The sequence below is a fragment of the Pristiophorus japonicus genome, chromosome 15 (assembly GCF_044704955.1).
Source record: "Pristiophorus japonicus isolate sPriJap1 chromosome 15, sPriJap1.hap1, whole genome shotgun sequence".
NCBI classification, from domain to species: Eukaryota; Metazoa; Chordata; class Chondrichthyes; family Pristiophoridae; genus Pristiophorus; species Pristiophorus japonicus.
This window is the reverse complement of record NC_091991.1, coordinates 128872752-129154849: the sequence shown is the minus strand read 5'-3', so window position 1 is coordinate 129154849 and position 282098 is coordinate 128872752. Positions and strand designations below refer to the sequence as shown.

The window sequence follows — 282098 nt, the reverse complement described above, 5'->3', positions numbered from 1 at the left end:
TTAAGGCTGAGATTGATAGATTTTTGGGGTCTCGGGGAATCGAGAGATATGGAGATCGGACGGGAAAGTGGAGTTGGAAGCTCATCTCGGTCAAATACGACAGCAAGGTTGTGAACAGTCAGTGTAGGGGTCAAGAGAGGAGCTGGTGAGATAGAGCTGGGTGTTGTCAGCGTACACATGGAACCGAACATGTTTTCGGATGATGCATCATGTAGATGAGAAATAGGAGGGTGCCAAGGATCGATCCTTGGGGGAACTCCAGAGGTAATGGAGTGGGAAGAGAAGCCATTGCAGGTGAGTCTCTTGCTATGACTGGAGAGATGACAATGGAACCAGGTGAGTGCAGTCCCACCAGCTGGACAACGGAGAAGATTGGTTTAGTCGACTGTGTCAAAGGCTGCAGTAGGGTCAAGAAGGACAAGGAGGGATGGATTATCATGGTCACAGTTACATAGAATGTGATTTGTGACTTTGAGAGCCATTTTGGTACTATGGCAGCGGTGGAAACCTGATTGGAGTGATTCAAAGATGGAGTATCAAACCAAATATACCTGTATTTGTTAAAGAATGCAGAATCTTCCAGCATGCATAAGTTTAATTTTCTAAATGCAACTTTAAATATATTCCTCAAGCTGTAACAGGATCACCGAGTTACATGAAAACAAGCTGGAAAATGAATCATAAAGTTTTATTTCAGATGAAGTTTCATATTGAAACTATTATCAAATGCTTAATATTTACTTCAGAGAGCAAGCATAGCTCAGATAAAGATACCATCTGTGTTTATACCGACAACATCCAACCAGCGATTAAATTAAGAAGTCTTTTTGAATAATGAGTAAAAGTTTCACATCAAACCTAGTATAAACTGTTTTTCTTGTCAGACAGTGAGAGAAACAAAAGCAAATGATTGCCATATTGGTTATTTTATTTACACTAGGAATTTAAAAACTTACATTGGTTGCAAAAGGATTTAATTATGTAATTGTCCTAGCTCTACCCACTTTAGAAACAAATATTGTTTATGAAAAATGTAATTATGGAGTTTGCTAGCTATATGCAAAGTGCACTGCCACCCAACTGCACAATTTCTAAAGAGCAAAAAGCCAACCGCTAAAAAAGTTAAATATGTATTTCCATTTTTTGTGTACTATGCCATTAACTATTTTTTTATTGAATTGTAAGTTGGGTTTCATGGCTTTCTGTTTCTAACACTACTGCTATTTGTGTCGGATTGTTATGCAACATATGTTTATTGAACAAAACTAACCATGTCATGCTGCTCCAGAGATAGAATATGGCTGCAGTGCAGAAGGAAGACAATCCAAAAAAAATTCTGTCTTTAGGGAGGCCCCATAAAAACTTCTTTCTAAGTTTTTCACTGCAATTGTCCATTCCTTCACTTTTCCATTATAGATCAACCACGTCTTGTCACACTTCCTGTGTTATACATCAGCCTTAAACCTTGCATGCAATTTATTTGCAACTGATTGGTTTAAATTTTATGGCCTAGAAATTGCATCATGCTGCGCCCATTTTTCATGCGTTGCATGGATACCTAAGGCCTCTAAATGGCGGGCAGGAAGCATGCACGCACTTTTGGCCGGAACTGCGCCGCCCAACAATTGGGTCAGGACAAACGAGGCATCCTTTACCCACACCTGATATGCAAATAAAGGCCGAATGCCTGTTTGAGGTCCCCGCTCCAACACTGGCTTGCCCTGAGGCAACCGGCACATTTGTGGACTGCAATCAAGGAAATCGGCCCCAAGGATTGGCTGAAAAGAAAGAAACATAGAAACATAGGAGTCAAGTTTCGGGCCGCGCTGGAAAAGCGCGTCAAAAACTTACGGAGGAATTCTCTGCCTTCCAGCAGGTTCCTCAGAGCTCGGCGCGCAGAGATCAGCGGTGGGGCGGAGCCACAGCGTCGCGCCGATTTTGAAAGTGCAGGGGTGCGGTGCTAACTCTGATCCGAGGATGTCATGCCGGCAGCCCTGCGCGTGCGCATTGGAGCGCGCGCACATGCGTAGTAGATTACAAACATTGTCACTTGGCCATTTTTAAAGGAACTTGAAGAAAAGTGCTGCCTCTTTGGCTGCCATTGTGCCACTGATGCCGCCCCTGTCTCCTGCATGAAAAGCCTGCCTGAAGCACCGCAGCTCGAAGGCTGCTTGCTGCCGTTGTTGGGCTGCCGTCGGTGGACTGACGCCGACCCTGTCTCCTGCATGAAAGGCCTGAAGCTCCGCAGCTCGAAGGCTGCTGCTGCTTCACACAGGTAGGAATATTCAATATTTTTTTTTGCTTTATTTATAATTTTTTTATTCAGGATGGCTCTTTATTTGTATAAGTGAAACTGTTGAATGCTTTTAAAATTTAATTACTTCCCTTCTCCCCCGCCCTCCCCCCACCCCCCGTTCCCTACGCCTGATTTGTAACCTACACCTGATTTCTAAAGTGTAGGCAAGGTTCTTTTGAGCGTACAAAAATCTACACTTACTCCATTCTAAGTTAGGTTGGAGTAAGTTTTTACTGCCTAAACTTGCAAAACAGGCATAAGTGGCCGGACACACCCCCTTTTGAAAAAAAAATCTGTTCAAAAATGAAACTGTTCTAACTGACTAGAACTGGAGCAAACTAAATGAGGAGAATTGCAATTTCTAAAATAATCCATTCTAAACTAGTTGCTCCTGGGCAGGACCGGAACCAATGTCCTAGGGGGAGTGTTTGCTAGTGCTGTTGGGGAGGAGTTAAACTAATATTGCAGGGGGATGGGAACCTATGCAGGGAGACAGAGGGAAGTAGAATGGGGCAGAAGCAAAAGATAGAAAGAAGAAAAGTAAAAGTGGAAGGCAGAGAAAGCTAAGGCAAAACACAAAAAGAGCCACATTACACCAAAATTCTAAAGGGGCAAAGTGTGTTAGAAAGACAAGCCTGAAGGCTCTGTGCCTCAATACGAGGAGTATTCAGAATAAGGTGGACGAATTAACTGCGCGGATAACAGTTAACGGGTATGATGTAATTGGCATCACGTTAGACATGACTCCAGGGTAACCAAGGCTGGAAACTCAACATCCAGTGGTATTCAACATTTAGGAAGGATAGACAGAAAGGAAAAGGAGGCGGGGTGGCATTGCTGGTTAAAGAGGAAATTAATGCAATTGTAAGAAAGGACATTAGCTTGGATGATGTGGAATCGGTATGGGTGGAGCTACGGAATACCAAGGGGCAGAATACGCTAGTGGCAGTTGTGTACAGACCACCAAACAGTAGTAGTAAGGTTAGGAACAGCATCAAACAAGAAATTAGGGATGCATGCAATAAAGGTACAGTAGTCATCATGGGTGACTTTAATCTACATATTGATTGGGCTAACCAAACTGGTAGCAATGCGGTGGAGGAGGATTTCCTGCAGTGTTTTAGGGATGGTTTTCTAGACCAATATGTCGAGGAACCAACTAGGAAGCTGGCCATCCTAGACTGGGTATTGTGTAATGAGAAAGGACTAATTAGCAATCTTATTATGCGAAGCCCCTTGGGGAAGAGTGACCATAACATGGTAGAATTCCTTATTAAGATGGAGAGTGACAAAGTTAATTCAGAAACTAGGGTCCTGAACTTAAGGAAAGGTAACTTTGATGTTTTGAGGCGTAAATTGGCTAGAATAGACTGGCGAATGGTACTTAAAGGGTTGACGGTGGATAGGCAATGACAAGCATTTAAAGATCACATGGATGAACTTCAACAATTGTACATCCCTGTCTGGAGTAACAATAAAATGGGGATGATGGCTCAACTGTGGCTAACAAGGGAAATTAAGGATAGTGTTAAATCCAAGGAAGAAGCATATAAATTGGCCAAAAAAAGCAACAAACCTGAGGATTGGGAGAAATTTAGAATTCAGCAGAGGAGGACAAAGGGTTTAATTAAGAGGGGGAAAATAGTGTACGAGAAGAAGCTTGCAGGAAACATAAAAACTGACTGCAAAAGCTTCTATAGATATGTGAAGAGAAAAAGATTAGTGTAGACAAACGTAAGTCCTTTGCAGTCGGATTCAGGTGAATTTATAATAGGGAACAAAGAAATGGCAGACCAATTGAACAAATACTTTGGTTCTGTCTTCACGAAGGAAGACACAAATAACCTTCCGGAAGTACTAGGGGACCGAGGGTCTAGTGAGAAAGAGGAACTGAAGGATATCCTTATTAGGCGGGAAATTGTGTTCGGAAAATTGATGGGATTGAAGGCCGATAAATCCCCGGGGCCTGATAGTCTGCATGCCAGAGTACTTAAGGAAGTGGCCCTAGAAATAGTGGATACATTGGTGATCATTTTCCAGCAGTCTATCGACTCTGGATTAGTTCCTATGGACTGGAAGGTAGTTAATGTAACACCACTTTTTAAAAAGGGAGGGAGCGAGAAAGCGGATTAGCCTGACATCAGTAGTGGGGAAAATGTTGGAATCAATTATTAAGGATGAAATAGCAGCGCATTTGGAAAGCAGTGACAGGATCGGTCCAAGCCAGCATGGATTTATGAAAGGGAAATCATGCTTGACAAATCTTCTGGAATTTTTTGAGGATGTGACTAGTAGAGTGGACAAGGGAGAACCAGTGGATGTGGTGTATTTGGACTTTAAAAAGGCTTTTGACAAGGTCCCACACAAGAGATTGGTGTGCAAAATCAAAGCACATGGTATTGGGGGTAATATACTGACATGGATAGAGAACTGGTTGGCAGACAGGAAGCAGAGAGTCGGGATAAATGGGTCCTTTTCAGAATGGCAGGCAGTGACTAGTGGAGTGCCACAGGGCTCAGTGCTGGGACCCCAGTTCTTTATATCAATGATTTGGATGAAGGAATTGTGTGTAATATCTCCAAGTTTGCAGATGACACTAAATTGGGTGGCGGTGTGAGCTGTGAGGAGGATGCTAAGAGGCTGCAGGGTGACTTGGACAGGTTAGGAGAGTGGGCAAATGCATGGCAGATGCAGTATAATGTGGATAAATGTGAGGTTATCCACTTTGGGGGCAAAAACTCGAGGACAGAATATTATCTGAATGGCAACAGATTAGGAAAAGGGGAGGTGCAACGAGACCTGGGTGTCATGGTTCAGCAGTCTTTGAAAGTTGGCATACAGGTACAGCAGGCGGTGAAGAAGACAAATGGTATGTTGGCCTTCATAGCTAGGAGATTTGACTATAAGAGCAGGGAGGTCTTACTGCAGTTGTACAGGGCCTTGGTGAGGCCTCACCTGGAATATTGTGTTCAGTTTTGGTCTCCTAATCTGAGGAAGGACGTTCTTGCTATTGAGGGAGTGCAGCGAAGGTTTACCAGACTGATTCCTGGGATGGCAGGACTGACATATGAGGAGAGACTGGATCAACTGGGCCTTTATACATTGGAGTTTAGAAGGATGAGAGGGAATCTCATAGAAACATTTAAGATTCTGACGGGACGGGACAGGTTAGATGCGGGTAGAATGTTCCCGATGTTGGGGAAGTCCAGAACCAGGGGACACAGTCTTAAAATAAGGGGTAGGCCATTTAGGGCTGAGATGAGGAGAAACTTTTTCACTCAGAGAGTTGTTAACCTGTGGAATTCCCTGCCGCAGAGAGTTGTTGATGCCAGTTCATTGGTTATATTCAAAGGGGAGTTAGATATGGCCCTTACGGCTAAGGGGATCAAGGGGTATGGAGAGAAAGCAGGAAAGGGGTACTGAGGGAAAGGCCATGACCTTATTGAATGGTGGTGCAGGCTCGAAGGGCTGAATGGCCTACTCGTGCACCTATTTTCTATGTTTCTATGCTCCAAAAAAATAGGAGCAACTCAGGCCGAAACTTGACCCCATAGAAATTAGGTACAGGAGCAGGCCATTCGGCCCTTCGAGCCTGCACCACCATTCAATAAGATACTAGCTGATCATTCAACCTCAGTACCCCTTTCCTGCTTTCTCTCCATACCCCTTGATCCCTTTGCCGTAAGGGCGATATCTAACTCCCTTTTGAATATATCTAACGAACTGGCCTCAACAACTTTCTGCGGTAGAGAATTCCACAGGTTAACCACTCTCTGAGTGAAGAAGTTTCTCCTCATCTCGGTCCTAAATGGCCTACCCCTTATCCTTAGACTGTGACCCCTGGTTCTGGAACTTCCCAGCAACGGGAACATTCTTCCTGCCTCTAACCTGTCCAATCCTGTCAGAATTTTATATGTTTCTATGAGATCCCCTCTCATTCTTCTAAACTCCAGTGAATACAGGCCCAGTCGATCCAGTCTCTCCTTATATGTCAGTCCTGCCACCCCGGGAATTAGTCTGGTGAACCTTCGCTGCACTCCCTCAATAGCAAGAATGTCCTTCCTCAGATTAGGGGACCAAAACTGAACACAATATTCCAGGTGTGGCCTCACCAAAGCCCTGTACAACTGCAGTAAGATCTCCCTGCTCCTATACTCAAACCCCCTCGCTATGAAGGCCAACATGCCATTTGCCTTCTTCACCGCCTGCTGTACCTGCATGTCAAACTTTAATGACTGATGTACCATGACACCCAGGTCTTGTTGCACCTCCCCTTTTGCTAATCTGTCACCATTCAGATAATATTCTGTCTTCCTGTTTTTGCCACCAAAGTGAATAACCTCACATTTATCCACATTATACTGCATCTGACATGCATTTGCCCACTCACCTAACCTGTCCAAGTCACCCTGCAGTCTCTTAGCATCCTCCTCACAGCTCACACCACCACCCAGCTTAGTGTCATCTGCAAACTTGGAGATATTACATTCAATTCCTTCATCTAAATCATTGATGTATATTGTAAATAGCTGGCTCCCAGCACTGAACCCTGTGGCACCCCACTGGTCACTGCCTGCCATTCTGAAAAAGACCCGTCTATTCTGACACTCTGCTTCCTGTCTGCCAACCAGTTCTCTATCCACGTCAATACATTACCCCCAATACCATGTGCTTTAATTTTGCACACTAATCTCTTGTGTCGGACCTTGTCAAAAACCTTTTGAAAGTCCAAATACGCCACAACCACTGGTTCTCCCTTGTCCACTCTACTAGTTACATCCTCACAAAATTCTCGAAGATTTGTCAAGCATGATTTCCCTTTCATAAATCCATGCTGACTTGGACCAATCCTGTCACTGCTTTCCAAATTTCATCTTTAATAATTGATTCCAACATTTTCCCCACTACTGATGTCAGGCTAATTCCCTGTTTTCTCTCTCCCTGCTTTTATAAAAAGTGGTGTTATATTAGCTACCCTCCAGTCCATAGGAACTGATCCAGAGTCAATAGAATGTTGGAAAATGATCACCAATACATTTGGTGATTTATCGCCTTCAATCCCATCAATTTCCCTAACACAATTTCCTGACTAATAAGGATTTCCTTCAGTTCCTCCTTTTCGCTACACCCTCGAACCCATAGTATTTCCGGAAGGTTATTTGTGTCTTCCTTAGTGAAGACAGATTCGAAGTATTTGTTCAAATTGGTCTGCCATTTCTTTGTTCCCCATTATAAATTCACCTGATTCTGTCTGCAAAGGACCTACGTTGGTCTTCACTAATCTTTTTCTCTTTACATATCTATAGAACCTTTTGCAGTCAGTTTTTATGTTTCCTGCAAGTTTCCTCTCATACTTTATTTTCCCCCTCCTAATTAGACCCTTTGTCCTCCTCTGCTGAATTCTAAATTTCACCCAATCCTCAGGTTTGCTGCTTTTTCTCGGCATTTATATGCCTCTTCCTTGGATTTAATTTCCCTTGTTAGTCACGGTTGAGCTACCTTCCCTTTTTTATTTTTACTCCAGACAGGGATGTACAATTGTTGAAGTTCATCCATGTAATCTTTCAATGTCTGCCATTGCCTATCTACTGTCTACCCTTTAAGTATCATTTGTCAGTCTATCCTAGCCAATTAACGTCTCATACCATCGAAGTTACCTTTCCTTAAGTTCAGGACCCTAGTCTCAGGATTAACAATGTCACTCTCCATCTTAATAAAGAATTCTACCATATTAAAGAAGGTAAGTAACTTGCCAGAATGTGGAAACAGGAGGAGCAGGAGTGCTCCTCCCGATCCCACATTAAAGGACCCTCCCGATTGTCGCCTTTCCAGTCCGCCCAGACTGTGATCCCCTGAGATACCCAATCTCCTGACCCCGAGCCTCGATCTCCCTCCCCTTTCCACACACCCAACCTTCTTCTGAGATCCCCAATCTCCCTTCGCCCTCCAGGCTCAAGATCCCCGAACTCCCTCAAAAACCACCTTGCCACCTCCCCCCCCCACCCTCCTGAAGCTCAAGATCTCCTGATCTCCCTCCCTCCCCAGGCCCGAGACCCCTGATCTCCCGGCCATGAGCCCCGATCTCCCTCGCAAATCTGCACCTGACCAAGGTGTACAGCTGAAGCATATCTTCCTCCCTTTTGCATTACAGCCCCCTTGAGATAAAGGCCAATGCTCCACTAGCCTTAATTAATTTTTGTACTTGCCTGCTAGATTTAGTGATTTGTATACATGGACATCCAGATCTCTCTGCTCCTTCCACAGTTCCTAGTTTTTCACCATTGAGAAATTTTTTGATTTGCCTTTCTTGGAGCCAAAGTGGATGACCTCAAACTTTTCCACATTGGGCAAATATGTCGCAAATATAGTTCAATCACTTAATCTGTCTATTTCCTTTTGAAACTTCCTGCTCACATTTGCACAACTTGCTGTGGCTCCAAACTAGTGTCATCTGCAAACTTGAATTTACAACTCTACTTTTGAAGTGGGAATTAAAGAGTTAAACACATTTTAGATTATGAAGGCAAAAACACAATTTGCTGATGTGGCGAAATTGGCAGGTGCAACTGTAGGATAATATTGCAATTCTTGTTATTCAGAGCTAATGTCATAGGCCTACAAAGTGGCTTCCTGTTGTTATTCAGAACTAAGAAATAGATTCCTGTGGTTATTCAGGACTAAGAAATAGATTCCTGTTATTGGCAGGAGGCAGGATACAGGATACATATGTTCATACCCAAGGAGGATGTGAAACAATTAGTAAAGTTAAAAGTGAAGAATCTGTAACAAAGCGAAAAAAATTGTCACGCGGTAGAAAGACTGACCAATGATAATGTAAATGATGACTTTGCAAGAATTCTGTATGAAAGAAGCAGCTCTTGAAGTATTAGACAAGAATGGTTGGGAAGGTATCCACTTAAGGAACTGGTGTAGACCGTGTCTCCCTTGATCAAGCAATTAAACAATTCTTTTCTCCACAACAGGCCTGTGTTGAGTGTCTTTGTCATACTCCACATCAAATGGCGTAGTCGGCAGGATGCACCGGACGAAAGACAGATGGACGTTTGCAGACCATCACGAGTGAGTATATATTTTAAATACCACTCATAAATCCGATGTAATCTGCCGCGAAACGTGTCAGTCGCCTGGGGTGTCCAAACTTGTGAGAAAGGTCTGTAGTGGTGTAAAAGACTTGAGGGTAGTTAAGAGGTCACAATAGTAATTATCAAAGTAGGATCGGCTTCGTAGGTTTGTAATTGCAGACCCTAGGTTCGAGGAAACCAGGTTAAAGGGGTCAATGAACCGATAGAGGGATAGATGTACCAAACATAGATGGCGTGCAAAGATATGCTAGATTAGGTGCTGGAAGGTTCGCTGAGTAGATATTTTGCTGAAGACCATAAAAAATTGATATTTACTATGTTAAGTGATGGATGGGATCCCAAAGAAAACCCCGCAAAACAAAAATTATGGTGGGAGAAAGACAAATAAACAGACGGCCAAAACAGGTTTGATGGTGGTCAGTCAATGTTTGCAATATAAGGCAATGGCCAGGTCTCAATTAGAGGAATTGTGCAAATTAAGAGTAGGAGATAGAGTGGGTAGATCTAAGAAGAATGTAACACTGACACAGAAGCTGCAGCTTTTGTGCCGAGGAAGAGAAAGATAAGCTTTGTTGAATGAAAGTGGTTGCGTGGAAGTCTTCTTGACTGTAGAATATTTGGGGTGGGAGTTAATGAATTTTTCATTTGTCTGAAAGCTGGTCTTTTAAAAGAGAAATGGTGTATCTGTATGCTTGTTTAACTCCATCCACCTTTTTCAGGCAGAGAGCTGAAAGTTTTTAACCTTTGTAGTGTTGTCCTAGATGTGGGAAGTTTAAGAAAATGTGAAGAAGTTGAATTGTGTACCTAGAATTGAATGACACTTTAAGTTAGAAACACAGATGTGGATTTATTTTGATAAGTTACGGAGCTAGGAAATGCACAAAGGATGGGTTGTTTAACAAAAGATAACATTTAATTAAAAATGTGTGGCTCATTTTAAATCAATTAGAATCGTAAACAAACTGTAGTCTTTTCAATTTGGTTATTGCAGGCCGAGACGCCCAATTACTTATGTAAAAAAACCCACATAATTATTCATTACATTGGATTGCAAGATAATATATTTAGTCTATGAGCGAGATAAAGAAAGGAGAAGGGAAGAGTATAATGTCCTTTTAAAAAAAGCCTGCCTGGGTTTCTTGAGGCTACAGGCTGGGGAAGCTCCGCCCTCGTTTCCTTTGTGTAGGATCTTATTTTAAATGACGTGAAAGCTTCTAGTTTAGTAAAAGAGATTTAAATAAAAAGATTTGCAGTACAGTATTTGAATTGGGATTTTGAGATATTCTTCTTGATAAACATTTTGGTTGTATTGGAAAATCTTGGGTTTGGAAACTTTGTAAAAGAAATAATACTAAACAGTTTAGAAAAATTAAAAGTTTGGAAACAATCTAAAAATACCATTTTCTCTGATAAGAGACAGAAATGCAAGGGGACAGAATGAAACCCATAGCTTACTATTCAACCCAACAATTACCAGTAGCCACGGGCTTGTCCAGATGTGTGGCTGCACTAGACTGCACCACATGGGCAGTCAAGTTGAATACTGGAAAGCTCCGGGCCGTCTCCAATGTCTGCCGAGCAAAGTAGGAAGCCGTTTTATTGCCCCACGATGAATCAGTAAAGATAGTCAGAGACATCGGGGAAAACCCGGCAGAAGGAATCCTCACTAGCGGGGAGCCCCATGAGTGTAACGCATTAGAATGGGAAGATTCCTCAGGGAATATAAGTGAGGTAGCTCTTGAAAACCCAGACCTCACATTGTATGTGGACGGATCCCGACGGTACGTCGACGGCCACCCACGTACGGGATGGGCGGTATTAAACCAGCATCTTGAGGTAGTGATGCAGGGAGCACTGGACGGAGGCCTTTCGGCACAAGTAGCAGAATTAACCACACTGACGGAAGCCTTATTACTGGCAGAGGGAAAGACAATGAATGTATATACAGATAGCAGGTATGCCTTTGGGGTAGTACATGATTACATGGTAGCATGAGGAAGGAGAGGGTTTGTTACCTCTGGCAGCGAGGCCATCAAACACGATGAATGTATAAAATTACTATTAGAAGCAGCCAGCAAACCAGCTAAAGCAGCAGTGATAAAGGTAAAGGCCCATCAATGAGTAGTGGACGAAACACAGCATGGAAATGAGGCTGCGGACAATGCCACCCGAGAAGCGGTCACATCCGCAGACATAAAGATAGAGTCAGTCTGTATCATTACCACAGAGGAGGACATAAACATCGTTAAACTGCACGCAGATACGAACGAGGAAGATAGAGCAGAATGGAAGAGAAAGAGAGGATCACCTGGTATTGACTCCATGTGGAGAAAGGACGGAAAGGTGTTGGCCCCTTCCTGCATTCGTCAAATGATCATGAAGCTACACCAAGGCATTAACCATGCCAGGTGTAACGCCATGATATCCAATATCTCACGGGGTTGGTGGTGGCTGGGAATTGGGCGCGATGTTGCTAAACATTGTCAGCACTGTGTTACGTGCACCCAACATAATCCGGAAAAAGTGATAAAAATAAGGGTGGCGCACCAACCCCGCCCATGGGGACCATGGGAAAACATACAGATTGATTTTACTGGGCCCCAAATAAACTCCAGGGGAAGGAAGTACTGCTTGGTGATTATTGACCAGTTTACAAGATGGGTGGAAGTATTCGCCAACCGCAGTTGCATCGCAACCATGGTAGCCCGTATATTAGTGGAAGAGGTCATTCCTAGATAGGGGATTCCCATTCAGATAGATTCGGACCAAGGGACTCATTTCACAGGAAAGGTAATGAAGGAAACTTGTAAAATACTGAATATTAAGCAGAAATTCCACGTCCCCTACCAACCCCAGAGTTCGGGAATGGTAGAAAGAATGAATAGAACCCTCAAAGACTCCCTAAGTAAAGCAATCCAGGGAACCGGACAGGCATGGCCGGAACTCCTGCCCACCATTTTGATGAGACTGCGTGCTACACCGAACTGCACAACAGGACTCGCCCCTTACAAACTAATGACTGGACAAGCAATGAAACTCCCTGAGGGAATAGTTACAGGAGGAGTAGAGTTAGGACCTTTATGTGATAGAATTAGGAAGTATGTGATGGAACTGAGTAGGCAGTTGAAAGGTATGTGACAGGAAGTGTGGGATAAGCAGGAAGAGGAAGACGAGGATAAAGGAACAAAACCTCCGGTGGTAGTACCTGAGGTGGGGACAAGGGTAATGGTTAGAGGGTTACCAGAAAAACCTGGATTTGCCCCTCGATGGAGCAGACCCTATGAGGTACTGATTAGCAGAGACACGTGTGCATGCATAAATATGAAAAGTGGGGGCAGGTGGAAACACTGGTCTCAACTGAAAGAATATAAGGGACCTGACCAATGACTGACCCCAAATTTGTACTAATATACCTCTCTGAATGGTATGCAGGGGCATACGACAGTTGGGTAAATGGATTAATAGGACCAGTGGGAGGGATGTGTATCATATTTGTAATGTTAAGCATAGTTGTTGTGATAATCTGGCTGTGGGAGAGGACCCATGAGAAGAATAGGAATGGCCAAGTGGAGATCGTAAGGCTCTGACCCCAGTATGGACTGTCCAGATTGTGTTCCCCCAAACAGGTGACTCGAAAGGATGCAGTAATTGGCCTTGTTGGGCCTGCTGGGACTGGCCAGAGGAACAGAATACACGGTGACGCTGTCCAACAGATATGATAGCGAGAGTATTATCCCCGAGGATGAAAAGGGGATCACACACTACTTCAGGAACCAGAAGAAACAATGTTGGGAGTATCACCCTAATTCTCACCCCATCTATAATGGATCAGAGGGTGAGGATGGCGACCAATGCATTAGTCCACCAGCCCCAGAGTGCTGGAAGGTAGGGTGTGATCCAGGACATAAGTTGCTAGATTATCCCTGGATAACCAAGACCGAAAGTGGGGAAGGACAGACCACCTATAAAGACCTCGCATGCCTGAATAATAGGGCCATAGCAGATCGGGCAGCGCTTGAATGTTGGAGCTCAGAAATAAACCCTCCACCCACGCCAGAAACCCCGCATCCCCCACCACCAGATTGTCCACAAACAGAGGAAGGGGCAAGTGGAGGGCTGGTGGTAAAGAAGACAAAGGAAAAGATACACTTTGGAATACGCCAGAAGATAATCATGATATTTCTAAATCTAACCGATCTAACGATCCCCAGTTTCTGCAGGTCAAAAACAATAAGCATGGATAAAAATCTGACACTGCGGGCCTTAGACGGACCCGAGTCCAAGACCCTGAGGTTTATCACATTAAAAGGGAAGGTTAGACGAAAAAGGGAGATATTAGAAATGATGGGCGGGGATATGCAGCGGGCATAGCCACGGTAAATGCTATAGATCTTCAGATGGCAGAAAGAGCAGGTTGACACACTTACCCAAACCCTAAGAGGGTTGCTGAAAAGGGGAAATGATAATGAGAAAATGCAGGTCCAATTGGGAGATGGGCCAAACGAGAATTGTTACAAGTGGCCCACACACTAAGGGGTCATGCCAAGACGATAAGGTGCCACACAAAAGGTTACTGCAGAAGATAGAGGTATGCGGAGTCAGAGGAAATGTATTAGCATGGATAGAGAATTGGCTGGCGAACAGAAAGCAGAGAGTCGGGATAAATGGGTCCTTTTCGGGTTGGAAATCGGTGGTTAGTGGTGTGCCACAGGGATCGGTGCTGGGACCACAACTGTTTACAATATACATAGATGACCTGGAAGAGGGGACAGAGTGTAATGTAACAAAATTTGCAGATGACACAAAGATTAGTGGGAAAACGGGTTGTGTAGAGGACACAGAGAGGCTGCAAAGAGATTTAGATAGGTTAAGCGAATGGGCTAAGGTTTGGCAGATGGAATACAAAGTCAGAAAGTGTGAGGTCATCCAGCTTGGGAAAAAAAACAGTAAAAAGGAATATTATTTGAATGGGGAAAAATTACAACATGCTGAGGTGCAGAGGGACCTGGGGGTCCTTGTGCATGAAACTCTTTTTGGAGTTTACCTGTAAAACAAAAACATTAATCGGTGCCACCCGCCCTGGATGACACACCAAACATTTACAAGGCCCTCTTTTTTTTTTTCCTTTTTTTGGGTTTTTTTTTGGGCACTAAAATCAAATTTTCCTTTTTCCAGTGCCCCCTATAAAAGGGGAGGGGTCCTTGTGCATGAATCCCAAAAAGTTAGTTTGCAGTTACAGCAGGTAATCAGGAAGGCGAATGGAATGTTGGCCTTCATTGCGAGAGGGATGGAGTACAAAAGCAGGGAGGTCCTTCTGCAACTGTATAGGGTATTGGTGAGGCCGCACCTGGAGTACTGCGTGCAGTTTTGGTCACTTTACTTAAGGAAGGATATACTGGCTTTGGAGGGGGTACAGAGACGATTCACTAGGCTGATTCCGGAGATGAGGGGGTTACCTTATGATGATAGATTGAGTAGACTGGGTCTTTACTCGTTGGAGTTCAGAAGGATGAGGGGTGATCGTATAGAAACATTTAAAATCATGAAAGGGATAGACAAGATAGAGGCAGAGCAGTTGTTTCCACTGGTTGGGGAGACTAGCACTAGGGGGCACAGCCTCAAAATACGGGGGAGCCAATTTAAAACCGAGTTGAAAAGGAATTTCTTCTCTCAGAGGGTTGTGAATCTATGGAATTCTCTGCCCAAGGAAGCAGTTGAGGCTAGCTCATTGAATGTATTCAAATCACAGATAGATAGATTTTTAACCAATAAGGGAATTAAGGGTTACGGGGAGAGGGCGGGTAAGTGGAGCTGAGTCCACAGCCAGATCAGCCATGATCTTATTGAATGGCGGAGCAGGCTCGAGGGGCTAGATGGCCTACTCCTGTTCCTAATTCTTATGTTCTTATGTAAGACAATTAACTTAATAAACGCAAACAAAAAGTACAATAGCGAAAGCGGACGAAACGCTATGGTATGCACCGGGTATGGAGCATGGATGATAAGTACAGTAGAACATAACTTAGAACAGCTACAAAATGGGGAGGTCCCAAATTGGATAACCAATGATGTATTCAGGGAATGGACTTTGAGAAAAAGGGAAATAGACGCCTCTGAAATCAGGCGAAACAGCCATGCATGGGTTCCTAAAACTAAATGTGTAACTGGTCATCAGAATATAATTGGATTTGTACTGTCAATACCACAATATGATGTGACCAAGGGAAACCTCCTGTATAAAGTTGATAATATAGGAGAAATAAGAAACCAAACACTGGTCAGATACCACAAACTGCACCAATACGTTATTAAGAAGGGAGATGATACCAAGGGTGTATGCATTAAAGATTGTTATAAGAATAACCAGGTTGTTTTGTGCCGAGAACATCCCAAATTTGATCAAGATGACTGTGGATACAGCCGCACAGAAGGATGGATCCTGAGCATAACCCCGCTGATGCTGGATTTTGAGACAACCGCAGCACCACGAAGTAATGGGCAATGGTATGTCAGCACCACAGCCACGAACATGACTGTGCGAAGAGTAACACACATTGCCCCATCACTACCACTGACTTTTGCTTTACGACCAGAGAAGAGGTTAATATTCAGGGACATATATACACAAAATTAAAAGAAGAAACTATCAGTGGAATGGTGGTAGACACAATAAAGGCGGGGTACGAGGGCTTCAAAGAGCCTCAAGGAAAACTATTCCCAAACTAAGTGAGGAACAGACAGCGTTGGAGAAGAGTGTCCATGAGCAGTGACAAAAATACATCATCCTGATGAAAGAGATTGTTGAGCTGCAAAAAGACACAAAGAAAGTGCTGGCCAATCAACCCTGGTATACACGACTATGGGATTTTGGACTTAATGTTCATGTACACCCTTGGATAAGAATTATGTCACATGTATTAGTGATAGTGAAGATGTTGGTTATACTTATGTTTCTATGTTACTGTTTGAATGGTGCTTTCGATGTAGGAGGAGAAGGATGAAAGCGCTGGTAAAAGCTGCTCAGAAATATGAAACTAAGCCTTTGCTGAAAGTAAGTAACAGGGGAGATGAACCAAACCAACACGAATACCTGATATGAGTCGCGAGTGTTCCAATCCTATCACCTGATCAACGAAATTGGGGCGAGAGACTCACGAGTCTAGTAAGGTAAAAGAACTGGTCATGGTGGGTTAATAGAATAACCATGTGACCAAAGTGGGGATTGAAGCAAGAATTAAAGAGTTAAACACGTTTTAGATTAGGAAGGCAAAAACACAATTTGCTGTGGCGAAATTGGCAGGTGCAACTGTAGGACAATGATGCAATTCCTGTTATTCAGAGCTAATGTCGTAGGCCTATAAAGTGGCTTCCTGTTGTTATTCAGAACTAAGAAATAGATTCCTGTTATTGGCAGGAGGCAGGATACAGGTTACATATGTTCATACCCAAGGAGGATGTGAAACAATTAGCAAAGTTAAAATTGAAGAATTTGTAACAATCTGACAAAAATTGTCACGCGGTAGAAAGACTGACCAATGATAATGTAAATGATGACTTTGCAAAGAATTCTGTATAAACGAAGCAGCTCCTGAAGTATTAGACGAGAATGGTTGGGAAGGTATCCAGTTAAGGAACTGGTGTAGACCGTGTCTCCCTTGATCAAGCAATTAAACAATTCTTTTCTCCACAACAGGCCTGTGTTGAGTGTCTTTGTCATACTCCACATCAACTTCTTCATCCAAGTCATTGCTTTATGTGGTGAATAGCTCCGGCCCTAGTGCAGAAGCTTAGGAACACTTGCCACATCCCGCCAATCAGAGTACATTCCTTTTATCCCTACTCTTTGTCACCTACCTCCCAACCAATCTCAAATGCATGTAACAAGTTTGATTCCAATTTCATTTTTGCTAATAATCAAATGCCTTCTGGAAGACCATATAGATATTGGCCCAGAAATCCCGGCCTCCCCGGGTCTGTACGGAGTGTGTATGGACCCGGGAAGGCATCGCAAAAGCCGGTTTTCAATGCACAATGCGCATGCGCTGAAAACCGGCTTTTCCGATCGGTCAAGCTGGACTGATCCTCCGCATCTCCACAGCCAGGACATTCGCATGGGCAAGATTGCGGTATTTACCCATCTCTTGCCCAGCAGATGTCCTGCAAACTCTTGCACCTGATAAAAGCAGGCGCATAGCCTACTTTTACAGGTGTAAGAGTTTTAAAACATACAAAAACATAACAAAATAAAATTTAACAAACACATTATATTGTTTAAAAACCCTGCCCACTACGGTTAGTTTATTTAAACCATAATTTTTAAAACTTTTTTAAAAATTGGATAAATATTTATTTTTTTATAAGACATTAATAACTTTAATTTAAATTAATCTTAAATATGTAGTGTATATTTCTATTTTCTATTAGAGTTTTGGGGGCTGTTTTTCAATCATAATAATGGGAATTCCTACTTACAGAGTTCCCATTATTATGAATGATAAAATACTGTACCTTGATTAGCTGCCAGGAGACATGTGACTCCAGCTTACGGACGTCCTGCCGTGCACGCGCTGCAATGTGCAGGGAGTGAAGGCCTCAGGACTGGGATCTCGAGTGTGAAGCAGGTGCAAAATTCACAAGAAACCCCTCCAGTGTTTGGGTTCATTCAAAAGGAAATTCAATTTGGGACTATCTACCGAAAAGTTTGGAACTCTAAAGTGCTTATGAAAGAAACTACGAACCTTAATAGAATTTTGGATTTTAAAAGACAAACTCAAGGCTGTGGGCGGACCCAAGGAACTAGCAGGAGACAGTCTAATTAAGTGAAGCTACCTGGGTATGAGGACTAAGTTAACCTGTCTGGAAGAATGAGTATTCGGAAATCCTTCCCCCCCACAAGAGACATTAACATCACAAAATCACCCAGAGGTAGCTACCCATCAACATGGGTCTGGACAACCATTTCAGCATATACGTCACAAAGAGGCCCAATCCAACCTGTATGCGAAAGACTAAGCACAAAAGGACATTGCAATTACCAAACTAATACTTCCATCAGGAAACAGTTTTCAAACATCAACTCACCCAAAACATATCAACTTTTAACGAGCCCACCAAAATATTACAAAGAAGAACCAAGTCCGCCAAAATTAGACAAAGGATTTTGAACAGATTTGGCGCCAAGATTAGAACATTGAAATCGTATAACTGGCCCCTGTTTCAACAGAGGGTATGCCATACTACACCAGATTGCTAGGTAGCTACAAGGCTGCTACCACCTCAGATGACACTTTGACTGACAGACTAGTACCACACTACGCTGTGTCATCAAGACAAGGAGAGAAACCAACGCGACAGTTGTAAACTAACTCCTCCAGCCTTGAAGTCCTGAAGTCCTGAAGGAAGGAAGAACATCGCCATCGTGGCAGCAACCGACCACAGTCACCGTGGTATCAACGGAAAAACAACCGCGATCTACCGTTAACTGTCAAAAGGATTGGTAAGCATAGTCCCTGCATGCCCTGGAGTCCAACCTAGCTCGAATTAGGTACTGGGAAATGGGAGGTATAATTTTACTGTAACCCCCTTTGAATGTGTAGTGTATGGTTCTTTATCAGAGTGATTTTAAGTTTGATCTTGTACCTTTCCTTGTACTGTCCTTTATTAGAGTGATTGTAAGTTTGGCCTTGTATTTTCTTACTAGAGTTATAAGCTTGTATCACCTTGACTGTAATAAAAACAAAGTTCTTTTGCATCAAACCAGTGTCCTTTGCACTTTTGTCACACCCCCCAAATAAATCCAGAGTATAGAACCCAAGGGAGTGGGAGCGATTCGAACCGCTCAAGTTGGTCAGAAGGGAACCTGACCCCCTCATAGAGACCACCCCCTTACAAGTGGGCGCAGCAGGAACAGATAAGTGCGCATCTTTTTTCCCTTTTTCAGTCGTTTGCCCGTGGGAAGACCTCGACCGAGATTTCTTGGCCATTAAAATAACATTTTTTAAAAACCCATTTTATTGTTTAAAAACCCTCCCCACTATGGTAAGTTTATTTTAAACCATAATTTTAAAAACTTTTTTAAAAATCAGAAAAATATATATTTTTTATAAGACATAAATAACTTTAATTTAAATTAATGGTAAATATGCGGTGTATTTTTTATTTTTGTTTGGGGGGTTTTCTCAATCATAATAATGGGAGTTCCCATTATTATGAATGAGAAAATACTGTACTTGGATTGGCTGCCCGGAGCCATGTGACTGCAGCTCCAGCTCTACGGACGTCCCGATGTGCACGCGCTCCAACACGCAATGAGTGAAGGCCTCAGGACCAGAATCTCTCGTGGGCGCAGCAGGTTCAGGTAAGTGCGCATCTTTTTTCCCTATTTCAGTTGATCGCCCTCGGAAAGCAGCTGACCGGGATTTCTCGGCCATTATCCAGTGGCCCCTTATCCACCATGTTAGTGATCTGCTCCTCACAAAATTCAACTACATTAATCAAAATGATCTACCATCAGAAATCTCTCTGATCACTCATACTTGTTCAAGTGTTCAGTCTCTTTGTTCCTGATGCCAGATTCCAGGAACTTCCCCATAATTAATAATAGACAGACAGGTCTGTAGTTACTTGGTTTCTCTCTTAGTCTGTTCTTAAATAATGGAATTGCATTTGCAATTTTCCAATCCAAAGGCACAATTTCTGAATCAAGAGTGTTTTGGAAAATCATGATTAACGTCTCTGCAATTTTCTTAGCTATTTCTTTCAATACCCTGGGATGGAAGCCATAATGTCCTGGGTATTTGTCTATCTTTAGTCCTGTTATTTTCTCCAATACAGGTTGAGCGTCCGAAATCCAGAAACCTCGGGACCGAGGCCGTTCCGGATTCCAGATATTTCCGGATTTTGGAACATCTTTGCCTGGGCCGAGGTAGGTGGAGTCAGGCAGCCAAGGTAAAGGGGCGAGATTGGCCCGCCGAGGTAAGGGGCTGGGGGGGGGTCGGGTTGGGACGAAGTCGGGCTGCGCAAAGTTGGGCGGATGAAATCGCGGCGAAGTCAGGGCGGGTGAAGTCAGGCTGGAGGTCGGGCCGCCGAGGGCCGGAGCGAGGTCGGGCCGGGGCGAGGTCGGGCTACCGAGGCGGGGGGGGGGGGAAAGTCCGGATTTCGGAACATTTTCCAGTTTCCGGACGATCCCGCCACGGATCAGCCCGATGTCTGGATTCTGGAACCTTCCGAATTTTAGAGCTCCGGATTTCGGACACTCAACCTGTACCAATTTTTTAAAATTATAATCAAACCAATTAGTTTCTCTTTTTGACTTATTTCTTCTGCCGTAGTATTTCATCATCTTTCTCTACTGTGAAATACAAGTACAAAATACTCATTTTAATAAGTCTGACATTTCCATATTGCACACTGCGATATGTGTGCGCACTAGGTCCGTACAACAGAGCAGGCCTCCAGTTGTCCTGGTTAACCCTTGCCACTGGATAAAGGCCTAGCTCTGTCAAGCCCATGTGATGACTGGTGTGCAACGGTCACCACATGTTAAAAAAATCCACGCACAGGCATCTTCCACCCCCTCAATTGGGGTTCAGGATTGGAACATCGGGTCCTTCATTGAAACATCTATGAACTCATGTGGAAGCAAGTCATCCTCATTCGATGATGGTGATGATGATGATGATTATTGATTACAATATTAACCTGCATCTGTCTTTAATGGGCCCCCTTGCCACTCTCTCTTAATATAGTTATAAAAACATATACTGTTCGCTTTGATATCCCTTGCAGGTTGCTTTTTTATCATATTCTCTTTTTGCACCTCTATTTCTTTGCATCCTATTGTTGCTTTTTATAGCTCTCCAAGTCCGGTATATTTTGACGTTTCCTTGCATTTGTATAAGTGCAACCTATTGCCTCATTTGTTGATCATGGAGCTTTTTCATGCAGAATTTGGACCAGTAGCGCTATTTTTTTAAGTGTTATAAGTGCCCTTAGAGGTTCAAAATGGCATCCGCGGCATGCGCGCACATTTGTGGGGTGAATTGCAGCAGATGACATATTGGTGATGCCGTTATTGCGTGTGCAGTGAACGTCTGCCAGCAGACAAATTATGACGTCGATTAACATATATCAACAGCTTCAATGCTGATGATTCGAGCACAACCCACGCATGCGTGCGCAGCATGATTGCAATGAAAGCCATGCTGCCACAGAAAATGTGATAGAGCAAACCATTGGCATGCTGAAACAATATTTCCGCTGCTTGGACTGCTCTGGAGGAACCCTGCAGTATTTGACAGAGTGGGTGTCAAGATTCATGGTGGTCTGCCTCAAGCTGCACAACCTCGCCATCATGAGGGCACAACCCTTGCCATCAGTTATACAGTGAGCAGCTGAGAAAGAGCAATCTAGACAGGCTTTTCTGCATGGGCTGTCCATGAAGAACTCATCCAAGTGAGATACCGGTAACCACAACCCCAATTCTCCATTCACCAATAGCCTTCACCAACCTTGCCTTTCCTCTGTCATTTATAAACCAAATTTATAAATTAAATCATGCCATATTGCAATCAAACATCAACTAATCACCCTTGTACATTCTCTTAGTGCCTGTCTTCCGTGTGCCTTTGCCTGTCCTAGTGCTCCTATGCAGCAGCTGCAGCATGGCTGGTGGAAGGCGACTGAATTTTAGTGGAGGAAACTGCAGATGGCCTTGGAGGATGACCTCAAGCAACTCTGGGCCTAGAAGGTCCGGCTGAGCTCTGCACCAGCTCAGCATGAACATCAGCAGTCTGGGTTGGCTGATTGACGGGCTAGGGCACTGGAGGAGTGACAGTGCTGGGAGGATGAATGCTGTCATCCTGAGCGAGGACAACTGGTTCATGCTCCATGGAACCACTGCCACTTGCCCAGGGTCGTGCCTCAGCAATCCAAGTAATCTGTTGCAGGACAAATTGCTGGACTGCTGTGACACCCTGCAGTCCCCTTTGAGCATTGGAATCGAAAGCCATGACAACATTCTGAGCTTCCACTGCAGCACTCGGATATTCGGTGGCTGCTGCTTCTACTACAATGAAAGCAGAGGCATCGGCCATCCGACGCTGCATAATGGTTGGGTCTATGTGTGCTAATGGAGTTTGCCACCACTTCCATGCTGGAAAGTATGGGCACCAAGCTCTGTGCAAAGCCCTATGCCAAGTTAGTGCTGGACTGCACTATGCTCCTTGACATTCCACGCAGGCTTCCTGGCAGGCTTCCAAATGCACTAAGCATTTCATTGTGCATACCTATATTCTTCTGTAACCTGCCCCATCGTTGTTGTTCATTACCCGCGGTGATAACGACTACAGCGGTACAGGTGTTGCTGCAGGGGCCTCCCGCTGTGCCTGGGGAGTCTGGGCAGCTGGAAAATATAATTGAGGTTATTGGGTGACATGAGAATGTTTGCGCTGCGCTGGCATATGTACAAGGAGCAACACTACTGCAATTTAGAACTGAGATGAGGAGGAACTTCTTCTCTCAGAGAGTCATAAATCTGTGGAATTCTCTGCCCCATTGAGCTGTGGAGGCTGAGTCATTGAATATATTTAAGGTAGCGATAGACAGATTTTTGAATGATAACGGAGTGAAGGGTTATGGGGAGCGGGCAGGGAAGTGGAGCTGAACCCAAGATCGAATTAGCAATCATCTTTTTAAATGGCAGAGTAGGCTCGAGGGGCCAAATGATCTTCTCCTGCTCCTACTTTTTATGTTCTTATAAATGTGAACGAGAGACGTTACATATGGTTAACATGAGAGTACAGAAGAGTACAGAAACTGCATGCATAACATTACATCATTCATATATTATAATCAAATGCCATTAAATTACCAATACTTTACACATTACTCATGTGGCACAACAACAGGATCTGCACCACCACGGGCGGCAGAACGATTATAGGTGCCCACTAATGCTGCGGCACATTTCTCCAGATCGGTGAGAGGGTGCAACTCAGCAGGCTCTCCTCCGGTCCGCCTCTGCTCTGCATGATTCTTGGATATCTTCCTCTGCAAACATGACAAGAGCATGGCATAAGCTAATTGATTAGGTACTATTATGGAAACACAACAGATATTGTAATCCACAATTAGTCACTTCACATGCTATTCATTGTTAATGTTATATGCTAATACGGTTTGTATCCACAATGAATGCATGGTTATAACATCTATGTTCAGAGAAAATATTTAATAAGATCATGTTTATGAACTAATGCTTGACACCATACACCTCGCGTACAATCTCCAGGAAAGGCCCCATCCATGGGCCGTGCCGTTCGACGCCTGAGGGGAGGTAGGCAGTTTATTTGAATCGATGGAGGTTCCCCGGGAGGGGGAATCAGGACCGCTGGTGAGCTCGGCAATGACAGGACTGTAATGGGAGGGAGCACCGTGTCCATGGGCTGTGCTCGGAGACCTCTGTGTGGCCGCAGCTAGTGTCCCAGAGCAGACAGTGAGTCAGGGTAGCTCTTCTCCCCCCCACCCCCCCCATTCTCCCACCCCCCCCCCCAAATCTAGGCTGGGTCACTGTGTGAGTGACAGCAGCCGGAGAGACTCACACAGTCTGAGTAAAGGTGACCGGACCCCTCAGTGCTCAGTTGTGCCCCATCTACCAAAAAGGAGATGATGTCCAAGTTAAAGACAGCACACAAGAATTCTCCTAAACTAAAGTGGTAAAAATGCCGAATGTTTGCGGTCTGTCTGTTTCCAGTCATTCCTTTGGCCACAATTTTCAATCAAAGCCTTTAAATAATAATAATTAATACTCTTGATTAAATGTAAAATTAAACTTAAAGGGCGCAGGTTCCGACCCCAGTCGCAATCTTATCAGGGAAGCTACCCAAGATTACCTAGCTTAATGACAATCTGGCAGATTTACATTCTAATTAATGAGTCAGTGCATCATTACAATTTAAAATGTAATAATTAAATACTCGTGCCTATGCAATGAGACTGTTCCACCGCTTGCGGCACTGGTCTGCCTCATGCCTATCGTGGGCCACTGATGAGACCAGGGCGGTGATATCGCCCCATATTTTTTGATATATGCGGGGTGGGGGGGGGGGGTGGAGATTTCCCATCCCCACCCCAGGTTAATTGACCCCACCGATTTTCGATTTCATTAACCAGGGCCTCATTGGCCTCATCAAAAAAGGTTTTTGCCCTCCTTCTCCCTGAAAGCTCCTGCTGCATACTATCATTGCTAGATTCTTGGTTGGACATTTTTCACCTTCCTTCTCTCTCTCTCTCCCTCTCTTTCAGTCTTTTGACCACTGACCTCCCGACTCGCGGAAAATTATTTGCTGATAAACAAACGTGCATGCGCAGAATGGCTATTGCTATGGACGCCAACCTTGCATGACTGAATACATCGCTAAGGCCCATTTCACATCGCCAAGGCTATCGCTCAAATGAAAAAAGCAAAACTGCCGTTTTTTAAAATGGCTGATATTCCAGCGATCCTGAAAAATAAAAAAAGTATTAAGGCCGGAAATATCGCCCATTTTTGGGCGATAGTGATCATAGTGGAAAGTCTAGCTCTTAGTCATCAAACCTCAGCCCTTGCATCCTCAGTTTGTACTGCTACCCCCTCGTTCCACCTTACTCATCACATCCAATACTCCATCTACTTGCATGTCAAACATGTCCTTAAGAATCCTAACTACCTGGATTAGATCCCCTCTAAAGGGGATAACTTTAACCTAACTCACTGGGTGGGAAATCCATGGGATTGGTGGAACGCCAGCTTTAAACCTTGCCCAATATTCTTCATTGGCATCGATGAAGAGTAAAATCAGGCGGGGTGTAAAACCAGCATTGCACCCGATCTCATCAGTTTCCCAATGTGCAGGTAAGGTTAAAATCCCTGCCTTTGGCTCTGTAGTGAGTACAAGCCTAAGGCATCAGGTGAAATTCTCTAAGACCTTGTGCTCCTAACACGGTCCTTCAGGTGGCTTCTCAGAAAATCATAAGTACACGCTGTGATTTTTCATCCATTGATATCTTCATAGCTCAGTGTTCCCAAGAAGGGGGTCATTTTGTTGCCCTTCTCTGCACTTTTTCCAGAGGTGGGGTACAAAACTGGATGCAGTACTCCAAATAAATACTCTTATGTAAGCCCATTATTGTGGTTCCAGCCTTATAATGAATCGTCTGAGCATCTTGTTTGCTTTGGTCCTACCTAAGCTTGAACTCCCCCTGAGTCATCTTTAACTGACACTCAATCTATGTTCTTATTTTGTGTATCTATGTACATAACTGCACACTTATCTACAATTAAGGGCATTTACCCCGACCAGAGTCCATTGTTAGATCTTGGCTATACACGTTCAGTGCAGCAGAAAGTAAAGATGCAGGTTTTAGTTTGTAATAGACAGAGCCTGCTTGTGGAATCTGTTGTCCAGCTCTTTAAATGAGAAAAAAGATGTTGGGAAAAAGCCTGAATTATAACAGTTTAGTTTTTGAAAGCGTGCTTTTAAGTCCACACTATTAATTGCCATAATAATAAATCTTAGACCATCCTAAAACTGCAAGAAATAAAGATGGATTGAACTTTTCTCCCTACTATGTGACTTTGAAAAGAAAGGCAATAAAAATAAATGCGGAACAACATACTGAAAAATTTCAAGTGGAGGAAAGAAAAAAGATGAAAAAGAAGAACTTATGAAGAGGTAAGTGGTCTATCAGAGACATTTATTTCGAGGAATAGTTATTGGTGCATATTTCAAATACACACACACCTCTGTATTCTTTCCATGTCCTTTCTCCTGCAGTAATGCAAGTAGTTATTGGAATTCTGATTTCATTTACAAATCTGCATAATTGTTTCTCATCTCATTGGGCTACCACTACCCTTAAACAGTGCACAGCATTGGACACCAAGGTGGTTGGCACTTCATAAGCTGTTCTGAATGAACTTAAAACTGATGACTTCCGAAAGAAAATATAATTTTTAAAAAACAGGCAATTCTGGATAATGCTGAGAATACAGAGAAATTGTAGTGTGAGCTTCTCCAACAATGGCTTCTCTTCCCACTCTGCACTGTTAAACTGCAGTCCCACAGGATCAATCCTTAGCCCCACATGCTCATCTACTTGTTGCCTCTTAGCAATATCATCCAAAGACATGAGGTCAGCTTCCACATGCTTGCTGATGACTCCCAGAACAACCCGAGCTCTGTGTTGTCAGACTGTGTATCCAATATCCAGTCTTGGGTGAGATGTACTTGTTTGCAGTTAAAGATTGGAAAGCCAGATGCTACGATCTTCGGCCCTTGCCACAATTTCTGTACCTTCCATCACCAATCCCCATCCCCCTCCCAAGCCACTCTTTCAGGTAGAATCAGACCTATTGCAAACTCTGTGTCCTATATGACCCTGAGCAGAGCTTCCAACCTCATATCCCCTCTCACAAATACCACCTACTTCCACCTCTGTAGCACTGTCTGGCACTTTGCTGCCTTAGACTTTCTACTGCTGAAATCCTCTTTCATGACTTTACCACCTCCAGACTTGACTAATATAATACATCCCTGCCTGATCTCCCATCCTCCATGCTTCATAAACTTCAGCTAATCCAAAACTCTGAACTCATCCTGCATTGTCCCTCTCACCCATCACCTTTGTCCTTGATGATCTACATTGGCTCTCCGATCCACAAAGCCTCCCATTTAAAATTCTCATCCTTTTGTTTAAATCTCTTCAGGGTCTTATCCCTCCTTACCTCTGCAACCTCCTCCAGCCCTACAAGCCTTCCCCACAGAATTGTCTGTTCCTCAGACTCTAACCCTTGTGTATTCCTCCAACTTTCACCCCACCATTGGTGACTGTGCCTTCAGCTGTCTAGGTCCCATGCACTGAAATTTGTTCCCTAAACTCTGCCTCTCCATGTCCTTCTCCTGCTTAAGACTCACCTCTTTGATCAAGCTTTTGGATAGGTTTTGTAATATCTCCAACTTTGGAGCTGAATTCATTTTAGACTGGTTATGCCTCTGTGTAGCCCCTTGGGATATTTTTTCTACCTTAAAGCATTCTATAAATGCAAAGCTAGGGAAGAGATAGCAGAGGTCTTATTATACATTTAATAATTCGTTAAAAAAGGTGTAGTGCCAGAGGACTGGTGGATATCTAATGTAATACCTATATTTAAGAAGGGGGATAGAACATGTCCAGGGAATTATAGACCAGTCAGTTTAACATCAGTGGTAAGGAAAATAATGGAATCCCTACTAAAGGAGAAAATTGCAGAACATCTAGAAACCAAAAAAATAATAACAAATAGCTTAGATTTCAAAAGGGAAAGTCTTCCTTGACCAACCTCATAGAATTTTTTGAAGAGGTGACAGAGAGAGTAGACAATGTTAATGCAGTAGATGTAATTTATCTTGATTTTCAAAAGGCCTTCGATAAGGTACCCCATAATAGACTGATGAACAAGGTAAGAGAATGCGGCATCATGGGACTAGTAGCAGAATGGATAGCTAGCTGGCTTCAAGACAGAAAGAAGAGAGTAGGGGTTAAAGGTAGCTATTCACAATGGCAGAAAGTGGTGTTCCACAAGGATCAGTGCTGGGACCACTGTTGTTCACAATTTATATTAACGATTTAGACTTTGGAATCAAAAACACAATTTCTAAATTTGCAGATGACACCAAATTGGGGGCGATAGGCAATACTGAGGAGGACTGCAACAAATTACAGGAGGACATTAATAAACTTGCAGAATAGGCATATGATTGGCAAATGATGTTCAACACAGATAAATGTGAGGTATTACGTTTTGGGAGGAAGAATAGGGAGCTTACTTATTACTTGGAGGGTGAGAGTATAGGTGGGGTAGGGATTTCGGAGTACAAATGCACAAAAAGCTAAAAGCTGCGATACAGGTTAGCAAGGCCATAAAAAAAGCAAAGAAGCACTCGGGTTTATTTCTAGAGGTCTAGAATTAAAAAGTAGGGAAGTTATGCTAAACCTGTATCGAACCTTGGTTAGACCACACTTAGAGTACTGCGTACTGTTGTAAACGGCTGTCTTGTTCTTTTTCGCTTTGTTGCTTTTAACGTCGAATTACCCGCACACACTCAGTTGTAGTAAAGGCAGGATCAGGTCTTTTATTTAAACATTCAAACAAACCAAGTATGAAAGTTACTGAGAACACTTCACAAAGACAGCTTGCTTCGATTTCCGTGGCTGCTTGAGACACACATCTTTTTTTAAATTTCAAAATATACTTTATTCATATAAAAATTTGCACAATACATTCGAAAACAGTTCAGTACATTTGGATGCGGTCAGCAATTCCATACATTACATTTGGATGCTGACCACAGTTCCGTTCAATACATTTCTTTACTTTACATTTCAAGGTATGATTCATACAATCCAGGATACATTGTGGTACGTTCATCAAGTTACATTACATGTGTCACCATACGGTACACAGTGAGGGTCGAGTTACATTTCTTTCCAACATGCATTACGCAACAGAACTTGCATTATACATGGCACTACATAGGTGTTTGCAGATCATGGTGCTCTATGTATACAAAAGGTTTACCATTGCAGCCCGAGGGGAGTTTTGTACTGATTCCATCCCCTGGGTTTACCGTGGCGGAAGGGCTTTAAACTGTGGCTCTTCCCCACCGTGCCTTTGCGGCGGCTGCACCAATTTTTAGTGCGTCCCTCAGCACGTCCTGGATCTTGGATTGCGCCAGTCTGCAACACGCAGACGTGGACATCTCCTTGCTCTGGAAGACCAGCAAGTTTCGGCAAGACCAAAGTGCGTCTTTCACCGAGTTGATGGCCCTCCAGCAGCAGGTGATGTCAGTCTCGGTGTGTGTCCCTGGGAACAGCCCGTAGAACACAGAGTCCTGTGTTACGGAGCTGCTCGGGATGAACCTCGGCAGCAACCACTGCATCTCTTTCCAGATCTGCCTTGCAAATGCGCAATCCTGAAGGAGATGGGTGACAGTCTCGTCTGCCCTGCAGCCGACTCGGGGGCACCGTGCCGTGCTGCTGAGACGCCGGCTGTGCATGAACGCTCTGACAGGTAGGGCCCTCCTCACCGCCAACCAAGCTATGTCTTGGTGCTTGTGTGAAAGCTCTGGCGATGAGACGTTCTGCCAAACGAGTTTGACAGTCTGCTCAGGGAATCACCCGACAGGGTCCACCCTCTCCTGTCGTAGGGCGTCCAGGACCTTACCCGTTTGACCACTGTTTTATGACTTTGTGGTCAAACGGGTTTTTTGTGAAAAACTTTTCCACGAAGGACAGGTGGACAGGCATTGTCCAACTGGTGGAGGCGTTTTGCGGCAGCGTGGCCAGGCCCATCCTTCGCAACACCGGGGACAGGTAGAACCTCAGCACGTAGTGACACTTGGTGTTTGCGTACCGAGGGTCTGCGCACAGCTTGATGCAGCCGCACACAAATGTGGCCATCAGGATGAGGGCCACGTTCGGAACATCCTTTCCTCCACTGTCCAGAGATTTGTACATTGTGTCTCTGCGGACACGGTCCATTTTGGACCTCCAGACAAAGTGGAAGACGGCCCGGGTGACTGCCGCGGCACAAGAGTGAGAGATGGGCCAGACCTGTGCCACGTGCAGCAACCCCGAGAGCACCTCACTCCTGATGACCAGGTTATTTCCTGCCATGGAGAGGAAGCGCAGCTTCCACCATCCCAGTCTTTGGCGATACGCTCTTCACACATCTTCCGAATGTCCAGTGTCTCTACAGTTCATAAGAGCCTGTGTGACAAAAGCCAGTTTCATCTTTTATATCTAAAAAGCCTTTGAACTCTTATTCTTTGCATTTAGCCAATGATGACTAACTGTTTTCTGAATCGTTTAACATACAGACTATTATTCCCACCATAACAAGGTACTCAAATACTTAACATTGCTTGTTTGACCTACAGATGTCATTAAATAGAAACAAAGGTACAATCAAATACTTAACATACAGAATTATTTCCTCGCATAGTAACAAAGTTACACTCAAATAATTAACATACAGACATCATCAAATCGTTTAGTCATGAATTTCCATTATTCTTAACTTCGTTTAGTTCCACAGTACTCAAATATTTAACATCCAGACAATGACCAGTTACTCATTTCAATGGCTGGAAGGCACCACATTGTCTAGCAGTCTCTTTTCGATCCAAACTTCCAATATTCTTGTTTTTTAATCCAAACTTCAGACCGCGTGCTGAAGCAAAGAGCTCAGAAATGCGGGACTATGCTCCCACGCGTACAGTTCTATTGCCATATTATAAAAAGGATATAGAGGCACTGGAGAGAGGGTGCAGAGAAGATTTACAAGAATGATATCAGAAGTGTGAGGGTATACATATCAGGAAAAGATAAACAGGCTGGGTTTCTTTTCTCTTGAAAAAAAAAAGGCTGAGGGATGACCTAATAGTAGTCTTTAAAATTTATGAAAGGTTTTGATAGAGTGGATACAGAGAGAATGTTTCCACTTGTGGGGAAGAGCACAACTAGAGACCATCAATATGATAGTCACCAAGAAATCCAATAGGCAATTCAGAAGAAACCTCTTTACCCAAAGTGTGGTGAGAATGTGGAACTCGCTACCACAAGGAGTGACTGAAACAAATAGTATAAATGCATCTAAGGGGAGGCTAGACAAGCATATGAGGGAGAAGGGAATAGAGGGTTATTTTAACATCAGAATTAGGAGTAGGCCGTTTGGCCCCTTGAGCCTGCTCTGCCATTTCAGTAAGATCATGGCTGATCTTTTACCTCAACTCCACTTTTCTACTCTATCCCCATATCCCTTGATTCCCTTAATATCCAAAAATCTATCAATCTCTGTGTTGAATGTACTCAAAGACTGAGCCTCCACAGCCCTCTGGGGTACAGAATTCCAAAGATTCATCACCCTCTGAGTGAAGAAGTATCTCCTCATCTGAGTCCTAAATGGCCGACCCATTATTCTGAGACTGTGAACCCTGGTTCTGGACTCCCCAACCAGAGGAAACATCCTCCCTGCATCTACCATGTCAAACCCTGTAATCATTTGATATGGTTCAATGAGATCACCTCTCATTCTTCTAAATTCAAGAATATTGGCCTAGTCTGCTCAATCATTCCTCATAGGACAATTCCCCCTTCCCAGAATCAGTCTGCTGATCCTTTGTTGCACTCCCTCTATGGCAAGTATATCCTTCCTTAGGTATGGAGACCAAAACTGTACACAATACTCCAGGTATGGTCTCACTAGGGCCCTATATAATTGCAGTAAGACGTCTTTACACTTATACTCAAATCCTCTTGTCATAAAGGCCAACATATCACTTGCTTTCTTAATTATTTGCTATACCTGCAAGTTAACTTTCAGTGATTCGTGTACAAGGACACCCATGTCCCTTTGAACACAAACATTTATCTCACCATTTAAAAAATACTCTGCTTTTCTATTTTTCCTACCAAAGTGGATAACTTCACATTTCTCCACGTTATATTCCATGTGTCATGTTCTTGCCCACTCACTTAGCCTATCTAACATAAGAACATAAGAAATAGGAACAGGAGTAGGCCATACGGCCCCTCGAGCCTGCTCCACAATTCAATAAGATCATGGCTGATCTGATCATGGACTCAGCTCCACTTCCCCGCCTGCTCACCATCACCCTTTATCCTCATCGTTTTAGAAACTGTCAATTTCTGTCTTAAATTTATTTAATGTCCCAGCTTCCACAGCTCTCCGAGGCAGCGAATTCCACAGATTTACAACCCTCTGAGAGAAGAAATTTCTCCTCATCTCTATTTTAAATGGGCGGCCCCTTATTCTAAGATCATGCCCTCTAGTTCTAGTCTCCCCCATCAGTGGAAACATCCTCTCTGCTTCCACCTTGTCAAGCCCCCTCATAATCTTATACGTTTCAATAAGATCACCTCTCATTCTTCTGAATTCTAATGAGTAGAGGTCCAACCTACGCAACCTTTCCTCATAAGTCAACCCCCTCATCTCTGGAATCAATCTTGTGAACCTTCTCTGAACTGCCTCCAAAGCAAGTATATCCTTTCGTAAATATGAAAACCAAATCTGCACACAATATTCCAGGTGTGGTCTCACCAATACCCTGTACAGCTGTAACAAGACTTCCCTGCTTTTATACTCCATCCCCTTTGCAATAAAGGCCAAGATTCCTTTGGCCTTCCTGATCACTTGCTGTACCTGCATACTATCCTTTTGCGACACTTTGCAATCTTTCTCCATTTAAATAATAACCTGCTCTTTGATTTTTTTTCTGCCAAAGTGCATGATCTCACACTTTCCAACATTGTACTCCATCTGCCAAATTTTTGCCCACTCACTTAGCCTGTCTATGTCCTTCTGCAGATTTTTTGTGTCCTCCTCATACATTGCTTTTCCTCCCATCTTTGTATCATCAGCAAACTTGGCTATGTTACACTCAGTCCCTTCTTCCAAGTCGTTAATATAGATTGTAAATAGTTGGGGCCCCAGCACTGATCCCTGCGGTATCCCACAAGTTGTTGGTTGCCAACCAGAGAATTAACCATTTATCCCGACTCTGTTTTCTATTAGTTAGCCAATCCTCTATCCATGCTAATATATTACCCCCAACCCCATGAACTTTTATCTTGTGCAGTAACCTTTTATGTGGCACCTTCTCTTGTTAGCTACGGTTGGACCACTTTTCCTGTGGAGCTTTTGTGCCTTAAAGGAATGTATGTTTGTTGTAAATTATGTACTAATTCTTTAAATGCTAGGCATTGCTTGTCTACCATCATACCTTTTAATGTAGTTTCCCAATCTACCGTAGCCAACTCACCCTTCATACCCACGTAGTTTGTTTTATTTAGATTTAAGACCCTAGTTTCATATTTAACTAAATCACTTTCAAACTCAATATAAAATTCTATCATATTATGGTCACTCTTCCCTCAAGGCCCCTTTACTACAACAGTTATTAATTACCCCTTTCTCATTACACACTAGATCTAAAATAGCCTGTTCTCTTGTTGGTTCCCCAACATACTGATCTAGAAAACCATCTTGTATACCTTCCATGAATTCGTCCTCCACACTATTACTGCAAATTTGGTTTGCCCAGTCTATATGTAGATTAAAGTCCCCCATGATTACTGTATTACTCGTTATATGCACCTCTAATGTCCTGATTTATATTGTACTCTGCATTATCGCGGATATATTTAGATGAGGAAACACTGGAGGAGGCTCGAGTGGAGCATAAACGCTGGCATGGACTGGTTGGGCCGAATGGCCTGTTTCTGTGTAGTTTATCCAATGTAATTGTATGTTAATGTAGTTAACTCCGTTTTTCCAGCTCAATCTACACAGCCTCTGTTAACATTACGGTAAAGAAATGTGACAGGTGTAGGGGGCTGGGCCATGAGTTCCGGGAGGAGGAGAATTGAATTACTAACAGTTCAGTTGCTTCCAAAGTGGCAACACCCCCGCATTAAAACGGCACCGGGATTCGGAGGATCGATCATAACCGGCAGTTTTTACCCCGAGAATGGAGATTTACCGATAAGGTAAGATTGCGCTTTATTTCTCTCTCTTTCACGGTGCCTGGTAGATAGTTAAGTCCAGTAGGTTGGTGAATAACAGGTACGCCGGGTTTGTGGACTGTGCAACGGAATCTTCCTGCGCTTCATTTATTTGTCAGGAGTGCACTCTTACAGTTGTTAGTCGTCTGATAATTATTCCTATTGACATTTTGGTCTTTAATATTTAGATCTAAAAGCAATTGTTGTCAGTTTGTGGTAAGAAATTAACCAAGATTTTCCTGAGCCTTGGTTCCTGTGCGGACTTTTGATCAGTGTGTGTACACAGCGAGAGTCTGAAATGTTGGGATTCAGAATCCGGCAGGATTAGGGGCTGACTTTGGAAATGTACCTTTTGAAGGGAGCGTGACTTTCTAATATTCATCTGAAGAATCATTAGAGATTTTCACACTAAAAGTTGACAATAATGATATGACTTCGTTATTTTAAATATTGAAACTATTCCAAAGCTTGCAACAAGCCGAGTGTTTACAAGGCACTGACGAAGTAAACACGGAAAAAAATGTTGAACCTGTTTTTAGTGGTAGTCTACAGATTTTCTTCCTTTAAAAAAAAAGCTGTGAGACATTTTTTTTTAATCACAGAAATTACAATAACAATGTATTTATATCGAGCCTTTAACGTCAAAGGCACTTCAGAGGAGTGTTTAAAAATAACATTTGACACTGAGCCACATAAGGAGATATTAGGGCAGATGACCAAAAGCTTGGTCAGAGGTAGGTTTTAAGCAACATCTTAAAGGAAGAGGTTTAGTAAGGGAATTCCAGAGCTCAAGGCCTTGGCAGCTGAAGACATGGCCTCTAATGCTGGAGCGATTAAAATCAGGGATGCTCAAGAAGCCGGAATGAGGAGTGCAGATATCTGGGGGGCGGGTCTTGTGGGGCTGGAGGAGATTACAGAGATAGGGAGTGACGAGGCCATTGAGGGATTTGAAAACAGGGATGAATATTTTAAAATCGAGGCGTTGCTAAACTGGGAGCCAATGTAGGTCAGTGAGCATAGGGATGATGGGTGAATGGGACTTGGTGTGGGTTAGGACACGGGCAGCAGAGTTTTGGATGACCTCAAGTTTACGAGGGTAGAACGAGGAAGGCCAGCCAGGAGTATGTTGGAATAGTCAAGACTAGCGGTAACAAACGCAGTGATAATGTTTTCAGCTGGGCGATGTTTTCAGTTGGGCGATGTTATGGAGGTGGAAATAAGCGGTCTTAGTTATGGCGGGGATATGTGGTTGGGAGCTCATTTCAGTGTCTAATATGACACTAAGGTTGTGAAAAATGTGATTCAGCCTCAGACAGTTGTTGGGGGGAGGGATGAAGTCAGTGGCTAGGGAACGGCATTTGTAACAGTCCACCCAATATTTAGTTATTACAGCAGAGAAGCAGACCATTTTTCCCATCATGCTTATACTAGCTCATCAGTTGGCAATACCTACTGTGTAGCTCCCTATTTTCTGCCTTATATATTCTATTTGAAATACTTATTCAATTTTCTTTTAAATAAGGTTATAGCACTTATCTCCATAGCCAATTTTGGTAAAGTATTCCATGTTCCAATAATCTTGCATGAAAAAATAGCTTTAATTTCCCCCGTTTGCCTAATCATTAATCTTAAGTCTGTCTCCTCTTGTTACAGATTCACCAATAAAAATAATCTTTCACTGTTTACTCTCTCCATAATTTTGAAAACCTTTTTTAGATTGCTTCTTGTGTCCTCAGTTTCAATGAAAAAAACTCTTTTTCAGTCTTTCTCAAACTATAACCTCTCATTTCTGATATAATTCTGGTGAATGCTAACTGCTATTTCAATGGTTCTAATATCTTCCCTATGATATGCTAAACAGAAAAGCATGCAGCACTCTAACTATGGCCTAACCATCTCTCGGACAAACTTAACATCACTCACTTGCTTTTGGGCTTAATGTCCCCAAGTATAAAACAAATAATCTACTTTCTCTTTCTATCTGCTTTCCCACCTTTAATTATCGGTGTATGTGCACTCTTTTTGAAAATTAAAGCCAATAATATAGAGTTTTAATGAATTTCTAATCCTGGGCATTGCACTGATGATGTTGCTGCTATTTTTAATCTTTGATTCATTTGGCATTTTCTAATTTGTTGATTGTTATTAATATATGCCCTTCTAAGAATATTTTGCAAAACTAATTCCAAATGTTACAGAACATATTATGGAATTACAGCAAAGTGAAATGGCCACTTTTTGTTATAAATTAGAGTAAAGTTGTAGATAGAGACAACAACAACTTGCATTTATGCTTTTACCATGTTAAAACTTCCCAAGGTGCTTCACAGCAGCGTTATCATCCAAAACTTTGACACTGAGCCACATAAGGAGATATTAGGTCTAGTGACCAAAAACTTGGTCAAAGAGCTTGGTTTTAAAGAGCGTCTTAAAGGAGGAGAGAGCTAGAGAGGCGGAGATGTTTAAGGAGAGAATTTCAAAGCGTGAGGCCTAGGCAGCTGAAGGCACACAGCCACCAATGGTGGAGCAATGAAAATTGGAGATGCGCAAGAGGCCAGAATTGGAGGAGTGCAGAGATCTTGGAGGGTTGTAGGACTGGAGGAGGTTACAGAGATAGGGAGGGGGTGAGGCCATTGAGGGACTTGAAAACCAGGATGAGAATTTTAAAATTGAGGCTTTGCTGGTCCAGGAGCCAATGTAGGTCAGTGAGCACAGGGGTGATGGGTGAATGGGGCTTGGTGCGAGTTAGGACACAGGCAGCAGAGTTTTGGATGAGCTCAAGTTTATGCAGGGTGGAAGATGGGAGGCTAGCCAGAAGTGCATTGGAATAGTCAAAGGCATGGATTAGTGTTTCAGCAGCAGATGAGCTGAGGCATAGGCGGAGACAGGCGTTATTACTGAGGTGGAAGTAGGCAATCTTGGAGATCGCGGAGATATGGTCGGAACCCCTTCTCCAGGTCAAATACGACACCTAGGTTGCGAACAGTCTGGTTCAGCCTCAGACAGTTCCCAGGTAGAGGGATGGAATTGGTAGAGTTGGGTATTGTCAGCATGCATCCGGAACCTGACATTTTCAGATGATGGCACCGAGGGGCAGCATGTAGATGAGAAATAGGAGGGGGCCAAGGATAAATCCTTGGGGTACACCAGAGGGAAGAGAAGCCATTGTAGGCGATTCTCTGACTATGACTGGATCGATACGAATAGAACCAGACGAGGGCAGTTCCACCCAACTTGACGACAGAGGAGAGGCATTGGAGGAGGATGGTGCATTAAAGGTTGCAGACAGGTTGACAAAGATGAGGAGGGATAGTTCACCACAGTCACAGTCACATAGGATGTAATTTGTGACTTTGTTAAGGGTTGTTTCAGTACTGACTTGGACGGATTCAAACAAGGAGTTGTGGGAAAGATAGGCATAGATTTGGGAGGCGACAGCATGTTCAAGGTCTTTGAAGAGGAAAGGGAGGTTGGAGATGGGTCGGTAATTTACAAGGATGCAGGGGTCAAGGGTGGGTTTATTTGAGGAGTGGGGTGATGACAGCAAATTTGAAGGGGAGGGGGACAGAACCTGAGGGGAGGGAATCGTTAACAGTATCAGCTAACATGGGAGCCAGGAAGGGAAATTGGGTGGTCAGCAGTTTGGTGGGAATAGAGTCGTGGGAGCAGGAGGTGGGTCTCATGGAGAAGGTGAGCTTGGAGAGGGCATGAGGGGAGATAGGAGAAAAACTAGAAAAAGATGTAAGTTCCGTGCTAGGGCGGGGAAAGGTTGTGCTAGGGAAAGAGCTGGAAGGGGCAGAGGCAGCTGAGCAGATGGTTTCAATCTTAGTGACAAAGAAGTCCATGAGCTCCTCGCACTTGTTGTTGGAGGTGAAGGAGGTAGGGAAGAGGACAGTTTCTAGTGGAGAAGAGCAGCGGGTTTATCTTTGTGTCCATGATGATCCTGGAATATTGAGCAGTTTTGGCAGAGGAGAGCAAGACCTTGATAGTTATCTGGTGCACAACTGCCGATGAATGGCTAAACCAGAATTGTTCAAGTCTGTGTCCTTTGGACTTAAGGGAGGTGAGGGCCGTACCCAGGGGAGCGACCAGGGTGAGAGTGAGTAATGGTTTTAATGAGGCAAGGGCATCAAAGGTAGAGATGAGGGTGTGGTCGAGCAGATCGATAGCTGCATAAATGTCGTGGTGAATGGAGGGCCAAAGGCTAAACAGTTGGAAATTTGAAAGTGCCGTTGCAAGTGATTTTGGGGGAGTTTTTTTTCCAGGGGTGGATACAGAAGGAAATAAGGTTGAGAGGGGGGAGGTGGATGTGGGTGGAGAACGATACAAGGAAGCAATCTGAAATGGCCTTATCTGTGATTGACACGATAGGTTTAGAAATCAGCTGTGACATTATTCATGGTAATTCACTGTTCTACAATGACAGAATTGTTATACTATGCAATGTGTAATTTATTATATCGTCAATGTCCTACGGTGTTAGTCATGGAGGGAATAAAGTGTGTCTCACTTCTTTGCATGTCTCTCCCATTCTTTCCTGCTGTGTAATTGTTTGAAATTTGCCATGTGTGTTTTTCTGTTTGTCTTCCAGTGTTTTACTTGTTCACTCTCCTTTCCCTCTCTCCCACTTTATCTCCTTCTTGCTCTTTTCTCTCTCTGTTTTATGCTTTTGCTCTAATTCTTTCACCCTTTCGCTCTCTCTTTATTTAAGTTTCTCTTTCCCTCATTCTCCATATTCTTCTGCATGTCTCCCAATCTCTATATGGCTCTCGCACATGTTTCAGTGTGCTGAATTAATATTGCAGTTATCTCCGAAAGGAAACTGTCTTCAGCAATGCCTCAATATTAAAATTCTCATCCTTGTTTTGAAATCCATCCATAGCCTTGCCCTCCCTATATCTGTAATCGTTTCCAGCTTTACAAACCTCCAAGATATCTGTGGTCCTCCAATTCTGGTCTCTTACGCATCCCCGATTTTAATCGCTCCACCATTGGCAGTCGTGCTTTCAGCTGCTTCAGCCCTAAGCTCTAGAATTCCCTCCCTAAAACATCTCTACCTCTCTACTTGTCTTTCTCCTTTAAGACACTCCTTAAAACCTACCTCTTTGACCAAGCTTTTGGTCATCTGCCCTAATTTCTCCTTATGTAGCTTGGTGTCAAATTTTGTTTGATAACGCCCATGTGAAGCACGTTAAAGGCGCTATATAAATGCAAGTTGTTGTCTACTTCAAGTGGGGTCAGGTTAGTTGGATGAACACCAGCTCACCTGATTATCCCTATTTTTGTGTTGGTGATAGAAGCAGGGGGGATAAAATCAACTACATATTGTTCTTAACACCTTCACAGTCTGTTCTCTTTTTAAGAAATTAGACTTTGCTTCCATCAGACATGACTGGAATCTTGTTCTCTGTATTGAAGGACATCGGAATATGGAACTAGAAAAAAAGTATTTCATCAAAGTGCAAAACTAGCTAACAGCTGCCACTGAATAATATTTTTTTGGCTTGTCCATGTAGCCATTAGTTCTTCATTAAACTCTGATCTTTTGAAATGTTTGCTCTGGTGCTATTGCTTCTTGGTATTCCTTGTTGGGGGGGGGTCGGGATAAGTCGGGAGCGGGGCAGGAGAGATCAAGGGAGGAGGGGACATCATGGAAGGGGCAGAGAGATCGGAGGAGGAGGGGAGAAGATCTCTGGGGGGCCCATGAAGGACGGGTGTGGGGTGGGGTGCGGGGGGAGTTGATGCCAGAGGAGATCGCAGACCGTAGAAAACATTGGGAGGGCATTGCATTGTGGGGGCAGGTGTCTGATCGCTGGGGAGGTTAACGGGTTTGCTCAAGGGAGCAAACAGAAAGCACCCCTGGTCCTCCTGGCCCATAAGCAATGCTGGAAAAGTATTTGCCTCTTCCATGTAGCAGTACTCCCCTCCCTTTAGCTGCCAGGCTTCTCGAGGCCTGGGAAACCAGGCTCGCCAGTGTTATTACTAGAACAGAGAAATAAATCTGAGACATGCAGCCTCATTAAAATAGCAACCTGCCTCTGGGAGCAGGTTGGTCGCCCACCTTCCCGTCCCACCTCCATTAAAACCAGAAGTGGGCAGGTTTGAGGCTGGTTGGGTTCGGATTTGAGATTGTTTACATTTTTACTTACCACCCACCCCAAACCCACTCATTTTTTGAGGTTAAAATTCCCCTCCGTTTCGGTCAATGACCTTTCATCGGAACTCATTCTATTATCTCTGTAACCTTCTTTAGCACTGCTACCTGATGCACCTCCCACCCACCCCTCCCCCCACTCCCATCCCCGCCGCACCCATCAACTTTCCCTTCCTCTGTTTCTGACCTCTTGAGTATCACCTTCTTACTTCACCCTCCATTGGTAGCCTCACATTCTGGAGTTCCCTCCCCAAAGTCCTATACCTCCTTTCAAGACCTCGCTGAAAATTCATTTCTTTGACCAAGCTTTTAGTCACTGCTCATAAAATTGCCTCCTTTGGCTTGCCATCCATTTTTGGTCTTACACCTTTGTGAAGCACCTTTGTATATTGTTTTACATTAAAGGCACCATATAACTGTAAAATGAACAGAACATTATTTACATCGATGAGACACTCAGTTGATTTGAAACAATACACCTAACCCTTTCACAGATACCTGAAACCCACTGTTGACCTGAAACAAAATAAAAACTAACAGTACATAATTAAAAAGAAATTGACAACAATTCCAGATTCTCAATTGATTGGCGATGACATATTGACAAAGTAGCATAGTGTTCACAAATGCACAACACAGGACTTGATATTTGTATGTAGTACTTTATCCAGTTCACAATAAAGGTAGCTAAAGCGAAAATTGGAAACACAGTTGGTCAATCAGCATCAATGGAGAGTACTGACGGTCAATGCTTTAGGTACTACCTGTCATCAGAACTGAATAATAAGAGACGGTCAAACTTAATGGCCCGGAATTTGCGGTCAATGGTGAAGCAAAGGCTTTCACCACTGGCCCCGAAGTAAGCTTCGCACAAAGATCTCGCAAACACTTTGTTGAGAAGTTCAGGTTTTCCGACGCGTAATTAAAATCAAAGAAGTTTGGGGGGGATCCCCTAGTGTGAGCTGCTGTCAAATCAACAAGCTGTCTAATGCAGAATTCTCACACAGCGAACAAGGAAGTGAGTAAGCTCTTAAAAGTCTAACTTTAAAAAAATATTAGCGATTGGGGCTCTCACATGGGGAAAAGACAAACCTGAAATAAAGACGAACAAACTTTAAAATATATATATTTTTCTTTAAGTTTCTTCATTTTAATTTATATTAAAATGGATAAATTATACACGGCACAAAATTAAAACTAATTTTTCAGGGCCATAATCTTTGTTTAGCAGTTAATACGCTGTTAAAACCCCGATTACAACTAATCCAAAAGGATCTACCTTTTAATGGGGATTTAACAGCAGTATTACTGTGGACCAGCCTTCGTCAGTTTCCCTGATTTGCGAGATTGCACTGATTGCCGGCTCTGTGGGAGCGACACAGCATAAGTCAGTGTCAGAGCAGTGATTGACAGCCCACAACTTAAGAATTTCCTTGCGCCAAATCCCAAAGTTGCAGTCAGTTTCAACGGCGGAATGACGGCGAACGTTTCAAGTTCGCCGTCACCCAGACTACAAATTCCGGGCCATAAATCGAGCTAGAAAAGGGGTAGGGTGGGCAATATATGGTAAAATCGCAAACCAATAAATATAAAGATATTGTATCCGTGGAATCCTCTCAATCAAGCAATAGAAAACTGCATTAAAGAAATAAAAATAAAAAGCGAAGTGTGTGTGAATAGCTAAAGGAATGAGAGGCCTAAGGAAAGTATATGATAATGAGATGAAAACCTGGGCTCAGGTTTGAAATTAAAACAGGTTTGAAACTGAAATCGAAGATGTTGATGAAGTACAGCTGGCCCACCATCTCCCAACAGAGAAAGGCAGCTAACTTGCTTTTGTATTGAGAGAAAATGGTCACCTGTTTAATCCATCTTTGGGCAAAATACTGATGGTGTCTTTTTTATATATTTAAAATAAAATTGCATAAATGGCATAATTTGTGACATCTCTCCTTTGGTATCTCCTATCTATCTCGCATACAAGTCCGAGGGAATCTGGCCCGGCCCTAATGCCTCCTTATGAAGTCTGTGTTGTACACTATTGCCTTGTGTAATTGATATTTCCAAACATTTATCACTGTTTGAATAAGAACATAAGAAATCGGAGCAGGAGTAGGCCATTTGGCCCCTTGAGCCTGCTCGGCCATTCAATAAGATCATGGCTGATCTGATCTTGGCCTCAACTACACTTCCCTGCCCGCTCCCCATAACCCTTGACTCCCTTATCATTCAAAAATCTGTCTACCTCCACCTTAAATATATTCAATGACCCAGCCTCCACAGCTCTCTGGGGAAGAGAATTCCAAAGATTCACAACCCTCTGAGAGAAGAAATTCCTCCTCATTCCCATTTTAATGGGTGAACACTTATTCTGAAATTATTCCCCCATGAGGGGAAACGTCCTCTCTGCACCTACACTGTCAAGTCCCTTCAGAATCTTATATGTTTCAATAAGATCCCCTCTCATTCTTTTAAACTCCAATGAGTATAGGCCCAACCTGCTCAACCTTTCTTCATAAGACAACTCCTCCAAACATGTCACTTAACGAAAGATAAAATGTTATCCCAATCTGATTTTTATGTATATTTCCTAGTGAACCTTCTCTGAACTGCCTCCTATGCAAGTATATCCCTCCTTAAATAAGGAGACCAAAACTGTACACAGTACTCCAGGTGTGGTCTTACTAATGCCCTGTACAGTTGTAGCAGGACCTCCCTACTTTTATACTCCATCCCCCTTGCAATAAAGGCCAACATTCCATTTGCATTCCTGATTACTTGCAGTACCTGCATGCTAACCTTTTATGTTTCATGTACAAGGACCCCTAGATCACGCTGTACCTCAGCATTTTGTAATCTCTCCCCATTTATGATAATTTGCTTTTAATTAATTTAAATAATAATCCCCTACCCCATACCTGTCTTCTTTCCAGAATTTGAAGCTTACCTTCTCTAAATTGTCCTTCTAGCTCATCTGCTTTACACTAGTTGCTATTTTCTTTTTTCTTTCAAATGCAAGCATATCTATTTTGTGGCGGGATGAACACAACCGAACACACTACTCTAGTGCCTAGATTTTCGGATCACTGTTGACGCTTGACAAGGTGGATGCAGAGAGGATGTTTCCACTGATAGGGGAGACTAGAACTGGGGGCACAATAGAATAAGGGGCCGCCCATTTAAAACTGAGATGAGGAGGAATTTCTTCTCTCAGAGGGTTGTAAATCTGTGGAATTCACTGCATCAGAGAGCTGTGGAAGCTGGGTCATTGAATAAATTTAAGACAGAGATAGACAGTTTCTTAACCGATAAGGGAATAAGGGGTTATGGGGAGCGGGCAGGGAAGTGGACCTGAGTCCATGATCGGATCAGCCATGATCGTATTAAGTGGCGGAGCAGGCTCGAGGGGCCCTATGGCCTACTCCTGCTCCTATTTCTTAAGTTCTTATAATGCATTTAAAATAAATGCCAATGCTGTATTTAGTGTAACACTGCTTGGGCAATCTAGGCTTAAGTATGGTCTGTCAATGAAAATCATTAGCATAACTTCTGTGGACTTGTATTGGAATATTCTGACTCCAATTACTTCACATTATCTGGATATTGAAATAAAAGTGGCCTGCCTACTATTATTCCTAGATCCATTTCAGAGTCATGAAAATATGTTTGGCAAACTTATTTGTGTTTGTTGGTAGAGAGCCGCCTGGAGAGGCATGTGTCATTTTTGTTACAATGACAACACATGCAATGTTCGCTTTAAGCTGCGTAGCTGCGCAACACTCCAGAGATCCCACGCAGCCGGCTTTTGAATGGCCTACACAGCCCCTTAAAGTGGCCGCATTGCACCAAAATAAGTTAGAGGGAACATTGAATCTCATGGAAGTGATATAGGCCCCAAGTTTCGGCCCGCGCCGAAAACGGCGCACCTCCGAGCTGGACGCCTGTTCTTTGCGCCTAAAAGTGCGCTAGAAAAAAACGTCGATATTCTCCGGCTCCTCGGAGCTCGATCTCAGCTTGGCGCGGCGCGCTCTTCACAGCGGGGTGGAGCCAAACACTCGCGCCGATTCTGTAAGTAGTGTGGGGCGGGTCCAATTTAAATGAGCCAACGTGGTGCCGGCAACCCTGCGCGTGCGCGTTGGAGCGTGCGCGCACGCGCAGTGTCAAACAAACATTGGCATTCGGCCATTTTTAAAAGGACTCGGCTGCCGTCGAGCCACTGACGCCGCCCCTTAAGTGTGGCCGAATGGTCTCAACCCCCTTGAAAAGCTGCGTGCGTCTGGTGTTGATCCTTCGGCTGCGGGCCAGCCACTGACACCGCTCCTATCCCATGGCCGAATGGCCTCAACCCCCTTGAGAAACTGCGTGCGTCTGGTGTTGATCCTTCGGCTGCCGGCCAGCCACTGACACCGCTCCTATCCCATGGCCGAATGGCCTCAACCCCCTTGAAAAGCTGCGTGCGTCCGGTGTTGATCCTTCGGCTGCCGGCCAGCCACTGACACCGCTCCTATCCCATGTCCGAATGGTCTCAACCCCCTTGAAAAGCTGCGTGCGTCCGGTGTTGATCCTTCGGCTGCGGGCCAGCCACTGACACCGCTCCTATCCCATGGCCGAATGGCCTCAACCCCCTTGAGAAACTGCGTGCGTCTGGTGTTGATCCTTCGGCTGCCGGCCAGCCACTGACACTGCTCCTATCCCATGGCCGAATGGCCTCAACCCCCTTGAAAAGCTGCGTGCGTCCGGTGTTGATCCTTCGGCTGCCGGCCAGCCACTGACACCGCTCCTATCCCATGTCCGAATGGTCTCAACCCCCTTGAAAAGCTGCGTGCGTCCGGTGTTGATCCTTCGGCTGCTGGCCAGCCACTGACGCCGCTCCTATCCCATGGCCGAATGGTCTCAACCCCCTTGGAAAGCTGCGTGCATCTGGTGTTGATCCTTCGGCTGCCGGCCAGCCACTGACAGAATGAAGGCCTGCCTGCAGCACAGCAGCTCAGCTCGAAGGCTGCTTACTGCCGCTGTTGGGGCTGCCGTCGAGACACTGACGCCACACCCCTGCCTGTCTCCAACATGAAAGGCCTGCCTGAAGCACAGCAGCTCGAAGGCTGCTGCTGTTTCACACAGGTAGGAACATGGTTTATTTAATCTTTTCTTTGCTTATAAATTTTTATTCAGGTTGGATTTATTTGTATAATATTTGTATAAGTATAACTAAGGATTGATTGTAGAATTTAATGACTTCCCTTCCCCCCTCCCCCCCCACCTCGTTCCCTACGCCTAATTTGTAACCTACGCCTGATTTTCTAAAGTGTAGACAAGGTTTTATCGAGCGTACAAAAATCTTCACTTACTCCATTCTAAGTTAGTTTGGAGTAAGTTTTCACTGCTGAAACTTTGAAAACAGGCGTAAGTGGCCGGACACGCCCCCTTTTGAAAAAAATTTTTTGTTCCAAAGTGAAACTGTTCTAACTGACTAGAACTGGAGCAAACTAAATGCCGAGAATTTGAATTTCTAAGATACTCCGTTCTACACCAGTTGCTCCAAAAAATTGGGAGCAACTGAGGCCGAAACTTGGGCCCACTATGTTGCATTTTAATACAATTTAGTAGATCTCATTGTATGTCTGAATGAAGAGAGATTTGTCGTACACTTTTCATGCTGAGTTCTTGCCTGGAATGGTTAGTTGCACCATTCCAGAGATATTAGTTAAGTCAAGGCATTATATTCATAGTGGCATTTATTCAACTGTAATATGATAGCAAGAGTCACTTGTATCCAAGGACTTCTTTGACCTGTAGAAAAGATATGGAACCATGTTAATTTGCTTTAATGTGATTACCTGGAGTGCAACCTTAGTACGTTCCAGCTAAAGACAAACAAAGCTTCAGAAATTCAATACCATTTAGCTTTTGTGTACATGTAAGATGAACAATGTTTGAATATATTTATTTAATGCAAGTTTTTTCAATAGTTTTGTAAGTATGTACAAATAAATATAAAAACATTATTGAGAACCTGGTTGATTTCCTGTAGCACTAAGTAAGTATAGGACCTGGATCGTGGTTCTGTTGCTTAATGCAATCTTGCAGCAGCCTAAATGTGAAAGCAGTCTTTCCATTGTTGTTGTGTAGCAAATTGACTGAAACATTATATCACATGGCATGAGGTAAAAATATTGCACCTTGACTGTACGAGTGGAATTTTTACCCTTTCTTGGTATGTATTGGTCTTGTATTGTACTAAATATTTATTTGATTATCTCCCACTGTTTTTCTGTAGGTTTACCGGTTAACAACTCAGGCCAATCTAACATGGTCAGCTTGCGTCTCATTCCTTCGAACTCAACTGTACTTAAGTTTGAAAGATTGGTTTGTGTGCGATCTTTCTCCTTCTCAAACTTAATGTAAAACTCTGCCATGTCATGGTTACTGTTGGCAAGATTCTCCATTACTGTCAGATTATTAATTAATTCTGGCACGTTACTCATCTAGTAGGCCTGTTCCCTTGTCGGTTCTGAAATATATTGTTTCAGAAAACAGTCCTGATGCACTCCAGCAGTTCATTGCCTTTACGACTTGAGCTGTTTTGCTTCACCTTGTATATTAAAATCTCCCATTATAACGGCTTTATCTTTACTACATGATGCTCTGATCACAGTATTGCAGCACTGCTGTCTAGGGGGTCTGTAGATAACTCTAACCTTGCATCTTGAGTTTTGTTTCTTAATTCTACCCAGTGTTTTCACTGCCTGATTAACCTTACTGGTGATTTTTCTTTCACCTGCTGTAACATTGTCCTTTAGCATTATTGCTACTCCTCCTTTGCCTATTTCCCTGCCCTTAATGCCACTCCTGCATCGTACTCATCCTGCTCCTACCCACATCCGATTGCTGATGGACCACAATGAAGCCTCGCTCTCTTGTGCTACCAATGGATTCTGGCTGGTGTGTATTGTAGGCAGGAATTCTCATGAGAACTGAAGTTCCCACCTACAGTGTACAGCCACTGTCATTAGTAACAGGAGTGGCGTCGAGGAGAAGGGTCAAGGCTTCTTCGGTAGCGCCTCCCAAACCCATGACCTCTGCCACCTAGAAGGACAAGGGCAGCAGGCGCATGGGAGCACCACCACTTGCAAGTTCCTCTCCAAGTCACACACCATCCTGACTTGGAAGTAAATCACCATTCCTGCATCGTCGCTGGGTCACACTCCTGGAACTCCCTCCCTAACAGCACTATGGGAGTACCTTCACCACACGGACTGTAGCGGTTCAAAAAGGTGGCTCACCAGCATTTTCTCAAGGACAATTAGGGATAGGCAATAAATGCTGGCCTTGCCAGTGACGCCCACATTCCATGAATGAATAAAATAAAAAGTCGAGGATGATGGATGGCAATGAGGGAGAGAAAAAGGGGTAAGGCATGGCCAATGAAAAGAACAATGGTTGGTAATGAAAGGCAGAGGGGGGTTTGGAAATGGCTAGTAATGAAAGGGGGAATGGATGGTAAGGGAGAGGGGAAGGCAAGAGGCAATGGATGACAAGGGAGGAAATGAGTAGCAAAGAAGTGAGGAGGGGAAAGGAAGGAGCAATGAAGGGGTGGCAGAGAAGGAGCTGAAAGGATGGCAATGTAGGGAAGATGAAAGGGAGTAATAGAGGGAAGGGTACAAAATCAGAATGTTGCTTTTGGGTGAGGGAGGAAAGTGAATGCCAACATTAATTTTGGGGGAAAGAGTGGAAAGAATGTTACATGTACGGGGTGGGGAGGGGGGGGAACAAGTGCCAGCTTAAACTGAGTGGGTTTCAGGGGGAAAAGGGCACCAATTTGAATTGGGGAAGGGGGGGAGAGATAAGTGCCAGCTTGAATAGAGGATGGGGGCGGGGGCGGGGGATGCCAGTTTGAAATGGGAGGGATGATAGATAACCACCAACTTGAACTAGAGGGAGTGAAGTGTGCCATGTTGAATTGAGAGGGAAGAAGAAATAGTGCCAGTATAAACTAGGAGGATTGGAGGAGGAGAAATGCCTATGTGAAAGGATAATGGGCATGGTTTACTTAACAATAGTGATTTGTGATGAGCTGTTTTATTGTTAATTAAACATTTACATTAATCAGGATATTTTCTTCCATGGACCTTTCCCACGTCCTACAGATGTTTTTGTCCTGGTGCGGCTCAGCAAATGCAACATATTTAATGAATGCGTAGACTGTAATAATTGGATTCCCATCCAGGTTAGGATGATAGGTGGGAATAGTTATGAAAAATTCAGTTCAACAGAATTTTTAACCATCTATAAAAATCGATCAGGGAGAGACTTCTATTTGTGCGTATTTCTAATGAATGAAACTGCAGGCTGAGCCACGCACAACATTTATTTAACAATTCGTCTATCTCCCATGGCAGTGCAGTAATGAGATTAAACAGGATTGGAAGATAGAAGGAATAATTGGACCACAGTAGGGAGGGAGGAGCAGATAGATAGGAGGGGGGACATGGCAAGAGGAGATGGGGAGTGAGGAAAATATAATGGAAAGGGGAATGTGGAATGAAGCAGCAAGGAGGAGGTGTTAGAAAGCATAATGGGAGTTTGGCAAGGCCCTCAAGTTTTATCTTCAAGACAACAGGCCAAATACCATCAGTGGTGAAGGTGTGCAGACCCTCAAATCCGGGAGGGGGACCCCAAACGGTCTCCAGTGTGGCATGCCGCAATTGCTGTCAGGGAACCGGAGGCCAGTTGGCCTGACATCAGTTGTTGGGGAAAATGCTGAAATCTATTATTAAGGAAGTGGTAACAGGGCACTTAGAAAATCATAATATGATTAGGCAGTCAGCATGGTTTTATGAAAGGGAAATCGTGTTTAACAAAGTTTTTTGAGGATGTAACTAGCAGGGTAGATAAAGGGGAACCGGTGGATGTAGTATATTTGGATTTCCAAAAGGCATTCGATTAGGTGCCACATAAAAATTTGCTATGAAAGATAAGGACTTATGAGATATTGGATAGTATGTTAGCATATGCAGAGGGTTGGTTAACAGACAGAAAACAGAGTAGGGATAAACGGGTCATTTTCTGGTTGGCAGGCTGTAACTAGTGGGGTGCCATAAGGATCAGTGCTTGGGCCTCAGCTATTTATAATCGATATTAATGACTTGGATGAAGGGACCAAGTGCAATGTATCCAAGTTTTCTGACGGTACAAAGCTATGTGGGAAAGTAAGTTCTGAGGAGGACATAAAGAGCCTGCATGGGGATATAGACAGGTTAGGTGAGTGGACAATAAAGTGATAGATGAAGTATAATGTGGGGAAATGTGAGGTTATTCACTTTGATAGGAAGAATAGAAAAATAGATTTTTTTTTGAAATGGAGAGAAACTATTAAATGTTGGTGTTCAGAGAGATTAAGCTGTCCTCATACAGGAAACAGAAAGTTAGCGTGCAAGTATAGCAAGCAATTCGGATGGCATGCTCGCCTTTATTGCAAGGGGATTGGAGTATAAAAGTAAGGAAGTCCTACTACAATTGTACAGGGCTTCGGTGAGAACACACCTGGAGTACTGTGCACAGTTTTGGTCTTATCTGAAAAAGACCTTGGAGGAGGTGCAACAAAAGTTCACTGGATTGATCCTTGGGATGAGAGGATTGTCCTACGAGGAGACATTGTTAGATTGACCCTATACTCTCGTGTTTAGAAGAAATTGGATCTCATTGGAACATGTAAGATTCTGAATGGGAATGACAGGGTAGATGCTGAGAGGTTGTTTCCCATAGCTGGAGAGTTTAGAACTAGAAAGCATATTTTCAGGACTGAGATGAGAAGGAATTTCTTCACTCAGAGGGTTGTGAATCTTTGGAATTCTTGTGCCCCCACAGGGCTGTGGATGCTGAATCGTTGCGTATATTTAAGGCTGAGAGAGATAGATTTTTGGACTCTAGGGGAATCAAGGAATATGGGGATCGGGCGGTAAGTGTCGATTGGGGGTCGAAGATCAGCCATAAACTTATTGAATGATGGAGTAGACTCGAGGGGCCATATAGCCTATGTCTGCTCCCAGTTCTTATGTTAATGTCCAGTGCTGCATTTGATAATCTGTCCACCCTCTCCCTCGGTTCCTGAGCCATCCTGCAACATGCCGCTGTGTGCCAGCCAGAGCACTCCACATCTTCAGTAGAAGTGGGTGCAAGGAGCCCACATATACTGCTCCACAAGAATTGTGTCTAATCAGCAGCTGAGTGCTAAACTTGCAGCCTTCTGGTTAGTGCCTGCAGGCACGTTCAAATCATGGTAATCATCAGTGAGCCCAAATATTGCATGCTAAATCTGGACTTTCAAAAAGGCATTTCTTATTGTCACAGCACATTTTCGCGGCAGTTTTCACCCTTTGGCCAAAATAGCTCCCATTGTATTGAGGTGGTTGGGGGGTGGTAGGGGGGCGGGGGAAGTTGAGCAGGCTAGAATTGTTCTCAGTGAGGAGGGTATCAGGGTCTCAAATCCTGTCACCTGGCTGGGAGTGCAGGCAGAGTAGTTCAAGTGCTCTCGGCAGGAGAATGAGTGAGGGCTTCAATTGCATAGGTAAAAATATTTATTAAAAATGCTGAGTGAATCACAATATTCTGTCTAAAAATAGTGAAAATTATTATGTCATTTAAAAAGTGTTAGGGGCTGAAATTGCCGTCGACCCCAAACGAGGTGCACATTTCGCAATAAATGATTATTCTCCGCCCCATGAATAGTAGGAAATTGGCCTCTTCAAAACATTTTTTTATTTGTCTGGGTGGTGTTTAGGGCGGTTAAGGGGCGGAAGTAGGTCGTGAATGGGGCAGGGGGCGGGCGGTGCCATCAGCGATGCACTGAGCAATTCAGCATGATGCTGATGATGTCAGCGCGACACGTAGCAACGTTTAATGGGAGGGCCGCTGCTAGCTCTGCAGCCATTTTAGTGGCGCCCACTGGGCCATTAGGGAGGGTTCATATCCACCTCTAAGAGACGGTAATGAGGCAGTGAGGCCTTTCCAACTGGGGGCATGAGGATGGACCGACCCATCAGAATTGCCCCCGGGTCAGGAGCGGCGGAAACTGGTTTCCGCCCCGTTGTGTTCCCGCCCCATCGGGCACGCGCTGACCTCTTACCGCCCAGTGGCGAGCCTTTTCCACCACACGAGGGAAATTGCCCCACCGGAGTGGCCGCAGGTCAGTGCCCTCGGCAGCTTTTCCCAGCGGAAAGCTGCCAGTGGCTGGGTGGCGCGTCCATCCTTAAAGGGGAAGGCGCTCCACCGCGGCCGCCATTTTATTTTAATTGTCGGCCGACTCTGGTGGCCCGATAATGACGGCCACGGGTTCTACTTGACCACCAGCAGGCAGCCTGGCACCCCCTCTTGGGGCCAGAACCCTCCCTAATGGCCCAGTGGGCGCCACTAAAATGGCTGCAGAGCTAGCAGCGGCCCTCCCATTAAACGTTGCTACGTGTCGCGCTGACATCATCAGCATCATGCTGAATTGCTCAGTGCATCGCTGATGGCACCGCCCGCCCCCTGCCCCATTCACGACCTACTTCCGCCCCTTAGCCGCCCTAAACACCACCCAGACAAATAAAAAACATTTTGAAGAGGCCAATTTCCTACTATTTATTCATGGGGCAGAGAATAATCATTTATTGTGAAATGTGCACCTCGTTTGGGGTGCACGGCAATTTCAGCCCCTAACACTTTTTAAATGGGTTCTCCGATTGACATAATAATTTTCACTATTTTTAGACAGAATATTGTGATTCACTCAGCATTTTTTATAAATATTTTTACCTATGTAAATTAATAGTTGGGGTAATTTGCAGAGATAATCCTCTGATCAAACACCCGAGCACATATTAGTATCACTCTTGGCTGTTTTATTTTCTCATCTCCCCTTCCCTCCTCTTCTGAAGGTACTGGCTGCATTGTCTGTTATGGGTTCCTTGAGACATGGTCATTACTCTTGTTAAACTTTGACTGTGAGTGTTAGCAGGCTATTTGACCCTGGGGAAGGGAATACCCAATCCTATCCTCACAGGATGTTGTACGATGCACACTTCCAACATCGATCACTGAGTATCAGTCAAGAGCAATAATCATAGCCTACATGTCTGCTCCTTCAGCTAACAGCACTGAGGTCAATTGTAGTACCAAAACCACTAGAGTGGCTAAGATCAGGTAACTCAGCAACAAACTAGTGATTGAATTTGAGACTTTTCCAGTCTGTATGGCTCAGATACTCACTGTACAAATGGCTCAGATACTCACTGTACAAACTTAAGTCATCAAAGAAGCCCTATACCTTCATGTTTTAAGGTGTTTACTGTGGCAGCACAGTGTTTAAGTAGTGAGTTATTAAATATTAACTTACAATTTTAAATGATTAATTGAATGAAACCTGTACATTTCCACGAGCTCCTTAGCTTGACATCACAATGCAGCATCTAAAATAAACACTCCTTAATAATTTACGTTTAGTGTCAATATATATTGTGTGTCTTCATGAAGGGGGAAAAATAAAATGCTGAGCCTGAGGTTTAGACTGATATTTTTAATTGTTGCTGAAATATTTTGATTCAGTAAATTGAAGGATAATTTTTTTGAATGTACTGTATGGGTAGCTTACCAATGGATTCCACCATTTGAGTGGTGAAATGCAGGTTCAATCCTATGCTCCGCGGAGCTCCTGCTGTTGAGAGGCACAGAACAGAGCCTTGAGAGCCTGCCACCCTCCTGCCTCCTTGGCCATTAGAGCAAGAAAATTAAAAGGGTTGTTTTTTTTTTTAAAAAGGCATTGTGTATAAAACATATTTTAATTACTTGCCACAAGTAATGATTGAAACATAGAGCATTTGTTATAAATTGCAGAACACATCTATGCAACCTTATTACAAGATCATTATCAATCTTCTTCAAGCGTTACAGATAAACTAAGATGCTCATGATTGAGGAACTTGGCAAAGATCATCAGTGCCTGGTGTAATTTGAGCGGCTTGTTGCTAAGCAATTAGTGAGCTGTCAAGACAGACTGGACTGAAGATAGGAATACTGGTCTAACCTTTTCAAAAGGTATTTTTGATGGCAAAGAATCTGAATAGGTTCTTTAAGTATCAGACTGATTCCCGGGATGGCGGGACTGACATATCAAGAAAGACTGGATCAACTGGGCTTGTATTCACTGGAGTTCAGAAGAATGAGAGGGGATCTCATAGAAACGTTTAAAATTCTGACCGGTTTAGACAGGTTAGATGGAGGAAGAATGTTCCCAATGTTGGGGAAGTCCAGAATCAGGGGTCACAGTCTAAGGATAAGGGGTAAGCCATTTAGGACCGAGATGAGGAGAAACTTCTTCACCCAGAGAGTGGTGAACCTGTGGAATTCTCTACCACAGAAAGTTGTTGAGGCCAATTCACTAAATATATTCAAAAAGGAGTTAGATGTAGTCCTTACTACTCGGGGGATCAAGGGGTATGGCGAGAAAGCAGGAATGGGGTACTGAAGTTGCATGTTCAGCCATGAACTCATTGAATGGCGCTGCAGGCTCGAAGGGCCAAATAGCCTACTCCTGCACCTATTTTCTATGTTTCTATGTTTCTAAAGAAGGGTGTTCAGCATAACCACAGACAATATTGTATGAATATACCATTTGTGATATCGCTTTACAATATTTAAATAGTTGTTGAAAGCTTGAGATAATACTTAATGGTAAGATATTAATGAATCCAGAAACTGTAGATATACTTGCAAAGTGTACAGTTCAATACAGTCTTCTGGTTTGTAATATATTTATATATATATATATATATATATAGTTCCACCCCGTGGACTATTGTGCGAATGCAGCCATTGCTGTTTACAACAATACACCTGACAGGTTCCTGAAGTTATCAGCCATCTTAAAGCCTGTGTGTTTGTGAGGTTGTACGGAATATATCACATTCGTGATGAAGGATAGGATTTCTGGATAACTTAACTGCAATTTTTGTTGGTGGACGATTCAGCCAACCGACAGAGAGACTTTGGAGAGCTTCTTTGTTTTGCTTAACAGCTAAAAATCCAAGATAAATTACAAGCACACTTGGCTGACCTACCAGAGTCCAGATGGCCGCACCTATGGGAATAATAGGGCGCTTGGGTGAGTTTCAATGTCACCGTGAAACTTTCGGAGCATATTTGGAGTGGCTAGAAATGTTTGTCACCGCGAATAGCATCATCGAAGTCCCTGATGATGAAAACCGTGACCGGGTGGTGTTGGAAAGAAAATGGGCAATTTCCTGACTGAAGCAGGCCCCGAGGTATATGAAACCCTGAAAAATTTGCTTGTGCCTGTCAAGCCAAAGGACACATCACTTAAGCAGATTCTAAGCACTATGGTCCTGAGCCCCTGGAAATTGCTGAAAGTTATCGTTTCGGAATACGAGATCAGTTAACCGACGAAAGTATCAGTGAGTACATTTTAGCATTAAAAAAGCTATCTATTCACTGTCATTTCGGAAACTTTCAGGACCGAGCATTGCGTGACCGCCTTGTTTGTGGGATGGAAAATGTTGACAACTCCTAACTTGACTTTTGATTTCGTTTGTCAGACAGCTATATCAATGGATATGGCCAACCAATATTCCCAAGAAGTTCGTACCATTTTGAGTCATCAGACAACCGAGGTGAATCGCCTGCAGGTTAAAAGTAAAAGGCAGTTGGGCCCCAAGGTCTCAACAACTGGCAATGGTAACAGAGCATTGAAGTCATGTTATTGGTGCCTAGGGCAACACATTGTTCAAAGTTGGCTATATGTGAAGGCAGAGTGTTTCTTCTGCATGAAAACTGGGCATCTTGCGAAGGCATGCCGACTGAAGAGTAAACCAATTTTCAAGGCTATAAGGAGAAACCCCCAGAGACTACATAGCATGGAAGGATAGCAACAGGATGAAGCGATACAAATCATCAGGAGCAGGAGAGTATCTAACAGTGATTTGAAAAGTATCATTATCCAAGTAGATGTTGCAGGAACCAAAAGACCCATGGAAATCGACACTGGTGCATCCATGAGCATAGTACCGGTATCGCAATATCTCGACAAATTGCGTGATTTCCCATTGGAGAAATGCAAGATAGAGCTGCGAGGCTGCTCAGGAGAGAACATTCCTGTGGTAGGTCTTATCACCGTACCGGTGAAATTCAAGGATCAATTTCAGAACTTGCCTCTCTAGGAAGAAATTGGTTGGGATCACTGAAGCTGGATTGGAGTGAGATTTTCCGTGTTGAAACGAGATTTGTATTGAAGGATGATGTCATCAAGAAGTATCCAAAGGTGTTCTACGAAACAGGCAGTGCTATCCAAGGCTTCAAGATGAGTGTCAGGGTACAGAAGGAAGCTAGACCAGTTTACTGCAAGCCACGTCCCGTAACAAATGCACTCAAGGAGAAAGTTGAACAAGAACTCGAAAGACAAGAGACTGAGAACATTATCTCCAAGATAGATCTATGTAATTGGGCTACATCCATTGTTGTTGTACCTAAGTCCGATGGTAAGTGTTGCGTATGCAATAACTCAATAGGCTTAGTACCGTGAACTCAATCAGGTGCGACCTGACTCCACTTTATTAGATCTCAAAGTGAGGATTAAACATGGAGGCTTTCTTTATAAACAAGGGCTGCACGTGTGTGTCTGTGGCCCAATGACCTCTGATGATCGTTCCCCCTGGTGGCAAGTAAACCCAGGCATACAGACATTACATCATTCCCCTCCAAGATCTTGGTATCAGTCCTATTTACAAATTGGGATGGTCCGGGGCTTTCCGCTCCCTAATTAATCGTCTCAGTTCAATTCCAGATCTGGGTGAGCTCTCCGTCATTCATGACTTGAGACTGCGTAGCCGATCTAATGGGAGTGGCAGTGTCCATGTCGGGGATTGAAGGTCCAGATTCATTGACAACAGCAGGGTCTTCTGATGGCTGAATATGAATCGGTTGGTCATTGATGGTGTCTTCTTCAAGCTGTTCTGGTTCGTCTGTGTGCGCAATTTCGTCTGATCAATGTGCCTCCTGCATGTTTGCCCATGCTTGAGCCTGACAATAAGCACCCTGTTACCCTCCTTGGCCGTAACAATGCTAGTGACCCATTTGGGGCCTTGACCATAATTTAGCACATACACAGGATCATTAATAGAGATGTCGCGTGACACAGCAGTGCGATCATGATACCACTGCTGATGACGTCTGTTTTCGACGTGATCGTTAAGATCAAGGTGGACAAGCGAGAGCGTAATCTTGTGACGTCACTTCATCAACAGTTCAGCAGGGGGGACCCCGGTAAGCATGTGGGGTCTCGTCCTGTAACTAAGCAGTATGCGTGACAAGCGAGTCTGCAAAGAACCATGAGTTACGCGTTTCAGGCTCTGCTTGATGGTTTGGACGGCCCGCTCCGCTTGACCATTGGACGTGGGTTTGAATGGTACTGACCTTACGTGCTTGATACCATTGAGTCTCATAAACTCGTGAAACTCCAAACTCGTGAAGCACGATCCGTTGTCACTCACAACGATGTCGGGCAGACCATGAGTGGCAAACATGGCATGAAGACTCTCAATGGTGGCTGTGGATGTGCTGGATGAAATGATTACACATTCTATCCATTTGGAATACGCATCCACCATCACCAAAAACATTTTGCCCAGGAAAAGACCCTATAGTCGATGTGGATCCTCAACCATGGTTTGGATGGCCACAACCACCACCTTAGCGGAGATTTCACTGGTGTAATGCACACATGACTCCAAATCGGAGTTAATGCCAGACTACCAAACATGAGACCTGGCAATGGCCTTCATCATCACAATACCGGGATGGGTACTGTGTAAATCTCATACAAATCTCTCCCTGCCTTTCTTGGGCATAACAACATGATTACCCCACAGCAAACAATCAGATTGAATGGATAGTTCATCTTTGTGACAGTTGTAAGGTTTGGTCTCATCACACACTTCCATGGGAATGGCTGACCAATCACCATTAAGGACACAATGTTTTACAACTGATAAGATCAGATCCTGGCTGGTCCAGGTCCTAACTTGTTGAGCAGTGACAGGTGACACTTCACTCTCAAAGGCATCCATGACCAACAGTAGATCTGCGGGCTGTGACGTTTCCACCTCCGGCGTGGGCAATGGTAAACGGCTCAATGCATTGGCATAATTCTTGGTGCCAGGTTTATGGCGAATGACATAATCATAGGCAGATAATGTTAGTGCCCACCTCTGGATGCGGGACAACGTGTTGGTATTGATACCTCTATGCTCTGAAAACAAAGATATGAGCGGCTTGTGATCGGTTTCAAATGGCTTGAAACGAAACCCAAACAGATACTGGTGCATCTTTTTAACCCCATATACGCAGGCTAAAGCTTCTTTCTTTACCATGCCGTCGGCTCTTTCCGCTTTGGACATGCATCTCGACGCGTACGCAACGGGTTGTAATTTGCCCGACTCATTGGATTGTTGGAGCACGCAGCCAACCCCATGTGATGAAGCATCACAGGCCAATACTAAACGCTTGCATGGGTCATAATGTACCAGCAACTTGTTGGAACAAAGCAGATTTCTAGCCTTCTCGAAGACCCTGTCTTGAGATACACCCCAAACCCAGTTGTCGCCTTTTCTGAGCAGCATGTGCAGTGGCTGTAATAATGTGCTCAATTTAGGTAAGAAATTACCGAAGTAGTTGAGAAGACCAAGGAACGAACGCAGCTCCATCGCATTCTGGGGTCTGGGTGCATTTTTGATGGCCTATATATTTGAATCCGTAGGCCTGATGCCATCTGCAGCAATCTTCCTTCCCAGGAATTCGACTTCCAGTGCCATAAAGGCGCACTTTGAACGTTTCAGCCTGAGCCCCACAATATCCAGACGACGTAGAACCTCTTCCAGGTTGTGCAGTTGTTCAGCAGTGTCACGACCTGTGACCAGAATGTCGCCTTGGAACACCACAGTTCTAGGGACGGACTTCAGTGAACTCTCCATGTTTCTCTGAAATATGGCTGCAGCCGAGCGAATTCCGAAAGGACACCTGTTGTAAATGAACAGCCCTTTATACGTATTGATGTACGCAAGTTTCTTTGACGATTTGACAAGCTCCTGTGTCATATAGGCTGATGTCAGATCTAATTTGGTGAACAACTTTCCTCCGGCTAGCATTGCAAACAGGTCATCAGCCTTTGGCAACGGGTACTGATCCTGTTTTGAAACTCGGTTGATCGTAACCTTGTAGTCTCCACAAATCCTGACAATGCCATCACTCTTCAGCACAGGAACAATGGGACTAGCCCATTCGTTAAATTCAACTGGTGAAATGACCCCTTCACGTTGGAGTCTGTCCAATTCGAACTACTCCCTCATCATGTACAGGACCGCCCGAGCTTTGTGATGGATGGGTCTTGCATCCGAGTCCAGGTGGATCTGCACCTTGGCTCTCGTGAAGTTGCCGATGCCCGGTTCAAACAGCGAGGGAAATTTGCTCAGCACTTGATCACACAAAGCATCATCCATCAATGACAAAGCTTTAATATCTTTCCAGTTCCACTTTATTTTTGTGAGCCAACTCCTGTCAAACAGCGTTGGACCATTCTGGAACGATCCACAGCGATAGATCATGAACCGCCCCATCGTACGACACCTTGACTGCTGCACTGCCAATCACTGGTATGAGCTCTTTGGTGTAGGTACGCAATTTTGCATTTACTGGATTCAGCTTGGGTTTCACGGCCTTGGTTGCCCACAGCTTTTCGAAAGTCCTCTGGCTCTTAATTGACTGACTCGCACCCGTGTCTTAATTCCATAGATACCAGCACGCCGTTCAATTTTACTTCAATCATTATCGGTTGGCTCTTTATCAGGAACAAATGTACGCTATACACTTCCTCCTCGGGTATCCCGGGTTGCATTGCCGGATCTGCTCCAGATCAGTCATCATCACCCACGTGGTGTGTCACAGCACACTTGCTGAGCTGCGGACGCATCCGCTGAAGGTGCCCCATTTTTGCACAGCCTCTACAAATATACTGCCTGAAACGGCACTGATGAGGCCGATGATTGCCCCCACAACACCAACAGGGTGAAATTGGATTTGTGTCCAATGGCAGACGTCGAGCAGCTACAGGTTTCGCAAACACAGTCGGGTAGGCCCTGCCAGGTGCAGCTCTGCCAACCGACGACACAATCTGGTGCACAGTACTTGCCATGGAGTTCCGACTCTGCGAGGATATCTGCTTGTACTATCGACCGTGGTCAGGCAAGCCTGGGCGATCGTGATAGCCCTGCTCAGATGCAGCATCTCCATAGCCAGCAGCTTCTGCAGGATCACCTCGTGGTTTATGCCTATTACAAAGATGTCGCACAGCATATCTTCTAATACGGTTCCAAACTCACACGACCCAGCGAGACGTCTCAGGTCAGCAACACATTCTGCCACGTCCTGGACCTCAGAACGAACATGCTTGTAAAAGCGCTATCTCGAGATAATGATGCCTTCTTTAGGTTTGAGATGGTCACGAATCAGAGCACACAATTCCTCATAGGTCTTTTCCATTGGACGTGCAGGTGAGAGTAGATTCTTTGAGGCCATAGATTTTTGGACCACAACCCGTGAGGAAAACCGCCTGCACCTAACTGCGTCAGCGTCCTCATCCATCTTGTTGGCCACAAAGTACTGGTCGAAGCAATCTGTAAAATCTTCCCAGTCTTCTCCATCCACGAATCGCTCCAGGATTCCAACGGTGCTCTTTTTCTTTGTGTGCGTGAAAGTTCATATTGTGCCTTGTCGCCAAATGTTGCGTATGCAATAACTCAATAGGCTTACTACCGTGAGCTCAATCAGGTGCGACCTGACTACTTTATTAGTTCTCAAAGTGAGGATTAAACATGGAGGCTTTCTTTATATACAAGGGCTGCACATGTGTGTCTGTGGCCCAATGACCTCCGACGGTCACGCCCCCTGGTGGCAGGTAAACCCAGGCATACATACATTACAATAAGGTTGTGTGGTGATTATAAAGTAGCCGTAAACCAGGTTGTAGAGGGTAATATTCCGAGTACATTGACAAATGTAGAAGATTTGTTCACAACGCTGACAGCCTAGAATGAGTAAGTGCGACATCATGTTTGGAAGGTTCTGTTCAAGAGCGAAGGTATCCTCTTCGAAACAGAAAACAAGTGGTTAAGCTTGATTTGTAAATATGGTAAAATAAGTCCATATCCTTTGTTCTTTATAACCCTGCAAGTTATGTATGATGATTATTATAATTACTTCTTCATTGAGGAGGGAGAAGTGTAATATATATATATAGCTCCACCCAGTGGACTACTGTGGTAATGCTGTTTACAACAATAAAGAGGGAACAGGTCACCTGACAGGTTCCTGACATTATCAGCCATCTTAAAGTCTGTGTGTTTGTGAGGTCGTACAGAAGATATCACACGGTTAAATATTGATTGATTTTGCCATAATACATCAAATTTGTGCTTCAGTGTGATAGTGAATGCTTGATTGTGGTAATTATTCAGAAAATGCGTTTTGGAGATGGAACTTGATCAAGGTGATATATTTAAATGCCTTCTTGGATCACACACTCGTACTACACACCACATTATGGGCTCAATTTTCCCCAGTATTTGCTCCGTTTTTTTTTGGAGTAGGCTGCTTTTTCTGGCCTAACTTAAAAATCCCCAGTTTCCCCAATCAATTTGCACTAGCGTAACTGACTTAGTTACATTTTTTTTAGGTGAGTTTTTTTTCCTCAAAAGTATTACCAGTCACCTGCGCCAGTTCTGGCCATTTAGGCAACTTTGGCCAGCTAATAGTTATCGCATTTCTATTAGGCCAGCGCATGTGGCCACTCGAGAAAACCCTTGCGGAGAGTTAAAGAAATCGGCGCAGGTAGGTACATCAGAGGCCATTCGGCCTGGGATAGGGGCGGGAAGCGGAGAGGACCTGGACCTGAACCAACCAAGCCTCAGCAATGTTCAATAAATCAATGCGGTGTGCATTTGCAAACAAAAACTACTGACGAGACATTGAAAAATAAAATCTATTCAATAGAAACACCACTTCTCAGAGGGAACAGACTTGTAAAACCATCCTTCACACAATTAAAATAATCAAGAAATGATCATTACCACAATTCTATAAGAAATAAAAAACTGAAGTCGTACCTTCAGCATCAAACTCCAATTCACCTTTCTGTACTCAGCCCGGGAAGGCAGCAGGCAGGTGCGGGAGGCCACTCAGTCTGGGCTAGGGGCGGGAAAACGTACCGGGAGGCCACTCAGTCTGGGCTAGGGGCGGAAAAACGAACCGGGAGGCCACTCGGCCTGGGCTAGGAGCGGGAAAACGCACCGGGAGGCCACTCGGCCTGGGCTAGGGGCGGGAAAACGCACCGGGAGGCCACTCGGCCTGGGCTATGGCGGGAAAACGCACCGGGAGGCCCCTCGCCCTGGGCTAGGAGCGGGAAAACGCACCGGGAGGCCACTCGGCCTGGGCTAGGGGCGGGAGAATGCACCGGGAGGCCTCTCGGCCTGGGCTAGGGGCGGGAGAATGCACCGGGAGGCCCCTCGCCCTGGGCTAGGGGCGGGAGAATGCACCGGGAGGCCTCTCGGCCTGGGCTAGGGGCGGGAGAATGCACCGGGAGGCCTCTCGGCCTGGGCTAGGGGCGGGAGAACGCACCGGGAGGCCACTCGGCCTGGGCTAGGGGCGGGAGAACGCACTGGGAGGCCACTCGGCCTGGGCTAGGGGCGGGAGAACGCACTGGGAGGCCACTCGGCCTGGGCTAGGGGCGGGAGAACGCACAGGGAGGCCACTCGGCCTGGGCTAGGGGCAGGAAAATGCACCGGGAGGCCACTCGGCCTGGGCTAGGGGCGGGAAAATGCACCGGGAGGCCACTCGGCCTGGGCTAGGGGCGGGTGGGAGCGAACTGGCCGGCATCGGGGCCACAGAGCGGCGGCAAGTCAACGTAGAGGCTGTGGGGGGGCCGGGAGGAGCATACAGACCCTCCAAAAACCCGGTAAACAATAGCACGCCATACAGCCCCTTTACCAATAAGCATGTTCACAATATTGTGTATGTCCTAATGTAATTAATCTCTTGTTAAGGAATATGAAAGAGGTAGTGTGAGTGGCTTCAACAAAGAGGCCATTTTCAACGCAGTCCCTCAACTATTCCCTCAGTCGTGGTATTTTGAACAAACAGCCTTCAGTCTCTTAACAATATGGTGATTGCAGCGTTTCGCTGTACTGATGGCATCACTGTTGCAGCGCAGTTTGTGGGCTGGGAGCTTGACACTGTAGTGAACACACCGCTCTGTCAGGTTCGCCACTTCAGAAGCAGTTTGAACACAGCCTTTCACTCAAGGGTTGTGCTGAACTGCCACCGTGCATGCGCAGACGTCCCGACACATTTTTCCAGTGCAGACCGCAGGCTCCACCCCCTGAGGCGACTGGATACACTGCACGGGTCCAGAGTAGAGGTCAAACATCGGTGAAAGTCCGAAGATTTTTTTCTAGAGCATCGACTGGCCTAATGAAGCGCCGCAACTCGGGCAAGTGCGCTAAAAAACAGGCTCAGGGAAAATTGAGCCCTATATCTTGTAGCTTACTCTCAGTTGAAAATAAAAGGTGAAACGTGTGAAGTCAGCATTGAACACTGCAGCACCAGTAATGTTTTGGCACTCCTTTTATTTGAGTTGCAGTGTATTACTGCTTTAATGTGATTTGCTGTATGCAAGATCATTTATGAATGTTCAACGGTGGTAACAAAAACTAGAGCAACTGCTAGGCTTTTATCAGACTGACTGTACTGGGAAGTCAGCAGGAAGGAGAACTATGGACGAATGAGCTTCATCCTGTGAAGTCCTTGCATCAAAGTCTAGACTAAAGCAGTTAAAGAGGTACAAATAACACGAAGGAATAACCAGAATAGCATAAACAAACTTATAGGAAACATTGAAATAAAAATAAAAGTAAGGAAAAAGACAGTGCGAGGTCATGTGGGATGAAGACAGAATATTAGAAAAATGGATTTGATTGGTTACGAGTGGAATTAAGAATAGTTTGCTCAGGAATGTTCATAAAGAATGGGTCAATGAAGCACGACTTGTAAGAATGAACGAGGTTGAAGAGTGTTGCAGACCTTTAAGTTATCGTCGTTTCACAACAGTCTTGATTACAGAAAACATAATTAACATTTCCAATGTAGGAGGAGGGTGCATCCCGGTTAAGGGATGAAATTGTGGTTGGCATTGATGTGGTTATTGAAAACTCATGTGCTTGAATATTCATAAGGCAATAGAACTAGATGAAATACTTTTGATTGTTGTTAAAGAAATCAGGGTAAGCATAAGGTATACTTTTGCACATATTTTTCCCATCTCTTTGGGCTCAGGACTGGTGGCTGGAAAATAGATAGCATATTTCAGTTTCAAACGAAGAACAAAAGCAAAACCATAAAAATTATAGACCTAGAAATTTGATCAAAATGTACGCATGTCACATGGATGCCTAAGGTTCCAATATGGCGGGTGGCGTGCACATTCTCATTCTGCTGCTCCCTAGGCGTCCAAGGCATGTGCCAAAGTATTGAGAAAACATTATAATATTTAAATAAGGCTTGTTGTAGGACACTTTGCTGAAATTGGTCTGCCCCAGCATCTGTCTCACCAAGTAATAAATTCGCTCAGCAAATCATGGTGCTATCAGGCAGCCTGCACACAGGTTAGTTGCTGGTTTGTTCTTTAGGCTGCTGGTAACCTTCTGGGTGTCTTTTTGCCTATTTTCTGCCTTCTAGAACTGAATTTTAACTTCGGCGACCACGTTTTTACTGGATTGCTGTTGCCTGTCTTTTACAATTTTATTGCAGTCATGGGTGGTCTGGTAGGTCAGCCTTTGGGGCTGGAGGAGGAGATAGAGCGAAGAAGAAGACAGAAAAGAGCAGGAGCAGCTGGAAAAAAGAGGGATGAGGAGGGCACTGCACAAGAGATCAAGAGCCTACGACTCACTAAGGAGGCTGTCACTGAGTTATGTCATCTGCTGCAGCCATGGCATGGACAGCATTACGGTGACTGTCAAGGTCACCATGGCCGTTAACTTTTATGTCATGGGCTAGTTCCAGGCTGCAGCAGGTGAAATCAGTGATCTCTCCCAGTTTGCTGAGCACAGCTGTATTGGAGGCCACCGAAGATTTCTGCACCAGGAGGAAGACCTATATCATCTAAATGGGCCGAGCGAAGGAGGACGAGAAAGAGCACTAGGCTTTGCTTGCATTGCAAGTTTCCCCGGGATCCAAAGTGCCATAGACTGCACCCATATTGTCTTGCGTGCTCCCCATCACCATCCTGGTATCTTTATGAATAGAAAGGGATCCCACTCCTTCAATGACAGGCAGCGCATCATGCAGCTCTGTGCCTGGTTTCCTGGCAGCAGTCATGATTCATTCATCCTGCACCAGTCCTCTGTGCCGCATTTATTCCAACCAGGCCGTCCGGTCGCCGGCTACTGGGCAACAAATGCTATCCTCTTCAAACATGGCTCCTGAGTCTTGTCAGGAAACTGGATGCAGTCACAGAACTATGAGAGCTATGCTGTACCAGAAACATCATATAACAGATGGTCGGCATGCTCAAGCAATGCTTCCGCTGCCTGAACCGTTCAGGAGGAGCTTTGCAGTACAACTCTAACAGATTTATGGGCATGTGCTGCATAACTTTGTGATAATGATGGACCAGTCCTTATCACACACTTGGGAAGTAAGGGGGGAGCAGGAGGAAGAGCATGAGCAGCATTGACCACTCGTGCCCCTAGCTGCTAAAGCTCTTGTAGGGCAGCTTATCTAAGAGCGCTTCACATGAAGCATCCCTCTCATCCCTATGAGATCAACAGCCACGCAATCTATATCACGACTGTCTTTACGTCTTTACTACCACCATCCAATTGACTTCCTTCAGTCCAGCCTTCTGGGTTTTGGATCACTTCACTACAAATATTAACACCAACACCAAATCCTGAAAAAAAATCCAACAATTCAGTTTCATCTGTGTATAATATTAACAGCAATAATTAAGAATCACCCTTGTGAAACTTTGACTTTTTTTGTGATCATTTCTCAATCCTAATGCTCTCAAAGTGTAGCCCCAGTAGCTACAGCTGGAGAGGTGGAAGGCTGCTGAGATTCCATTGTGGACAGTTCACATGGCCATAGTGGGTGACCTTGAGCAGTTCTGGGCCCTGAGGGCAAGACCACAGACTGCAGCATTTCTGTGTGGGCCGGATCAGTCTGGCCCAGCTGACTGCGTGGCACCAACAAGGGCACTGGTGGAGTGGGTTGCCGGGGAAGCAGGCATAGTGTCAGCCTAAGAGAGGGCAGCAGGTGCCTCTCCCATGGAGCCAAGGCCGCTCTCCTGGGAGTGCACCTCAGCACTCCTCCAGCTCTGCACATTAACAGAGTGCAGGAGTGATGTGACACACTGGAAATCCCTATCAACGCTACCACCCCCTCTCCCCTACCCTCTGAGCCAGGATGGTAGTCAGTGTTATCCGCCATGGAAGCTGTCAGCAAAAGCTCCATCATGGTGAGCCTGACTGTTGTGTTCATGGAGCTGACAACTTGTTCCGTGTTGGACAGAATGGTCTCCATGAACTGTGCAAAGCCCCGACAGGTTGGAGCTGGACTTCTCCATCCTCAGCCATTGTGCGCAAGCTCGCTGGCAGGCTGCCCACTGCAGCTCACATTTCCTGGTGTATGCCTCATCAGCTGCCTTCAGTAGTTTAGGCTCTAGAAATCTGCATCTGAGTCCTCTGCAGCAGAACCAGTATGTGATCTTGCCCTCTGGCGAGTTAGTACCTGTGGCGTCTTATCCCCTCCCCCCCCCCCCTCCCGCATAAGCACCACATAACTGTCTCTCCTCTAACCTAGCATTTAAAATACACATTGTGCCAGTTTCTGAACCGGTACCTGCAAGGATCAAATCGATTGACACTGCATGAACTCATTGAATGGCGGTGCAGGCTTGAAGGGCAGAATGGCCTACTCCTGCACCTATTTTCTATGTTTCTATGTTTCTATCTTAACAAAATGTTGATACCCCTGTGGTGTCACATGAAATTGCTGGCCTCCTCTTCCTGAAGTGGTACAGGGGTGTTAAAATTTCCAACATCTTTTAACGTGAAGGGAGAGCAGAGAGAGATGTGGCTGGTAAAAGCAGATGCAGTTTCTCATGCAAAACATGGCCTGGCGGATCTCAAACTGAGCATTGGTGATCAGGTTGTTGATGAGTAAGTTGCACTATTAATGACTCCTTCCATCACTTTTTGATGATTGGGAGTCGGCTGATAGGGTGGTAACTGACCAGGTTGGATTTGTCCTTTTTGTTGGAAAAATATTTTAGCCTAATAAAAGGAACTAATTCAAGGGCATAGCAATCAATATATCTAAGCCAATATGGATTTGTGAAAGGCTAGAACAGCAAATTTCAAGCAGATTCTTTGAAAATGTAACAAAGATGATGGATGATGATAATGCCATTGATTCTACATGTGAAATTAAGGATAAGGTTCTCCATAAGAAAATGTAGCCTTAAATGATAACCTCCACTCTCAAAACCCGTGCAATGTTAGGTTTTTGAGACATTGAGTTTGACTGCTGTATATTAGAAAGTGCCAGTCGTGCTGGGAATACGGCTCTCCTGCTGTGGATTGGCACCGTATCACAAGTACCAAAAAAAAACTTGTAAATCTGCTTGGAGACATCAACCCCTCCACAAGTGGGGTTGAAAACATTCTTTATCCTAATACACCTCTGTTGTCATCTCAATATCCCAAATTATAGAGGAGGGGGCTATTAGTGCAGAGAAACTTTAAAGGGAATTGGAAAGAAGAGTGACATCAATTTAGTTAGAAAAATATTGGCACAAGCAGGTACTCTAACTATTAGAGCATTGTTTCAATGGTCATCATAGTTTGTTGGCTTCTGTACCAAGTCAAACATCCACTACAAACAATTTCCTTGTTCGACACAAGCAGATGTAAGGCCTCTCTGAAGAATGATGCTTATATGTGTTGTGTATATAATGTGTATATTACAGTTACTAGCCAATGTTTGGGCTGGGTTTGTTTGGAATAATATTTTAAATAAATAGCCATTCAAGAACCAACAAATGGAATCTGTGGTGTATTGAATGTGACTAGAATTTAATAGCTTGAAAAGGTTTGTGAAATAAAAACATTGAAGAAGGAGAAAAGGCAACAGAAAGCAAATTTAAAAGTGTAATGATACCAATGAACAAGATGAAAGTAGGTAACAAAGAAACCAGAGGGTCAAAAGTGAAAATGTACATATGAAGAAATGACAGAGGTACTATAGGAAGCAAATGTGAGAACAGGAAATTATAAGAATACTAAAAAAACAAAGCGGTGCTGATATACCACCAGGATTCGTATGATGTGAAAAGAAAAATATTAGAGAATCTGGGCAGGGTAATGGGACTAAGTGGATAGCTGTTTGAGAGTGAGCAGAGTCAGCCCAATGGCATCCTGCTGTACTGTAAAATTCGATGATTAAGAACATACGAATATAAGAAATAGGAACAAGAGTAGGCCATTTAGCCCCTCGAGCCTGCTCCGCCATTCAATAAGATCATGGCTGATCTGATCATGGACTCAGCTCCACTTCCCCGCCCATTACCCATAACTCTTGACACCCTTATTGTTCAAAAATCTGTCTATTTCCACCCCTTAAATACATTCAATGACCCAGCCTCCACAGCTCTTTGGGGCAGAGAATTCCAAAGATTCACGACCCTCTGAGAGAAGAAATTACTCCTCATTTGCGTTTTAAATGGGCAACCCCTTATTTTGAAACTATGTTCTCACAAGGGGAAACATCCTCTCTGCATCTACTCTGCCAAGCCCTCAGAATCTTATACATTTCAATAAGCTCATTCTTCTAAACTCCAATGAGTATCGGCCCAATCTGCTCAACCTTTCTTCATATGACAACCCCTTCATCTCAGGAATCAACCTCGTGAACCTTCTCTGAACTGCCTCCGATGCAAGTATATCCCTCCTTAAATAAGGAGACCAAAACTGTACACAGTATTCCAAGCCCTGTACATTTGTAGCAGGACTTCCCTACTTTTATACTCTATCCCCCTTGCAAGAAAGGCCAACATTCCACTTGCCTTCCTAATTACTTGCTGTACCTCTATGCTAACTTTTTGTGTTTCATGTACAAGGACCCCCAGATCCCCCTCTACCGCAGTATTTTGTAATCTCTGCCCATTTAAATAATTTTTCTTTTTTATTTTTCCTACCAAAGTGAATAACCTCACATTTTCCCACATTATACTCCATCTGCCAAATTTTTCTACACTCACTTAGCCTATCTATATCGCTTTGCAGATTATGTGCGTCCTCCTCACAACTTGCTTTCCCACATATCTTTGTATCATCAGAATTTTGGTGACATTACACTCAGTCCGTTCATCCAAGTCATTAATATATATTGTAAATAGTTGAGGCCCCAGCACTGACCCCTGTGGCATCCCACTAGTTACAGTTTGCCAATCTGAAAATGACCCATTTATCCTGACTCTCTATTTTCTGTAAGTTAGTCAATCCTCTATCCACACTAATATATTACCCCCAACCCTGTGAGCTCTTATCTTGTGCAATAACCTTTTGTGTGGCACCTTATCGAATGTTATCTGGAAATCCAAATACATAACATCGATTGGTTCCCCTTTATCCACTCTGCTCGTTACATCCTCAAAGAACTCCAGCAAATTTGTCAAACATGATTTCCCTTTCTTAAAACATGCTGACTCTGCTTGACTGCATTATGATTTTCTAAATGTCTGCTTACTACTTCCTTAATGATGGACTCCAGCATTTTCCCAATGACGGATGTTAGGCTAACTGGTCTATAGGTTCCTGCTTTCTGTTTCCCTCTTTTCTTAAATGGGGGTGTTACATTTGTGGTTTTCCAGTCTGCTGGGACTTCTCCAGAATTCAGGGAACTTTGGTAGATTACAACCAATGCATCCACTATCTCTGAAGCCACTTCTTTTAAGACCCAAGGATGCAAACCATCAGATCAGGTCCACCTTTAGTCCCATTAGTTTGCCTAGTACTTTATCTCTAGTGATAGTGATTGTTTTAATTGTTCCCCCCCCCCCCCATAGCCCCTTGATTATCAATTATTGGGATACTTTTAGTGTTTGTTCAAAGTTTCCTCCATTTCCCTGTTCCCCGTTATTAATTCCCCAGCCTCATCCTCTGAGGGACCAATGTTTACTTCAGCTACCCTCTTCCTTTTTTATGTATCTGTAGAAGCTCTTACTGTTTGTTTTTATATTTCTTGCTAGTTTACTCTCATAAGCAATCTTCTGTCTTTATCATTTTTTTTAGTCGTTCTTTGCTGGTTTCTAAAAATGTCCTAATCCTCTGGCCTTCCACTATTCTTTGCAACATTGTATGTCTTTGTTTTCAATTTGATACCAACCTTTACTTCCTTAGATAGTTCACAGATGGTTCATCCTTCTCATAGAGTCTTTCTTTCTCAATGGAATATATCTTTCCTGAGAGTTATGAAATATCTCCTTCAATGTTTGCCACTGCTTATCTACAGTCTTACCCTTTAATCTATTTTCCCAGTCCACTTTAACCAACTCTGCCTTCATACCTTTGTAATTGCCTTTATTTAAGTTCAGGACACTAGTTTGAGACCTAGCTTTCTCACCCTCAAACTCAATTTGAAATTCTACCATGCTATGATCACTCTTCCCAAGAGGATTGTTCACTATGAGATCATTCATTAATCCAGACTCGTTACACATAACCAGATCTAAAATAGTCTGCTTCCTGGTTGGTTCAACAATGTATTGTTCCAAGAAACCATCCCAAATACACTCTATGAACTCTTCCTCAAGGCTACCTTTGCCAATTTGATTTGTCCAATCAATGTGAAGATTAAAATCGCCCATGATTATTGCCGTACCTTTCTTACAAGCCTCCATTATTTCTTGATTTATACTCTGTCCTACAGTGTGGCTACTGTTTGGGGGCCTGTAGACCACTCCAGCAGTGACTTCTTATGTCTCATCTCCATCCAAACTGATTCTACATCTTGATCTTCTGACCAATATCACCTCTCACTACTGCACTGATCTCATCCTTTATTAACAGAGCTACTCCAACTCCTTCTCCTTCTCCTTTCTGCCTATCCTTCCAAAATGACACATATCCCTGAATATTCAGTTCCCAGCCTTGGTCACCTTGCAACCACGTCTCTGTAATGGCTATCACTGGTTGACCTCATTGGTTAGCAACGGAGAGATGTTGTAATCCGGGGAGAGCGGGGCCAAGAGAGCAATACAGGCCGGGGAGAGCGCGGCTGAGCCAGTAATACAGGCCGGGGAGAGCGGGGCCTAGAGAGCAATACAGGCCAGGGAGAGCGGGACTGACCCAGTAATACAGACCAGGGAGAGCAGGGCTGACCCAGTAATACAGGCCGGGGAGAGCGGGACTGACCCAGTAATACAAGCCAGGGAGAGTGGGACTGACCCAGTAATACAGGCTGGGGAGAGCAGGGCTGACCCAGTAATACAGGCCGGGGAGAGCGCGGCTGAGCCAGGACTACAGGCCGGGGAGAGTGGGGCCGAGAGAGCAATACAGGCCGGGGAGAGCGGGGCCTAGAGAGCAATACAGGCCAGGGAGAGCGGGACTGACCCAGTAATGCAGGCCGGGGAGAGCAGGACTGATCCAGTAATACAGGTCGGGGAGAGCAGGGCTGACCCATTAATACAGGCCGGGGAGAGCGGGGCTGAGCCAGGACTACAGGCTGGGGAGAGCGGGGCCGAGAGAGCAATACAGGCCGGGGAGGGCGGGACTGACCCAGTAATACAGGCCGGGGAGAGCAGGGCTGAGCCAGGACTACAGGCCAGGGAGAGCGGGGCCGAGAGAGCAATACAGGCCGGGGAGAGCAGGGCTGACCCAGTAATACAGGTTAGGGAGAGTGCGGCTGAGCCAGTAATACAGGCCGGGGAGAGCAGGACTGATCCAGTAATACAGGCTGGGGAGAGCGGGGCTGAGCCAGGACTACAGGCTGGGGAGAGCGGGGCCGAGAGAGCAATACAGGCCGGGGAGAGCAGGGCTGACCCATTAATACAGGTCGGGGAGAGCAGGGCTGACCCATTAATACAGGCGGGGAGAGCGGGGCTGAGCCAGGACTACAGGCTGGGGAGAGCGGGTCCGAGAGAGCAATACAGGCCGGGGAGAGCGGGGCTGATCCAGTAATACAGGCCGGGGAGAGCGGGGCTGACCCAGTAATACAGACCAGTCTGAGTATAGGTAAGACGGGATGAACGAATGAGGTCAACCAGGAATCACTGGGGGGGCGGGGATTTATCCCCGTTACCAATAGCAACGGGAGCCGGGCTCTAAGATGCTGCAAACACCACACCACAACAGGAAATGTTTTCCTTTCATGAGGACTGTTACTTTGACGCCAGCCTTCCTTACCTGTTGCCTGATGGACCGGGAGACCTACAGCACTGTTGGAGGGCAGGATATGTGCCCAAACCACTGCTTCCTGTGGCAAGTGAGTCACGCGCTGGAGCAGGAGAGCAACAGCAGTGAAGAGGGACGTCACCAAGATCCAGGTCGGTGATTGAAGAGTGGGCAGGCACAGCAGGAGCAGTGAGGTTGGGGTGAAGGAGCGGTGAGAAATTGCAGAGCGATGTGACCGGGGCCCAGGAGCAGCATGGGCCAGCCCACAATGCGATATGTGTGCGCACTAGGACCGTGCAGCAGAGCTGATCTCCAGTTGTCTTGGTTAATCCTTGCCACTGGACCAAGGCCGAGCTCTGTCAATCCCGTGTGGTGGCTGGTGTGCAACGGCCACCACACGTTAATAAAATCCACGCACAGGCATTTTCCACCCTTCAAGATTTAGTTCGGGACCTGGAATTTTAGGTCCTTCATTGAAACACCTGTGAACTTTTTGACATGGAAGCAAGTCATCCTCGATTCGAGGGACTGCGTATGATGATGATGATGAATGGCTATCAGATCATACCCATTTATTTCTATTTGTGCCGTCAACTCATCTATTTTGTTACGAATGCTGCGTGCATTCAGATATAGAGCTTTTAATTTTGTCTCTTCACCATTTTTCCTTACTCTGATCCCTCTTTCTGATGCACTCTTATGTGTCCATGCTCTGTCCCTTCCTGTCACACTCTGGTTATCATTACCCCTATCGCTACCCTCCACTTTTGTCTTCTCCTTTCTCTTTTTAAATTTCCGCTCACCGGATCCCTCCATCCCACTATTTAGTTTAAATCCCTATCTACAGCCCTAGTTATTTGATTCGCCAGGACACTGGCCCCAGCCTGGTTCAAATGAAGTCCGTCCCGACAGAACAGCTCCCTCTTATCCCAGTACTGGCGCCAGTGCCCAATGAATTGAAACCTATTTCTCCCACACCAATCTTTGAGCCACGTGGTCATCCCTCTGATCTTATTTACCCTATTCAAATTTGCTCGTGGCTCAGGTAGTAATCCAGAGATTATTACCTTTGTGGTTCTGCTTTTTAATTTAGCCCCTAGCTGCTCATAATCCCTCAGCAGAACCTCTTTCTTTGTCCTATCTATGTCATTGGTACCTACGTGGACCACGGCAACTGGATCTTCCCCCTCCTACTCCAAGTTCCTCTCCAGCCCAGAGGAGATGTCCTTAACCCTGGCACATGGCAGGCAACACAGCCTTTGGGCCTCACGCTCTCAGCTGCAGAGAACAGTATCTATCCCCCTAACTATACTGTCCCCTACCACGACTACATTTCTTTTTACTCCCCCAACTTGAATGGCCCCCTGTACCATGGTGCTGTCGTCCACACAGGCACTAAGAACCTCGTATCTGGTGGACAATTACAAGGGCTGAGGCTCCTCCATTATTATCTCCTGGGTCCCCATACCTGCCTCACTCGTAGTCACACCCTCCTGTCCCTGATCACGAACTAAATTTGAATTATTTAACTTAAGGGGTGTGACTCTCTGCTGGAACACAGCATCCTGGTAACTCTCCCCCTCCCTGTGTTGCAGTGTTTGAAGCAGTATTCTATGGATCCACAACTACTGAACTAAAAGCATCAAGCGTATTTCCATCAATGGGTCCTCTTCCCACCCCTGCAGTGTCATCTCTAGCCTCCAACTGATCTATCATTGGCCCACTCCTCTTCCTCATCCACATGCGGATGACACCATTTGCAGGTACAAGGTCAGCTTCCATATGTATTCTGATGACACCCAGCTCTAGCACTCTATCATTTCTCTCAACACTTTACCAGCTCCATGCTGGCACTTCACATTGCCTGTCTTATATTAAATCATTAAGTTACAACTTCCTCAAACTGACCTCAGGGAAGACCAAAATCAATGTTTATGATCACCAACATAAACTCCATTCCATTACCACTCACTCCATTCCCCTCCATGGGCACGCGCTACAGCTGAACCAGACTTTACAAAAACATGCGGAAGAGATTCATGTGGTTTGTGCCACACATTAGCACCACAGGATGACACTAAAATGGCATTGAGAGCTTTAACACCACCTGATGCCGGTTCCAGCGCCGCACGCCATATCTGTGTTGCCGGTAGTTCTGCCACTGAACGCGATCGCCGGGGACCTCGCCATCTCAGAGATAGTGACGTCAGTGTGTGTGCAACCCTCACTTGATGCCCGATCTTCCAACTTCGTTACAGCCAATGAACTTACCAGCTGGAGAAAAAAACAACAGCTTCAGGTGACATTCAGCAGCAGGAAGCTAGCTTCAGCGACGCTATTTAAAGGGATCATCACCAATCACTCTGACCTGGCAAGCTTTTGAAGTTTGACTAGCTATGCGCTACTTCCTGCTACTGGAAATGTTTTCTTTATTCATTTCAAGGTCCTTTGGTATCAGCAAGTGTTGTGGCAAGTATAAAACTTGCCTAAAGTATAAAACTAAAATTATTTCTGAAAAGCTTCAACCTACAACACTTCGTAAAAATCGTGGGGGCTGTACTGGCAGTGGACCTCGCCCTCCAGGATCTACAATGGAGAGCGCGGAGGCAGCGAGACAATTGGCCTTCTTGACGGGCTGTCCATGACCGGCTTATCAGATTCCGATTCACGTGAATGAAACCCCAGATGCCCATAGCTCACCACATCCCCACCATACAATCTCTGTCTCGCGCCATATCACGGCGCCTCCTGGACGCAAAGGTGAAATGAGAGAGACCACAAAATATTCCAAACACCATTAATAAATTTACCTATAAACATGTCACAAATATCACATGAATTCGAATAACTAATGACCCTTATGCCTGTCATAGTTGAATAGCTGTCTTTGTGTGCAAGGTGTGAGATGTGGGTGTGAGTGTTGCTGGGTAGAGATTGTTGGTGGGGCTGTGGTGCATTGAGCAATGTGTGAAGCTTATGGTACCGATGGTGGTATGTAGCATTTGTTGACGCCTTCATTCACCCTGACCACCTATGTGAGCTCGTTAAACTTCTTCCTGCACAGTGTGTGGGTGCTGGGGACCACAGTGCTGCCTGTGGCATGGTGTGCCAACTCCCTCAACATAGTGCAGCAGACTTGTGGCGAGGGCCTCCTGCCAGTTGATGGGTACAGGACCGCCCGCCTTCTCTCCATTGCTAAATCCAATGCCTCCAAAGCTTCATCTAAAATACTTCCAGGCTCTCTCCCTGGGGCGGCGATCTGCCATCAGGATTTGTACATAAGTGCTCCTTCTCCTTGTCCTCCTTCTTATGGTTGTTGAGGCAGCTGCACAACTAACAATGCTAAGAATGAGGTGTTGCAGCATCAATGAACATCCCCTTTTAAGTAGTGAAAAAAAGCCCATGGCAATCATTACTTATGTGTAGACTGTCCCCAATATTGGTCCAGCTTTGGATTTTAATGAGTGAGGACGAATTTTGCGTGCAGCCTCGATGATTTTCAACTGGTGCTACTTACCCATTTTTAGTGTAAACACTGCCCATTTCTTGGCTAGAACAAATTTCTAGCCCTGTCCTATTTGACCTCGATCTGAGTTTCAAATCACACATCCTATTTATTATTGAGTCTGCCTATAACTAACTGCAAAACAATACCTACCTCCGCCCCTACCACAACTGCTTTGTAGCTGAAATCTTTATCCATGCCTTTGTTAACCTCTGGACTCAATTACTGTAATGTTCTCCTTGCTGAATGGAGAGTGGAGGGGGCAAGAGGAGGGGTGGAGAGGAGGGGAAGGAAGAGGGGATGAGAAATGGTCGAGGGGAATTTCCCCCCGTGCAATGGAAATAGAGATCAAATTGTTTCGTACCTTGGCGGTGGGGATCACATTGGGATTGGAATGCTTGGTATTACACGCATTTTATGGAGCAAAGTTCAAAGTACAATTCAAATATTATTTTACAATTGCTCCTGTCAGCCTTATGATTTAATTGCTCTTGTAGAAATGGAAGATTATGAAGACATTGATGCTTAAGAGCTAACCATGGAGCAGCTCATTTTTTTTAAAGTAAATTGTGCATCACTGATTACAATTGACAAGTTGGTATAAACATGCAAGATCATATCTGCAATTTTGTGTAACCCTTCCTTGATTTAAATTTAAATGTGTCCTAATTGTTTGTCTGCATAGTAAGAACCATTGTACGTCGAAATAATTCATTGTCAGGGTGGCGGGGGGATGGGGGAAGGTCATTTTAATCTGACCTGCCTGGCAGGAAACTGACTGGTTCAGATCAACAACAACAATATTGCACCTTTAACATTGTAAAACATCCCAAGGCACTTCACAGGAGCGTTATTAAACAAAATATAACACCAAGCCACATAAAGAAAGAAAAACTTGCATTTATATAGCGCCTTTCATGACCACCAGACGTCCAAAAGCATTTTACAGCCAATGATGTACTTTTGAGGTGTAGGCAATGTTGTAGGAAACGCGGCAGCCAATTTGCGCACAGCAAGTTTCAACAAACAGCAATATGATAATGACATAGTACATGCCAACAATGAAACATTATTGTTTATGCATGAAGGGCTGCAGCCTACTTCAACATCTTAAGATTGTTTCTAAACACAATTTTCTACCGAGTCCACTGCTCCCAGCTCAAACATTAAAGGATCGAGATTGCCCTTTTTTTTTTAAAGAGCTATCACCTCGACATTACCCTAATTTATTTTTGGAGTGGTGGACGCTCCAGCCCCGTCGACCCCTTACTGACCGGCGGCTACCCACATTCCACCCCGCCTGAGAAATTGCTCCACGAGAGCGGATTGGCCGCTGCTCGGTGCCCCTGACAGCTTTCCCCTGCGGGAAGCTGCCTGTGGCTGGGCAGCGCGTCCACCCTTAAAGGGGAGGGCGCACTGCCGTGACCACCATTTTATTTTAATTGTTGACCAACTCCGAGGTCGGCCCAATAATGGTGGCCACGAGTTCGGCCGGGCCGGCAACCTGGCACCCCCTCTTGGGTGCCAGTCCGCTGGCCAGGTCGAAACCCTCCCTGGTGGCCCAGTGGGTGCCACTAACGTGGCTGCAGAGTTCACAGCAGGGGAGGGACGTTGCTATGCATCAGCACGACACTGATGACACCGACCGACGTCTGTCCCGCTCCATGCCGAATTCCGCCCCGAACACCGGCCAGAAGAGAAAAAATTTCAAGAGCTGAAATTCACTCTTCTCTCTGCCCCAGGTATTGGGGTGGAGAAAAATCTTCAAGCTCGGTGAATGCGCCTGCTTTCAGTCAGAGGGTAATTTCGGCCCCTAATTGGCTATATATTAATGGCTTGGATCCTTGTAGCATTCCTCAGTGATCTACTTTTAGATTCCTTTCATCGTAAATAAATATTATATATCTTCATCATCATAGGCAGTCCCTCAGAATCGAGGAGAACTTGCTTCCACTCCCAAAGTGAGTTCTTTGATGGCTGAACAGTCCGATACGAGAGCCACAGACCCTGTTACAGGTGGGACAGACATTCGTCGGGGGAAGGGGCCGGTGGGGCTGGTTTGCTGCGCGCTCCTTCCGCTGCCTGGTCTCTTCATGCTCTTTGCGTTGAGATTCGAAGAGCTCAACGCCCTCCCGGATGGACTTTCTCCACCTCGGGCAGTCTGCGGCCAGGGTCTCCCAGGTGTCAGTGGTGATGTCATACTTTACCAGGGAGGCTTTGAGGGTGTCCTTATAACGTTTCCGCTGTCCTCCTTTGGCTCGTTTACCATGAAGGAGCTCCGCATAAAGCATTTGCTTAGGGAGTCTCGTATCTGGCATGTGCACGGTGTGGTCTGCCCAGTCAAGCTGATCGAGTGTGGTCAGTGCTTCAATACTGGGGATGTTAGCCTGGTCGAGGACACTGATGTTACATAAGCCTTATAAAAAGGGACTTTTTTGACCCCCTTGTGGTAAACATTGGGCTTGGCTGTGGCCAAATAGCCTGCGAGTACTTGTTTCTGAAGGCTCACACTTTAATATTGACCGTTTGGATGAGGTACCAGATGATGCCCGATGCTCATAGATTGATAGCACAGCTAGTAAAAAAAAAAAATCAATATTTGTATACGAGTGCTTTTGTGGAATGATTGAAGCACTGTAATATGTAAAATGGTTCAGTGTTCGGCCTCCTTCCTCCATATTGTGAAGTGGATGATGAAAGGGAACAAATGCTGCATGTTCATTGTGACTAAAATATTTGGCCAGTTCAAATTGCATTGTGGTTCTTGATGTAACTTAAGAAAACTCTCAAAACTCTTTTATATTTTAAGAGAGATAAAATCTCCCGAGTACCACAGCGATTATGAGAAAATTGTGCATTCGTATTCTAGCTAACAAATCTGTGGTTATATTTGTAAGATATGGAAGTGATTTGCTGGTGATGGAATTTACATGCATTTCATGCAAATGATAAACTGTACATATGAAAGCAGAAAACCTGAGCTAAATTCAATTCAAAGGGCAGCAGGATCCTTAGTTTGCTTGTACTTCTCTTAATGTTTCTTGCATGGCTGCTCAGGTCATACATCACTGTGCACAGTGAATCGAATTAAATTGTTTCATACTCTGCCAAGTTTCATGATCGGTGCCAGAAATTTATGCTGACATTCTGATTAAAAGTCAGCTGACTAGAATCATTAGCCTTGAGTAATTCTGTTTTAGTTTCTTGGAGGAAACAAATTAAATCATGAAATCATAAGGGGCGATTTAAATCCTGAATGCTGACCACTTGGCAGAAACCGAGCAGGCAGACCATTAAAATTGCCCGTGGTACTCGCCCACTGATGTCTCGCATCGAATCCGCTGGTGCCGATTTTAACCTGCACTTCTGAGCAGACAAGAGGACACCCATGGAACAGTGTGGAGTTCTTCCTTCAAAGGCCGATCAGGCTCTGATGCCGTCACCGGGGATCAGCAGCTATTTTAACTGTGGGCCTGAACGGGGAAGCAAGCAATTGTGGCTGTCCCTCCAGGTCTAGCTGGGAGAGGAGTCGGGGCCCTAAAAAAGCAAGTCTTTTACTTTTTTTTTTGTTTCTTGTGGTGCAAGGAAGAGCAGGGGTGTTCTTCCAGGTCCCACAAGGAAGGTTTAGGCCTCAGGCCCCGGGCTCCCGCAACCCCCCCACCCACTTCTCCCCTCATTCAACGCACTTTAGTGTCTGTCGCCCAGGGGCAGCCTTCTACTGCTCAACATTGAGATCCTGTTCACTGCCCAGCTGCCCCTTCCTGCCGGTTTTGGGTGGGAAACGGTCTGTGAGCATGATGCTGACATCACCTGGGTCTCACGCTGCCATGCTTTGTTGCCACCTGCCTTGGTCGCTGAACAGCCCATTTAAAACTGTAACTATAGAACTTCACAGCACAAAGGAGGCCATTAACAATGGTGCCCGTGCCAACTGTCTGCACGAGTTGACTACTTAGTCCCCTTTCCCTGTCCTTTCCCCATACCCTTTCAAATTGTTATTATTTTCCCTTTTAAAAGTTTCTTAAGGATTCTCTTACCTCCCCCTTTTCTTTCTTCAGTGTTGATCTTAATTTCTTTTAATAGGTATTTTCCATTTATGTCCCTTCCACTCCTGAAGGCAGTGATCATTTTTGAGATTATGGTTAATGACTCTCCCGTCTGTGGAAATAATTTTAAAAACTTGCATCTTCTTCTGGCCTCGACTCATCCCTGCGTAGGCCTTTGGTTAAAATAGCAGTCGTGCCCGATGAGCCTGACCTGTATATTTAAAGAAGGATCTCACTTACTCAGAAGAGCAGGTTAAAATCAGAGGCTGAACGCCAACTCTCTGACACCTCCTCCTACCTCCCCCTGGACCATGACCCCACCACTGACTATCAAGCCACCATTTCCTAGACTATCACTGACCTCATCTCCTCTGGCGATCTTCCCTCCAACCTGAGTCCCCCAACCCCGCACAGCCCGCTTCTACCTCCTTCCCAAGATCCACAAACAGGACTGCCCCAGTAGACTCACCATTTCAGCATGTTCTTACCCCACAGAACTGATTTCTTCCTATCTCAGCTCTATTTTCTTTGTCCAGTCTCTTCCCACCTACATCCGCGACTCTTCCGACATCCTCTGCCATTTTAACAGTTTCCAGTTTTCTGGCGCGAACCGTCTCCTTTTCACCTTTTTGCATGTTCGGCCATGAACTCATTGAATGACGGTGCAGGCTCGAAGGGCCGAATGGCCTACTCCTGCACCTATTTTCTATGTATCTATGCATCTATGTACCATGGTCGTCCAATCCCTCGACACCTCCATTCCCCACCAGGGTGGCCTGAGGGCACTTAGCTTCTTCCTTGAATAGAGGCCCAACCTGTTCCCATCCACCACCACTCTCCTCCGCCTGGCTGAACTTGTTCTCACATTGAACAACTTCTCCAAATAAAAAAGGTTGCTATGGGAACCTGTATGGGTCATAGCTATATCTGCCTTTTCATGGGTTACGTAGAACATTTTGTTCCAGTCCTACTCTGGTCCCTTTCCTCACCTCTTTTTCTGGTACATTGATGACTGTATCGGTGCCATTTCCTGCTCTTGCCCCAAACTAGAAAATTTGATCAACATTGCTTCCAATTTCCACCCTCAGCTCCTCTGTCTCCATTTCTGGGGATAAGCCATTGATCAATATCCACTATAAGCCCATTGACTCCCATAGGTACCTTGAATGCTCTTCCTGTAAGGGCTCTATTCCATTCTCCCAGTTTCTCCATCTCCGTCGCATCTGTTCTGATGATGCCACCTTCCATATCAGTGCTTCCGATATGTCTTTTATCTCAACCAAGGATTTGCCTCCACCGTGGTTGACATGGCCCTTGACTGTGTCCGCCCCATTTCCCACACTTCTGATCTCATCCCTTTCTTTCCCTCCCAGAACCACGATGGGGTTCCCCTTGTCCTCACCCGCCAGTCCACCAGCCTCCCATTCAATGGATCATCCTCTGCCACCTCCAATGTGATGCCACAACCAAACAATCTTCCCCTTCCCTCACAATTCAGCATTTTGAAGGGACCGTTCCCTCTGCGACACCCTGATCCACTCTTCAATCTCCCCCAACACCCACTTATCTTCCCACATCACCTTTCCGTGCAAGCACAGGAGATACATCACGTGCCTTTTTAGCTCCTCCCTTCCACGGCTCCAAACATTCCTTCCAGGGGAAACCAATGTATTCGCTGCTCACGATGCGCTCTCTACACTGGGGAGACCAAATGCAGATTTGATGATTGCCTTGTGGAACACCTCCATTCAGTCCACAAGCGTGACGCCGAGCTTCTAGTTGCTTGTCATTTTAATTCTCTACTCCATTCCCACTCTGACCTTTCTGCCCTCTGCCTCCTACACTGTTCCAATGAAGTTCAACGGAAGCTCGAGGAACAGCACCTCATCTTTCGATGGGGCACTTTACAGCCTTTCGGCATTGAGTTCAACAATTTCAGATCATAGCCACTACGCCCATTTTTTCGGACAGCAGTTGTTGGTAATGATTCTGCTATTGCCATTTACACCTCTTCTGGACCTATCTTTTTGTTTCTTTACTTGTCCCATTACCATTTCCCTTTGTCTTGCTCACTCATCCCTTTTGTCATTTAATCTCTCCTGTCATCTACCCTATCACAGACCTTCCCTTTTGTTCTTTCCTCCCCTCTCCCCTTTCCCTGCCTCTGTACTCATTTAAAATCTGTTACATCTCTAACTTTTTCCAGTTCTAATAAAAGGCCATTGACCTGGAACGTTAACTTTGTGACTCTCTCCACAGATCATGCCTGACCTGCTGAGTATTTCCAGCATTTTCTGTGTTTATTTCAGATTTCCAGCATCTGTAGTATTTTGCTTTTGTAATAGGTTAAAATTGGAATCTGGGGAGTGGTGGGCGAGTCCCAGAGGCAATTCTAACTACCTTCCCACCTGGTTTAGGCCAAGCAGGTAGGGTTAAAATCCCCCATGGTAGCTCTATATTCCTGGCGAGTTGCCTCGCCAACGGAAGTGCAGAGGAGTGGAATTTCTGGCTGCTCGTCTGTCACAGCGTTGACCCAGCCCCAGATCCTGAGGTCATTGACATCAATGTAGCAAGGACCTGCGCCTTTTCCCATGCTCCTTGGGTATGAATTCCTGCAGGGTGTCTGGAATTTCAGAGCAGCAACTTGCAGCTCCAAGGAAGGGGGTCGTGGTCATTCTAGTCGAAACAACTGAAGGGGATCATCATCATCATCATAGGCAGACCCTCAAAATCAAGGAAGATTTGCTTCCACTCTAAAAGTGAGTTGACTGTACAGTCCAATACGGGAATTACAATCTCTCACAGGTGGGACAAACAGTCGTTGAAGGAAAGGGTGGGTGGGGAGTCTGGTTTGCCGCACGCTCATTCCGCTGTCTGCGCTTGGTTTTTGCATGCTCTCGGTGACGAGACTCGAGGTGCTCAGCGTCCTCCTGGATGCTCTTCCTCCACTTAGGGCAGTCTTGGGCCAAGGATTCCTAGTTGCCAGTGGGGATGTTGCACTTTATCAAGGAGGCTTTGAGGGTGTCCTTGAAATGTTTCCTCTGCCCACCTGGGGCTCGCTTGAGGTGTAGGAGTTCAGAGTAGAGCACTTGCTTTAGGAGTCTCGTGTCGGGCATGCGGACGATGTGGCCTGCCCAACGGAGCTGGTCAAGTGTGGTGAGTGCTTCGATGCCAGGGATGTTGGCCTGATCGAGAACACAGACATTGGTGCGGCTATCCTCCCAGTGGATTTGCAGGATCTTGCAGAGGCAGCACCGGTGGTATTTCTCCAGCACTTTGAGGTGTCTACTGTATATGTTCCATGTCTCTGAGCCATATAGGAGGGCAGGTCTCACTATTACCCTGTAGACCATAAGCTTGGTGCCAGATTTGAGGTCCTGGTTTTCAAACACTCTCTTCTTCAGGCGACCGAAGGCTGCACTGTCACACTGGAGGCAGAGTTGGACCTTGTCGTCTATGTCTACCCTTGCTGATAGTAGGCTTCCAAGGTATGGAAAATGGTCCACGTTCTCCAAGGCCATGCCGTGGATTTTGATGACTGGGGGGCAGTGCTGTGTTGTGGTGTCAGGTTGGTGGAGGATCTTTGTCTTACGGATGTTTAGTGTAAGGCCCGTGCTTTCGTACACCTCGGTGAAGATGTTGACGATGGCTTGGAGTTCAGCCTCTGAATGTGCGCAGACGCAAGCGTCGTCCGTGTACTGAAGGGGATAGTGTTCTTTTAAAGACAATAAGAACATAAGAAATAGGAGCAGGAGTACGCCATAAGGCCCCTCGAGCCTGCTCCACCATTCCATAAGATCATGGCTGATCTGATCATGGACTCAGCTCCACTTCTCCTTATTCCCTTATCGTTTAAGAAACTGTCTATTTCTGTCTTAAATTTATTTAATGTCCCAGCCTCCACAGCTCTCTGAGGCAGTGAATCCCACAGATTTACAACCCTCTGAGAGAAGAAATTTCTCCTCATCTCAGTTCTAAAGGGGCGGCCCCTTATTCTAAGATTATGCCCTTTAGTTCCAGTCTCCCATATCGGTGGAAACATCCTCTCTACATCCACCTTGTCAAGTCCCCTCATAATCTTATACATTTCGATAAGATCACCTCTCATTCTTCTGAATTCCAATGAGTAGAGGCCCAACCTACTCAACCTTTCTTCATAAGTCAACCCCCTCATCCCCGGAATCAACCAAGTGAACCTTTTCTGAACTGCCTCCACAGCAAGTATATCCTTTCGTAAATATGGAAACCAAAACTGCACGCAGTATTCCAGGTGTGGCCTCTCAATACCCTGTACAGCTGTAACAAGACTTCCCTGCTTTTATACTCCATCCCCTTTGCAATAAAGGCCAAGATTCCATTGATCTTCCTGACCACTTGCTGTCCCTGCATACTATCCTTTTGTGTTTTATGCACAAGTACTCCCAGGTCCCGCTGTACTGCAACACTTGTTCTTTGATTATTTTCTGCCAAAATGCATGACCTCGCACTTTCCAACATTATACTCCATCTGCCAAATTCTTGCCCACTCACTTAGCCTGTCTATGTCCTTCTGCAGCCTCTTTATGTCCTCCTCACACCTTGCCCTTCCTCCCATCTTTATAACGTCAGCAAATTTGGCTACGTTACACTCAGTCCCTTCTTCCAAGTCGTTAATATAGATTGTGAATAGTTGGAGTCCCAGCATTGATCCCTGTGGCACCCCACTCGTTACTGATTGCCAACCAGAGAATGAACCATTTATCCTGACTCTGTTTTCTGTTTGTCAGCCAATCTTCTATCCTTGCTAATATATTATCCCCAACCCTGTGAACTTTTATCTTGTGCAGTAACCTTTTGTGTGGCACCTTGTCAAATGCCTTCAGGAAGTCCAATTACACCACATCCACTGGTTCCCCTTTATCCACCCTGTTCGTTACATCCTCAAAGAATTCCAGCAAATTTGTCAAACATGATTTCCCCTTCATAAATCCATGCTGACTTTGCATGACCAAATTTTGCTTTTTTCAAATGTCCTGTTACTGCTTCTTTAAAAATGGACTCCAACATTTTCCCAACCACAGATGTTAGGCTAACTGGTCTAGAGTTTCCTGCTTTTTGTCTGCCTCCTTTTTTGAATAGTGGCGTTACATTTGCAGTTTTCCAATCCATTAGGTCCTCCCCAGAATCCAGGGAATTTTGGTAAATTACCAATGCATCCACAATCCCTGCTGCTACTTTTCTTACGATCCTAGGATGCAAGCCATCAGGTCCAGGGGATTTATCTGCCTTAAGTCCCATTATCTTACTGAGCACCGCCTCCTTAGTGATTGTGATTATGTTAAGTTCCTCCCCCCCTATAGCTCCTTGACTATCCACTGTTGGAATATTGTTCGTGTCCTCTACCGTAAAAACTGATACAAGATACTTGTTTAGAGTTTTTACCATCTCCATGTTCCCCATTACTAATTCCCCGGTCTTGTCCTCTAAGGGACCAACATTTACTTTAGCCACTTTCTTTTCTTTTTATATACCTATAGAAACTCTTACTATCTGTTTTTATTATTTGTGCTAGTTTACTTTCATAATCTCTCTTTCCTTTCTTAATTGTTTTTTTTGTCATTCTTTGCTGGCTTTTAAAAGCTTCCCAATCTTCAGTCCTCCCACTAGTTTTGACCACTTTGTATGCCCTTGTTTTTAATCGGATACCGTCCTTTATTTCTTTAGTTGGCCACGAATGGCTTTCTTTTCTTTTGCACCCTTTCCTCCTCACTGGAATATATTTTTCTTGAGAGTTGTGAAATATCTCTTTAAATGTACACCACAGTTCATCGACCATCCCACAGTTCAATCTGTTTTCCCAATCCACTTTACCCAACTCTGCCCTCATACTTCTCTTGCCATTGGGAAGCCAACAATTTAGATTCCACTTTCACTGATATGTAATGCTGGCATACTTGGCATCACAGGTAAAGTAGGAGGAGCTGGCAGGATTTCTGATGAGTGACATTGACAAGCAAGTCCTGCCTCCTCTTCTGATGTCAGGACAGGGGACAGTCCTTCTCATCAACATTTTTGGTGGCTTTAAAAAGAAATGGAGACTTGGAAAATCTGACTCCCATCTCCAATTCCTCACCCCCTCATTATGATTTTTAAACTAAGTAATTGGCGGAATTTTGGATCTAATGCAGCTTACAGCATTATACCAAAATCAATGTAACACATTTATTACAGTTTACTCTGACGTATTTTGGTGGGTTTTGTTTTTATCTGTTATAATATGATTAGATGCAGAGTAAATGTTCTTACTGCACCAATGCAACATTTCCCACCAATAGTGAGCAAATCATATGTGTTACATGATTTCCTTGGTTGCCCTGCTGTTCGCATTTACACAGTGTTGCAGTTCATGCACCAGCATGTTGAGCATTGAAACGGCGATGTAGTGCATGTACCAGCATGTTAATGAACACCTTCAGAATTCACCATCAAAACACAGGAGTTGACTTTGATACAGACTCAAAAAGTGGGCTGAAAATTCCGAGTGGTCCACTCCATCTCCATAAGTGCTACAGAACAGAACCACCATTTGTACTAGTCCCAGGCTCTGTGCAAACTCCTGGCAATAGGTTCATCTGCATGGCTATGGCAGACTGCCTGCACCTGCAAGGGTGCATCAGTGAAACCCACCTTGAACTACCACTGGGACCGAGGTTCAGCAAGTCCCTGAAAAAAAGGTGGCCCCTTCTCGTCCTCTGCACCCAATGGACCTGAGTGTCTGATATTGATTACCTTTCCTTGGTAAAGGGTTGGGACCATTTTGCAAGGCTCTCACTTGTTCTTAAACACGGTCCCTCCATGTAAGGGAGTCAGGTGGAAGATCTGCCTATAGCTGCCTGCCAGAAAATGGCTGAAAACAAATAAACGAGGCGGAATCCTGGCAAAAGTTTTGGTTTTGGTTTCCATATTTATGAAAGGATATACTTGCTTTGGAGGCAGTTCAGAGAAGGTTCACAAGGTTGATTCCGGAGATGAAGGGGGTTGACTTATGAGGGAAGGTTGAGTCGGTTGGGCCTCTACTCATTGGAATTCAGAAGAATGAGAGGTGATCTTATCGAAATGTATAAGATTATGAGGGGGCTTGACAAGGTGGATGCAGAGAGGATGTTTCCACTGATATGGGAGACTAGAATTAGAGGGCATAATCTTAGAATCAGGGGCCACCCATTTAAAACTGAGATGAGAAATTTCTTCTCTGAGGGTTGTGGATCTGTGGAATTCGCTGCCTCAGAGAGCTGTGGAAGCTGGGGCATTGAATAAATTTAAGACAGAAGTAGACAGTTTCTTAAACGATAAGGGGTTATGGAGAGCGGGCAGGGAAGTGGACCTGAGTCCATGATCGTATTAAATGGCGGAGCAGGCTCGAGGGGTCGTATGGCCTACTCTTGCTCCTATTTCTTATGTTCTTATGTAAAACCAGGTTCCACTACAAATTCCAGCCACAGACGGCCAATCCATTTAATCTCCACCATTGATCCAGACCAGAATTTCAGGACTCATGTCTTTAAAACCACCAAATAACTCAATAGAGATTACAGTCTGTTCTTTTAAAGTTTTAATGAAAGCGTGAAAGCACTTATTTTCATCTGTCGAAGCAGGATTAAAATTTGACTTTAGTTAGCAGTTGGGGACAACCTTTCAAACATTTTCAGTTTCAGCTTGACCCATTGTGATTCAATCATGGAATCACAAATCATTTTTTCAAGTTAAGTCTTATAAATATGTATAATTATTTTTGGTCCCAGAATTGTTTCTTTATTATATGCAGTTTTGTATTGTCTATAAATAATTTCAATTTTAAAAGATGGGTATGTTACTAATTACAAATATAGAGGCACCATTGTGAGAGTCAGGCACCATGCAATGATTGTCACTGTAACTGCAATATATAATTGTATCAAACATTATAAAATGTATTATTTGTCATTGCTGCAACAGGTATGTCTCCTGCTATGTGAACAAGACTTATAAGGGCTGGATTTTCGGCTTCTCCATTTTCGAGGTGAAAACTGAGGTGGGGCGGGAAATTTACCGCCAAATTAACGTTCGCGATTAATTGCTTAACTTTCGTCATTTGGGCTCTGCACCAGGGCGCAAAGGGGGGCGTTGAACTATTTTTGTGCCGCAAAAACGGGATCCTCGCCAAATTTTGTGGCGGGGCCAGGAACACTCTCAGAGAAGCCTTGGGAGGGGGGGAAAAAAATTCAAAAAGACATTCAAAAAACATTGCCAAAACCCTTGCCTCACAAATCGCTGCAAAAATATTTAAAAAATACAAACTGGAACTTACCTTTTTTGCAGTTTATCCAACTCACCGCCGCCGACAGGGATGGATGGCTGTGTTTTTCCCTGGCGGTCACTACAGGGCGCGTTTCACGGCGTACGGGTCGGGTGCTTGCCGAAACTCGCAGCAGTATCGCAGTGCGAGCCGTTGCACACCCGGCACAGATCTCCCCGGCAGAGCTTCTAAGCACCGCCGCAAAAAACGAACTGAGGGCGAAACACAACTGAGTGCCCCTTTTCTTGCCGTGGAGAGTGAAAGCACGTCGCAAACCCGATCGCAAACAACCCGAAAATCCAGCCCATACTATCAACATGGTGTTTTTAGCACGAGCTATTGCAAGAACTAAAATCTTTCTCAAGCAAGAGAATCTCCTCTTTTAAAAAAAAAAGTTGTTTGGTTTGCATATATTTTGTGTGCTTAAGTTATGTTGATTTGTTTTTAGGGTTGCATGCAGCATCAGGAGCCTCAAATTTTGGCATTGACCTAAATGGAGGAAAGCAGCTGGGAAGGAAATAAATTCAGCACAATGAACCACCAAGAGGCGGACGAAGGCTTTGCAAACTATGCATATCACCACTCGGAAACACTAGAAATAGACAGAAGGTAGGACTTCAGCCAATGGCAATAAGAGATTCATAGCATCTGTTATTCACTCAGAATTATAGATATGTACAGCACCACAAAACATCTCCTTATTCGTAGCAACCATTCCTCAAAGAGTTTATGGACAGCAGCATCCTGGTAACATGGTCGGGATGTCATTTGATCAGATATTCATAAACCGGTTGATCAATTCATCTGTCATGTCTGTGTCAAAAAAAGCAAACACAATTAACCCTTAGGCTGTCGGCAGGTACCAGGAAACTCCTACCAATGCCAACCAGTCTTTTTTTTTGTCGGCATAGCTGAAATAAATAGTACAGGTTGAACCTCTCTTATCCGGGACTCCCTTATCCGGCACCACCCCTCGTCCAGGACCATTCCTGGCTGCCGGGTGGCGCATGTGCAGAACGCGACTGTCAAAATCTTACTCGCCAATATAATCTTTCTCCTCGGCTGCTTCATCCTTGTTGCCCTGCTGGAACTCCTGCAACCACTGTCCTCGGGCCAGCCGCTCCTCCACACAACGCTCCCTCGTGGTCGGTTACGGGGCCCACTGACTGTTCCGGGGCCCGCCAGCTCTTCTGGGCCCGCCGACTGTTCATGGGCTCGCCGACAGTTCCTGGGCCCGCCAGCTCTTCGAGGCCCCCTACACACTGATTGGCTGACTGACTAACTGACAGTCGGTCCAACCAATAGCACACATACTTACCCCAGCAACATTTAAAGGTGCAGTCCGGATAAGGGAGGTTCAACCTGTATTACAACAATAAAATGGCTCAAACATCAGGAATAGAGATATCTGTAATGTCAGATGAATATAGAGAATTTGGAAGAGTTATAATCATGAGACCAGAACATACTATAACAATGAATGATTCACCTGTACTTTAGTTGCCTGATTTCCTATATTATTTTGCTGTTAGTGATTAACTGGCTATCTCTGTTCATGCAATAGCTTGTCAATGAATACCTTCAGAAAGCAGAAGTAACTAGAACAGTCCACACATTGGGCTGAGAAGCAAAATAATGCTGTGGCATGTTTCATAGGGTATATTATAAAAGTGTTTTGCAGTTCAAAATCAAAACCAGTGGGAAATTAAAACCACCTTGTATGTTTGTAAAGTGATTGCACATTTGCCAGTTTAAATTCCAGCAAAGGCTTAATGTACCAGTTTCATTGATGCAGGTTTCAAAATCTTGTACAGAAAAGATCACAGTATTGATTTGAAGTATTGATTAGTCAATGATCGACTATGTCAAAGTCTGCAGCGAAGTCAAGGACGTTCAGGAGAGATAAAGCACCATGATCACAGTCAGAGAGCATGTCATTTATGACTTTGGTTATGGCCATTTTGGTGCTGTGGCAGACGTGGAGGAAGCTGTCAGAAACATGGGCATGGGAGGTGGCAACACATTCATGGACTTTGAAGAGGAAAGGGAGATGGGCCAGTAATTTGCAAGGAAAGAGAGTTTGGGCATGTTTTTTTTTGAGGAGGGGGTGATGGTGATGATTTTGAAAGGGATGGGGACAGTACCTGAGGAGAGGAAGCCATTTTGAATATTAGTTAGCATGGTGGCCAGGAAGGGAAGTTGGGGTCAACAGTTCAATGGGAAGGAGGTCACGTACATGCTAATTGCCGTCTCATATAAAGGCGAGTTTAGGGCTTTGGTGGTATACACATTTGGACATGAAATATTGAAATGAAATGTCTGAGTTGTACCAGTAGCATTGGCCAGATATTTGACTATATGAGGCTTCATAATTGAGTCCGATTCTGCCATCATCCAGCAGCACACTTCCAGCAGGGGTTACTCGATAACCATCAGGTGCAGGAGCTCTGGCCATGTCTTCCCACACCAACCAAGACATACTGAGGTCAGTGTTGGTGTCCTGACTCACTTAGCACTGGCCTGTGTAACTCAGCTCCTCAGAGAAAGTCACTTTTTGTTCTAAATTTTTGATGAGTCTCAGGAATTTGGAATTCGTCATGAGATGTTACTTTTGATTTTGCTTTTTTATGCTGACTGTTTTTAACAAAATTACTTGTTCCTTAATTTAACTATCTCATTCAGGAATCATGACTGCAGACTACCATTATGCTAATACCTGATTATTCACTTGATAACTAGTGTATATATACTCACATTTATTACAAGCTTTCAGCATACTCTTGACATATCTAGGTTACTAACTAGCGGCTCCTTAACTAAATAAATAAATAGATAAATGTTTGTAACTGTAAACCCGTATAGTGAAAAATACCAATATCTCAATTTGCTTACTACATAACTGATCTGCATAACATTCCTATTGCTGTGAAATTCTAGTGAAATTACTGATTATGAAAATCTGACCTGTGATCTTGCATTGTTTTATTCCAAAACTGCATTCTCTTAAGCTATTTGTGAACCTTTTGGGTTTTTTGTTAAATATTTTGTCCTTCTCAAGTTACCAGAATCATTGGTTGGACCACAGTTAGAATATTCTGCCCAGTTTTGTGTGCACTAACTTAGAAAAGTTGTCAAGGCCTGATGAGAGCCACTATAAAGATACCAGTCATGACTAGAAAAACTGCAGCTTTTTTCATGAGGGGATGTGATAAGGATAAAATTATGATGGAATTTGATACATTATATAGGGCAAACTATTTCCATTGGTCAGTCGATCGCTAACTATAGGGTTAATATCGTAACCAAAAGAATGAAGTGAGAGGTTTGTTACAACATGGAATTCCCTACCAGAAACGATGAAAGCTGAGCATTTAAGAGAGCAATGCTATACATGTATCTGCTACTGAAATAGTATAGGCAATCTTGTTAATGGGTGCAGACAGATGGTGATTTCAGACGTTCCCTTGGGTACATCCGTGCCTGTTAATGCTTTCCTACTATCCTTATGCACTATGTAACCAAACATTGCATTATATCTAAATTCGTCATCAGGCCTGGTCAGAAAAAAGTAGGCAAGCTACAGGTGCCAGTCAAGCACCCAGACATAGCTCGCGTGTCGGGACCTTATGAATTTCAACCCATGCCGAGGCCCAGGGGTAAGTCCAGGGGAGAGAGGCAACTGAGAAGAGGTGAGGGCAGGCCGTTGGCAGCCCGCAGATATTTTGTGTAGTCAGCAGAAAATCTCCTGCTCCATCCGATGCCACACAAAATACAAAATATTTTTGGGGCCTTTTTTGATTGGCTTCCGGCGGTCCCAAAAAGGACCACTGGTTAGGCTGTCAAGATCCAGAAATATCAGTCTGAGCTTGCGCGCTATCCCACCAATTTAGCAGCGGCCTTAGCTCGGGCGCGGGTCTCTGCACTGCTAAATTGGTTATTGTCGTGCCCGACTTAGGCCCATGAGTCCAACAATGTTAAATTTAGACACTTATACCCCTTACTCTTTAAGGGTCTGGGTGAATTTCAAACAAGTAATGTGAAACACAAAGAGAGGTACATATATTCCATCGAAAATCTTTCTTGTTTCATGACAGTGCAACTAAGGTTGATGCAGGACACCTTTTTTCCTTCCAGTGACAGAATGTACCAGCATACTGCAGGTATAAAAGGTTGGGCATGGTACAAATGTATCCAAACAATTTTAAATATAAATTAAGTTAAGAAAATTTGAATCATGGATACAATAGCAGGAAATGTTTGCAATATTTCACAAATTTACATGTGTAATTTATATTATCAAGCTTCCTTACCTTGAACAGTATATTCACTTCCTCATTGTTATATGTCTGTGTGTGCGTGAGATTGTGTGCGCATTAGGTCCGTGCAGCAGAGCTGGTCTCCAGTCGGCTTGGTTAATCCTTGCCACTGGACCAAGGCCTATATCTGTAAAGCCCGTGTGGTGGCTGGTGTGTAATGGCCACCACACATTAAAAAAATCCATGCACAGGCATCTTCCACCCTTCAACATGTAGTTCGGGACCTGGAATATATAAAATTCTGACGGGATTGGACAGGTTAGATGCAGGAAGAATGTTCCCGATGTTGAGGAAGTCCAGAACCAAGGGTTACAGTCTAAGGATAAGGAGTAAGCCATTTAGGACCGAGCTGAGGAGAAACTTCTTCACTCAGAGAATTGTGAACCTGTGGAATTCTCTACCACAGAAAGTTGTTGAGGCCAGTTCGTTAGATATATTCAAAAGGGAGTTAGATGTGGAACTTACGGCTAAAGGGATCAAGGGGTATGGAGAGAAAGCAGGAATGGGGTACTGAAGTTGCATGATCTGCCATGATCATATTGAATGGTGGTGCAGGCTCTAAGGGCCGAATGGCCTACGCCGGCACCTATTTTCTATGTTTCTATTAGATCCTGCATTGAAACACCTGTGAACTCATCTCTTTTTGGCGTGGAAGCAAGCCATCCTCTAGACGAGGGATCACCTATTATGATGTTATATATTACTGTTTAAACAAATAAACAGCAGAAACTAAAAACTGATTTGAATTTATCCACAGTGACGGTTTACCCAAATCATTGCGTAAAGTCAAATATAAATAAAGTAGGCAAGAACGTGTTTTTAGAAAGGAAGAAAGAAGTAAGTGTAAATGTTCCTATAAACTGTGTACGCGGACTCCTGCAACCTAAGAAAAGCATGACTGCCAGGGGGTGGGGAGAGGGTGTTGTAGTTCAGTGAATACTTGTTTCAGTATTTTTTTTCCAGTCACAAAGGGATTACACAAGTATCCTCCCAAGATTTTTTGAGAATCTCACTGTTGACATTTGGAATAGTGCAGACTCAGGGAATCATTAAAATAAATAGTGTAGTAAAGGTAATGGAAGAAGGGAAGGAGTGAAACATAAACCCTGGAATTATAGACCAGTTAATCAAGTAACTATAATGGAGAAATTCTCAGAAAACATTGTGTGGAATGCTATCAATATTCCTCTGAAGATTGCAAATGGCTTAAGAAGGGTCTGTGGTTTCAGAAGCAAAAAGTCAGTCCTGATAAACTTACTGATATTCTTTGAGAAGGTAATTAACTCAGTGGAGTGTTTGAAACTGGGAAGCAAGTTGGATTTGCCCCATGGTCAGGAATTGAACTATTCCAAACTAAGGAAATGTAAAATTTAGGATATCTATAAGCAAAGATGGAGGAAGTAAAAGATTAGTTATGTTATAAGGTCCATTCAAGCTCTGTATGTTGTTGACCACTCAGAGAATAGTAACTATGATAATTCCAAGATTTAGAGCTCTAAATTATGAAATCTCTCAGACCTGATTCATTTAGAGAAAATATTGAGAGATGTTTCCGGAAGTAAAAAAAAACAAGAGATACAGATAATGTGGATGTAAGCAGCGTATCTACTGATTTTAGAAGTAGATCTGGAGGGAGGGTAAAATTAGCAAACCTCATGAAAAGCAATTACTCCTAAGTCAATTAATATCTGTTTAATAATGTCAATAAATTTGAACAGGCATGACCAAATACTCAATGGACTACCATGACTTGGATTGCTCTTAGTCAGAATTGTATATGTGGTTTATAATAAAGTTGATTAATATTCTAGATTTTTGCTTAATTACAATTAGAAAAAAATGTGTTCTTTTTGTTAGGTGTATTACGTTGGGTAGATTCATGAATGAAACAAATTGTACCTGGTCTGTAGAGGGGATCAGCTTAATTGGCCAAATGTAATTTTTCCCCTTATTCTATTATTCATTCAAGAGAAACAGGATATAGGAAGAGAGAGGGTGTGGGCCCCTTGCAACAACATGTAAGTCGAGGAAAGAACAAAGCAAAAACCATTGAAACAATATAAATAAAAATGGATGAAGCACAGAAACAAGAGGAAAACCACAGAGAAAGAGAGGTAAAACGGCAACAGTGAGACCCAGAAAAAGGAAAAAGACTGAGGGGAGAATGCAATAAGTGACAAATATTAAAAACCAGAAGTTGCTCTTGGGTCATTTGATCAAGGCAGCATGTTACTGAGTCATTATAGTCAGAAGATCCCAGATTCAGTTCCAATCAGTCCTGAGTTAAGCTGATCTCTGGCATAGTGATGATACAAGTAGCCTTTAGCAGTTACAGGCAAGATAAAAGCAAAATCAGCTATAATTACCACTCTTGATCACAATCAGCTGATGCCTGCTGTAACCACCAGCCCCACCACCCCAGATAGAAATTTTACCTTTCTTGATACTTGATACGCATCTTTCAGTTAACGTTGGAGTTTATTAACTGCAGTTGTAATTTTATCTATATCAGTATATTTAAATACTGCAGAGTAGAATTTCCACCAGGGCTCTCCCGATCTCCCACTATAACTTCGGCGAGGGATTGACAGAAATCTCGGAAGAAACAGTGCAAAAGGCTGGTTCTGCTGTTTCTCTGAGGTTACGGCAGGAGGTCAGAAGAAATCTTAGGAAAATTCTACGCATATGTCCATAAACTTCTGAACAAAACATACGCTACAGATGTAGAATTTCCACTGGGGTTCTTCTGATTGTCCGCAGTAACTTCAGTGTAAGGTCGGCATAAATCCCAAAGAAACTACGGTCCGGATTTTGCGGTCAGTGGCAAAGTGATGGGGCTCGAAGAAAGCTGCCGACAAAGATCTAGCGATCTCTGTGGCATAGATTTCACCTTTTCTAATGTTAATTTGATTCTGGCATCAAGTCTAGGGGATCTCCAGCATCCAGCAACAGTGCTGTCATCAAGCTGGCTAATCAGTCAGCTTGAAAAATTCTCAAAGATAGCAAACCAGGAAGTAAAATGCATTGAATTGCCTTCACTTTTAAATTATTTTACAGTGAGCTAAATAAAGATTGGGACATACACATGGGATTAAGGTAGACGTTGAAATATCATAACCAAACTTAAATAAAACGTTTATTTAAAAACCATGGAATTTTTTATCATAATGGAAAAACTTAACATTCCACAAATATAAAATTAGTTTTTCAGGGCCTGAACAGTTGTTTAGCAGTAATTAAGACTCAGTGCATCATTTAAAAACCCAGTTACTCCTCATTCAACAAGGCTTAACTTTTTCGGGGGTTTTTAACAGTGATATTTGAGTCTAAGAGGGGAAATTTTTGGCAGTTCAGTGATTTCAATTGATTGCCGGCTCTGGCGAATTCAACAGTGCAGCCTGTGCAGGAGCAGGGAATGACTGGATTTCCGGGTTTAACTGCGCATGAGCGGGTGCCAAAAGTTGCTGTCAGTTTTGCAGTTGCAATGACTGTGAATGCTGACAGTTTCACCGTCATTACAAAAGCAAGTTCCAGGCCATCGTAAATGGCTATTTACACTGTTTCTCTGGGGTTCCACCAATCTTCTGCCAAAGTTACGGCAGATGATCCTCTTAGAGCTACCGACCATCTGAACTAAAGGGTATTGTAATCCACCATTTCTGGAAAAATACCATTGGGAACAGTACCCACCTATCAAACCGCTAACTCAACACTGCTCTCAAATCCAGGACTAATTGATTAAACTATTCAAGTAAACACAATGATAATTCGGGTTAGATTCAGGAATAATATTAAAGGGTTCACACTTCGAGGGGCAAAATTGTAACTCGGGTATGTATTTTGGTATCACCATGATTAATAAATATAAACTTGCAAGCATATGCTTTTTTCTATAGTATTTCAAAAGGAATTGGTATGTCTTATAGAGAAAATACTGGTGTAGTGTCATCTAATGTTCATAGACTGAGTCAACTCAATTAAAAATAACACTATCTGATCCTACAAAGAATCAAGGTCAAAGTTTCCTAAAAAAAAATTTGCATAGCTCAATTAAGTAACAAATGTGATACAAATTAGTTTACAGTGCGTCTTTACCTCTATTATCAGCTTCAAAAGGTCATAATTTATTTCGGACAAAAGTGGTGCAGTTTCAGCATAGGGACTGGAATATGAGGCAAAAGGCAAATTCTCCAGAGTTACACAGACGCTAAATTTTGGTAGATCTGGAGTCTGCTCCCAGAGATTGACGTCTGCTCCCAGCAGAGTGCACATATGCGACTGGTAGGATAATAAGGTTCAAAGCTGTTGTCTCAGAATTTACACCAGAATTGTAGCTGACTTAATCCTGAAGCAAAGAGTGGTAAATTACCTGCACGACTTGTGAACTAGGAAGTGGTTGAGTTTACAGACTTTGGCTGTCCACAATTTTGATGAGTACAATTAGAAAAATTGTTTCTCAACCATGCTGTTAAAAAAAAAATATTCTGTCTTTCAGCAATTTCAGACAAATAAATTATTTTCACGTCACCCTCTGTCACGTAGCCCTTTATGGCCAGTCCCATATATGTTCTGATAATAGAGGGAGAACAGGAGCATAAGGAAGCACAATTGTTTTTTTTAATGTTTTAAAGATAGCAGACCATACTGGCAGTAGTTATATGAGGCAGCACTGACTACTATATTGCACTGTTGCTATTGCATGCTAGATCTCAACTCAAAGTGCAATTTAGATAACTTTTGTCTCCCTTTCTGTGTTTATTTTTTGAGTTAGCAATATATCCGCTTCAACTTCCTGGTAACTGCACTAACAATGCACTTTTAGGGTTGTAACTTGAGGTTGCCAACTCTGGTTGGAGGCATTCCTGGAGGTTTGATCACATGACATTCAGATCACAAGACTTCGACAAATATTGTTGCAGTTGCCTTATGGAGGTTGGGTCCACTGATGTTGAGTACTTTGCTCGTGGTTTCACGCCAGCAGCTATTGTGCGACAAGTTGCAAGAGGTTACAGCAGAGAATAAAGTCAAAGCAGAGCATATTGCTAAAAAAAATTAATATAAAGGCTCTTTATCTAAATGCACAAAGCATTCGTAACAAGATAAGACAAACTAATGGCACAAATAGAGATAAATGGGTTTAACCTAATAGCCATTACAGAGATGTGGTTGCAAGGTGACCAAGGTTGGGAACTAAATGTTGCAGAGTACTTGACATTTCAAAAAGACAGGCAGAATGGAAAAGGAGAGGGGATAACCCTGATAATAAAGGATGACATAGGTCAGTAGAGAGAAAGGAACTCTGCTCGGAAGATCAGGAAATTGAATCATTATGGGTGGAGATAAGGAATAACAAAGGACAGAAAACACTGGTGGGAGTAGTAATATAGGACCCCAACAGTAGCTTTTCTGTTGGACAGGATATTAATCAAGAAATAGTAGGAGCTTTTAACAAAGGTAATATAATAATCGTGGGGACTTTAATCTTCATATAGACTGGACAAATCAAATTGGCAAAGGTAGTCTGGAAGACGAGTTCATGGAATGCATTCAGGACAGTTTCCTAGAAAAATACATCATGGAACCAACCAGGGAACTGACTATTTTGGATCTTGTATTGTGTAATGAGACAGGGTTAATTAGCAATCTCATAGTAAAGAATACTCTGGGGCAGAGTGATCATAATATGATAGAATTTTACATTAAGCTTGGGAGTGACCTGCCTAAGTCCGAAACTAGAGTCTTGGGGCTGGAATTTTGGTTGTCTATAGTTTCAGTTAGTGGCCAGAGGGGGTGTTAATGCGAGCATTAGAGCTTAGCGACTGGGCGCGCAGCTTTTAGCGCCCCAACGGAAAATTCATTAGAGGCTCACCGGGGGCACAAACCATTAGCGCCTGGCTGCAGACGATCGCTCCAATAATGACTATTCCTGGTGTAATGCGCACGCTTGCGCCCCGTCAGTAAATTCAGTGTGTGCGCCTCATTGAGTGCCCACCAATAACAACGTCCAGAAAAACAGTCGGTACAGGCTTGCAGAGTTTAATTGGTGGCTACTTAAAGGGATAAAGAAGTGCTTCCCTCTGACGTCCCAGTCAGTGCAATGTTTACACAGAGCATGATGCGTGAGCTTCCGAGTTTGCAGCGGCAGTCAGACATAACAATACAGGTTGAAAACAAGTGATTTTGAAAACTTTAATGGGTGCGTTACTATGCTGCTCCTTGAAGACTCGGTTTTTCCCGGGATCTAATTCGGAGTTCCGCAAATGCGCAATGGGTCTGCAAAATGTACCAACCAAGCTTTCGTTATCGCAACCCCTCCCTCCAAACCCTCCAAGCTCTCCTGTGCAATGACTGATTTATCGCTCCAGTCAGCTCTTCGACCGATTCTGATGAATTTCTGGGCAGGGGGCGCAAACATTTTCAAGGCACTAAAAGTACCGCTCAGCCTGGATTAATGCCGCAACTGAGGCACGACCGAATCTTCCCCCTTACACTTAAATAAAGCCAATTACATAGGTATAAGGGGAGAGTTGCCTAAGGTAGATTGGAAAAATAGATTAAAAGGTATGGTGGTCATCATCATCATAGATAACCAGTGGCTAGCATTTAAAGAAATATTTCATAATTCTCAACCAAAATACATTGCATTGAGAAACAAAAACTCCTTGGGGAAAGTGATCCATCCATGGTTAACTAAAGAAGTTCAGGATAGCATTAGATTGAAAGAAGAAGCTTATAATGTTGCAAAGAATAGAAGTAAGCCTGAGGATTGGGAGAGTTTCAGAAACCAGCAAAGGATGACCAAAATATTGATGATAAGGGAAAAATAGAATGTGAGAAAAAACTAGCAAGAAATATAAAAACAGATTGTAAGAGCTTCTACAAGAATGCAAAAAGTAAGAGAGTAGCAAAAGTAAACGTTGATCCCTTAGAAGCTGAGACTGAAACGATTATAATGGGTAATAAGGAAATGGAAGAAATGTTAAACAAATAGTTTGTATCTGTCTTCATAGTAGAAGACATACAAAGCATACCAAAAATAGTGGGGAACCAAGGGTCTAATGAGGGTGAGGAACTTAATGTAATTAATATAAGTAGAGAAAAAGTACAAGAGAAACTAATGGGACAAAAGGCTGACAAATCCCCTGGATCAGACGGCCTATACCCTAGGGTTCTAAAAGAGGTGGCTGCAGTCAGGGATGGATTAACCATGGGATGGATGGGGCTGCAGCCCCAGGCCCACCAAAGAACATGGGCTCACCAAATAAATGTAGGAAAATAAAACAAGGCCTCCCAAATAGGCTGAATAGAATAGACAAAAGAGAGGAAAAGCAAGATCGAGGAAAATAGATTCACTTGTTTATACCTATATACAGAACTACCTATCTACACTAATGTACATATATACAGAACAGAATATGTACTAGCCTGTTTTATTTCACATGTTATTGAGAGAAATTGGCATATATGTACAGGAATCAAGTATTGCAATGTTACCAAAACCAGAATATTATACCTACTTGATACAGAATATATGCTTTCATTGTTGAATATACTGGCCTATGTTTCCAGAATCAGAATCATATAAGTAATGTAATGAACATGAACAAACATAACACTAGGCCAATTTGGATCAGTTCTCCCCAGGCCCATCAGGCCCTTAATCCGGACCTGGCTGCAGAGATAGTGGATGCATTGGTTTTGATCTTCCAAAATTCCCTAGATTCTAGAACGATCCCAATGGATTGGAAGGTAGCAAATGGAGCACTGCTATTCAAGAAAGGAGGGAGAGAGCAAACGGGGAACTACAGGCCAGTTAGCCTGACATCAGTCGTCAGGAAAATGCTGGAATCCATTATTAAGGAAGTGGTATCAGGGCACTTGGAAAATCATAACATGATTTATGCACAGTGCTCCCTCAGTATTGCACTGACTTATCAGCCTAGATTATGTGCTCAAGCTTCTGGAGTGGGACTTGAACCCACAATCTGCTGACGGAGGCAGGAGTTCTACCACTGAGCCAAGTCTAACACTTTAACCGTAAAGAAATCTTAAGAGTCTTTACTATTGTCGTGAGTCAAAATACCATTTAATTTATATATGCCATTCTGACAAAGGGTCATCGACCTGAAACGTTAACTCTGTTTCTCTCCACAGATGCTGCCTGACTTGCTGAGATTTCCAGCATTTTCTGTTTTTTATTTCAGATTCCAGCTGTATTTTGCTATTGTACCATTTTAATTTGTTATTTAATCAAATTTTATGGACAATTCCATCTTCAGAGGGAAAACTGTCCCTCCGTCATCATCGTCATCATAGGCAGTCCCTCGGAATCGAGGAAGACTTGCTTCCACTCTAAATGTGAGTTCTCAGGTGGCTGTACAGTCCAATACGAGAACCACAGTCTCTGTCACAGGTGGGGCAGGAAAGGGTTTGCCGCATGCTCCTTCCGCTGCCTGCACTTGATTTCTGAATGCTCTCAGTGACGAGACTCGAGCTGCTCAGCGCCCTCTCAGATGCTCTTCCTCCATTTTGGGCGGTCTTGGGCCAGGGATTCCCAGGTGCCGGAAGGGATGTTGTACTTTATCAAGGAGGCTTTGAGGGTGTCCTTGAAATGTTTCCTCTGCCCACCTGGAGCTCGCTTGCCGTGTAGGAGTTCTGAGCAGAGCGCTTGCTTAGGGAGTCTCATGTCGGGCATGCGAACAATGACAACAGGTCTTCAGTGCCTTTTTCATTCTAAGCAGGTCAGAAAGAATGGTTTCAGACCAAAAGCCTATATTACATATATTCTCATAAGATGAGACCTTCTGGATCCAAAACTCATTCTGCTGTAGGGCTTATTGGTCTGTTTGTCATTAAACTACAAATAATTTTTGCTATGAAAGGCTAATGATCATATCAGTCATTTTAATGAACTCTATACCATGTATAATAATATAATCTGCTGTATGTAAATATATATGCAGTATGAACAGATACTGCAATCATTTTAGCCAATCTGGTCCTGAGTGTGATGTTCCACATTTTAATTAGCTGCAGATGTAGAGAAATTCTTATGTGAATTCAAGGTCATGATGTTACTGCAAAACTAAGTAATTGTTAACCCTAGGCTACACAACCTAAAATGTAGCCGTTCAATCATTGAAAGAGAAACGGTGTTTACAAAGCACAAATCATAGCAAGTAGCAATTCTTTCCTTCCCTGTGCCATGGCAGTAGCTGCCTTTCACCAGTATTCTGAGATACATGAATGTTGAAATCCGATGGTGCTATCTGACCTCTACTGGTTGGTGAAGCAATATTTAGTCAGTTATAGCACCACTCTCAGTTACTGTTGACACAAAAATCAAGCTTCGTATCTCTAATGTACACAAGTCCTTTGTGCTATCAAGGAATAAAAAAGGTAAAATGCTCCCTTTTTAAGAATGATACATATTATAATGGGGGAAAATTGCGGTTGGATTCTTCCTTTGTACGAACATCTCCGATTCAAAAAAGATCTACGAAAGAACCTGGTGGCCCCGGAGGAACGTAAGATCCCAGGTTGGAGGCCTGGATTCGCTGTGCAGCGCATGGGGGGATGTGTTTTAGATACATATGTACAAACTGGAGTTACGTGGGCCTGGACCACCAATCACTATGCAGTATTCTCATTGATAAAAATGGGAACTATGTTTGTGCGAGTTCCCATTACTATCAATGAGAAAAAACCCTAAAACACCCAAACACAGCCAAATAAATCAATAAATAAACCTCACATATTTAAAATTAATTGAAATTAAATGTTTAAGAAAAACTAAATATTTTTTTGATTTTTTTTTAATGTGTTTTAATAGTGTTAAAAATAAACTTACCTTAATGGACAGGGTTTTTAATATAAAAATTAGTTTTTAAATTTAATTTTTATGCTTTAAAACTCTTACGCTGGTAAAAGTAAGCTGTGCGCCCGCTTTTACCAGGCGTAAAAGTTTGAAGGACATTCACTGGGCATGAGTTGGGTAAATAGCCCAATCTCTCCCGCGTGAATGTCCTTCTCCCGGGGATGTGGAGGATCTGTGCGGAGAAATCTTGACAGATCGGAAAAGCCGATTTTCGGCGCATGCGCATCACGCCCCGAAAACTGGCTTTTGCGAGGCCTCGCCGGGTCCGTGTGCACTTCGTACAGACCCGGCAAGGCCGGAACCTTCGGCCCAATAGATTATAAAGAATCATTATAAGGCTGTAACCCAATAGGGGAGTTGGGATTTGAGCATCAAGATGAAATTATAGCCTTGACATCATCCCTGCTCTGTAATTATTTAGAATTAATATGACTTATTTTCTTCATGTAACTGTTACCGTTTTCAGCCTCAATACTGTATTTGGAAGTTGTGCAAGATAGAATGCCACACACCGGTTTTCCATTGGTAAATGTGTTTGTTTTTAGTCGGTGTTGTTCTGCAGTGGCTGTTGTGCAGGTAGATGAAAAAAAGTCTCTTGTAACTAATAGTGACTAAATAACGGTTGATGGACGGTAAGGTAACACTGGTGCTGTTGTTTTTCAGGCACTGTTTGTTAGTCTCCCGTGGTTATCTTAACAGCTTAGAGCAGTGAAGCATGACATTCACAGAAGAGTTCTAAGGTGTTTAATTACTGTAGGTTTGAGAAAAATAGTCTTGGGGGAATCTAGAGATAAGAGAACATAAAAACATAGGAAATAGGAGCAGGAGTAGGCCATTCAGCTCCTCGCGCCTGCTCCGCCATTCAGTAAGATCATGGCTGATCTTCTACTTCAACTCTCACATTTCCCTTGATTCCCTTAATATACAAAAATCTATCAATATCTGTCTTGAATATACTCAATGACTGACCCTCCACAGCCCTCTGCGGTAGAGAATTCCAAAGATTCTCCACCCTCTGAGTGAAGAAATGTTACCTCATCTCAGTCCTAAATGGCTGACCCCTTATTCAGACACTGTGACCCCTGTTTCTGGACTCCCCAGCCAGGGGAAACAACCCCCCTGTCAAGCTCTGTAAGAATGTTGTATGTTTCAGTGAGATCACCTTTCATTCTTCTTAACTCTAGAGAATTTAGGCCTAGTCTACTCAATCTCTCCTCATAGGACAATCCCCCCATCCCAGGAATCAGTCTTGCTGAACCTTTGTTGCACTCCCTCTATGGCAAGTATATCCTTCGTTGGGTAAGGAGTCCAAAACTGTAAACAATACTCCAGGTGCGGTCTCACCAGGGCCCTATATAATTGCAGTAAGACGTCTTTACTCATACTCAAATCCTCTTATAATAAAGGCCAACATATCATTTGCTTTCTTAATTGCTTGCTGTACTTGCATGTTATCTTTCAGTGATTTGTGTACAAGGACACCCAGGTCCCTCTGAACACCAACATTCCCCAATCTCTTACGATTTAAAAAAAAATATATTTTTCTATTTTTCCTACCAACTTCACATTTCTCCTCATTATATTCCATTTGCCATGTTTTTGCCCTCTCACTTAGCCTATTTATATCCCCTTGAAGCCTCTTTGCATCCTCCTCACAACTTGCATTCCCACCTAGCTTTGTATCATCAGCAAACTTGGATATATAACATTTGGTCCCCTGATCTAAATCATTGATATGGATTGTGAATAGCTGAGGCCCAAGCATTGATTCTGGTGGTACCTCACTAGTTACAGTCTGCCAACCTGAAAATGACCCATTTATTCCCACTCTGTTTTCTGTCCGTTAACCAATTTTCAATCCATGCTAGTATATTATCCCCAATCCCATGAGCCCTAATTTTGTTTAATAACCTCTTTTGTGGCATCTTATCGAATGCCTTCTGAAAATCCAAATACACCACATCCACTGGTTCCCCCTTATCTATTCTGCTAGTTACAAACTCAAAAAACTCTAACCGATTTGTCAAACATAATTTCCTTTCAGAAATCCATGTTGACTCTGCCCAATCCTATTATTATTTTCTATGTGCCCGGTTACCACGTCCTTAATAATAGATTCGAGCATTTTCTTTACTACTTATGTCAGGTTAAATGGTCTGCATTTCCCCCTTTTCTCTCTCCCTCCTCTCTTAAATAGTGGGGTTACATTTGCTATCTTCAAATCCACAGGAATCTATGGAATTCTAGAAGATGACAACCAATGCATCCATGCATCCACTGGGCCCAAGTTTCCACAAGAAAAAAAACGGGCGCCCCTCCGAGCTGGGCGCCCGTTTTTCGCGCCTAAAACGGCGCCTAAAAAAATCATCGGTATTCTCCACCTACTTACAGGTCCTGTGGCACTCAGCGCAGCCAGCACGAACTGTGGGGGGGCGGAGCCAGGTCCTGGCGCTGAAAACAGTGCCGGGACCTCTGCACATGCGCGCTACAGTCGGCACGCAAGTGCAGTAGCTCCAGGCGCCGAACTGCGTGAGAGGGGCCTGAAGCACGCAGCCCCTAGCCCTGACTGAATGGCTTCACTGGGGCTGCGTGAATGAGGCTCCTGCTCCCCGCCCCGCCGACCAGACCCGACCCGACACCCGCTCCCCCCCGCCCCCCAGCCCCGACCCAACACCCGCTCTCGCCCCCCCCGCCCCGACCCGACACCCGCTCCCCCCGCCCCCCCCCGCCCCCCGACCCGAGACCCGCTCTACCCCCCCCGCCCCCCGACCCGAGACCCGTTCCCCCCCCCCAAGCCCCGACACAACACCCGCTCCCGCTCCCCCCCCCCGCCGACCAGACCCGACCCGACACCCGCTCCTCGCCCCGACCCGACACCCGCTCCTCGCCCCGACCCGACACCCGCTCTCGCCCCCCCCGCCCCGACCCGACACCCGCTCCCCCCGCCCCCCCCCGCCCCCCGCCCCCCGACCCGAGACCCGCTCTACCCCCCCCGCCCCCCGACCCGACACCCGCTCCCCCCCGCCCCGACCCGACACCCGCTCCTCGCCCCGACCCGACACCCGCTCTCGCCCCAACCGCCCCGACCCGACACCCGCTCCCCCCGCCCCCCGACCCGACACCCGCTCCCCCCCCCGCCCCGACACCTGACACCCGCTCCACACCCCCCCCGCGCCCCGACCCGAGACTCACTCCACCCTCCCCCGCCCCCCGACCCGAGACCCGACCCGACCCGACCCGAGGCCCGCTTCTCTTCCCCCCCTCTCTCTTCCCCCCCTCTCTCTTCCCCCCCTCTCTCTTCACCCCCCTCTCTCTTCACCCCCCTCTCTCTTCACCCCCCTCTCTCTTCCCCCCCGTCTCTCTTCCCCCCCTCTCTCATTTCCCCCCCCTCTCTCTTCCCCCCCCATCTCTTCCCCCCCCTCTCTCTTCCCCCCCCCTCTCTCTTCCCCCCTCCTCTCTCTCTCCCTCCCTCTCTCTCTTCCTCTCTCTCTCTCCCTCCTTCTCTCTCTCTCCCCCTCCCGCTCAGCGGCACGAACGGCTGCAGAATTCTCCCTGGCTGAAGCACTTTCACACAGGTAGGAAGATGGTTTATTTAATCTTTTCTTGGCTTATAAATGTTTATTCAGGTTGGATTTATTTGTATAATATTTGTAGAAGTATAAATAAGGATTTATTGTCGAATTTAATGAGTTCCCTCCCCCCCCCCCACCTCGTTCTGGACGCCTAATTTGTAACCTGCGCCTGATTTTTTAATGTGTAGAACAGGTTTTTTCAGTTCTACAAAAATCTTCACTGGCTCCATTCTACTTTAGTTTGGAGTACATTTTCACTGTGGAAACTTTCAAATCAGGCGTCAGTGGCCGGACACGCCCCCTTTTGAAGAAAAAATTCTGTTCTAAACTAGAACTGTTCTACCTGACTAGAACTGCAGAAAGAAAAATGTGGAGAATTGCGATTTCTAAAATAGTCCGTTCTCCACCAGTTGCTCCTAAAAATCAGGCGTGAATCATGTGGAAACTTGGGCCCATTATCTCTATAGCCATCCCTTTTCAAACCCTATGATTTAGGCCATCAGGTCCAGAGGATTTATTGGCTTTCGGTCCTCCAGCACTAATTTTTACTAATACTAATTTATTTCAGTTCCTCATTCTCGCGAGACCCTTGGTTCTCCACTATTTCTGGGAGGTTTTTTTCATCATCTTCCATGAAGACAGACACAAAGGGCTAGACTTTCGGCACATCATCGCTCATATAAGCGCTGAGATTCAGGTTATCACCCATATTTGATGAAAAATGGAAACCAGCGCCTGATTATAACCCATTTATCGCAGGCGCAACTTTCGGCATACAGGAATGCATTGTCCAGCCTATTTTAACAAAACAAATATGATGTCGTCCATGTGCAAGGCCAAGAATACTGTTTATAATGGAAACTAGCTCCCGATTATCACCCAGATTATTGCCGAGCGCTACTTTCGACATTTCGCCCATAATTCGCCCAAATGATCACTGGCCCAAAAAGACGCTCAAGAAAAGCTGCAAGCACCTGACCTTAACTCGGCACTATGGACACAATTTTGTAACTCGGAAGATCTTTAATAAAAGGCTGTTTGAAGTGGTTGGGAAGAAAAGCAATTTGTGAGTGACTATAAGGGCATTTCTCAATCTTGCCAATCATCTGATCATATTGTGGTTAATTTCCGCTTTATATTGTATTTGTTGAGGACAATTTAAGAAAACAGATTAGGGCATTTAAAGTGATGGGGCCTGTAATTTCTCAACCGGTATTGATGACTACTCACATGCTGAAGAATAGAGATGGGAGAAGGTTCATTGAAGAGCATTATGTGCCCAATCAAAGAGGTGGCAGACTGCTGAGGAGGAGAGGATGTTACAGCCAACACATTTACAGGGATAAGCGATCATACCTGGACTTGTCCGATAACAGGTGAGTTAGAAGGCTGCGATTCCGAAAGGAGGTCATCAGTGAGATATGCTAGCTAATTAAGGGAGATCTGCAGCCTACCAGCACCATCAGGACCGCACTGCCCATTGAGGTTAAGGTTACTGTGGCACTTTCCTTCTACGCATTAGGCTCCTTTCAGACCTCAGTTGGTGACATTTGCGGTATCTCTCAGCATTCCACACATTGCTGCATTTGACAGGTGACAGAAGCCCTTTATGCACACAGAATGGACTTTATAAACTTCCCTATGACCAGGGAGGCACAGAGTGAGAGGGTTTTGGGGTTCTCGCGAATAGCAAACTTCCCCAAGGTGCAGGGAGCAATAGACTATATGCGCATTGCCCTGTGAGCACCTTTACAGGATGCAGAAGTATTTCGGAACCAAAAGGACAAAGGGTGTTAATAAAACAAGCCTGAAGGCTTTGTGTCTTAATGCAAGGAGTATCCGCAATAAGGTGGATGAATTAATTGTGCAAATAGATGTTAACAAATATGATGTGATTGGGATTACGGAGACGTGGCTCCAGGATGATCAGGGCTGGGAACTCAACATTCAGGGGTATTCAACATTCAGGAAGGATAGAATAAAAGGAAAAGGAGGTGGGGTAGCATTGCTGGTTAAAGAGGAGATTAATGCAATAGTTAGGAAAGACATTAGCTTGGATGATGTGGAATCTATATGGGTAGAGCTGCAGAACACCAAAGGGCAAAAAACGTTAGTAGGAGTTGTGTACAGACCTCCAAACAGTAATAGGGATGTTGGGGAGGGCATCAAACAGGAAATTAGGGGTGCATGCAATAAAGGTGTAGCAGTTATAATGGGTGACTTTAATATGCACATAGATTGGGCTAGCCAAACTGGAAGCAATACGGTGGAGGAGGATTTCCTGGAGTGCATAAGGGATGGTTTTCTAGACCAATATGTTGAGGAACCAACTAGGGGGGAGGCCATCTTGGACTGGGTGTTGTGTAATGAGAGAGGATTAATTAGCAATCTCATTGTGCGAGGCCCCTTGGGGAAGAGTGACCATAATATGGTGGAATTCTGCATTAGGATGGAGAATGAAACAGTAAATTCAGAGACCATGGTCCAGAACTTAAAGAAGGGTAACTTTGAAGGTATGAGGCGAGAATTGGCTAGGATAGATTGGCGAATGATACTTAGGGGGTTGACTGTGGATGGGCAATGGCAGACATTTAGAGACCGCATGGATGAAGTACAACAATTGTACATTCCTGTCTGGCGTAAAAATAAAAAGGGGAAGGTGGCTCAACCGTGGCTATCTAGGGAAATCAGGGATAGTATTAAAGCCAAGGAAGTGGCATACAAATTGGCCAGAAATAGCAGCGAACCTGGGGACTGGGAGAAATTTAGAACTCAGCAGAGGAGGACAAAGGGTTTGATTAGGACAGGGAAAATGGAGTACGAGAAGAAGCTTGCAGGGAACATTAAGGCGGATTGCAAAAGTTTCTATAGGTATGTAAAGAGAAAAAGGTTGGTGAAGACAAACGTAGGTCCCCTGCAGTCAGAATCAGGGGAAGTCATAACGGGGAACAAAGAAATGGCGGATCAATTGAACAAGTACTTTGGTTCGGTATTCACTAAGGAGGATACAAACAACCTTCCGGATATAAAAGGGGTCAGAGGGTCTAGTAAGGAAGAGGAACTGAGGGAAATCTTTATTAGTCGGGAAATTGTGTTGGGGAAATTGATGGGATTGAAGGCAGATAAATCCCCAGGGCCTGATGGCCTGCATCCTAGAGTACTTAAGGAGGTGGCCTTGGAAATAGCGGATGCATTGACAGTCATTTTCCAACATTCCATTGACTCTGGATCAGTTCCTATGGAGTGGAGGGTAGCCAATGTAACCCCACTTTTTAAAAAAGGAGGGAGAGAGAAAACAGGGAATTATAGACCGGTCAGCCTGACCTCAGTAGTGGGTAAAATGATGGAATCAATTATTAAGGATGTCATAGCAGTGCATCTGGAAAATGGTGACATGATAGGTCCAAGTCAGCATGGATTTGTGAAAGGGAAATCATGCTTGACAAATCTTCTGGAATTTTTTGAGGATGTTTCCAGTAAAGTGGACAAAGGAGAACCAGTTGATGTGGTATATTTGGACTTTCAGAAGGCTTTCGACAAGGTCCCACACAAGAGATTAATGTGCAAAGTTAAAGCACATGGGATTGGGGGTAGTGTGCTGACGTGGATTGAGAACTGGTTGTCAGACAGGAAGCAAAGAGTAGGAGTAAACGGGTACTTTTCAGAATGGCAGGCAGTGACTAGTGGAGTGCCGCAAGGTTCTGTGCTGGGGCCCCAGCTGTTTACATTGTACATTAATGATTTAGACGAGGGGATTAAATGCAGTATCTCCAAATTTGCGGATGATACTAAGTTGGGTGGCAGTGTGAGCTGCGAGGAGGATGCTATTAGGCTGCAGAGTGACTTGGATAGGTTAGGTGAGTGGGCAAATGCATGGCAGATGAAGTATAATGTGGATAAATGTGAGGTTATCCACTTTGGTGGTAAAAACAGAGAGACAGACTATTATCTGAATGGTGACAGATTAGGAAAAGGGAAGGTGCAACGAGACCTGGGTGTCATGGTACATCAGTCATTGAAGGTTGGCATGCAGGTACAGCAGGCGGTTAAGAAAGCAAATGGCATGTTGGCCTTCATAGCGAGGGGATTTGAATACAGGGGCAGGGAGGTGTTGCTACAGTTGTACAGGGCCTTGGTGAGGCCACACCTGGAGTATTGTGTACAGTTTTGGTCTCCTAACTTGAGGAAGGACATTCTTGCTATTGAGGGAGTGCAGCGAAGGTTCACCAGACTGATTCCCGGGATGGCGGGACTGACCTATCAAGAAAGATTGGATCAATTGGGCTTGTATTCACTGGAGTTCAGAAGAATGAGAGGGGACCTCATAGAAACGTTTAAAATTCTGACGGGTTTAGACAGGTTAGATGCAGAAAGAATGTTCCCAATGTTGGGGAAGTCCAGAACCAGGGGTCACAGTCTGAGGATAAGGGGTAAGCCATTTAGGACCGAGATGAGGAGAAACTTCTTCACCCAGAGAGTGGTGAACCTGTGGAATTCTCTACCACAGAAAGTAGTTGAGGCCAATTCACTAAATATATTCAAAAGGGAGTTAGATGAAGTCCTTACTACTCGGGGGATCAAGGGTTATGGCGAGAAAGCAGGAAGGGGGTACTGAAGTTTCATGTTCAGCCATGAACTCATTGAATGGCGGTGCAGGCTAGAAGGGCTGAATGGCCTGCTCCTGCACCTATTTTCTATGTTTCTATGTTTCTAAAAGGGATAGCACTCCCTAAATATGCAGCTCGTTGTCGACCACAAGCAAACAATCATGGCAGTAAATGCAAATTTTCCAGGGAGTATCCATGATGCGCACATTTTGCATGAGAGCACTGTCTCTGATCTATCAGCCACAAGGTCATGGTTGGATGTTGGGGGATAAAGGATATGGTCTTGCCAGCTGGCTCATGACCCCACTGCGTAAGCCCCAGACAGAAGCCGAGAAGCGCTACAATGAAAGCCATATAGCTACACGCAATATCGTCGAAAAGACAATTGGAATTCTTAAACAGCGCTTTAGATGCCTGGACCACTCAGGAGGCAACCTACAATACCACCCTGAGCAGGTCACTGAGTTCATTATGGTGTGCTGCATGTTGCATAACCTAGCTATCAGGAGAGGATAACAATTGCCAGATGGGACCGCCGGTCCACCTCAGGAGAGAGGAGAGGAGGAGGAGGAGGACCTCGGGGAGGACAATCAGCCTGGTGATGAACCCATGCCCCCACTCCCCCCCGCCCCCACCCCACTCCCCACACCACTGGAAAAGCCCCATGGGAGTTACGCAGCTGCAAAACTCCTGCGTCAGCAGTTCATAAATAAATGCTTTGCGTGAAGTTACATTGGTGACAGTTACAGTTGCGTTACGTTTCATCCTTACCTGCCCTGGCCTGGTCATGACAATTGTTTGCAACCCTTGTATTGATATTTTACCTTATGTTATTCAAAGATACTTCACAACAATTGTAAAGTTAAATTTTAAAAATTAATAATTTAACAACTGCTTTTAAATTTTTCCTCCCCCCCCTCCCGTAACCCCAACAGTGAACAACATTTTTAACATAACAATATAACAAGAACACCTTCCCATCATCCCCAACAGTCAACATTCAACAATTTAAAAAAAATAAGAAAACAACAATATACGCCCCTCCCCCCACCTGCGGCCACGCTTCCCTCCTCTAACTTGACATCCCCCTCTTGTTGTAACCCCCAGTTTCTCACATAATCCCCGAGTAACGGGACCAAGACATCCTGCAGCAGAGCAAACATGACAAGAGCATGGTATAAGTAAATTGACTAGGTATTATTACGGAAACACAACAGATATTGTAATCAACAATTAGTCACCCCACATGCTATTCATTGTTAATGTGAACATTATATGCTAATACGGGTTGTATCCAATGGATGCATGGTTATAACAGCCATGTGCAGAGAAAATATTGAATAACATCGTGTTTAGGAACTAATGCTTGACACCAAACATCTCGCGTACAATCTCCAGGAAAGGCCCCATCCATGGGCCATGCCATTCAGCACCTGAGGGGAGGTAGGTGGTTTATTGGAATCGATGGAGGCCCCCCACTGGGGGGGGGGGGGCAGGGTGGAGAATCAAAACCGCTGGTGAGCTCGGCAATGGCAGGACTGTAATGGGAGGGTGCACCGTGTCCATGGACTGTGCTCGGAGACCTCTGTTTGGCCAGAGCTAATGTCCCAAAGTGTCCCATGGCAGATACTGAGCCAGGGCAACTCTTCCGCCATCCCCAACCGCCCCCCCAACCCCCCCTCCCCCCCAGTCCAAGCTGGGTCACTGTGTGAATGACAGCAGCCGAAGAGACTCACACAGTCTGGGTAAAGGTGACCGGACCCCTCAGTGCTCAGTCGTGCCCCATCCACCAACCTAACCAAAAAGGAGATGATGCCCAAGTTAAAGAGTTGCTCAAAGCACACAAGCAACGATTATAATTTAATAATTCTCCTTCTAAGCTAAAATGATAGAAATTCCGAGTGTTTGCGGTCTGTCTGTTTCCAGTCATTCCTTTGGCCACAATTTTCGATCAAAGCCTTTAAATAATAATTAATAACTGTTGATTAAATTTAAGTCATCTCCGCAAAATTGAGTTAAAGGGCGTAGGTTCCGACCCTAGTCCAAATCTTAACAGGGAAGCTACCCAAGATTACCCAGCTTGATTACAATCTGGCAGGTTTACATTCTAATTAATGGGTCAGTGCATCATTACAATTTTGCCGATGCAACAAGACTGTTCTCGTGCTTGCGGCACTGGTCTGCCGATCGTGGGCCACCAATGAAACAAGAACAGCGATATCCGCCCATATTTTTTGATAAATCCGGGGGGGGTGGGGGGAGGTTTCCCACGCCCACCCCGGGTTAATTGGTCCCACCGCATCTCCACCTCATTGACTAAGGCCTTATTAGCCTCATCTGAAAAGGCTTTCGCCCTCCTTTTCCCTGCAACCTTTTGCAGACTCTCTCCTGAATCCTCCTGGGACATCTCCATCATGTTACGATCAGTGCTCCTTCAAAATCCACCCTCGTTGAAAAGCTTCCTTCTCTCTCTCCCTCCCTTTGCCTTCTGAGCATGCGCAGATGACCCCTAATCTCCCGAATTGCGGGAAAAGTTCTTTGCCTGAAAAGAAAAACGCGCATGCGCAGACCGGCCGTTGCTATGGACGCCAGCCTTGCATGATTGAATACATCGTTAAGGCCCATTTTCACATCGCTAAGACTATCGTCCAAATGAAAAAGGCGAAACAAGCAATTTTTAAAATGGCCGATATTCCAGCGATCCTGAAAAATAAAAAAAGCACTAAGGCCGGAAATATCGCCCAAGTGATCATGGTGGAACTATTTGTTCAATTTCTCTGCCATTTCCTTATTCCCCATTATAATTTCTGCTATTTTAGCCTGTAAGGGACCCACATTTATTTTTGGTAATGTTTTCCTTTTTACACACCACAAAAGCTTTAACCGTCTGTTTTTATGTCTCTCGCTAGTTTACTCTCGTATCTTTCAATGTAGTTTCCCTTTCTTTATCAATTTTTGGGTCCTCCTTTGCTGAATTCTAAAATCCTCCCAATCCTCGGGCTTGCTGCTCTTTTTGGCAACATTATAAACCTCTTCCTTTGATCCAATACTATCTTGAACTTCTCATGTTAGCCACGGTTGGACCACTTTTCCTGTGGCATTTTTGTGCCTTAAAGTAATATATATTTGTTGTAAATTATGTAGCCATCATTTGTCTACCGTTATACCTTTCAATGTAGTTTCGCAATCTACCTTAGCCAATTCGCCCCTCATACCTACGAAGATTGCTTTGCTTAGATTTAAGACCCTAGTTTTGGATTTAACTAAATCACTTTCAAACTTAATATAAAATTCTATCATATTATGGTCACTCTTGCCTAAGGTCCCCTTTACTAAAGAAAGAGTTACATTTATATAGTGCCTTTCATGACCACTGGACGTCCCAAAGCGCTTTACAGCCAATGAAATACTTTTGGAGTGTAGTCACTGTTGTAATGTGGGATACGCGGCAACCAATTTTCACACCGCAAGCTCCCACAAACAGCAATGTGATAATGACCAGATAAACTGTTTTTGTTTTGTTGATTGAGGGATAAATATTGGCCAGGACACCAGGGATAACTCCCCTTCTCTTCAAAATAGTGTCATGGGATCTTTTACGCCCACCTGAGAGAGCAGACGGGACCTCAGTTTAACATTTCATCTGAAAGACGGCACCTCCAACAGTGCAACAGTCCCTCAGCACTGCACTGGAGTGTCAGCCTAGATTTTTGTGTTCAAGTCCCTGAAGTGGGACTTGAACCGACAATCTTCTGACTCAGGCGAGTGTGCTACCAACTGAGCCACAGTTGACACTACAAGGTTATTAATTAAATCTTTTTCATTGCTCAATACTAGATCTAAAGTAGCCGGTTCCTTAGTTAGTTCCTCAACATACTGATCGAGAAAACTATCTTGTATACATTCCATGAATTTGTCCTCCACACTATTACTGCAAATTTGGTTTGCCCAGTGTGTATGTAGATTAAAGTCCCCCATGATTACCGTATTACCCTTGTTACATGCACCTCTAATTTCCTGATTTATACTGTGCACTACATTACAACTACTATTTGGGGTCTATAAACAACTCCCACCAATGGTTTCTACCCCTTGCTCTGTCTTGGCTCCACCCAAACTGATTTTACTTGTTGGTTTTCAGCGCTAAGATCCTTTCCCTCTCCTGTCTTTATCCCATCTTTTGTCATCAGGGCTCTCCCTCCTCCTTTTCCATTTTGCTTATCTCTTCTAAAAGTTAAGTATCCTGGAATATTTAGTTCCCAACCTTGGTCACTTTGCAACCACGTCTCCGTAATGGCTATTAGAACAAACCTATTAATTTCTATCTGTGCTATTAATTCATTTATTTTGTTGCAAATGCTTCACGCATTCAGATATAGCACCTTTAGCTTTGACTTTTTTCTATTTTTCCCTAATGTCACCACGGTTAGTGATGCCCTATTAACCTTTGTTACTCTCTCTGTTCCTTCCTGACCCACTCTACTTATTGTTACCCAAAACTCTGCTCTGCTCTAGAGCCTTGACATTTCTCTTGCTGCTTTTAAATTTACTCTCCTTCCACCCACCACCTCTCACCCCCCCCCCCTCCCCTTCATTAGATTAAAGCCCTGTCTACTGCCCTAGTTATTCGATTTGCCAGGACACTGGTTCCTGCCTGGTTTACGTGGAGCCCATCCCAATAGAACAGCTCCCTCTCTCCCCAGTACTGGTACCAGTGCCCCATGAACTGAAACCCCTTCCTCCCACATCATTCTTTGAGCCACGTATTTAACCTTCTAATCTGCTTATCCCTATGCCAATTGGCGCGTGGCTCAGGTAATAATCCAGAAATTATTACCTGTGAGGTTCTGCTTTTTAATTTGGAACCCAACTCCTCAAACTCTCTCAGCAGAACCTCATTCCTAGTTCTACCTATGTCATTGGTTCTTATGTGGACCATGACAATTGCATCCTCCCCTTCCCACTCCAAGTTCTTCTCCAGCCCCGAGGAAATGTCTTTAACACTGGGCAGGCCATACAACCTTCGGAACACCCGGTCACGGCTGCAGAGAACAGTATCTATCCCTCTGATTATACTGTCCCCTACCACAACTATATTCCCTTTCACTCCCCCACTTGAATGGCCTCCTGCACCATGGTGCCATGGTCAACTTGCTCATCCATCCTGCAGGCTTTTCCCTCATCCACGCAGGCAGCAAGAACTTCATACCTGTTAGATAAGGGCAAAGACCGAGGCTCCTCCAGCACTGCACCTGGGGTACCCTTACCTGCCTGAGTTGCAGTCACATCCTCCTGTCCATGACCACTAACCAGACCTGTACCACTACCTAACCTAAGTGATGTGACTGCCTCCTGGATCAAAGTGTCCTGTTAACTCTCCCTCTCCCTGATGCCCTGCAATCTCTGAACCTCAGATTCCAGCTCTACAACTCTTAGCTGAAGTTCCTCAAGATGCAGGCACTTACTGCAAACATGGTTGTCCGGGATCACAATGCTCTCCACAAACTACCACCTGCTGCAGTTGTGCCATACTACCTGCACTGCCAAGTTATATTCACTATCCAACATGCCATGTTCTGCAGAGGGAGCACAAATTCTTAGAATCTGCCTTTATATGTTAACGTTACTTTCAAAGAAGCAGGAGTATTTGTGTAAAAGTGTTATCAAACAGTAAGCTTAATTTCACACGAGCAGAAGCATATTCTGCAAGAATCGAAGAAATTGAAATTTAAAAAAAAGTATTTTACTATAATTTAGTTAAAATAACTTATCTTAAAAAACATGTTTAATGATTGTCAGTTTGAGGTTCTTGTTATGCTCATAATAAAGGATAAATCTGAGTACTGTGTACAATGAGCAAGGGTGACCCTAGCTCCTTTAATGCGACTCCAGAGTGCAGGTACCTCGTGGGTGGCCTGCCTATATGCCGTGCTCCCAAGGGATGCTGGGATCCCTTGGGACTCCAACAGGTAGACCCTCTGTGGTGGTAGTGTAATACAGGTTACAAGGGGCTAAATACATAACAGTTCTGACCTCTGCTATATTGGTGAGGTTTCTCAGTTCTCTGCTGAGCTGGGACCTTGCCAATATAGAAGCAAAGTACTGCAAATGCTTCTATAAACTGCTATTATAAAGCAAAATTCATGCATTATTAAGAAAATTGAAAAATACACCATTTTGCAAATAACTTTTCGTTTTCTGCTGTTTTAGTGCACGGGGGCGATCTTCAACATACCGCACAACTCCACTGCACTCTCCCTACCAGCAGGGTCGGTTTGATTCACCAGATGTTCAGAGAAGGTGGGCACAGCCAGAGGTTATCCCAATGGCATCAATTGAAAGAGAATATAGTGTATCAAGACTACCATCCTCTAATATGAATCCCTATGAACATGAAACTGGACATGGTATGTTTCCTTTATTACTCACTTAGAATTTTGTGTGCAATATGAATTTGATTTTCAAATACTGATTTGTGTTGTGCAAGCATTATGCATTTACAAGTTGGACTTTTTTAATGAAACTCTCTTTACAATGATTTAGTGTCATTTCCTGTAAGTCGACATTGGCCCCTAAAATGTAGATTTGGTCTTTGCAGAGCTGCTTACCCAAAGGAATAACAAATACTTCTCTTACAGTAATCTTTAATATTTAACATAGATCCCTACCACAAAATCAAAATCTTGAAAATGGCAACTATTAGCAAATAATCTGAACAACTAATACCTTTATTTACAATTAGCAATATCAAGCAAAAATACTAAAAGTTAGGTTTCAATTATCCATTGTAAACATTTTTACAGTGAATATGAAAGTTTCTGTTTAATAAAAATTATCATTGCAAACTCAGCCATAGAACCATATAGTTTGCAACACAGAAGGAGGCCAATTGACCCTTCAGGTCTGCATCAGCTCTACACAAGAGCAAACAAAAACAAATCTAGTACCAGAATTGGACACAATACTCCAGTTGAGGCTGAACCAGTGTTTTATACAAGTTCATCATAATTTCCATGCCTTCATACTCTACCATGAAGCCCAGTATTCCATAAGCTTTTTTAACCGCTTGCACAACCTGCCCTGCCACCTTTAACAATTTTTGTACATATACCCCTAGGTCTCTGTTCATGCACCTCCTTTAGGATTATACCCGTTAGTTTATATTTCCTCTCCTCCATTCTTTCTACCAAAATGTATCACTTCACACGTTTCTGCGTTAAATTTCATTTGCCACGTGTCTGCCCATTCCACCAGCTTTTCTATGTCCTCTTGAAGTCTATCACTATCTTCCTCACTGTTCACTATACTTCCAGGTTTTGTGTCATCTGCAAATTTTGAAATTGTGCCCTGTATACCCACATCCAATTCATGAATATATATCAAAAAAAGCAGTGACCCCAGTCCCGACCCCTGAGGAACACCTTCCTCCACTCTGGAAAAACAACCATTCAGCACTACTCTCTGTTTCCTGCCATTTAGCCAATTTTGTATCCGTGCTGTCACTGTTCTTTTTATTCCATGGGCTTCAACTTTGCTGGCAAGCCTATTATGTGGCACTTTGTTCAACGCCTTTCGGAAATCCATGTGTACCACATCAACCACATCAACCCACTTTGTTACCTCATCAAAAAAACTCGATCAAGTTGGTTATACACGATTTGCCTTTAACAAATCCATGCTGGCTCTCCTTAATTAATCCACACTTGTCCAAGTGACTGTTAATTTTGTCCCTGATTATTGTTTCTAAAAACTTTCCCACTATTGAGGTTAAACTGACCGGCCAATAGTTGCTGCATTTATCTTTACACTCTTTTTTTGAACAAGGGCGTAACATTTGCAATTTTACAGTCTTCTGGAAGTACTCCCGTTTCTAAAGAGGATTGGAAGATTATGGCCTGATTTCTTCCTTCACTTCCCTCAGCGTTCTAGGATGCATCCCATCCGGTCCTGGTGACTTAGCTAATTTAAGTACAGCCAGCCTTTCGAGTACCTCGTCTTTTTCAATTCTTATACCATCCAGTATCTCCTCCACCATCTCATTTTACTATGTCCATGGCAGCATCTCCTTCCTTGATGAAGACAGATGCAAAGTACTCATTTAGTACCTTAGCTATACCCTCTGCTTCCATGCGTAGATCTCCTTTTTGGTACTTAATCAGCCTCATCCCGCCTCTTACTACCTGTTTACTATTTATATGACTATAGAAGACTTTTGAATTACCTTCTCTTTGCCCCTCTTATTTTCTTTTTCACTTCTCTGAACTTTCTATATATAGCCTGATTCTCAGATGTATTCTCGACCTGACATCTATCATACGTGTTCTTTTTTTGCTTCATCTTACTCTCCATCTCTTTCGTCATCCATGGTGTTCTGACTTTATTGCCCTACCTTTCCCCCTAGTAGGAATATACCTGACTGTACCTGAACTATTTCCTCTTTAAAGGCAGCCCATTGTTCCACTGTGGTTTTTGCCTGCCAATCTTTGATTCCAATTTACCCGGGCCAGATCCGTTCTCATCCCACTGAAATTTTCCCTCCTCTAATTAAGTATTTTTACTCTAGGTTGCTCCCTGTCCTTTTCCATAGCTAATCTAAACCTTATGATACTATGATCACTGTTCGCTAAATGTTCAACTACTGAAACTTGCTCCACTTGACCTACCTCATTCCCCAGAACCAGATCCAGCAATGCCTCCTTCCTCGTTGGGCCGGAAACATACTGATTAAGAAAGTTCTCCTGAACACACTTCAGAAATTCTTCCCCCTCTCTGCCCTTTACACCATTACTATCCCAGTCTATATTAAGATAGTTGAAGTCCCCCATTATCACTAATCGATAGTTCTTGCATCTCTCTGCAAATTTGATTCTCCATATCTCTCCCACTATTTGGTGCTCTATGGAATACACCTAGTAGTGTAATGGCACCTCTATCATTTCTTAACTTTAGCCATATAGATTCTGTCCTTGACCCCTCTCTCTCCAGCACTGTAACATTCCGCTTAACCAATATTGCCACAATACCTCCTATCTTTCCTTCCCTATCTTTCCTGAAAAGCCTATATCCAGGACTATTTAATACCCAATCCTGCCCTTTTTGAGCTAGGTTTCCGTTATTGCCACAACATCATATTCCCTTGGTACATACAAGCAGAATAACACTAAAGTCTCTCCGTTTCAGCATCTAATTGGTTCTTAAATAATTCCAGGGTTTTTGCCTCCACTTCTTATCTGAGACTCCAGTCCATGTATTTGTCCATCTTGTGTGAAGATGTCAGTTTTGACTCAGTGGCAGCACTCTGACCTCTGACTCAGTAGGTTGTGGGTTTCATCCCCACTCTGACTTAAGCACGTAAGCCAGGCTGACATTTCAGTGCTGTACAGTCGGAGGTGCGGTGTTTTCAGTGAGATGTTAAACCAAGATGCCGTCAGCCCTCACGGGTGGACGTAAAAGATCTCATGGCACTCTTGAAAGAAAACCAGAGGATTCTCCCAGTATCTTGGCCAATATATATCCATCAACTAACATCACTTTGAAAAAAAAAGATTATCTGGCCATTCATGTCATTGCTGTTTGTGGAACTTTAATGTGTGGAAATTGCCTGCCGTATTTTTCTACATGACAAGGGTGACTAAACTTTAAAAATTCTTAATTGACTGTGAAGCGCTTTGGGACGTCCTGAGATTGTGAAAGGCTTAAACCCGCTGATATCAATCCTGAATTTACTTGTTGTCAGTTTAAACCTGTGACCCCGTGCCCTAGTCTTGTATACATCAATAAATGGTTTGTAAGAACTTCACAAAGGAATTACCAGCTCTTTCAGTCACAGGAAGCCTCAGTTAATTAACTCAATGAAACAAACCCATCTGATCTTTAAGTAAATTAAACAAACAGTTCACACTTTCTGACACCTATGAGCTGCCTTTTGGTTTGGATCTCTGAACACCAGAATCTGTGAAGTGACTCCCCGTGTTTAGGCCATCAAACACAGATCACTTATTCTGGCAACATTAGACCGGTTTATCACGGATCTACAATTCTGCTCCCAGGTTAAGGGAGTCATTTTTAGCATTATAAACACTGAATGGCAGCTCACTGATGTCAATCTCCAGGAATCCAAACTAAATGACCAGCAGTGTAAAAACATCAAAAGAAAAGTTCCTGTACTCCACTTGACACCTCTCCTGACTATTCAATCACTGTAATCATTACTGCATCTAGTATGAAATATATTTACAATTTGTTACATTTGCTGTTTTTACTGGATAGTTAATCCTGGATTTGAGCCCTTGGCAGATGATTCTTACAGCTCTGCTTCATCTGCATATGATGGGTATAGTCACCGAGATACTTCATTCATTCCTGGCATTCACAGAAATGCAGAAACATCAAACGAAGAGCCAGGTAAATGAAATTAGTTTAAATTAATAATTTTACAATTTTGAATACAGATAGACAGATCTGTGGTAAAATTATCCATGTTATAAAAGGGTAGGTTGTTTTGGACATACTTTAATACTTACTAATTAAGCGGCAATGATATCCCAAATAGTTTGTGTAATAATACTGACTTCCACATTTCAGGATTTTTTTAACCATTTTTCCACAGAAAGCATTCGGAAAAAAATTGTTATTTTTAGCAAAGTACATTCTCACAAGTTTAGAATTAAGGCACCAAGACAAAATGTGGTTCTGCTAAACAATAAGGAAATGTGATAGCGTGTCTAGGTGATCTAAAAGGGCCATCCACTCATTGGGCCCAAGTTTCCACATGATTCGCGCCTGATTTTTAGGAGCAACTGGTGGAGAACGGACTATTTTAGAAATCGCAATTCTCCACATTTTTCTTTCTGCAGTTCTAGTCAGGTAGAACAGTTCTAGTTTAGAACAGAATTTTTTCTTCAAAAGGGGGCATGTCCGGCCACTGACGCCTGATTTGAAAGTTTCCACAGTGAAAATGTACTCCAAACTAAAGTAGAATGGAGCCAGTGAAGATTTTTGTAGAACTGAAAAAACCTGTTCTACACATTAAAAAATCAGGCGCAGGTTACACATTAGGCGTCCAGAACGAGGTGGGGAGGTGCGGGGGGGGGGGGGAAGGGAACTCATTAAATTCGACAATAAATCCTTATTTATACTTCTACAAATATTATACAAATAAATCCAACCTGAATAAACATTTATAAGCCAAGAAAAGATTAAATAAACCATCTTCCTACCTGTGTGAAAGTGCTTCAGCCAGGGAGAATTCTGCAGCCGTTCGTGCCACTGAGCGGGAGGGGGAGAGAGGGAGAGAGAGAGAGGGAGGGAGAGAGAGAGGGGAGGGAGAGAGAGAGGGGAGAGGGGAGGGAGAGAGAGAGAGGGGAGGGAGAGAGAGAGGGGAGGGAGAGAGAGAGGGGAGGGGGGAGGGAGAGAGGGGAGGGAGAGAGAGAGGGAGGGAGAGAGAGAGAGGGGGGGGCGTCGGGTCGGGGAACAGGAGCGCGGGTCGGGTCAGTCGGGGGGGGGGTAGCGGGTGTCGGGTGTCGGGTCTCGGGTCGGTGCGGGGGGAGCGGGTCTCGGGGCGGGGGGGGAGCGGGTGTCGGGTCTTGGGGCGGGGGAGCGGGTCTCGGGTCTCGGGTCGTCGGAGGGGGGGGAGCGGGTGTCAGGTCGGAGCGGGTGTCGGGTCGGGTCTGGTCGGCGGGGGTGGGGGGGAGAGCGAGTGTCGGATCTGGTCAGGCGGGGAGCAGGAGCTGGCCGTGGGAGGAGCCCCAGTGAGGCCATTGGGCCAGGGCTAGGGGCTGCATGCTTCGGGCCCCTCCCACACAGTAGCGCGCATGTGCAGAGGTCCCGGCACTGTTTTCAGCGCCGGGACCTGGCTCCGCCCCCCCACAGCTCGTGCTGACTGCGCCAAGGGCCAGAGGACCTGTAAGTAGGTGCAGACTACCGAGGATTTTTTTAGGCGCCGTTTTAGGCGCGAAAAACAGGCGCCCAGCTCGGAGGGGCGCCCGTTTTTTTTCTTGTGGAAACTTGGGCCCAATATGTTAGAAAGTCCTTTCATTACTTTCTGTCTATGAGCAGAAGTAAATAAACAGAGGCTGGGGAACCGAGGCTTCATGAAAGGGAAGGCTGTGAGTGTGGGTTTATTAACCAGAAAACTGAGGGCCTTTGTTGAGGTGAAGAGGTTAGAAATGTTGGACAATAGTCGCTTATAATCGCTCAACCATTGGTGGCCGTGCCTTCTGTTGCCTAGGCCCCAAGCTCTAGAACTTCCTCCCTAAACCTCTCCGCCTCTCTACCTCTTTTTCCTCCTTCAAGACGCTCCTTAAAACGTACCTCCTTGACCAAGCTTTTGGCCACTTGCACTAATTTCTACTTGTACGGCTCGATGTCAAATTTTTAATCTCATAACACTCCTATGAAGCGCCTTGGAATGTTTCACTACATTAAAGGCGCTATATAAATATAAGTTGTTGATAGCTAGAACATCTTGTTTAAGTCAAGTAACATGACCCACTGATGTGGGCTACCAATACACATTCTTTTTTATTATTATGCAAGGATATGTAAGATTGGATTAATTGAGTTTGGTCTAATGGTTCTGTATGTTCACCTTATTGTGAAGCAAAGGTTCATATGGTTCATATCTGGCCTGATCGCAAGTGTTTTCTTGGTCCACTTTCAAAGAGATTGAAGAAATACACATGCGAAAAGCACAAATATCCGATTTGAGTCACAAGGGGATAATATTGTTACACCCCTAGGTTACACTATTATACTGGTAGATATTGGGCCATTAGAGTGAAGTCCCTTAAAAGTAAGGTGCACAGATTTTAAATCAATGGAATGAAAAACAGACAGGTTCTATAATGGGTAGGCAATCTACTCTAGCAGATTACTACCCGTGTGATAAAGATAAAAAATTACCCCTACAAGCTTGCATTAGATTACATTCAAATGTAAAACTGACTTTATCACATGTGGAGAATGGTAGAATGGCTGCCTTAACTTAAAGTATTTTTGTTTGTTGTAAAATTAATGTTTTATAAAAATAAAAATTTATCAAGTAAACCAAATGTTGGACTTGACATTTAGGGGCTGATAATGGCAGAAAGAGCGAGTATGCAGACATTGAGTGGGGACAAATTTGGGATTGGGTGTCATGCCCTCTGAATCACATCACCTATTGTCTGGGCTCACAGAGGACCACTCTGAGGCTGGTGAACCTGTGGAATTCTCTACCACAGAAGGCTGTGGAAGCTGAATCACTGCATTTATTGAAGAGGGAGATAAATAGATTTTTAGAAACAAAAGACATCAAGGGGTATGGGAAAAAGTGGGAATGTGTTGTTGAGATAGAGGATCAGCATTGATCATATTGTATGGCGGTGCAGACTCAAAGGGCCGAATGGCCTACTACTGCTCCTATTTTCTATGTTTCTATGTGCCCATTGAACCCCAGCAAGAAGTCAATGCCTTCAGGGGAGGAGGAAGAGAAGAGAAAAAATGTTGATCGAAGCAATAGAGGGAAAAAAAATATAGCAAATAGATTTTTAGTTTTACAAGATGAAATATTGGGGGTGAAATTCAATTACGCTCAAAAACGAGCAAATGGAGTGTAAACGCAATCTGTCCATGCCCTTTCCGAGTGGTTCAGGCAGCACCCAAAGTTCATGCTGCTTGCTGGAGCATTGAGCTCAGCTCTAAACGTGCTGCTGGTTGGCTTAACTCTTGCGGGGAGCCAATATTGGGTGCAGTCTACTGGCCAATTAAATTTGCCTAGGCTCTCTGCACTACTTAAAGGGGTGGTGCTTTGTTGCAGATACACCTCATTGTCACTCTGCATGCTGCCATAGCTCAACAGTGAAGGGAGAAGGCAAGGTAGGTTCTCTGATGCAGCACTGGAGGCCTTGGTCCTGGTGGTGTACAGAAGAAGACAGGGGGAATAGAGGGGGAATCGGCACGTGTGAGTCACCGGCTGTAACCAGGCCAGGGGGAAAGGGTAGCTCATTTGCCAGCTCCCCAGAGGGCGAGTTCTCGCACGAGTTCTGCTGCACAGGACTCGGATGATAACATAGATGGGGCGGCCTTCAGCAGAAGGGTGATGGGCATTCACACAGAAATGCTTGGTGCATTGGCAGGCCAGAGAGCTGCTTGTCAGTGTCAAGAAGCATGGAGGAGTTCAAATTCAACATTGCATGGGGCTTTGCGCGGAACTTGGAGTCCATGATTGCCAGGATGAAAATGATGGGCAACTCCATTTGAACAGTTGTGGACCCAACCATGATGCTGGCTATGATGGGCAATGTGGCGACTTCCATTGCAGCACAAATGGAAGCGACCCAACGCCTGAATGCTGCAGTGGAAGATCGGATTGCACTCATGCAGTCTCAGCTTGCTGCCACACAAGCTCAGACTGCTGCCATCGTGGCTGGGTTTACCAGTGTGGAAAGGGGTTTGCAGGGTGTCACAGCAGTCCAGCAATCTGTTCTCCAACAGATGGCGAGGAATGCTGAGGTGCCACCCCAGGGGGAGTGGCAGTGGCCCTGTGGAGCAAGAACCTGCTGTCCTTTATCGGGATGACAGCATTCCTACTCCCACCACTGTCACTCCGCCAGTGCCCTTGCTGAGATGGTGCTGTCTACAGCCAGGCCCTCTAGGCCCAGAGCTGCTCCTGCAAGGCCCCCCGCTCCGGAAAGTCAACAGCCTCCCACCAGCCACAGGGGTAGCACTGCATGGGCACACTCGAGTAGGCACAGGAATACAAAAGACAGACACTAAGGGAATGCACAGGGCAATTAGTTGACATTGTTATGTAGTTTTGGATTGACTCATTTATAAATTATGTTTGTTTAGTGGTGGCTCACATTTCAGCTTTGTGTTCAAAAGGGCGCTGTGATGTTCCGTGACAGAGGGATGGAAAGGTGGGGAAGTGGTGAGCAACGGGGTTCTGGGGTTTCATTCAGGGAATCGGATTCTGATGAGGCGCTCACGGACAGCTCGTCCGGAACGGGGATCTGATGTGCTGCCGCCTCCTCCTCCCTCCTCCCCCCTTACTCCTTCTCCCTCCCATCTTCTCTATCCTTCCCTTCTCCCTTCTCCCTCCCTCCTCCCCCTCCCCCTCCCTCCTTCTCCCTCCCTTCTTTTCCATCCCTCCCTTCTCCCTGCTCCATCCCTCCCTTCTCCCTCTCCTTTCTTCCCCACCGCCCCCCCCCCCGAAAGCCTGGGGTGGCACTTCTGCAGGCTCAGACTGCTGCCATTGCGGCTGGGTTCACGAGTGTGGAAAGCTGCACCATGATGGCCATGTTGAGGATGCAGCAGACTGCCACGAAATGGGACACCCACTCCATCATGTGCTGGAGCACTCCTCCCGAGCAGTCAAGGCAGTGGAACCTTTGCTTCAGCACACTGATGCTTTACTCAATGAGGTTCCTCGTGGCAGCATGGCTCTCATTATATGAGTACTGGGGTTGCAGAGGGAAGTCATCAGCCAGATGTAGAGTAGATAGCCCTTGTCTCCGAGCAGCCACCCTCAGGTTCGACGTGGTGGCTGGAAGATTGCTGGCACACCGCTCTGGCACAGGATGCAGGCATCATAACTGCTGTTAGGATAATGGGCATTCACCATCATAATGTGCTGGGCGCGGTCGTACACCTTTAAGGGAGTAGTAGTAGTTGCAGTACATGTTCAGATTGATATGCGGTGCCTGCAAATCTACATGTGTACGCAGAGGTGCCGAATTTCACGGCCGTAGTCTTATGCCAAAGAAAGTCAAATTCTACCTCAGCGACGCAGCTTAATTTAACCTCGACTCCCCTTACTAATGAAGTCTTACATTTAACCATAAGAAATGACATGGTAGCTCCATGTTACCTCAGCAAAACTATCCATAGAGTTGCTGAGCTCTACAGACAAAGAAAGCACTGATGTAGCTTTACTGTTTGACAATGAAAATCACCACAGCCAAACCTATATCCATCCAACATTCACAAGTGTACGAATGAATGTCCGAGGGGGAGTGTTTGCTCGTGCTGTTGGGGAAGGGTTAAATTAATATGGCAGGGGGATGGGAACCTATGCAGGGAGACAGAGGGAAGTAGAATGGGGGCAGAAGCAAAAGATAGAAAGAAGAAAAGTAAAAGTGGAGGGCAGAGAAACTCAAGGCAAAAAGCAAAAAGGGTCACATTTCATCAAAATCCTAAAGGGGCAAAGAGCATTAAAAAGACAAGCCTGAAGGCTCTGTGCCTCAATGCGAGGAGTATTCGGAATAAGGTGAATGAATTAACTGCGCAAATAGCAGTTAATGGATATGATGTAATTGGCATCACGGAGACATGGCTCCAGGGTGACCAAGGCTGGGAACTCAACATCCAGAGGTATTCAACATTCAGGAAGGATAGACAGAAAGGAAAAGGAAGTGGGGTGGTGTTGCTGGTTAAAGAGGAAATTAATGCAATAGTAAGGAAGGACATTAGCTTGGATGATGTGGAATCGGTATGGGTGGAGCTACGGAATACCAAAGGGCAGAAAACGCCAGTGGGAGTTGTGTATAGACCACCAAACCGTAGTAATGAGGATGGGGACAGAAAGAAATTAGGGATGCGTGCAATAAAGGTACAGCAGTTATCATGGGCGACTTTAATCTACATATTGACTGGGCTAACCAAACTGGTAGCAATGCGGTGGAGGAGGATTTTCTGGTGTGTATTAGGGATGGTTTTCTAGACCGAGGAACCAACTAAGGGCTGGCCATCTTAGACTGGGTGATGTGTAATGAAAAAGGACGAATTAACAATCTTGTTGTGCGAGGGCCCTTGGAGAAGAGTGACCATAATATGGTAGAATACTTTATTAAGATGGAGAGTGACACAGTTAATTCAGAGATTTGGGTTCTGAACTTGGGTAAAGGTAACTTCGATGGTATGAGACATGAATTGGCTAGAATAGACTGGCGAGTGATACTTAAAGGGTTGACGGTGGATAGGCAATGGCAAACATTTAAAGATCACATGGATGAACTTCAACAATTGTACATCCCTGTCTGGAGTAAAAATAAAATGGGGAAGATGGCTCAACCGTGGTTAACAAGGGAAATTAAGGATAGTGTTAAATCCAAGGAAGAGGCATATAAATTGGCCAGAAAAAGCAGCAAATCTGAGGACTGGGAAAATTTTGTAATACAGCAGAGGAGGACAAAGGGTTTAATTAGGAGGGAGTATGAGAGGAAGCTTGCTGGGAACATAAAAACTGACTGCAAAAGCTTCTATAGATATGTGAAGAGAAAAATATTAGCGAAAACAAACGTAGATCCCTTGCAGTCAGAGTCAGGTGAATTTATAATGAGGAACAAAGAAATGGCGGACCAGTTAAACAAATACTTTGGTTCTGTTTTCACGAAGGAAGACACAAATAACCTTCCGGAAATACGAGGGGACCGAGGGTCTAGTGAGAAGGATATCCTTATAAAGCGGGAAATTGTGTTAGGGAAATTGATGGGATTGAAGGCCGATAAATCCCCGGGGCCTGATAGTCTGCATCTCAGAGTACTTAAGGAAGTGGCCCTAGAAATAGTGGAAGCATCAGTGATCATTTTCCAACAGTCTATCAACTCTGGATCAGTTCCTATGGACTGGAGGGTAGCTAATGTAACACCACTGTTTAAAAAAGGAGGGAGAGAGAAAATGGGTAATTATAGACCCGTTAGCCTGACATCAGTAGTGGGGAAAATGTTGGAATCAATTATTAAAGATGAAATAGCAGCGCATTTGGAAAGCAGTGACAGGATCGGTCCAAGTCAGCATGGATTTATGAAAGGGAAATCATGCTTGACAAATCTTCTGGAATTTTTTGAAGATATAACTAGTAGAGTGGACAAGGGAGAACCAGTGGATGTGGTGTATTTGAACTTTCAAAGGGCTTTTGACAAGGTCCCACACAAGAGATTGGTGTGCAAAATCAAAGCACATGGTATTGGGGGTAATATACTGACGTGGATAGAGAACTGGTTGGCAGACAGAAAGCAGAAAGCAGAGAGTAGGGATAAATGGATCCTTTTCAGAATGGCAGGCAGCGACTAGTGGAGTACCGCAGGGCTCAGTGTTGGGACCCCAGCTCTTTGCAATATACATTAATGATTTAGATGAAGGAATTGAGTGTAATATCTCCAAGTTTGCAGATGACATGAAACTGGATGGCGGTGTGAGCTTTGAGGAGGACGCTGAAAGACTGCAGGGTGACATGGACATGTTAGGTGAGTGGGAAAATGCATGGCAGATGCAGTATATTGTGGATAAATGTGAGGCTATCTGAAGGCAGAATATTATCTGAATGGCGGCAGATTAGGAAAGGGAGAGGTGCAACAAGACCTGGGTGTCATGGTTCATCAGTCATTGAAAGTCGGCATGCAGGTACAGCAAGCTGTGAAGAAGGCAAATGGTATGTTAGCCTTCATAGCTAGGGGATTTGAGTACAGGAGCAGGGAGGTCTTACTGCAGTTGTACAGGGCCTTGGTGAGGCCTCACCTGGAATATTGTGTTCAGTTTTGCTCTCCTAATGTGAGGAAGGATGTTCTTGCTATTGAGGGAGTGCAGCGAAGGTTCACCAGACTGATTCCCGGGATGGCGGGACTGACATACGAGGAGAGACTGGATCAACTGGACCTTTATACACTGGAGTTTAGAAGGATGAGAGGGGATCTCATAGAAACTTACAAGATTCTGACAGGACTAGACAGGTTAGATGCAGGAAGAATGTTCCCAATGATGGGGAAGTCCAGAACTATGGGACACAGTCTTAGGATAAGGGGTAGGCCATTTAGGACTGAGATGAGGAGAAACTTCGTCACTCAGAGAGTTGTTAACCTGTGGAATTCCCTGCCGCAGAGAGTTCTTGATGCCAGTTCATTGGATATATTCAAGAGGGAGTTAGATATAGCCCCTACGGCTAAAGGGATCAAGGGGTATGGAGAGAAAGCAGGAAAGGGGTACTGAGGGAATGATCAGCCATGATCTTATTGAATGGTGGTGCAGGCTTGAAGGGCCGAATGGCCTACTCCTGCACCTATTTTCTATGTTTCTATGAATGGCAGTGATTGTAGAAATGCTCCCGCTAAATTTATTTAAATGCGTGGTACCTTTAAATTTGCAACACGACTGTGCAGTATCGTCAACAGGATAGCTTGTGAGCAGCCTGCGCGCTACTTTCTCAGATTGCTGTGTGGCCGCGCAGCTTACAGGGAACGTTGATAGCGAGGTAATAAGGCTGCACTGGCGCACTGGAGGCAGTATTGGATCTTGTCGTCAATGCCTACTTTTGTTGAGGCTCCCGAGATATGGGAAGTGGTCCATGTTGTCCAGGGTTGTGCCATGGATCTTGATGACTGGGGGGCAGTTCTGTGCAGTAAGGACAGGCTGGTGGAGGACCTTTGTCTTGCTGATATTTAGCGTAAGGCCCATGCTTTCGTACGCCTCAATAAATACGTAGACTATGTCCTGGAGTTCAGCCTCTGTATATGCGCAGGCGCAGGCTTCGTCTGCGTACTGTAGCTCGACGACAGTGGTCTTGGACCTGGCCTGGAGATGGCGCAGGTTGAACAGTTCCCCACTGGTTCTGTAGTTTAGTTGCACTCCAGCGGGGAGCTTGTCGACTGTGAGGTGGAGCATGGCAGCGAGGAAGATTGAGAAGAGGGTTGGGGCGATGACGCAGCCCTGTTTAACTATGGTCCGGATGTGGATTGGGTCTGCAATGGATCCATTGGTAAGGATCACGGCCTGCATGTCATCCTGGAGCAGGCGGAGGATGGTGACGAACTTTTAGGGGCATCCGAAAGGGAGGAGGATGCTCCAAAGACCCTCGCGGTTAACAGTGTCAAAGGCCTTTGTAAGGTCGAAGAAGGCCATGTATAAGGGCTGGTGCCGTTCCCTGCATTTTTCCTGCAGGCGGGAGTCGAGAGAGGCAGCAGCCTATAAAAGGCTCAGCAGTCCGGGGAGCGTCGAGAGAGGCGGGAGTCGAGAGAGGCAGCGGCCTATAAAAGGCTCAGCAGTCCGGGGAGCATCGAGAGAGGCGGGAGTCGAGAGAGGCAGCGGCCTATAAAAGGCTCAGCAGTCCGGGGAGCGTCGAGAGAGGCGGGAGTCGAGAGAGGCAGCGGCCTATAAAAGGCTCAGCAGTCCGGGGAGCGTCGAGAGAGGCGGGAGTTGAGAGAGGCGTACCGGTGCAGCTCCAGCTGGGAGAGAAGGCAAAAAAGAAGTAGAAAGAAATCAAAAGGTGACGTCACAGCCAACGTGGTAAGTGATTGGCTGCTGATTGGTGAGTAGTTTTTCTTTTTCTTTATTAGTCAGTAACTTTTAACATTGTTGTCGGCAATTTAAGTGTATCTAAGGGTTAAGTCATGGCAGGACAGCTCGGTCACGTGATATGCTCCTCCTGTACCATGTGGGAACACAGGGACAACACCAGTGTCCCTGACGACTACATGTGCGGGAAGTGTGTCCACCTCCGGCTACTGACGGTCCGCGTTGCGGAGTTGGAGCTGAAGGTGGATTCACTCTGGAGCATCCACGATGCTGAGAATGACGTGAGTATCACGTGTAGCGAGTTGGTCTTACTGCAGGAGAAGGGTCCACAGCCAGCGAGGGAATGGAAGACCAGCAGGAAGAGTAGTGCAAGGAAGGTAGTGCAGGGGTCCCCTGTGGTCATCCCCCTGCAAAACAGATACACCGCTTTGAGTACTGTTGAGGGGGATGACTCATCAGGGGAGGGCAGCAGCAGCCAAGTTCATGGCACCGTGGCTGGCTCTGTTGCACAGGAGGGCAGGAAAAAGAGTGGGCGAGCGATAGTGATAGGGGATTCAATTGTAAGGGGAATAGATAGGCGTTTCTGCGGCCGCAACCGAGACTCCAGGATGGTATGTTGCCTCCCTGGTGCAAGGGTCAAGGATGTCTCGGAGCGGGTGGAGGACATTCTAAAAAGGGAGGGAGAACAGCCAGTTGTCGTGGTGCACGTTGGTACCAATGACATAGGTAAAAAAAGGGATGAGTTCCTACGAAATGAATTTAAGGAGCTAGGAGCTAAATTAAAAAGTAGGACCTCAAAAGTAGTAATCTCGGGATTGCTACCAGTGCCACGTGCTAGTCAGAGTAGGAATCGCAGGATAGCTCAGATGAATACGTGGCTTGAGCAATGGTGCAGCAGGGAGGGATTCAAATTCCTGGGGCATTGGAACCGGTTCTGGGGGAGGTGGGACCAGTACAATCCGGACGGTCTGCACCTGGGCAGAATCGGAACCAATGTCCTCGGGGGAGTGTTTGCTAGTGCTGTTGGGGAGGAGTTAAACTAATATGGCAGGGGGATGGGAACCAATGCAGGGAGATAGAGGGAAACAAAAAGGAGGCAAAAACAAAAGACAGAAAGGAGATGAGGAAAAGTGGAGGGCAGAGAAACCCAAGGCAAAGAACAAAAAGGGCCATTGTACAGCAAAATTCTAAAAGGACAGAGGGTGTTAAAAAAACAAGCCTAAAGGCTTTGTGTCTTAATGCAAGGAGTATCCGCAATAAGGTGGATGAATTAACTGTGCAAATAGATGTTAACAAATATGATGTGATTGGGATTACGGAGACGTGGCTCCAGGATGAGCAGGGCTGGGAACTCAACATCCAGGGGTATTCAACATTCAGGAAGGATAGAATAAAAGGAAAAGGAGGTGGGGTAGCATTGCTGGTTAAGGAGGAGATTAAGGCAATAGTTAGGAAGGACATTAGCTTGGATGATGTGGAATCTATATGGGTAGAGCTGCAGAACACCAAAGGGCAAAAAACGTTAGTGGGAGTTGTGTACAGACCTCCAAACAGTAGTAGTGATGTTGGGGAGGGCATCAAACAGGAAATTAGGGGTGCGTGCAATAAAGGTGCAGCAGTTATAATGGGTGACTTTAATATGCACATAGATTGGGCTAACCAAACTGGAAGCAATACGGTGGAGGAGGATTTTCTGGAGTGCATAAGGGATGGTTTTTTAGACCAATATGTCGAGGAACCAACTAGGGGGGAGGCCATCTTAGACTGGGTGTTATGTAATGAGAAAGGATTAATTAGCAATCTCGTTGTGCGAGGCCCCTTGGGGAAGAGTGACCATAATATGGTGGAATTCTGCATTAGGATGGAGAATGAAACAGTTAATTCAGAGACCATGGTCCAGAACTTAAAGAAGGCTAACTTTGAAGGTATGAGGCGTGAATTGGCTGAGATGGATTGGCGAATGATACTTAAGGGGTTGACTGTGGATGGGCAATGGCAGACATTTAGAGACCGCATGGATGAACTACAACAATTGTACATTCCTGGCTATCAAGGGAAATCAGGGATAGTATTAAAGCCAAGGAAGTGGCATACAAATTGGCGAGAAATAGCAGCGAACCTGGGGACTGGGAGAAATTTAGAACTCAGCAGAGGAGGACAAAGGGTTTGATTAGGGCAGGGAAAATGGAGTACGAGAAGAAGCTTGCAGGGAACATTAAGATGGATTGCAAAAGTTTCTATAGATATGTAAAGAGAAAAAGGTTAGTAAAGACAAATGTAGGTCCCCTGCAGTCAGAATCAGGGGAAGTCATAACGGGGAACAAAGAAATGGCGGACCAATTGAACAAGTACTTTGGTTCGGTATTCACGAAGGAGGACACGAACAACCTTCCGGTTATAAAAGGGGTCGGGGGGTCTAGTAAGGAGGAGGAACTGAGGGAAATCCTTATTAGCCGGGAAATTGTGTTGGGGAAATTGATGGGATTGAAGGCCGATAAATCCCCAGGGCCTGATGGACTGCATCCCAGAGTACTTAAGGAGGTGGCCTTGGAAATAGTGGATGCGTTGACAGTCATTTTCCAACATTCCATTGACTCTGGATCAGTTCCTATGGAGTGGAGGGTAGCCAATGTAACCCCACTTTTTAAAAAAGGAGGGAGAGAGAAAACAGGGAATTATAGACCGGTCAGCCTGACATCGGTAGTGGGTAAAATGATGGAATCAATTATTAAGGATGTCATAGCAGTGCATTTGGAAAGAGGTGACATGATAGGTCCAAGTCAGCATGGATTTGTGAAAGGGAAATCATGCTTGACAAATCTTCTGGAATTTTTTGAGGATGTTTCCAGTAGAGTGGATAAGGGAGAACCAGTTGATGTGGTATATTTGGACTTTCAGAAGGCGTTCGACAAGGTCCCACACAAGAGATTGATGTGCAAAGTTAGAGCACATGGGATTGGGGGTAGTGTACTGACATGGATTGAGAACTGGTTGTCAGACAGGAAGCAAAGAGTAGGAGTAAATGGGTACTTTTCAGAATGGCAGGCAGTGACTAGTGGGGTACCGCAAGGTTCTGTGCTGGGGCCCCAGCTGTTTACACTGTACATTAATGATTTAGATGAGGGGATTAAATGTAGTATCTCCAAATTTGCGGATGACACTAAGTTGGGTGGCAGTGTGAGCTGCGAGGAGGATGCTGTGAGGCTGCAGAGCGACTTGGATAGGTTAGGTGAGTGGGCAAATGCATGGCAGATGAAGTATAATGTGGATAAATGTGAGGTTATCCACTTTGGTGGTAAAAACAGAGAGACAGACTATTATCTGAATGGTGACAGATTAGGAAAAGGGGAGGTGCAAAGAGACCTGGGTGTCATGGTACATCAGTCATTGAAGGTTGGCATGCAGGTGCAGCAGGCGGTTAAGAAAGCAAATGGCATGTTGGCCTTCATAGCAAGGGGATTTGAGTACAGGGGCAGGGAGGTGTTGCTACAGTTGTACAGGGCATTGGTGAGGCCACACCTGGAGTATTGTGTACAGTTTTGGTCTCCTAACCTGAGGAAGGACATTCTTGCTATTGAGGGAGTGCAGCGAAGGTTCACCAGACTGATTCCCGGGATGGCGGGACTGACCTATCAAGAAAGACTGGATCAACTGGGCTTGTATTCACTGGAGTTCAGAAGAATGAGAGGGGACCTCATAGAAACATATAAAATTCTGACGGGGTTAGACAGGTTAGATGCAGGAAGAATGTTCCCAATGTTGGGGAAGTCCAGAACCAGGGGTCACAGTCTAAGGATAAGGGGTAAGCCATTTAGGACCGAGATGCGGAGGAACTTCTTCACCCAGAGAGTGGTGAACCTGTGGAATTCTCTACCACAGAAAGTTGTTGAGGCCAATTCACTAAATATATTCAAAAAGGAGTTAGATGAGGTCCTTACTGCTAGGGGGATCAAGGGGTATGGCGAGAAAGCAGGAATGGGGTACTGAAGTTGAATGTTCAGCCATGAACTCATTGAATGGCGGTGCAGGCTAGAAGGGCCGAATGGCCTACTCCTGCACCTATTTTCTATGTTTCTATGTATGTTTCTATGTGCTGCAAAAATCATGTCCGTTGTGCCCCATAGGGGATGAAATATGCACTGTGACTCTGGGAGGAGTTCCTCAGCCACAGGGAGCAGACAGTTGAGGAGGACTCTAGCGATGACCTTCCCAGTGGCTGATAACAGGGAGGTTCCTCTGTAGTTGCCGCTGTCGGACTTGTCCCCTTTTTTGAAGATGATCACGATCACTGCATCTCTGAGATCTCCCGGCATGCTCTCCTCCCTCCAGATGAGAGAGATGAGGTCATGTATTCGCGCCAGTAGTGCCTCTCCTCCATACTTCAGTGCCTCAGCAGAGATTCCATCCGCTCCCGAAGCCTTGTTGTTCTTAAGCTGCCTTATGGCTTTTTCTACCTCGTGCAGTGTTGGGGTTTTTATTGATATGGTGGCAAGTAGCATGCTGCGGGATGGAATCGAGGACACTCGAGTCAAAGGCAGAGCCTCGTTTGAGGAGATCTTCGAAGCGCTCCTTCCAGCGGGCCCTGACAGCCTCGGTGTCCTTGATGAGTATTTCCCCATTCTTGGCTAGCAGTAGGGTGGAGCCTTGGGTGTTTGGGCCGTAGGTGGCCTTGACTGCGATGAAGAACCCTCGCGCATCATGGCTGTCGGCCAGCTGCTGTATCTCCTGTGCTTTCTCCATCCACAACCTGTTCTTTAGGTCCCAGGTTTTTTGTTGGCCTTGAGCCGTCTGTAATACTGCTTGCTGCTCTGGAGTTAATGCATCCATTAAAATAGCCATCATAGGAATGCCATGCAAATGAGTTGTGTTCGTCGGCAGTTATCCACAACAGTAATTTTTAGCCTCTTATTCCAAGAGGGAGGAGAAGAGGAAGAGACTTAGTTGCAATTTGGGTGGTGAATGACAAAGAGAGAAAAATAGAAACCCTTGGGCTGGGAATGCAGGCACCACTGGAAGCTCAGGCCTAACAACATTGCTTTAACATGCAGAAATGTTTTTAAAAACAGACTATAGGAGAGACATTTGAGGAGATAATGATAGACCCGGTCATCTACTGAACAATTCCTTGGCGCACGCACTGCCTCACCCAAGATCACTTCATTCACACAAGGTACAGGCTTTGTGGATCTAACCCCACCAATCATCAGATTAGATCTTGCCTCAGAAGTATGCAACCTTCCAAGATGCCCTGTGGAAAATTAACCATAGTGTTATGGTTGATACAACATTTCCTATCTACACAAACCTCAACCCCACCCCCAGCCCTTTTGCTCCCACAATCAAACTCCCAAGCCTTTACCTGCCTCACACTAAACTATTGTCCATATCAAGACATACTTCCCCTACATGTGTGTCAGGCACAAGCCATTCTCATCCACATGTCAGCTCCATCCTTACTGCCAGACATCCGAGAATCATGCACTGACCTCACCATGAGCCTTAACCCTGGCCTACCTGGAACCCACCACCTCCACTCCCAGCCATGCCATATCCACAACTGGTCTTAATCACAGTCACCTCTTCAACCTGAAAACTATACCCATAACCATTCTGTCCACCCACATGCTCCATAGAATCCAATGCTACTATCCCAGTATCTGGTCCCCAAGACCTTGAAACAGAACCTAGTCTCATTCTTGGCCCTCATTTATAACTGTAACCCAAGCACCTCTAACACACTTGACTGCACCGGATATGCCTGCCCTCATCCCCTCCCCCAATAGCCACACCCTGACAACTATATTCCTACATCTTAACACAAGCCCCATCCTCAACCTAAACTTGAGCCTGTTATGTCTTTAGATGCTCTGATAATGACTCCACGAGGCAATGTGTTGTACTTGAACTGTACTGACCTTAGTCCTTTATTGATAACTCCAGAGTGAGGATCACACCTGGTGGCCTGCCTTTTATACTAGACCAGGCACACCTGTACAGGTAACCTGCAAGTCTCCCACTGCAGTACTCTCTGGTGGCACACCTTGTAATAGTACAAGCAGTAACCACGTAGGATACATGACAGAGCCCCAGCCCACAACCACGCCTACCCCCCCTCCCCTCCCTTAGCCCAGATATACTTGTGTATAAACCAGCTTCAACCCCCACAAGCAATCAAAACCAGATCTCAAAACAATTACTGTATTGTTGTAATTTTTAAGATGTTGGGAGCAGTGCAGCTGAGCCCAGCAGGTGTAGCAATATTGTCCTGGGAGTAACTGTAAAAATAACTACTAAGGGTAATGTAGTGACACTGCAGCTTTAAGCATCAGTTAGAACTGCCACAAATAATAGAGGTGAGGGTGTCTTCACCCTCTTAGCCAAGTTCCTAATCTCAACTGTGCTAATATCAGGAAAGTGCTGGGCTTCACCACAAGGGATAGGGAAAAGCAGGAGGAGAACCTTTACCAAGCTGCTCTTGTGCATGTCCTACACACCAGCCGCGGCTAACATTGATGCTCAAGGTTGGAGGGGCACAAAGAAGGGAGAGTGAAAAAGGTATATGCTAAGTGATTGAACTTTCTTCCATTATAACGTTATATATGAAAAGTTATACTGCTGCTAGAAAATCTACAAAATAAAATACAAATGCACAAGTCCCCATTCCCAGGGCCATACTGGGACAGTCTACTGGGCTCAGCTGCTATCTCACTGGTGCCATCTCCCTAAAAATTACCACCAATTGTTAGAGAAAATTCACAACTTTAGTCAACAGGTCCTTTGGATAAATTTAGAACATGGAATCATCGTACAGCATAGAAGGAGGCCATTCAGCCCACTGACTGCGCTGGCTCTTTCGAAAACAATCACAGTTAGTCCCATTCATCGTCCTTTCCCCATATCGCTGCATTTTTTTCTCCTTCCAAGTATTTATCCAATTCCCTTTTGAAGGCTACTATTGAATCTGTTTCCACCACCTGGTCATGCAATGCGTTCCAAACCTAACCACTCATTGCATGCTTTTTTTTTCCTCCCGTCGCCTCTGATTCTTTTACCAATCAATATAATTCTGTGCCCTCTGGTTATCGACCCTTCAGCCATTGGAAACAGTTTCTCTTTATTTACTCTATCTAAACCCTTCATGATTTTAAACACCTCTGTCAAATCTCCTTGTGGTCTTCTCTGTTTAAGGAGAATGACCCCAGCTTATCTAGTTTATCCACATAACTGTAATCCCTCATCCCTGGAATGTTTGTACCTCGTTCACCTGAACCAATGACAGTTGAAACATTTTAAACCATTTTAAACCAAGCACGGTGCTCAACAAGTAATGCTGATTACAACAGAAATTGTATGACACTTGGGATGTTAATTTTTAAATATATCTACCAATTGACCTTGCATGGTGTTCATCTCAAAGAGTGCAAGGCATAGGCCTGGGCCGCTAATGCACCACAGAGAACAGGAGGGAGAAGGGCAGGACGGCTGATGAAATACAAGAGATCAGGTGGTAGAACTGAGGTCCCAGGAGCCTTTGAGCATGCAATGGAAGCCTTGGATACACAGTGGCTCCTGGGAAATTTACTTTATTGCATTGCAGATATGCTTCTGCTCATTCATATTCTGCACATTCATATTTTGTTTGTATTGGGTCTCTAAATGTCAGGTGGTAATTAGAAATATGAGGGAAAGATGGTGTACCCAGAGGCCCAATAGGGAACATTGTGATGTTTGTTTGGGGGAGACAGATTGTTGGGGCCAGCTTTATGACTACATTTTTAATAGTTTGTGATTTTGTTCGCATACATTTGATATATGATAGATTTTATTTTTAGTGGTATGGCAACCTAAACTTCTCTGCATTGGTTGTGAATTGTTCATTGATCTGTGCACAATAACACCTAGATCCTTTTCTCTTGCAATCACTTTCAATATCATTCCTTGTAAATGATGTGTATTCTGTGTTAGTCCTACTTACGTGCGTAACACTGTGGGGCGATTTTCACTGAATACTTTAGATGCTAAAGAGGTGGCCAAGGTGGGGTCTTGAACTGAAACACTGGTTTAGCCCATGTTTAGTGCAAGATGCCATCTTGGTAAAGGAGTTGAAACTCTTTTTGGAGTTCACCTGCAAAACATAAAACATTAAACGGTGCCACCCGACCTGGGTGACACTCCAGACATTTACAAGGCCCTTTTTTTCCCCCCCTTTTTTTTTTTTTTTGTGTTTTTCTTTTTTTGGTTTTTTTTTTTGGGCACTAAAATCACAATTTTCCCCAGTGCCCCCTATAAAAGGGAAGGGAGACACTAAAAGCACCGGCAATTAAAACAAATTAAACTTAAAAACGTAAAATCAAATTAAAATTTGGTTGCTGGGCGTGATGATGCACTCCAGTCCCTCCGGTGCCCACCTCTCGCGGAAGGCCGCGAGCGTACCGGTGGACACCGTGTGCTCCATCTCCAAGGACACCCTGGACCGGATGTAAGAGCGGAAGAGAGGCAGGCAGTCAGGTTGAACGACCCCCTCGACCGCCCGCTGCCTGGACCGGCTGATGGTAAAGGAGTTGAAGCCAGTGCTTGGAGCAGCCACCCGGAGGATTGTTAAACAACTGATTGTCACTTAAAATGCCTGCTAGCGCTCATTAAAGAGACTACGCAGCATTTTGGTGACTAGTGCTTCAACTAACGCCCTTTCCGAACAGCGACCAGCTGTTTGAGAATAAACATGGCAGTGATGATAATTTCAAGCGCTACTTAAGGGGATACTCACCATTTCATGGTCATTGCTGCTGGAACGGTGAAGAGGACCTCTGAAAAAGACCGGGAGACTTTCTGGGACACTTGTCAAGACTTCACCAACACTTGAGCAACATTTATTCTGGAAATTCTCTGAGGACTTCATCTAAAAAGAGTAAGTGCTGTGCTACTCCACCTTATAGGAGTCACCAGGAGAAAGGAGTGCTTGGTCCTGGGCATCTTGCTCGATATCCCCCTGAGTCAGGATGAGGAATGGGAACAAGACATGAGGCCAGGCAGAGCAGCACCAGTTGCTGCAGAAAAGAGGGACAGGCGGGCGATGTGGTATCCCCAACCTCCCCATTAATTAGAATGCATGTGTTCCAGAACCACCCTGTGCTAGAATGTTTTCATAATTTGAAACATTATTACTTCATTAGCTTGGGTATTGTTTCAATTATGTTCCATCGCACCATGATTCTAGAACTCCAGCATGCTCTGTAATGTGTACTTTTAAAATTATTTATTAACTGATCCTTCATTAGACTGCCTTAGAATGCAAGGAGAAGTTTTGAAGAAGTACTGCGACAATAAAATAACTACACAAGTTATTTACAGCATTTGTCTGTTTACTAAATTATGATTTTTTTTATGGTTCTTTAAAGCAAATCAGACAGATCAAAACTTCCTTGTGGATGTTTCTCCATTTATATTGATCGCAATAAGTCACTTTAACATTGTTCTAGTTTTCAAATTAGTACTGTAGAGATAGTATTTCAACAAAAGAAATTAAAAATTAGAGAACAGTTCTTAAAGTTTCAACGGATGAGGAGATTTCAGTGGAGGCATCTGCTGGGAGACCAGTAAGAGTCACATCTGCATGGAAAGCTAAGGAATAAAACTGACAATGCAAGGAACAGTGAGTAATAACAGCCAAAAGCAAGAAGGAATAACAATAGAAATCATAAACGCTGATAATAATGAGCCAGCAGAAGATGTAACTGTGCAAGACGTTCCAGCAGAAAACACAATTCTTCGCTCATGTTTGCAACAATCCTGTCAACTTGCTGCTGCAGTATTCCTGTTTTTTTTCCACTATTTTACGGAATCATATCCAAAATATTATACTGCAACACCTAGCGATAAATATGATCTTGAGGACTTGGATGAACAAACTCCCAGTGCACTACAACAAACACTTCAAGTACCAATCGCCCGTCAAATAATGCTAAATATTGATGAAACTACTTTAGCAACTCTGAACAGGATTAATGATTCACGTTGGGCAGGTAATGACGGTTTTCTAGGTGATGATAGCGGTCTAGATGATGGCATTTATCTTTCTAGCCATATGCCAGCATATATTTTTATTCACTTGTAATTTAGAATCTCCCCTGGCAAAAAAAATTTAGGTGCGGGGATTGGGGGGCAGCGGTGGGGGGTTGGGGGGTGGGGGGGCGGAGGCTTTATCAAGGGCCACTGCTCGCCTGATGGGCTTAGCACAGTCCAATGCAAGCAGAAAGCAACCACTGCACGAATAACATTGAGACCCAATAAGTTATTTAAATTCGGGAGTTTTCCCCACAATGCAACTGGAATGCCTCAGTGGTGCTCCAGTCACTGTGACATTTCAGATGGGCACTGAAAGGGAGGCCCAGCTAAAAAAACCAGGGTGTCCCCCTCCCTGTTAGAGGGTTACCCTTACTTAGTGCTCTCCAGGCCGCCAGTGACCAATTCTTTTATGTGGGCTTTGTACCCTACTAGATTTTTTTAAATGTATAGGCAGCCAGCAGACCTTCCACAGATATTGACACTCAACTTTCTGGCCCCTGACCTTCATAGCAGTCCCAACATATCAGATAGCACAGGCAGTGATTGTTTTATTTTTTTTCTTTCCCAATCTCTAATTCCTACTATGTCACTCTGATTATGTTTGTCTCTCTCTTTTTGTATCTGTCTCCCCCTTCTCTTTATACGGCTTCCACACACTTTTCTCATTGTATTGTCTAAGACCTCGATATTGACCCCCGCCAGTCCCGATCGTCTCCCACCCATTCTCTGGTTAAAAAGTTAAATATAACCCCAACCCACCATGCATATCGGGGCGTCCCAGCAGGACAGAATGTTTTATAACTATTTAAATTGGGCTCTGACAGTGCAATTGGAAGCCCGATTTGAAATTTACTGCAACTGCGCGGGTTTCCCAAGGAAGCATTCGGCACGCCTCAAACCCGATCGCACGCCGCCCCCCCATCCCACTCCACCCGACCGTTCCCCTCCTCTGTCCAGATTGCCGACTTCTCCCCAACCCAGATTGCCAATCTTTGCACAGCCCTCCTAATCATAGAACTCTCCCCCGTCCTGATGGCGGGCCTCTTCCCCCCCCCCCACTCCCCCTCTCTTTCCCCGATTGCCAGGACCACCGCCAAGACTCCCCACCAGAACCCTCCTGCTGCTGGTGTTCCTTCCAGACAGTCCATTTGGCCTGCTGCTGGATGGGAGATGGAACATAAGATCAGCAGGGCCTCCATGTTCCCGACCGGTTGGCAGGTTCTTTGGCCATTTTCAGCCTCATCCACACCCTCCCTGTCTCCTCGTAAATACTGGGGCCTATATATTTGTGCCTGATCTTTTGCCTCCCTCTTTCTCTAACATGTTTTCTTTAAGTCATGCCTTTCATCTGTTTCTCCACCCCCTGCCCCCCCCCCCCACCCCGCCCCCACCCCCACCTTCTATTAGTCTCCCAATCTATCTCAAGGGAGATCTAACTGCATTCAGGGAGGAGGTGCTTGGTGTCTGGTGGCAATTAGGGATTGAACAGTTGTGGAATATGGCAGTACTGAGTGGGGCTGATGCCGAGTAGTGCTCAGAAAGTGTGCAATTTGTTAGCATGTGGAAGGCCTCAGGTCTGTCGCTGTTTTGGTGGGGAATGGGAACGAATGCATAGCATGCCCTTGGGAGGGTTTTGGGAGCTGGTATCACTCTGCAGGGTGACAGAACTCAGGGGCTTGGATCAGGCAGCAATTGGTATAGAAACAGCTTGAAAGGAAACAGGTTTTAGTATGAGGCCTATGTATTTTGTGAAGCTGATTTGTGTGCATGCTTTCAGCTGTACACCTTTGAATGTGTTGTAGTGTTGGGCACCTTAGAGATGGAGCACGCGGTGTCCACCGGTACGCTCGCGGTCTTCCGTGAGTGGTGGCCGCCGGAGGGACTGGAGTGCATTATCACCCCCAGCAAACAAATTTTAATTTGATTTTATATGTTTTAAAGTTTAATTTGTTTTAATTGCCGGGTTTTAGTGTCCCCCTCCCTTTTTATAGAGGGCACTTGTGTGTATATATATATATATGTTTTAGTGCCCCCCAAAAAAACCCAAAAAAACTACAAAAAATACAAAAAAGCCCCAAAAAACAAAAAAGGGCCTGGAAAAATGTTTGGAGTGTCCCCCAGATCAGGGGGCACTTGATTTAACTGTTTATTTTGTCTTCCAACAAAAAGAGTTGTAGTGTTGGGCAGCCTGCATAATGAATTCTTGGAATTCTAATTTGGGGCCTAGCGTGGGTTTTTTCAAAATTATATAGTGGATGTCCAATTCAAAGATTGAAGCTGTGGGAAGAAAGCAAGAAGGCAAGTCTGAGGCATTCCAGGAATTGAGATTAATCTCTTGGACACTGCTGTAAGCAACCCAGGAGAAAAATTACTGGGGCATTTTTTTTAAAAAGTCTCATTTTTCAATGACTTTGGATGTTTTTGTTTATTAGTTATAAAAATATTAGAGACAGGAGAAAAGGCTGTTTGACTGGGTGAGGCAGTAGAAGACGGGAGGTCATGTGATGAAACCTCCAGGAATACATCCAACCAGAGTTGGCAGTCCTAGTGAGGTCTGTATGTGAGGCATTGGAAGATGAGAAAGAAAGACTTGCCTTTATATAGCACCTTTCATGACCACCGGACGTCTCAAAGCACTTTACTGCCAATTAAGTACTTTTGTAATGTAGTCACTATTGAAATGTGGGAAACGTGGCAGCCAACTTGCGCATTGCAAGCTCCCACAAACAGCAATATGATAATGACCAGAATGTTTTTGTTATCTTTATTGAGGGATAAATATTGGCCAGGACACCAGGGATAACTACCCCTGCTCTTCTTCAAATTAGTGCCATGGGATCTTTTACGTCCACTTGAGAGGTCAGACGGGGCCACGGTTTAACGTCTCATCCGAACGACGGCACCTCCAACAGTGCAGTGCTCCCTCAGCACTGCACAAGAGTGTCAGCCTAGATTTATGTGTTCAAGTCCCTGGAGTGGGACTTGAACCCACAACCTTGTAACTCAGAGGCGAGTGTGCTACCCACTGAGCCACAACTGACACCGGAGGGTAAATTTATGAGCAACTTTTGACTTCTTTACACATTTATTGTGCTCAATATTAACCCCCTCCGACAGGGTTGGTGGGAGGGGGTTAGTGGTTAAACCTTCAAATATGAAAAACGCGACCTCAAGCTGCTGTACACGTGCCCGCCATTCTTTCTACAGCAGCGGATATCAGGACGTTCGAGTATCCCACTGTGTAGAAGCAGGATAGTCATGAACATATTTAAATCAGGTTCCTATAATGCAATTGGGAGTCCGATTTGGAATTAACAGTTACTGATGGGTTTCCTGTGGATGAATGAAACCGAAGCTAGATAGCACGGTACTTTATCGGGGTGGTTAATGCTCAGGAAGTGCAATTTGAATAAAGGTTCACTGTTCACAGCTGCTTTCTCAGTTCCCTGTGGGATGCAGTTTGGTGAGAGTACCTGGTGTGAGAGGCTCATTTGTGGATTTTGGAGGTATTCACACAGAGAAGATCACGTCGGATGGCACCATGGTTGCTTTTGATTGGACTCTAGACGGGGAACAGAATGAGAGTCAGCAGTAGCAAGGGCGTGCTGTGGAGGAAGCTGTTGGTGGTCAGCAGAGAAGGGAGCAACAGAGGAGTCGAGGTTGTAGGAAGCACAAAACCACCTAGCTGGGTCTACAGGCAGAGGCTCAGCTTCCTTGACCTGTTGGAGGAGCAGTACTTCCGAATACCGTGATTGTCACGTCAGCTAGTGGTAGATATCTGCAGCCTCCTAGAAGACGACCTGCTGCCTGCAGGATCTGGCAGACACGCATTACCAGTGGCTGTGACAGTCACCACCATCCTCACTTTTGTCCTTAAGAAATATAGCAAGGACCTTGCGCTCAGCTGCACATTAATGCATAAGGCAGGTAACGGATAGATTGATTGCCAGGGCTGGGATGTATATGAACTTCCCCTATGATGACAATAGCCAGAATGAGTGGGCTTTTGGATTCGTGTCTCTGGCTGACTTCCCACAGGTGCAAGGTACCATTGGTGCAATCTGAGCAGCCCCCAGATCAAGCAGGATCATTCATCAATCACAAGGGATCGCACTCCATCAATGTTCAGCTGATGTGCAACTACAAAAAAGGTTCCTGCAGGTCTGCGCCTGATTCCCTGGGAGCTGCTATGATGCTTTCATACTGGGGCAGTTCAACATCCCTAATGTCTTCAGACCTGGAATCAGCCTTGGGCGACAAAGGATACCCCTTACAAACCTGGCTGGAGACACCTCTGAGGACCCCCATCGCTGAACACCAGGAGTGCTAAAACATGAGCCACACGATGACCAGATGTGTCATCGAGCAAGTCAGCGGCATACTCAATTTGTGCATCAGGTGCCTGGACAGGTGTGAAGGCACCCTTCAGTACCGAGCAACAAGGGTCTCCAGGAGAATTCTGCACAACCTAGTGTAGCAGCAAGGACTAGAGGTGTAGGAGGAACAAGCCGCTCAGCATTCTTCATCTGATGAGGATTCCAATGGCGAAGAGGAGGAAGATGGGGCACCCAACTCCAGACCAGCCAATCACATTGCAGCTTGAGATGGCAGGAATGCGGTTCAGTTAGCCACTCACAGTGGACCAAAGTAACTATCATATCCTCTGCCCACAACGCCCCCAATTACAGAAGCTCCTGTAATCAACCAATCCCCCCATTGCATATGCTACAGTTGGTCTAGACCAATTCCATGTCTTCACGTTCCGCACCAAACAAATGAAAAGCAGGGTTGGCACTCGCCATTCAATAACGGGGAAAAGTGGTGCAAAGTAATATATTTAATATGGCTTAAGAAATTAAATATATTAAGCAATTTTCGAAAAAAAACATGTGCGTATCCTGAGTGAACTGCAGAGCTTTTATTTTTCTCTCTCTGGCACTTCTACTTGGTCCAATAACTGTGGCTTCAGCAGAGGCTGTTCTAATCCCTATTCTAACTTTTAAGGTGCTCGCGGTCGATGTCTTCTGGGTGTTGGAGCTCGTGAGAGCCTCACCAAGGATTGCAGGGGCAGACTGGGCCAATGGGAGAGGAGGCAGCAACATGTCGGGCACTGGTTGTGGGGATGTTTTGAGAGGAGTTAGCACATTCATTTCCTTTATTACCATTGTCCCTCCCCTGTGCCAGCGGCATATCACTCCTGCTTCTCTGTGGGAGAGCAGATTTATAACCTGTCTGTCAGCCTGAGTAATGGAGTCGACATGTTGTCGTTCAGAGTTTGTATGCCCGTCGTCGTCTGGACCTGTAGAGATTCGTGCGCTGTGATTCAAGTTCCACAGAGGACGACAATCTCAATGGAAGATTGTGTCCTCTCGAAGGCCTGCAACATCACTCGACAAATATTTGAACTGGAATCCTCTAACTGGATATTGAGGTTATTGTGCCTGGCAGGACTGCCAGTACCTTGCACCGTTGCTGATGCCCCTCTGTCATTCTCCTTTTCATTGATGTCCGCACCTCCAGGTTCAGCATCTCCGTCCAGCTGAGCAGAGCTTGGAGAAATGGTGCCTTCCAACAAGGACGCTACACAGCAATCCCTGCCACCACTTTCTGTGGGTGCTCACTTGTGCCATGCGATTCATTAGGTGAGATCTCATTTAAATCTCTAAGAGGACTCACCAATGTGCTTGTATCTGCGCTGGCCCTGCAGTGCATGTGTCCTGTGACGTATGCCCTCAGGAGGAATGAGCTCTTCTGAGGAATGCTCATCATCTCTGGGCAGTGGTTTGTTTTCTTGCATGCTGCCCCTGCAGGAGAGGAGACGGATATGATTTAGTCATGGGAATGCACAAATGTTAAAATGCACCTGATTTAAAGTGACCATATTTGATTAAATGCTGTAGTCAGCTCAAGATGACTTTGACTTGTAGGAGATGTGGGTCTGAGAGATTCGTTCTGTCACCCTGGAGCAACACACTAGAAATCTCGCCATCTACATTGCTGAGGGAGGCAGATATGCTGCTTATCTCCAAAGCCTCCTCTTCTGCCGGGTAAAGTTCCACGATCTGTGGCAGTTCATGCCTAGTCCTCGCCTCCTCCCTTGTATTCGGTGCATTTTTCTCCTCCAAGGATTGCACAATAGACCTATGAATGTCTGCAAGCCATGATTACATCGAATGGATGCAGTGCATTTGACGAGAGTGACAATCAGATGGGTTGACTGTTATGTATTTAACCCTTGGTAATCTGTATCACACCACTACCAGAGGGCCTACCTGTTGGAGTCCCAAGGGATCCCAGCATCCCTTAGGAGCACTGCATATAAGCAGACCACCCATGAGGTACCTGCACTCTGGAGTCTTATTAAAGGAGCTAAGGTCACACTTATTCATTGCTCACAATACTCAGTTTCATCCTTTATTATGAGCGTATCAATTGGCGACGAGATAATGAACAACCTCGCGAAATTGCAAAGAACAGTTGGTATCCTGGAGAAGTTCTCAGAAGGGGATGATTGGGAGGTCTTCGTGGAGAGACTCAACCAATACTTCGTGGCCAATGAACTGGAAGGGGACGAGAACGCTGCCAAACAAAGGGCGATCCTCCTTACCAATCCACAAGAGATTTGTCATGTATCTTACATTATATATAACTGTATCCCGACATGCTATACATGACTGTAATAAGATATGACCTGTAACCACCAGCATACCTTACCACGAGGGGTGCACTTGCAAAAGACAGGTATATAAGCACAGGTCTCAAGCAAGTGCAGCATTCCAGAGCTGTGAAATAAAAAGTGCAGGTCCAGAGTAACCCTGACTTCACTACATGCCTCGTGTGAATCTGTACTGAGGATACAGGACTTTACAGTGGCGACGGGTTACGGGATTACAGAATCCACAGAATGGCGAACAACGGATCAGATGAAAAGTACAATGCGGGAGACAATTTGGAGGACTTTATAGAAAGGCTCCAGCAAAGCTTTGTAACCAAAGACTGGTTAGACGATGATACGGCAGACAAGAGAAGAGCCCATCTCTTGACCAGCTGTGGCTCGAAAACGTACGCTTTAATGAAGGATCTGTTGGCACCTGAGAAACCAGCAAGCAAGTCGTTTGAAGAATTGAGCACACTGGTAAGAGACCACCTGAAGCCAGCGAGCAGCCTACACATGGCCAGACATAGGTTCTACAACTACAGACGCTGTGTGGGCCAGAGCATACCCGACTTCGTGGCGGAACTTCGGAGGTTGGCTAGTTTATGTGAGTTCTTGATGAATTGAGGAGAGAAATGCTGAGAGACTTTTTCATTGAAGGAATAGGCCACGCAGGCATATTCCGGAAGTTCATAGAGACCAAGAACCTGACCTTAGAGGCAGCAGCACTGGTTGCACAGACAGTCTTGGTCAGGGAAGAAGAAATGAGGTTGATTTACAATGCAGGTACGACAACAAACGAAATAATGGAACAAGGAGTTCACAGCATTAGAAAAGCTGCTACCCCCACACACAGACAAAACCGGCAGAACAGGCTTTCGACAGCAAGTAATGGCAACAGAAGCCATCAAGGGCCACAGGAATGGCCGTTCACACCTCATCAACCCACAATGAGAGCAATCAACTACAAACTGAGAGAAGCTCAAGTGAGATCAGCCAGACGCAGCTCATTCTTTGCAAGCAGTCTGTACTGGAGGTGTGGGGGATGGCACTCGTCAAGGGAATATCGATTTCAGCAAGCTGTTTGCAGGAACTGTGAATATACAGGGCATTTGGCCCACATGTGCAAAAAAACGGCAGCTCGGCTGGTATACGAATCAGATGGGTCGGAAAACGGACCAGAAGACGGTGGGGACAGTACCCGGGACACCGATGTACAGCAGGTCAGCACGATCAATGGCTGCTGCTCCTACGACAGGATGCCTCCTATAATGATGAGGGTCCTACTCAACGGGATATCTGTCAACATGGAGCTGGTTACAGGAGCGAGTCAATCTCTCATGGGCGCTCAACAATTTGAACAACTGTGGCCGCATAAAAGAGACAGACTAAAACACACAAAGGTCAACACCAAACTAAGGACCTATACCAAAGAAATCGTACCAGTCCTCGGCAGCGCCATGCTCTCTGTCACACACAAAGGGACAGTGACCCGACTTCCCCTGTGGATTGTCCCCGAAGACCCCCCAGCACTGCTGGGGAGAAGCTGGCTGGCAAAACTAAACTGGAAATGGGTTGATGTCCATGCCATGTCATTAGAGGAACGGACCTCCTGCTCAACAGTTATAAAGCGATTTGAACATCTCTTTCAGCCAGATGTGGGCACTTTCAAAGGGGCCAAAGTCAAAATCTACATCACACAGGATGCTAGACTGGTCCATCACAAGGCCAGAGCTGTACCCTATGTGATGAGGGAAAAGATTGAACACGAACTAGACAGGCTTCTGCGGGAAGGCATTATCTCACCTGTGGAATTTAGCGACTGGGCAAGTCCCATCGTCCCAGTCATGAAGCCTGATGGATCCGTACGAATCTGTGGGGACTACAAATCTACCATAAACAGAGTCTCCCTTCAGGACCAGTACCCGCTGCCCAGAGCGGAGGACTTATTTGCCACATTGGCTGGAGGTAAACTTTTCTCAAAACTAGACCTCACATCTGCGTATATGACGCAAGAATTGACCGAGGAATCCAAGCTACTCACCACCATCAACACACATCGAGGCCTTTTCATGTACAATCGATGCCCATTCGACATCAGGTCAGCAGCTGCCATATTCCAGCGCAACATGGAGAGTCTGCTCAAGTCCATCCCAGGGACGGTTGTATTTCAAGAAGACATACTTATCACGGGCAGGGACACCGACTCCCATCTCCGTAATTTGGAGGAAGTACTAAAGCGGTTGGATCGGATAGGCCTACAAGTCAAGAAATACAAGTGCCTGTTTCTCGCACCCGAGGTTGAATTTTTGGGCAGAAGGATTGCCGCTGATGGAATCCAAAACAGAAGCAATTCGCCTGCACCCAGGCCCTGGAATGTCTCGGAACTGCGCGCCTTTCTCGGGCTACTCAATTACTTTGGGAACTTTATGCAGAACTTAAGCATGCTGCTGGAGCCTCTCCAAGTGCTACTCAGGAAGGGGTGCGATTGGTTTTGGGGGGACGCCCAGGAACGCGCCTTCAATGAGGCACGCAACCTTCTGTGTTCCAACAGTGTTTTGACTTTCTTTGATCCAGGTAAAAAGCTAGTTCTCACATGCGATGCGCCAGCGTATGGGATCAGGTGCATTTTGCAACATGTCAATAGTGCGGGCAAATTACAATCCATAGCTTATGCCTCCAGGTCACTTTCGCGGGCGGAGCGCGGGTACGGAATGGTAGAGAAGGAGGCGCTCGCGTGTGTGTACGGTGTCAAAAAGATGCACCAATAACTTTTCGGGGCCAAGTTCACGTTAGAAACCGACCACAAGCCCCTCACGTCCCTCCTATCCGAGAGCAAGGCAATAAACGCCAACGCCTCGGCGCGAATTCAATGGTGGGCACTCATGCTGGCGTCCTCCAACTTTACCATAAGGCACAGACCAGGCACAGACAACTGTGCCGACGCGCTCAGCAGGCTACCCATGGCGACCATGGAAGGGTCTGACGAACAGGACTGTGAGATAGTCATGGCAATCAATGCCTTTGAATCCACAGGTTCGTCCATGACGGCTCGCCAAATCAGAGCCTGGTTGGCCAGCGACCCCACATTATCCTTAGTAAAAAGATGTGTCCTAACCGGTGACTGGGCAGAGGCTCATGATGCCTGCCCCGAGGAATTAAAACCCTTTCACAGGCGCATGCATGAGCTATCACTACAAGCGGACTGCCTGATGTGGGGAAGCCGAGTAGTCATGCCTCTGCGAGGCAGAGAGACATTTGTCCGGGAGCTCCACCGCGAGCACCCGGGGATCGTTCTCATGAAGGCCATAGCCAGATCCCACGTCTGATGGCCTGGTATTGACGCGGACTTGGAGCTCTGCGTCCGAAGGTGCACCATTTGTGCCCAACTCAGCAATGCCCCCAGGGAGGCTCCACTGAGCCCCTGGCCCTGGCCTACCAAACCGTGGTCGCGGGTGCACGTAGACTATGCGGGCCCATTCATGGGCAAAATGTTCCTCATAGTTGTAGATGCATTTTCAAAGTGGATCGAATGCAACATTTTAAACTTGAGCACAATCTCCACCACTCTGGAGAGCCTCGCAACTATGTTTGCAATGCATGGAATCCCTGACACATTGGTCAGTGACAATGGTCCATGCTTCACCAGCGCAGAATTCCAAGACTTTATAATTGACCACGGCATAAATCACGTCAAGATGGCACCGTTCAAGCCAGCCTCCAACGGCCAGGCGGAGAGAGCAGTGCAAATCATTAAACAAGGCATGCTTAAAATCCAAGGTCCCACGCTGCAGGGTCACCTGTCGTGACTGCTGCTGGCATACAGATCTCGTCCGCACTCAGTGACTGGGATCCCCCCCGCGCAACTGTTGATGAAAAGGACTTTAAAAACAAGGCTCTCATTAATCCTCCCAGACATGTACGAAATCGTTGAGGCAAAGCGCCGTAAGCTGACTGAGTATCATGACAGAAATTCGAGGGGGAGATGGAATGAGATAGGGGACAAAGTGTTTGTACTAAACTATGGCAGGGGTCCCAAATGGCTTGCAGGGACAGTAACGGGCAAGGAAGGAAACAGGCTACTGCTAGTACAAATGGACAATGGCAAAACCTGCCGGAGGCATGTAGCCCAAGTCAAAAGCAGATTTACCAACAACACTGCGGAACCAGAGGCAGACTACAATGTGGAACTCGCACCACACCTGGTGGACAGACAGACCGAGGGAACAACCTGAGGAAAGGGCAATCCCAACAGACAGCCCAGGCGAGTCAACAACAATCACACCAATCGAAACAGACAGCCCAGGCAAGATACCAGCAACCACACCCAAAGAAAACAGACACCAAGGCAAACAACTGAACCACAACTCAGACGCTCCACGCGAGAGCGTAAACCACCTGAGAGACAATAAGACCTTGGGGGAGGGTGATGTCATGTATCTTACATTATTATATATAACTGTATCCTAACATGCTATACATGACTGTAATAAGATATGACCTGTAACCACCAGCATACCTTACCACCAGGGGTGCACTTGCAAGAGAAAGGTATATAAGGACAGGTCTCAGGCAGCTGTAGCATTCCAGAGCTGTGAAATAAAGGTGCAGGACCGGAATGACCTTGACTTCACGACATGCCTCGTGTGAATCTGTACTGAAGGGACAGGACTTTACAGATGGAGGAAGGGGGAGGTGAGGGTATATATTAAAACCGAATGTTGGGGCTGCGGGAAGCAAAGTGGGCGTGAGAAGTGCTGTGAATGGAGTATGCTTAACAAGACCAAGTGAGGGGGGTTGCACTACAAGATGTAGTGAATCTGCAACTTTGCTAACCTTTCCACACCTTGTTAGGTCATTAATACACATTCCAGCACTGTTTCCAAAGACTCACTAGGATGTTCCTGCTGCTTACTACTTGCGGCACTTCCAGCCACGCTTTCTTTGTAGTGGCTGCGGGATTTTTATTCCTGTTACTGGGAAAAAATGTTACATTGGATATATGGTACAGAAACTGGCCATTCGGTCCAACCAGTCCATGCTGAACCCCTCATCTAACTCTATTAATGTAACTCTCTATTCCATTCTCCCACATATGCTCATCTAACCGCTCTTTAAATACATCTATACTATTTGCTTCAACTCTGTGGTAGTGAGTTCCATATCCTCACCACTCTTTGGAAAAAGAAGTTTCTTCTGAATTCCTTGTTTGTTTTCTTAGTGACTATCTTATATTGATGGCCTCTAGTTTTGCTCTTCCCCACAAGTGGAAACATTCTCTCTGTATTTACTCTATCACAACCTTTCATAATTTTAAAGACCTCAATTAGGTCATCCCTCGGTCTTCTCTTTTCACGAGGAAAGAGACCCAGCCTGTTTATCCTTTCCTGATCGGTATCCCCTCACATTTCTGGTATCATTCTTGTAAATGTTCTCTGCACCCTCTCCTGTGCGTCTATATTCTTTTTATAATATGGCGACCAGAATTGTAAGCAATATTCCAAGTGTGGTCTCACCAAGGTTCGATACAAGTTTAGCGTAACTTCACTGCTTTTCAATTCTATCCCTCTAAAAATAAACCCTGGTACTTGGTTTGTTTTTTTATGGCCTTGTTAACCTGTGTCGCTACTTTTAGTGATTTCTTTACCTGTACTCCAAGATCCTCTGTTGATAATTGTTTATTTTCTGCTATTAAATACAGTTCTTTGCTCTTGAGGATGCAGTTTATCATACAAACTTAAAAGGAACAGTCCTCATTTCTCCTGGCTCCCTCCGCCCCCCCCCCCCCACCCCCGCCACACCAACTCCCTATGTCCCATTCTTTTACCAAAAGCTGCCCAACATTTACATTTTGGAATCCCTTTATTCTTGGCTGTCATGGCAGACAAAGTAGAGCAGATTCAGAAGGAAAGGGTCAGTGGTCTATAGTGGGCGGGTTAACCTTTCCAGTGGAAAAAAATTGGGGAAATGTTTGTAAAGGATCTTCCCAAAGACAGTAAAGTTGTTGCTTTTTGATTGCAAAGAAATAAATATTTCTCTCCATTGCACCCCATAAATAGGCAAAATAGATTAAAAATAAGCAAAGATTCATGACATGCCATGCTTTTCCAGTCGTGATATCAGCCAGTGCCAGATGCCCCTGCCAGAAATAAGCAGGAATTTCATTATAATATTTTAATGGAACAGAAGTGAAGTCATTCAGACCTCTACACCATTTTCTGAAGTAGATCTCAAATGAATATTGTCGTTATAATTTGGACACCCAGAGTTGCAAGCCTGTGCATTGTGATACTGAGATATTTAACGTCATAGCAGGCAATTTGACAGTGAGAGTAAAAATGCTTTTTTTCCTACTTTAACAGAATGCCGTGTGTGCAGGTAGTATCTAGGCTATTTTTTTTAGTGTATTGACACTGGAAAGCTACCTACTCCTTTCGGAAATGGATGCCTCAATGGTGTTCCATCTTTATTTGACTTATGTGGGTGAAGAAGAGGAAAAAGAATGCAGAGGTATAAAATAAGCTACAGTGCATCATAGGATGACTGCGGTTACACATCGTTACCTTCTCAACGGGCAAAGGCAGGTGCACCTGGACTTGTCAGAGGCACGACACCTGTGGGTGGAGCCTATGCTTCCTCAAGGACAATTGAAAGCGCCACCAAATTGTAATTGCAAAATGTAATCTCTGTGTCTGGTAAATGTGATCTGCAAATGTCAGCTTGGCTCTTCTGGTAGTGTTCACATCTCTGACTCAGAAGGCATGCTTTAAACACACATTCTAGGGTAACACTTCAATGCATTAGTAAGGGATTGGAGGTATAACATCTTTAGAGTGAGATATTAAAACGATTCCTCATCTGTCCTTAAAAGTAGATATCAAAGAACCCATGGCACTATTAAAAATGAGAGGAGCAGAAGTTCTCCTGATGTTCTGACCATGATTTGTTCCTCGTAATCTCTGTTCAAGACAGTTCACTCCCAATAAGATTTAAGTTTGTCCCTGCTGCTGATTATTCTTTGCTTTGCAAGGGCTCAAAGCCACACTTGTCAGTTATATAAGGAATGAATATTGACCATCCATTAATGTAAATGGATGGCACATCGAGAGCAAAATAACTGCGATTTTCCAGTAAGTTGTCCACTCCATGTAAGGCCGTGCCAGGGTGCAAAACTTTGGAAAGTTCCACACAACAGGTTTTAGATCCAGAAAATAGCTACAGGGATAAAGGTCCCAAAATTGTGCAGGGGTGAGATCCCGGCAGTTACGCTGGGATTGTGCCTACTGCCGAACTCCGCTACTGACCCCACTGAGGTCAAGGAAGCAGGAACTCTCAGCATAGCTAGTCTTCAAGTTCTCCATTGCAAAGAACCATGTCCTGGGCAGACAAAGCCTCCTGGAAACTATCAATGCAGGCTTGGAGCCAGCATATTTCCTGGCTTTCCGGTGCAGCCTGCCAGAGTTGAGGCAGGAGTACGCAGGAAGGTGCGAACGCTTTTGGGTCCGCAATTCAGACTAGTACAGCTCCCACAGTGTTAAGAAATACAAGAATAAAACAAATATTGCACGTATGGAAGTTATCTACAAAAGAACTGCTTAGCACTTTGATGGCAAACTTTTAAGTATTTTTCAAAAGCAAAATACTGCGGATGCTGGAAATCTGAAATATAAACAGAAAATGCTGGAAATACTCAGCAGGTCAGGCACCATCTGTGAAGATAGAAACAGGGTTAATGTTTCAGGTCAATGACCTTTCATCAGAAGCCGGAAAAAGTTAGAGATATAACAGGTCTTAAGCAAGGCTGGGAAAGGGGGAGGGAAGGAAAGAACAAAAGTGAAGGTTTGTGATAGGGTGGAGTGATTAAACGACAAAAGGGATGATTGTATAAAGTAATCAATGATTGTGTGGTATGCTCAAGAGAATATTAAAATAGACTAATTTAGGCTTCTCTTTAAATTAAACAAGAATTGTCAAATGGCACTGACATGCAAAGAGCGATAGTTTATTTCCAGTTGTTTATTTCTCCACTGGGATTATTTGAGGCCTCCAGCTCGCTAGCATTTGGAAAGTGCTGACTCATACACACAAACTATCATACTTAATTTTCACATGGAAGTAAAATAATCCTCCTGCGGACAATGAAATGATAAATCATTATGACCATAAAACAGTATCATTTATTTAGAGTTCCCGATTATTTTGAGTGGTGGGATATTTCTCCAGATTGCTGGTAAACTTACATAATACATCGGGAATATGAAATCCTGATAGAGTTAGAAATAAACAAAATAAATCACTAAAAAAGTCTCTCATGATAAAATGCGCTTTTTTTTATCAGCCACAACAAAAAGGCGTAGAACTATTGGCATTTCATTGCGGTTAGCATCCTTGGCTGGCATAACTGCATCGCAATATTCATTCCCAGAAGAAGAATTAAGCACCGAAGAGACAGAAGGTGTGTATGTGATTTTTGGTAACAATCTTCAAAAGACTCCCATCAACTGTGTAAAGATTTACAGTATGTTGCTGTACAAAATTTGGTTACACCCACTAAATAAAAAAATTGTCGTCATTGACACCCAACTTGGTGAACGAAAAGAAATAACAATCTTTATTCGATTCTGCACAGATGAAATCCAGCTTATTGAAGAGCTAGCAAAGTTAACTCCCAATGAAAGGGCAAAGGCCATCCAGCAATTGACCATGAGCATGGATGAGAAACGAGCGATCAGGTACAAAAAGAACTAATTTCCAAAGTTGATTTTCAAATGTGATATTTTAATTATATGAAATCTAGTAGGAAAGGAAGTTTTCTGTGAACATGATAGTTTATTTCCAGTTGTTTATTTCTTCACTGGGATTATTAGAAGCCTCCAGCCAAGCAGCATGTGTACTATAATTATATTACCCTGCTCAGATAGTATCCTTTCCACATTGCTGAAGTGGGCTGGCATTGGGCCATATTCCCTTTGGGGCAGGGTGGGGGTGGGGAAATCACATAAGGGGCAACCGCCCTTTAAACTGGCTTCGATATCGAGAGGTCATGATGTTCACAATGACCTTTTTGACTATTTCTACTCCTGCACGGTATGTAAGGGCCCGCTCTGGCCTTTGTGTCACTTTGCTTTTCCCAGCAGTTGGGTAAACATTTAATTGTCATTGTTTTTAGTTTTGTCATTCAAAAACAGTTAATATATTCTTCTTCATCTTCAATAAGAAGGGAACTCTTCACTTGCTTCTGTTATTCACCATTTCCAAACTTAAATGAAGAAGGAAAAGAAGTAGCCTCTACTAATGTGGGCTACTGTTTGAAATGCTTCAGTGCATTACCCAGACAGCCATTATCATTCCCCAAAAAACATTTGCTTGAATTTTTCCGTCTGCATCCTCTTTCAGGCTGAACCAGACTGTTCACAACCATATTTGACCCTGAAATGAGTTTTCAACCACATATCCGCAACATAACTAAGACTGCCTAATTCCACTTCCGTAACATCGCCCGTCTCCGCCCTTGCCTCAGCTCATCTACTGCTGAAGCCCTCATCCATGCCTTTGTTACCTCTAGACTCAACCATTCCAACGCACTCCTTGCTGGCCTCCCACATTCTACCCTATGTAAACTAGAGGTGATCCAAAACTCGGCTGCCCATGTCGTAACTCGCACCAAGTCCCCCTCACCCATCACCCCTATGCTCGCTGATCTACATTGGCCTCCCGTTAAGCAATGCTCGATTTCAAAATGTTCATCCTTATTTTCAAATCCCTCCATGGCTTCGCCCCTCCCTATCTCTGTAATCTCCTCCATCACACAGATAATGACGGCCAACAATTCAAAAACACAACATTGTTTAAAAATGTGTTCCTAGGATGTGGGCATCGCTGGCAAGGCCAGAATTTATTGCCAACCCTAATTGCCCTTGAAAAGGTGGTGGTGAGCCGCCGCCTTGAACTGCTGCAGTCCGTGTGGTTGAAGGAACTCCCATACTGCTGTTAGGAAGGGAGTTCCAGGATTTTGACACAGCGACAATGAAGGAAAGGTGATATATTTCCAAGTCAGGTTGGTGTGTGACTTGATGGGGAACTTGCAGGTGATGGTGCTCCCATGCACTTGCTGCCCTTGTCTTTCTAGGTGGTAGAGGTTGTGGGTTTGCTGCCAAAGAAACCGTGGTGAGTTACTGCAGTGCATCTTATAGATAGTACACACTGCAGCCTCGGTGTGCCGGTGGTGGAGGGAGTGAATATTGACCCCTTGACTCATTGTAAAGAGAAACACCACATTCCTAAGCAAGAATCTGGAATAAAGTTCCCACTAACATCATGTGCTGCTTTGGCTACAGATGAGACTTCACGTAAACCAAAAATAAGCACCTTGAACTAATAGTTCTGACCATGGAAGTTGAATCTAATAAAAATATGATCTGAAATTTTTATTAACATTATGTTAAACTTGTATAGAGCCTTCGTTAGACCACACTTGGAGCATTGTGAACAGTTCTGGTCTCCATATTATAAAAAAAGATATAGAGGCACTGGAAAGGTGCAAAAAAGATTTACTAGAATTATCCCAGAACTGAGAGGTTATATCTATCGGGAAAGGTTGAACAGGCTGGGGCTTTTTTCTCTAGAAAAGAGAAGACTGAGGAGTGACCTGATCGAGGTCTTTAAGATTATGCAGAGGTCCAAAAATGAATCCAATATAGAAACATAGAAATAGAGAAAATAGGTGCAGGAGTAGGCCATTGATCCTTCGAGCCTGCACCTCAATTCAATATGATCATGGCTGATCATGCAACTTCAGTACCCCATTCCTGCTTTCTCTCCATACCCTTGATCCCTTTAGCCGTAAGCGCCACATCTAACTCCCTTTTGAATATATCTAACGAACTGGCATCAACAACTTTCTGTGGTAGAGAATTCCACAGGTTCACAATTCTGAGTGAAGAAGTTTCTCCTCATCTTGGTCCTAAATGGCTTACCCCTTATCCTTAGACTGTGACCCCTGGTTCTGGACTTCCCCAACATCGGGAACATTCTTCCTGCATCTAACCTGTCCAATCCCGTCAGAATTGTATATGTTTCTATGAGATCTCCTCTCATTCTTCTAAATTCCAGTGAATACAGGCCTAGTCGACCCAATCTCTCCTCTTACGGCAGTCCTGCCATCCCAGGAATCAGTCTGGTGAACCTTTGCTGCACTCCCTCAATAGCAAGAATGTCCTTTCTTAGATAAGGAGACCAAAACTGCACACAATACTCAAGGTGCGGTCTCGCCAATATAGGTGTTTCTCAAATGAACACATGATTCCAAACTGTAAAACTGTAAGATTTTATTCCACTTGCAGACGAGACCAGAACTAGGGGCCATAAATACATAGAAACATAGAAAATAGGAACAGTAATAGGCCATTCGGCCCTTTGAATCTGCACGCCATTCAATATGATCATGGCTGATCCTTTATCTCAACACCATATTCCTTCTTTTCCCCCATACCCCTTGATGCCTTTTGTTTCTAGAAATCTATCTTCTCCCTCTTAAACATATTCAGTGACTTGGCCTCCACAGCCTTCTGTGGTAGAGAATTTCACAGGTTCACCACCCACTGAGTGAAAACGTTTCTCCTCATCTCGATCTTAAATTTCCTACCCCGTATCCTGAGACTGCGACCTCTTGTTTTAGACTTCCCAGCCAGGGGAAACATCCTCCCCGCATCCAGTCTATCCAACCCAGTCAGAATTTTATACGCTTCAATGAGATCCCCTCTCATTCTTCTACACTCTAGTGAATACAGGCCTAGTCGACCCAATCTCTCCACATACGACAGTCCTGCCATCCCAGGAATCAGCCTGGTAAACCATCGCTGCACTCCCTCTATGGCAAGTATATCCTTTCTTAGGTAAGGAGACCAAAACTGCACACAATACTCCAGGTGCGGTCTCACCAAGGCCCTGTATAACTGTAGTAAGACATCCTTGCTCCTGTACTACCATTTGCCTTCCTAACTGCTTGCTGCACCTGCATGTTTGCTTTCAATGACTGGTGTACAAGGACACCCAGGTCCCTCTGAACATCGACACTTCCCAAGCCATCACCATTTAAATAATACTTTGTTTTTCCTACCAAAGTGGATAACTTCACATTTATCCACGTTATACTGCATCTGCCATGTGTTTTCCCACCCACGCAACCTATCTAAATCGCCTTGCAGCATCTTTGCATCCTCCTCACAACTCACAATCCCACCTAGTTTTGTCATCAGCAAACTTGGAAATATTACATTTGGTTGCCTCATTCAAATCATTTATATATATTGTGAATAGCTGGGGCCCAAGCACTGATCCTTGTGGTACCCCACTAGTGACTGCCCGCCACCCCGAAAAAGACCCGTTTATTCCTACTCTCTGTTTCCTGTCAGTTAACCAATTTTCAATCCATGCAATACATTAACCCCCAATCCTATGTGCTTTAATTTTGCACACTAACCTCTTATGTGGGACATTATTAAAGGCCTTCTGAAAATCCAAATACAATACATCCACTGGTTCTCCCTTATCTATTTTATCAGTTACGACTTCAAAAAAACTCCAGTAGATTTGTCAAACATGATTTTCCTTTCATAAATCCATGTTGACTTTGTCCAATCCCATTGATATTATCTAAGTGTGCCGTTATCACATCCTTTATAATAGACTCCAGTATTTTCCCTACTACTGGTGTCAGGCTAACCAGTCTGTAGTTCCCCGTTTTCTCTCTTCCTCCTTTTTTAAAATATGATAGTCACTAATAAATAGGGAATTCAAAAGAAACATCTTAACACAGAGAGTGGTTAGACTTTGGAACTTGCAACCACAAGGAGTAGTTGAGGCGAATTGCATAGATGCATTTAAGGGAAGCTAGATAAGCACATGAGGGAGAAAGGATTAGAAGGATATGTTGATGGGGTTAGATGAAGATGGGTGGGAGGAAGCTCATGTGGAGCATAAACACCGGCATGGACAAGTTGGGCCGAAGGGCCTGTTTCTGGGCTGTAAAAACTTTGTAAACTAGGCATTGTTGAGGTTTACTGTGACAAATCAGTCTCTGTAATGATCGGAGGCAGTGCCATCATCTTGAAGTTTCCCTTGCAGGAGAATGTATTCAATACTCTGAAATCATAGAATCATCCAAATATTTTGGGGACCATGTAATATGAAGAATAAAAGTCGTGTATTCTTGCTCCAAATGAACTAACTTGATTGCTGCAGGTGACAGAAAATTGTCTATATTGGCAATCAATATAGACACCATCTGAAGGTTCCTCAGACTGGACCATATCACAAAAATGCAAAGAACATACCCTTCTGATGCTGAAAACATCTGTTGTGCCCCTCATCCACCCAGCCATGAAATGTGTCAAGCAGTTCTCAATCAAGTCCTTGGTGAGCTGGTGGGAAGGGTCACTATTGAGAGGGTCACTTTCAGGCCTGATTTTTTTCATCCATCAATTTAAATGGACACAAAACAAGGCAGGTTCTGTTATGGGAGTACAAACTCATCCCATCCAATTTTCTTTGATTATTTAACACGCAATGACAAAAGAGATAAATATGCCATTAACTCCTGATAGACTTGCTCTTGTATTAACTGGAACCGCATGAATTCATAAAGCCTTTTTGCACATGAGAGCTGTGCTATCTGTCATACAAAACATCACTGTTGATAGCTTTGGTTTCTGCACATAGAATTAGTGCCTCCTTGAAAAAATGTAACATCCCCACTGACTCTTGGGAAACCCTGGCCCAAGACCGTTCAAAGTGGAGGAGAAGCATTCGAGAAGACACCGAACACTTTGAGTCTCTTCGTCAGGAGCACGCGGAAACCAAGTACAAAAAGCGGAAGGAGCGCGCGACAAACCAAGCGCCCCACCCATCCGTCCCTTCAACCACCACCTGCCCTACCTGTGACAGAGTCTGTCGATCCCGCATCGGACTCATTAGTCACCTTAGAACTTATTAGTGTGGAAGCAAGTCATCCTCGACTCCAGGGCACTGCCTAAGAAAAATAAGAGAATTCGTGAATCTAGGCATTGGTCATTTAAACAGTATTACGTAGGGCTCAATTTTCCCCAGTGATTTGAGCTGTTTTTTTAGGAGCAGGCTTTTTTTTTGGCCTAAGTTTAAAAAAAACAGTTGCCCCAATCAATTTGCACCAGCATAACTCAGTTAGTTACAATCTTTTTAGGTAAGAAATTGGCACGAGATAGAGAGAGAGAGAGAGAGAGAGACTGTATGCTTCACTTTACCATGGCAACCTGATCTTTTTGGCACAGATCAAGGCTCCATCCCCAAAACTAAAGGACAGGTTAGGCTGCGCCAAAATGAAGAAATCAAACGGGGAAACTTAGAACATTTTTTTTTGGCGTACTTAGGCCCCCAAAAAACAGCCGTAACTCTTCAAGTACACCAAAAAAAGTTTTGGGAAAAATTGAGCCCATAATTTCACACACTAATCATTAAGAAAGAAAGACTTGGATTTATATAGCGCCTTTCACGACCACCGGACGTCTCAAAATGCTTTACAGCCAATGAAGTATTTTTAGAGTGCAGTCACTGTTTAATATGGGAAATATTATGCATATTTGGGACATACCTTGGTTTCCTGCTAAACATTACCTATTTTCATTTACAGTGAGATTGTAGTACAAATTATCTCCCCCACCCCAAACCATGCACTTTTGTTTAAACTTCATCTGGCAGATCTGTCTTAGTGCCTGGGATTTTTGTTTCTCTCCGAGAACCTGCCTCCTCCTAATCTTATTCATTACTTGGCTGGTCTTTAGCAGCATACAGAACCTTAAGCACAAAATCTAGGCTGACACTCCACTGCAGTACTCGGGGTGTGCTGCACTGACAGGTACCATTTTTTCAGAGGTGATGTAAAATATCCCATGGCACTATTTGGAAGAAGAATCAATATTTATCCCTCAACCAAAATTAAGATACTTAATTGGCTGTAAATCGCTTTGGAATATCCTGTGGTCATGAAAGGCACTATATAAATGCAAGTTTTTCTTTTCTCATTTCCTCCATATAGAAAGAAAAATAAGCTGAGCGTTATCTTTGCTCTCCAGGATGATCCTAGAATTGTGTGTGGTTTTGGCAGAGAAGAGTGAGGCCTGATAGTGGTTGACATGATCTAGCCAGATGTTGCAATGGATGGTTAAACCAGTTGTGCACCAGATATACTCATGTCTGCGTCCCTTGGACTCAAGGGTGAAAAGATATGGGCCATACTAGGGGAATCTATTAGGATGAGTGAGGCTTTGTTCGGGACAGGGGCATCAAATGTGCACGTGAAAGGCCAAAGGAGGGAATAGTTGAGCAGATCGACAGCTCCAGAAGTATTGTGCTGAATGGAGGGACAAAGTCTAGAGAGTTGGGAATTAGAAACTCAGCTGCCCGCCCGTGTCCTAACTCACACAAAGTCACAATCATCCATCATCCCTTCAGCTACTTGGGCCCAAAGCTCTGGAACTCCCTCCCAAAACCTTTCTGCCTCTCTACCTGTCTTTTCTCCTTTAAGACACTCCTTAAAACCTACCTCTTTAATAAGCTTTTGGTCATCTGCCATAATTTCTTCATATGTGGCTCGGTGTCAAATTTATCCGTTTTGTCTTATAACACTGCTGTGAAGCACCTTGAGACGTTTTACTACGTTAAAGGCGCTATATAAATAAAAGTTGTAGTTGTAGTAGAAAGTGCAGTTGTAGGTAATTTGTGGGTTAGTTTTTTCCAGGGATGGGCATGGAAGGGGGTAGGGGAATGTGGGTGGTGAGGGATAAAAGAATGTGTTCGCAGATGGTCTTTGATAGAGACCATGGGAGTAAAAAGGCCACATGAAATGGCATGGTTGAGGTGCTGATCTTGAGAATGGGTAGGAGAGGTTATATGGAGGGAGAGATTTGGGGAAGAAGTCAGAGGACAAGATGAGTTGAAATGAAGATTGAAATCAGAGTGTGAGGAGTTGCTCAATGCAGAGGCTTGGAGGAAAGGAGGGAGCATATCTCACTGAAAAACTTGAACTGAGGCTTTAGTGGGGGCTGTAAATAACATGGATTTTAAAGGAGAGGTGATGGGAGTTAAACAAGGTGAGTTGCTCGAAGGAGAAAGTATTAGAGGAATAAGGGAAGATACCAAGGTGTGATCTGTTGATAAGAGCCACAGCCCCCACCATGGTGGTTTGGTCAGCACAGATGGCAGAAAGTATTGGCACGTGGGGAAGTTTGTTTAAAGTGCAAGGTGTTACCACCCATGAGCCAAGTTTCAGTCAAAGCCATGAACTCAATACAATCATCCACAATAAGTTAATGGATGGCAAGGGCCTTGCTCACGAGTGAACGGACATTCTTATGGGAAATGCAAAGACTGTGATTGTTGGCCCAGTGGCAGACTCCAAGGGGTGGGTGGGGTGAGAGTGACAGGAAGGCGGTTAGTAGGATTAGCCCCAGCCAGTGTGCTGGATTGGAAGGTCAGTGAGATAAATGGTTGGGGCTGCTTTCAATGAAGCAGCAATGGGTGCCTCGATGGGCTATTCAGAGAATGCCAAGAGAGGTCCAAAGGATAGCTGTGAGCTTATCCGAGGAGGATTACTTGGTCTACATGCAGCTTAACCAGCGGTCCTTAAATGAACAACTCAAGGTCGCCACCAAAAAGGTAGATTTCTAAAAAAAAACTTAATGTGGAGCTGGGAAGATCTTGGCCCCCTACCGTTTGCCTCCCTCCCTCTCTCCCAGACTTGCAGACTTGCCAAAGGTTCACAGTATCCTGCTGTCCCCCCCCACGCCCCCCCCCCCCCCCCATACTGGGAAAGCGCCTCTGGGTCCAGAACTGGCATTCGCAGCTCTTTGCTGTCATACTAATGCAGCCGGCAGACTAATTTGTCATCGTCCTGCTGCTGGCCTCATCAGCATGTGCTGTTCTCGGATCAGATCAGACCCCGATTCGGGTGCAATCCAATTTCTAGCTCTACATTTGAAAAGTGCCTAATTGGTTGTAAAGTGTTTTTTTTCGATGTCCTCAATTCATGACGGGTTTTATAAATGCTCATTTTGTTTGATGGTTTAAACAACAACAAAAAATCCCTGCAAATTGCACACAAGATCCCTATATTTTTAAATCAAACTTTTCCCTGATTTTGCACTTGCTTGGTCAGCACTTTAGAATCTTTAAAGGTTTTACTTAGAGGATAGAGCTCTGAGGATAAATTAGCTTGGGGTTCTTCAGTTTACAAACGGAGATGACTAAAGGGGGACCTTATGGACAAATATGATACAATCAGTATAGAAAAGGTGAACCTTCAGTGCATTACTTCAGGTGAGCCAAGGCAGTAGGTCAAGGATCCATAGGTTAAAACTGGTGAAGAGCAAGATTAGGACTGGTGTCGGGAAGAATTTCCTCACACATAGTGATCAACACTTGAAACAGAGTAGCGAAAGTGAAAAGCTTTGTCATTCAGGAGCGTGTTGGATGGTTTGATGGTGGTGGCAGAGTCTGTAGATTTTTCTTTCTGGATGAATGCACTAAGGTGGATTTTCTGTTCAGCTATACATTCCAAATATGGAAATTTGTTTAATATGCTAACGATGCAATGACAGTATTTAATATGAAGTGCTCATTACATAATTGCAATGTAAATAGTACATTTCCCCTGTTTTCTGTCAGGGACCACGTGGAGCAGGAAATTGGGCCACTGGCAACGATAGCAGAAGATAAGATAAATTGCTGCACCCAGCTCCTGTATAACATATTATTTGTAAGTAATTACAGGCACACATATTCATATATTTGACGCAGGGATCGTCCGCCTGTCATTTGATGATTTTTTTAGCGAAACTGGGGTGGACAGGGGCAGAGAATGGTGCTTCACTGCATCCGCACCCATTTTCCTAGCTATCTGATTTCCCGCCGGAAGTGATGGTTCAATCCATCTACTTATGCATGGACAGACGTACTGAAATAATATGCAAATGACAGAACTACATCATCTAATGTCATTTAGCACCCGAGCAATACTGGATACCAGGGATGCATGTTGGTCCCGAGTGTTGCTAAGGACAGCACATGGCCAATTTAAATGCTCCAAAAACCTAACCAATCGAACACATAATGATTCAGTGCTTAGGCCCAAGTGCCAATTTCAAAAGAAAATGTGATTTTCTTCAATGGCACAGAAACCATCATAAACATATGCTACAAGAGGCCTTTGAGGTCTTCCTTGGCAAATTCCCAATGCCTCACCCCCACCCCCTCTTACTGGTGCACTCACTGGTGGAGACCCATATTTTGGCAGGCCCTAAGGCTGGAAAACCAATCTGGGTCAGAGTGCATCTTTGTGACGGGTAGAAGACCCACCATACAAAACATGCCCCCCAATTCCGCTAAACAGAAAATCTAGACCATCGGTTCAAATCTTCAATGATACACTTATGCAATTAAAAATTTGGTGAAAAAAACATTAGTCGAGAAATAATAATTTTGTCATGCTATAAATACTATTTTACACTGAAGATTGAACTTGAAATCTGGGTACATATTATATATGAACTTTATATTTAAAGAAACAACTGATGGTGTGCAATTTATGATATGTAATGCAGAAAGAGCATGCAATCCTATTGGTAGGGAGAATTCCTTGGAATCAAATTCTCAAGACTTAAATATATGATAATTGAAAATGCTATCTAACTGATTATACCTTCCCTTTGTGTTTCCTTTCAGTGGATTCCCTTATAATTTTTCTCAGTTCTTCAAGGATAATTAATAATAACAGAATTAGATCATTTAGGATCTCATTCTTTTTGATTTTTTAGCTCATCTCCATCCATTCTGAACTATTATTACAGATCTTTTATCGGGCCTCACAGGGGCAGATATTTGATTGGAGCTTCAGTGTGCTGTGCATTGGAGAGGCAGGACATGATGGGTTAAACAATGGCACGACCTGAATATAGTAATCGAGAACTCTTGTTGTACTGGCTCCTGTATACTGGCTGCTATAATATTGCACATGTAACAACATGCATTCTCCTTTTCTTTACAGAAGATAGACTGAAGGGCACTCTATCGAGCGAAAGCACAACTGCAATCCAAAAAACTGATTTTACTCAAAATACAGTAATGAAGGAATACAGTTTTCATAGTGATATCTGATCATTTCCTATGTGCGATTTTCATTTCCTTTGAAATCAATGGCTCCAAGTTGGACCCACCCTTTGAACTGTAGAGATACAACATACCAATTGTTGATAATAGGAACAACATTGTTCAATTAAACCAGAGTAGCTAGCAAGCAACATTGAGTGAAAACTGTTTTGCTTATAGCTTAACACCTCAAATTACTAAGGCCACCAGCGTGGTTTCAGATTCACTGGCTGAATGTTAAGATTATAGAAATGTTATGAATTAGCCAATTTCAGTTCAGGAAATACAGGTAAAAGCCAACACATTATAGAGGGGAAGACTAAAAATGTTTATTAACTTAGCATAAAGGACCTTGTCATAAAATCTCACAAAATTACAAAATAATTCAATGACTCAAATATATAGAATGGAATAGAGAAATGCAAAACGGGAGAAAAGTGCTATTATAATGGACATCTTTCAGTGCACGATTATCAAAAAACTCACAAATGGAGAAAATACTTACAGAAAAATAAGGAGATTCAACACTGACTAAATTAGTTTCATCTTACAAGTAAATACGTTTCTTTTTCTTATTCACTTTCAGTCCCTTCGACGCTTTCGTGAGAATATGTTTGAATGTTTCCAATCAGTTCACCCCTGGCAAAGATCCCTGAAAATCATCGGTGGCAAGTTTGGAACAAGTGTCCTCTCCTATTTCACTTTCCTCAAATGGCTGTTTATGTTCAACATCTACTCCTTCATGATTAACTTCAGCTTCATTGCGTTCCCACAGTTCTTTGCCTTCAGTCACAACAATCTCACTTTCACAGGCTTGGAGCTGCTCACTGGCTCAGTAAGTATCCTTACACTATGAATCATTCCTGTAAAAATTTAAGCAATATTAAAATTAAAAATTGAACTGATAAAATCTAAGCAAACATAATAGGCCTCAATTTTTTTAAGTGACTTTATCTGGGGAAATGTAAATAGTTAACAACAGTGATGGTTGGAATGTTTATTCATACTCATTAAAACAATTTGGAAAAACAACAAGACTTTTAATGAGCAATAACTGTGGAAAAGAGAGAGTATGTGTATACCTCAAGATATAAAAGGAAACGCAAATAATATGTTAGCTTTAAACTTAATAGGGTAATTTTAACCTAACTCGTCGACAGGAGCCACACATGATCAGGTGGAATGCCGGTTTTGCACTTTACCCGATATTCTTCTCCATTGACCTCAATGGCGAGTAAAATCGGGCAGAGTGCAAATCTCATGTTGTATCAGTTTCCCGATGGGCAGATTAGGTCCAAATTGCCTCCAATATTTCACTAAAAGGAAAAGGGAGGCTGGAGATTGGGGTAGCTGGGGGTGGGGGGGGGGGGCGGAGGAGGCTGGAGATTGGGGTGGGGGAGATTGGGAGGGCTCGGGGGAGGCTGGCGATCGAGATGGCTGGAGAGGGCAGGTTGGATATCGGGGCTGGGGGAGACTGAAGGCTTCCTTGCGAGGTTTGGGGAAGCACTCCTGCTCTTCCTGACCCACAAGGAGTGCTAAAAGAGCGACTTACCTTGGGGAGCCGATAGCTCCTGCCTCGGATCAGCTGCCGGGAATTTCACAGGTTGGGCCTTCCCCTCAGTTGCTGTTAAATTGAAGTTGTGGTGCCGACACTGGTGCAGAAAAATATTCAACAGTTCTTCTGAGGAAAAAAGGTCAAGAAAAAGCTACGATGGGTTGGATTGGGTTAAAAAAGTGAAAAATATTCCACCAATTTTCTTGTCTCTGTTACACTCATAATAAATGGTGAGACTGAGTACTGTGTGCAATGAGCAAGTGTGACCTTAGCTCCTTTATTTAGGTTCCAGAGAGCAGGTAGCTCGTGGGTGGCCTGCTTATATACTGTGCTCCCAAGGGATGCTGGGATCCCTTGGGACTCCAACAGGTGGGCCTTCTGGTGGTCAGGTGTGATGCAGGTTACAAAGGGTTAAATACATAACATCACTCCCCTGTGAAGTCAACAGTACACTTATTTACAAGGTGAGACGATCTGGGGCTTTGCGCTCCCTTGTCGATCGTCTCGGTACAAATGTTGGTGTGGGTAGGTTGGTTAGTTCCTCATTGAGCTGTTGGGTAGCCAGCCTTGCCGGGCTGCTGGGGATGCTGAATTCGGTTTCGTGGTCAACTCTGATGTCAGTTGCCACGTGTGTGTGTGTGTTGGAAGGTCAAAGTTGGTGGTGTCCTCTTCAGGTTGTTCGTAGCTATTGGTGAACCTCAATTTGATTAGTCCAAATGTTTTCTGTGCATTTATCCATTGGTCAGTTTGACCTGAAACACCCTACTCCCCTCTTTGGCTGTGACCATGCCAGCGAGCCATTTGGGACCACGTCCATAATTGAGCACAAACACAGGATCATTGATCTCAATATCGCGTGACAAATTTGCGCGATCATGGTACACACTCTGTTCATACCGCTTGTCCTCCACGTGATCATGGAGATCAGGGTGGACAAGAGAAGAGAGCCTTGTTTTAAGCGCCCTTTTCATGAGCAGCTCAGCTGGGGGAATCCCGGTGAGTGAGTGGGGTCTGGTGCGGTAGCTGAGCAGCACTCGGGACAACCAGGTCTGCAGGGAGCCTTCTGACACACGTTTCAAGCTTTGCTTGATGGTCTGAACTGCCCGTTCCGCCTGGCCGTTGGATGCGGGCTTGAACGGGGCAGATATGACATGTTTGATCCTGTTGCTGATCCCGTTGAATTCCTTGAATTCCGCACTGGTGAAGTACGGCCCATTGTCGCTGACTAGGACATCAGGCAAGCCGTGCATGGCAAACATGGCTCGTAGGCTTTCAATGGTGGCCATGGATGTGCTTATAGACATTATTGCACATTCAATCCATTTTGAGTAAGCGTCCATGACAACCAAAAACATTTTGGCTTGGGTTGGGCTCGCATAGTCTACATTGATCCTCGACCACGGTTTGGATGGCCATGACCACAAACTTAGCGGTGCCTCTCTGAGTGCATTGCTCAACTGAGAGCAAGTGTTGCACTGGCGCATGCATGACTAAATCTGAGTCAATGCTAGGCCACCATACGTGAGACTTGGCTATGGCTTTCATCATTACGCTGCCTGGATGGGTGTTGTGCAGTTCACAAATAAATGTCTGTCTGCCTTTGTTGGGCAAGACTACGCGATTGCCCCACAAAAGACAGTCCGCCTGCAGGGACAACTTGTCTTTGCGTCTGTGGAATGGCTTAATTGCTTCCTGCATCTCCACTGGGACACTGGACCAGCTCCCATGGAGGACACAGTTTTTTACCAAGGACAGTAAAGGATCCTGTCTGGTCCAAGTCCTGACCTGGCGGGCCGTAATGGGGAACTTCTCGTTCTCAAATGCCTCCATGAACATGAGCAAGTCCGCTGGCTGTGCCATTTCCACCCCGGTGGGCAATGGTAGCCGACTGAGAGCATCTGCGCAGTTCTCTGTGCCTGGTCTGTGGCAGATTATATAGTTGTTTGCCGACAGCGTGAGCGCCCATCTTTGGATGCGGGCGGAGGCATTGGTATTAATCCTTTTGCTCTCCGAGAATAGCGATATGAGCAGCTTGTGGTCAGTTTCAAGCTCGAACTTAAGGCCAAATAAGTACTGGTGCATTTTTTTTACCCCGTAAACGTGCGCCAAAGCCTCTTTTTCAACCATGCTGTAGGCCCTTTCGGCTTTGGACAAACTCCTGGATGCATACGCAACCGGTTGCAAAATCTGCGATTCATTAGCCTGTTGTAACACACACCCGACCCCGTATGACGACGCATCGCAAGCGAACACTAATCATTTACATGGGTTATACAGGACAAGCAGTTTATTAGAACACAATAGAAACATAGAAACATAGAAAATAGGTGCAGGAGTAGGCCATTCGGCCCTTCTAGCCTGCACCGCCATTCAATGAGTTCATGGCTGAACATGCAACTTCAGTACCCCATTCCTGCATTCTAGCCATACCCCTTGATCCCCCTAGTAGTAAGAAATTCATCTAACTCCTTTTTCAATATATTTAGTGAATTGGCCTCAACAACTTTCTGTGGTAGAGAATTCCACAGGTTCACCACTCTCTGGGTGAAGATGTTTCTCCTCATCTCGGTCCTAAATGGCTTACCCCTTATCCTTAGACTGTGTCCCCTAGTTCTGGACTTCCCCAACATTGGGAACATTCTTCCTGCATCTAACCTGTCTAAACCCATCAGAATTTTAAACGTTTCTATGAGGTCCCCTCTCATTCTTCTGAACTCCAGTGAATACAAGCCCAGTTGATCCAGTCTTTCTTGATAGGTCAGTCCCGCCATCCCGGGAATCAGTCTGGTGAACCTTCGCTGCACTCCCTCAATAGCAAGAATGTCCTTCCTCAGGTTAGGAGACCAAAACTGTGCACAATACTCCAGGTGTGGCCTCACCAAGGCCCTGTACAACTGTAGCAACACCTCCCTGCCCCTGTACTCAAATCCCCTGGCTATGAAGGCCAACATGCCATTTGCTTTCTTAACCGCCTGCTGTACCTGCATGCTAACCTTCAATGACTGATGTACCATGACACCCAGGTCTCGTTGCACCTTCCCTTTTCCTAATCTGTCACCATTCAGATAATTGTCTGTCTCTCTGTTTTTACCACCAAAGTGGATAACCTCACATTTATCCACATTATATTTCATCTGTCATGCATTTGCCCACTCACCTAACCTATCCAAGTCACTCTGCAGCCTCATAGCATCCTCCTCGCAGCTCACACTGCCACCCAACTGAGTGTCATCCGCAAATTTGGAGATACTACATTTAATCCCCTCGTCTAAATCATTAATGTACAGTGTAAACAGCTGGGGCCCCAGCACAGAACCTTGCGGTACCCCACTAGTCACTGCCTGCCATTCTGAAAAGTCCCCATTTACTCCTACTCTTTGCTTCCTGTCTGACAACCAGTTCTCAATCCATGTCAGCACACTACCCCCAATCCCATGTGCTTTAACTTTGCACATTAATCTCTTGTGTGGGACCTTGTCGAAAGCCTTCTGAAAGTCCAAATATACCACATCAACTGGTTCTCCCTTGTCCACTCTACTGGAAACATCCTCAAAAAATTCCAGAAGATTTGTCAAGCATGATTTCCCTTTCACAAATCCATGCTGACTTGGACCTATCATGTCACCTCTTTCCAAATGCACTGCTATGACATCCTTAATAATTGATTCCATCATTTTACCCACTACCGATGTCAGGCTGACCGGTCTATAATTCCCTGTTTTCTCTCACCCTCCTTTTTTAAAAAGTGGGGTTACATTGGCTACCCTCCACTCGATAGGAACTGATCCAGAGTCAATGGAATGTTGGAAAATGACTGTCAATGCATCCGCGATTTCCAAGGCCACCTCCTTAAGTACTCTGGGATGCAGTCCATCAGGCCCTGGGGATTTATCGGCCTTCAATCCTATCAATTTCCCCAACACAATTTCCCGACTAATAAGGATTTCCCTCAGTTCCTCCTCCTTACTAGACCCTCCGACCCCTTTTATATCCGGAAGGTTGTTTGTGTCCTCCTTAGTGAATACCAAACCAAAGTACTTGTTCAATTGGTCCGCCATTTCTTTGTTCCCCATTATGACTTCCCCTGATTCTGACTGCAGGGGACCTACGTTTGTCTTTACTAACCTTTTTCTCTTTACATATCTATAGAAACTTTTGCAATCCGTCTTAATGTTTCCTGCAAGCTTCTTCTCGTACTCCATTTTCCCTGCCCTAATCAAACCCTTTGTTCTCCTCTGCTGAGTTCTAAATTTCTCCCAGTCCCCGGGTTCGCTGCTATTTCTGGCCAATTTGTATGCCACTTCCTTGGCCTGATTTCCCTTGATAGCCACGGTTGAGCCACCTTCCCTTTTTTATTTTTACGCCAGACAGGGATGTACAATTGTTGTAGTTCATCCATGCGGTCTCTAAATGTTTGCCATTACCCATCCACAGCCAACCCCTTAAGTATCATTCGCCAATCTATCCTAGCCAATTCACGCCTCATACCTTCAAAGTTAGCCTTCTTTTAAGTTCTGGACCATGGTCTCTGAATTAACTGTTTCATTCTCCATTCTAATGCAGAATTCCACCATATTATGGTCACTCTTCCCCAAGGGGCCTCGCACAATGAGATTGCTAATTAATCCTCTCTCATTACACAACACCCAGTCCAAGATGGCCTCCCCCCTAGTTGGTTCCTCGACATATTGGTCCAGAAAACCATCCCTTATGCACTCCAGGAAATCCTCCTCCACCGTATTGCTTCCAGTTTGGTTAGCCCAATCTATGTGCATCTTAAAATCACCCATTATAACTGCTGCACCTTTATTGCATGCACCCCTAATTTCCTGTTTGATGCCCTCCCCAACATCACTACTGCTGTTTGGAGGTCTGTACACAACTCCCACTAATGTTTTTTGCCCTTTGGTGTTCTGCAGCTCTACCCATATAGATTCCACATCATCCAAGCTAATGTCCTTCCTAACTATTGCATTAATCTCCTCCTTAACCAGCAATGCTACCCCACCTCCTTTTCCTTTTATTCTATCCTTCCTGAATGTTGAATACCCCTGGATGTTGAGTTCCCAGCCCTGATCATCCTGGAGCCACGTCTCTGTAATCCTAATCACATCATATTTGTTAACATCTATTTGCACAGTGAATTCATCCACCTTATTACAGATACTCCTTGCATTAAGACACAAAGCCTTCAAGCTTGTTTTTTTAACACCCTTTGTCCTTTTAGAATTTTGCTGTACAGTGGCCCTTTTTGTTCTTTGCCTTGGGTTTCTCTGCCCTCCACTTTTCCTCATCTCCTTTCTGTCTTTTGCTTTTGTCTCCTTTTTGTTTCCCTCTGTCTCCCTGCATTGGTTCCCATCCCCCTGCCATATTAGTTTAACTCCTCCCCAACAGCACTAGCAAACACTCCCCCTAGGACATTGGTTCCAGTCCTGCCCAAGTGCAGACCGTCCGGTTTGTACTGGTCCCACCTCCCTCAGAACCGGTTCCAATGCCCCACGAATTTGAATCCCTCCCTGCTGCACCACTGCTCAAGCCACGTATTCATCTGTGCTATCCTGTGATTCCTACTCTGACTAGCACGTGGCACTGGTAGCAATCCCGAGATTACTACTTTTGAGGTTCTACTTTTTAATTTAGCTCCTAGCTCCTTAAATTCGTCTCGTAGGACCTCATCCCTTTTTTTACCTATGTCGTTGGTACCAATGTGCACCACGACAACTGGCTGTTCTCCCTCCCTTTTTAGAATGTCCTGCACCCGCTCCAAGACATCCTTGACCCTTGCACCAGGGAGGCAACATACCATCCTGGAGTCTCGGTTGCGGCCGCAGAAACGCCTATCTATTCCCCTTACAATTGAATCCCCTATCACTATCGCTCTCCCACTCTTTTTCATGCCCTCCTGTGCAACAGAGCCAGCCACGGTGCCATGAACTTGGCTACTGCTGCCCTCCCCTGATGAGTCATCCCCCCCACAACAGTACCCAAAGCAGTGTATCTGTTTTGCAGGGGGATGACCACAGGGGACCCCTGCACTACCTTCCTTGCACTGCTCTTCCTGCTGGTCTTCCATTCCCTATCTGGCTGTGGACCCTTTCCCTGCGGTACGACCAACTCGCTACACGTGCTACTCACATCATTCTCAGCATCGTGGATGCTCCAGAGTGAATCCACCCTCAGCTCCAACTCCGCAACGCGGTCCGTCAGGAGCTGGTGGCGGATACACTTCCCGCACACGTAGTCGTCAGGAACACTGGTGTCGTCCCTGAGTTCCCACATGGTACAGGAGGAGCATAACACGTGACCGAGCTGTCCTGCCATGACTTAACCCTTAGATAAGCAACAACAATGCTAAAGTTTACTCACTGTTATAGAAGAGAAAAAAGAAAAACTACTCACCAAATCACCAGCCAATCACTTACCCCCTTGGCTGTGACGTCACCTTTTTGTTTCTTTCTACTTTTTTGCCTTCTCCCTGTAGCTGCACAAGTACGCCTCACCAACTAACTCCCGACGCCTCTCCATGCACCTCTCGCCGATGCTGGGCCCCGGACTCCCTGCTGTGCCTTTTATAGGCCTCACCAACGAACTCCCGATGCCTCTCCACGCACCTCTCGCCGACGCTGGGCCCCGGACTCCCTGCTGTGCCTTTTATAGGCCTCACCAACGAACTCCCGACGCCTCTCATCGCACCTCTCGCCGACGAAGGTAAACAAAGAAGTAGCTTTATGGCTTTCTTAAAGGCAGCCTCTTTTGAATTCCCCCATACCCAGTCGTCTCCCTTGGGCAGTAGCGCATGTAGGGGTTCTAGCAGGGTGCTTAACCCAAGTAGGAAATTACCAAAATAGTTAAGGAGTCCCAGTAACTACCGCAGCTCCGTCACGTTCTGTGGTAGTGGCGTGTTCTTGATGGCCTCTGTCTTGGCGTCGGTGGGTCTGATGCCGTCTTCTGCGATTCTCCTTCCTAAGAATTCGACGTCCTGTGCCAGGAAAACACACTTCAAGTGTTTCAAACTGAGTCCCACGCGATCCAACCGACTAAGAACCTCCTCCAGATTCTTCAAGTGCTCAATGGTGTCCCAAACTGTAACCAATATGTCGTCCTGGAAGACAACGGTGCAAGGAACAGACTTTAGCAGGCTCTCCATGTTCTGCTGGAAGATCGCTGCGGCCGACCCAATCCTGAACGGGCACGGGCTGTCATTAAACAGACCTTTGTGCGTTTGATGTAGGTCAGCCCTTTCGAAAACTCCTCCAGCTACTGCGTCATGTAGACCGAGGTCAGGTCCAGCTTGGTGAATGTCTTCCCTCCAGCCAGGGTCGCGAATAGGTTGTCTGCCTTGGGTAGCGGGTACTAGCCCTGCAGCGAAAAACGGTTAATCGTTGCTTTATATAGTCCCCGCAAATTCTAACTGTACCGTCCTCCTTGAGTACCGGGACAATCAGACTGGCCCAGTCGTTGAATTCCACCGGCGCGATGATGTTGCAGCCTGTCCAGCTCGATTTCCACTTTTTCACGCAACATGTATGGTACCGACCGAGTCTTGTGGCGAATGTGTCGAATACCGGGAACCAAATGGATTTGCACTTTCGCCCCCGAGAAGCTTCCAATGCCTGGCTTGAATAACGATGGGAATTTGCTTAGAACCTGGGTACATGAGGTGTCGTCGACGGACGAAAGCGCTCGGATGTCGTCCCAGTTCCAGCGGATTTTCCCCAGCCAGCTTCTGCAAAACAATGTGAGGCCATCCCCTGGCACAATCCACAGCGGGAGTTCATGTACTGCTCCATCATAGGAGACTTTGACTTCAGCCCTGCCAATTACAGGGACTAGTTCCTTGGTGTAAGCCCTTAGTTTGGTGCGAATGGGGCTGAGCTTGGGCCTGTGTGTCTTCTTTCCCCACAGCCTGTCGAAGGCCTTTTTATTCATTATGGACTGACTTGCCCCCATGTCCAGCTCCATAGATACTGGAATGTCATTCAGTTCAACTTTCAACATTATTGGTGGCCATTTCGTCGTGAACGTGTGTACCCCGTACACTTCTGCCTCCTCAGTATGAGTTTCCAATGCAGTCTGATTCACTGTGGATCGATCTTCCTCTGCAACGTGGTGGTTTGCAGGGTTTGCAGCACGCCTGCACATTCGTTGGTGGTGTCCCATTGTTCTGCAACTATTGAACGCATAGTGCTTAAAGCAGCCTTGATGGAGCCAATGATCGCCTCCGCAGCGCCAACAGGGTGTTAATTGCCTAACATTAACAGATGATGGCGGACTCTGGGTCAATTGTGGTCGGGCCAGCGTGTACGTTCTGCCATGTACATTTCTGCTCGAGACCGACGTTACTTTATGTACAGTACTGGCCGAAACTTATTTGTTCAGCGAAATCTGTTTGGTGTTGTCGCTGGTGGACATAAATGCCTGGCTATCGTTATGGCTTTACTCGTATTCGGAGTTTCTACAGTCAACAGTTTGCGAAGGATTGTCTCATGTCCGATGCCCAGTACAAAAAAGTCACTGAGCATTTGTTCTAGGAATCCCTCAAACTCACAATGTCCTGCAAAGGCGCCTTAGTTCGGCGACATAGCTCGCCACTTCCTGGCCCTCCGATCATTGACACGTGTAGAACTGATACTCGCCATCAAAACGCTTTCCTTAGGATTTAGGTGCTCCCGTACACAATTCTTCGTAGGATTTCTCTGTTGGTTTTGCCGGGGCCAGGAGATTCTTCATGAGGCCATAGGTTGTTGCCCCGCAGACAGTTAGGAGAATCGCCCTTGGTGGCGTTCCCCTTCAAGCTTGTTGGCCACAAAGTATTGGTTGAGTCTCTCCACGAAGGCCTCCCAATCATCCCTTCTAAGAACTTCTCCAGGATGCTGACTGTTCTTTGCATTTTCACACGGTTGTTCATTACCTCGTCGCCAATTGTTACACTCATAATACATGGTGAGACTGAGTACTGTGTGCAATGAGCAAGTGTGACCTTAACTCCTTTATTTAGGTTCCAGAGTGCAGGTACCTTGTGGGTGGCCTGCTTATATACTCCAGCAGGTGGGCCCTCTGGTGGTCAGATGTGATACAGTTTACAAAGGGTTAAATACATAAAAGTCTCCCTTCCCATTTTCTCCTGTCCTTTCCTTAAGGCACTGTCTCTATGTTGGGGTACAGTTCCACGACTGCCAGCCTAAGGGTTAAAAGAACATCCATTTAAAAGTACAATAATGTTGCATGTTTCAAATTCCAGTCAGCGGGTGCTAAAAAGTATTTTGCCTAACCTTTTACATAAGAAGATGAAAATGAAATGTAGAAGTGCCTGAGGAGGATGTGGAAGAATTGTTACTGCAGTACTGGAGATAAATATTCAAAAGGAAACTGTATAATTTTTTTAAAAGTCAAAAATTCATCAGGTCCAGATGGCATGCATCCCAGAATATTATAGGAGATGGGAAGAGAATGTGGTGGCACTAACTATAATTTCCAAAGTAGGAGGCATACCATAGGACTGGAGGGTGACAACTATTGCACCCCTATTCAAGAAAGGGTAAAATAATAAACCAAGAAATTATAGGCCAGTTGGCTTTACCTCTGCTAAGAGTGCATAATCAAGGATGAAATTAGTGAACGCTTGGATAAGAATGGGCTAATTAAAACGAGTCAAAATTAATTTGTAAAGGCCAATTCATGCTTCTTTTGGATATTTTGTGGAACTCCGAGTGTAGATTAAAAAAATGTAGTGGATGTTATATATACCTAGATTTTCAACAGCCTTTTGATGAGGTGTCACATAGGAAACTTGTAATTAAAATTAAGGCATTTGGGAGTAAATTTTTGTCTTCACCACATTGGCGATAATCTGACCATCACCCAGCTGTTACAGAACCCATCTATTTTTCATTCCATTTAAATTATATTAATAGAAAGATGGCTACAGAACAAAGATATGGGGAGATTGATTGATTGTTTTTCGAATTGGCGGGATGTGGGTCGTAGTGTGCCTCAGGGATCTATGGTGGGACCTTTTCTGTAAATAATATGGACATAGGCATAAGAGGAATTACATCAAATTCTGATGAGGCTACCAAACAGGAAGAATGCAGGAGAACATAGACAAGTTAGCAGAGTGGGCAGATAGGTGGCAAATGCAGTTCAATCCATAGAAATGTGAAGTTGTACATTTTGGGAAAAGAACAGCGAAATAAAATATACTCTAATTGGCAAGATTCTTAAAATTAAAGGAATAGAGAGATCTAGAGGTGCAGATATGTCGGCCACAAAATTTGGTTCCGTAGTACCCGGACTTTCGATGCTACGGGTGCCATTTTGGGCCCAAAATAGCATCCACTGAACGTGCACACTTCTGCTGTAGACCGCACTAGAATCCATTTTAGTAAGATCGTTCGCATGTGTGCCAGAAGCAAGCAGAGTAGGCAGATCGTGATGTCAGTCAGCGAGTAATGCTTATTTTACCCCAGCACTGCCATCTTCGACCTCAATGCTCCAGCTAACTCTTAAACACGCAAGCAGGAAGGACCCCCCACCAGGGCTGTGTAAAAGGATCATCAACTGCTTTCAGGTTAGTTGCTGATTGATTTATACTGGCTCCTGGTGAGTTTGTACGTGTTAAGTAGTTTGTTATCTTATTTGAAGTTGCTGAAGTCTCCAGGGAGTGATGTGGCAGGTTACTTCATGGTTTCTGCTCAGACCAGACAATCGTGGTCTGCTTCATCCTGCTCGCTGCACAACTTCGCTATCATGAGGGCACACTTCTTGCCATCAGGTATATGGTAAAGTGCTGAGGAGGAGGTGGAAGAAGGGAGGAAGCAATTAACACAAGCCCCTTTCTGCTCGGGCTGTCCGTGATTGACTAATCTGATTGCGGTACCGGTGAATGCAACCCCAATTCCCCATTTGCCAATGATCCCAAACCTTGCCTTGTTTCTGTTACTGACCATCACAGCATCCTCTTGGCCACAATGCTACAATAAAAGCCAGCACAAAACAAACATTTCAAACCAAATTTATACATCAAACCATCCAATATTACAGACCAAGGTGAGCTGATCAACCTTGTGCATTCCCTTCGTGTCTTCCGTGTGCCTTTGCCTGTCCTATGCAGTGCTACCCCAGTGGCTGCAGCATGGGGCTGGTGGAAGGCTGCTGACTTTCAGTGGGGGAGACTGCAGATGGCCTTTCAGGTCAACCTTGAGCACCTCTGGCCAAGAAGGCCAGCCTTTAGACTGCACCACCTCGGCATGGGCTACAGCAGTCTGGGCTGGCTGGCTGACGAGCAACAGTAAGGGAACTAGCTGAGTGGCAGTGGTGAATGGACAAATGCTGCCATCTTGAGAGAGGACAGCAGGTTTGTGCTCCACGGAGCCACTGCCACTCCCCCGGGACGGTGACCCAGCAATCCTAGTAATCTGTTGGAGGACAGATTGCTGGACTGCTGTAACACCCATGCAAGCCCCTTTCAACACTGGTAACCGCAGCCATGATGGCAGCAGTCTAAGCTTGCATGGCAGCAAGCTGAGCTTCCACTGCAGCACCCAGACGTTGAGTGGCTTCTGCTTGTGCTGCAATGGAAGCTGAAACATCGGCCATCGTGGTTGGGTCTAAAAGTGCGCTAATGGAGTTGGCCATCACATGCATGCTGGAAAGGATGGGCTTCAAGCTCTGTGCAAAGTCCTCTTCAAGGTCGGTGCCAGATCTCTCCCTGCTCCTTAACATTTCTGGCAGGCCTGCCAAGGCACCAAACATTTCATTGTGTCTTATTCTGTAATCCAAAGTCCTCATACGAGTCCTGTGCAACAAAAGTCATGTGCAACCTCACCCTCCAGGGAGCTGGCACCTGCACTACCCTTGCCCCTGCCCTGGCTGCAGGCCACTCGTGCCCAAGTTAGATGCAGATCCCGCGTCGAACTTCCTCTAAAGTATGCTCAGTCTCTGAGCTGGTGGCTGCGAGTGTGAAATCAAGTAACCGTGCTGTGTTTTCAGCATCACTGACTTCTTCCTCTTCCAGTACTTGCTCCTCCACCACTGACTAGCCAGGTTGCAGTTCTTGGCTTTGGCTATCTGAAAGGAGAAAAGCACAAGGATAGGGTTGCGGTAAAGGCGGGGGGAAAGGTTACATCATCTGCAGCTTGTAAATCAGAAAAGATTGTGGGATGAGGGGGAAGTGGAGTGTGAGAAGGATGATTAGGTATGAGGATACTGGCATTTTCAATTGTTTCAGCCCCACCCCTGGCCACGGACTGCTCCAATAATCTCCAGCACCGTCTCCTCCCTGGGGGTTAGATCATGCAGGTGCGCGTGCCTCCCTGTAGGTAGCCACTGCTGCTTCTGGTTATCAGCCACCTTGTCCGGCACGAGAGAGGAACGTGTGTCAGTGAGTGTGGTGCAATGTGTTTGGGTGATGTGGCTGCTATGGTTGAATAGCTGGCAGTGTGTGCAAGCTGTGAGATGTGGGTGTGTGGCTTATAGCAGTGCAAAGTGTGTGAGGGTGAGGTGAAGCTACGAATGAGGTATGAGTTGTGTTGGTAGGGTGGTGAATTGAGCAGTGTTTGAGCCTAGTAGTTCAGTTGTAAGGATATGGCATATGAAGATGAATTCACTGACGTTGTCAACTTGCGTGAGGGCATTAAATTTCTTGTGTAACTGCATCCACGTCCTCAGGGCTACGCTGCTGGCATTGACCGTGATGGCGATCTGCTCCCATTGCCTTCTCACAGTTTGTCTGGAGGGCCACTTGGCCCTCTGTAGGTAGAGGACCTCTCTCCTCCTGTCCACCTCCTGCAGCAAGGCCTCCTGTGCTGTGTACGAGAACTCTCTGCCCTGTTGCGCTATTAGTCAGTGTTCTTCCTGCTCAGAATGTTTTCCCCAGCCACTTCGAGCACCTGCTCCAGCCAGAATATAGCTTCCCTTTTAAGAGGTGCAGGCTGGCTTTAAGTAGTGCGGGTTAGCTTAAAGTGGTGCTAGCCTCGCACGAACTTGTGCCCCTGGCTGAACGTGCAGCCACTCAACAGTGTGTTCAGCACTGGGTCGCACGCTACTACCATTTAAATTAGCAGGCAGCACGAAATTTAGCAGATTCAGCAGGGGCCGGCTAATTGTGCATCGCCTGTTTTCGGGCCTTGTCCAATTTCTCGGCTGTAGATTTTTAAACTTGTGTGTATGCAGAAAGACCTTAATAAAGTTAATGTGATTCCATTTTTTTTTTACATTGACATTGAATATAAAAGCAAAAAGTAGTGTTAACTTGTACAAGACTTGGGTTGGGGCACAGTTAAAGTACTCATGCACCTATTGTCACTCATGGGAAGTATATTAAAGGCAGCGGCTGGATTTTCCGGTCCTGTTAGCCTCTGCTTTCGCCCCGGAGGGGCGGTAATGGCGGCGGTGAGCTCTTCTGGGTGAACGGCCAGCTTCCAGCGCCTCACCGGGGGTTTCAGGGCCGGTCTTGGCAGGGCACGGGGCATTACTGCCCGGAAGAGGTGAGCCGGTGTGCAACTGGTTGCGACACCAGCTCGATTTTTGAGTCTCGCCCAACCCATAGTGTGGCATAGCGCGCCCTGCTGGGACCGCCTATGGAAACTGGCGATCCGACCTATACCGGCTGCAGTGAGGTAAATAATGTCCACCTCAGGTAAGTGTGATTGTTTTATCTTTTACTTTTTTTTACGATTTATGTTGTGGTGGTGTGGGCTAGGTATTGGGAATGTTTTTGGTGGGTTTTTTACTCCCCAGGCCTCTCTGAACGCTCCCAGGCCGGCTCTTTAGCTCAGAATTTTCACATGCTCAGCCGGCCTAGCACCCTAAGAGAGGTGTGCAACGCCTCCCTTAGTGCTCTGCCCCACACTCAAGGCCCAGATGCCCACTTTTGCTGACTGAGGCGCAAATTGTTTCCAGGCGCAAACTTTACTGCCCACCACCATTACCGCCCCGAAATGAGCAAAGCCGAAAATCCAGCCCATAGAAAGCTTATAGCGAAGTTTCGATCGAATGAAAGCAGGAATGAGAAGTTATAATTATGAAGAAAGGCTTGAAAAAAGGGGATTTTTTCCACTGGATCAGAAAATGTGTAGGAGGGATTTTTCAAAATTATGAAGGGCTCCAAGAGGACAAATAGTTAAAAACAAAAGTGCTTCCACTGGTAAAAGAATGAAGGCAAAAGTTCAAATATTTTTTTTAACAGAGGCTTATTGGGTCACACAATGTTTTATTCTAAGTTGTTATTGAGGCAGGACCTTTAACATAATTTAAAAGGGAATCGGGTGAGTATTTGAACCGGAAGACTGTAAAAGAGAGGGGAAAGGGCACGGGGAAGGTGAGGGTGAGTGTGAGGGAGGGTGGCGATTACTTCAATTGAAGACCGCATTGGCAGAGGCCCGACAGAGCAAAGAGCAATTTGGCTTGAAAAACAGACTTTCATTCAACCCAGTCATCTTCACCCACAATACCTGCCCCAATGACTCTTTTTTTTTGCAATGTAACCTTGATTTCAAGTAAAATCCCTGCAGTAAATTAGGCACTATCCATAATTTTCCACAAGAATCGATCTTGTCATGCAGCAGCTTTAAAAAGGCTTTATTGGTCTTTAGAGTGAGGACCTCCTGAGCTGTGGGAGGATGTTATAAGCACTGTTTCCTATAGTCCTGTATTTTATTTGATTCTATGATATCATTGTTAGTGATTGTGCCAATCTTAATATCTCCTTTTTCTTGCAGGGTTATTTTTCAGAGACTGTTTTTTACTATGGATTTTATACCAATACTAGCATTCGCACAAGTCCTGGTGCAGAAGCATATAATATGCAGCTTGCTTACTTCCTCACAATTGGAATCTACATGATGATTTGCTTTCTGAGTCTGGTTTACAGGTAATTGGACATAATCCTTTCAGTTCATAAACCATTATGCATAACGGGGATTATTTACTTTTATTTGCTTATGTTAGCAAACAAAGTTGCTATGACCATGAAGCAATTTTTATACAATGTATACGCATGCCAGTATTAGCATATAGAGGAAAATATACCCCGCATCTTTTATAACCAAGTTTACTGACTCGATAGTTCAAAATTACCTGGAATGTTAGTTGCCAGTTAGCTTATTAAGTACTGAATTATTTTTACACACAAACTTTGCACTGTAATTATGTAATTCTGTGCATGGGAAGTGTTGTCAGAGCAGGGCACTATGGCAAGAAAAATACGACTTCAATCCAATTCGTTATCACCATGACTTTCTCTCATAATATAGCATTGCTTTCAATTAAAATCTCTGTAGTGAATTAATTATTTTGAATAAGCGTCTCTCTTCTTCACATTGCATGCAGGAGCTTTAAAAATACTTTACTGGTCTTCACTGGAAACTCTCTCAATTCCCTGGGCTGTAGGAGGATGTTATAAGGATTGTTTTCTGTGCTGCAGTCTCTAAAGGGTCTGAGGACTTCCATTCAAGTAGCCACTTACTAAATAACTTCTGCTTGAATGAAGGCTTGAGAATGCTATCTTGCTGGATGGCAAGTGTATAGGGGCGCGCACTGTGAATATAGGAAGTAAGATCATTTGCAACTGGTGGAATGAAACTGTTTATGTGTTGAGTAGTCTTGAGATGTTTTCGCTGCCTCTATAGATCTGGAGGGGCTCACAATATGATCTTGAGCCAGTTTTCTGCATAGTGGTAGCTTTCTGTGCCCTGCACGCTGTCCTACCAATCTCTCATGGCTAATGCAGGGGGCCCCTCCCTAACAGATCTATGCCCCCTCCGGTCACCCGCCCTCAACGAACATGTTATCCAAGTTTCTCCTGAAACAAAATTGAGTGTATTCGAAGAAGGATAGCATTTGAGGGTTGTCTCCCAGATGGCATCAGACAGCTAATGTGACGGATCTAGTGGTACCATCCTGTTCAAATGGAGGAAGGGTTGTTGAAGCTTGTATGCAAGTCCTCCTTGTCACAGTAGGTGCCAATACATAATCCAAGATATAGGATCGGATTTTCGGCACGTTTGCGACCAGGTTTTCACCGCGATTTGACTCTCCGCGACGAAAACCCAGTCGGCGGGATCCTCGGGTACCTGTTTGCAGCGGCACTTCCAAGTACCGCCGGGGAGAGGTGTGCCGACGTGCAATGATGCAGATTGCGTTTGCGTTGTACTTTTGGCACTCTCCCGACCCGTAAGCCGCGCCCAGAATATCGACAGGTCTAACCTGTCGGTGCAGCCCTGCCAGCAGCGGTAAGTATGAAAAGTCACAAAAAAGGTAAGTTAAAGTTTTAACTTTTTTTCAGTGATTTAATAGATAAGGGTTTTGTGAATGTTTTATGGAATTTTATTATTTTTCCCCTCCCCCCCCCCCTCCCAAGGCCTCTCTCGCAGCGTTCCTGGCCCCAGACTAAAGTTGCTGAAACTCGTGGTTTGCACCGTGAATCGTCGTGCAACGCCTCCTTTACAGAGACGTAAAGCCCGCAAGTTCGGCCTAAAAATGGTAGCGCAGCGAAAACAGTAATTTTGGCGTAAAACTACTGTTTTTGCCGAAAACCGAAAATCTAGTCCATAGAGTCATTAACATATTGAACCCACAGTGCAGTGAGAATGAAGACTTCAGCAAGAAGTTTTATTCGAGGGGTAATAGTATATTGGTGCCCAAGAATGAGAAGGGAGAGTGCCCTGTCTATTACCTTGCCTTCCCTCATCAAGTCATTAAACATTTCCATGCACTGGTCTGCAGTTCTAAGGATAAGAGAGGTGACACTCAGTGCCTCTGCCAGCCCTCCCCACATTGTTCTGCAGTTTTCTCCCATGGCCACCTAACAGTCTTCCTCCCCTTTGCTGTATTTCATCCACAAGTGCCTCAAGATCAGATTTATTGATGTTTCGAGCTCCTCTGTTCTGTCCCCTTCAAATGAACTGCTCCCTTTGGGTCCCTCGCCCTGTTCCACCAGTAGAAGACATCCATTTTGATGCTGATTCTGCGTTATACAGTGGAAAAATGTTCCAATGCCAGCTTAACAAGGACAAAGCAGTCCAATAAAGATGAAATAGAGAAAATGAGCTTTATTAAATCTGACTTTATGAGGACAGTTAATAACGGTTTAGCGCACTGTATGTTTAATCATTTTTCTACTGCAGCATGGCAAAGACGTTCAATGAAAACTTTATTGCAATTGGTATTATGTCTGGTGATGCAGCCAGGCTCCTGTGTTCATGGGACTTCAACATAACCAATGAAATAACAATACAGCTGAAGAAGAGGAGCCTGGGCACACAGTTAAAGGTATGTGGTGTCTTACACACAGATCTACACAAATTATTAATTCCTAATCTGGTGTAATAATAACTTCCTTATGGCATGGTAATTAATTTTAATCTATTAAGAATGTGTTATAATGTATTTACAAAAAGCAGGAAATTACATCCTTTTTTTTAAAACTATAGTTCAGCTCCAAAATGTCAATAAAAACTTTAACGACATGTATCGACTCTGTTGTGGTGGTTCAAATTTGGTGCTAGTAATGCATCCCCTGTGAACCTAATAGTTTGATCGACCCGAGAGAAAGATAATAAAAGCAGCATAATTTAAAGTGCTACACACTTATATGAATTCCAAATTCAGCCCACCATTTATTTTGGACTAGTCCAAAAAACACTCCTGAATTTGAGAAGTCCTGATCAATCCTGATTGGTTCGGCCTGTCAGACTGGTTTCCCTAAAAGTTTCTTCTGTTTCAGCAGTATGGATAAGTAATTCTGCCAAAGGAAGATTATTTCTGGAGTGATCTCCCTGTGTCAAAATTGTCCATTGCAAACCAGTACAGAGAAAAAGACAGCAAAAAAAAAAAGACTGAAGAAAACAGAGAAAAAAAGGAAGCAAAGGACATTGTACCATAAAGATTTAGCCCAGAAGTTCGTAACCTTTGTCATGCTCCCAAATGAAAGCTAGTCATTTCCCTACAGAGTTGGAGGAAAACCAACAGGCAAGCCACTAAGCAGCACTTTCATTTCCTCTCTGAATAGACTGCGTCGTGTGTTCGATCCTCAATGAGTAGAGGCTGACGTTGTGCACTACTGTTGTCGGGACCCGCCCTCCTCAATGGCTCAGAGACATGGACCATGTACAGTAGACACCTCAAGTCGCTGGAGAAATATCACCAACGATGTCTCCGCAGGATCCTACAAATCCCCTGGGAGGACAGGCGCACCAACATCAGCGTCCTCGTCCAGGCTAACATCCCCAGCATTGAAGCACTGACCACACTCGATCAGCTCCGCTGGGCAGGCCACATAGTTGGCCTGCCCAGCGGACTCCCAAAGCAAGTGCTCTATGCAGAGCTCCTTCATGGCAAACGAGCTAAAGGTGGGCAGTGGAAATGTTACAAGGACACTCTCAAAGCCTCCCTAATAAAGTGCAACGTCCCCACTGACACCTTGGTGTCCCTGGCCAAAGCCCGCCCTAAGTGGAGAAAGTGTATCCAGGAGGGTGCTGAGCACCTCGAGTTTCAATGCTGAGAGCATGCAGAAATCAAGCGCAGGCAGCGGAAAGAGCGTGCAGCAAACCAGTCCCACTCACCCCTTCCCTCAACGACTATCTGTCCCACCTGTGACAGAGACTGTGGCTCTCGTATTGGACTGTTCAGCCACCAAAGAACTCACTTCAGGAGTGGAAGCAAGTCTTCCTCGATTCCGAGGGACTGCCTATGATGATGATGTCGGGACATATTTAACCTTCAAGCTCTGTCAACATGGAAGAGTTAGTAGTTTCTTGTTTTTGTGGCAGTGTGCTTAAATGAGTAAGTCCAGGATCAAACCAGGTATGGAATAAGAGATGCTGCAAATCTATTCAACCAATCCTTTGAACTCTCTTCACTAAATAATTAAAGATGAATGTCAAGGGAAATAGTGCATACAAATGGAGCAATGTTTTTTTACTGAAATTAAATTCATTTGTGTGTAAATATGATGGAATTTAAAAGCAAATGAAAACTTCCAGATTAAAATTACAGTTAAATATTCATATTTACAGGAAATGCTATCAGACAAACTGCACTTCAAGCGGCAACTATCAACAAAACAGCGAATCGTGCGATTTTTAGTTCATCTGTTGGGTTGGATTGTTTCATTAGGAACAACATTTGGTTGCTGTTTTGGAATTTATTCCTATTCTATTTCCAATTTTGAGGTATGGATTTATAAATTTTACACTTGTTGATCTACTGTATGAAGGGTAATACATTTCTGTACATTTCACCAAAGTAAGCTGATTGCCTGAGAGGCCACACATCGGGTAGCTCAAAGTTAATCCAGTGCCAAAGCTGTCAAAAAAGTGTGTTTCAGCATCTAAAAAATAAAAGCGTTCAATAATCATATAATATAAAAAAACAGCATGAATGATTGCAGCAGTAATCTAATCTCAGCCAATAAATAAACTGATGAGTGCGTTCCAAGGTAATTTAAACCATGAGATTGGAATAATAACTTGTACACGCACTGATACGGTCAATTTCCTCTATGTATGAACATGTGGGCCCCAAATGGGGGGGTTCTAATCGATGCGTCATAACCAGCTGGAGTCCAGCAAAACCCACTGGAAAATGGGCTGATCGCGCTGGATCCCATCATAACTGCCAGGTTTACAACCCACAGGTTTTCATGGCTATGGTTTATTATATAAACAAAAGAACTTCCCACCGCTTTTCATTCTCCTACCTCTCCTCACATCCAAAATATCTTCTCCAATCAACAGTTACGGGATGGGCAGGCTCCTGGACATCTCCAAGATAGACAGTCCCTTTCTTCAATAAACTCAACAGAACGTAAATACATAACTGGTATGGGAAAGGATCCCTTTCCATGTTTACTCTACTCCCCCTTAAAAGTCCACCCAGGACAAGCAAAACCCAACCCCTTAGAGGAAGCCCGATTGGTCAAGATCATGATTCAAATACTGGTCTCCCAAACATAAGTGTGTTACTGCACTATTGCAGTTACCAGGACTCCTTCAAAGGTTACAACATTAATTGAATAGATTGTTTTAAGTTTCGAGGCAGCTCATTTCCATTTATTTGTGCACCAGAGAGAGTAAAGCATCTAGGAATACATTTTTGCAAGAAATCCAGATCAAACAAAACAGAATAATGTAATCAAAAGTGTGCAAAAAGATGATGGTGTTCACTGATGCCCACTGTTGAGGGCTACTCTTAATTTATTAAAATAATCTCTTCACCGAGCATTCATTTCCCAACGGGAGTAGCCCAGAACTATTAGTTAGACAGATAAGCTTATAGAGCTCATTTTTCAACAAATGTTGAGAAATGTAGCTCTTTGTTGTTACTGGTACTAGAACTTAGTGAAAACTAAGTTTAAAAAAATCATGAATGATTATTCTAATTTTATTTTCACAAGTCCTGCAAAGCCATTTCATATATGTTTATGTCAGTATAACTGATGAAGCAGTATATATTTAATCTCTATCTATATTTTATTAAGGGCTAGAAATTCAGCTCTGTTTTTTTGGCGCTACAGGTGCCATTTTGTATCCAAAATGGCGCTCAAGCAGTGTGCGCACACTTGTGATGCGGGCCACGCCAGATGCCATTTTGGTGAGTGCATTGGCATCGGGAATGTGCGCCGTTAGTATGCAGAATAGGCAGATCATGGCGTCAATGAATGTGAGGTATGAGTCGCAATACCCACGCCCGTTTTCGGGCCTTATCCAATTTGCAGGAATAAAAGTCATACACCAGCAAGCATTCTATTAAAAATTCCTATGACAACATTTATAAGAGAAACTACCTATGTCTAAACTTGTCAAACTGTAATTATATCATCCACCAGTGGTGACCCAATGGCCCGATTATTTATGGGGAGGCGGCGAGGGAACATGGGGGAGGGCAGGGGCAATTTAGTGGTCGGGAAACCCAGCGCACGGGTGTTATATATGTGTACTTGTATTTACTCTGTACAGCCACCAGAGGGTTCATCCCCTGGAGTCCCAAGGGATCCCATAATCCCTTGGGAGCACAGGTATTTAAGGAGGCTTCACAGGTTGGAGAGGCACTCTGGAGACCTCCAATAAAAAACTATGGTCACACTTTACTTTGAGCTCATAGTGTTCAGTCTGACTCTTTCTCCATACGCAACACCTGGCGACGAGATTATAGATAGCGAACCCAAAGATGCAGAGAACAGTGGGCATCCTGGGGAAATTCTTGGAGAGAGATGATTGGGAAACTTTTGTGGAGCGACTCGACCAATACTTCGTGGCCAACGAGCTAGATGGGGAAGAGAATGCTGCCAAACGAAGGGCGATCCTCCTCACCAACTGTGGTGCACCAACGTATGGCCTCATGAAGAATCTGCTCACTGCAGCGAAACCCACAGATAAATCGTACGACGATTTGTGCACACTGGTCTGGGAGAATTTGAACCCGAAGGAAACCATTCTGATGGCAAGGTACCGGTTCTACACCTACAAAAGGTCTGAAGGCCAGGAAGTGGCGAGTTATGTCGCCGAGCTAAGGCGCCTTGAGGAAATTGCGAATTTGAAGGACCTTTGGAGCACATGCTCAGAGACTTTTTTGCACTTGGCATTGGCCACGAAACCATTCTTCGCAAACTTTTGACTGTAGAGACCCCAACCTTGAGTAAGTGCCACCAGTGACAATACGAAGCAAATCTCTCAGCACACAAGTGCTGCTACAAGTACTGTGAACAAAATGATGTTGTTTTCGAATCGGAACGTACAGGGCAGGTCACACATACCTGCAGCTGCACGTCCTCAGATGTCTGAGTCCACCATCAAGGGTGATGAATGCAAGGCCATTAACACCTTGTTGGCGCTGCGGGGATGATCATCGTTTCCATTCATACCGATACAAAGAGTACGTTTGCAAGGGCTGTGGAACAGTGGGACACCTCCAACGAGTGTGCAGGCGAGCTGCTAAGCCTGTTAAACGTGTAAACCACCATGTTGCAGAGGAGGACAGATCCACGGAGGATCACGATGAACCAGAGCCTCAGATAGAAGAGGCAGTATATGGGGTGCACACATTCATCACGAATTGTCCCCCGATAATGCTGAATGTTAAACTAAATGGAGTCCCGGTGTCAATGGAGCTGGACACGGGTGCGAGCCAGTCCACCATGGGCAAAAAGACTTTTGAAAGGTTGTGGTGCAACAAGGCCTCAATGTCAGTCTTCACTCCAGTTCGCACAAAACTAAGAAGTTACACGAAAGAACTGATTCCTGTAATCAGCAGTGCTACCGTAAAGGTCTCCTATGATGGAGCGGTGCACAAGCTACCACTCTGGGTGGTACCGGGCGATGGTCCCACGCTGCTCGGCAGGAACTGGCTAGGAAAGATACACTGGAACTGGGACGACGTCCGAGCGCTATCGCCCGCTGACGACACTTCGTGTGCCCAGGTCTTAAACAAATTACCTTCGCTGTTCGAACCAGGCATCGGGAAATTCCAAGGAAAAGTGCAGATCCACCTAATTCCAGGGGTGCGACCCATCCATCACCAGGCGAGAGCAGTACCGTACATGATGAGAGAAAGGGTAGAGATTGAGCTAGACCGGCTGCAAAGAGAGGGCATCGTTTCCCCAATCGAGTTCAACGAGTGGGCCAGTCCTATCGTCCCAGTCCTCAAGGGAGATGGCACCTTCAGAATCTGTGGTGATTAGAAAGTAACTATCAATCGTTTCCCCCTGCAGGACCAATACCCACTACCAAAGGCCGACAACCTCTTTGTAACGCTGGCGGGAGGTAAGACGTTCACGAAGCTGGATCTGACTTCAGCCTACATGACACAGGAACTGGAGGAATTATCGAAGGCCCTCACCTGCATCAACACGCACAAAGGTCTTTTTGTTTATAACAGATGCCCATTTGGAATCCGATCAGCGGCGGCAATATTCCAGGGAAACATAGAAAGCTCACTGAAGTCAGTCCAACACATTGTGGTCTTCCAGGACGACATCTTGGTCACAGATCGGAACACAGTCGAGCATCTGCAGAACCTGGAGGAGGTTCTTAGTCGACTCAACCACATGGGGCTCAGGTTAAAATGCTCGAAATGCATTTTCCTGGCCCTAGAGTGGAGTTCCTAGGAAGGAGGATTGCGGCGGAGGGCATCAGGCCCACCAGCGCGATGACGGAGGCAATCAAGAACGTACCAAGACCACAGAACGTGACAGAGCTGTGGTCGTTTCTGGGACTCCTGAACTACTTTGGTAACTTCTTACCGGGTCTCAGCACACTGTTAGAACCACTGCATGTCTTACTGCGAAAAGGGGATGAATGGGTATGGGGCAAATGCCAAGAAAATGCCTTCGTAAAAACGAGAAAATTGTAATGCTCAAACAAATTGCTGGTGTTGTATGACCCATGTAAGCGTTTGGTACTCGCATGTGATGCATCGTCATATGGCGTCGGGTGTGTATTGCAACAAAGTTATGATTTCGGGAAAGTGCAACCGGTTGATTATGCATCTAAGGCTGAGAGAGCCTACAGCATGATTGAGAAAGAAGCGTTAGCTGAACTGCTCATGAAAAGAGCACTTAAGACAAGGCTCTCGTTAGTTCACCTGATCTAGATGAACAGGTAGAGAGCAGGCGGCTTCAACAAAGTGCATACCATGACAGCGCAAATGTGTCACGCGAGATTGAAATCAATGATCCTGTATTTATATTGAATTATGGACAAGGTCCCAAGTGGCTTCCCGGCACTGTCGTGGCCAAAGAGGGGAGCAGGGTGTTTCGGGTCAAACTTTCAAATGGACTCATTCACCGGAAACTCTTGGACCAAATCAAACTCAGATTCACGGACTATCCTGAGCAACCCACCTTGGACCCTATCTTTTTTGATCCCCCAACATACACACCAGTGGCAACCGACACCACGGTTGACCACGAAGCAGAACCCATCATCCACAGCAGCCCAACAGCCCAGCAAGGCCCAACACACCAGGCAGCCCAGCAAGGCCAGCTGCACAGCAGCCCAGCGAGGGCCTAACAAATGATTCAACAATACCAGCATTCACACCGAGACGATCAATCAGGGCAAGAAGGGCCCCAGATCGACTCACATTGTAAATAGTTACACTATTGATTTTGGGGGGGGGGAGTGTTGTTATATATGTATACTTGTATTTACTCTGTACAGCCACCAGAGGGCTCATCCCCTGGAGTCCCAAGGGATCCCATAAACCCTTGGGAGCACAGGTATTTAAAGAGGCTTCACAGGTTGGAGCGGCACTCTGGAGACCTGCAATAAAAGACTACGGTCACACTTTACTTTGAGCTCAGTGTTCAATCTGACTCTTTCTCCATACGCAACAATGGGTTTCTCTCAAGTCCTCCCAAGTTTAACAGCAGAACCCGATTACAAATTTTGGAATTGTTTCCCAGCTGCAGCCAGCCAGGAGGGAGAGATCATCGGTTGGTGGGGGCATATCGATGTGGGGGGCCCAGAAAGATCGGGGAGATTGTGAGAAGATTGAGAGGGCCCATGAAGGAGACTGTTGGGGGGTCATTGAGGAGATTGCAGGCTCTGGGGAACATGGAGGTGGGGGGGCAGAGAGGAAGTCGCAGGCTTTGGGGGACAAGGGGGAGTGGGGTGGGGGCAGAGAAGAGATCGCAGGCCATTGGGGACAAGGGGGGGGGCGTGGCGGAGAGGAGATTGCAGGCCATGGGGGACATGGGGGGGGGGGGTGGGGGCAGAGAGGAGATCGCAGGCCATGGGGGACAAGGGGAGGCGCAGCAGAGAGGAGATTGCAGGCCATGGGAGACATGGAGGGGTGGGGTGGGGGCGGAGAAGACATTGCAGGCTGTGGGGGACGTGAAGGGGTTGGGCTGGAGAGGAGATCGCAAGCTGTAGGGGAGGGCCGTGGAGGAGATTGTGGACTGTAGCGAGCATCAGATGATGGCGGGGAAGCTCCGATCGCTGGGGAGGTTAACAAGGTAGCTTGGTGGGCCGTGGGAAAGTCCTCCTGGCTCACAAGCCACTTGCCTGTTCCATCCAGCAGTCCTCACCTTCCTTCAGCTGCCGGATTTCCCAAGGTCTGGAAAACCCGGCCAGGACACCTGAATATCACCTGATCCGATATGGGGTCAGATGTATTTCAGGCACCTGTTTAATCCCAATATTGGTCCCTTTTGCCCCCATTTCCCACCCGGAAAACAGGTGCAATGAGGACTAATTTCTCCCACTGCACTCCAGCACTACTTCCCTTGCTTTGCAAATTTTGCTATTTAACTATAAATAATGAATATAAGCAAATATATGAAAATAAGGACAGAATGCATGACTTTAAAAAGGGAAGCGAATGTGTTCCTTGGTCCAATTATCCCACACCCATTAACCCACTTCACCTGAAGACTGTACAACTATACTTGGTTTTCACTCCTCGTGCAGAACTCATGGGATATTGACTCATATTTATTAAAGTCTTAGCTTGTGTTTTGTATGCAACACCTTGTAACCAGCATTCTACCGCCACCAGAGAGCGCATCTGTTGGAGTCCCAAGGGATCCCAACATCCCTTGGGAGCACTGTATATAAGCAGGCCTCCCATGCTGTGCAGGCATTCTGAGTTACAATAAAGAGACTAAGGTCACAGCAGCTCAAGCACAGCACTACGCCTCGTGGAGTTATTCTACAGATAAGTAGAGACATATTAGCTTGCATGTACTTCCTGTTGTGTAGCACTTCCTATAACTATCACACTTTGTCATCATGCTTCCGCAATGTTTGATGCAGACCAAAATGGCAGCAAGTCAGAACTGAAGAGGTAGGAAACTACAAATCCAAATTGAGGAAAGTGGCTAGAAAACTAGCAATGGGAAACTACTGAGGACTTAGGAATAACCAATTGGGAGAAGCTACCAATAAAAGAAAGGCGAAACAAACCAATCAAATGATTCAAACCATATAAAAAAATGATCTGCTATTTTTGTTTGTAACTTGAATTTCTAGGAGGAAGAATTCAATGGAAATAAAAACCGGGAGATGTATAATGGATGGCTAAATCAATTATCACCTGTTTTACACTATCACCCAAAGTCAGAGCGACTCCCAAAGAGTCTGTGTGTGTGTATGTATGTGAGAGAGAGAGAGAGAGAGAGAGAAGCAGAACTAGAAGTAGATGTGATGGACTCTACTGATTACACACCTGTAGCATTTTTTGGTTATGTTCAAATTATAACAATCTAGTATTTATTTCTTGGTAGTAAAGCCAAATTCTATCTCTCTCACTCCAAATTCCACATTCTCACTAGTGTTCAGTGTCTCATCTGGTGAAAACTCTCACCAGCTACATTCTCCCAAGTGGGAGTTGCTCTGCTGGTACAGGTACTTTCAAAAGTAAGATGCCATGATGCAGTTGGTGAAGAAGTAGAAGCCGCTGAGACTGTTGTTCTGACTCCGTGATAGTCCATGACCAAGGCAACCTGTTGAAGGAAAGGTTTTATTTACAATTAGATGTTTTACCTGTTCCTCAAAATCATTAAGGTTCTTGAAACATTGAGATCAAGCATTCATAGGTTTATAAGAACATACGAAATAGGAGCAGGAGTAGGCCATACGGCCCCTCGAGCCTGCTCCACCATTTTATTCGATCTTGGCTCATCTGATCATGGACACAGGTCCATTTCCCTGCTCACTCCCCATAACCCCTTATTCCCTTATCGGTTAAGAAACTGTCTATCTCTGTCTTAAATTTATTCAATGTCCCAGCTGCCACAGCTCCCTAAGGCAATGAATTCCACAGATTTACAACCCTCTGAGAAAATAAATTTCTCCTCATCTCAGTTTTAAATGGGCGGCCTCTTATTCTAAGATTATGTCCCTAGTTCTAGTCTCCCCCAACATGGAAACATTCTCTCTGCATCCACCCTGTCAAGCCCCCTCATAATCTTATACATTCGATAAGATCACTTCTCAATCTTTTGAATTCCAATGAGTAGAAGCCCAACCTCCTCAACCTTTCCTCATAGGTCAACCGCCTCATTTCCGGAATCAACCGAGTGAACCTTCTCTGAACTGCCTCCAAAGCAAGTATATCCTTTTGTAAGTATGGAAACCAAAACTGCACGCAGTATTCCAGGTGTGGCCTCACCAATACCTTTTATACCTGCAGCAAGACTTCCCTGCTTTTATACTCCATCCCCTTTGCAATAAAGGCCAAGATTCCATTGGCCTTCCTGATCACTTGCTGTACCTACATACTATCCTTTTGTGATTCATGCACAAGTACCCCCAGGTCCCACTGTACTGCAGCACTTTGCAATCTTTCTCCATTTAAATAATAACCTGCTCTTTGATGTTTTTCTGCAAAGTGCATGACCTCACACTTCCCGACATTATACTCCATCTGCCAAATTTTTGCCCATTCACTTAGCCTGTCTATGTCCTTTTGCAGATTTTTTCTGTCCTCCTCACTCATTGCTTTTCCTCCCATCTTTGTATCATCAGCAAACTTGGCTACGTTACACTCGGTCCCTTCTTCCAAGTCGTTAATATGGATTGTAAATAGTTGGGGTCCCAGCACTGATCCCTGTGGCACCCCACTCGTTACTGATTGCCAACCAGAGAATGAACCATTTATCCTGACTCTCTGTTCTCTGTTAATTAGCCAATTCTCTATCCATGCTAATATATTACCCCCAACCCCGTGAACTTTTATCTTGTGCAGTAACCTTTTATGTGGCACCTTGTCAAATGCCTTCTGGAATTCCAAATACACCACATTCCTGGTTTCCCTTTATCCACCCTGTTCGTTACATCCTCAAAGAATTCCAGCAAATTTGTCGAACATGACTTCCCCTTCATAAATCCATGCTGACTCTGCCTGACCAAATTATGCTTTTCCAAATGTCCTGCTACCACTTCACTAATAATGGAATCCAGCATTTTCCCAACCACAAGTGTTAGGCTAACTGGTCTATAATTTCCTGCTTTTTGTCTGCCTCCTTTTTTAAATAGAGGCGTTACATTTGCAGTTTTCCAGTCTGCTGGGACCTCTCCAGAATCCAGGGAATGTTGGCAAATTACAACCAGTGCATCCACTATCCATGCCGTTACTTCTCTTAAGACCCTAGGATGCAAGCCATCAGGTCCAGGGGATTTATCTGCCTTTAATCCCAATGGGCCCAAATTTGCCCAGAAGTTGCTCCGTTTTTTTTGGAGCAACTTGATTTTTCTGGAGTATCTTAAAAATCCCCATTCTGCAGATTCAATTTGCGTCAGTGTAAGTGAGTTAGTTAGAATTTTTTTTTGTTTTGTTTTTTTTTCAAAAGAGGGCATTACCAGCCACCTATGCCAGTTTTGGCCATTTAAGCCAGTTTGGACAGCTAATAGTTGCTCCAAACTAACTTAGGCCAGCGTATGTGGCCACTTGTGGCCGCACAAAAAACCCTTGTGGAGAGTTAAGAAATCAGCGTAGGTAGCCAGAGATAGGGGGGAAGGGAAGCGGCGAGGACCTTGCAAGCACTAAATACCTTCACAACAACATTCAAGAAGCATAAAAACCATCAATAATAAATAAAAAATAAATAAATTAAAAAATAAAAAATAGCTTGGCCCAGGAAGTCAGCGGGCCTGCCGGTGCAAGAGGCCCTCTATTGGAGAAAGGTGCGGGTGGGTGGGACACCCGGGCGGGAGAGAGAGCACAGGGAACTGGCCACACACAACACACAGCAGGCTGGGCTCGCACAACACAGAGGCTGCAGGAGTCAACTCCGAGGGACTGGTGGACTTCTTCTCCGAGGGAGTTCTCTTCTCTCTCCCCATGTCAAAACTCCCCCTCCCCCATCAAAACTCCTCCCTCATCCCCTCGCCCCCCCAGGATCAAAACTCTCCTCACTAAAGAAAGCACAACCATCAATAAATGAAAAATAAAACTCCAGTCCTACCTCGACCCGGGCAGTCAGCTGGTCGGGCCGACCGGTGCGGGAGGCCACTCGGCCAGGGATAGGTGCGGGACTCTCTCCAGGCCATGCAGCAGTCTGGCGCGCATCGTGACGTCACAGTGTTGGAGACGCTGTTGTCTGTCATTTTTATAAATGATTTAGAGGAAGGAATTGTGTGCAAAATGTCCAAGTTTACAGACGATACCAAATTGGGAGTAGTGGCAAATGATTATCAATGTGCACAAATCCAAAAGGATCTTGACCGCCTCAAACGCTGGGCAGAGCAATGGCAGGTGTTATAAGTATAAGATTATTTCGTGCTATAGCCAACACACATTTCATTATGGAAAAGAAAACTTTCAAATTGAATTTAACTTGCGGCTGGAGTTACTTTGTAATGAATTGCTGTCAGTGCTGTGCTTCCTGCTGTGGTTCAACATCTGCACAGCACTGTGTCAAGGAGATACTTATCATTCGCCAGGCTCACCAGACTGCAACAGAAGTTAAAAGCATTTGTTCCCTGCGTGCTGCTCCCTCGAATGCTCATGTGTTTTTGTGCAGTGGTTTCTGAACTCTTGAGCCCAACATTTTCCAACAGATCTGCTGCCACTGTTGGTTTTTATGTGTCATAGGGATTTCTTAAAAAGAAATAAAGGGGTAATTTATAGTCAGCCAACAGATGTGGGAGAAGTGAGTCATAGAAACATAGACATAGAAAATAGGTGCAGGAGCAGGCCATTCAGCCCTTCTAGCCTGCACCGCCATTCAATGAGTTCATGGCTGAACATGAAACTTCAGTACCCCCTTCCTGCTTTCTCGCCATAACCCTTGATCCCCCGAGTAGTAAGGACTTCATCTAACTCCCTTTTGGTAATTATACCACTTAACTAACCACAGTGAGAGAAGATATGTACTATTTATTACATTTGGAACATTTTGGAACATGTCTGATGTGCAGTGAAAGGGGCGGAACATCGGGTCCCACGCTGCAGAGGAGCTACTGCGCATGCACGAAACCACCAGTGTGGATGCGTTGAGCTGCCGGCACTCTTTTGAGCGCAGGGCCCTTGCTCCGCCCCCTAATTGAATTGCCACGCCGCGTCAAGCACAAGGACAGTCAACAGAGTGGGGAGAATACGGCGATATCTTTTCGGTGCCGTTTTGAGCGTAGGAAGTCGGCGCACCTCATGCAAGTGCGCCGATAAAACCGGAGTGCCAAATTTTGGCCCATTATCTTACTGAGTACCACCTCCTTAGTGATTGTGATTGTGTCCTCCCCGACCTCCCATAGCCCCTTGACTATCCACTGTTGGAATATTGTTAGTATCTTTTACCGTAAAGACTGATACAAAATATTTGTTCAGAGTTTCTGCCATCTCCATGTTCCACATTACTAATTCCCCGGTCTTGTCCTGTAAGGGACCAACATTTACTTTAGCTACTCTTTCCTTTTTATATACCTATAGAAACGCTTGCTATCTGTTTTTATATATTGTGCTAGTTTACTTTCATAGTTTATCTTCCCTTTCTTAATCATTTTTTTAGTCACTCTTTTGCTGGCTTTTAAGAGCTTCCCAATCTTCTGTACTCCCACTAGTTTTGGCCACTTTGCATGCCCTTGTTTTTAATTGGATACCATCCTTTATTTCTTTAGTTAGCCACGGATAGCTATCTTTTCGCTTACACCCTTTCCTCCTCACTGGAATATATTTTTCTTGGGAGTTGTGAAATATCTCCTTTAATGTAAACCACTGTTCATCAACCGTCCTTAAGCATACAGTGCATGCAATAGTACTTAAGCATACATTTAAAAGTTAATACTTACATCCACACCTGATGGTTGGGGACTCAAACGCGTTAAAGTCCTGAGCTCAGTATTCAGGTTGACCAAACCCTTACAAATCCTAACCCTCCTTTACAAATTGCCACTTTATTTGCATTTCTGTTATCCTGACTAGGTGACAGTCTTCACATTTCTACATTACATGGTTGCATCAAGAGTGTCAATGAGGATGGATCATTCAACACTGATTGGATTATGTTTTGTCCTTGCAGCTACAGATCTGTGCTACATTGGGTTTGACATGGGTGAATATAACTCAACCTTCTGTTTCTATCTCCCTTAACTTGACTGCAGGAAGTGCATTCTCTAACTTTCCAGTTCTTGGCCGTGATCTTTCTCTGGCAGTTGTCTATCTTAATTAAGGCTCCAAGATCTCCTTCGAAATAATGAACTCTTTCTCTCCATCTTTGATACAAAGGGAGCTTTTCTGTATCTGTGCAGCTGACGTTAGTAACCCTTTCTAGCCATTTATTCTCATTAACTTCTCATTAAGCAGGGGGTTACTTCATATTAGAACCTATTAATATTGCAAGGGTCAGTCTCAATTCAAAAGTTGAGTGCTTACTACGTGGAATTGTTATACACTTGTAATTATTTTAAGACACCATGATTTAAGAAATATACTTCCCTATTTAACAAACAAAGGCTAAAAGTGAACATTACTACATATATAAATAAAAATCAATAGCAGTATTATATTAGCACACATAGAGGTAGGCCATTTAGCCCCTCGAGCCTGTTCCGCCATCAATTAAATCATAGCTGGTCTGTAGCTCAATTCCATTTACCAGCCTCTGATCCATATCCCTTGATACCCTTATCTAAATCTGTCCATCTCGGTGCTGAATATTTAAATTGACCCAGCATCCAGAGCCTTTTGGGGAAGAGAATTGCAGATTTCCATGAAGCTTTATGTGAAAAAATGCTTCCTGATTTCACTCCTATGTGCCCTAGCTCTAATTTTAAGATGGGCTTCCTTGTTCTTCATTCCCCCACCAGAGAAAATAGCTAACTCTGCATCTAATCTATTGAATCCTTTTACCATTTTCAACACCTCAATTAGATCACCTCTCAACCTTTCAAAATCAAGAGAATACAAGCCAAGTTTATGCAATCTGTCCTAATTTAATCCTTTATGCCCGGGTAAAATTCTGGTAAACCTGTGTTGTACCCCCTCCAAGGCTGATGTATCCATCCTGAGGTGTGGTACCCAAAGTTGAACACAATATTTCAGATGGGGTCTGACCAAGGCTCTGTACAGCTGAAGTATAACTTCCTCCTCTTTGTATTTCATGTCCCTTGAGATAAACGGCAACATTCCATAGCCTTTTTGATTACTTATTGTATCTGTGCACTACCTTTTAGTGATTTGTGTACCTGGACATCCAAATCCCTTTGCTCCTCCACAGTTCCTAGTCTCGAACCATTAAGAAAATATTCCAATTTGTCCAAAGTGGATGACCTCAGACGTCCCCACACTGAGCTCCCACTGCCACAATTTTGCTCATTCATTTAATCTATCCATGTCCCTTTGTAACTTCCTGCTCCCATCTGCACAATCTAATCTGCCTCCTAACTTAACATCATCTGCAAACTTAGATTATACAGCTCTCTATTCCTTCACACAATTCATTGATATATGTGGTGAAAAGCTGAAGCCCCAGTACAGATCCCCAGAGAACACCACTTGTCACATCCTGCCAATCAGCATACATTCCTTTTATCCTTCATCTCTGTCTCCTACCTCCCAACTAATTCCTAAACCATGTCACAAGATTACCTGTAATGCCGTGGGCTCCCATTTCTGCTTCAAGTCAGTCTGATTAACCCTTTTCTTATAGCCCCCGGCTGTAATACAGAAGAGCTCGATTAGCTTTGCACACAATGGCATTCTCCCTTGAAGAAACAGTGGCTAAATGTAAGGGCATTGCATGAAGCTCAGACTAAGTATAATGAGCATTTCCCATGTTCTACCAAACTTGTGTTTGCACCTTACCTTTAACCTCATGCTCTCCCACAGGTTGTCATGTCTGCCTTCCCACAATTTGCAGCAGCATCTTTTCAACAATGCCAGTCCTCCCCCAGCTGTATTTCTGTGGCACTGGTGGTAGGCTATCTTTTCCTTTTAAAGTCGAGAAGGCATTGTTAAGGGCATATGAATACATAGACACTTGCCCCAAGGTGAGTGCATCTCATCACGGAGATATGGAGGTGTATTGTCCCTTTAAATAGTGTGTCTTTGAAGATTAGATATGGCCCATTTTGTAGACAATGTGAGCCAATAGAGTGAGTAGGGTGCTTGATTGTTTGCAGAGGTTAGTTCCATTGACATGCAGATGCAGAGAGAAAAACGTGTGATATGAAAGTTGGAGAGTGAGGGTGTGTGAATGTTGGAGGATGTGTATTGGCAACAGTCTTGACTTACTTTGGACATACTTGTGAGCTTATCGAACCTATTCTCATTGTGTGGCAGTTCTTGGGGTGGTACAGGTTGCACTGTCTGCCTCTACCACCTTTCTCCAGACAGCCTGAACTGCCCTCCTTTAGGGCTTTCTGCCTTCGCTGCCCAACAGTCTGCCTCTTCTGGCCCGCCCTTTAGTTAGCAATGCTGCCTGAGATGCAACTGAGAATCTGGGAGCCCTTGAAACTGCTGACCCCTCCCTCTCCCGAAGATTCTGCTGCTGCTTTAGATATGGCTGCCATTCTTCTTCTTAGTGCTCAGAAAGTGATCCCATTTAACTGATGGGAGTCTTTAAAGGCCACACCAGAACTGTATTTCCTTCCCTCCCAGCTACCTCGCATAACCCTGGAAAGAAATTGCTGCCGGTTAGTGGAAGATTCAGTTGGTGGGTAGTATTTCACTCTGCCACTAATCCACTAATGGCAGGAGAATCCAGCCCACTATCTTAAGTCTCATCTCATAACTATAACTTCTATATATGGAATCATCCTGATGAATCTGCGCTGTATGCTATCTCTCGCTTTAATGTCCTTTCTAATAACAAGGTGCCTAAACTGCATGCAGAACTGTGAATGAAGCCTAGCCGTAGTCTGTACATACCTATCATTACTTCTTTATTATACTGTATAGCCCTATTTATAAAACCAAAAATTCTGTTGGCTTTTTTTATAATCCCATTTTCAGGGATTTATGTGCCTGAACCCTTAGGTTTCTCTGTTCATTCCCACTCTTCAGTGTCTTTCCAATCAGTATATACTCCCATTGCTTATTGTTTCTCATAAATGTATTATCTCACATTAAATTGTATAAACCACCTGCCCAAACATTCTCCTAATCTGTCTGTCTTCTAAAAGACTTTTATAGTCTGCTTCACAGTTTTGTCAAACCTCCTACTTTTGGCCATCAACAAACTTCAGGAGTGTGTACTCACATACATACATATATCCGCATGTCCGAGCAATACTCATTTATTTTAACTCTTTGTTCCCTATCTGTCACCCAGCTTTATATCCATGCTGCTACATTTCTTTTTATATCATGTCCCTGAATTTTTTGGCAACGTCTCTTGTGCGATACCTCGTCAAAGGCCTTCTGAAAATCCATATCCGTCATCTTCATTCCCTTTATCTATCCAATTCTTCAAAAGCCTCTAATTTGTCAAACATGACTTCCCTTTAACAGATTCATGCAGTCTTTCTTTGATTTACCCATGCGTTTTTAAATGCTTACTAATGTTGTCTCAAATTATGGATTCTAAGAACTTGCCCACAACTTGCATCAGACTAGGCCTAAACTTGTCTGGCTGCTCTCCATGGCATAATTTTAAAATTTAAGGAGGTTTTAAAAGGCTATAAAAGGCCCAGCGGGTGTTTCACAGGCAGCGGCAGTTGGTGAGAGGTGGGAGCAGCGTCGGAGCGGCCTATAAAAGGCCCAGCGGGTGTTCCACAGGCAGCGGCAGTTGGCGAGAGGCGGGAGCAGCATCGGAGCGGCCTATAAAGGCGTACCGGTGCAGCTACAGCGGGGAGAGAAGGCAAAAAAGAAGTAGAAAGGAATCAAAAGGTGACGTCACAGCCAAGGGGGTAAGTGATTGGCTGGTGATTGGTGAGTAGCTTTTCTTTTTATTTTTTATATCAGTAAGTAAACTGTAACATTGCTGTTACCAATTTAAGGGTATCTAAGGCATGGCAGGAGAGCTTGGTCACGTGTTATGCTCCTCCTATACCATGTAGGAACTCAGGGACACTTCCGGTGTCTCTGAGGACTACGTGTGTGAGAAGTGTATCCGCCTCCATCTCCTGACGGACCGCGTTGCGGATTTGGAGCTGAGGGTGGATTCACTCTGGAGCATCCACGATGCTGAGAATGACATAAGTGGCAAGTGTAGTGAGTTGGTCTTACCGCATGAGAAGGATCCACAGCCAGCTAGGGAATGGAAGACCAACAGGAAGAGTAGTACAAAGAAGGTAGTGCATGGGTCCCATCTGGTCATCCCCCTGCAAAACAGATACACTGCTTTGAGTGCTGTTGAGGGAGATGACTCATCAGGGGAGAGCAGCAGCAGCCAAGTTCATGGCACCGTGACTGGCTCTGATGTACAGGAGGGCATGAAAAAGAGTGGGAGAGCGATAGTGATAGGGGATTCAATCATAAGGGGAATAGATAGGCGTTTCTGCGGCCGCAACCGAGACTCCAGGATGGTATGTTGCCTCCCTGGTGCAAGGGTCAAGGATGTCTCCGAGCGAGTGCAGGACATTCTAAAAAGGGAGGGCGAACAGCCAGTTGTCGTGGTGCACATTGGTACCAACGACATAGGTAAAAAAAGGGATGAGGTCCTACGAGACGAATTTAAGGAGCTAGGAGCTAAATTAAAAAGTAGAACCTCAAAAGTAGTAATCTCGGGATTGCTACCAGTGCCACGTGCTAGTCAGAGTAGGAATCACAGGATAGCACAGATGAATACGTGGCTTGAGCAGTGGTGCAGCAGGGAGGGATTCAAATTCGTGGGGCATTGGAACAGGTTCTGGGGGAGGTGGGACCAGTACAAACTGGACGGTCTGCACTTGGGCAGGACTGATACCAATGTCCTAGGGGGAGTGTTTGCTAGTGCTGTTGGGGAGGAGTTAAACTAATATGGCAGGGGGATGGGAACCAATACAGGGAGACAGAGGGAAACAAAAAGGAGACAAAAACAAAAGACAGAAAAGAGATGAGTAAAAGTGGAGAGCAGAGAAACCAAAGGCAAGAAACAACAAGGGCCACTGAATATAAAAGGGCTGCAGGAGGGGTCAAAACTAAAAATCATGGTTTAAAAACTAGGATGAAAACACTCTACCTAAATGCACGCAGCATTCGAAATAAAGTAAATGAGTTGACGGCACAAATCATTACAAATGGGTATGATTTGGTGGCCATTACAGAAACATGGTTGCAGGGTGGCCAAGACTGGGAATTAAACATACAGGGGTATCTGACGATTCAGAAAGATAGGCAAGGAGGGAAAGGAGGTGGGGTAGTTCTGTTAATAAAAGATGATATCAGGGCAGTTGTGAGGGATGATATTGGCTCTAATGAACAAAATGTTGAATCATTGTGGGTGGAGATTAGAGATAGTAAGGGGAAAAAGTCACTGGTCGGCGTAGTTTATAGGCCCCCAAATAATAACTTCACGGTGGGGCGGGCAATAATCAAGGGAATAATGGAGGCATGTGAAAAAGGAACGGCAGTAGTCATGGGGGATTTTAACCTACATATCGATTGGTCAAATCAAATCGCACAGGATAGCCTGCAGGAGGAATTCATAGAATGCATACGGGATTGTTTCTTAGAATAGTATGTAATAGAACCTACAAGGGAGCAAGCCATCTTAGATCTGGTCCTGTGTAATGAGACAGGAAAAATAAACGATCTCCTCGTAAAAGATCCTCTCGGAATGAGTGATCACAATATGGTTGAATTTGTAATACAGATTGAGGATGAGGAATTAGTGTCTCAAACGAGCATACTATGCTTAAACAAAGGGGACTACAGTGGGATGAGGGCAGAGTTGGCTAAAGTAGACTGGAAACAAGGACTAAACGGTGGCACAATTGAGGAACGGTGGAGGACTTTTAAGGAGCTCTTTCATAGTGCGCAACAAAAATATATTCCAGTGAAAAAGAAGGACGGCAAGAGAAGGGATAACCAGCCGTGGATAACCAAGGAAATAAAGGAAAGTATCAAATCAAAGACCAATGCGTATAAGGTGGCCAAGGTTAGTGGGAAACTAGAGGATTGGGAAAATTTTAAGCAACAGCAAAGAATGACTATAAAAGCAATAAAGAAAGGGAAGATAGATTACGAAGGTAAACTTGCGCAAAACATAAAAACAGATAGTAAAAGCTTTTACAGATATATAAAACGGAAAAGAGTGACTAAAGTAAATGTTGGTCCCTTAGAAGATGAAAAGGGGAATTTAATAATGGGAAATGTGGAAATGGCTGAGACCTTAAACAATTATTTTGCTTCCGTCTTCACAGTGGAAGACACAAAAAGCATGCCAAAATTTGCAGGCCACAGGACTGTGGGAAGGGAGGACCTTGAGACAATCACTATCACTAGAGGGGTAGTGCTGGACAGGCTAATGGGACTGAAGGTAGACAAGTCCCCTGGTCCTGATGAAATGCATCCCAGGGTATTAAAAGAGATGGCGGAAGCTATAGCAGATGCATTCGTTATAATCTACCAAAATTCTCTGGACTCTGGGGAGGTACCATCGGATTGGAAAGCAGCTAATGTAATGCCTCTGTTTAAAAAAGGGGGCAGACAAAAGGCAGGTAACTATAGGCCGGTTAGTTTAACATCTGTAGTGGGGAAAATGCTTGAAACTATCATTAAGGAAGAAATAGCGGGACATCTAGATAGGAATAGTGCAATCAAGCAGACGCAGCATGGATTCATGAAGAGGAAATCATGTTTAACTAACTTACTGGAATTCTTTGAGGATATAACGAACATAGTGTATAGAGGTGTACCGATGGATGTGGTGTATTTAGATTTCCAAAAGGCATTCGATGAGGTGCCACACAAAAGTTACTACAGAAGATAAAGGTACGCGGAGTCAGAGGAAATGTATTAGCATGGATAGAGAATTGGCTGGCGAACAGAAAGCAGAGAGTCGGGATAAATGGGTCCTTTTCTGGTTGGAAATCAGTGGTTAGTGGTGTGCCACAGGAATCAGTGCTGGGACCACAACTGTTTACAATATACATAGATGACCTAGAAGAGGGGACAGAGTGTAGTGCAACAAAATTTGCAGATGACACTAAGATTAGTGGGAAAGCGGGTTGTGTAGAGGACTCAGAGAGACTGCAAGGAGATTTGGATAGGTTGAGCGAATGGGCTAAGGTTTGGCAGATGAAATACAATGTCGGAAAGTGTGAGGTCATCCACCTTGGGAAAAAAAACAGTAAAAGGGAATATTATTTGAATGGGGAGAAATTACAACATGCTGTGGTGCAGAGGGACCTGGGGATCCTTGTGCATGAAGTTTTTTTTTTTGGCACTAAGTGCCCCCTATAAAAGGGGAGGGGGACACTAAAAACGCCAGCAATTAAAACAAATTAAACTTTAAAACATAAAATCAAATTAAAATTTGGTTGCCGGGCGTGATGATGCACTCCAGTCCCTCCGGTGCCCACCTCTCGCGGAAGGCCGCGAGCGTACCGGTGGACACTGCGTGCTCCATCTCCAAGGACACCCTGGCGCGGATGTACGCACAGAAGAGAGGCAGGCAGTCAGGTTGAACGACCCCCTCGACCGCCCGCTGCCTGGACCGGCTGATGGCACCCTTGGCCGTGCCCAGGAGCAGTCCTACGAGGAGGCCCTCGGACCTACCCGCTCCCCTCCGCACAGGGTGCCCAAAGATCAGGAGTGTGGGACTGAAGTGCAACCAGAATTTCAGGAGCAGCCCCTTTAAATAATAAAACATGGCCTGCAACCTCGCGCATTCGATAAAAACATGGAACACGGACTCTTCCAGACCGCAGAAATTGCAGGCGGTCTGGGAGCCCGTGAACCGGCTTAAAATTTATTGCACGGCACTGCTCCGTGCACCACCCTCCAGGCCAAGTCCCCGATAAAAACTGGGAGGACTCCCGCGTAGAGTGCCCTCCATCGGGGACCCCCGCCTCCTCCGGACGGCAAGATGGTACGCCATGGCGTGTCCGGATGGCAGGCGAGGATGGCAAAATTGAGGGTGTGTAGGAGCAGCCCGTACAGGAAACCCCTCCGCGCGGAACTGAAAGGCACGGAGGGGATTTCCCCGAGGCGGCTCAAGTTGTGAGGCGCCAGCTCCCAAGGGAGGTTTCGGGGTTTGGCGCCGATGAGGAATTCCGTCCGGACAGGGGTCAGTTCGGACGGGATCTCCCCACGTGCTTGAGCCTCCTCGATGCACCTAACGGAGTCAGGGCCCAGAGCTGTTTTTAGCGACTCGATGGCATCGGCCACGCGGCGGACGTCGGCCGTATTTCGGCGCCTCGCCAGCGTGTCTGGCGCCATCCAGCCCGCTCCTCCGCCATCGAGCAGGTCCCTGACCCTGGTCACCTCACCAGCCACAGCCCTCACGTCCGACTGCCACATAAAACCTCGGTCGTGGAGGTACGTATTCCTGAGCAGCGGCTCGTGCAGGACAGCCGCCACTCCAGCCGGTGGAGAGCTGCGCTTGATGGAGACTTTCTTCCAGACCCTGGTGAGTTCCTTGTAAAAGACAGGCAGCTCCTGGAAGGCGGTCCTGACGCCCCCCACACTCACAAACAGGAGCTGCGTGTCGTAGCTGAGGCCATGCTGCTGGCGGAAGAAATACGTCGCCAGAGCACGCCACCTAGGAGGGGGCTCGACGTAAAGGTATCTCTGCAGGGTCTGAAGATGGAAAGTCGCGAGCTGGGCGCTGACGCACACCAACGACTGACCGTCCTCCCCAAGCGGGAGCCTCAAGACCGCGGCAGAGACCCAGTGCTTCCTGTTGTTCCAGAAGAAGTCCACCAGCTTCTTCTGTATCTTGGTGACAAATGCAGGGGGAGGGGTCAAAGTGACCAGCCGGTACCACAGCATGGCGGCCACCAGCTGGTTTATGACTAGCGCTTGACCCCTGTAGGACAGCGCTCGGAGCAGTCCTGTCCAGCGCCCTAGGCGAGCGGTAACCTTGGCCTCCAGCTCTTGCCAGTTCGCCGGCCAGGTTTCCTCGTCGGGGCTAAGGTAGACTCCCAGATAGAGGAGATGGGTCATGCTCCAGGCAAAAGGCCTGAGCTCCTCCGGCAGGGAGTCCACCCGCCACTGACCCACCAGGAGTCCGGCACATTTCTCCCAGTTGATCCTGGCGGAGGATGCGGCCGAGTAAATCTCCTGGCACTCACGCATCCTCCGCAGGTCAGCGGGATCCTCTACCGCGAGGAGCACGTCATCGGTGTAAGCCGAGAGGACGACCTCCACGCCCGGCCCTTGCAGAGCCAGTCCCGTCAACCTCGTCCGCAGGAGGCGCAGGAAAGGCTCCACGCAGATGGCATATAACTGGCCGGACATGGAGCATCCCTGGCGCACCCCTCTCCCAAAGCGAAGGGGCGCCGTCAAGGACCCATTAACCTTAATCAGACACTCCGCGTCGGCGTACAAAAGTCGGATCCGGGCGACGAAATGCGTCCCGAACCCAAAAGCGTGCAGAGTCCCGAACAGGTAGTCATGATCCACCCTGTCGAACGCCTTCTCTTGGTCGAGAAATAGGAAGGCGACCGACAGACCAGCCTCCTGGGAATGATGGATGAGGTCCCGGACCAGATGGATGTTATCGTGGATGGTCCGGCCTGGACCGTGTAGGACTGGTCGGGGTGGATCATGTGGTCCAGCACGGCGCCAGGGCGAGCAGACTCCTTGTGCATGAAACTCTTTTTGGAGTTCACCTGCAAAAACATAAAACATTAAACGGTGCCACCCGACCTGGGTGACACTCCAGACATTTACAAGGCCCTTTTTTTTTCCCCCTTATTTTTTTGTGTTTTTCTTTTTTTGGTTCTTTTTTTTGGGCACTACAATCACAATTTTCCCCAGTGCCCCCTATAAAAGGGAAGGGGGACACTAAAAGCACCGGCAATTAAAACAAATTAAACTTAAAAACGTAAAATCAAATTAAAATTTGGTTGCCGGGCGTGATGATGCACTCCAGTCCCTCCGGTGCCCACCTCTCGCGGAAGGCCGCGAGCGTACCGGTGGACACCGCGTGCTCCATCTCCAAGGACACCCTGGACCGGATGTAAGAGCGGAAGAGAGGCAGGCAGTCAGGTTGAACGACCCCCTCGACCGCCCGCTGCCTGGACCGGCTGATGGCACCCTTGGCCGTGCCCAGGAGCAGTCCTACGAGGAGGCCTTCGGACCTACCCGCTCCCCTCCGCACAGGGTGCCCAAAGATCAGGAGAGTGGGACTGAAGTGCAGCCAGAATTTCAGGAGCAGCCCCTTCAAATAATAAAACAGGGGCTGCAACCTTGTGCATTCCATAAAAACATGGAACACGGACTCTTCCAGACCGCAGAAATTGCAGGCGGCCTGGGAGTCCGTGAACCGGCTTAAAAATTTGTTGCACGGCACTGCTCCGTGCACCACCCTCCAGGCCAAGTCCCCGATGAATAGTGGGAGGACCCCTGCGTAGAGGGCCCTCCATCGGGGACCCCCGCCTCCTCCGGACGGCAAGATGGTACGCCATGGCGTGTCCGGACGGCCGGCGAGGATGGCAAAGTTGAGGGTGTGCAGGAGCAGCCCGTACAGGAAACTCCTCCGCGCGGAACTGAAAGGCACGGAGGGGATTTCCCCGAGGCGGCTCAAGTTGTGAGGCGCCGGCCCCCGAAGGAGGTTCCAGGGTTTGGCGCCGATGAGGAATTCCGTCCGGACGGGGGTCAGTTCGGACGGGATCTCCCCACGTGCTTGAGCCTCCTCGATGCACCTAACGGAGTCAGGGCCCAGAGCTGTTTTTAGCGACTCGATGGCATCAGCCGCGTGGCGGACGTTGGCAGAATTTAGGCGCCGCGCCAGCGTGTCTGGCGCCATCCAGCCCGCTCCTCCGCCATCGAGCAAGTCCCTGACCCTGGTCACCTCACCAGCCACAGCCCTCTCTTCCGACCGCCACATAAAACCTCGGCCGTGGAGGTACGGATTCCCGAGCAGCGGTTCCTGCAGGACGGCCGCCACTCCAGCCGGCGGAGAGCTGCGCTTGGTGGAGACTTTGTTCCAGACCCTGATGAGTTCCCTGTAACAGACAGGCAGCTCCCGGAGGGCGGTCCTGGCACCCCCCAAGTTCACAAACAGGAGCTGCGTGTCATAATTGAGGTCGCGCTGCTGGCGGAAGAAATACCTCGCCAGAGCACACCACCTAGGAGGGGGCTCGACGTAAAGGTATCTCTGCAGGGTCTGAAGATGGAAAGTCGCGAGCTGGGTGCTGACGCACACCAACGACTGACCGCCCTCCTCAAGCGGGAGACTCAAGACCGCAGCAGAGACCCAGTGCTTCCTGTTGTTCCAGAAGAAGTCCACCAGCTTCTTCTGTATCTTGGCGACAAACGCAGGGGGAGGGGTCAAAGTGACCAGCCGGTACCACAGCATTGCGGCCACCAGCTGGTTTATGACTAGCGCTCGACCCCTGTAGGACAGCACTCGGAGCAGTCCTGTCCAGCGCCCTAGGCGAGCGGCGACCTTGGCCTCCAGCTCCTGCCAGTTCGCCGGCCAGGCTCCCTCGTCGGGGCTAAGGTAGACTCCCAGATAGAGGAGATGGGTCGTGCTCCAGGCAAAAGGCCCGAGCTCCTCCGGCAGGGAGTCCACCCGCCACTGACCCACCAGGAGTCCGGAACATTTCTCCCAGTTGATCCTGGCGGAGGACGCGGCCGAGTAAATCTCCTGGCACTCACGCATCCTCCGCAGGTCAGCGGGATCCTCTACCGCGAGGAGCACGTCATCGGCGTAAGCCGAGAGGACGACCTCCACGCCCGGCCCTTGCAGAGCCAGTCCCGTCAACCTCGTCCGCAAGAGGCGCAGGAAAGGCTCCACGCAAACGGCGTATAACTGGCCGGACATGGGGCATCCCTGGCGCACCCCTCTCCTAAAGCGAAGGGGCGCCGTCAAGGACCCGTTAACTTTAATCAGACACTCCGCGGCGGCGTACAAAAGTCGGATCCGGGCGACGAAATGCGTCCCGAACCCGAAAGCGCGCAGAGTTCCGAGCAGATAGTCGTGATCCACCCTGTCGAACGCCTTCTCTTGGTCGAGAAATAGGAAGGCGACCGACAGACCAGCCTCCTGGGAATGATGGATGAGGTCCCGGACCAGATGGATGTTATCGTGGATGGTCCGGCCTGGACCGTGTAGGACTGGTCGGGGTGGATCATGTGATCCAGCACGGCGCCAAGGCGAGCAGACTCCTTGTGCATGAATCCCAAAAGGTTAGTTTGCAGGTGCAGCAGGTAATCAGGAAGGCGGATGGAATGTTGGCCTTCATTGCGAAAGGGATGGAGTACAAAAGCAGGGAGGTCTTGCTGCAACTGTATAAGGTATTGGTAAGGCCGCACCTGGAGTACTGTGTGCAGTTTTGGTCACCTTACTGAAGGAAGAGGATATACTAGCTTTGGAAGGGGTACAGAGTCGATTCACTCGGCTGATTCCAGAAATGAGGGGGTTACCTTATGATGATAGATTGAGTAGACTGGGTCTTTACTCGTTGGAGTTCAGAAGGATGAGGGGTGATCTTATAGAAACATTTAAAATCATGAAAGGGATAGACAAGATAGAGGCAGAGAGGTTGTTTCCACTGGTAAGGGAGACTAGAACTAGGGGGCACAGCCTCAAAATATGGGGGAGCCAATTTAAAACCGAGTTGAGAAGGAATTTCTTCTCCCAGAGGGTTGTGAATCTGTGGAATTCTTTGCCCAAGGAAGCAGTTGAGGCTAGCTCATTGAATGTATTCAAGTCACAGATAGATAGATTTTTAACCAATAAGGGAATTAAGGGTTACGGGGAGCGGGCGGGTAAGTGGAGCTGAGTCCACGGCCCGATCAGCCATGATCTTATTGAATGGCGGAGCAGGCTCCAGGGGCTGGATGGCCTACTCCTGTTCCTAATTCTTATGTTCTTATGTTCTTAAAGTTGTGAGCAGTCTCTGCTATCTCCTCTCTGACTTATTTCAACAGCCTAGGATGCATGCTATCAGAGCCTGTTAGCTTATCTACCTTGATTTCTATGAAGTGTTTTAAAGAAGCAACTCTACATTTCGTCGACTCAATTGTTTTATAGCCCCCTCTAGTGCACCTATGTTTCCACCACCATTTGTAAAAACTGTGACTTACTATCAATGTCATATCTTCATCCTTTATAATTAGACTTCCTTCTTCGGTACTGAAGGGTTCTTTCCTCTCTATGAATTGCATATTTTGCATGCTCTTGTCATTTTCTCCAGAAATTGTACATTGCATAGCTAAATTAGCCCAAGTTGAACTACTTAATCTGGCTTAGTGGCTATTTACCTCGCTAGGCAACATTTGTGTATGTACTCTCAGGTTGGACATTCAGTTGTGCATTAGTTTGAGGATCCCTAGCACACCTCCCAGAACAGATACAGGCCAAAGTTGTGTGCTGCTCATAACATGCTTTTAAAAAACCACAAATAAATTAACTTCTATTTAATTATGTGCTAGTAGGAATTTTCCATTTTGTTTTCTCACATTATGGCCCCAAGTTTCCACATGATTTGTTCCTGATTTTTAGGAGCAACTGGTGTAGAACGGAGTATCTTAGAAATCGGAATTCTCGTCATTTAGTTTGCTCCAGTTCTAGTCAGTTAGAACAGTTTCACTTTGGAACAGAATTTTTTTTTCAAAAGGGGGCGTGTCCGGCCACTTACGCCTGTTTTCAAAGTTTCATCAGTGAAAACTTACCCCAAACTAACTTAGAATGGAGTAAGTGAAGATTTTTGTACGCTCGAAAAAACCTTATCTACACTTTAGAAAATCAGGCGTAGGTTACAAATCAGGCATAGGGAAAGGTGGGCGGGGAGGTTTAAAGGGAAGTTTACAAACATTAAACACTTCAGTTTTACAAATAAAAAGCCATCATCAATAATAAATGATAAATACATCAATAAATCAACCAATAAATCAATCAAAAAAATTAATAAGAAATAATTTTTTTTTTAAATCAATAAATAAAACATTTTCTACTTACCGACTGCAGCACCGGGAGCCCTCCAACAGCGTGCTGGGATGCCCCCCCCCCTCCCCCAGTGTGTCTCTGTCAGTGTCTCTATCTCTCTGTCTGTCTGTGTGTGTCTATCATTCTCTGTCTGTCAGTGTCTGTGTTTCTGACAGCGAGGGGAGGGGGAGGAGGGGGGGTAGAGGGAGAGAGGGAGGGAAGGGGGAGGGATGGGGAGAAGGGGGAGGGGGGAGGGGGAAGAAGGGGATAAAGGGGAGAAGGGGGAGAAAGGAGATGGGGGAAAAGGAGATTGCGGGGGGAAGGAGATTGGGGGGTGGGGAAGGAGATTGGGGCTGGGGGGGAAGGAGAAGGGGGAGGGAGGCAGAACGGGCCCGGCCCGAGTCTTCGGGCAGTGCCCGTCCCCAGCACCAGATTTACAGGTAGGTGGCGTTGGGTCGGGTCGGCGGGGGCGTGGGTCGGAGGGGTGGTGGGAGGGAGGTCGGTTCGGTTCGGGGGGAGGGAGGCAGAGGGAGATCAGGTCGGGGGGAGGGAGGTCAGGTCGGATCCAGTCCGGGGGCGGGGGGGGTGGGGGGATGGGCGGCAGGGGAGTCGGGTCGGGTCCAGTCCGGGGGTCAGGTCGGGTCCAGTCGGGGTGGGGGGGTGGGGGGGAAGCGGGAGTCGGGTCGGTGTCGGGTCCAGTCCGGGGGCGGGGGGGGGGTGGGGAGCGGGAGTCGGGTCGGGTCCAGTCCGGGGGTCGGGTCGGGTCCAGTCGGGGTGGGGGGGGGGGGAAGCGGGAGTCGGGTCGGTGTCGGGTCCGGTCCGGGGGTGGGGGGGTGCGGGGGGAAGCGGGAGTCAGGTCGGTGTCGGGTCCGGTCCGGAGGAGGGTGGTGGGGGAGCGGGAGTCGGGTCGGGTCCAGTCCGGGGGTCGGGTCAGGGGCGGGGGGGGGAAGCGGGAGTCGGGTCGGTGTCGGGTCCAGTCCGGGGGCGGGGGGCGGGTGGGGGGGAAGCGGGAGTCGAGTCGGTGTCGGGTCCAGTCCGGGGGCGGGGGGCGGGTGGGGGGGAAGCGGGAGTCGAGTCGGGTCGGGAGGAAGCCGGAGCTGCCCGTGGGAGGAGCCTTATTCACGCAGCCCCAGTGAGGCCATTGGGCCAGGGCTAGGGGCTGCGTGCTTCGGCCCCTCCCACAGTTTTGGGTGCCTGGAGCTACTGAACATGCATGCCCACTGTAGCGCGCATGTGCAGAGGTCCCAGCACTGTTTTCGGCGCAGGGACCTGGCTCCGCCCCCTGCAGCTCGTGCTGCGCTGCGCCGAGGGCCAGAGGACCTGCAGGGAGGTGGAGAATCTGGAGGGTTTTTTTAGGCGCACTTTGTGGCGCGAAAAACTGGCGTCCAGGTCGGGACTGCGCCGTTCTAGGCGCGGCTCGAAACTTGGGCCCATTTTGTTTAGTTAGACCCAATCCAATAGAAAATATTTCTATTCCAATTTTCAAAGACATTTGGATGTGTCAGAAATTCTGAGGAGGGTTAAAAGTGTCAAAGTATTTTTGTTTGGCACTTTCCAAAGAGAGAATGTTTATGCAAACGTAATATATATATATTTTTTTTCAAACTGTTATTTGTATTCATGTAGCGTACCATAATGCTATAAAATTACGTATTTGAAAATGATACAATTGTGCAACTGTGTGTATTAATGGCCCACCACTGTTTACTATTTTCATCAAAATTCACTGTCAAACTAGTAAAATGGAAATATGTTTAGAAGCAATAAAATAGCCACACCATGAAATATTTTTGACAAGAAAGTATTTTGTTTTGCATAAACTAGTTTAAAATCAATGTAGTTCAGCAAGTGACCCACCTCAGTTATCGTAATATTTGCTGCCCAAAGCACCTGTTTTTTGATTAAATTCCTTGCCATATACAGCCATATAATTCAAGGAGAGATCCTCATTCACACAGATATTATCACCCTGATAAAACCAGGAAACATTAGCATGTTTATAAGTAGAAATACGCAAACAAATGTTTGCTTGCATAGTTAAAAGTTTCCTATTAAAAATCATGGGCCGGATTTTGATGTGAAAGTAACTCTGAGGCTAACGGCGCTCACCGTTATTTATGTGCCAATTGGACAGCAACTTCTGCTGAGCACACTGCAAAATTTCGGCAATTGCTGTCCGATATGCACCACTCCTCTGTAAGCAGTGCAAAAATGGCATCTTGCCATCTGGCTTCCCATTCAAATGTATTGAACGGTGGGGGGCTCCTGTATTGACACGTAGATACGGATTAAACTCGCCATAAAAGATTAAGGCTTATCCATTCCAGTCGAACTACCCTTCTAACATGTGGTAAGTCTTAATTACTGCCAAACAACCTCTCTAGCACTGAAAATGAACTTTTACAACTGTGGAGTCTCATTCTTTCAGCTTTTAATTATTGTTGGAGATTTTAAAAAATATATGTGTTTTTTTTACTTTATTTTTCTGTCTCTCTTATTTCTCTCTCTTAAACCAAGCTTTTTTTCCTCTTTTTGGGCCCAAGTTTCGGGTGGAGTTGCTCCTAGTTTTTTGGAGCAACTAGTTTAGTTTTGAGTATGTTAGAAATTGCAATTGATATTAGTTTGCTCCAGTTTTCGTGAGTTAGTTTAGGTTGGCTTTAGGTAAGATACTTTTTTTTCAAAAGGGCGTGTGTCCAGCCACTCAGGCCTGTTTTGCAAGTTTCGGCAGTGAAAACTTACTACAAACTAACTTAGGATGGAGTAAGTGTCCACTTTTGTAAGTTCTGAAAAACCTTACCAATAGTTAAGTTTAGTGCAGGCACAGCCAGAGACGGCGGGTGGGAATCATCAAACACAAAGGACACATCAACATCACAACAGCAGGGGGTAAGGGAAGTTAGAGGATTTTCCATAAACACCTTCACAACATTAAAGAAGCAAAGTACATTTAAAGCACTAAGCACTAAACAAAGCAGTACATTTAAAGCACCAAGCACTAAACGAAGCACAAAAAGTAATAAGCAATTAATTAATAAGAAATAGAAGGAACCCTGCACCTAAAGCACCAAGACCAAAGTAATAAGTAATCAAACAATAAAAAATAGAAGTCCTACCTTTATGTGAAGGGAAGGTGTCTCTGTCAGTGTCTCTCTCTGTAGTGTCTCTCTCTCTCTGTATCTGACAGTGAGGGGTGCAAGGGGGGTGGGTGTGTGTGTGGGAGTGGGGGGGGTGGGATGTGTGGGAGTGGGGGGGGTGTGTGGGAGTGGGAGGGGGGGTGTGGGAGTGGGGGGGGCGGTGTGTGGGAGTGGGGGGGTGGTGTGTGGGAGTGGGGGAGGTGTGTGGGAGTGGGGGGGGTGAGAGGGGTTGTGTGTGTGTGGGGGGGATGGGAGGGAGGGGATGTGGGGGGTGTGGGTGTGGGGGGGTGGGTGTGTGTAGGGGGTGTGGGGGAGAGGCTGGAAGGAGGCACCCCTGCTCTCTCCTCCAGCCCTTCGATCATTGAGTGCCCCCCAACCCACGCTCCTCCATCCCTGTTGCCATGCTCCCCCCCTCCGGTTGCCACGCTCCCTCCCCCCCCCGTTGACATGCTCCCCCACTACCCATGCTCACCCCCCCCCCCCCCGGTACCCACGCTCACCCCCCCCCCGGTACCCACGCTCCCCCCGCCCCCGGTACCCACGCTCTCCTGAGCCATTGCGCAGGCGCGCATGCTCCAGCGCGCCTGCGCAACGTTGCCGGCTCTGTGAAGAAGGCATGATCCCTAGCCCCGCCCCCCTGCAGGCAGTCTCCTCCCCAGGAAGACTGTGCTGCGCCACGCCACTCCACGCCATGGTCCTGGAGGACCGGAGAATTGCAGCAGAATATTCCGGCGCACCTTCGAGCCCAGGTAGGTCACGTAAGTCTCGGAGGTGCGCCGTTTTCACCAGATGCCGAAACTTGGGCCCTTTAATTTTACTTCCTGTACCTGATTCTTCAATCTAACTGGTTAAGGAGATACACAATTGCGTTTCCTGTCCACACTAGTTGCAGATGCCCTGGATAGCAACTATCCATAACCCCATAGAAAGTGTATGGGCAAGTGCAAGTCTAATGAGAACATAAGAACATAAGAAATAGGAACAGGAGTAGGCCATACGACCCCTCGAGCCTGCTCCGCCATTCAATAAGATCATGGCTGATCTGATCATGGTCTCAGCTCCAATTCCCTGCCCGCTCCCCATAACCCCTTATCCCCTTATTGATTAAGAAGCCGTCTATTTCTGTCTTAAATTTATTCAATGTCCTAGCTTCCACAGCTCTCTGAGGCAGCGAATTCCACAGATTTACAACCCTCTGAGAGAAGAAATTTCTCCTCATCTCTATTTTAAATGGCAGCCCCTTATCCTAAGATCATACCCTCTAGTTCGAGTCTCCCCCATCAGTGGAAACATCTGCATCCATCCTGTCAAGCCCCCTCATAATCTTGTATGTTTCGATAAGATCACTTCTCATTCTTCTGAATTCCAATGAGTAGAGGCCCAACCTACTCAACCTTTCCTCAAAAGTCAACCCCCTCATCTCCGGAATCAACCTAGTGAACTTTTACTGAACTGCCTCCAAAGCAAGTATATCCTTTCGTAAATATGGAAACCAAAACTGGTGTGGCCTCACCAATACCTTATATAGCTGTAGTAAGACTTCCCTGCTTTTATACTCCATCCCCTTTGCAATAAAGGCCAAGATACCATTGGTCTTCCTGATCACTTGCTGTACCTGCATAATATCCTTTTGTGTTTCATGCACAAGTACCCCCAGGTCCTGCTGTACTGCAGCACTTTGCAATCTTTCTCCATTTAAATAATAACTTGCTCTTTGATCTTTTTCTGCCAAAGTGCATGACCTCACACTTTCCAACATTATACTCCATCTGCCAAATTTTTTCCCACTCACTTAGCCTGTCTATGTCCTTATGCAGATTTTTTGTGTCCTCCTCAGGCATTGCTTTTCCTCCCATCTTTGTATCATCAGCAAACTTGATTATGCTACACTCAGTCCCGTCTTCCATGTCGTTAATATGGATTGTAAATAGTTGGGGTCCCAGCACTGATCCCTGCGGCACCCTATTAGTTACTGATTGCCAACCAGAGAATGAACCATTTATCCTGATTCTCTGTTCTCTGTTAGTTAGCCAATCCTCTATCCATGCTAATATATTACACCCAAACCCGTGAACTTTTATCTTGTGCAGTAACCTTTTATGTGGCACCTTGTCAAATGCCTCATGGAAGTCCAAATACACCACATCCACTGGTTTCCCTTTATCCACCCTATTCGTTACATCCTCAAAGAACTCCAGCAAATTTGTCGAACATGACTTTCCCTTCATAAATCCATGCTGACTCTGCCTGACCAAATTTTGCTTTTCCAAATGTCCTGCTACTGCTTCTTTAATAATGGGCTCCAACATTTTCCCAACCACAGATGTTATGCCTTCTGGTCTATAGTTTCCTGCTTTTTTTCTGCCTGCTTTTTTAAATAGGGGTGTTACATTTGCAGTTTTCCAGTCTGCTGGGACCTCCCCAGAATCCAGGGAATTTTGGTAAATTACAACTATTGCATCCACAATCCCTGCTGCTACTTCTCTTAAGAACCTAGGATGCAAACCATCAGGTCCAGGAGATTTATCTGCCATTAGTCCCATTATCTTACTGAGTATCACCTCCTTTGTGATTGTGATTGTGTTAAGTTCCTCCCCCCCTATAGCCCCTAGACTATCCACTGTTGGAATATTGTTAGTGTCCTCTACTGTACAGACTGATACAAAATATTTGTTCAGAGTTTCTGCCATCTCCTTGTTCCACATTACTAATTCCCCGGTCTCGTCCTCTAAGGGACCAACATTTACTTTAGCTACTCTTTTCTTTTTATATACGTATAGAAGCTCTTGCTATCTGTTTTTATATTTTGTGCTAGTTTACTTTCAGAGTTTACCTTCACTTTCTTAATCATTTTTTTAGTCACTCTTTTGCTGGCTTTTAAAAGCTTCCCAATCTTCTGTCCTCCCACTAGTTTTGGCCACTTTGTATGCCCTTGTTTTTAATTGGATACCTTCCTTTATTTCTTTAGTTAGCCACGGATGGCTATCTACTCGCTTACACCCTTTCCTCCTCACTGGAATATATTTTTCTTGAGAGTTGTGAAATATCTCCTTAAATGTACACCACCGTTCATCAACCGTCCTGTCCTTTAATCTATTTTCCAAGTCCATTTTACCCAACTCTGCCCTCATACCTTCATAGTTTCCTTTATTTAAGCTTAGTACGCTGGTTAGAGATCCAACTTTCTCACCCTCCATCTGAATTTGAAATTCAATCATGCTGTGATCACTCATTCCGAGGGGATCCTTTAATCGGAGATTGTTTATTAATCTTGTCTCATTACACAGGACCAGATCTAAGATAGCCTGCCCACTGGTTGGTTCCGTTACATACTGCTCAAGGAACCCATCCCTTATGCACTCTGTGAACTCCTCCTCAAGGCTACCCTGACCAATTCGATTTGTCCAAACAATATGGAGGTTAAAATCACCCATGATTATTGCTGTTCCCTTTTTACAAGCCCCCCACTATTCCCTGGTTTATGCTCCGACCAACAGAGTTGCTACTGTTAAGGGGCCTATAGACTATGCCCAGCAGTGACTTTTTCCCTTTATTTTTCCTTATCTCCACCCAACTGTTTCAACACCCTTATCATTTGAGCCCAATATCGTTTCTTACTATTGCAGTGATTCCATCATTTATCAATAGAGCTACCACCTCCTTTTCTTTTCTGTCTGTCCTGGTGGCGTCCATTCGCCGCTCGTCGCAAAATCTGGCCCAACATAATCATGAACACAACACCAGCTGAAGCATCCAAGTGGCTGTTCCACGAATGACAACGATCCTTAAAAACTCCCCAAAAGCATAATGCTGCTTCTTTAATCAGCAATGGAGCTGGTTATTGGCTCAATAGTAGTTACTTAATTGTACAAACAATATTTTGTTTGAAATTGCATGGCCCAGATTCTGTACTGTGATTGGCCTCTGATAAGTATGTGCTTGGGTCAGCTCATTTAAGTATTTCAATGACTCTCACAGAACCTTTCACATGATGCACAGGAAACACCACAGGGGTAAGGGGCCAGAATGTCAGATGCTAACAACAGTCGAAGGTTGTTGGCGGCTATTATTATAATACAAATCCATGCTGCACAAGAGTTGGCTTTTGGAGTTCAAACAAATTTAGCTGGTTCAATTAAGGATGGCTCTGTTTGGAGCAGAGGGCCACCCAGAAGGTAATATAAAATCTTTTTACAGGCTTCCCCTTGAAGCCCCTTTTGAACTGGTCATTGTGAGTCTGGAGCACTATTCTGTACGCATTAAAGAAAGAAGAACTTACATTTATATTGCACCTTTCACGTCATCAGATGATGTCCTGAAGCATTTTACAACCAATTAATTATTTTTGAAATGTGGTCACTTCCATATTATATAGGCAAGTGTGACAGCCAATTTGCACACAGCAAATTCCCTCAAACAACAGTGAGATAAATGACCAGTTAATCTATCTGCCTTATTCTTTCTGTCTTAGACTATCTGGTATTACATATACACCGCTGGTAGAAGAGTCTGTGTACAGTTTCTAGGAAAACGGGAAAACTATCGAACTTGGTTAAATTGGTTAATCCAGAAACTGGAGTCTGGGGAAGGATATGTTCCAAAGACACAAAAGGCTGCTGAGTTTCCATTACATCCAGAGCTTTCAGTGACAGGTAGATCAGCAAAGCGGAACATGCCAGATAAATTATGGACTGTGAGTATGTAGAAAGACAAGTATAGCTATGGTTAGTTTGTTCAACAACTGCCATCAGAGAACTCTAGATTGCAGAACCAGTGGTAAATTGTTTTCAGTTCAGTATTTGACCTTTCTTAATCATCACACCAGTGAAGTTGATTAAATCAATCTTTAGCTTGCTGCAATTCTATTTGACTGCACATTAGAAATCCACATACAGAAATGTGAGTGATGAAAGTGGTCAACATTCTATTTAGCTTTAGATTTACTTTTGAAGGTCTGAAATTCGGGTATTTATGAAGCCGAATCCAAAGATGCAATTGTAATCACATTATGCAACTTAAATTTTTTCCTGAGGAACATGAACACAGAAAGCAACTGCCATGTGACATGGCAAGATCTGCATGTACTGTACGGAGGGAGAGTTTATTCAATGTAATGTGCATCAGGACAACCTGAACTTGAAATGAGCCAAATTTAGCAAAATTTGGATTTTCATTACGAAACCTGAAATGACTTGTCATTTTTGTTTCAATTTGGATCTTTCCTCATTGCAGCAATGCAAGTACTTTACAGCAGATAATTCTTCACCAGCAGATTTAATATGTTATCTTGAAACTATAAAAAAAGATACTGGTTCAAAAATGTAATTGTCAATAAACATGTTTATCCAAGTAATGTACCTTTATAAGATAGTTTTTTTAACTTGCGGAATAAAAAGTGGGAAATGTTTTATGATGCAGGTAATAGTGTTTTCCTTATCTTGTTGACTGAAGTAGATGTTCTCAGTTACTCAGAAATAGACAACATTACAGTCTTGTTGTGCAGCAAATTTATGCACTAATGCTCCAAGCATGGAATAGATTAAAATCTAATTCAGTAAATCTGATTTTGGGGGCGGCATTAAAAAAAAAATGACCATGAAAGCTGCTGGATGGTCATAAAATGTCAACTGGTTCACTAATGTCTTCAGGGGAAGAGAAGCTGCTGCCACCATTTGGTCTTGCCGACACATCACTCAGTTCCACACCATGTGATTGATTCTTAATGCCTCTGAGGTGGATTAGCCAGCCACTCGATTGCAAAAACAATCACTCAGAAGCAAGGACGTGGCTCCCCGCTTTCTCAGGTGAGGTAGCGATGGACAACAATTGTGGCCTTGTCATATTGCCCACATCCCAAGAGCTAATTTTAAAAAGGACACCCGTGTCGAAGAAAAGCTGGAGGTACTTTGGGGAGCAGGTACAAATTTAGTGGTTGTCCTCCACACCTCGGGCTAAATGATATTGGGAAAAATCATACAGTAAGGAGGTAGGGAAAGATAGAAATTTGAAACACAATTGTTTCCTCCAGCATCGTTCAATTTCAAGGCAAGGGGGTGAGAGAAGCAGGGAAATTAAGAGGGTAACTACTGCTCAGTGAAATGATGCAAAAGAAACAAAGCAGAGTTAGTCAAGAAAGTGGGATTGATTTTAGGATCAAATGCTGGTATAGGAATGATGGGCAGATACCAGCAACTGTCAGGAACATAGGTAATAGGGACTATTTGGATTTGATGAGAGGTGGGAGGCAGGTTATGGGTCATGCATCAGAACAACAACAGTTGCATTCATACAAGATGGAGGGTGTTGTCTTATTTGCAAGGAAACCTAGCAGGCTAAGTAGTCAAGCCAGCTTTGCGGGAAAACTATGGCCTGAAATTCTAGGGTTAGTTTTGCACAATCAACATTTGGGGTTTACGATCGACCACCAGACAAAAGAAGAAGAATGACTCATAACTTTATGATATTAGCAGAGTGAATAAGAAAGGAAGGTGGCACTCATGGGGGACTTTAAGCCCAAAATAAACCAGGAATGAACAGGTGTCACACCAAGTTAACTCAGGGAATCTATCCGACAAAGTGGGCTAGATTTTCAACTTGATACCGGGGCAGAAAACTAAAATGAAAATCGGGTAGTTTCTATAATGGGCAGCCAATCTGCAATCCTTGATTTACACCCAGGCCTCGTTGAAAATTTACCCCAGCATGTCTAGATTTCCATAAGGGCTTTGATAAGACATGAGAAACTTCTTTAGAAACTAAGCCCAGTGTGTATTCTGGTTAAGTCCTGATCCTGGATGGAGCCTTTGAATTAGTGGTAGCATTTCCGACTCTGAGAATTCCACTTCAGACAGTCGTAGTGAGTGGAGACCAGAGCTCCAGCTCTGAAATTTTAGGCTGACATTCAGTGGGATACTCGTGTCAGGTGACCCCCCCCCCCCCCCCCCCCCCCCATCGTATGGGCTGTGGGAGCCCGTAAAACCTTCCTGCCTTGTAGGACTAGCCATCCTATCAAGATGGTTACGACTATGGACGGAGTATTCACGTAGCAGCCAGTCAGACTGTTATTCAGTCTGTGAATTTGTCCACTACTTCACACTATTCTTCATGGGAGGAGTGTAAAGATACAAAAACAACAAACATAAACATGGATTAGTAACTGCTAAAGTGAAGAAAGCAAAGAGTAGCCTGAAGGAGAGCTATCAAGTGAGATGCCTGTGGTCTGTGCTGGAAGATTTTCTGTTCTTGATATACATAAAGGAATGGATTTTCAGCAACACCAAGAGAGATTGGCAATTCCGAGGAGGCAGCAAAATCCTAAAAAGAGAGCTGATCAGTAATAAACGCAGCTTAATAAGAACAAAGGTGCTATGTATTAGAAGCAAGATAAACATGTACTCCATGGGTGAGAGAGAATTTACCAGTGGCGAAGTTAAAAGAAACCAGGGATGTTAATTTATTGCTCACTACGTCTAAACAGTGTGAGAGGACAATAACCAAAGTGAGCAGGATTAAAAACACAAAATGCTGGAAATCTCAGCAGGTCAGGCAGCATCTGTGGAGAGAGAAACAGAGTTAACGTTTCAGGTCGATGACCCTGCATCAGAACTGGCGAATGTTTGAAATGAACAGATTCTGAAGGAGCGCTGAAAGGGAGAGGATAAAAGAATAAACGGGAGGATCTGTGATAGGGTGGAAAGCAGGAGAGATTTGAGAGACAAAAGGGATGATGGGCGACTTGAGCTGATGGTAGAAGTTAGAAAAAGATTAGTCTAGATAGGTGGCATGGGACACAGAGTAAAAATACATAAGGTCAGGGGGTGGGTTTAAAAAACAAAGGAGGATAGGGAGAAAAATATGGGCAGAGGTTAAGGTCTGAAATTGTTGATTTTGATGTTGAGTCCAGAAGGCTGTAAAGTGTCTTAATGAAAGATGAGGGGTTGTTCCTCGAGCTTGCATTGAGCATCATTGGAACAGTGCAGGACACCGAGGACGGAGATAGTGGAGCGGGGAATTAAAGTGACAGGCAACAGAAAGCTCAGGGTCATGCATACGGATTAACAGAGGTGCTCCGCAAAGCGGTCACCCAATATGCATTTGGTCTCTCCAAAGTAGAGGAGACTGCATCATGAGCAGCGAATACAGTATAATAAATTGAAAGAAGTACAAGTAAATCGCTGTTTCACCTGGAAGGAGCATTTGGGGCCCTAGACAATGGGAAGGGAGGGGGTAGAAGGGCAGGTATTGCATCTCTTGCGCTTGCACGGGAAGGTGCTGTAGGAAGGAGTGGGGGTGACCACGGAATGGACCAGGGTGTCGAGCAGGGAGCGGTCCTTTCAGAATAATAATTTTTATTTTTATAGTGCCTTTAATGTAGTAAAACATCCCAAGGTGCTTCACAGCAGTGTTACAAGACAAAACAGATAAATTTGACACCAAGCCACAAAAGAAGAAATTAAGGCAGATGAACAAAAGCTTGTTTAAAGAAGTAGGTTTCAAGGAGCAAAGAGAGGTAAAGAGGCAGAGAGGTTTAGGGAGGGAGTTCCAGAGCTTAGGACCATAACAGCTGAAGGCACGTCCACCGATGGTTGAGCAGTTATGATGAGGAATGTACAAGAGGCCAGAATTTGAAGAGCGCAGACAACCTGGGGGGTTGTGAGACTGGAAAAGATTACAGAGATAGGGAGGGGCAAGGCCATGGAGTGATTTGTAAACAAGGATGATAATTTTGAAATCGAGGCGTTGTTTAACCGGAAGCCAAAGTAGGACAGAAAGCACAGGGGTGATGGGTGATCACGACTTGGTGCAAGTTAGTACACGGGCTGCTGAGTTTTGGATGACATCAAGTTTATGTCGTGTAGAATGTGGGAGGTCGGGCAGGAGTGAGTTGGAGTAGTCAAGTATAGAGATAACAAAGGCACGAATGAGGGTTTCAGCAGCAGAAGAACCGAGGCGGGGCAGAGGTGGGCGATGTTACAGAGGTGGAAAAAGCCGCTTTTAGTTATGCCGTGGATATGTGGCTGGAAACTCATTTCAGGGTCAAATATGAAACCTAGGTTGCGAACAGTCTTGTTCACCCTCAGATTGATACTAGAGAGAGGGATGGAGTCAGTGGTTAGGGAACGCAGTTTGTGGCGGCGATCAAAGATAATGGCTTCGGTCTTCCCAATATTTAATTGGAGAAAATTTCTGCTCATTCAGTACTGAATGTCAGACCAGCAATCTGACAATTTAGATACCAAGCAGGGGTCCAGAGAAGTGGTGGAGAGGTAGAGCTGGGTGTCGTCATTGTACATGTGGAAACTGACTCCGTGTTTTTGGATGATATCTCCAAGGGGCAGCATATAGATGAGAAATAAGAGGGGGCCAAGGACGGATCCTTGGGGGACACCAGAGGTAACAATGTGGGAGTGGGAAGAGAAGCTATTGCAGGAGATTTTCTAGCTAGGATTAGATAGATAAGAATGGAACCAGGCGAGTGCAATCCCACCTAGCTGGACGTTGGTGGAGAGGCGTTGGAGGAGGATGGAGTGGTCAACTGTGTCAAAGGCTGCAGACTGGTCCAGAAGGATGAGGAGGGATAGTTTACCAGGAATGCTGGGAAGGGAGGGGAGGGGAAGATGTGATTGGTGATCGGATCACGCTGGAGGTGGCGGAAATGGCGGAGGATGATCTGTTGAACGTGGAGGCTGGTGGGGTGAAAGGTGAGGACAAGGAGAACTCTGCCATGGTTCTGAGAGGGAGGGGAAGGAATGAGAGCAGAGGTGTGGGAAATAGAATGGACATGGTCAAGGGCCATGTTAACCACGGCAGAGGGGAATCCTCGGTTGAGGAAAAAGGAAGACCTGTCAGAGGCACTAGTGTGGAAGGTGGCGTTATCAGAGCAGATGCAACAGAAATGGAGAAACTGGGAGAATGGAATGGAGTCCTTACAGGATAAGGGGTGGGAGGAAGGGTAGTCCAGGTAGCTGTGGGAGTCAGTGGGCTTATAGTGGATAGTGAGCAGGATATTACTGAATACGTTCAGTTCAAACTACAAAAAATCCTGTTGAAGCTGTGCTGTGTTCTAGTCAGGTTGTAGCTGATGTAACAGGCCGAAAATTGCAGCCTCGCCAGGTGCGTACGAAGTGCGCATGGACCCGGCGAGGCCGCGCAAAAGCTTACTACCTAGTGATTGGTGGTCCAGGCCCACGTGATTGCAACATAGATGTCCGCACAGGGAAGACAGATCTCCGTGCGCTGCACAGCGAATGAAGGCCACAGACTAGAATCCTATGTTTCTCTGGGACTAACAGGTAGTTTCATAGATTTTTTTCGGGTCGGTGCATTTGTACAAAGGAAGCCTCTGACCACAATTTTCCCCCCAATGTTTGCATTCTGATCAAAATAGCGTGTGTGCATTCTGATCAAAAGAACTATTTAGTCCACAGAGCTGGTGCTGATTGCCAATGTTAGAAGAGAGACAAGCCACAAAGAATGGTTTGGGCTTTTCATTCTTGAAAAAACAAGTCTCCGTGGAGACTTTTATTAAGTTGAAAAACATATTTAACAGGATAAAAACAATACTTCCCAAGACACTAAGGCAACCAGACAAGATAGCACAAATCAGGGCTGTGAAAAGCAGTTTTAAAGACAGAAAACAGGAGGTATTTCCTTACACAGAGTGTGATCAGGAAGAATACATCAACCAGGACATTGGACTCATTTAAGAAACAACTCGGTATTGCCACAATAAATGATAGAGTAGATTCTAGAATGATAATCCAATAGAACAAAATGGCCTTATTCACTCAAAGCTAACTAGTAATCAAACATGAAAGATATTTCTGATTATGATATTGTCTTAGATATAAAATTGTATTCTTTTTGAGGATGCGGTGCTGAAATACAACAAAACATTATTCTCAGATAGAAAACAACAGATAATAAGTTTAATATATAAAGTATGCACTAAAATATTAGTCTAATTACTGGAAGACTGAAGAATTGTCTCTGGCATTTGAGAGAAACCAAGATCTGTTGGGATCATGGATTTAGAAAGCGACAATACATAATATTTAAAGAGCATTCTAAATGAATTACAATACAAAGCAAAATCCTTTGATTTATATTTTTATAGATTATTGAACTAGATCCAACTGAAGAAGATTTACAAAAGCAAGCAGCAACATTGTTATTGCCGTTTGTGCTGGCCATTATCAATCTGTTCATACCTTTATTCTTCTCTTTCCTTGGCGCTATGGAAAGGTTCAAATATCCACGACATGAGCTATATGTACTCATTATAAGGTATTCATTTCCAGATTTGCTTTCAAATAAATCTTATTGCAACTTAAAAAAGCCTTAAAGAGTGAATCTCACCATGAGTGACCATTTTAAAGAAGAATTATGAAGAGCTGTGTTTAGCATGAATATTAATTTGACTTTGTCAATTTTTTGTGAATGTTTTGGAACAGTTTTATTTAAACACTAAAACTAGTGACATCACTGGGAAGAATGCCTGTGCAAAGGAGGTGAATTAATGTACAGTTACAAATAACAAGCCTTCTATTGCACCTTGTGTTAATGAATGTTTATATCATATATATGTACCACAATGGTTTAAACTTGAGGTTTCAGGGCCTGTCATGCCACCTCTATTTTGCAACATTGCTGTTAAAAGCTCCAAGATTCCCACTTGCTCTCTGTGGACAGTTACTCTCTTTTGTTTTTTTACAGTTTGTTCCTCTCTTACTTCTGGTCTACCTCTCATTCTCTGCTTTTCTTTCCTGCCACATCCTTGTCACCACTATTCTCCAATACAGTTTCAATGCCTGAGGAAACAATACTACTTTGTGACAGACTGCAACACCAATCATATCAACTTATCACCATTTTACAATATAAAAATCTTCAAATAAACAACAATAATAATACAATTATACAAGACAACAGGATGTATAATAAAGGCAACACAACATTGGAATAGTAAATTACAGAAAATAAACAATTGTTTCTCAGCATGTACAATTACTGTGAAGGTTCTTTTTGGGTGGGACAAAGCCTTTAGCTTCGAATTATGAGAACAAAGCTACTGCCATATTAGCCTTGAAATCCCGGTTTCTTCTTGCCGCGGGCATTCGACTAAAAATAGGAGAAAAGACGTGCACTTACCGTTTAGTCGAACACGCGCCAGAGATCCCGGACTCGAGGCCTCCTCTTGTTGCGCGTTGGGACGTCCATAGGAGTCACGTGGGCCTGGACACCCAATCATGGTAAAGTATTTTCTCATTCATAGTAATAGGAGTTTCGTAAGTCCGAAACTCCTATTACTATGAATGAGAAACACCCCCAAACACCCAAACACTACATAAAACATTTTAAAAAAACACCTCACATAAATACATTATAGAAATTAAAGTTGACAGAAATGTTTTTGAAAAAAAAATATTTGCCAATTTTTTAAAAGTTTTAATTATGGTTTAAAATAAAATTACCTGAATGGGCAAAGTTTTTAACATAAATATGTATTTTTAAATGTTATTTTAATATATTTTTATATTCTTATGCTGGTAAAAACAGGCTATGCTTTTTACCAGGCACAGGAGTTTTAAGGACATTCGCTGGACAAGAGATGGGCAAATAGCCCAATCTCTGCCGTTGGAATGTCCTTCTCCCCGAGATGTGGCCATTTGTCAAGCCAGAAACTTGACAGATCGGAAAAGCCGGTTTTCAGCTCATGCGCATCGAAAACTGGCTTTTCCGATGCCTTCCCGGGTCCATACACACTCCATACGGACCCGGGGAGGCCAGAATTTCAGGGCCATTATATCTGAATTTGTGGTGCATGTTCTCAAATATGGTAGTGGTGATGCTACTGGCCTAATACGCAGAGGCCTAAAGTCCTAATCCAGAGAGCGTAAGTTCAAATCCCACCGCAGCATGTTTGAGAACTTCAATTCAAGTTTAAAAAATGTGCAAGTTAAAGTCACCATGAAGCTGTTGGATATTTGTAAATTATTTAAGAGCATAAGAAAATAAGAAATAGGAGCAGGATTAGGCCACTTGGCCCCTCGAGCCTGCTCTGCCATTTAATACGATCATGGCTGATCTGATCATGGACTCAGCTCCACTTCACTGCCACTCCCCATAACCCTTTATTCCCTTATTGCTCAAAAATCTGACTATCTCCGCCTTAAATATATTCAATGTCCCAACCTCTACAGCTCTCTGGGGTAGAGAATTCCTTAGATTTACAACCGTCTGAGAAAATAAATTTCTCCTCATCTCAGTTTTAAATGGGCGGCCCCCAATTCTGAGACTATGTTCCCTAGTTTTAGTTTCCCCTATGAGTGGAAATATTCTCTCTGCATCCACCTTGTCAAGCCCCTTCATTATCTTATACGTTTCAATAAGATCACCTCTTATTCTTCTGCACTCCAATGTGTATAGGCCCAACCTACTCAACCTATCTTCATAAGTCAACCCTCTCATCTCCGGAATCAACCTAGTGAACTCTCTCTGAACAGCCTCCAATGCAAGTATATCCTTCCTTAAATACAGAGACCAAAACTGTACGGAACCTACCATTGTGACACTGTCTTGCGACTCCAGTCCCATACCAATGTGGTTGACTCTTAACTGCGTTCTGAAATGGCCGAGCAAGCCACTACAAAAAGATTGAACTACAGCTGTTCAAGAAGAAGGCTCACCACCACTCTCTCAGGACAACCAGGGATGGGCAATAAATGTTGGCCTTGCCAGCGACTTCCACATCCCAAAAAATAATTTTAAAAATTGGTTGCTCCCAGTGTAAAAGTCACACCTGACCTTTATACTGAGCTGCTCCTAGTCAAACAATATTCTCACTTTAGTGAATAAACCACACTTGTGTATAGGCCACAAAATTCTGAATGTAAGTTTAACTTATGCACCAAATGTTTGCAGATATGGGAAATTGTTATAACAGGAATGATATTGATTTGCTCAAGTAGTCTAGATATAGTTATTGAATAACCATTTTGTAATGTACATAAGTGTATAACTGTTAACAAAACTACTCATTTCAAATTTGAGGCAGAGATGAATATACTGTTGTAGGAAATAAGTTTGTCTAATAGTAAATCAGCTAATTTTGTCTTCCTTGCAGGAATGTTTTGCTGAAAATGTCATTAATTGGAGTTCTATGTTACTACTGGTTGATGAAGGTAGCAAGCAATGTAGAGGCATGTATCACAACATATTTTCAATCATTCTAGCTCAATTCCCAATTCATTACTGAACTATAAAGCAACTATTGTATTCTAAGTCTCTTCTCAAAAACTTTATATCTGGTAGCAAATATTTAGTATTTTGTCTTAAATATATGATACAAATGTTTTCATCTTGTAACTTAAAGTTATTTGCCAAAATATGGTATTGCAAGTATGATATTTGTTGTGTTAACAGTGTTGGGAAACATTCGTGGGCCAAGATCTGTACCGACTTGTGGTGATTGATTTCATCTTCTCCTTACTGGGTTCCTTCTTTGGGGAGTTCATTCGAAGGTATGATGTATCCTCATATTCACATGCCTCAAGATTTGTGAAGCAATGTTATGCAACAAATAGTACTTCTTTCAAGCCTGTAATGAAGTGAAATCAAATAAATTTTACCTATCTAATATTCATCGTATTAAAGTTGGACAATGTGCAGTACTGCTTAAGAAAATGACATGGAGCTTTCCTCCTTCAGGAACAATTCACACTCTTCATTCCATCACATATTTCAATTACATATGTGTGTATATCTATAGAACTAAAATTCTTTTGCATGAAATTACGCCATGGAATGCTTAACGCATTCATCATCAATCGCTTACTTAACTACTGTTGGCGACACATTAACCGGTTTTAAATAAACTAGTAGATCTCCAGTTGCATTGTTCACAGGTAGCCTGCAGAACTTTTGGTCCTAGAAATTGGGCTGTGTAGCGCCTGAAAAATGGACGGAAGAACCAGCTGCCTATTTTGAGACCTATTCGAATGAGTAAATGGTGGTCAGGTTTGTTTTTTAAATCTTCATCTGGGTACCACTCCGTTAATATTGAAAAACGGGGCAGTAGACAGATGAAAATCACTGCCCATATAACTGTAAATCAAGTTCTGTAAGAAGTAAAATTTCATAAACAAGAGCAAACACTGCATTTTACTAGGTCAGGACACTTTTTTAAAAACTTAATTTACAGTCCCTGTTCCAAAGTAATAAACATCTCAAAGCTCTAATATGTCTCGAAGTAACGCTCTTAGTTTGGACCAGGTGTTTGTGATTGAGAGGTGTCACAACAGCAACAACTTGCTTTTATATTGCTTTTAATATAAAAAAGCATCCCAATGCACATCCCAGAGGCAAGAAAGACATATTCGGAGAGGTGACCAAAAGTTTGGTCGAAGAGGTGGTAATTTTCCTGTCCTCCTCCGTTTTCGCCCCGAAAACTGAGAATCTGGAAGGATCAGAAGGAGGTAGAGAGGTATTGGAGTTTAGAAAGGGAATTCTTGAGCTTGGGGTCGCCAATGGTGGGATAAAAGAAAGGGGGCATGCAGAGGCCAGAGTCACAGGAACAGAGAGTTCAGGAAGATCAGTGGGTTGTAGGGCTGGTGGAGGTTAGCGATTGGGATGAGGGCAGAGTTCATGGTGACAGTATGGAGTTTGTGGTGGGAGCCAAAGACAATAGCATTGGTTTTCCTCGTTTGTAGCTGGAGAAAATTGCAGGCCTTCCAAAACTGGATATAGGACAACCAGTCTGACACTGGAATGGGCAGGAGAGGTTTTGGGGAGATGAGCACATGCTATCCCTGATTCTTTACCTGTCTGGTGAAGTTAAGAATCTTTGCTGTGGCTGAAGTTATACCAGTCCCTTCTAAAAGACGGCACTGAAATAAAAATATTAACTAAGACTACTTACGATACAAGTAACTTTATTTGTTCTTCAATACCTTATTCCTGGGCATTTATATGATTACAAAAGATGCAGTTTGTCTCCATCTAGTTTCCCATAGTCATTTCAATTCTTGCTGAAGTTGCTGCTGTAGTAGTGACAGGGTGGTTTTCACACCACTGAATCTTCTATCCCAATCACCTGAGCATGTGATCAGTTGCCATGATCCAGACCTGCCTAATGGATTAACTCTTCCTGCAATGTATCCAGCCTCCCAACAAAACAAAGCTTCTGCTTTTCACTTTGATCCATGTGCCAGAGGCATTTATTCCACGGGCATTTCTAGCCGTCTGAGGGTTTAATTTGCCCATTGATCCAGAGGAGAGAGATCATCCATCCAAATTGTATCTTTCTGCCCAGCTATGAAACTTTCTTTTCAGATTTTTATTTGGATTCACCCATAGCAGTTCCAGGGAATCTTAAACTGAATCACTCACTCTTCATGCTGATTCTCAATTCATTAAGAACACTTCATCTGAACATTTACTATTTATTACTGTCTAGATGGAATTGCGTTACATATTTTGCCAGCAATATTTGAAATAATTTGGAATTATATAGCAACCAGTATTTTTTATGAAATACCAACAAGTTAACTCTTGATTTCCAAAATGGTTTCAGCATCATGGGAACGCATTGCTGCCGTAAACTTGGATTACCAGAATTTGATATTGCAAGGAATGTATTGGGTTTAATCTATGCACAAACTCTAGCATGGTAAGTAGATTTAAATGGGATCTTAACAAATGAAAAAATATATAGATTTACATATGTTTATGTATTTCAATACTGTTTACTTACCAAAGTTCTTCATTTGAAAACTTAATTTTTAGGATTGGACTTTTCTTTGCTCCTCTTTTACCAGCAATACAGATCATAAAGTTCTTCATTATATTTCATGTTAAAAAGGTACAGTAAATTGTCCATTGTTGCAACTGATTTCAAGTATCTGGAGCTCTTAATGACTAATGTAAAGATCAATGTATTGTTACAGATTCACTATACTGCAGGTACTTTTAAATGAATTGTTGAGATTACGAGGATTCGTACAGGTCCACTGGAAACTCTTTGGTGCCGAAATTGCACCTGGCCCCGATTGGGAGCGGTAACCTTGCAGGGCCAGGACTTTTATCGCCGAGCCTGGAAGACCCGCCCTCGACGCAGAATTGGGCCGTGCACCCCTCAAAGGAAGTGGAGCACTGTCTCTGGCACTCCGCTTCCTTTGAAGGGCACTCCTGGGGGTGACAGCACAGCACTGAGTCCTGCTGAGTTCCTTCAATTAACGGAGAGGGCCCCGGCGCACTCTGCAGGCCCTTTGACGATTGACCGGGGCCGCATGATGCCAGCCCGGTCGATGCAAGGGTCGCCATTGTCAGGCTGACAAATTAAAATGGCGGCGCGGAGCACTAAAGGCCTCCCCTTTAAGGGGGTGCCCCGGCGGCGGATGTCCACCCGCTTCGTGACCCGCAAACCAATTTCCCTCACAGGGCGGTGAAGGGTCGGCGTGCATGGTGATGACTTGTGCACTGGTCCGGGGCACTAATTGCGTGGCGCTGCCAGGACAGCATCCCCCAAACCTCCGGGGCAATTTCCCCATAGGCGCTAATGCCCCCTTCCCCCACTATTTCTCCCCGTTAGCGCCCTCTGGAGGCGCTAACAGGGCTATACAAAGGGACAATTTTGGCCCCTTTATGTTGACTGCTAAACCTGCAACTGTTTCATTTGCAACTGCAACACTTTCATTGTTTACATGACATTGTAGTATATCTCATAATTCTCTACCCCAGAGGGTTGTGGATGCTCACTCATTGAGTATATTCAAGGCTGAGATTGATAGTTTTTTGGAGGTCGAAGATCAGACACGATCTTATTGAATGACAGAGCAGGTCCAAGGAGCCGTACAGCCTACTCCTGTTTATATTTTTTATGTTCTTATGTTCTTTTAATATCAAACGATATAATTCTATAACATCGAGGAGAATATATTTGAGAGCTGTATACTTCAAAAGCCAAAAGATATGCGGCTGGATTTTCGGGTGGTTTGCAACCGGGTTTTCGCCACGTTTTGACCCTCTGCGACGCTCAGCTGTTTTTTGCCCAGTCGCGATCCTCGGTTCGGTTTTTGCGGTGGCGCTTAGAAGCACTGCCGGGGAGAGCTGCGTCAGACGTGTAACACCGTCCGAGTTTTGAAACTCGTCCAATCCGTACGCCGTGCCTCGATGACCGCTAGGGAAAACACAGCGGTCCAGCCCTGCCGACGGCAGAAAGTTGAATAAACTGAAAAAAAGGGAAGTTAAAGTTTTTATTTTTTATATATTTTTGCAGCAATTTGTGAGGTAAGGGGAAGGTATCGGTAAAGTTTTTTGAATTTTTTTGAAATTTTTTTTCCCCCTCCCAAGGAGCATTCCCAGCCCCGCACTAAAGTTGGCGGGGGTCCCATTTTTGCGCCGCGAAAATAGGCAAGGCCTCCCTTTGCGCTGCACACCTGGCGCAGACCCCAAAGGCCGAAACTTAAGTAATTAATCGCTAATGCTAATTGGGTGGTAATTTTCCTGCCCTCCTCCGTTTTCATCCCGAAAACTGAGAAGCCGAAAATCCCGCCCATGAATTTAATGTGAAATTAGTGAAATCATCCACAATCATTCATTTACTGAAAGTAACATCAGAATTTTGTAAGTACAGTTCTGTTTGTATCAAACAATTGATTTACAATTTGTTTTGAATCAGTTACGTTGTCGGAGCAGACATGCCAAAAAAGAGTGTAATTTTTAAGAAAAATCCTTAATGCGTTAATAACAACCTGCAGCTTCAGTGTTTGGGACTTACTAGATTGTTCATTCTTGAAATATTCTCCATATTCCCGTTTGACACATGATTACCCTCAACACCATACATGTAGTCTGGGAATTGTGGAGCTGTTTTTCACTTCCTTCTTATTCATAATATTATAAGAACACAAATTGGTTTTTAATTAGATTTTAAATGTGTGGCATAATTACAATGGGTACATTATGAAGTTGGCATATTTATCATATTTTGCTGCCAGTGGTAACATTTGCATATGTAACATTCTCAATATATTAACAGTAGTTTATGAATAATATAACTGAAACCATAATGAATGTTTACTGTTTTGAAGAGAAATGTGACTTTGTGTTTAGGTTAGCCTAATGATGAATTGCCAGCCTCCTCGCCAGGCTTGGCGGGCTTCTCACATGACAACAATCTTTATTTTCCTGTTGTTCTTTCCTGGCTTCCTTGGGGTTCTTTGCTTGTTGGGAGTAACTGTGTGGAGGTAAGACTTGCACATTTTTACCTAATGTAGCAGCACTGCCATTATTTAATCTATTTTCTGGAGGTTTATTTTACACCTTAAATAAGAAACACTGATAGTGCTTAAAGGGGAGGAAAAGCTTAGCAGTAGTCTTTTTTCCAAAATCCTGCGTTTTTATAAAATAAAACCACGGACGCCATACATTTGTTTGACTTAAAAAAAGAGTCTTAAAAAACCCCACAATTTTCTTGCCAACACCCGAAGGGCTAGAAATTTGCAATCGGCTGTTTTAAGGTGGTGACGCCGCCAGGATGCTACCTTCAGCGCCAGGCGATGTCTACCGCCTCAAAGTGGGATATTCAGTTGTATCGTCCCAAGAGGAGTGCTAAGAGAAACAGTCCATACTGAGGTGACATCTTTTAACCCAATGGTAACTTCAGAAAGACAACAAGAGTGCTACCTTAGGTGAATGTCTCTTACTGCAGCAACTTGGCATCAAGCACAGCTTTCTGGTCATTTTCTGTTGCCTACATTTCTGGCCTTGGGGCAAAGACTGTAGATGGCACTAACCCTAGGTTATACATCAATAAAATCAAATGGGACATTTCAGTTAAAGGGTAAATTCAACAGTCCTGCACTCCCAGCATTGAACTACACTCAAAGGGAGCACAGGATGCTGCAGTCCTGTAGCTTTAGTTCTGATGCTTGATTACTTTGAGTGCAGCTTAATGCTAAGAGCGTGAAACCATTGGGCCATAATTTGCTGCAGGAGTGAATCTAACGATGTCTGCTATTACTTTAACTTGCCCTTGCACATTTAGGTTTTACAATTTTTGCATAGCAAGTTGCTGGAAGTGTGAGCTGATAAAGATGCAGCAAGGGAAACAGGGCATCTCGAATTGAGTGAACAGGGAAAGCAGCTGTGTGTCTTCTTAACCAATCAGATTGAAGGATTGAGAAATTAACAGCGCAAGGACTGAGAAGAAAGTGTAAATTAGAGTGGGTAAATTCAATGTCAAATCAGATACAAAAAGAGAAATAAAGGATGGACAGATTAGATTAAGATAGAGAGAAAACAAGAGACTGGAGGAAAAGTTTTTTTTTTAATTACCTTTTAAATTTTACAATTTTAAAATCTCCAACAACAGTTAAAACCTGATAGAATGAGACTCCATACGTGTAATAGTTAATTTCCCCTTTTATAGGGGGCACTTGTAAAATATATGATTTTAATGCCCCGAAAAAATTTAAAAAACACAAAAAAAAACAAAAAATTTTTTTTAAAAGAGGACAGTTAAAAGTGTCTGGAGTGTCCCCCAGATTGGGGGGGCACTTGATCTAATGTTTATTTTGTCCCCCAAAAAGAGTTGTAATAGTTAATTTGCAATGCCAGAGAGGTTCACTGGCAGTAATTAGCACTTATGTCATTAAAAGGGTACTTAGACTGAAATGGACAAGACCATAACTTTCTGTGGCAAGTTTATTTTGTATCTACAGTGCAAATACAGCAACTTCACACAGCTCAATGCATTTCAATGGTGAGCCAGGCAGCAAGATGCTGTTTTCGCAATGCTAACGGCTTCACCAACTCAGACAGCAACTTTTGGATATCTGTTCCTCGACTGAAGTTGTTGTAGCATATGCACATAAACAAAGATGAGCGCCATTAGCCTCACCGTTATTTTGACAGCAATTTATGGTCCATTGAATTTACCCTTATTGATTGTATATTATGGCAAGGTAGTAATGATCCTACTCATGATATATGTACTGAAGCATGAGCTTATTCCCCATCACCTTCGGCCAGGGTTGAGAAGGTATTTAATTATAAAGTTAAGACATGTGTAAATTGGTCTAAGAGGGCTAAGAAAGAATTAGCTGGAACATAATAAACAAGTACATACTGTACCCGCAAGTGATATGTTAAAATACACGTTAAATCAGAAGAAATACAATGAAGCAGCCCTGAATATGTATTGTTAAAGCTATGTCCAGCATTGTATGTCTGCATAGTTGGCAGCCTTGCATGTGGCAGTTGTTGGAGACTAAGAGAATAACCTGCCTTCCTTGTGCTTTCTTAAGAAATGTTTTTGCCATTTAACAATTGTGTGCTGCACTCTTATCTAAACGTAGTTCAAAGAGGGAAAGGGTTACTTAAAGGTGAAGCGTGTGCTCTAGACCCATTATACACAATCGAGGCCCTATTTACACGTTTCCCTGGAGATTCCGATTGATGACACTTTTTTTGGCGCAATTCGCCCGAAATCAGCGTAACTGGCACAAAAGCTCGTGGAATTTTAATTGTGTTCTGCGCAACTCAAGTTTTCGCGATCATTTGCGCTAGTTTTAACAACATCATGTTAGAAGCAGGCCCAGCTACAAAACTGGTCACGCCCCCAGTGTGAATTAATTACCAGTGGGAGTTCCCACTAATTGCGCTCGTTGTACGCCTTCGAAGAGGCTCCAAAAATAAGCTGGATCCAGCATTGTATGTCTGCATAGTTGGCAGCCTTGCATGTGGCAGTTGTTGGAGACTAAGAGAATAACCTGCCTTCCTTGTGCTTTCTTAAGAAATGTTTTTGTCATTTAGCAATTGTGTGCTGCACTCTTATCTAAACATAGTACAAAGAAGGAAAAGGTTACTTGCAGGTGAATGAAGCGTGTGCTCTAGACCCATTATACACAATCGAGGCCCTATTTACACATTTCCGCAAGGACACTAATAGGTACATTTTGAAAGGTTTTGATTTTTTTTTAGTTTACTAAGGAATTGTCTACTATCCCCAATCTAACTAGAAAATAGTTTTGTATATTTTTAAATCATTTTCAGTCATTTAAAATCAGGTTACTCACAGATGGTGGATTGACTGTGATTAAAATGCTAATGTTTTTGTGATAAACCCATTTTCAGCTGCATTAATCAAACTGCTCCAAGTTACCACTCTTAAATATATTTAAGAAATATTTTTGAAGCCAATATTTTTTTTTATTACATTTTAAAACGCCAGCTGATTGTGCTTGTTCAAAGCAGATTTTGTGTTCGCCGATATGCAAATGAGTTTGAATGGAAACCCAGGGCAAAAACTTCTCAAAACGGGTGCAATTTGTGCTATAATCGCTGATTGCCCCCAAAGTGGAAGTTCTACCAGATTGTCTTTCCTTAACAATTATGTTTCAAACCATAACTTCCACTTTTGCTGCATTGCTAATTTTATATGTATATTGAAATGTTTTTCTCAGATTGAAGCCTTCCAAAATCTGTGGTCCCTTTAGAGGATTAAACGTGCCCTACAGTGCCATTTCTCATTTTATTTATGCGATACAAGGAAAGATTCATAACCTGAGCTGGCTTGTATGGGGCTACAAGAACTTGATTTTGAACCCGTTATTCTTCTTCATCTTAACAGTTATTGTCTTGTGAGTATTACGGTCATATATCCTATAATTTAATTTAGCTGTAAATTCATCCCGCTTTTGGCACATGTGCTTTCAGCCATCTAGGCCCAAAGCACTGGAATTCCCTTCCCAAACATTTCTGCCTCTCCACCTCCCTCTTCTCCTTTAGGACCCTCTTTAAAAACTTACCTCTATAACCAAGCTTTTAGTCACACCTTTTAATATCTCCTTCTTTGGCTTGACAACATTTTTTGTCTTTTTGCACTACTGTGAAGCACCCTGGGATGTGTTCTATGTTAAAAGTGCTATATTAATGCAAGTTGTTGTTGTTCAGTGGTGTGGTGGGTGAGGGCATGCAATGTTGCAGAGATGGAAATAAACAGTGATGAACAGGTTATGTGGTTTGAAGCTCAGCTGAAGGTCACAAAGGACACTGAGGTTATGAACCATTGGGTTCAGCCTGACTGAACAACAGGGAAAGGGATGGATTCATGACTAGAGTGTTGGAGATTTTGGTAGTGTTAAACAGGATGGTTTCAGTCTTGCCGATTATTAAGATGAGGGAAGTTCTCTCTCATCTACGACTTGATGTTGTACAAGCAGTCAAGGCACCACAGTGGCAGATTCGAGTCGAGTGATGATGGAAATACAGAGTTAGTTGTCATCAGTATACATATGGAAGTTGACCACATGTGTATGAGAATGTCGCTGAAAGGCAGCATATAGAAAAGATTAGGAGGAGGCCAGGGATCGAATTGGAGCATTCCTGAAGTGATTGTGTGGGGTTGAAGGAGAAGCCATTGTAGGAGATGTGCTAGGTGCATTGGGACAAAGAGGAATGGAACCAGGTGAAGGCGACATGGAGGAGACAGAGGACAAAGTGGTCCACCTTGTCATATACTGCTCTGGAGGTTGAGGTGGAAAAGGAACAATAATGTACCACAGTCACAAAGGATGTCATTGATTACTTGACGATGGTGGTCTTTGTGCTGCAGACAAGGAGGAAAGTAGTTATAAAAGATTCAAAATAGGAGAAATGCTTGTAAAGCTGGATAACGGTGACATATTTAAGGACCTTAGAAAGGAAAGGAAGGTTAGAGATGGATCAGTAGTTGGAGGGAATAGAGTGGCCGCCGATGGGCTTTTGGAGATAGTGGTGAATGACCGGATTTCTGTAGGGCTAAGAGATGCTGCCGGAGAAAAGAAGCCATTAACGATATTTGCTGTTATTAGACCAAGGAAAATAAATTTGCTTTTGTGATTCGTTGTAATGGGAATACTGATTTGATGGGCGCTGTTGCCAAATTATAAAACAGATATTGACTACCTCTTGCTTTGAGAATTGACACATGCAATATCACATCCATTATCTAAGCATAATATTACAAATAACTTGACCAGAATCAACAATTATTGTTAGTACATATTCACATAATTTATGTAATATTTTGTGTTTTTATATATGTTTAACAAATTATCATTCTTGGTGTCATTATACTTCAGATACTGGTCTCAGACCTGTATAGTGCAATGCAAAGCTGGCAGATCTGAATTACACAGCATTTTGCACTCTGCCCAGTGACACAGGGACTCTGTGCTTATGTGCTTTCACACATACTTAGAGGTGTTTTTTCTAGTCGATTTAAATGTTAACATTGGGAGAGACCCATTGGAATGTTGTCTATCTGTTATCGTAGAAAACATTGAAAATAATATTTTCAGAATTGCTGAGTTCTCCATGCTAGAGTTACACAACATCCAACAAGGCATTCAAGTGATATGAGACTGCTTTCTGGAGGTGGTTCACCCCTTTTGATTTTAGTGCAATCTGGATTCAGCCTACCTCTTGACTCGCAAAGTACACTTCCATTTTCACATCTGAATTAACAAGGCATCTACACCAAAGAAGTGGTAGAATGCATGTCATGCATAACTTAATATTTCACATCAAATGTGATTTCATGAAAGTTTATTTATTATGCAATGTTCATGTGCTAAACATGAAGTAACTATTCCATGTATCATAAAATAATTAAATTATTAAATAAGTACTACTGCTAATAGTGCTCTTTTTTTCTTTTTCTCAAGAGCTATCATCTACCTGTATTTGCAAATTATAGATGGGCGGAAAATGATGGTAAAACTCTTGCATGAGCACATTGTTAATGTAAGTTTGAGATGTTCACTGTCTCATTCCATCAAAGCACTTGTAGCTTTCTTAATCAGCGTTTTTAATCAAGATTTTCTTTTCACTACCAGTCAAGTTTACCTGTATTTAGTGTTTAGGCTGTCATAAGAACATAAGAACATAAGAATTAGGAACAGGAGTAGGCCATCCAGCCCCTCGAGCCTGCTCCACCATTCAACAAGATCATGGCTGATCTGGCCGTGGACTCAGCTCCACTTACCCGCCCGCTCCCCGTAACCCTTCATTCCCTTATTGGTTAAAAATCTATCTATCTGTGATTTGAATACATTCAATGAGCTAGCCTCAACTGCTTCCTTGGGCAGAGAATTCCACAGATTCACAACCCTCTGGGAGAAGAAATTCCTTCTCAACTCGGTTTTAAATTGGCTCCCCCGTATTTTGAGGCTGCGCCCCCTAGTTCTAGTCTCCCCGACCAGTGGAACAACCTCTCTGCCTCTATCTTATCTATCCCTTTCATTATTTTAAATGTTTCGATAAGATCACCCCTCATCCTTCTGAACTCCAACGATTAAAGACCCAGTCTACTCAATCTATCATCATAAGGTAAACCCCTCATCTCCGGAATCAGCCTACAATGAATTGTCTCTGTACCCCTTCCAAAGCTAGTATATCCTTCCTTAAGTAAGGTGACCAAAACTGCACGCAGTACTCCAGGTGCGGCCTCACCAATACCCTGTACAGTTGCAGCAGGACCTCCCTGCTTTTGTACTCCATCCCTCTCGCAATGAAGGCCAACATTCCATTCGCCTTCCTGTCTCGAGCAGTTTTACTAAAACAAGTATGTCAGAGTGGCAGATTTTCTATTTTTGTTTCAAAGTAGAATAAGGAGCCATAGATAGAAATCTCAAAGCTTCAGGCACCCTAAGCTGTGATTATCTTGCTAACTTTTTTTTCCCACCAATTTTATCTACACCCTCCTCACCTGAAGCCATTACGTCCCTGTTAGGATAAGGTTCCAATGATGCTAGTTTTCCTCCTGTATCATGCCTAAGTGGCTATGAGTAATGTATGAACCTTGACAATGAATATCAGTGGGCTATTTAATAACGGGGCATCACAGCCAAGCCTGTGGTTGCCCTCGTCCAACATTCACACATGTAGACTTCCAGCAGGGGTCATCAGACTGTGTAAGGAGTGGGGAGGCAGATATCCCTTCACCTAACACAGGGACTCAGACCAATTGTATCATTGCTACTCTCATGCCAGCCAAGTTAAGTTAATTCAGTGCAGACTGGAAATCAAATCTTGGGACCTGCCTGGTCTGCATGACTCAATTATTCACCGGCTAAACACACCAAGCCCTTTCTTCATGTTTTTAATATTATATTTGTCCCTGTAAAATGTCACCGTGGTTCTTCTTATCCTTTTTGATTCAGGCATTTGGCTCTTTCATCAATAAAGAATAGTTTAATTGCAACTTCTACTTATAAAATCCACAATTAAGCATAATGAAAGGCATTGAGAATGGTGTTTAGTTTGCACTTTAAAAATAGCACAACACAAATTTAGGTTGGTGTAACAATAACAAACTATTAATACTCAAGAATGGCACATTTTCACTTTGGAAATGTACCAAAAACAAGACTGTGATTTAAATATGAATTTAATTGCTAATCACTATGGCTTGTCAAAGGCACAATCTGATGCAGCTCAGAGTAGTAGGATTGTTCTCCTTATACCAGAGAAGGTTTAGGGGAAATTTGATAGAGGTTTTCAAAATCATGAAGAGATTTGATAAAGTAAATAAGGAGAATCTGTTTTCAGTAGTAGAAGGGTCAGTAACCAGAGGGCAGAGAATTAAGATAATGGGCAAAATAACCAGAGACGAGATGAGGAGAATTTTTTTTACACAGTGTGTTATGATGATCTGGAATGCACTGCCTGAAAGGGTGGTGGAAGCAGATTCAATAATAACTTTCAAAAGGGAATTGGATAAATACTTGCAGGGGAAAAAATTGCAGAGCTATGGGGAAAACAAGGGGAGTGGGATTAATTGGATAGCTCTTTCAAAGAGTCAGCACGGGCATGAATGGCCTCCTTCTGTGCTGTATCAGTCAATGATCTCATGATCTGGGCTCACTCTTGCAATGATATGCATATTTAATTTCCAATCTCAGTCACACAGTCATGGAGAAGTGCTGAGTGGGGCCAAGTGGAAGGAAATTCAGAGGTTCTGTTTTCTTGCCCATTCCATGTTGTTCATTTGTTGCTTGTGTGCTGTCTGGCCATGATCTAGAACGATAAATAGCGCAGAGAAACCAAAAAAGAAGAAAAAAAATAAAATTATTTTCAAGCTGCAAGGGATGGCTACTCTCCATTCTGTACCAAACTCAACAGTTGTTATGGATAGCAGATTTGCCAGCAGTGAGATTGGTTTATTGAAATGCCAACAGTATATGAAAATAACATATTTGATATAAGAGGGAGTTAGAATGAATAGAATTGTAGTGAATGAGTTTGGAGGTGTCTTTGATGGACTAGTCTGTGCAGAACATGACATATAATGACTCTCTATGCTGTTTTAACACGATGTGTTTTGTAATATATAAAATTGGTTGGTTAACTTTAGAGATATTTTCACTGTTAGGAAGGAAAAGACAAAGCATATTTGCTCCAAAAGATCAACATCTTGAAAGGAAAGGTATACTCTTCTAAAGAGAGGCTTCACACATTGAGATTCGCTTCAGAGGTTAGTAATACACAATCTATTAATTTTATAAACATAGTTTGATTGATAATCAAAATTGGAGTTGTATCAGTGCGAATGACATGTAAACTATCTGATGTTATGTAATAACGAAATACAATAGTTCACTTATAATAGATGTTATGAGCCTAGAAACTATTGTCAACGTAAACCAGTAGCGATTGTGCAATGGTGGCCAGTAATGTTGGCAGTGCAGTTTAAAGCTCACTTATTGATCATTTCCTGATCCTAGCAAAATTGCTCTAATAGAATTTGAAGTGCGAGTGCTAATGCACTCATTTCATGATATAAGGCAATTAAGCTGGAAACTTGGGCACTTAAAGAGGATGTACCTTATAATGCAGTAGTAAAACTTTGCTGATGTAATACGTTCATCTCACACAATTAGAACTGGCACTATTAGAGGGCTTGCAGTGAGAAAGCTGGAGCCTTTATTTATGTGAGTTTCTCCAAATTCCCTTTTTGTGTTCTAGTTTAGTTTCACATTGGGGACTACTTTCAGCCTTCCACTAAAACTGGACTTGGCAGAGGAGAAGCAGTAAGACGAAAGGGCTGCCTGTGATATCCGATGATATGCATGGACTGCAATCAAGTCCCATTGCTCCACGATACAGTGGATCTCCCATTCAAAGTAATTACCATAGAGATGCACCTATGCAGATGGTCTAGCAGAGAGCCACTGATAGAGCTATACTATCTCCTTCAGGAAGACCTACATACAAAGTCTAAATTCTATGGGCCCAAATTTGCCCAGGAGTTGCTCCGTTTTTTTTCGAGCAACTTGATTTTTCTGGAGCATCTTAAAAATTCCCATTCTGCACATTTAATTTGCGCCAGTGTAAGTGAGTTAGTTAGGATTTTTTTTAGTTTAGTTTTTTTTTCAAAAGGGGGCGTTACCCTGTTTTGGCCATTTAAGCCAGTTTGGGCAGCTAATAGTTGCTCCAAACTAACTTAGGCTAGCGTATGTGGTCAGTTGTGGCCGCACAGAAAACCCTTGCGGAGAGCTAAGAAATCAGCGCAGGGTGCCAGAAATGGGGGGTGGGGGGAGGGGGGAGGGAAGCGGCGAGGACCTTGCAAAGCACTAAACACCTTCACAACAACATTCAAGAAGCATAAAAACCATCATAAATAAATAAATAAATAAAACTTAACGCCTACCTTCATAGCTCGGCCCGGGAAATCAGCGGGCCTGCCGGTGCGCGAGGCCACTCTATTGGGGATAGGTGCAGGTGGGTGGGATGCCCGGGCGGGAGAGAGAGCCCAGGTAACTGGCCACACACAACACACAGCAGGCTGGGCTCGCAGAACAGGGAGGCTGCAGGAGTCAACTCCGAGGGACTGGTGGACTTCTCCTCCGAAGGACTGGTGGATGTCTCTCTCCAAGGACTGCTGACTACTCTCGTGAAGCCACCCGGTCTGGGATGGGGCGGGACATCGGGTCCCACGCTGCAGAGGAGCTACTGCGCATGCACGAAACCTCCAGTGCGCATGCGTTGAGCTGCCGGCACTCTTTTGAGCGGAGGGCCCTAGCTCCACCCCCTAATTGAAATGCCACGCTGCGCCAAGCCATGGGAGAGGCCACAGAGTAAATAGAATGCAGGGACAACTTTTTGGCACCATTTTTATCTTGGGATGTTGGCGCATCTCACGTGAGTGCACCAAAAAAAATGGGTGGGCCAAATTTGAACCCATTATTGTGTTGCTGGTGGCCATCAAACTCAGTATTACACTCATTTTTTTATGCGGTGAGCTTCTTCAAGGACAGCTGTAAGTGTTAGCTATTTTTATCTCCACTGTTGCATCAAAGGAAGTCTTAGTGCATTATTCAACATAGCCAATGACTTCACCACTTTTGCAACTGACCAACAGCAGCTGCGTGAGAGGACAACACAATTAGCAGAATTGCTGATTTTTTTTTACAAAATGCTGTGGCATATATGACCTGCAACTATCAGCTTGGCTCAGTGGAAGCACTCTTGCCACAGAACGTTGTGGTTTCAATACCCATTCCAGAGACTTGAGCACATCATTTAGGCTGACACTTCAGTATGATACTGAGGGAGTGCTGCATTGTTAGAGGGCAGTTTTTGGAGGGAACATTAAACTGAGGCCCCGTCTGGATGCAAAAAATCCCGTGGCAGTATTTGAAGAAGAGTTAGAGGAGTTCTTCTGGTGTCCTGGCCAGCATTTGTCCCTCAGCCAACATTACCAAAACAGAATATCTGGTCATACTTTATTGCTGCCTGTGGCACGTTACTGAGTGCAGAATGGCTGCTGTATTTACATACATAATGGTATCTATGCTTCAAAGGTAATTAATTGGCTCTGAAGCAGTTTCAGATGACCTGAGAATGTCAAAGGCACTATATAAATGCAAGTTCTTTCTTGTTTTTTACCTCAATTTATGACCACCAACAGAGAATGATGCAGATGAACGCCCGGTTCTCTGGAAGCCTTTACGATGCTTTGTTTCCTCCCTTCTCTGTAACTTCTTCCAGCCCTATAACACCTCGAGAACTCTGCGCTCCTCCTACACATTTCAGTAATTCCGCCCCCTCTTTGCCCTTTACACTGTTATTTTCCTCATCTATATTAGGAACATTGAAGTCCCCCATTATCACTACTCTAAAGCTCTTGCATCGTTCTGCAATTTGACTGCAAATTTGCTCCTTTATCTCCTTCCCACTATTTGATGACCTACAGAATACACTTTGGTGACCTATGAGTATAGTTTGGTCACCTGTCCTATTGTCTCCTTCTTTAGTTTGGTGTCAATTTTTGTCTGATTGCGATCCTAAGAAGCTCCTTGGGACATTTTACTGCATTAAAGGTGCCAAAAAAAATGCAAGTTGTTATTTTAAGGCAATCATCTGTGCCAGCCTTATTTGAAGAAAAATCAAGACCGGAAGAATGGCTCCAAGCAAACCAAAGCTATCATATACTGGCATAGATCATGACCCCCCACAAACTAACCTCAGACAGCAGAGAACAGGGCAATTAAGATTTTTTTTTATTCGGTCGTGGGACGTGTGCGTCGCTGGCAAGGCCAGCATTTATTGCCCAATTGCCTAATCCCTAATTGCCCATGAGAAGGTGATGGGGTGAGCCACCTTCTTGCACAGCTGCAGTCCATGTGGTGAAGGTACTCCCACAGAGCTGTTAGGGAGGGAGTTCCAGGACTTTGACCCAGCAATGATGAAGGAACGGCGATCTACTTCTAAGTCAGGATGGAGTGTAACTTGGAGGGAAACTTGGAGGTGGTGGTGTTCCCATGTGCCTGCTGCCCTTGCCCTTCTAGGTGGTGGAGGTCGCGGGTTTGGGAGGTGCTGCCGAAGAGGCCTTCGTGAGTTGCTGTAATGCAGCTTGTAGATGGTACACACTGCAGACACGCTGTGCTGGTGGTGGAGGGAGTGAATGTTGAAGGTGGTGGATGGGGTGCCAATCAAGCGGGCTGCTTTGTCCTGGATGATGTTGAGCTTCTTGAGTGTTGTTGGAGCTGCACTCATCCAGGCAAGTGGGGGAGTATTCCATCACACTCCATCATCACACTGCCTTGTAGATGTTGGAAAGGCTTTGGGGAGTCAGGATTTATGCGCCTGGTCCAGTTAAGATTCTGGTCAATGGTGACCCCCAAGATTTTAATGACGGGGAATTCGGTGATGATAATGCCGTTGAATGTCAAGGGGTGATGGTTAGACTCTCGCTTGTTGGGGATAGTCATTGCCTGGCGCAAATGTTACCTGCCAATCAATCTAATATCAACACTACTTATAAAGAGAATACCATCTTCATGGGGGGGGGGGCGGGGAAGTGTTTCAAAACAAATACAATAAAGCTTGCAACAGCTGAGATTTTCACCATTAATTTCTGCAGGGGTTCTTTCAATCAACTGCCATAACCTCAGCAGAAGATTGGCCTAAACTGCGATGAAATGGCGTAAACACCATTTCTCTGGTGGTTCTACACTTCATCCCCTAATGTTATGGCACATAATCGGAGAACCTCCACAGAAATTCAAGTCCATTGATTCAAATTTAATTAAAATATCTCATTATGTTGAATGTACATGATTTCACGATGGTTGAAATGGTATATGGTCTTCCCTCTGTTGGAGGCAATAAAATCGTCTGTCCAGCGCTTTTTCATGAAGATGATGAGGTGTGTTTTCTTCAGAATCCAGAAATTAGATAAAGAGAATTGACCAACCATAACAGAGCCAGCTGTATTTTCATTCCATTTGAATATATTTAAGGTGGAGATAGATAGATTTTTGAATGATACGGGAGTGAAGGGTTATGGGAAACGGGCGGGGAAGTGGAGCTGAGCCCAAGATCAGATCAGCCATGATCTTATTAAATGGCGGAGCAGGCTTAAGGGGCCAAATGGCCTACTCCTGCTCCTATTTCTTATGTTCTTATGTTTATTTTCTTATTTAAGTTAATTAAAGGACAATTTGGCAGGTTGCATTAAAAGGGTCTAATATTCTACCCGTCCCTTTCCAATCTTCCTCTATATGCTCACTCAGTCGCTGGTTTATGCCCAGGTAATAAAAATAAAAAATCTCCTCGGGTGTCTTTAACAGTCAAAAATACTATTTTGATATTAAGACCACAGAATCCATTTTTGTGTCTGACACCTCACATGCAAGTTTATGATTGTTTCAGAGTAGGCGTTTATTCCTGTCTTTTATTGGTTCAGTGCTCCTACTGTGAAAAGCAACCAATTAGATAATCTTAGGAAAAATAGTTCAGTTTCTCTTTCTGCTTTTGGATGCTAGCAAAAATAATTCCCTTTCAGCCACCGTGACATTTCCTTGCTTATAGCACACCAAAAAGAAAGAGATCACCGCATCTAACCCGTCAGTTCTTTAGTCACAACCTCTTGAGCTTTTGGACCTGTCATTCCCACCCTGGGACTCCCATTACTGTCTCAAATCTGCATGTATTATAAACTCTTTAGATTATAAAAACTACAGTAAATGTTTCCTTCAAATTGTCTTTCTTTCTCTTGTGGTAGTTGTTTCTGTATTTTCCCAGTGATATTTGAACTTGATGTAGGATCTGAAGCTATGCCAGATCATGCAGCAAGACTGGTAGTAATATCAGTGTCACATTTTGGAGGTTTTACACTAGATATTTCCACAGTGATAGCTTTAATAACTACTGTAAATTGACCTCACATCCTTATGTCCTGGAGTACATATGTTTTAGCTGATATCTAAATAAATAATAGCGAGACCCATCCATCCCAACAGAGAACACTTACGCTGTGCTCTGGCTACTAGAATGTACTTAGATTCTCCTCTTTTTGAAGAGTAGACTGGATAAAAACTCTTTCCAAATCGAGACATACTTTTTAAACTAATAAGTGGTTTTATTTTCGTTGATAGATGAATGACGCTGATCCTGAAACAAAGGTAAAAGTTAATGCACTTCTCATGATTTGCTTAAAACAAATCCATGCAAAAGCTTATCATTGAATATGTTAGTTCATCCAGTTGATATCTAGAAATTCCTACTGTCTCCACCCTTATTAATTTACATTTTTGAAGAATACCGTAGCAAGATTATATGGAACTGAACTGATGAACTGATGGGTTCTTTCTTGAGAAATACTCTATTATCCTGGTTTAACCCGTTATGTTCAATTCAAATTTTTTTAAATGCGGCATAGGCAAAAATCCATTTTTACCATAACCAGGGATTTGTTTTTTTTATATTCCAAGAATATTTGCAGGCATCCCATCACTTATAGCAATACCATATCCAGCCATCTATAATTATGTCGGTTAATTTAATCAGACTGTAAACATGGCAGTTATTTTCTTTATTGTATACATATATCCTCATGACACATAAAAATCCATGATCAAGATGGAGAATCGTGTTAAATTTGTGACTATATAAGATAACAAGCAAACAGTAGAGATGGGAGTTTTATTTCTTTATTTGAAATCTGTTTGCATGTAGTAATGAGTTACATAGTGTAAAGTTTAAGGCATTTTGTTAACTCGTAATTTATTACACCAGCCCTGAATTTAGTTGAGAATTTACTAGTTATTTTCCTACTTCTGCAAGCTGTCACCTGCAACAGCAATGAAACTTAGCTTATCATTTTTTTTTAATTTTATCTTTTTTGATTCTCTTTTTCATATAATTCCGTATCTGGTGCTTCATCTTTTTTAGTTGTCTCAAAGTTTTAATTTAGCTTGGCAGGTGGGGAAAATAGCATTTTTAGTTTGTATTATATCTATCCTTAAATTGAGCGATAAAGTCAGCCTTGAGTGGAAATCATATCATTTTTACTGCTTGGGCATAAAATGGTGGCGTGGAGATTGGAATATCAAAAACATGCCCGTAACAGAACTAAACTGATTTTCCTTTCATTTAAAAATTGAGCAGACTCCATAATAGACGTGCAATCTCCCGCCATCTCTCCCCACTCCACAGCCATCTGAGTTTCTTGTCTGCTATTCATCCAAGGCTTTTGACAAGGTCCCACACAAGAGATTAGTGTGCAAAATCAAAGCACATGGTATTGGGGATAATGTATTGACGTGGATAGAGAACTGGTTGGCAGACAGGAAGCAGAGAGTCGGGATAAACGGGTCCTTTTCAGAATGGCCGCTGGTGACTAGTGGAGTGCTACAGGGCTCAGTGCTGGGACCCCAGCTCTTTACAATGATTTAGATGAAGGAATTGAGTGTAATATCTCCAAGTTTGCAGCTGACAGTAAACTGGGTGGTTGTGTGAGCTGTGAGGAGGATGCTAAAAGGCTGCAGGGTGACTTGGACAGGTTAGGTGAGTGGGCCAATGCATGGCAGATGCAGTATAATGTGGATAAATGTGAGGTTATCCACTTTGGGGGCAAAAACACAAAGGCAGAATATTATCTGAATGGCGGCAGATTAGGAAAGGGGGAGGTGCAATGAGACCTGGGTGTCATGGTTCATCAGTCATTGAAAGTTGGCATGCAGGTTCAGCAGGTGGTGAAGAAAGCAAATGATATGTTGGCCTGCATAGCTAGGGGATTTGAATATAGGAGCAGGGAGGTCTTACTGCAGTTGTACAGGGCCTTGGTGAGGCCTCACCTGGAATATTGAGTTAAGTTTTGGTCTCCTAATCTGAGGAAGGACGTTCTTGCTATTGAGGGAGTACAGCGAAGGTTCACCAGACTGATTCCCGGGATGACAGGACTGACATATCAGGAGAGACTGGATCAACTGGGCCTTTATACACTGGAGTTTAGAAGGATGAGAGGAGATCTCATAGAAACTTATAAGATTCTGACAAGACTGGACAGGTTAGATGTGGGAAAAATGTTCCCGATGATGGGCAAGTCCAGAACCAGGGGACACAGTCTTAGGATAAGGAGATCTCATTTAGGACTGAGATGAGTTGTTAACCTGTGGAATTCCCTACCGTAGAGAGTTGTTGATGCCAGTTCATTGGATATATTCAAGAGGGTGTTAGATATGGCCCTTACGGTTAAAAGGATCAAGGGGTATGGAGAGAAAGCAGGAAAGGCGTACTGAGGGAATGATCAGCCATGATCTTATTGAATGGTGGTGCAGGCTCGAAGGGCCGAATGCCCTACTCCTGCACCTATTTTCTATGTTTCTATGTTTCTATGAATCCGTTATTCTGGTGGTGAAAGCTAAACTCTACTCCTATTTGCCTAATAATACTACCAACCCTATGGAGGACTGAGAATATAGGAAGCTCATGTCAGAAATATATTTAAATAATGGAAAGATCACAATTCTGTAAAAATAGTAGTTCTCGTAAGAGATTTTTAATGTTAAATCTAGGTTATATTAAGTGTTATGTAGGTAGTTGAATGATTTGCATGTTTTATGCTGAACTTGCCAGTTTGTTTTTTCATAGAGTCAAAGCACTACGGCATAGATTTTAAGGCACTTAGCTCTTCACACTTCTGCTTCTGCTTTGAAAATGTCAGCAATTCTCCACAGACGATCTGACTGTTTTTAGGAAATATTCATCAGGCTTTTAAAATTAATTATACAGACATCCTATGTAACTGATCTTCATGTGATTGACCTACTTCCACTGTTCCAGCAGTCCACTGTTACTCCATGAATTATCTTTAGAATTTACTGTCATCATTGAGCAGAAAGCGCTATTATGCCTGTGGTCATGCTGTTCCACAGTGCTAACGTTGGTTGCAACTTGCAAATCGCAATATGATGAGTTCCTGCTCTCTGCCACTTGGAGATATTCCATGTGAAAGCGAGGCATTTCCCCAGAGCATGGAGGAGAAAATTACAGGATGAATCAACCACATCACTCTTGTGCACTTTCTCACTGCTGATTCAGGACAACATTGCAGTCTCCTGGAAAGAAGTTGCCTGCTAGCCATTAGTTCATGCTCCATTCAGTCTTAAGGAGGTAGGGAAAAGTAAGTTGCAAGATTAAGAATATAATGGCATATGATAGAAATTTATATTGTTGCATGTGATTAAAAATGTATAACACGATCTGTGTGTATTTATGTGAAAAAGATAGCTCAGCCCTGAAAGGGAGTTATGTTATCAGCATGGAAGGCCGATAACTCCTTTTGCAGGAGTAAAAGAATGCCTGGAACTCACTCATAGGTGCAATATCCTGTTTTTTGAGTAAAATACAAGAACAACTTCAACTGAACTCTAGTAGCTATATATGCATGGTTTCAAATATGTGACATAATAGGACTGTCAACCATGACATTACTGTTCATATCTGTAGAATACACAGGGGATAAGATTGGTCTTCAACAGTAGCACGAAATGGGCTTATAGCAAATCAACAGCTGGTTTTGCACAGCACCAAATTTTCTATTCTATTGCAGACTATCTAATCATTATTAGATTGCTGTTTGTGGGATCTTGCTGTGTGCAAAAACTGGCTCCCACGTTTCCTCCATTACAACAGTAATTACACTTCAAAAGTACATCATTGGTTGTAAAGTGCTTTGGGACATCATGAAGTTGTGAAAGGCGCTATATATATGCAAGTTTTTCTTTCTTATTGACTTCAATGGAAAGGAAAATCAGGCACGGTGTAAAATGGGCCGCCGATTCACTATGAGCCTGTTTTGCACTACTGGTGAAGACCAATATCACCCTCAAAGAGTTGTTGTGACTCGCCCGAATAAATTCGCTGGTCCAGGCATTCCCATGTTGTTGGTTCTTAAAGATATCATTGTTTCATTCTCTCTGTATGCATGCATATATAAGACATGGTGGATGTCAAATTGGTCTTTGGCGATAGATTGCAATCGAACAGAAAATTGGAAGGGGTGTATAACAGGTAGCTGGTGCTCTATTGCTCGTTTTGCGCTCAAGACGAATTTAACCCCTAATGATTTTATTTCAGATTGTTCCCTCTGCATCTATCAGAACTCTCTCTTCATTTTAATGAGTCCAAATATTTACACTGACTATTCTGATTCTTTCTAATGCGCTCCTTTGTGTCTATGCCAAGCCCAATCTCTGTGCCAAATTTTGTAAGCAAGTCAATAAAAATATTCAATGTTTAAATATAATGCTTTGCTTTCCTTTTCAATTGTATTTGTAGTCATTCTTCATACCCTCTTTGCATGCTTCAAAAGAGGTGGGCTCATTTTCTCTGAGAATATGTTGAAAGATTTGTACTTAACAGTGAGCAAAACGTGTACTGACCTTCTTATAGTAAGATGCTCAGAAAAGACAAAGCACTGTATTGTTCGTGCAGGACACTGTTCTCGTATTTTTTGTATTTATTTATTTGTTCATGAGATGTCAGCATCGCTGGCAAGGCCAGCATTTATTGTCCATCCCTAATTGCCCTTGAGAAGGAGGTGATGAGCCGCCTTCTTGAACTGCTGCAGTCCTGTGGTGAAGATATTCCCACAGTGCTAACTTTGTTGTTGCGGTTTGATACAACTGACTGGCTTACTAGGCCATTTCAGAGGGCAGTTAAGAGTCAACCGCATTGCTGTGGGTCTGGAGTCACATGTAGGCCAGACCGGGTAAGGACGGCAGTGAACCAGATGAGTTTTTATAACAATCTGGTAATTTCGTTACTGATATTAGCTTTTTAATTCCAGATTTATTTATTTAATTGAATTTAAACTCCACAACTGCCCTGGTGGGATTTGAACTCACGTCTCCGGATCATTAGTCCGGGCCTCTGGATTACTTGTTGTAAGGGGTTTCTCAGGGAGTGTTGTTGTGCCTTGGGTGTCTCTCTCTCTGGGCTTCTGCCCTCACAGCTTATGCCTGGCCTGTGAGGTACCCTGAGTGCTGCAAGAGCACCCCTGGAGAGACTGTGTCCACAGCTTATGAAGGGGGTTTTGAGCCTCGTGCGTCCCCACAGCTTCTGCCTAGCCTGTGAGGCACCTGTGAGTGTCAAACACTCCTAACCCCTTCTTCCCTAGCCTGTGACACACAGTTGAGCGTTTTCGAGGCGCTCCTAGCTTCCCTTACACTGTTCTGACATAAGACTCACGATCAGGAGATGTAATACAATAGAACTGAGACAAGATGATTCCAAGAGGAACTTAGGCTTCCAATTTATTTGACAAGGTGTATCTCAACAAACAGCAATACACCAACAAAACAATCCCCCTAAATCCCACTAAACGGACACAACGAAAATCTTTACACAAGTTTAGCAGTTTAGCCCAACCTCCCACCTTTCCTGGCCTAACTGAGTTGGGAGTTCCGGGGACCAGAGGTTATACTCACTTCTGTGCCTTCTGCAGTCGGTGGTTTTTTTCTTCTATCTTCGGTGCCTTCGGACACTGGTTTTCCTTCAGTGTCGAGAGTCTTGTTGGTTGTTGGATGACAAGGGCAGGGAACCACCCACACTACATCAGAAACCCCTTTTTATAGCCAGATTATCCAGTCCGCCTCTCCTGCTGAAATCGATTCTTCCCATTGGTGGGCTTTGTGATTTTGAAAAATGCAGCAGTTTTAGATTATTGCGGGGTTTTTCCACTGATGTTAACCTACTCAAGGTTTGAGTGGGTGTTGATTGTGTTGGCGTCCTGTAGCCATTGTGTAGGCCCTTGGGTTGTTTTAGGTTCCCTGGTTTCTAAAGGTCTGCAGAATTTTTCTTCAATTCAGTTTTTCTAACCTACTCAAGGTTTGAGTAGGTGTTAGTTGGGTTGGCCTCCTGTAGCCATTGTGTAGGTCCTTGGTTTGTTTTGGGTTCCCTAGTTTTCTGAAGATCTGCATAATTTCCTTCCATAGTGTAAACATGGGGAAGACAATAGTCCGATAATGGCTGTGAGTTAGTCCCACAGTTTGAGCAAGTGCTCTCCCATTGGCTTGAAAGCCCCATGCTTCGGGCTAACTCTGTCTCACCATTGGCCCTCCGGTGTCCTACCCCGTCCAATCACTGCTCTGCCAAGGTCAAACTGTATCGGTTTCAATTCACAGCACAGACTGATCCCACAGCCCTTTTCCTTCTGGGTAAAATGAGGGGGTTTTCGTCCTCCCCTACATTGTCCAGTAACATGCTACCATAGTATGTGCATATTCCTACCAGGGAAATAGTGGGGCAGAAATTGCGATCAGAGGCTTTCTTCGGACGAACGCTTCTGATCCGAAAAAAAATCTACAAAAGTACCTGGTGGTCACGGAGGAACGTAGGATTCCGGTTGGAGGCCTAGATTCGCTGCGCAGCCTCTGGAAAGATGACTTCCCTGTGCATACGGAAATGCTGGAGTTACGTGGGCCTGGACCACTAATCCTAATACTAAACTAGGTAATATTCTCATTGATAAAAATGGGAACTGTTTTTACGAGTTCTCATTACTATCAATGAGAAAACCCTCCTCAAACACCAAAACACAGCATAATAAATTTAAAAAACACTTCACATACTAAAATTAATTGAAATTAAATGTAATTAAATGTTTTAGAAAAAATATATTTTTTGGGGGGGAAAAAATTGTGTTTTAATAGGGTTAAGATAAACTTACCTTAATGGACAGGGTTTCTAATATAAAAAATAATTATTACATTTAATTTTTATACGTTTTAAAAATGTTACGCTGGTAAAAGTAAGCTATGCGCCTGCTTTTACCAGGCGTAAAAGTTTGAAGGACGTTCGCTGGGCAAGAGATGGGCAAATAGTCCAATCTCTCCCGCGCGGATGTCCTTCTCTCAGGAATGCGTTCGATCTGTCAGAAGAAATTTTGACAGATCGGAAAAGCCGGTTCTCAGCGTATGCACATCGAGTTCCGAAAACCAGCTTTTACGCGGCCTCGCTGGGTCTGTGCTCACTTCGTATGGCACCCGGCAAGGCCGCAATTTTCAGCCCAGTACGAATGGATCTACTTATGAGTAATGGAAGCCATCAGCTGAATGAGCACCTGGGTGCTTAGTGACCATAATATGATCAGGTTTAAGGAAAGGGAAAAACTCCAAAAACCAGGGCTGCCAGACTGGAACATAGATTTTAGCAAGATAAGGAGTGAACTATCTGGGGGGAGGTTGAAAGAGACAGAACTGTAGATCAATAATGGAAGATTTTTAAAAAGAAAGTTGCAGAATAGATTTTACACAATTTAAAGGAAAGGAGACTGTTTCAAGTTTCAGACTGCTGAAGCTAAATAAAGAGGTTAGAAACAAATTAAAATTGACGAAGTGGGCATATTGGGGTCTGTAGATGTGATAAAAATAAGAGAATACAAGAAAATAAGGAGGTTAAAATGGATAAGAAGGGAAAATACAGAAAGAATCTGGAAAATATATCAAAAAAGAACAGTAAAGTATCCTATAAATACGTCTATCAAATAAAATTGTTAGATATGAGTTTAGACCCTTGAGAGGACCCTTGAGGATAAGCAGGAATTGGCGGAGATACTTAATAAGTGCTTTGCTTCAGTGTTTCCAAAAGAAAGGTAGTCGAGCAGAAAGTAAACAAGAAATTGATTAAAAGCAGGATGAGCGATACAATAAATAAAAAGAAAGTATTGGAGAGATTTGTTAAACTAAAGAAAGACGAAGTTCCAGGATCTGATGGGATACATCCAAGGACTCTGAGTGAAATGGGAGAGGAAATAGTGGGGGTCCCAGAAACTTTATTTCAGGGCTATATTGAGATTGGTTGTGTGCCGGAGGCTGGAGAGTGACCAATGTTCAAAAATGGAAACCGATCTAACCCAGGTAATTACAGGCCATTCAGTTTAACATCTGTGAAAGGAGAGATTTTGGAATCTTTAATTGAAGATAAAATTACTAAATATCTAGATGAAGAGAAAATAATTAGAAGCAGCCAACATGTATTTCAGAAAGGAAATTCGTACATGACAAACCTGAAAGATTGCTTTGAGGACATGGCAGATATAATAGCTGGGGATTGCGGTGGATGGACTTTCGGAAAGCCTTTGACAAGGTCCCACAAGATTATTGAAGAAGATTCAGGAGTAAAGGAAAGGAAAAAAATCAGATTTAAAAACTCATTAAAAGGGAAGAAACAGAGGAATTATGGCTAGTTGTGCGTTCTGTTTTGGGACCACTTCTGTTCACTGTGTGCATCAATGATTTCAGGATAAGGCCAGAGGGTGTGGTGTCCATATTTCTTGACGGTACTAAAATAGGAGGCAGAGCCAGTGAAATTGATCTTGAGCGGGAGCACAGAATGGGCGATTGTGCATTGGCAGCCCGCTTTACACTTTGCCCGATTTTCTTTTCCATTGGCCCCAAAATGAATTTCACTCCCATACTAAATATCTCTGAGGATGTGTGATACGTCCTTACTATACAGTATAAATGCATACAAGGCCTATGCTTGAGAGAAGGTCAGTCTGTGACCTATCCTTTATTCCATAGCACTCAAGTGATGGAAGTGGGTGGAGCTTCCCCTTTTATATCTGAAGGTCCAGGTTAGGAGTGTCTCCCACAAGTTCACCACCTAGTGGTCATTGTTCTCACGGTGTACAACTTAGGTCGGATTATACATGGGTTACAATGACAGTTGAATACATGACATCACCTCCCCCCCAAAGTCTTATTGGGATCACAGGTTAAGTCTCTGGTGGTTTAAGCTCTCTTGTAGAGCGCCTGAGTTGGGGCTCCGGTTGTTGGGCGCTGGCCTGAGTGTCTGCTGTTTGCGGTGTCTCAGGCCTGTCCAGACTGCCCACAGCAACTGGGCTCTCCTCCCTTTGGTTCCTGTGTTCGGTCACCTGTGGTGGAGTGAACTCTACATCGTGTTCTTCCTCTGCTTCTTCTATGGGGTTGCTGAACCTCCTTTTTGTTTGATCCACATGTTTGCGGCAGATTTGTCCATTGGTAAGTTTAACTACCAGAATCATTTTTCCCTCTTTGGCAATCACGGTGCCTGCGAGCCATTTGGGCCCTGCAGCGTAGTTGAGGACAAAAACAGGGTAATTTACATCAATACATCATGCCCTCGTATTCCTGTCATGGTAGTCATATTGTGACTGGCGCCTGCTCTCGACAATTTATTTCATGGTGGGGTGTATAAGGGATAACCTGGTTTTGAGCGTCCTTTTCATTAGCAGCTCTGCGGGTGGAACCCCTGTGAGCGAGTGTGGTCGGGAATTGTAGGCCAACAGGAGGCGTGATATGCGGCATTGTAGGGAACCCCCTTGGATTCTGAGCATCCCCTGTTTGATTATCTGCACTGCTCGTTCTGCCTGGCCGTTTGAGGCTGGATTGAACGGTGCCGTTCTTACATGGTTAATTCCATTGCCTGCCATGAAGTCCTGGAATTAGGTGCTTGTGAAGCACGGGCCATTGTCGCTGACCAAGATGTCCGGTAGACCGTGAGTGGCAAACATTGCCCGTAGACTTCCTACCGTGGCAGAGGATGTGCTTGAATTTAAAATGTCACACTCGATCCATTTGGTGTAGGCGTCTACGACAACCAAATATATTTTTCCCATGAAAGGACCTGCATAGTCCACATGGATGCGTGACCAAGGCTTGGCGGGCCATAGCCAGGGGCTAAGGGGGGCTTCCCTGGGCGCATTGCCCAGCTGGGCACACGTGTTGCACCTGCGAACACAAAGTTCCAGATCTGCGTCTATCCCTGGCCACCAAACGTGTGACCTGGCAATTGCCTTCATCATGACAATGCCCGGGTGCTCCTTGTGGAGTTCTCTGATGAACACCTCTCTGCCCATCTGGGGCATGACTACGCGGTTTCCCCACAGTAGGCAATCAGCCTGAATCAAAACACACTCCCTAATAGACAATTTACTGATCTGGAGGCAAAGAATTTGGCAGGGCAGCCATATTTGAAGGGCCTGCAAACAGCATCTTTAAGGGAAGGGGTAAAAGCCGTGAAGTCAAAGGAAGTATCATTTTTGCAGAACCTACAGCAGCAAGGACAATAAATGTGGAAGTCTTTAAGGGTCAAACTCCACAAGCGACTGCAATAAAATGCATGCCAGACCTGCATCCAGCTGAGAATCCCTTTAATGGGCGCTGAAAATAACCACCTCCCAACCTGTACCGGCCATGTTTGGTGGGCAAGAGCAGCAACTGGTGGTAATTAGGTGGGCAGAAACAAAAATTTGCATATATTCATCCGACTTCTGCCATGCAGAAGCTCTGGCTGCCAGGATCAAAGTCTGCTGGGAAATCGGCACAGCAGGGATGCAGCAGTAAGTCACGGCTTCAATTGTGCACACTATGATCAAATTTTACCACCAATGGTAGAACTGTAAATGCTAGTACCAAACACACGTGTTATGTAATTCAAAATAGGCTCTTTCCTGATCAAATCCAAAATTATACTCTGTTGTTAGAGAACATCGAATGAAAATTTTACACACCCACTGTTGCACTTTACTCTTCTTCTTAGGCAGTCCCCCGGAGTCACTAAAATGAGTTCTAAGGTGAGTGATGAGACCAATGCAGGATCTGCAGTCTCTGTCACAGGAGGGGCAGATGGTGGTTGGAGGGACCGGCGAATGAGGTGCTTGATTTGTTACGCTCCTTCCGCTGTTTGTACTTACACTTTACTAAAACCCCAATGACAACAATGCTTGGGCCCTTTCACTTACACTTATTGTGCATTCTGTGATAGCCCTGCCTCAGCAACAACTTGCATTTATGTAACAGCTTTAATGCAGAAAAACACCTCAAGGAACTTCACAGAGGCATAAGGGAAAACAGACTCTTAAGGCTAAGCAAGAAAGATTATGAAGTTGAGAGATGGGTTATAAGGAGGGTTTTAAAGGAAGAGAGGGAAGTGGAGAGGTGAAGGGGTTTGAAGAGTAAATTCCTGAGCATGTGGTCTAGATGGCTGAAGGCATGACCACCACTGGTGGAGTGAAAAGAGAGGCAACGTAAAAGAAACGTCAGAAGAAAATGAGGGTTTGAGTGAGGGAGGGATTGAGGAGTTTGTAACAAACATAGGGAGGGGTGAAGCCATGGAGGGATTTAAACACAAGGTAGGAAATTTTAAATGAGGTATTTTGGCCACGAGCCAATGTTAGTGAGTGACAACAGGGGCGAGCATTTGTGTCCACATAGATTATTGTTTAAATCACCTTAAAAATGTTGAATGTTCTTTTCAGAAAATGAAAGTGTCATTAGATTTTTAGCACTTTGAAACATGGGTGTGCTATAAACTCCATATTAATATCTGAAGCACTGCAATATTATGGAAGACCTTTAGCACATGTATTCTCAAGTGGGATTAAGGAAATCAATAAAATTGCAATAAAACACTTGAGCAATAATTTTCAGACTTTGCTATTAGTAGGAACTTTGGCTGCCACCAGTACATACGGTAAGTGTCTATAGATGTTTCTATACAGACTTCCCGAAAGCATTTAAACCAAAGACCTTTCCATTACCAAGACTGCTTATTTCCACCTCCATAATATCGCCCTTCTCCAACTGCCTCAGCTCATCTGCTGCTGAAACCTTCATCCATGCCTTTGTTACTGTCATGTTTGTAACCTTCACATAACTGTAACCTTTATGTAACAACACAGTACACTGAATACACTTGAGAAATGCACACCTTGACCACGGGGTGAACTTGTGGGAGACACTCCTCACCTGGTCATCCAGGTTTATAAAGAGAGGTCCCACGCAGGGTCATCACTCCTTGGTCCTGTGAATAAAGGTTTGGGTCACAGAGTGACCTTGTCTCCAGTATGTGCCTCGTGTTGATTTGCGGTAGTGTGTAAGGACATAACAGTTACCTCTAGACTTGACTATTCCAATGCAATCCTGGCCAATCTCCCACCATGCGCCCTCCGTAAACTTGAGGTCATGCAAAACTCTGCACCAAGTCCCATCCACCCATTATTCCTGTGCTTGCTGATGTACATTAGCTCCTGGTCTGGCAACAACTCAATTTTAAAATTCTCATCCCTTCAAATCTCGCACGGCCTTGCCTCTCCCTATCTCTGTAAATCCTCCAGCCCTATAACACTCCAAGATCTCTGCACTCCTTCAATCCTGGCCTTTTGTGCATTCCTGATTTTCACCTCTCCGCCATTGGTGGCCGTGCCTTGTGCTTTTGGGCACCTGTCCTAATATCTCTTTATGTGGCTCGGTGTCAAGTTTTGTCTGATAACGTTCCTGTGAAGCACCTTGGGATGTTTTACAACATTATAGGCACTGTGTAAAGGTATTGTTGTCTCACTCAGGAAACTAGGAGCTCGAGCAATAAGTTAGCTGGTAAAGATGGCACACGTAGTGTTAAGACGTAGTTATAGATAGGCTGAAAGGATTTGGTGAAGTTCTGTTTTGTAAACACTCCTTGACTGCAGAGTTCTAAGGCAATTTTTGTTTAAGCTTGATAACTTTTGGCACTCCAGTGGTGGCAGGGAAAATGTAGACTTCTAACTTTTGAAGGTAATAGGCAGAAGGGTTTGACATTAAGGGACTTTGTGAGGGTATTGGGAAGAGCAGGCAAGCGTAAAGTGACTTTGTTTGGTATGTCAAGTTTGATTCATTGAAAGCACTATGCTTTAAGTTCTGTCCTGTTTTGTCTGGTTCCTGGCTGTAGGTGGCCCTGTCCATGACCTTTCCTTCCTGTGCACCCTCCTCGTGCTATGGGGATGGAGGTACTTCCCCCGCCTCCCTGTCACCTTCAGCTTCCGGAAGCAGAAAACCTTTCTTCAGTGCAATGTTATGTAGTATGCAGCAAGCTACAAAGATTTTGGAGACTCTCGCTGGGCTGTATTGTAGGGCTCCATCAGATGTCAGATTTATGCTGGTATTAAATACAAGACTTGAGAATACCTATTGACTGCTCTATGACAATGTTGGTGCTCCCATGAGCCTCATGATATCTGCTCTGTCTGCAAAAGCCTTACTGGTATTATAAGCCATGCCTGCAAGCACTAGCCCTGATCATCTTTCAACCACCAGATACATGGCTCCAAGTTATGAAGGCTGGTATATGGTATGTGTATTACAACTGTTTCTTGGCTACCATGCATTCACATGCAGGTTAAGTTGACTGTTGCAAACTAGTTGGACATTAATTGCTAAAAGTATTTCCTGCTCATAATATTGTCATATGGGTCTTTGAGTAGAACCATTGTGACAGAGCAGAACATCATGGGAAAGGCCCAGTAGGAGTATTAAAAAAGACGTAGAGTATTGGAAAGGTGACTGAGCACTTGGAATTGTGAAGGGTAGGTAATCTAGTTGGATTTTTTATGTAAGTCACTAACAAGGTATACAGGGGAATGTCTGTAGATGTTGTCTATGCAGGCTTGCAGAAGGCACTTGATGAGGTTCCGTACATGAGATTATAAACAAAAAAATAGTGTGCATGGATTTTGGAGATAACCATGTGACATAGATTGGTAATTGCTTGGGAGGTAGGAGACAGAGTAGGGATAAAGGGAATGCTCTCTGATTGGCAGAATTAAACAAATGGTATCCCCCAGGGATCTGTTTTAGGGCCTCAGCATTCAATTAGGAGGGCTGGTAAGTTGTGTAGATGGGGAAGTTACAAAGGGACACAGTGATTGGGAAAACTGTACCAGATGGAGTTCAATTTGGGAATCTATATTAACCACTTGGAAAAAGGGACTGAGTGTAACGTGGCCAAGTTTGCTGACAATACAAAGATGGGAGGAAAAGCAATGTGTGAGGAGGACACAAAAAATCTGCAAAAGGACATAGATAGCCTAAGTGAATGGGCAAACATTTGGCAGATGGAGTATAATCTTGGGAAGTGTGAGGTCATGCACTTTGGTAGAAAAAAAAATCAAGAGCTAGTTATTATTTAAATGGAGAAAGATTGCAAAGTGCCGTAGTACAGTGGGACTGGGGGGGGGGGGGGGGTACTTGTGCATGATACACAAAAGGATAGTATGCAGGTACAGCAAGTGATCAGGAAGGCCAATTATATATTTAAAACAGAGATAAGAGAAATTTCTTCTCTCAGAGGGTTGTAAATCTGTGGAATTTGCTGCCTCAGAGAGCTGTGAAAGCTGGGATATTGAATACATTTAAGACAGAAATAGACAGTTTCTTAAATGATAAGGGGATAAGGGGTTATACGGAGTGGGCGGGGAACTAGAGCTGAGTCCATGATCAGATCAGCCATGATTTTATTGAATAGCGGAGCAGGCTCAAGGGGCCGTGTGGCCTATTCCTGTTCCTATTTCTTATCTTCTTATGTTCTTATGTTCTAAAATGTGTACTAATCCATTTTGGATCCAAGTAGAACAGATTAGAATATTTTCTTAATAGTGAGAGATTAGACAACTATAGAGGAGCAAAGGGATTTAGCTGTCCATGTGCACAAATCACTAAAAGAGAATGCACAGGTAAAAAAAAGTAATCAAAAAGAGTAATGGAATATTAGTCTTTATCTCAAGGGGTTGGAATACAAGGGATAGAAGTTATACTTCAGTTGTACAGAGCCTTGGTCTGATGCTATCTGGAGTAATGTGTTCAGTTTGGGTACTGAACCTCAGGATATTGGTCTTGGAAGGGATACTGTGCAGATTCACCAAAATTATACCGGGGCTTAAAGTGTTAAATTATGAGGGCAGGCTGCATAAACCGGAGTTTAGAAGGTTGAGGGTAATCTAATTAAGGTGTTTAAAATGATAAAGGGTTCAACAGAGTGGATAGAGAAAAACTATTTCCTTTAATGGGGAAATGCAGAACAAAGGGACACAATTTAAAATTAGAGCAAGGACATTTAAGCGTGAAATCAGGAAGCACCTTTTCACACCACGGGTAAGTATCAAATTCTCTCCCCAAAAGTTTGTGGATGCTGAGTAAATTGAATGATCAATACTGAAATTAATGGATTTTTATTAGGTAAGGTTATCAAGGGATATGGATCAAAGGCGGGTAAATGAGTTGAGGTACAGATTAACCATGCACCAATTGAATGATGGAGGCTTGAGCTGTTGAGTGGCCAGCTCCTGTTCCTAAGTTCCTACATGCATTCCATCAATTGTTCTTTCACCAATGGAAGTCTCTCCAGTCTATAGCGCAGGATAGCTCTCCCTGTCCCTTTGTTTCTCTAGTTCCTTTGGGAAGGATATTAATTACATGGTCCATCTTCCCGCTGCATAAGTGAGCTGCTACCTGATTGATGTGACAAAGACCACCTGATGTTGCCTGGAAGGATCCAGTAACAACAAAATTCAAGGCAGTGATGGCTTTTATGGTACAGACGATGCTGTTCTTGTGATAGAAGTGGGCTACAGATCTTCAAACAGCAGTTTACATTTCTCCCCAATAACTTGTGGGGAATTCACAACCTTCAAAGGCACTGACATTCAAAAGGTCTAAGACCTGAATTAGTTGAACTCAATCAGGGTATTACAACTGGTCTGGTACCCTTGGGATAGAGAAGGCAATAATCAAATTGGGTCCCAGCTCCTGAGCATTTCACAGTGACTGCTGGAAAGTTGTATGTGTGGACACCTGACAGTGACAGGATTGGGCTGAGTTGTGATCTCCTCCCCAATTGGCAGCTTTGCCAACACTCACTGTTTAGACTCACACATCAAAGTGGGTACTTGGGTGAGGAACTGGAATCATGCCCAGTGAGAGCACGTGCTGACAGAAAAGGAGAACAGTGGAAGAAAAGCAGTCTCCAGCCATAGTGAAACATCAATTTAAAGATTGTGGTGAGCATATGTAAATACTTTCTCAGACTTGAAATGGTCACTGATGTTATGGTAATCTGTGAGGACAAAGGCCTCGAAATCCCTACACCTGAATGGATATGCCTGAGGCGCACCTCATATTAGGCTTCAGCATCATTATCATCGATCTAATGAGCTGCGGGCACCTGATAGGCATCCGAAGGTGGCTCACCGGAGAAGAGACCTTGAAGAATGAGCTGATGTGTCGCCAGCAGCGGGCCTGAGGCAAGTCCTTACAGGGGCTGAGAGAGGGGGGTGACCGAGTGGGGTGCGATCGGAAGAGGGGCGATCGTAGGATGGTGGTGGCCAGGAGGGAAGGTAGCAACAGAAATCAGGGGAGAAGGTGGCGGCAGCGATCGGTGGCGTGGCAGCAGCGATCAGAGGCAGGGGATAAGGTTGTGATCGGATGGGGGCGTGAGCTATGGCCAACAGTGGCCCGCGATTTTAATGTGGGGTCGAGAAGAGCATCTGCTCCTCCCAGCTCCACATTCAGTTAAGCATCTTTAACAAACTTACTTTTTAAGTGGCGGTTTGCACCAGTCCTTTTATGGGCCTCATCTCCAGCCACATGTAGACCTGATTTTCCTGGATGCAGTCAGTTCCAGCATGGGCGCTGGCTGCCTCAGGGCAAACCTCAAACAGGCATTAGGCCTCCTATTAGCACATACAAAGGGCCCAATGCCTGTTTCAGATATGAGCTCATGGCACTTTTTGTTTTTGTGTACAGCAGAATGGCGGGCAGTGCACGTCCAGCTTGTGATGAGCGTGCACATCCTGGGCACCATATTAGAGGCTTAAGTGCCTGTTTAGTGCCCAAAAAACGGTTCCATCGAATTTCTAGGCCAAAATGCCCACACTCATTGGCCTTCAATAATCATCTACCTTTCCAGAAAATATGGTTTATTATTTTTGAATAAATTTGAGCAAATGTAGCTGCGGTCAAAAGACAAACATAGAAAAGATTTTAAAGGCTAGATTATATTTTTCCCTCTGTAGCCGAACCAACTACTTAGACAAGGAGCTGCTGAGAGCTACAGTACGATGCTTCCGGGGTATGTTGATGAAAGATCTGACCATAATAGACAATATTATTCAGAGGTAAGGAGTGATTTAAGAAGATTATGAAAGCACAATGAGTCACATGAATAGTTCAATAATAGACTTAAGGATAGCTGGGATAGTTGGAAGGGAGCCTTCCCACTGAGAGGTTCAGATGTGGTCATAAACTAAAAGAGCAATCTTTGAGAAGTCTGTAATCATTACATGACCCCCAAGATAAGATTACAGGCTTGAAATCACTTGGGCGGGGGTGAGGAGTTAAATAAAATATGATGTTTATAGTTTTGGGCCTTTTATTTGTTGTCAATGCCTGAGCCAGTGTCCGTGATTTTGATGCACAAACTGAAGGACTAAAGTTGGTGATGTATTTGGTGTAAGTCTATGAAGCAAGTACATTGAGTTATGGTAAATAATATTAAACATATATTGATCATACTTTACCTGGTGTAACCTTTTATAGTGACAAAAAAACACAACTTTCAAGCATTTTAATCTTTTTCTTTCTAATTATATTTAGTCTAATTCGCAGCTTGAGGCAAGAAGAAGGACCAACTACCAAAAACAAAGTAAGTGTAACGATGATAGAAAAAAGTTTGGCTGAAGATATTATTCCATACCTTTACTTCATGCGAATGCTTCACGCAGCAGAATTGTAGCACGGCACTTATCCATTCAAGCTCACCAATCGAATTGTGTATTTGTGCAACTCTGATTCAGTTTGTTGTGCAACAGAGGGATATTAAACTTATTTTACATAATTAGTAAAAGATAATTACAGTGCTTTGTATTTCCTTGAAATTGGAAAGGATGAAATAATGCTCTGTCAAAAACCTATCAGTATTCATTGATTTAAGGATGTGCTTGTGGAAATCTGAGATTGTGCTTTTCGAACTCTAGCATTATTCTGTGTCATTATTTTGCAGTTCTCTGTAACTTGAATTTCTCTGAAGGTCAAACAATTTACTTCTCTTAGATCCTTAACCATTATACTTCGTTTGCTTGGTTTATTTGACTTAGCTTTTAAATATTTTGAAGAAAAAAATTGCATAAATTCCAAAACACTGATTGGGAGGGGCTCACCACCAATGGAGAAATCAGAAAGGATAATCAACATGACAGTACATCAAAGGCATAAACCTAAATATCCCTAAAAGACATGAGGAAGGAGAATTAATGGGGATGAATTAAAGGCTGAGTGAGCTCAAGCTCAGGTCAAACACACTATTTTGTTTTGGTCAATTTTTCAATTTCAAAGCTGCACACCAAACTAGATTTAACCCTAATGCAAATAGTAGACCAGGGCCTACAGATTTGGCTGCATAGAGCTTGTTTTACGGGCATTACATGGCCTAGTAAGGCCTCAAAATGGCAGGCAGGAAATACGTGCACTCTTCTGGCCTGATGTGCACAGATTTTCATATTGGGCAAGGACAAGCAAAAGGCTTTAGCACCATGCTGGCTCTATGACAATGAGGTCCCAGGTCCAACATCAGGGGCACCTTGGACCTCGCCGTTCTGCACAACCTGCACCCCACCACCCCCCCCCCCCCCCCCTCCCCCGAGTGGTTCCAGATTTCTCAGTCATAGACTTTTAAATTGAAATTGTGACTTTGATAACAATTTATTCGTTATGGTCTGGTCCATTCCTCTGGCAGTTATATGGTCTGATTCAATGTGAACTTTCCTGACAGCTCCGTGAGCTATCAGTCTATTCATAATCTGTTAATATTACATTTTGTGGACTATACTTCACCTTCATTTTCATTATTGGATTAAGGCTTTTCTTTCTGAAGAGCCTCATTCTTTAAGTAGTAACAACATATATATTTGCTAGTAGTTGCAAGAGAAAGGTTTTAGAAACTCTTTGCAAATGCAAATAAGTCTCGTGTTTGCCTGCCAAAATGACATCATAATCTGACTGCACTACATTGCCAAACTCTTCAGCTCACTTTATGAATGTGTATACGTTCTGCTTATCTGATATATATTTTTTGGCCACTTAAAATATGGGTTAATATCATGTGACCAATTTATTTACAGGAATTTAATAATGTGTCAGCAATAAAATCACTGAAAAATGTTTGAAAACAAATGCATACAATAACCAAATAAGTACTGCCAATGATGGACAAGGGAAACAAATTATGAATACAATTGAGGGGTTTAGAAAATGTTACTAATCCAAAGCAGTTTATAAAATCATGGCAACCATGAGAAATGAAAAGGGAGTGTTACATTTGAGGTATAATTTCTGACACCAATCACTCTTTACACAAGAATTTGCAAGACACAGTGGCCTAATGGCCTGATGGCCCCAAAATGCCTGCGTTGGGGAAAGATGGGAAAAAAACTTCCTACACAGTTCCAGAAATTTGGAGTGGAACCCGCTTCCGATTTTATCTCATTCAAAGTGCCACCTTAAGTTCTGGAAAGCAAGAGAGGGCAAATCTTCTGCACATTTCCTCCCCCCGCCCCTCACCATGTCAAGAGAGGGTGTGTCTGGGGGAATTCGGTCTTTTACTCATTTTTAATGCATCAGTGGAACTCTCACCAGCCAAGAGATGGTGTCGAGTCCCATTTGAAGGCCCCAAAAGTTCTCCAAGGTAATTGATCCCAGAGGAGACCTTTAAAATGTTAGCAAATAACTACAAAAATTACTGGCGGCTTGTCTTCAGCCCAGGAACAGTCTTGGGGTCCAACTGTGTTGCTCTGACATCTGCTGGCAAACCTAAATGGCATATGTCCTTCACAAAAGGGGCTGATTTTCCTGACATTTGCCCCTGAGCAGCAGCCACAAGGCTCCCAGGTATTAATTTTCCGATGGTTTGCCATGTGGCCCTGTGTCGCAGAATGAAGGCATCATGGTTGTTGCCGGGATACCGAGCATTGCCTTGCATGATGCACTGAGTGTGGTCGCACACCAGCTAGACATTGAGGGAGTGGAATCCCTTCCTGTTGCAGTACATCTCCAAATTGAGATGTGGCACCCGCAAGGCAACGTGAGTGCAGCCAATGGCACCCTGCACCATGGGTGTCATGCATGTATGCTTGGGGTTACTAGCCATCAGGTGGTCATTGGGCTGTACACACGTCTGTGCGGCCCAGGTATAAAAGGCAAGCCATCATGTAATGTGATCACTTTGGACCCTAATAAAGCAGAGCCAGGTTTGTACCTGTGTTAGTTTACAGTATTCAGTCTATCGAGTTATTACATACATAACATTTGGCGACGAGGTAACTTAAGAACCTTCGCATGCAAAAATGAGCACAATTGGAATTCTGGAGAGATTCGTGGAGGGAGAGGACTGGGCAGATTTTGTAGCTCGCCTGGACCAGTACTTCGTGGCCAACAAAATGGAGGAACCCACTGACGCGGTTAGGCTCAGGGCGGTCTTCTTCGCCGTTTGCGGTCCGAAAATCTATGGACTCATAAAGAATCTTCTCTCGCCTGCAAGTCCAACGGACAAGGACTATGAGGAATTGTGTGACCGTCTCAAACCAGAATTATCTCATGATATCGATTCTACAAGCACATTCGTTCTGAGGGCCAGGATGTGTCGGAATTTGTTGCCGACCTAAGATGTCTAGCTGGACCAAAAACGCGTTGGGAGACATGCTGCGGGACTTCTTTGTAATCGGCATCAACCACGAGGTGATCCTGCGTAAGCTACTGGCGGCGGAGATGCTGGATTTGAGCAAGGCCATCACAATTGCCCAGGCATGCATGATGATGGACAAAAACTTAAAGCAGATATCATCGAAAAATCGGAACTCAGCAAGTACTGTAAACAAGATTGTATCGTCGTTTGGCAGAGCTGCATATGGCAGAGCCTACTCGACTACGTATGCGAAACCTGTGGCTGCCCAAAGTCCGCCAACAGGAAAGAATCTGATTTCACCATGTTGGCATTGTGAGGGCAATCATCGGTCTCATCAGTGTCGGTTTAAACAGTACATTTGTAAGGGCTGTTCGAGACTGGGGCATCTCCAGCGCATGTGTCCACAACTGAGCAAGTGTGCTGCGACACACCACATGGAAGATGATGACCACTCTAGCGCGGATCCGGATATGCAATTCGAGATACCAGAGGAGAAAGTGTATGGACTGTATTCGTTCCTAACAAAGAGCCAACCGATAATGATTCATGTGAAACTTAACAGTGTGCCGGTACCGATGGAATTGGACCGAGTCAATCAATAATGTGCCAGAGAACATTCAACAAGCTATGGGATACTAAGGCTGTGAGGCCTAAGCTGAGTCCAGTCAATGCCAAGTTGCGTACATACACTAAAGAACTCATAATGGTGATGGGCAGTGCAGTAGTCAAGGTGTCGTATGATGGTGCGGTTCATGATTTACCGTTATGGATTGTTCCAGGAAATGGTCCAACGCTGTTCGGCAGGAATTGGTTAGAAAAAATCAAATGGAATTGGAATGATATCAAAGCGTTGTCGCCGGAGGATGATACTCCATGTGCTCAAGTGCTGAGAAAGTTCCCCTCACTGTTTGAACCAGGCATCGGCAATTTCACGGGGAGCCAATGTGCAGATCCACGTGGACTCGGGTGCAAGACCCGTCCATCATAAAGCTCGGGCGGTTCCATACATGATGAGGGAGAAGGTCGAAATCGAACTGGACAGACTCCAGCATGAAGGGGTCATATCACCGGTCGAATTTAACAAATGGGCCAGCCCCATTGTTCCTGTGTTGAAGAGTGATGGCACAGTCAGGATTTGTGGAGACTACAAGGTTACGATCAACCGAGTTTCAAAACAGGATCAATACTCGTTACCGAAGGCTCATGACCTGTTTGCAACACTAGCCGGGGGGAAGTTATTCACTAAACTGGATCTGACACGGCCTACATGACACAGGAGCTGGTCGAGACGTCGAAGAAACTTACGTGCATCAACACTCATAAAGGACTGTTTATCTACAACAGGTGTTCTTTCAGAATTCGCTCGGCTGCAGCCATATTTCAGAGGAACATGGAGAGTCTACTGAAGTCCGTCCCTAGAAAACCGTCATGTTCCAAGATGACATCCTGGTCACAGGTCGTGACACCGCCGAATATCTGAACAACCTAGAAGAGGTTCTACATTGTACAAAGTGGGACTCAGACTGACACGTTCGAAGTGCGTCTTCATGGCACCAGAAGTCAAATTCCTGGTGAGGAAGATTGCTGTTGACGGCATCAGGCCTACAGACTGGAAAACCAAGGCCATCAAAAATGCACCCAAGCCTCAGAATGTGACAGAGCTGCGTTCGTTCCTTGGTCTACTCAACTACTTCGGTAATTTCCTACCTAGATTGGGCACTTCATTAGAGCCACTGCACATGCTGCTCAGAAAAGGTGACAACTGGATTTGGGGTGCGTCACAAGATAGAGCTTTTGAGAAAGCTACTAATCTGCTTTGCTCTAACAAACTACTGGTACATTATGATCCATGTAAGCGTCTAGTATTGGCCTGTGATGCTTCGTCATATGGAGTTGGTTGCATGCTCCAACAAGCTAATGAGTCGGGTAAACTACAACCTGTTGTGTATGCTTCTACAAGTTTGTCAAAGACAGAAAGAGCCTACAGCATGGTAGAAAAAGAAGCATTAGCCTGTGTATATGGGGTTAAAAAGATGCATTAGTACCTGTTTGGTCTTCGGTTTGAAGTGGAAATAGATCACAAGCCATTCATTTCATTGTTTTTGGAAAACAAAGGTATCAATACCAATGCATCGTCCCGCATCCAGAGGTGGGCGCTGACATTATCTGCCTATGATTATGTCATTCACCATAGACCTGGCACCAAGAATTGTGCCGATGCCCACACTAGAGGTGGAGACACCACAACCTGCAGACCCTCTGTTAGTTATGGATGCTTTTGAAACTGAAGGAACCCCTGTCATGGCTCAACAAGTTAAAACCTGGACCAGCCAGGACCCGATATTATCGGTTGTGAAACATTGTGTCCTTAGTGGTGATTGGTCTGCCATACCCAAGCAAATGGGTGATGAGACCAAACCTTACAATGGTTGCAAAGACGAACTATCCATTCAGTCAGATTGTTTACTGTAGGGTAATCATGTTGTTATGCCTAAGAAAGGCAGAGAGAAATTTTTACATGATCTACATAGCACTCATCCCGGTATTGTCATGATGAAAGCCATTGCCAGGTCTCATGTATGGTGGCCTGGAATTGACTCTGATCTGGAATCATGTGTGTATCACTTGCATGCAGCTAAGTAAAGCATCAGCGGAGTCGCCACTGAGTCTGTGGTCGTAGCGTTCTAAACCATGGTCCAGGATCCACATCGACTTTGCAGGTCCCTTCCTGGGAAAGATGTTTTTAGTTGTGGTGGATGCATATTCCAAGTAGAGTGTATAATCATGTCATCCAGTACATCCACAGCTACCATTGAGAGCCTTCGTGTCATGTTTGCCACTCATGGTCTGCCCGACATCGTTGTAAGCGACAACGAATCTTGCTTCACTAGTCTGGAGTTTCAAGAGTTCATGAAACTCAATGGTATCAAACATGTGAGGTCAGCACCATTCAAACCCGCATCTAATGGTCAAGCAGAGCGTGCTGTCCAAACCATCAAACAGAGTATGAAACGTGTTTCTCAAGGTTCACTGCAGACTCGCTTGTCATGCATATTGCTTAGTTGCAGGACAAGACCCCACACGCTTACCGGGGTCCCCCCTGCTGAACTATTGATGAAGAAAGGTCTCAAGACCAAGCTCTCTCTTGTCCACCCTGATTTGAACGATCATGTTGAATACAGACATCAAAGTCAGCAGTGGTATCATGATCGTACTGCTGTGTCATGCAACATTTCTGTTAACGATCCTGTGTATGTACTAAATTATGGTCAAGGTCCCAAATGGATCGCCGGTACTGTTACGGCCAAGGAGGGTAACAGAGTGTTTATCGTCACGCTCAAGAATGGACAACAATGCAGGAAACATGTTGATCAGATAAAGCTGTGGCACACAGATGAACCGCAACAGTCTGAGGAAGACACAATTAGTGGCCAACCAATCTACCCTCAATCATCAAAGGACTCCGCTGTCATTGCCGCTCCCATCAGATCGGCTATCCAGCCCCCAGTCATAACAGACTCAGAACGCTCGCCCAAGGTTGGAGTTGAACTGCGACAATCAACTCTGGAGCGGAAAGCCCCACACTGTCTCAATTTGTAAACAGACTGTTACTAATATCTTAAAGGGGGATATTGTCATGTATGTATGCTTGGCGTTACTAGCCACCAGGTGGCAGCACTGTCGGAGGTCATTGGGCTGCACATACGTGTGTACGGCCCTGGTATAAAAGGCAACCCATCAGGTAATGTAATCACTTTGGGCCCTAATAAAGCAGAGCCAGGTTTGTACCTCTGTTAGTTTACAGTATTCGTCTATCAAGTTATTACATACATAACAATGGGGATGCCTGCTATCCTGGCGAAGCCGTGTGCTAGCTCTGCCTGTTTCTCTTTGAAAAGAGAGAATGAAATGTATTCACCTCTCTTTGTATAGAGAGCCTTACTCACCGCCCTTATACAGGAGTGGACAGTGAACTAGGAGATGTTACAGATGTCGCCTGCAGCTTGAAAGGAGCTCGACGTGAAGAGGTTCAAGGCTACGATTACCTTTATAGCCACTGGCAATGCCGCCCTCGCCCTGGACTGAGACTGCAGGTCTGCCTGCAGCAGGTGGCACCTCCTTAGTAAAATGGAGACCTTGCACACACTGTTCCTCACTGAGCTGCTGTAGGAGAATTGCTCCTTGAAGACCCAGAGTGTATATCGCCTCCTGCTGAGAGCCCTTCTCCCCCTCCTCCTCTTGCCTCTTTGAGCAGCTTGTGTTGTCTCTACACATTCTCCCCGTCATGCTGCAGGCCAAGGGGGATACAAACTACTGCGCCCATGTCTGGGAGCAACTGGTCTGAGCAGACCCCTTGCAAGTCAGTACCAAGTCCTTGGGCTCGTGTCACACTACTCCTTGTAGACTTTAGGCAACTTTAACGAAGTCTAGAAGGCACCAAACACTTCTACAAACTCAGAAATAGCTAACAGAAATCAACAACTAAGTAGGTGGTGATCCCGTTAGTATCGCTGGTGAGGGGTCCTTCCTGCTTCTGAATGCATGTTCAGCTGTGCGTGTTTAAGAGAGGCCATTAACTCCAGCGTTGAGATTGAAAATGGCATCGCTGGCGTCAAATCAGTGTTACACGTTGATTGACGTCATGATCTGCGTACTCTGTGTACTTCCGGCCACACTTCCCACGCCGATGCAAATGCTCTCATCAAAATGGCATCCGGTGCAGTCCAATTTCGATCCAATTTGGCACCCAGAGCACCCAAATAACGGGCACTACACAACCGAATTTGTAGCCCAATATAATCCTGACTTGTGAGAATAGTGTATGTCATCCTGTTGGGTGCCTATGATCTTTCGGGGTTGACTGAACCTCCTCCTTCCTCCATTGCTCATTTCATTATTAGCTCTTTACCAGGGATGGGGGATTTCAGTGATGAGAGGTTGGAAAAGTTAGGACTGTTCTCCTTGGAATAGAGAAGATGAAGAGGTGACCTAATAGAGGGTTTCAGGATGAGAGGTTCTGATCGAGTAAATAGGGAGAAAATATTCCTCTGGCGATTGGGTCAGTAACCAGAGGTCATAGATTCAAAATCACTGGCAAAAGATCTCGAGGGGAGATGAGGGAAATATTTTCACTCAGGGAGTTGCCGGGATCTGGAATGCTCTACCTGAGAAGGTGTTGGAAGCTGATTCTATCAATAATTTTAAACCCGAATTGGACGGGTACTTGAGGATGAGGAGTTTACCGGGTTATGGACAAATAGCCGAGGATGTGGGACTGAGCACCACTGCTCTTTCAGCAGTGGCACAACGGGCTGAATGGCTGCCTTCTGTGCTGTAAGATGTTATGATTCTATGATTATCGAGTCTGATGGTAACAAATGCAGGGGGATATAGGATTAGGGGGAGGGGTAGCAAAGTGGATTCAAAACTGTTCAGACTGGAGGAAGCAGAGAGTTGGAGTGAAGGGCAGTTTGTCGGAGGGGTTGAAAGCGGGAGGTGGCGTCCCACAGTCTGGTCGGAAACTAATTCTGTTCTCCAGGCCGGTCAATGATTTGGATATTGGACGCGAGGGAGCCGTGTTCAAACTCGCAGAGGCATAGTAACTAACTCTGAGGACCCAAGGAACTGCACAGAGAAAGAAAGACTTGCATTTATGTAGCACCTTTCACGACCACAGGATGTCTCAAAGTGGTTTACAGCCAATTAAGTACTTTTGGAGTGTAGTCACTGGTGTAATGCACCTCTCCTCATCACTGAAGTCGCCCATTCCCGGTAACATCCTGGTAAACCTCCTGCACCCTTTCTAAGGCTGTTACACCATTGCTGAAATGTGGTGCCCAGAATTGTCCACAGTACTCCGACCTGTGAACGGCTGTGAAAAGGGATGTCATCAAAGTGCAGGTCGGTGATTGGAGCGTGGGCAGGTACTGCAGGAACGATGAGGTCGGGGCGAAGGAGCGGCGAGAGATTGTAGAGGGACATGATCGGGGCCTAAGAGAAGCGAGAGTTCGGGGCCCAGAAGAGCCGAGGGCCCAGGGGCAGCACGGGCCCAGCCCACACTGCGACATGTGTGCGCACTAGGTCCATGCAGCAGAGCTGGTCTCCAGTCGTCCTGGTTAATCCTTGCTACTGGACCAAGACCTAGCTCTGTCAAGCCCGTGTGGTGGCTGGTATGCAACGGCCACCACATGTTAAAAAAAATCCAAGCACAGACATCTTCCACCCTCCAAGATTTAGTTCAGACCTGGAATTTTAGGTCCTTCATTGAAATACCCTGTGAACTTTTTGACGTGGAAGCAAGTCATCCTCGATTCGAGGGACTGCCTATGATGATTAGCTCTTTGAACTTTGTTGCTGTACTTTAATGTTTTTTGCCTTGTAGGTGTCAAAGTAAGTTACATTCATTTGTTAAATGTTTACAGGAAACTGAGGTTTTTGCAAAATCAATTTTAAGTTTTGCCTTGAACAACTCTGGTATGTTTTCAGCACACTAATCCCACAGCAGTGGCCAGAGCAGGTAGGGGTTGCAGGCTCCCTTTCCTGAAGCTCATTAGTGAACCTGTTGGGTTTTTATGACACTCAGACAGCTTTGATGGCCATTGTTCCTGGTGCTGCTATAAGTTACCAGGTTTCCCAGGTTGAATTCAGTTGGTGGGATTTGAACTCAGTCTCTGGGCCGCTGCTCCAGTGTCACAACTACCATTCCCATGACAGATTACTGCAAACGATTATGAAAATATTGAAATCATTATTTAACTGTATTGGCATTTCACAACTTGAAATGGAAATCCACTAATGCAATAAAGAATGTTTAAAATATGTTAAACTGACCACTTGACTGTAATGAACTGAAATGTTCAGATGTCACTTTGGAAACTGGATATTATATGAATCTAATTTAAATATACAGTATTACCTTTACACTCTCAGGATTAGATGAAGACTCTTGGTCTATCAACAGCACAGAAGAACGGGATATGGTCAGTGAACATGAGACAGGTATTTACTATTTAAAATTGACTTTAGCATCTTAGTCATCCACAACTTATAAAAGGTTAACTTCCTTATAACAGAATGTAATTTAAAAAATGGCCAGAAAAAGTCTAATTCATGAACTGGATAAATAAGCAGATATTTGTCCTGTATTTATATTTTTTTTAACTTTAAACATCTATCCTTTCTAAAGCAATGTCCAGGTTCTAGTTCAACTATCAGCTAGAAGCCTTGAAAGGTCAAGAAGCATTTTATGCTGACACTTTGATACCAGTCTTAGTTACTGCTTGTCACTTGAAGTAACAAAGGTTTGCAAAAACGTTAACATATTAATTGAGTACAAATTGGCAAATGCAATTATGAAACCACTAGAAATGCCTCATTTCTTCATTTTACAATGAAAGTACTATTCGTGCCTAAAAATGTAAAAATCAACATTATCTCGAGAACTGTTGATGCTTTTAGACACAAGTTCATCCAATAAATTGGTATTTGAAATGTTTGTATTCCTACTCAAATATTTTCACTACAAAAGTTGTGAGCCTAACTGATTTAGAGTGTATTGGGCCAGAAATTAGCCAGCCTAACGCACGTTTTAACACCATTTTTCTCATTAAAAGTGGTTTTTTGTCATTAAAAAAAAATGAAATGACATTTTGCTAATTTGGCCAGTGCTTTAATGTTGTCGTTCAAAACATAACGACCACCTTTTTGCAAAACCGTTTTTGTGACGTCACTAGGCGTCAAAAACAACGGTATCGCCATTTTTGTGCATTTGTCCAATAACGACATTTTTAAAGACTGTGATAAATACCGCACTAAAAAAGCTTGTTCTACCTGATCGAGTCGGATCAAAATCGTCGATTACGTCGCCATCTTGGAAAACGGAGCTACAGTTCTGTGAATTCAAGCTTTTGGAGGGAAGGCTGCGTTTTAGAGATTGAGCTTTTTTGAGTTTATATAAGCTTTTTGTGAGTTTATAATTAGTTTTTAAGGACATTTAAGGACAATTAAGGGCATTTAAGGACATTTTAAGAATGGGGCCTGTTCTATCTGTGCCATATTTGCTGACTGCTTATGCTATCCAGCAGAGAGCTAGAAGAAGGCTTATTCGACAGCATTATCAGCGTAATCAAAGAGGTCGCAGACTTATAGGGAGGAATCCTTACCCCCAATAAATTTACAGGAAGAAGCGCTCTCTGAGGCACAGTGCGTTAGAAGGCTGCGCTTTTGAAAAGAGGTGGTCACAGAGATATGCCAGCTCATAAAGGCAGACATACAGCCTACAAGCGTGAGGAGGATTGCACTGCCCGTCGAGTTCAAAGTGACTGTGGCACTTGCCTTTTATGCCTCCGGCTCCTTTCAGGCACCAGCAGGGGACATATGCTCTATCTCGCAGTACACTACACATCGCTGCATTCGCCTGGTGACTGTTGCACTGTTTGCACACAGGAAGGACTTCATCAACTTCCCAAAGACCAGGGAGGCACAGAATAAGAGGGCTATAGGCTTTGCATGAATTGCTGGCTTCCCCAAGGTACCGGCTGCCATTAACTGTATGCACATCGCCCTGCGAGCACCTTTTGAGGATCTCGATGTTTACCAAAACCGAAAGGGATTCCACTCGCTGAACGTACAGATCTTCTGTGACCATACTCAGCTTATCATGGCAGAAAATGCAAAATTTCCAGGGAGCATCCATGATGCTTTCATCTTGGGTGAGAGCAATGTCCCACAGCTATTTGAGGAGCAGCCAGAAGGCCAGAGCTGGATGCTGGGGGACAAAGGTTACTGGCTTGCCATCTGGCTCATGACTCTCCTCCGCAAAGCACAGACAGAAGCCGAGCGTTGCTACAATATCTGCCATATAGCCACACGCAACATCGTCAAGAAGACAATTGCAGTGCTAAAGCAGTGCTTCCGATGCCTGTATCACTCTGGAGGCTGCCTGTAATACTCCTCTCAGCAGGTCGGTGAGTTCACTGTGGAGTGCTGTATGCTACACAACCTAGCCATGATGAAGGAACAGGATTTGCCAATAGGGATTGCAGAAGCACCTCAGGAAGGGGGTGAAGATGAGGAGGAGAAGGAGGACAAGGAACCCATGCCACCACTACCACCCCAGGAGGACACAGGAGGAGCCTCGTGAACCGTACGTCATTGCAAGAGCCTTGCATCAGCAGCTGATACTTCACCGCTTTGCATGAAGGCTGAATGGCCTGTTCCATCATGAACTGCCCACTGTATCCACCATGTTGACTATTTCCCCCTGTTATTCTGGGAATGAGACACGCCATAAGGTTGGTTTAGTTGAAAAAAATAATTTGAAATTTATTAAACATTTGTACACTTGTACTTAAAAGCAACTTTCTTAACTTTAATAAAACATTTTTATAATATATTAAACTTTTAAATTAACGTCACTCAAATAACAATAAAGCAAACAACCAACCACAAGAACAACAAAAGAACAGCAAAACAACAACAACAATAACCACAGCAGTAAACAAACTTCAGCTGCAGTTACCTCTTTCCCCCCCCCGCCACCCCCCTAATTTAACCCCCCCCCCCCCAACCCCTGCCCCTTCTTGCCCTTGGCATTAGTCTTGTCCGTTACCGCAGGCTTGCCCCTAGTCCCGGTGACCGCAAGCTGTCTTTTAGTAGTTTTGCGGGTAAGGCGCTGAGCTTGTTGGGGGACAGACAAAGGAGACGGCAATGGGAGCTGTCGAAAACCTGGGGCTGCGGAAGGCGCGGCTTGGGACACTCCAGCCTGTTGCTCAACCTGCACGCTGACTGGTAAGGTTGGTCTGGGATTGGAGTGCGATCAATCGAGACCATCAATTGCCGCTGGGCATTGACAGCCTCGGTGTTCTCACGAGTTGCAGCTACTATCTGTGACATGTCCTCCCAAATCTCTGCAGGTAGTATTGCTACGCTTCCCAACATGCCCTCCCTAATGTCACCAGATAGTGCTGTGCTGCTTCCCGAAATCCCACCCGTGGCCTCGAGGAGTGATTTGGTGAGCTGGATGCTCTCCCCAGTCATTTCCATCAAATCTACCACTTCCCGTTCAGGCTGCATTTCATCAGAGCAGTCTTGACGTCTCAGGCTCCGTGCAGACGCCAGATGGCCTGCTGCTGCCTTGTGGTTTCCTCCAATCCACTGGGACCCGGGACCTCACATGGTGGATAACCATGAAATGTCCCCTCCTGCATAGTGCTGGCTGCAAATGTAGCTCTTTGTGGCTGCGTGGCGTCCTCCAAAGTCAACAACACCATCTGTCCCTCCTCTCCCCTCACCCTGCCCCCTGTATCCATTTGTTCCTCCTCCTCCTCCTGTGGAAGTTGGTCAGGATGGCTGAGGTCGGTGTCATCCAATTCCATTTGTAGCGAGCTGGCAGGGTCTTCTCCAGTATTGGATGTTTCTGAATCATCTGCAAAATATAAAAGAACAGACGACTGGTTAGCAGCAGGGGAAGGGGCAGGATGACATGAGTAGGCTCACATAGCGCAGGGTCATTTGAAGGACCGTGACAAATGGCATTACATCGCATAAACCGAAGCCTAGCCCACACAGTACTTAACATTGAGCCAACCCAGTCTGTGGATTTTGTAGGCCTTACCCCTCTCTTGAACCTAGGCTCAGCATCCGCACTGGTGGTCGATCTCTGCGACACACCAATCAGACCTGCAACACAACTTTCGAGGTGTGTGAGTGGGAAGAGTCTTGCCGGGGCCCCCACCAGTTTTCCGTTACTGTCGCCGGTTCTCGGACAACTTTCTCTGCAAGGATGGCAATAGAAATTTTTGAGAGGGGGGCCTTCTGCTGTCGTGGCACACACATCAAAGCACTTATACCACACTTTGTGCATTTAATTAAGTGATCTGTATAATGTCCCTTTACTTGCATGTTGTTCATCACGAAAACATCGAAGTGCAGTGCAGAACAAAAGCAGTCTTTATAATGTGTGATGATCAGAAGCCTAGCAATACCAAGATGGGTCACATTTACAATTTAAGTAATTGGAGTGAATAAATAAATGTATTACTTACTCTGGCTCTCCCACAAAGGTCATGCCGCCTCTTCCTGCACAGGTGATGGGTCCTCCTGACGGAGTCCACAGAGGAAACCTGCTCGGCAACGCGTTTCCATGCTTCTGCCATTGCAGAGGGGTTCAGTTTCCCTTTACCCTTCTTTCCAATCTGGCCCCATCCTCTCTCTACAGCGCCTACCAGGGCATCATTGGCATCCTGAGTAAACTTTCTAGCCCTCTTCCTTCCTAAATCACCCTGCATTTTTGTTCTTGCAGCACCTGTGTGGAAGTATGGAGTACTCTCCTTGAACTTTAAATTCTCTTTAAAAATGGCAGATTCAGACCTGGAAGTGTACTGAGCCTGCCCAGGCACACCTGTGACATTTTTTTATTTTTTTCTGCGCATGCACAGAACAGTTTTTTTTAAATCGCGAAATATTTCATTTTTGTCATTAAAAACGGCGCTTTTTTAACGCTTTTTTAACATTTTGCCAAACATTACAAAATGTTTGGCAAAATTTATGCATTTATTTTTTGGCGTTATTTTGGCGACAAAAAAAGTCGTATACCGCAAATAACGTCAAAAAATGGTGATATAGTTATTTGGGCAAATTCTAGCCCTAATGCCAGTGCACATTAGTGCTTCGGTATGTTGGAGTCTGGAGTAGTATGACCTATGGTCAAACCTGGAGCTTGTGATTTTGGCTGTGCCATCAGGAAAACTTAGATACTGCCCTATGGGGAAAATTCATTGGGTGGGTTCCACCCTTTCCTGTTCTTGTGGGCATCTGAATAGCTAATACGCTGAGGTAGTCATACTCTGAGCTACTCCTACATTTATATCCTGGAAAATGTGGACTGGATCAAGCATTGTATTAGTTAAGCATCCATGACCTGCCATGAAACCATCAGTCACACAGGCTGATAGAAATATTTTTCTTTCTTACAGAAGAACAAAGGCATTATGCAAGTACAAGAGAAGACGCTGGCAATGCTCTCGCACTGGCTTTGGCGGCCAGACATCAGGCAGAACAGGGTCCATTTTAATAACCATTCTAGAGACAAAGGACTAAACCTTCCAGGGCCCTATGCCACTCACAGGACCTCCAATGTAGAGGTGGCGTATCAGAAAATCACGGGTAACATTAATTGGTGGAAAATCATGGGTAGTGCAGCGGCAATATTCCAATGAGCCAGCTGTTGCACATGGGACCTTGGATAGCTCTGCCCACATTTCCCTTGTAAATCTACCTGATCATTATAAGACTTTTGACTTTTAACAGAGATCCTTCACTGTTTTTGGATGGCGTGTTGGCTGTAAAAATAATTAAGAGGCTATGTACTAAGTGATTATCCATGTTAATAACGCTGCTTTATCCCTCTACTGTGCATCAACCATAATGGAAATCACACATTTGAGCTCAGTAAAGATGCAATGCCTCTATTTTCTAAAGTAATTTATAATTAAGTAAGTTCTAATGAACTACTTAATACATTTTATTGGGAAATAACTTTACAGTAATATCTAAATTTGCTTTAAATAAATGTCTTTCAAAAAGAGCATTGGATCTTAACTTGGCAACCAAGAATAGTTAAGAATTAAATCGTAAATCTAATGCTTTTATTTGTGCCTGTATTTTCTTTTCTTTAGTTACGCAACTTTGTCCATTTACTGTTGATTTTCATATTTTGGTAATTATTTGTACTTTGTCATAATGCTGGTTAAAGGGACACTTCCCCATTTCATGCACCCAGGCCCTGAAATTCTGTGGGCGTTCCCCCGATTTCCTGCCTTAACTTTAGCGGGAGTCCGACCGAACTCCTGGAGAAATGGCTTAAATGGGCAAATGATGCCATTTCTACGGGGCTTCTGCCAGTCTCCCACTGAAGTTGTAGCAGAAGACCGGGAAAACCCCCACAGAATTTCTGGGCCTCAATGTCCACATCAAATATCCTGAGCTCAAGTGTAGCAAAGCCAACTGCAGAGCAAAACTCCAACCACTCTGCTCCTCCAATGTGCTTGAATCTCAACCTCAGAACAGGGTCCCCTCCTGCACTCATGTGACATATCCATTTTTC

General features: G+C 44.6%; 1 protein-coding gene across 1 annotated transcript; it reads left to right on the top strand.

Annotated features, from left to right (window-relative positions):
* Positions 1-88094: 88094 nt before the first annotated feature.
* On the top strand, positions 88095-281066 carry LOC139281601 (transmembrane channel-like protein 5). The gene is made up of 29 exons (XM_070901751.1): positions 88095-88171; positions 116145-116341; positions 120204-120338; positions 155261-155377; positions 155552-155654; positions 164620-164710; positions 166685-166933; positions 182374-182525; positions 184780-184924; positions 186670-186825; positions 226806-226975; positions 229815-229890; positions 230114-230211; positions 232263-232358; positions 232475-232550; positions 234803-234936; positions 238156-238332; positions 240400-240478; positions 243108-243209; positions 243701-243765; positions 248244-248391; positions 248617-248643; positions 261519-261613; positions 265332-265433; positions 265912-265960; positions 268244-268393; positions 275416-275467; positions 275924-275992; positions 280969-281066. The coding sequence occupies exons 1-29, from the start codon at positions 88095-88097 to the stop codon at positions 281064-281066; spliced, it is 3285 nt and encodes a 1094-aa protein (XP_070757852.1).
* The last annotated feature ends 1032 nt before the right edge of the window (positions 281067-282098 follow it).

Coding starts and splice junctions, on each gene's coding strand:
- LOC139281601 (XM_070901751.1), top strand. CDS start 88,095: ATGAACCACCAAGAGGCGGACGAAGGCTTTGCAAACTATGCATATCAC. Junction 229,891..230,113: donor AGGTAGCAAGCAATGTAGAG/GCATGTATCACA, acceptor TTGTGTTAACAG/TGTTGGGAAACATTCGTGGG. Junction 275,993..280,968: donor GGTCAGTGAACATGAGACAG/GTATTTACTATT, acceptor TCTTTCTTACAG/AAGAACAAAGGCATTATGCA.